The sequence below is a fragment of the Siphateles boraxobius genome, unplaced genomic scaffold, assembly GCF_051911475.1.
Source record: "Siphateles boraxobius isolate OS27281-9 unplaced genomic scaffold, OSU_SipBor_1 66, whole genome shotgun sequence".
Classification (NCBI taxonomy): domain Eukaryota; kingdom Metazoa; phylum Chordata; class Actinopteri; order Cypriniformes; family Leuciscidae; genus Siphateles; species Siphateles boraxobius.
The window spans coordinates 19,065,328-19,319,487 of NW_027509193.1; the positions used below are offsets into that span (position 1 = coordinate 19,065,328).

The 254,160-nt window shown below is 38.7% G+C and overlaps 14 protein-coding genes, 1 long non-coding RNA gene and 2 pseudogenes across 31 annotated transcripts; 11 read left to right on the forward strand and 6 right to left on the reverse strand.

Annotated features, from left to right (window-relative positions):
- Positions 1–6,104: 6,104 nt before the first annotated feature.
- Positions 6,105–12,681, reverse strand: zp3e (zona pellucida glycoprotein 3e). The gene is given in 11 exon segments (XM_077212756.1): positions 6,105–6,246; positions 6,316–6,401; positions 6,469–6,554; positions 6,618–6,735; positions 6,799–6,976; positions 7,041–7,144; positions 11,910–12,031; positions 12,103–12,198; positions 12,200–12,315; positions 12,318–12,366; positions 12,368–12,681. Coding segments are annotated over 11 exon segments (1,329 nt in total). The 5' UTR covers positions 12,680–12,681; the 3' UTR covers positions 6,105–6,184.
- On the reverse strand, positions 10,763–11,778 carry LOC143722183 (zona pellucida sperm-binding protein 3-like; annotated as a pseudogene). Its single transcript, XR_013196850.1, has 6 exons — positions 11,721–11,778; positions 11,452–11,628; positions 11,268–11,385; positions 11,116–11,198; positions 10,958–11,044; positions 10,763–10,870 (listed from the first exon to the last, which is right to left on the reverse strand). The product of XR_013196850.1 is annotated as a zona pellucida sperm-binding protein 3-like (transcript).
- A 282-nt stretch (positions 12,682–12,963) lies between the features above and the next one.
- On the reverse strand, positions 12,964–20,656 carry ddx42 (DEAD (Asp-Glu-Ala-Asp) box helicase 42). 2 transcript variants are annotated; one of them, XM_077212754.1, is made up of 18 exons: positions 20,512–20,656; positions 19,908–20,135; positions 19,509–19,671; positions 19,344–19,405; positions 19,129–19,165; positions 18,384–18,536; positions 17,806–17,910; positions 17,602–17,721; positions 17,322–17,498; positions 16,992–17,120; positions 16,649–16,748; positions 15,915–15,962; positions 15,705–15,802; positions 15,345–15,621; positions 14,968–15,194; positions 14,760–14,870; positions 14,455–14,562; positions 12,964–14,348 (listed from the first exon to the last, which is right to left on the reverse strand). In XM_077212754.1, the coding sequence occupies exons 2-18, from the start codon at positions 20,123–20,125 to the stop codon at positions 13,779–13,781; spliced, it is 2,703 nt and encodes a 900-aa protein (XP_077068869.1). In that variant the 5' UTR covers positions 20,126–20,135; positions 20,512–20,656; the 3' UTR covers positions 12,964–13,778. The 2 variants fall into 2 exon arrangements, with proteins under 2 accessions (XP_077068869.1, XP_077068870.1); XM_077212755.1 differs by lacking the exons at positions 19,129–19,165; positions 19,908–20,135; positions 20,512–20,656 and having other exon boundaries at positions 19,509–19,577.
- Positions 20,657–21,338: 682 nt separating this feature from the next.
- strada (STE20 related adaptor alpha) lies at positions 21,339–39,733 on the forward strand. 2 transcript variants are annotated; one of them, XM_077212759.1, is made up of 12 exons: positions 21,339–21,451; positions 21,610–21,657; positions 21,869–21,941; positions 34,949–35,051; positions 35,157–35,278; positions 35,727–35,835; positions 35,918–36,041; positions 36,192–36,363; positions 37,377–37,481; positions 37,580–37,833; positions 38,624–38,666; positions 38,781–39,733. In XM_077212759.1, the coding sequence occupies exons 3-12, from the start codon at positions 21,930–21,932 to the stop codon at positions 38,934–38,936; spliced, it is 1,200 nt and encodes a 399-aa protein (XP_077068874.1). In that variant the 5' UTR covers positions 21,339–21,451; positions 21,610–21,657; positions 21,869–21,929; the 3' UTR covers positions 38,937–39,733. The 2 variants fall into 2 exon arrangements, with proteins under 2 accessions (XP_077068874.1, XP_077068872.1); XM_077212757.1 differs by lacking the exons at positions 21,339–21,451; positions 21,610–21,657; positions 21,869–21,941 and adding an exon at positions 29,108–29,131.
- Positions 39,734–41,423: 1,690 nt separating this feature from the next.
- rnf113a (ring finger protein 113A) lies at positions 41,424–45,007 on the reverse strand. The gene is made up of 10 exons (XM_077212760.1): positions 44,867–45,007; positions 44,624–44,700; positions 44,411–44,509; positions 44,121–44,228; positions 42,627–42,736; positions 42,413–42,519; positions 42,214–42,303; positions 42,040–42,133; positions 41,747–41,853; positions 41,424–41,595 (listed from the first exon to the last, which is right to left on the reverse strand). The coding sequence occupies exons 1-10, from the start codon at positions 44,967–44,969 to the stop codon at positions 41,528–41,530; spliced, it is 963 nt and encodes a 320-aa protein (XP_077068875.1). The 5' UTR covers positions 44,970–45,007; the 3' UTR covers positions 41,424–41,527.
- A 611-nt stretch (positions 45,008–45,618) lies between these two features.
- Positions 45,619–55,149, forward strand: snrnp70 (small nuclear ribonucleoprotein 70 (U1)). The gene is made up of 10 exons (XM_077212734.1): positions 45,619–45,815; positions 46,385–46,538; positions 46,728–46,790; positions 47,129–47,183; positions 47,261–47,325; positions 47,421–47,483; positions 47,573–47,654; positions 52,986–53,087; positions 53,377–53,476; positions 53,554–55,149. The coding sequence occupies exons 2-10, from the start codon at positions 46,392–46,394 to the stop codon at positions 54,386–54,388; spliced, it is 1,512 nt and encodes a 503-aa protein (XP_077068849.1). The 5' UTR covers positions 45,619–45,815; positions 46,385–46,391; the 3' UTR covers positions 54,389–55,149.
- Positions 55,150–55,229: 80 nt separating this feature from the next.
- lin7b (lin-7 homolog B (C. elegans)) lies at positions 55,230–67,051 on the forward strand. Its single transcript, XM_077213852.1, has 6 exons — positions 55,230–55,516; positions 59,834–59,952; positions 63,865–63,936; positions 64,031–64,240; positions 64,397–64,560; positions 65,704–67,051. Exons 1-6 carry the CDS (start codon positions 55,441–55,443, stop codon positions 65,723–65,725), a joined length of 663 nt encoding a protein of 220 aa, XP_077069967.1. The 5' UTR covers positions 55,230–55,440; the 3' UTR covers positions 65,726–67,051.
- Positions 67,052–67,398: 347 nt separating this feature from the next.
- On the forward strand, positions 67,399–71,479 carry saxo3 (stabilizer of axonemal microtubules 3). Of its 2 annotated transcripts, none has more exons than XM_077212744.1 (5): positions 67,399–67,629; positions 68,047–68,226; positions 68,333–68,449; positions 69,533–69,621; positions 71,059–71,479. In XM_077212744.1, the coding sequence occupies exons 1-5, from the start codon at positions 67,540–67,542 to the stop codon at positions 71,411–71,413; spliced, it is 831 nt and encodes a 276-aa protein (XP_077068859.1). In that variant the 5' UTR covers positions 67,399–67,539; the 3' UTR covers positions 71,414–71,479. The 2 variants fall into 2 exon arrangements, with proteins under 2 accessions (XP_077068859.1, XP_077068860.1); XM_077212745.1 differs by having other exon boundaries at positions 67,516–67,629; positions 68,066–68,226.
- A 1,358-nt stretch (positions 71,480–72,837) lies between these two features.
- kcnc3a (potassium voltage-gated channel, Shaw-related subfamily, member 3a) lies at positions 72,838–147,425 on the forward strand. Of its 8 annotated transcripts, XM_077212735.1 has the most exons (7): positions 78,893–79,550; positions 118,963–119,947; positions 124,678–124,884; positions 127,232–127,252; positions 136,840–138,803; positions 140,525–142,065; positions 142,845–147,425. In XM_077212735.1, exons 1-5 carry the CDS (start codon positions 78,927–78,929, stop codon positions 137,001–137,003), a joined length of 2,001 nt encoding a protein of 666 aa, XP_077068850.1. In that variant the 5' UTR covers positions 78,893–78,926; the 3' UTR covers positions 137,004–138,803; positions 140,525–142,065; positions 142,845–147,425. The 8 variants fall into 8 exon arrangements, with proteins under 8 accessions (XP_077068858.1, XP_077068854.1, XP_077068855.1 ...); XM_077212736.1 differs by lacking the exon at positions 127,232–127,252; XM_077212743.1 differs by lacking the exons at positions 127,232–127,252; positions 136,840–138,803; positions 140,525–142,065 and adding an exon at positions 72,838–73,167 and having other exon boundaries at positions 78,866–79,550; positions 118,963–119,857.
- Positions 147,426–147,719: 294 nt separating this feature from the next.
- On the reverse strand, positions 147,720–152,977 carry LOC143721872 (apoptosis regulator BAX). Its single transcript, XM_077212747.1, has 6 exons — positions 152,771–152,977; positions 152,649–152,679; positions 149,161–149,316; positions 148,759–148,891; positions 148,529–148,621; positions 147,720–148,433 (listed from the first exon to the last, which is right to left on the reverse strand). Exons 1-6 carry the CDS (start codon positions 152,778–152,780, stop codon positions 148,284–148,286), a joined length of 573 nt encoding a protein of 190 aa, XP_077068862.1. The 5' UTR covers positions 152,781–152,977; the 3' UTR covers positions 147,720–148,283.
- Positions 151,372–151,940, forward strand: LOC143721873 (uncharacterized). Its single transcript, XR_013196790.1, has 3 exons — positions 151,372–151,466; positions 151,525–151,550; positions 151,823–151,940. It is a non-coding gene; the product is annotated as an uncharacterized LOC143721873 (long non-coding RNA).
- A 9,527-nt stretch (positions 152,978–162,504) lies between the features above and the next one.
- baxb (BCL2 associated X, apoptosis regulator b) lies at positions 162,505–165,717 on the reverse strand. Its single transcript, XM_077212746.1, has 6 exons — positions 165,494–165,717; positions 165,393–165,423; positions 163,864–164,034; positions 163,366–163,501; positions 163,122–163,226; positions 162,505–162,966 (listed from the first exon to the last, which is right to left on the reverse strand). Exons 1-6 carry the CDS (start codon positions 165,513–165,515, stop codon positions 162,814–162,816), a joined length of 618 nt encoding a protein of 205 aa, XP_077068861.1. The 5' UTR covers positions 165,516–165,717; the 3' UTR covers positions 162,505–162,813.
- A 511-nt stretch (positions 165,718–166,228) lies between these two features.
- aldh16a1 (aldehyde dehydrogenase 16 family, member A1) lies at positions 166,229–176,060 on the forward strand. Of its 4 annotated transcripts, none has more exons than XM_077212748.1 (17): positions 166,229–166,315; positions 166,543–166,641; positions 167,468–167,567; positions 167,662–167,788; positions 167,884–168,041; positions 169,190–169,261; positions 169,786–170,132; positions 170,984–171,142; positions 171,262–171,418; positions 171,515–171,590; positions 171,692–171,797; positions 171,969–172,099; positions 173,619–173,786; positions 173,897–174,101; positions 174,189–174,374; positions 175,062–175,187; positions 175,434–176,060. In XM_077212748.1, the coding sequence occupies exons 2-17, from the start codon at positions 166,555–166,557 to the stop codon at positions 175,608–175,610; spliced, it is 2,382 nt and encodes a 793-aa protein (XP_077068863.1). In that variant the 5' UTR covers positions 166,229–166,315; positions 166,543–166,554; the 3' UTR covers positions 175,611–176,060. The 4 variants fall into 4 exon arrangements, with proteins under 4 accessions (XP_077068863.1, XP_077068866.1, XP_077068867.1 ...); XM_077212751.1 differs by having other exon boundaries at positions 167,665–167,788; XM_077212752.1 differs by having other exon boundaries at positions 166,261–166,452; positions 167,665–167,788.
- Positions 176,061–177,143: 1,083 nt separating this feature from the next.
- Positions 177,144–179,125, forward strand: LOC143721875 (ferritin, middle subunit-like). Its single transcript, XM_077212753.1, has 4 exons — positions 177,144–177,465; positions 177,681–177,827; positions 177,971–178,096; positions 178,735–179,125. Exons 1-4 carry the CDS (start codon positions 177,364–177,366, stop codon positions 178,882–178,884), a joined length of 525 nt encoding a protein of 174 aa, XP_077068868.1. The 5' UTR covers positions 177,144–177,363; the 3' UTR covers positions 178,885–179,125.
- A 9,316-nt stretch (positions 179,126–188,441) lies between these two features.
- LOC143721880 (ferritin, middle subunit-like) lies at positions 188,442–206,136 on the forward strand. The gene is made up of 5 exons (XM_077212761.1): positions 188,442–188,549; positions 188,895–189,041; positions 189,556–189,681; positions 189,785–189,958; positions 206,098–206,136. The coding sequence occupies exons 1-4, from the start codon at positions 188,445–188,447 to the stop codon at positions 189,932–189,934; spliced, it is 528 nt and encodes a 175-aa protein (XP_077068876.1). The 5' UTR covers positions 188,442–188,444; the 3' UTR covers positions 189,935–189,958; positions 206,098–206,136.
- A 35,238-nt stretch (positions 206,137–241,374) lies between these two features.
- Positions 241,375–244,572, forward strand: LOC143721882 (ferritin, middle subunit-like; annotated as a pseudogene). Its single transcript, XR_013196791.1, has 4 exons — positions 241,375–241,635; positions 242,105–242,251; positions 242,373–242,498; positions 244,386–244,572. The product of XR_013196791.1 is annotated as a ferritin, middle subunit-like (transcript).
- A 1,153-nt stretch (positions 244,573–245,725) lies between these two features.
- syt5a (synaptotagmin Va) lies at positions 245,726–251,956 on the forward strand. 2 transcript variants are annotated; one of them, XM_077212763.1, is made up of 10 exons: positions 245,726–245,836; positions 247,723–247,889; positions 249,019–249,033; positions 249,204–249,376; positions 249,546–249,635; positions 249,793–249,960; positions 250,157–250,324; positions 250,407–250,524; positions 250,743–250,876; positions 251,398–251,956. In XM_077212763.1, exons 2-10 carry the CDS (start codon positions 247,733–247,735, stop codon positions 251,605–251,607), a joined length of 1,233 nt encoding a protein of 410 aa, XP_077068878.1. In that variant the 5' UTR covers positions 245,726–245,836; positions 247,723–247,732; the 3' UTR covers positions 251,608–251,956. The 2 variants fall into 2 exon arrangements, with proteins under 2 accessions (XP_077068878.1, XP_077068879.1); XM_077212764.1 differs by lacking the exon at positions 249,019–249,033.
- The last annotated feature ends 2,204 nt before the right edge of the window (positions 251,957–254,160 follow it).

Here is a 254,160-nt window from a genome sequence, read left to right on the forward strand (position 1 = left end):
TCGAATCTGCCAGGAAGAGGACGTGTGTGTCTGCCTTAATGCACGGTAAGGAGGAAAGTTTGAGTGGCCAAAGACTCCAATGATCACAGATGGAGAATTGCAGAGATTACTTGAGTCTTGGGGGTCAGAAACCGTAAAAATATATATATCAAACAACCCCTACATCACCACATGTTGTTTGGGAGGGTTTCAAGAAAAATGCTCCTCACTCCTCCAAAAACAAACTCCAACTTCAAACTCTGGAACTTCAAAAGGGACTGGATTCTATGGTCAGATGAAACAAAAAAAAACTAAAAATGGCTGCTTTTTGGCAGCAAAACCACCAGATGTGTTTGGTGCAAACAGGGATAAAAAGTACCCCATGCCTACGGTTAAATATACTGCTGGATCTTATATGTTGTGGGCCTATTTTTTGCTGGAGGTCCTGGACATCTTGTTCAGATACATGGTATTATGGATTCTAGCAAATACCAACAGAAAAATCAAAACTTGACTGCCTCTGCTAGAAATCTTATAATGGGATGTGGTTGGATCTTCCATCAGGACAACGGTCCAAAACAAAAATCAAAATCAATACAAAAATGGGTTACTGAGCACAAAATGAAGCTTCTGCCATGACCGTCCCAGTCCCCTTAACTGAACCCTAGCCTATAGAAAATGAGTGGGCTGTACTGAAGAGAAGCGGCACCAACATGAACTTGTGAATCTAGAGGATCTGGAGAGATTCTATTTGGAGGAACGGTCTCTGATCTCTTGTCAGTTGTTCTCCAAACTCATCAGGCATTATAGAAGAAAACTCAGAGCTGTTATCTTGGCAAAAGAAGGTTGCAAAAAGTATTTAATAACCGGGAGTATTTAATATATCTATCTATAAATTACAGGAACGTCTGTCTGTCTGTGTTTGTTAATCGCATATCTCTTGAACCGTTAGTCGATGGATTTCAAACTTGACAGGTGTCTTGCTACAGGCCCGAGTGGAGTAAGTGCAGTGCCGAGTTTGAGGTCGTTTGGTTTAGAAATGCAAAAGATATCGGTAAATATATCGGTAGAAGAAGCACACATTGAAGTTGTGGTTTAAAAATAAACATTCTGACATTAGAGAGGGTTGTGGTTTAAAAATTATGTTTTAAAAAAAATAAACATTCTGACATTTGAGGGTTGTGGTTTAAAAATAAACATTCTGACACAAACACTGTCAGCTAAACATTAAGTCAGCTACACTTTTACTTCTGAATATTGTAGTTATTCAGAAGTAGTTAGCTATCAGTAGTTAGTTATATATGTAGTTCAGTTTTCCATATTTATTGTATGTCATTATGTCAGTATCAGTATTTGCTTTCAACCATGCAAGAATAAAAATGTCACTGAACTTTTGCTGTTGAATTGTAACAACTAGTGCAATGCCCGTGCAAAATGACCATGTTTTTGTGTGTTTTTAGTAATTGTTGGTTTGGTATGTTTGAGTTGCTGGCCTAAACTCTGAGAAAACGATAACGTTAAGCGCACCAGAATAAAATATAATATTCAGAATTAAACAGTGTAGCTGACTTAAAGATTTAGTTAACATCCACAAATGAATAAACGCGACGATTCAGGGGAGGTTCAGACCTTGGCTGGAGCTACACAGTGAACTCAGAGAAAACGCTACGCTTGAGCAAGCAGTTTGTGAATAGGCTACTACAAATGATGGCTGTGAATAAAATATAATATTCAGATATTTTCAATCCACAACCCTCTAATGTCAGAATGTTTATTTTGGGGACTGGCCACTCAGTGTGCAGTGTGAGCCATGCCTCAAAAGCCAATGTGTGCTTTTACCGATATATTTAACGATATCTTTTTCATTTCTAATCCAAACAACGTCAAACTCGGCACTGCACTTACATGTTCCCGTCGCAAGACACCTGTAAAGTTTGAAATCCATCGGACTAACGGTTCGAGAGATATGTGAATAATAGATATGCCCTTGCAAAATCTGTTTTTGTGTGTTTTTAGTAATTGTTGGTTTGGTATGTTTGAGTTGCTGAATAGGCCAGAGGTGGACAGTAACAAAGTACATTTACTTGAGTACTGTTAAGCACTGTTGAGTATCTGTACTTTACTTTTACTTGGGTATTGTTTTTTTCTGGAAACATTTTACTTTAACTTCACTACATTTGAAAGACAAATATCGTACTTTTTACTCCACTACATTTCTGTCAACGTCCTTGAGTAGAAAGTAGTTATGTTTGTCATGATTTTTTCCGTTTCTAAAACGTGATTGGTTTTTCTTTCGGCTGACAGACAAGCCTATCGGTAATCACTCCTGTAGGGTCATGTGTCGTGAAGTTTGACGATTAGTACGATTTCTCTTTACTAGTGATCTGTGAGAGACATCGTTGTCACAAGTAAAGGTTTGAAAGTTTCGTTTTCATGGCAAATAAATATTTATGTTGTGCTGTTTGTTAAAGCAGTATTGCTGTTGAGCAGTTATACAGTTATGGTTGTAGCTAGTTTTTTTTTAGAATTATTTACAGACCACTTGATTCATATGTGCATGAATGGATACACATACTGTAGATGTGTACTTCTTTTGTTGGGGTGGTAGGAGTTTTAAATAAAAAAAATGAAGATGATTATGGCTGTCTTTTTTATAAATTCAGTTGTTTAATTTCTATAGGTTTTGTGACATTCTAAAAGCTCCACACTACAAAACTACAAACTGGTCAGTGTATTTGCTTCAGAGGCATAAGGTCCTGTAATAATGCAACAATAATGTAACAATGCATTGACATTTACTTTGTACTTTTGATACTGAAGTACTTTTAAAAACAAGTACTTCTGTACTTTTACTTAAATAAAAATCGGTCTTTACAACTTTTACTTCTAACGGAGTAATATTCGACCAGTAGCTATCTGTACTTTCTCTCAAGTAAGGAAGTTGTGTACTTTGTCCACCTCTGGCCTAGGCTACTATTACACAGGAGCCTAAATTCTGAGAAAACGATAACGTTAAGCGCACCAGAATAAAATATAATATTCAGAAGTAAACAGTGTAGCTGACTTACAGATTCAGTTAACATCCACAAATGAATAAGCGCGACGATACAGGGAGTACCAAACCAACAATTACTAAAAACACACAAAAACAGATTTTGCACGGGCATTGCGCTAGTACAGCCTACTTAATTAAAGGAAAAACTAACACGTCTTAAGACAAAGGAGAACAAGCAGAATTAGAGTAACATTAGATGAATATGAAGAATATATCACCATATGCTGGTAATGAGTGGTGATTGTCTCATTGATACTTAACAGTTTTTAGTGTTACATGCAGGGAAGTCATGTAATAGGGTGAATAAGCTTCTGCCACCTTGTGGGAATATACCAGCATTTCAGTTGGGATGTAAGAAACACTATTTGCATTTTCTGAAGGAAATACAGTAGCAATTAAAGTTTAGGAAATTTTAGGTTGCCTCAAAGCCACATTTGTTTGCCATTATTGTTGGGTATAGAATCCACACTTAAAATAGCATATTTTGTACAGTGTAAAACTGTAGCTTGATAAACATAAGTATGGCCAGTTCAGTATGCAAATAAGAAATGTAGACAAACTGCAGGTGCAATTTGATTGTTCAAAATTTTGGAAAAACAAGTGCCAACAAGCTTAACCTTCAGTTGTTCAGATATTTCTGGGCAGGAAAGTTAGAGACTGGATTTCAATGATGCATCGTTTAAATGCCACCATATAGCCAGGTTAAACTGTGAATAGAAGTTTAACCCTTGTGTCAATTTAAAAAAAAGTTAAACATAGGTCCATAAATGTTTGTGTCCCAAAAAAATCATAAAGATTTATTTTAAAAAAAAATTTAAAGAAGTGAAACAAAAAAAAATATAGAGGTTTTAAGTTTATAACATTGAACATATGAACATTATTTTATATAAAATATATACTTTTTGAAACAACTCTAAAACTGCTAGAAAATCAAAGTTATACATCAAAATAAGTTGTGTTCTAAATTTGAGGTTGATATCTAAAAAAAAATTAGCTTTCAGTAAGATTTTGTTTGGGCACAGAACCAGATTTTCCCCATTAAATTTGCATTAAATGCCAGCAAAGCTCCACTGGATTTGTGATTTGCAGTAGAGTTTTTCTCTCTCAAATATAACAAGAAACACACACATTTATATACAAACCACACTCTGACATACCAACACACCCACACAATTTTAGCTGCATAATTTATCAAATTGGCTCTACAGAAGCAGAAAACCAAAATAAAGAGAGTATTTGCTTTATAGGCCAAACCTGAGAAAATGGCACCATCTGGTAAAAAAAATATATAATAATTTGTACAAACGTTAATTTTAAAGCCTTGCTTCCTAGTTAAATGGACCTTGGATTAAAAATTGCAGTTTTAATGGGGACATTTTTGTCCTTAACTTAGCCGTCAAACGCTGAGTCCTCTCCCTCACGAAAAGCAGCGCCTCTAAAGTTACTTCAGTCATTACAAGTCACTGCACAATGCAGCCACACTTTCTCGTTCAAGCTCTTGTAATATCGCTTCAATGTAAAATAACACATTTTTTGCTGCTTTTCCCTATTCAGATGCCATTTTTAAATCTAAATCGCTCACAAAATACAAATATACCATAGACAGTAAAATAAATATACCGACAAATCTTCCCTCACTCGTCTCTGTCTCTGCCAATCAATTGTCACTGAACATGACGCGCCTCTCACCAGCAACGTCTTGAACCTGCTCCACTGATTCGTCGGCTGTTTCAGCTTCTGACTTGCTTCTGACTGGACTAGATGGATGATTGACATGTGATTGGAAAGCTGACATCCTCAGCTTTGAACACGTGCCTGATATGTATATCATCGTCAATGACTAGGGGACGCTTGCACGTTTTGATGTTGATGTGTAGATCGCGTGTTTCTCCCGTCGAGCGCGTTTTGTGTTCTGGACATCCGCGACATAACAGTGGATTATTTACCAAGAGGAGCTCATAGAAAAGTACAAATGGGCTCATTTGAAAGAAAACATCCTAAGGTAAAAGATGATATAGAGTTTGTGGCTGATTTTAGCTTAGAGCACCTGTAATCGAAGTAGAAATGAGACGTTTGTCTTCGTTTTTTCCCAGAAATCATATTTCACTGCGCGATTATTTTGAAGATAATTTGAACTATGATGTTAAAACAATAAAACAAACTACACAGTCACATTTCTGAGAATGAGAGCTTTCTTTTGATATATGATTTTTCTGTTTTGTGAGATACGTAAAAAATACATATTTATGGAAGTAAAATAATGGGAAATGTTTTTGAAACAAAAAGCCTGTTGAATTGTACTACTTGAAAAAAATATGCATTGCATTAACCCTGCTTGTATTTTTAGGGCTTGCATTTTTATGGGCTGAAATTTAGCATGGTTGAATATTTAAGCTGTGAATATTTCAATTCAAAACATTTCAAACACATTTTCATTGGTCAAATTTCAATAATCCATATTCACCTTTCATCTTTCACTTCCAAAATATTCAAACTAATTAAAAATACAACCTATAATATTCAACGGGCGGTTTTCGGTCCATTTTATTTCGCTTTCAAATTCGCTTCCACAAATTCACTGGTTCAAATTCGACAGTAAATTCAACGTTGACATCCAGGAGCTGCAGGGAAAGCAGTAGATTACCGAGCATAATCTCCATCTGCTGTTGGTCGACCTCACCAGCAGGGGGTGCAAGCGCGTGTTGTTGACGAACACCAGAGCAACAGTTAGAGCAAGCCATTCATAAAAACTCATTTACAACAATTGAGTATGCATTAAGTTTTGTGATGATTATCTGGGTCAGTATATATGCAGAAAAGATGATAAAGGCACAAAAGCTGTTTTATGCTGTTTGATTAGGGTTGGAGCAAACCTGTGCATAGCTATGGCCCTCCAGGAATTGAGTTTGAGACCACTGCTCTTGCGGCAGTCGCTACGGCACCTCTTGAGATCAGGGGAGTGAGGTTTACATGCACAGCTCTTACTGGCCGATGACAGTTACACATGGTGCTTAAGAAAAAACAGAGCTAAGAATCACTACTCAAGCCTAGAGAGTCAAGAGGATGGTTTATTGAAGGGGGGGGGGGGATATAGAAGTCAGATGACAGTTTTAAAAATTTGAGCCCCCACTGGACTACACATCAATTTAATTACATTTGGCCAGATTCTTTAACACTGATGGGTCCAACAGAGGCTCTCTCCCGCCATAGATCTGAAGAACAAACAAATTGTGAGAATGCTTTATACATAATCATTAAAATATTTGGGAGTTATTTCATACCTGGAAGCGGATCGCTTGCACTACTGATGCTACAGGATGTGTCACAGCAACCACACACCTGTTCAGGTTCATCTGCAGACACCCACCTGCCAAACAAATATTAATTCCTTGCACAGCCTAATTTACCCCTTGCATTTTGATTTGTCAACATACCCATCAACAGTGAACGAACAAGCTTTCTCCTCAGGACTTGTTGGAGTGGTTGATGCAGCCACCTTTACAAAACATGTGATGTAGACCTGCAAACAGAATTGTTTGACCATTTTGCCAGCATATCAAAGTGTAGCACAACCATCACATACCAATCCATGGTCTGCTTCCTGGAACCTGAATGCCTCCAGCTGAAATTGCAGCTTATCACCTTGAGTCCGGGGCATAAAGTGAGACCTGGAGCCTGTTATCTTGGCATCAACCAGGCACCTAGGGTAGAATCTAGTAAGACCTCTGCTATATACCCACAAGCACATTACACAAAGGACTTACCCATTGTTCTCAATAAAGGAGTATCTAGGGACAGCACTGACATCAGGAACTGTTGTAGCCACACATCCATCCACAAATAGACGGAGGGGAACATGGTTGTATGACCTCACAGAGGCTTCAAAATTGATGATGTCACCCAAGAAGTACTGATTAGAAGGCCTCTCGAATTTCCAGTCATCTGTTGGGAAATATTGTTTAAGTTCAAACAAAAGGGGCATTAGTGAATGTTGCACTCTACCAACCAGTCATGAGCTTGAGGGAGAAGACTAAGAGTTCCTCTGCAACTTTAGTGGAGGCATAAGGTACCCAGGTAGGCATTAAGGCGTCGCTGTTCACCTCATTTACTCTATAGATGAAAAAGTGTCAGTCAATATCAAATATAAATAACTTTGTGGTAAATTTGATGGCATTAGGACATCCAATAATCCTTAAGTCTTCACCTTGGATAATGACATTCGATTCCAACCACTGCACCACTGCTCCTGACAACAGGAACACCATATGAAACCTCTTCTGGAGTGTAGATGAGGGAGAACATATAGACCAGCTCATTTTCAGTCACCTTAAGGATTGCATTGCAAATGTTATTCACAGAAACTACTACAAAAACATGCAAAAACACTCAACATCACCATTGATATGCTGCTACATCCATGCAGTTCAGACTCAAAGACCAGCACTTGAGCAGAAGAATCCTCTCCAGTTGCAGTACAGCCTCCCAGTGTAAAACCAGAGGACAATAGTGGGTTCCCAGTCCCAAAGAAGTCCTTCATCACTTCCACATATACTGAACTCTCTCCACACTGAGCAGCTACACTTTTGGCAGGGACAGGATAAGGCAACTCAAAAGGAACATCTGGAAGCTGTGGTTCCTCTGGTAGGCTTGGGAAGCTCCACGTCAGTTTCGCCACTGGACCCTGCAACAGCTCTTTTAATTGAACACCCATAAGATCTTGAGAAGATCTTCTAAAGTCAGTCCTGACTGGTGTCTGGACAGGAAACTGAGCGGGAAACCTTTGGGGTGCAAATACAGTGTTACTGGGAACCAAAGACATCCTGGAATCAACCTGTTGATAAGCTTGAGCTAATGTTCTAGGCCTAAACTCGCTTGGACTCCAATTATGTGCTGCTCTTGCTCTCCATCGGGCTTCAGAAAATCCAAGTGCAAGAATAAACACCAATCCAAATCCAACCTGCCAAAACCCCATTTTTGCCAAGCTTCATATCAATGACACATTAGGGTGCTTCCATCCAAATTTATACAGATGTTAATCAGAATGGCTCCACCTCTCTCTTGACAAGCATAATTTTTCTCTACACCTGCCAATTTACTCAATCAATATATAACAGGTGAAAGTCATTGATTCTTTATTACTCAGAATAAAATTAAGTACCAAATAAGGGCATGTTATTAGTAGCTAAACCAAACATTGCTTATTTTAAATATTAAAATGACAAATCAATTCTCTGAAACACAAACAACCCCAAATCTTTTTGTGTCTTCCTTTTTTATTAATTCAGAAACAAGGCCGCATACAGAACTGTACACTAGAGTATTCCATTATAATAAAGTTTAGTATGTTTCAGGTTTAGATTGTAACAAACATTCTTCCCTCACATCAACAGCAATCTTCACAAGGGACTGAAATGGAGAAATATAGTTCAGAAACAAAGGATTGCAGGATCATAAAATTATTTTATTATAGATTCACTGATGTTTTCTCCCCATTACAACTGTTATGTTTAGGACTGCAAAGCTGTCTTTATGAGTCTCTGACCTTTCACCCCCATTTGGTTCTGACCATCCTTCTCTATCCCTATGGCTCCCTTCACCATTTGGGCTATTGCAGTGATGATCTATCATCACTACTTTCCAAAAATGGAGCGCAGTTGGAAGAAAACAAAACTAGACGTTTTTCGTATTTCGTGGAAAGACAGCACTATTGCATTCAGAAAGGCAATTTTTTTTCTCTCTTAGAAGATAACAAATACAACCCTAGGTATTTATTTGATACAGTGGCTAATTCAACGAAAAATAACGCTTCAACCCCAGACGTTTCCAAACAGCACAGCAGTAATGATTTTATGAACTTTACTTGCAAGATTGATAATATTAGAGAGAAAATTATAACCATGTAACTGTGTACTGCAGTATCGCATCAGACTGTACATTGTAGTGTCCTTGAGGAGAACTTCCATTAATTTATTGCCATAGTAGAGGAAAAATTGTCTAAACTCGTTAAATCATCTAAATCAACAACATGTATGTTAGCCCCTATACCTGTAACGATCACCAGTGAGAGTGCCCGGGATAACCATCAGAGGGTACTCCAACCCGGACAATCACCACACATCCACAAGCTACATTTTCCATAATCCTTTGCCCAGACTAATCAGCCATGATCACAGTCACCTGTATGTCATTACCTTGTTTAGCTCACCCCATATAAGCCTGGTTTTCACATTCATTCCCTGTGAAGTCTTGTTTAGTGTCTCTACTGCAATTCTGAGTATTCGCTCTATTCTTGGTTTTTGATCTTTGCCTGTTTCTTGGATTCCCCTTTTTGTGTGTTTGGACTTACTTTGTGTTTATGTCCTCTTGCCTGTTATCTGGGTTATGTCTTTGGATTACCCTTTCAAATAAATACTGCATTTGGATGGTCCAAATGGTCCTAGATCCTCTTCTTAATATCATTAATTTCTCTGTCATCAGGATACGTGCTAAAAACGTTTAAGCAGGCTATTATTAAAAAAACGCAACTTGATCCTACAGAATTAGTCAATTACAGGCCAATCTCGAATCTAACTTTTCTGTCAAAGATACTAGAAATGGCTGTATCCTCACAATGTTCCTATTTAAAAATAAATATTTTGGAATTGTTTTGGAAGTGTTAATCACTGTAACCAATCACAGATATGTTGAGCGCGTGAACACAATGGCCAATCAGAGGTGTTTAAGAAACCGCTCAACAGCGCTCAAAATGCTAGGGGCGAATGCTGATGTCGTCACATTTTTTGTCGGAACCTTTGACAACACTATTCCCAGGTTTATTTTCAGGAAGCTGGTAAACAATATGGCTGCCGTCGCATCATCCAGCTGAATGCTGCACATTGGTGGTGGTTATTCATAAATTAGACAGTAATGCAAAGTTATTAGCGCATGTCATGTGGTTGATGTCCAGTGCTGATAGCTAAGCAGAAATACATAGTCATGTTTCGCTTGGCCCCCTCAGTTGCATTGGATTTTCTCCTCCATGTAAAGGTTAAGAGGTTCCTCTGGTGCAAAAAGCCCCTATAGACCTTATGCACCAGATAAACGAGGGCGCCGCCATCTTTAGAATATTGTCTTTGAACTTCCATTTTTGCGTTCGCTCTGTTTATTTCTAAGGCATCGCTGTCCAGGAGTAATTAGCTGGTGAAGTTGATTTACTTATTGTAGAGTTAACGAAAGTTATCATGAGCATTGTAATGTTTATCATAAGCATTGTAAAGCATATGTCTTAACAAATGGGCCTTGGACATTTTTTAAACGAGCCGTTAATTCATAACTACGCAAGATCGCTGTGAAAATACAGACCGGAAGTCAAAAGACAACGAGCTCAGCGCTGAAAAGGGGCGTGGCTACATAAGGTCTATAGAGAGGGCGGGTATACTAGCATCCCTCAAAATTTCAAGTCCTTACTTGGAAATTCTATCAAGTACAATAGGGTTTCAGCATACACACTTGAACCCCAATTAATTAAATAATCCAGCAAGCACGAGAAAGTATAGGATGCTATTGAAATGCTCTTTTGTCTTGTAATAAGCCAAGCCCCATAAAAGACTTGAGAAAAATGTCCCCCCACATAGACCAGTAGAAATATGCTTTTTGTGGTACATATCTGAACAGAAACCATGTAAATGGGATAAATGTTTAAGTGTAGTATTTGTGAAAGTAAAGACAAAAAAACACCAAATATTTTAACATTTATTTAAAATCACCAGAAGTCACATGACATTTCCAGTCATTTTTGGCCATAGCCAGATTCTTTAACATTGATGGGGCCGACAAATGCCCTTTCCCAGCGTAGATCTGAGGAACAACTGATTAGTGAGAACTAAAGTCATGTATGACAATAAAGTTATGTAAGACAATAAAGTTATCAGAGTTAGTCCAAACCTGTAAGCAGTTGATCACTTCCACTTCTGATGCCACAAGTTGTCACAGCAGCCACACACCTGGTCAGAATTATCTGAAGACACCCACCTGACAAAACAAACCCTCAATTAAGTTAATGCAGTGAATTCACCTGTACACTCATCTAGCAGGCAACATACCCATTAGCAGAGAATGAACAAGCTTTCTGTTCAGAACTTGGAGAGGTTGCTACAGCCACCTTCAAAATGCATGTGAGCTAGACCTGCAGAGACAATTGTTTGTACACCATGGCAGCATTTCATACAAAGAGTTGCACAACTACAAGACATACCAGCCCACTGTCTGCTTGCTGGAACCTGAACGCCTCTAGCTGAAACCCTAGCTTATCACCTTGAGTCTGGGGCATAAAGTGAGACGTGGAGCCTGTGAGCTTGGCATCAACCAGGCACCTGTGAACAGAACCCAGTTAGAAAATCACACAACCCTTCTGGAAGCTGGGATACATGAGGTAGCACCCCTTACTCTCAATAAAAGAGTATCTGGGGACAGAAGCAACATCAGGGACTGCAGTAGCCACGCAGCGGTCCACAAATACACGGATGTGAACATGGCTGTACAAACGCACTGATGCTTCAAGAACTATCATGTCACCCAGGAAGTAATGGTTAGAGGTCTCTCAAATCTCCAGTCATTTGCAATGGGAAAAAAAAAAAAAATATATATATATATATATGTGTGTATGCAATTCACAAGCATACTACAAATCTGTTTGGGCTACACCAACCAGTCATGAGCTTGAGGGAGAAGACAAAGACTTCCTCTGCAACCTTAGTTAAGGGTATATGGGATCCAAGTGTGCATTAAGGCATCGCTGCTCACATTGTGTTCTGTAGTAGTTAAACAAGTTGTCATCTCTTGCCCATAAACTGCAGAATTAGAACATCTGGTGAGCCTGAATTAATTGAATCCTCACCTTGGATAATGACACTTGATACCAACCACCGCACCACTACTCCTGACAATAGGAACACCATATGAAGCCTCTTCTGGGGTGTAGATAATGTTGAACCTATAGACAAGCTCATCCTCAGTCACCTAAACAGAGAGGTTAATAGAAGAGTCACATGGACAGTTCAGAATACCTGATTGTCACAACAGAACCTTACCATTGATCTGCTGTTATATCCATGCAGTTCAGACTCAAAGATCAGCACTTGAGCAGAAGAATCCTCTCCAGTTGCAGTACAGCCTTCCAGTGTAAAAACTAGAGGACAATAGTGGGTTCCCAGTCCCAAAGAAGTCCTTCATCACTTCCACATATACTGAATTCTCTCCACACTGAGCAGCTACACTGTTGGCAGGGACAGGATAAGGCAACTAAAAGGAACATCTGGAAACTGTGGTTCCTCTGGTAGACTTGGAAAGCTCCAGGGTCAGTTTCGCCACTGGACCCTGCAACAGCTCTTTTAATTGAACACCCATAAGATCTTGAGAAGATCTTCTAAAGTCAGTCCTGACTGGTGTCTGGACAGGAAACTGAGCGGGAAACCTTTGGGGTGCAAATACAGTGTTACTGGGAACCAAAGACATCCTGGAATCAACCTGTTGATAAGCTTGAGCTAATGTTCTAGGCCTAAACTCGCTTGGACTCCAATTATGTGCTGCTCTTGCTCTCCATTGGGCTTCAGAAAATCCAAGTGCAAGAATAAATGCCAATCCAAATCCAACCTGCCAAAACCCCATTATTGCCAAGCTTCGTATCAATGACACATTAGGGTGCTTCCATCCAAATTTATACAGATGTTAATCAGAATGGCTCCACCTCTCTCTTGACAAGCATAATTTTTCTCTACACCTGCCAATTTACTCATTCAATATATCACAGGTAAAAGTCATTGATTCTTTTTTTAAGCCGAATAAAATGAATTAACATATAAGGGCATGTTATTAGTAGCTAAACCAAACATTGCTTATTTTAAATATTAAAATGAAAGATCAATTCTCTGAAACACAAACAACCCCAAATCTTTTTGTGTCTTCCTTTTTTTTTATTAATTCAGAAACACGGCCACATACAGAATTGTACACTAGAGTATCCAAAATAATAAAGTTAGCCTAAGTATGTTTCAGGTTTAGATTGTAACTAACGTTCTTCCCTCTAATCAACAGCAATCTTCACAAGGGACTGAAATGGAGACATTTAGTTCAGAACCAAAGGAATGCAGGATCATAACATTATTTTATTATAGATTCACTGATATGTTTTTCCCCCAACTGTTATGTTTAGTTAAATCAGAGTGTTTGTGGATTCATTGTAGACTTCATTCTTTCTTGAACTATACTAGACAATAATCTGAACAGTCTACTGAAATTTTTTAATTTAAAATATTAACAGGTAGTATGAATAAATGACAAGCTCATAATTGACATTAAGAACTTAAAATGTTGTCTGAAACATGACATAGCACACATTAAAACACGCTGCAGAATCTTAAAGAAAATATATAGTTCACAAATAGTTTGTGAAGCAGCACACAGTAATAAAAAAGTACTCAACTATATGAAATCAGATTATATTTCAAGTTACACAGCCAGAATCAAAATTTTCTCATTCTTTTAGTCTCTTCATAAAGAAACAACTTTTGTGCCACTGAACAGGTATCTACTTTAACACAACACGTGGGCTCAAGATGCATTTGGTTACTCATCCTGCCAATTCACAGCTCTAAATGGTTGAAACAGCCTAAAAAAAAAAAACAGACAAATAAAGACACTGCTGGGGAGACTGGGTCAGCTGTGTGTTCGGATCTAAGAACAGTTGACTGCTTCTATCCTATAACCTTTAATTGTCCCATCTGCTTTTCTTGCGTTTGGGGGGATCAGGAACTGCAAAGTTGTCTTTATGAGTCCCTGACCTCTCACCCCCATCTCGTTCTGACCGTCCCTCTCTGTCCCTATGGCTCCCTTCACCGTTTCGGCTATCGCCATGACGATCTCTGTCACTATAGCGGTCCCTTTCCCCATAGCGATCACGGTCTCCCCCACTATGCCTGTCACCATGGCGATAATGACTTTCTCCATGACGACCCCTGTCGTCAGCATTCCTATCACTACGGGACCCTTCTTTTGAAGAAGAGCTAGAGTAAGAGTCTGAAACTGAGCTCAGGGAGCCAGCGCTACTGAAGCCGCTCATTTTGGTGCCTGAGCTGAGGGCAGGGAGCGGCAGCATGGAGGAAAAAGAGGAGGATGACGATGGAGAGTAGGACAGTTGGGGTCTGTCAGGCCCCTCAGGTGCTCCTGAAGGCAAAGAGCTTAGACTTCCTGCACTGGTCCACCCAGAAGAGCTACTAGACTTTGTAGTAAGTTTAGGAGGAACACCAGATGCCGCCACAAAGTGGTTTTTATACTGAGCCTGAGAAAAAACAAGAGCATGTTTAACAAACTGCATAGATTGGTATATTTACACATATGTAAACTATATCTATACTGAAAAACATGAGAGAGGGCTTTTTTTTTACGTGAAATGCTTGCTTCAGGGCAGACATACGGTCTCCCATGGCTCCAGTGGAGGGTTTGTAGGCCTCATAGTTACCAAGAGCAGCACCACCACTACTACTACTGCGCTCCTGATTTAAGAAAATGAAAAACGCATTAGCAATTAATTGGCTCGGTTCCTGTTTGTATGGTAATTGCAAACACAGGAATAACTAGGTATTATGGAAAAAAGTGGAGTAAAACCACAAACAGACATTTACATAATAATATATTAAAAAAAGGAAAATACTAAAATAAAAAAATGAAGCAAAAGTAATATCAAACTAACAGTGGATTCAGATCCAAGGCCAGGTCTCTCTCTGTAACCCAGGCCTCCACCTCCAATATTTAGCTTCTTCCCTTTCCCTCCCTTAAAGCGGGATTTCCGGAACCAGGGGTTCTTAGAAAAGAAAAAAAGAAAATGCAAAGTTGGTGAAAAAAAATCGATAAAACATGCACAATGAAAAATATACATTTTAAACAGGATGTTGTTTTACCTGCATCGCCAGGTCCATCAGCTCCTTTGAAACACTCTGATTGGCTCCCTCTAAATTGCGAACCAGGTCACCAGCAAATGAAGTGTCTTTAGTGGTGAGCAGAGTGTAAGCTACACCTTTCTCTCCTGCACGACCTGTTCTACCAATTCGATGTGTGTGTGTGTCAATGTCTCGTGCTACATCGTAGTTCACAACTGTACGGATAGATGGAATATCCAACCCACGAGCTGAAAAATGCAAGAGAATTTTTATTTGAATGAATACAGAGATATTTATAATAAAAGGAAAAAGTACACAAATGTAAACGGTTCATCTATCTTGAACAGATGCAGATAGATACACAAAATAAGTAATGTAATGCCTCAAGTGACACTAACCAGCAACATCAGTAGCTACCAATATGGGCAGATTCTTCTTCTTAAAGTCAGCAATGACTTTGTTCCTCTCACTCTGATCCATGTCTCCATGGAGCAGCCCCAGGCTATAACCTTCCTGATTCAAATTTGTAGCCAGCTCCTCACAGTTAGCCTTTTTAGTGACAAAGACCAGCACTGAGCCAGCGGAGGTGAACTCCACCAGCCTGCGCGTCAGCCAACCCCACTTCTCCTTCCCACTCTGCAGCACCTCCACTATCTGAGTGACATCTTCATTAGCCTGGGAGGATGAGAAAAGAAGTTCAAATAAACTTATTCAAATACTATGTGTACAAATTATTTTATAAGAAACAAGGGCTGTACCTCTCCGATATCTCCCTGCACAACACGGATGGGGTCGACCAAAATATCTCGTGCCAGCTTTTCGATTTTCTTCCGAAAAGTTGCACTGAATAACAGAGCTGTGAGAGATCAGGTCATGAAGGGCTTATAAGTACAATAAATGGAATCATGCTGGAAACTAGTAGAAATGTTTTCAAGCAGCACAATAATATGAACATGAAAGATACTTACTCTGTCGATCAGGTCTGACATGGCTGGCGATGGATCTCACTTGATATTCTGTATAATGCAGGTTAAATTTAAGACAAGGGCATCACAATTGTACTTTTTTTTCCTTAAAGGAATAGTTCACCCAAAAACACAAAAATTCTACCATAATTTACTCTTCCTCATGTTGGTCTGAACCTATTTAATTAACTTTTATTCACATATAAACACTGATCAATGCACATACATCGACCACATCGAATATGGTAAACGTTTTGTGGAGTGAGAACCAATGAGGTTTTTTCTTGCAAGCGCATTTGAGCTTCCATTTACCATATTCGATGCCCTCTATGTATGTGTGTGGATCAATGTTTATATGTGAATAAAAGCCTAACTTAAATCTGTTCACGTCTCTTCAGAAGACTGAATTAAACAGCCTTTATGGACATTTTGAAGCTCGTTTTGGTGGAATAGACTTAAGTGGGAGGACAGAAATATCTTAGATTTCATTAAAAAGTTGTTCATGTCCGTTTCGAAGATAAACAATAGTCTTATGGGTTTGGAACAACAGGAGGGTAAGTACATGATGAAAGAATGATCAATTTGGGTGAATTATCCCTTTAATTCAATACTTTGGTGACCAAACAGCAATTGTGAAATGCACTGCTGTTTTGACTGAGCTTTTAATAGAAAAAAAACAAACAAACATGGGATACAAATGAATGAGATAATACAAAAAAGTGACATTTCACACATACCAAAGCCCATATCAAACATGCGATCAGCTTCGTCAAATACCAGGTAGGTCACTCGCTGCAGAGATGTAGCTTTCTTCTTCACATGATCGATTAGACGACCCTATGTGAGAAAAGCAAACATATGAATGAAATCTTCATACAATATATTCACTTTCAAAGACAAACCAAGGAAAACCTTTAGTAAATAGAAACAAGTTGAATGAGGCTGTGTATTGAAAGACAAATGCCTGGTTTCACAGACAAGGCTTAAACCTAGTCCCAGACTAAACTGCATGTTTGAGCTGTTTTAACTGAAAGTAACTTGCATCGAACAAATCTTAAAACCAGGCAGAGATGTTCTTACTGGGGTGCAGACAACAATTTCAGCTCCTTCCTGTAGAGCTTTGGCTTGTTCCCACATGCTGCCACCTCCGTACACTGCCACTGAGCGAAGGCCATATACCTTCCCGAATCGCTTGCATTCGGAATGGATCTGAACCACAGAGGTAAGCATTGCAAAGTGATTAAAACCAAAAACACACTATCATGAATCAAAACCTTGAATTATGAACAAGACTGCTTTATAAGAAGAACACATTTCATTATTTGGCTCAGTAGTTATTTTTTCATTTCCTTCCACTCATTCATCCCTTACACCTTCCCCTAACATGAAGGAGCTTTCTTTCTCACTGACCTGTTGACAGAGCTCTCTAGTTGGGCAGACAATCACAGCAATAGGTCCTTCTCCTGGCTCCAGCTCCTTCTGGTCCATGATGTGCACCAGCATTGGCCAAATAAAAGCTGCAGTCTTTCCGCTGCCAGTTTTGGCAATGCCAATCATGTCTCTGCCACTCAAAGATATGGGAACACCCTAGTGAAACAACACACAAATTACTTTAGAAAAATAATCCAACACCTAAAATGACTACAGCATAAATGAACAAAGGGTCCTTTGGATGGGTGTGACAGCTCACCTGGCACTGGATGGGTGTGGGTTGAGTGTACTCGGATTTACGGATCTGGTGCATAAGCTGCTCATCAAATCCAAAGTGGGCAAAACTGGTGGATGGTTTAGGAGGGGCTGCACCTGAAACCTGTTCATTTTGAATATGGTTTAACGTTGGTTGAAAGAAAGAGAATGATCAGTTGTGTATGTACTTGTGTGTGCTGCCATTGACCTTCAGGTTCAGTTTCTGTCTCAATTCCACCACTCCAACCCCAGTAAGGCCGCTGAGTTCCTCATGCTCAATATAAAAGTTCTTCTCAAAGGGAGGATAGTCAATCTACAAACAGAAGAGAGGTAAAAAGTCATTGTTTACATCTCATACTTTTCTTTAAAGTACATACAGGGGCTTTTTGAAATGAGAGATCTAATAAACTACAATGTACTTGCTCATCAATAGAGTTCTGCAGGAATGAATAGGAAAAAAGAAAGTTAGCAATTTTTAACTTCCAGTTCCATCGTTCCAAAGTCAATGGGTTGTGAAATGCCTGAAATAAAATTGTATTCTATGACATATGAATCCGTAATAACACCCTTGTGATTTTATTTTTATTTTTTTATCATAAACGTTTGCTAGTCACAGAGCGTATTTTCTGCTATAATCCAAAAGCCAATGCACAAATTCCTAATGGCTTTTGGTTGAGGGAACGAGGAAGATGCAAACTTCTGGCCTACAAAATTACATCATCCCTACAGCCCTCTATTTAGGGATGTTAAAGCAACAACTACTGAAGGGAGATGCAGTAACAGTACCTCTGAGTGGTCTATGGGGGGCAAGGGCAAGATAATCTTTTTGGTAGTAGGAGCAATGGGATTCCCATCGCTGTCATAGTCCACTTCTTCCTCCTCTTCCTCTAGGGTCAACCCAGCTGTTGGATTCTCCGCCATGTAACGGAAATATGCTTCCTGCAAAGAACACAAAACCATGCTTTAGATCAAGACAAAGAGCAGAAGGCCTTTATATCTGAAAATAAGAAAGTCATTCAAATGGAACTACATCAAATTCAACTTTGAGCTCAAATTCAAGTCCGAGAAAATACGTATTGCCTAGGAAATTGACCCAGAATAACTGATTATATGACATAGCAAGTTCTCAACAAAATTTCAAAACCACATATCTGACAGCACTGATATGGTGTCAATGATATTGTAATTGATCACTGATATTTTAACACACACATTTAACATGGACTCAAATCTCATGATTCAGTAAAAAAAGAATCACTCTACCTGTAAACATTTAAAGAAAATAGATAATGACTGAGACCTTTTGAATCTGTTGAGAAATCAAATCTGATGAGTGCATTTATAGCCTTAAACACAAGCTACTCTATTGCACCAACTCCATTACCAAAAGCACATTTAAATGGCTCAGTCTGTAAACTGATGTATTTATATATATAAGTGTATAAGGAAGAAAGATAAAAAGAGGGGTGGGACACAGCCATTGCTGTGGCAAAGATACGATGGCGGTAGTAACGTCAAGAGGGTCACTCACTTGGTCATCTTCTTCTTCAATGTCATCCCGTATACCCCTGGAAGAAACAAGCGGAGAAAAAAAAAACTTCCCTGCGACTCGCTCAATCACCCATGGAAACCCATATTCTACCCATTAACCCCCATTTTCTATTCCCATCCTCTCTGCTATAAATATTATCTGAATGATTGGTCTTAAAATTATATATTTTTTCTGTGATAATTGCCGAATCTTACTTGGCCAACTTTTTCTCTTTTTCCTTTTCCTCAAGTTTCTTCATGTCCTTTGCTGCTTGGTCCTGAAAGAAGTCAAAATAATTACAAGAGCAAGAATTAAAGCAAAATAGCAGCAATGTTAGCTTCCGGTTCAAATAGAGACCAGTTCAGGATCGCAGCTCTCACCTCCACCTCAGCCATAAAGGCATCAAGGGGGTCATCCTCACTGTCTGAGCCTCCTCCTCCTCCTCCACCTCCAGATTGGAACTGCTTTCTAGTGGGAGAGTTCTCGGCAGGTATATATGGCAGATCTGCACTGCTAGACTCCTCTTCATCATCCTCAAAATAACTAAAAATACATTTCAAGCAATGAAATGAATGAACAAAAGCAATGAAAGTGAATGGTGACTAAAAACTCATCTCCTTTTGTGTTCTACACAAAAAACTAAGACATATGGGTTCTGAACAACATGAAGGTGAGAAAATAATGACAAATGTTCTTTCTTGGTTAAACTGGCGTATTTCAATTTTTATTTAGGGGTGCAATGTCTTCATTTTAAAAACAGACACATTTTAAGTACTTACGCATTCTCCTCGTCGAAATTGGCTCGTTTTGTTCCTATTTTGTAAAAAGACGAAAGCTGCTGATTCTTGCCATATCCACCTGATGGTCCTGTACTTCCAAATGCGGAGTGGGCCTTCTGGGTAACAGGAGGTTCTTCTTTCTTCCCACTCGCAAGAGAGAATCCCCCGAATCCAAAGCCTCGCTTGCCACTCGGGCCTCCCTTATTCCAGTTCATCATTGCTGCTGGGCTGCAAAAAACAGCATCAAATTGGAGGTTTAAACACCTTTATAAAACACACACAGACACACACACACACACACACACACACACACACACACACACACACACACACAGGTTACTGAAACAAACAATTACAGATTCTGCTTGTAAATATCGCTCAGCTTTGCTGTTGTTGCCGTAACTTTCATTTTCAGTGTTCTCTTCTTTAAAATTTCTCTCAATATTTTTGTTGTCAAACAGCAGGAAGGCGACCGTGTTTTGTTATGCTGTGCTAGTGGCCGTGGAGAGGCCTTGAGCGGTGTATAAACGGATCATGTTTCGATTACTTTCACTGAGTGCGTGGAAGATTAATCGATATATTTCTTCGCTTTCTGTTTATTTACCTGTCACTGATACGGTGGGGAAAAAGCGATCTTCTAAAGTGGGTGGACACCTTATTTATCCACAGCGTATTTACCACTTTATGCTATCTTGCACACTTCTTGGAGATTGTGTTTTACGTCATTTACAATGGACTCGTTTTGTGTTGCGTGAAATTTACGCGACGCGTTTGGTGTAAACGTAGAATGCAATGTTGCCAGAGCCCATCTTGTTACTTTGTAGGATGTATAGTAATAATCTTAATAATATTATATATTCATAAAAAATATGTAATATTATATTAATAATATTATTTATTTACGTTTATTTTTGCTTTTATTTATCTTTTTTATTTAATTTAGATCTGTTGAACATTTCATGCTAGTTTATTGTTGATTGACTGTTGTTTATGCCATTCATATGTTGTAAAAATAAATAATTAAATAGATCTTAGTGTATGAATTGAGAACAATTGTATTGCTCTGCACAGAAAACATAGACAACATACAAAAAACTTTGATTAAATGATAATAAATGATTATAATGCATTTTCAAAATAATGCAAAATACGATTTCGAAAGATAATTAAAATAGTTTATATATTTTATGCAGACCTTCTAGATAAATTAATAAATCCTTATGTCGGTGGTGGTGGGATATTTCAGAGTTGCGATAAGTCTTTGGACCCTAAAATTGCAATCTGCAAAAGCTCTTCTTTATACGCGATAATAACAAGATATGGCAACACAAAACGCAGAATATTTAATTTGCTCACGAATTTACACCAATAGGGAGACACGCATCCAACATTTGTCGTCAACGACTCTTGTCCAATCACCTAACGTTTTTTAACACGACCCAGCCCACTGCGAGGAGAAGAAATACGTTACATCCCCTAGTTTTATTGATAACTTAAAATCGGACTATTTGATCAATAAGACGAACGCAAGATTTAAACAGACGGTGAGTTTAACGATTATACTGTATTACTTAAACAAGTAAGTTACATTGGACCTCTGAGCTCTGAGAGATATTCGTGTCGCTGCTTGGCTAGCTGAAAGATTCTGAAACTTGCATGCTACATTGTTTATAAATGATTAACCCTGCTTTTTATCCTATAGCGGGTTTGTGTGAGTGAATACACATCTCTCATGCTGGTCACTAACTGAGTAAGTCATTTTATGTGTAAACACATGCAGTAATCTAACGTTAGTCAATAATTTTTGCTTTCGAGCATTGTTCTTCTCTGTTAACGTAACGTTATTAATGAAAACTCGGTCGTTTAATCATTTCTTTGCATTAACCAGAAAGTAACAGAGCAGGAGAAAATAATCCGTTGTAATTTTATGAATCTCAGCAACTTCTGCTATGTTCTTGCAGATCTTTACTCTTTATGTGTTTGTGAAAGTATTGCTACCTGTCTTCACCATCTCCAGGATCCATGTCTTTTTTGGTGAGTGAGCTTGATTGAGTTAAAAAACTTGGTAGTCAAAGTGACTGATTTTGTTTGCATGTGGGTCAATGACATGACTTGCATATTTTTGTGCCCAAGTGCATTATTTCATGAAATTCATGTCACATATCACTAATCACTTTATTTTATAAAACCTATTTAGGCTAGTTTAAATATTTTTTAGTACATTTAAATAATACATATTACATTTATGTTTTGTTATGTCAAAAAATGTCCAAAATGTCAGGTGGTGCAACTGTCTGGACAAATGAACAGACTAAGATTTTTTTTAAAATGGTGTCTTAATACATTTTTTAAAAACGAAATACCATGGCATCGTTTTAGGTTTCAAACCTTTCATATAAACAAATTTGATAAATATCAGTATTTATAAATCAATTTGTATATTCTTAAAGGGTAACTAAACCCCTGGTCAGAGCCTGACTACACCCACTGGCAATATTTGAAAAATGCTGGAAAAGTGGGCAGAGCCCAGCAGAGGGGGGGCGTGCACCTGAAACGCATCTCTCTGTATGGAACCTGCCTACGTCACCTGCAACCGCTACGTCACGAACCACCGCAAACATCCAATAGGAAAATTCAACTGCAGTAGCCACCGTTCAACCTGAAGAGGGCAGCACTCAGACGTTTTTACACCATATACTGTAGAATTAAAACTCTTTAAACCTAAATGTCAAAAAATGGTACACTTTCCATGTCAGTTGGGACATCTACAGTATATAGAGGGTTTTCACTACACGTCATCAATCCGGAAGTCGGCCATTTTGGAGGTACTGAACGTAAACAATGCCCATAGATATATACACTAGATGTCGCCTTGGCTACGGCAGTTCATTGGAACGAATGCGTCAATAGAGCCGCCATCATGGAGCAGGGGAGCCCCTCCTCTTTAAGCATCAGCGTCAATGTAGGAAAAGGTCTAACGGAAATAAAATCACCATAAATCGTCATGAATGCGATTTTCTAGTTGTTTTGGTTCGTTCCAGCGGTCAGACATATAATTATCAATGAGTCCAGAGACATTTTAAAAAATTTACAAAATTTCACATTCTTGTGAAATGTAATCCCTTGCTGTCTGGTTTTTAGATTTTGTTAGTGTAAACATCGATACGCAGCACATTACTATTACTGCACTTCCTACCTGATGGCTGAGCGACTGCGCAGGCTCAAACTGACCTTGACGACAGTTTGACAGTTGTAAATCTTCTAGTAGCTGTGCCAAAAACAAATCTGAATCACCTAATTCCTCAAAAACGTTGTTGAAATATTTTGTCCCGTTGCTTTTATGCACTCTCTATCTATGGGCTTCTCCCTTGACTTTATTTCTCCATGTCCCCCCGATTGCCGCATAGACAGTAAAAGATTGCCTGCGAGCTAGAGATGCGCGGATGGGCTATTATTTCATCCGCAACCGCATCACAAAACTCATCATCCGTCCGCCATCCATTCGCACCAACGTTTTTGACCAATTTTCCCGCCCGTCATCCGCTTATACAAGGCGCTGCTGATGACAGCCGCGAGACTAGAAACCGCCCGCTACCCGCCCGATTTTAATTAAAATATTTTTTTTCGTCACGTCATCCGCCCGATCCGCGGAGTCCGTGACTATAACCGCCAACCGCGCATCTCTACTGCGAGCTTCTACAAAGTAATGGAGCCTTTTATACATTGTCGTGTTTCATTAGAAATAAATAATGGACAAATTAAGTCTTTGGACGCCTCAGATGTAAAGTTATTCGCTGTCAAAGTGACGCCAAAATGAATGGGAGTCAATGGAATCCTAACAGCAGGTGAAGTTCTACTACAATGGCGGCTCCCGCGAGGCTTCAGTTTCTGGCTGATGGATTACCCCCTTGGCTACTTCCTATGACAAGACCCCTGTTCCAAGATGGCGGCGGTTTTGACGCATGCTTAGAACCCCAAGGTGACATCTACTGTATATATCTATGAACAATGCCACTGAACTGAACGGACTTGCATATTTGGCTGATTATTGCCGCTGAAAAAGGGTCGTGTTTTGGTCTGTACTAATCGGTCGTACCAGGAAAAAAACATTTTGGAGTTCTATAGACTGCCAAAAGTTAAAAACAGTGTAAAAAATGGATGAAAGAAGGCATTTGTGGTTGAGAGAGGCACAGCATTAGCCACATATGTAAATGAAGCGTTGGCTATGGCTAAAATGTTGACGTAAAGTAGTTAACTATGGCTACATTCACACTGTCAGTCCAAATCCGATTATCTTTGTATCCGATTGGATTCTGATCTAAAATGATGTCCACACTGTGAATCGCAACTGTTCAGATCCGATTTGTGTGTTCATGCAGCTCTTTTGCAATATTGCAGTGACGTTGCGTTGATGGAGGGGTTTGCATTTGCAATAGAGATGTTGTCTTATTTAAATGTTACAACATGGAAATGTGTAGCCACCACGCTGGACTAACTTACTGCGTCTTGAGCTGCAGAACTGTAGGAGACTGGTATGCACGGCTTTTTTTCCGTGCTCTTATTTGCGCCGGTTTCAAAAATAATTATTTTCTGCTTGTCCGGCACTTTGCAACAACACAACCTTGTTTCGGCAGCGACTTTCAGCATGTTCCCTATAACAACGTCTGACGTTTACATTTTACGTGGCGTGAGAAAGTCACATACCACGCGAAATCCGATCAGAGCGTTCAGACTGAAGCGGATTTCCTGATGGTTGGTTCACTATGATTTCACTTTTCTAAGTAAATGTGTAATGTTTTAGTTAATGTGTAATGTTGCTGTTTGAGCATAAACAGCATCTGCAAAGTTATGAAGCTCAAAGTTCAAAGCAAAAGGAGATATTTTCTTTCAAAGAAATTGCTTTTTAAAGGTGCATTGTGTAATATTTAGGAGGATCTGTTGACAGAAATGCAATATCATATACATAACTATGTTTTCAGTGGTGTATAAAGACCTTACTTAATGAACCGTTATGTTTTATTACCTTAAAATGAGCCATTTCTATCTACATACAGGGCTCCAGACTAACTTTTCCACTGGTTGCACTGGTGCTACCAACTTTCTCAGTTGGTCGCACCAGCATATGATTTGGCCGCACCTTTTTTTTTTTTTTTTTGCTACATGCCATGGGATTAATCAATGCATGCTGATGAATAGTGGTTTTAATGGACCAAGGCTAGCAAAGGCTTTCTGGGTTGCAGCAGAAATACCTATAATATATTAATTATCATTGCCAAATTTCAGGATTTTCATGGATTTTGGACAGTAATTTTAATCTGTAATTTTAAGCATTTTACATTTTAATTATATACAATCTATCTATTTACTTTTGAATCATATTCTATCTATCTAGCTATCTATCTATCTGTCTATTATCATCTTTCTATCTTTTAAAAATCATTAAACATTCAAATGTATGCATTACATTTTAAAAGATTAGAGTATTATAATAAACTGATAAAGTTTTTTTGTTATCAAAGTTTATAGTTGTAACAAAAAGCAGAAATCTCACTCTCCTTACCTTCTGCATTTCATAATAAGTTCCTTTTCCTCTGTCGAGCGATCATGAGAGTAATCGCTCGACAGAGGAAAATTTAACCGCTGAAAAGACGTAGGAGGAAGGGGCTCTGTGTTTCGTGAGACCATTTTTATCATTTTTATATGCCTTAATTCGTGAATTCGTAATTTGCGCGTTTCACCATCAGTGTGCAATGCGCATGGCCTCTGCGTTCGTCAATAAATAAACTGCACGTGTCTTGCGGAAGAACATTGTAGACGGATCTTCTCTCCGTTAATGTCTATGGCGAGTCACGCAGGCACTGGGCTACTCCGCAGCCGAGACGACCCCGAGATAAAATAGTCAGAATATAAACACTTATTATAGGCGTACCGTAGTGATTCAGAATAAGTCAAAAACACGGTTTGGAAAATGGATTCATGATGTAGCCTACTCGTTCATTTTGAACTTAAGTTACGGACTGCAGCAGCTGATACAACGGCGTTCTGTTGCTCAAGCGTCCACTCGCACAAATGCGACCACATAACATTTTAACTCGCACATTCTCAAAAAATGGTCGCATATGCCACCAATTTGGTCGCAGTCTGGAACCCTGACATACACCGCGGGTCCCCTTACATTGAAATCACCGACATGTTTGTACAGTAGCCCTTAATGGACAAACCGTCACTATGTTAGTAAAATATGTTAGTAAATGTTTCGTCACCATGTTGTTCTTCGTACAAAGAAGCTAGCTAAAGTCAGCGAATAAAACACTTGCACAATGATGAACAAATATTTGCAATAACATATCGTTTTACTGAATAATTAAGTAAACCTAATTTCTTAATTTATCTTTGTAAAGAAACCTCATTGCTTAACTGGCTACTCTCTGACATCTTTTGCTGTCGGCCACCGTAACTTCTTTTGGTTGCAATTGGCAACCTCACCACTAGATGCTGCTAAAAATTACACAGTGCACCTTTAAGGACTACAATAAACGACTGGTAGGGACTACACGAGCTTCCTCCCGGTTTAGTGACATCACTAACCCTTAAACACTAACAACAGCCGCAGCTCATTTGCATTTAAAGGGACAGACACAAAAACGGTGCATTTTTACTCACCCTCAATTGTTACAATTTTAACATGCTATATAAAAATATCTGTGGGGTATTTTGAGCTAAAACTTCACATACACACTCTGGGGACATCAAATACTTATTGTACATCTTGTGAAAAGGGCATTATACCACCCCTTTAATTGTCAATGACCCATGTACATCCATCTCTCACTTTCTCTCAGCGCTGGGTGTCAGAGAAACTTAGTGTGGAAAGCCTGAGGGACCTGGAGTTATTTGGAGGTGAGTTCAATAGTCCACTCCAGCATCTGATGTCGCTGTGCTTCTCGTACCTCTTTCAGCAAACCCCACCCGCCTGAGCTTATTCCACTGTAGCCAGGGTGAGTGTGAAGGGGAGCTCTAGAAACTCAAACTTAAAAATTAGTTCCTATAATACATACATTTTTCAAGATACTTCTGCAATATTCAAATGGTCAATTGGCCCCTCTTGAACTTGTCAAGAAGATGCACATTTTTGGACACAAATCCCCCTCATAGTCAGCTATGCAGGCAGATAGCAAAAGAGAAGCTCTGCATATGCAGATTACCCATGATCGCAACCAACCAGTACCTTTGAAAAGCAACAATACGGCTTTTGGCTCGCTGTTTGTTTTGCGTGCGCTTCATTAAAGGTTTTGTGAATTTAATATTGTCAGTCGTTGTGGGTTTTTGTTGTAAATGTGTTATACGGTGTGGTGTGATACTGCTCTGTAATGAAACAGATGCGTTTCATGTGTTTGTGTCATGGTGACTGACGATGGTGGTAACCGCAGATTCTGTTTGTCCTTGTGCCTGTGAGGCTTTTTAATCTCCTTTCTGCGGTGATGTATCTGTATGTATGTAGGATGACTCTGATGTGGTGTAATTGCTAGCTGTTGACGGATTGCTTATGTGGTGTAACTGACAGCTGAGTCACTGCAACTGATCGGCAGGGGAGGTCTAAGGTGAAGCCATATGAAATCTGTTACAGGAATGATTGTGGGCTTTATTTATAGACTAGTTTACAGAGAAATCCAGATAATAAAAAGGCTTCATATCTTTTTACATTTTGATGCGATTGCCTTTTGACAGCATTGTTCTTATATTAGTATAAATGTTCATATTTTCTCCCATTTAGTTGCAATACATACAATTATAATATACACAACCGTTCAAAAGCGTGGGGTCAGTAAAATATGTTTATTTTAAAGAAATTATTACTGTTTTTCAGCTAGGATGCATTAAACTGCTAAAAAGTGAGTCTATTCATCAAAGAATGCTGAAAAAAACTAAACTATCACAATTTGCAAAATAATATTAAGCAGCACAACTGTTTTCAACATTGCTAATTATGAGAAATATTTCTTAAGCAGAAAATCAGCATAATTTAATGATTCTGAAGGCCCATGTGACACTGAAGACTGGAGTAATGATGCTGAAAATTCAGCAGCTTTGACATTACATCAATTACAGTTTAAAATCTATTTACAGGAAAACAGCTATTTTAAATTGTAATAATATTTCACAAAATTATTTTTATCAAATAAACACAGCCTTGGTGAGTGTAGGAGAATAGTCTTTCAAGAACATTAGAAAATTGTACCGACTCCAAACTTTTGAATGGTAGTCTGTATTAGACTATTGAAAATAATCTGATTCTAAACAAATATGTTAGTGGTACAAACAATAACTGTCATTTAAAAATGAAAAGCATTATTTCAGACTTGTCTGGTGGTGTATGGTTCTCTAGTTCACACATGTTTTTGCTGACATCGGTCTTGTACAAGAGATTTATTTTAATGGAAAGTTGCTTTGATATATCTATATATATACCTAATATCTATTAGTTTTCAAAGCTCTAAAATGGTGTAATCCATGGAAAATGAAGGAATTTTTTTTAGTTGCTTTTTCTGTCTGCTTCCATTCCTTTTGTTGCAGTCCATAATTGCTGCTTCATGTCTGCTTTAAAGACGCTAAGTTCTGTTTGCTTTTGGCTGTTACATGTTCCATGGCAATGCGTAAATAAAAAGGGTTGATCACCAATATTGTTCAATTTAAAAAAAAAGATGTTAATATAGAAAGAAAGAAGATATTAAAGAGTGCTTTTCTGATGGTTTATCCTTTTTTGTTGAATTGAGTGTTCAAGTATAAAAATAATTTCTGCTTTCTTAAATGATTTTGATCATTTAGTAGGCCTATATGCAATTTGCTGCCATATAGATCATATGTGGTGTCAATTTTGACTAGACAAGTAAAATAAATGGACAGATACTGTGTTTCTTATATTTATTTATGTTAGAATCTTTCTTATGTTTTGTTTGTTTGTTAGGAGAAAGGGTGGAAAACTATTTAATAAATAGGTGTATATTTTTATTTTTATTTTATACCAAGGATGTAGAGCGTTTTGATTGGCAGGATGTTGATAATAAGTTAAGAAGAGAGGCTCTCAAAAAACTAAAGATGTTCTTGATGTTTCTTAAATTTGTGAGAACCACTTTGAAGGCAGATTGTTTGTTTGTATGTGTCTTTTGCGTCATTTACATGGTTTCTCTACGCCAGAGCAAACTCAGGCAAGCCCACTAAGGAAAGTAAGTGTGGAATATCTTCCATCTTTTCCATCCGCCTGTTGGTGTGGATGAGCATGTGAGCTGGTGTGCGCTTGTGTTAATGTGCAAATGTAAGATTAATGGTGTGTGTGTGTGTGTGTGTGTGTGTGTGTGTATTAGGGCTGGGTGATATGGCCAAACAATCACATCTCTGTTTTTTTTTTTTTTGGTTAAATGGCGATATACTATATATATATATATATATATATATATATATATATATATATATATATATATATATATATATATATATATATATATATATATATATATATCTGTACTTTCTATTTTTTTTCTATTTGGATAAAGAAAACTGTATTTATTTAAAAAAATATATATTTCATATCCAGCCCAATGATATCATACAAACAATGTTGATATTGAAGGATATGGAAACAAATATAGGCTAGTGAATGTAATGTAGGCTATGCAATACATTATGTGGAAAATGGTGGTTAAAATCACATTACATTCTAACATTGTAACATTACAATCTAAAATCTAAAATAATGCTTTTGTTTTTAACTAAAGTTTTTGACTAAAGGCTAAAATAAAAATGAAATAAAAACTAAAGCACAAACTAAATATATTAGCCTGCATTTGATTACCCCATTATAATGGTCACTTTCAAAAAAAATATATACTTATAGGTTTCAAATTCCACATATGGCACATTTGTTGTTGGAGACAATAAATATTTTAGCAATATGTATATATTATTGAGAATGATTCCGCTATTGTTCTATTCTGCTGTTTGGCGCGCATGCTCACGGCGGCGCTCATTCACGGAAGCTTGCATTTTAGCGGAGATTCACTTGTGCAATGGACATATTTGTTTGACTTTCTGGAGTGAAAAAAAGATGGAGAATATACCTGTGAAATGTAAGTTAAGCACTGAGGAAAGGACCACATCTCAAACGCATTAAAGGATCACGCCGACTTTTTGGGACTTTAGCTTATTCACCATATCCCCCAAAGTTAGATAAGTCCATACATACCCTTTTCATCTCCGTGCTCTGTCTGACGCACCCACCGCTAGCCTAGCTTAGCACAAAGACTGGAAGTATGATGGCGAAGCACTGCTCCTTGGGCGGAGTGATTAGCGCAACACTCTGAGCGAACTCTCTGCTCCTCACCACGGGGCATAGATATAAACACTAGATGTCGCATTGGCAGTTCATTGGAACGAATGCGTCAATAGAGCCGCCATCTTGAAACAGGGGAGCCCCTCAACAGCGTCAATGTAGGAAAACGTCTAACGTAAATAAAATCACCATAAATCGTCATGAATGCGATTTTCTAGTTGTTTTGGTTCGTTCCAACGGTCAGATATGTATTTATTACAGAGTCCAGAGAAATTTAAAAAAATTTACAAAATTTCACAATCTTGTGAAATGTAATCCCTTGCTGTCTGGTTTTTAGATTTCGTTCGTGTGAACATCCATACGCAGCACAAAAGTCCGGCATCATTCATGAATTCAGCGTTACCTAGCTACTTCCAATGACAAGACCCCTGTTCCAAGATGGCAGCGGTTTTGATGCATGCATAAAACCCCAAGGCGACATCTAGTGTTTATATCTATGACCACAGGGCTTCTCAGGTGCTGCAAACAAATCACTCCACCCAAGTAGCAGTGCTTCACCTTCTGAGAATATAGTTCTCAGTATGTATACGCTCAGAAGATGCCTGTGTCTCATATGACCCTGTTATTTGTACACACTGTGACTATACAAATCACAACATATAAATAGGAAAATGTTGGCGTTATTTTGTCACTTATTGGGAGCAGTATGCTAGCTGGAGCCATTTACTTCCAGTCTTTGCGCTAAGCTAGGCTAGCGCCGGGTGCGTCAGACAGAGTTACAGCACGCACGGAGATGAAAAGGGTATGTATGGACTTAACTAACTCTGGGGGATACGGTGTATAAGCTAAAGTCCCAAAAAGTCCAGTAGCACCTCAATGCAGTACATGAGATCCACGGGGAGGAGTCGGATCAAGATCCAAGGGGTGGAGATGGGTAGGATTAGGGTTGGATTTAGGGATTAGGGGTGTGTTTAGGGATCAGGGGGCAGAGTTGGCTAGGTTTAGGTGTATGTAAGGTGGGAGGAGTTGGATCTGGATCCGACTCCTCCCCGTGGATTTCATGTTCCGCAGTGAGAACCATCTCAAAAAGTCGGCATGTTCCTTTAAACAGCACAAGTAGGCTATTTATCTGTCAGTCAGCAACAGTATCTGACAGGGCAAGCTGCTTTAAACTTGTTAACTATATCTTACCAGTTATTTCGAAGCCCTTAATATAAGCTTGTGTCATGTTTAGGACAAATTGTACTTTCACTACAGCAGCTCACTCTGCGTCCTCCGCTATTTTTCAGATGTGCTCGTATCAAACTACTGTATCGATATAAAAAAAAAGTATATCGTACAAACTCGATATACCGCCCAGCCCTAGTGTGTATGCTCAGATGAATACATACCCCGGTGCACCTGTGTTTGCTTGCATGCACTCATCGTGCTGCTGTGACACTCATACCTCCACACTTGCTCAGACTGAGGGTCCGGAAAAGGAAACTGCTCATATTTTAATGAGGAAAAGAAAAATGACGGCCCAAGAAACTCACTGGGTAGGGGTTTATTATTGTGAGTGCTTGATAAACCAAAGGGAAGCAAATACTTGGGATTCAGTTACCAAGTAATGTAATTCTTAAAATCATAAATAAGACCCTGAATTAAAGAGCAAACAGATTAAAAGAGCAATGGAAAGCATTTATGCTAAAGAACAGATACAATAGATATGAAGGATAGTTCACCCAAAAATTCATTAGAAGATTTGGCCATTATGTCTCCAAGGGGGTGTGTTGTTTTTGTAATTTTTTCTTTGTCTTGTAATTTGCAAGCTTAATTGTGTTAAGACACTATTAATAGTCTAAATAACTTATTTAATAGTCTGAATAACTACAATGGCAAAAATTTACCTTTAAAATAATTTTAGAGCAAATATATAAATATTGAGAGATTCAATACTGTTTAAAATTTTGGAGCTGGTAAGATTTTCAAAAATGTTTTTACTTTTAAAAGAAGAGTACTATGCTCACCAAGGCTGCCTTTATTTGATCTGAAACGCAGTAAAACAGTAGTATTGAGAAATTGTATTACAATTTAAAATAACATTTTCTCTATTGTTATACATTTTAAAAATGTTATTGTATTGAGTTGATGGCAGTTTTCAGCATCGTTACTGCAGTGTCACATGATCCTTTGAGAAATCATGATGATTTGCAGCTCAAGAAATAGTTCATATTATTATCAATGTTGAAAAACATGATTTTCATGCTTTGAAGAATACAAAGAATTACATTTATTTGAACCATTATAAACATATTTACTGTAGCTTTTGACCAATTTATTGTACCCTTGCTGAATAACAGTATTAATTACTTTTTTAAAAATACTTAACATTTAAAGTTGATATAGGCATGTGGGATCCTAAGGGATGAGTACATACTATTTGCACTTATGGGTGAGCTGTCCCTTTAATGAAGGAGGACATAGACTTTGAGTGAATTCATTGAATTGCTTCTAATAATAATAATAATAATATTTATTAATTTATTAAATATTTATTATTTGTCAATAATAATTAGCAGTCTAATTCAACAGACTAATTCTGCATTACCCGTTGCAATTTAAGGCATCTCTTATGAAATTGACTCATAAGAGATGTCACAAAGAACGAACCAACACCAGGAATAATAATAATGTTGTCATTGGTCACCTAAGCATGTGAAGTGGGATGATGCTCATTGTGTTAATGCAATACATGGAGTCATCCTGTCAAAGCCTGGGCTTGCTGCACTGTGCTTTGAAATAGTCCTGCAAACACATCACAGGGCATAACATTTTTTTTTTTTTCATGAATTGCCATAGACCTGCATGTTCTCCACTAACAAATACTCTCTTCATATTTGAGAGGATGTTATTGTTAATATTATCTGTGACTTCCACGGCAGCGCTAATGGAAACTAATGTAAGTTAACAAACAAAAAAAAGTACTTGATCTTAATGGGATCATGTATATTTATGACCAAATGCAACACAGTGTATTGTAAAGTTTGATGCTTATAACGTTTCTCAGTACTTGATCTGTATGATTCTCTGAAGAGCTTTGCAATGGCTGGGATTTATCAGTGTATGTGCAATAAAAACCCTTCCCCTCTTTAAAACCAGGTTGGTTTGTGCCGTTTTCTGTGATTGTATACTTGGAATGTTTCCTAATTCACTGAAACTGACATAGTTTCATGTCATAGTATATTTGGTTGACATCACAAAATAATTTGATGCTTTTGAAGTAAAGCTAACAGTTACTTCAAATGTTTGCTACCCAAACACTGCTTGCAAAGTGAGTGACACAAATCCTGTCAGAAACACTAAAGGTTGATGCTGGGTCACATTCAAAAGACTTTTATGTTTCATATTATTATTTTCGAAACTCCCTATAATACTTTAAAAAAAATGTCTTTGCATTAGCAACAAAATATCAAACTAAGTGGCATCTGCAAACAAATAATGCTAGACCTTTATCTTTAACTTTTTGCTGTGACTTTCAACTAACTGGTCCTAAGGTCATTGTAGTAGATTTAAGTAGATTTTAAGGTGCACCAGCAGAGTAAGCACATATGTGCACTAAAGTTTGGAGTTTGTTTCTCTTTATTTTTTTGAAAGAGGTCTCTGATGTTCACCAAAGACGTATTTATTGGATCAAAAATACAGTTAAAACCTTAATATAGTGAAATTCTGTTACAATTTGAAATAACTGTTTTCTATTTGAATATATTTTAAAATTGTAATTTATTCCTGTGATGGTAAAGCTGAATTGTCAGGATCATTACTACAGTCTTCAATGTCACATGATCCTTCAGAAATTATTCTTATATGATGATTTACTGCTCAAGAAAATTTTTTTTTTCAAAATTATTATTATATTTTTCAAGTATAGCATTTATTTATTTCTTTCTTCTTCTTTACTGTCACTTCAATTTAATGCAGCCTTGCTGAATGAAAGTATACATTTCTTTAAAAAAAAAAATATATATATATATATATATATATATATATATATATATATATATATTTAGTACCGAGCCCAAACTTTTGAACGGTAGTGTAGTTCATCCACTATTGATCAGATTTCACTATTATTTACCACCAGAAAGTGTCATACTCCAAGAATGGGTTTTCTTAATTTTGTACAGTAGTTCTATTGTTTTATTTTTTAAAACTTAACACGCTTTTTTGTGTGAAATGTCTTGCTTGGAAAAGAGAACAAGAACATTTTTCAAATTGATGCCATTTGATTTGATATTTGATCACCTAATATAATGACATTCATATGTTTTTAAGTGTGAATTAAATGTTGAAATACTGACTGCGTACCCACAAACCACTTTCGCAAATACACCTCCTGTAAAATCACAGGGTTCACAATCTAATAATTCAAGTATGTTAAAAGGATTTGATTGTGTTGAATAGGCTATGCTAGAATGCTGAACTGGGATCTGACGTGTGTCTCAATCCGCTCCCTAGTTTCTCAATATTTAGTGGATCAAGGCCCATTCTAATACCTGATTTTATGTTCAAAATAAACTGTCTGACATCAGGAAGGTGATTGAGACACAACCATATTCAGTTTGCACTTTGTTTATTTGGCCCCGCCCCCAGTGGCATAACTGTAGAGGTTGTAAATACTTTTGTGGGCCACACTGTTGCCTCATTTAACTAATCACTCTTTTCATTGACTCAGGCCCATGAAGACAGTCGAGAGTCTCTGAGGCCCCTCGCACGAAGGGACACCATGGGAAGCTTTCTTCCAGATAACAACGCCTATGAGCTGCGCACTGTCATAGGTGAGGCCAAGACTGCACAGCACTAGTACAGACATCTCTGTGAGGTTCTCTGCGATCGTCTGTGATTCCTACAGCTGATGTGTGTGTTTGTCTGTGCTTGTGTAGGTCGTGGTTTGGAGGACTTGATGACAGTGAATCTGGCCAGGTACAAACCTACAGGGGAACTCGTGGCCATTCGGCGTATTGACCTGGATTCCTGCACTAATGACATGGTCAATTACTTACAGGTCAGTAGAAAGTGACAGCAGGGATTCTCTCAGAATATACTAGAGATGGACAATTCGAGTCATTTTATATATTTATATTTAATGAATGTAGCAAAATAATGAATGTTTTGTTGTATTCACAAACCTCACATCACTGATAACGGTTTCAAAATAAGCTATTGGAAAAAATGGGCAATATACATTAATAATGACATTTAGATTTTTCAGTTTCGATACAGATTTAGTTTTTCTTATTTTATTTAATAGTTTTAGTTAACAACACTGACTCAGTAAGAAAGTTTATTTCAATTTGTATTTCAAAAATCATTTTTGCAATGTTTGAGTTGTGTTTTTATTAGGCGACTACTTGGTGCGGAACAAATACTTAACTAGTCAATTTGTCATGCACATCGCTAGTATATACAGTAAACGTAAGCATTGCAACCACTTTCTTTTTGTTTTTCCAAAGGGAGAACTCCATGTCTCTAAGCTGTTCCACCACCCCTGTATTCTCCCATACAAAAGTGTCTTCATTGCTGAGAATGAACTGTGGGTGATCACACCCTTCATGGCCTACGGTTAGCTGAGACATTCTGCATCAACTTATCAAGTCTGAGCTGCTCATAGTACCAGTTGAAAACTGTTTCTCTTTTCTATCAGGATCAGCACGAGACTTGATCAGTACACATTTTGCTGATGGTTTGAGTGAGCAGACAATTGCCTACATCCTGCTGGGTGTGCTGAGAGCGCTGGAGTACATACACCAGATGGGCTACGTTCACCGGTGAGGAACGCATGTACACTCATGATTATTTATTGTTGTTATTAGTCAAACCGGTTAATATATCAACCAACCACTCCAGACTGTTGGTCTCGTGTTTTTAATGAAGGTGCTACAAGAATACTTTTCAGTTATCTTAATCTATGTCTGTAGGAGTGTGAAGGCAAGCCATGTTCTGATTGCAGCAGATGGGCAGGTGTATCTTTCCGGTCTTCGGAGTATCTTCAGCTTGATCCGTCACGGTCAGAGAGCACGTGTTGTGCACGATTTTCCCCAGTACAGTATTAAAGTACTACCTTGGCTCAGTCCAGAGGTTCTGCAGCAGGTACGTTTCATATACTGTACCAATCTAAATTAGGGGTGTAACAATATCTCGTGTCACAATATATCGCAATACAAAAATCCAACAATATGTATCGTGGATGGTGACAATCTGTATTGTGCATATTTCACCCAAAATGAAAATGACTGAGGGGAAAAAAATTAAGGTTTATAGAGTTTTAGTGTCAGTACTACATTAAACTATATATAATGTTGAATATAATGTATAATAATGCAATGGGGGAATATTTGTGGGTCCTGATAATGCCAAATGTCTTCTGTTAGTAAAAAGTGGCCTACATTATTTTAAATATATGTAGTCAGTGACAGAGTGGAAGCATATTCGTCTAAAATAATTCTGTATTTTCAGCTTCAGAATCATGAATATTTTATTCTGGTGTCATCATTGTCCTGTGCATTTGGTTTCCAGCACCAAGTCCAAGCCTATTCATTTACACCCACAATGTAATATCAAATTTTCCATTTCAATCAACAATAAATTTGTCTATCACAATAATATCGTATTGTGAGTTCAGTATCGTGATATGTATTGAATCTTGAAATGAGGTTATATCGTTACACCCCTAGTAATATATGTATATCATTTTTATGTTTTTTTAAAGAAATTAATAGTTTTGTTCAGCAAGCATACATTAAATTGATTAAAAGGGACCGTAAAGACATTTACATTGTTAGAAAAGATTTCTATTTTTTAATATATGCTGTCTTTTGAACTGTCAACTTATACAAAGAATATTAAGCAGCTCAACTGTTTTAAACACCGATAGATGTTTCTTGTGCACCAATTCAACACATTAGAATGCACTAAAACACACAATTACTTTACTGTATTATTGATCAAATAAATGCAGGTAAGCATAAGAGACTTCTTTCAAAACATTAAAAAACTCTTACTGGCCCCATACTATTGATCAGCATGAACGCTGTACTTATAATGCATCAGAAATGAGCAAATTAATTTTTTATTAAATCTGTTTTAATCTGTGCATATGACAGAATCTTCAGGGATATGACTTCCGCTCAGACATTTACAGTTTGGGCATCACTGCATGTGAGCTAGCTAATGGTCACGTGCCTTTTAAAGACATGCCTGCTACGCAGGTAAGGCAAACACTTGCTTTTTATCGATTCATTTTTTGCTTTCCCTCCTTTTTTAATTTGCATATAGCTTCATAAACGGTCTCTTTGCCTGTTGTCAGATGTTGTTAGAGAAGTTGAATGGTACAGTCCCATGCCTGCTGGACACCACCACCATCCCCCCCGAAGAACTGAGCATGAAACCTTCTCGCTCAGGGGCCGACTCTGGGATCTGCGAGGGCCCCAGTGCCGGTGGTGCTCGCCACACAAACGGAGAGCCCTCATCCTCCTCCGCGGGAAACCCATACAGCCGGACCTTCAGTCCTCACTTTCATGCCTTTGTGGAACTTTGTCTGCAGAGAGATCCTGAGAAAAGGTCAATATAACACTCTAGTGCTTCATTTATGTTTAAAGGACTAATTCAAAACATTTTCATGATTTACTCACCATCATATCATTCCAAACATTTTACCGTGGAACACAAAAAAAGAGAAAATTTCAGGAATGGACTTTACACTCTTTTCCTTATAATGAAAGTGAAAGGGGATCCAGGATGTTTAGCTCCAAATTGATAAACTGTAAAAACTTTGTCCTTACTTTACAAAAGGTCCCATTTCTTAGCAACTATGAGCAATATATATTTTTTATAGCATTAATCTTTAATGTTAGTCAATAAATATACATTTGTTCATTGTTTAGCTGTGTAACGGAGGGCAGCTAGTAGTCGCTGTGCGAGTAAAACCTCACTTCCCTGATCTCAAGAGACCCGGGTTGGTTGTCTGCACAGAGCGGGGCGAGTAGGACCTGGGTGAGGGGTAACAGTTGCGTTAACTAATGTTAAAGAACATCTCTGCGGAGACTAATGTTCAAAAATTTAAATTCTGTCATCATTTACTCGCCATCATGGCGTTCCAAATATGTATGAATTTCTTTCTACTGCTAAGCACAAAAGAAGATATTTTGAAGAATATGGGTAACCAAACATTTGATTTTGAAAATTTATTAGTAAATGAAAAAAATTACTTTAATCATGATTAATAAATTTTGTATTGTTCATTGTTTATTTAACTTATGTTAACAAATCAAACCTTTTTATTGTTTTATCAAGTAGGCTATACTTTTGTGGTGCTATGAATAGATTGAAATTGATGTTATGTCTTCAACAGACCTTCTGCCAACTCTCTGATAGGCCATTCCTTCTTCAAACAAGTAAGTTTTACACTCTTCTGAGCAAAAACCTGACATATTTGTACAAATTTAAACAGAAAGTGGTTGCACACTTACTCTCCTCAATGTTCCATTGTGGTCATTGTAACGTTTCAGATAAAGCGCAGACCATCCGAGGCCCTTCCTGAGCTCCTGCGTCCAGTTTCTCCAATCAGCAGCCTAGACTGCATGCAGCCTCAGGATTTGCCCACTGGACTAGCCAATCTGGAGTCTGATCTCAGCAAGTTGGATGTGGATGACTGGGAATTTTGACATTAAAAACGGATGAGAGATGGAGGGACGATGAATTGGATGGAAAGGGGTGATACCGTAGGACTCTTAATGAGAAATGTGGATTTTGTTTGCTGTCTATTTTTCTTTTTAGTTTTAAGGGAGAAAAAGGAAAGGCCTGTGGTATGCGAGTGTGATAGACATTACAAAAAGCTACAAGAGACTCTGGAATGTTTCTTGCTTGTCTTTGTGATTTGTGTATGTCACTGAAACTAAAATAAGAGACTATAAGAAGAGAAATGAAAAGCCAGCAGCCACTTAGCCTTGCTAATGCATCCAGAAGCATGAACTGAAGCCAGAGGCATGCACTGCGCACCCTCGCCTACATTTTAGTTACTCTTACAGACTGGCCATGTGACAATGGTGATCACTTCAGGCTACTGAAATGTGTTCTATGCGTTTCAACTGAATTAATGACACTCTATGAATGTCTACCAGCTTACAACAACACCAGTTCACAATTGAATTACCATCCTAGCATATTTGTCCAGTGAAGCATAAAGAGCTGTCAGTAAGGTCTAACTCGACTATCCAATTTTTGGATGGATTGTGGGAATGGTGCTCAATAGTGATGCCACAAAAACAATGCTTGATGATTTTTTTTTTTTTGCCTGCTATCTGGTGCAGTTGTTAGTTTAAAAATATTAATTCTGTTGTATTTTTGCTAAGATTAATTTTTGTTCTTGGCATGCGTTACAGAAGGAAGTACTTCAATGGACCGTCTGTGTATTTTCAGCATATTTACATGGTCAAATGGAATAAATGTTGCCATTGATGTTGTTTGCTGTTATATATATATATTTTTTTTTATATTTAGAATGTTGTTCATTACATTACAACTTGTTTTGAAAAACAGCATCTGCAATAGTGATTTCACTACATACTATGCAGTTTATAATAGGGATTGTCCTGGAAATTCTTAATACGAATACAACCTATTAAATCTGACCTCTTCACCACAGACAATTTAAACAACTTCCAGTTGTTAATAATAATAACTACAGTATCTCAAGGTAATTCCCTGAATACTTACAATACAATACAATACAATACTTCCCAGAAGTATGGTGACGGTGTCCCGCCAAGAAGCTACTATCACTACCTCAATCACACATGAGCACACAGGTCTTTAGCATTTATACACTCTCACCATCCTTCTCAGATGTATGCTGGTCTGACACAGGATCATTAATACTAACTGAGAGTATTACAGCCTCACCCCGAGGGCGACTCTATAGTCTCCCAACACAATCACTGTCTCTGCGGTGGTCTTTTGAGAGTAGAATCTTTAATACTTCTATTCCTCAGCTCAATCACACATAGATGTTGTCTTTTGAGCGTATAATCTTTAATACTTCTATTCCTCAGCTCAATCACACATAGATGTTGTCTTTTGAGCGTAGAATCTATTTCTCAGCTGTGCAGGATATACCTGACAAGACTCCCAAGTTGCTCTTTGCAGAAAATAAGTTTTATTCACGGCCCGGGAGAACACTGGCCAGTGAAACAACCAAATGAGTCTCTTGAATAGAATGATACATGTACATTTAAATCATACAGTTGAGTAAAAATCAATGTCACTCTTCAATGTGATTTGTTCTGGTGATTGGTTTGTAATGATCATATGGCTGTAAGTTCTACTGTGTTAAGCAGTTTTTGGATAAGTATATAAGGTCTTTGACCTGAGCATCCTTAGTCTGCACTTCTCTGTACATTTAAAGTTGAAAATACATTATTGTATAAAATATTTCAATTACAAGATGCACTGACATTCAATTTTACAGATAAGCTTATAATTATTTTCATGTTTTGACCAACAATGAATAAATGGCGGATATTAAAATTGTTTACTATTTTGCCAAAATATATAAATCAGTCATTTTAAATGGTAGGAATTTAAGCATTATGCAACATTACATTGTACAGGATGAAAAATGGAAAATCTTTTTGAGAGGAGTTTTTTAGTAGTAAAAATTAACTTTAGCTTTGTCGTTATCGAAGAACACTCACTTAACCCGAATGTAAATATAGGGTAAATGAGCATGAATAATTAAATGTCCAATATCAAATAAAGCTGATTAAAGAAACCTCATTCTAAAGTCCTCTTCACAACAAGAAAGATAGAAAACTATAACGTTTACTATACTAGCATCTACAACGACGATTAATATGTCATCTGCCACCTTGAATGCTCAAGCCCTTTAAAGTAGGGTGGATTCTGATTAGCTTTTGAATGTTTTTATCCATAAGCTGGAAACCGATTGTTTTGAAAGTAATTACAATGATATTGCTCCTCTGCGTCATTACTGTTATAGCTGTGGTGTGGACTTCACTACTCTCATAGAATAAGAACAATTATTAAAACTTGGTGTGAAATATTGGCCAATAATGTTGTGCGTCTCTAGTGAATGACGTACAGATTGTCGAGTTCTACTCCTGGGTGATTTCTGAGAATAATGAAAAAAAGTGTTCTACAAAAGAGTGCATGTTTATTTCAAAGGTTCAGAAAATGTACAACGCAGCTGCAATCTGAATGATTAAAGTAAAAAAACAGAAGGGGAGGCTGTGTGGTGCTATTCATCCTCATCAGAGGGAGGCTGGTCAGCTGCTGCCTGCTGTTTCTGCATCTTAGCCATGAGCTCTGAAGAAAAATACACCAAAAAATGAGTTCCTTATTCTCCATTTCATTTTATATATGACATTAGTGATTGAATTTATCAGGGCTCCAAGAGTTAATGACCAATTGACCAAACCTTGTCTAGTCATTTGTGATTAATGGAAAAGATAAGCACCTTTGGCCGGGTTGAAAACGCCATTGGTCTGCTGATTACAAACATAGCAGCGCTTAGACTTGCGGTAGTGCTGGAGAGCACAGGCCTCGCAGAAGTAGTGCCGGCACCTGGAAAACAAAGAAATTAGGAATACTAGGTCTGCAGTCAAATATGAGGCTACAACATGCAAACACAATGTCGAAAAAAATATATAGATTTGATGTACACCGGCTAAAGCATAATATTGTGGATTTGTGCCGTGGTAAGAACAGCATTTGCAATTCAAACTGGCCATGGCTTGATGTTGCACTTACTTTGTAATAATGGGGTTCTTAAAGGACTCTCTACAAATGAAACACTTGAAAGGAAGATCTTCCTCGTCGCTGCTCACTTCATAGTTCTCATCGTCTGAAAGATAGACAATAAGTCAGAAAGCAGAACAAAAGAAGCTAAATGTTTTCAAAGACCTGTACCTAAAGGTGGCTCACCATTTGCCCCATATCTTCCTTCTTCGAGCTCTCGCTCAATTTGCCAGCCGTGCTTGTAGTCTGAGCGGTCATGCAGAAACTTACAGCTGTCTGAGGATAAAATAAGACATGTTTGTTCCTGCAAAAACATTTGTCATGGGTGTTAACATGAACGTCAAAAGAAAGGCAAAAACAGAGAGGAAACCGGTGGCTTACTAACCTCCAAACCCACAGAAGCCCGTCTCTTTATAGTCTTTACAAATGTCAGGCTGGTAATCCCACCGGACTGTGGCCCTGAGGTGCTCAGGGGCTCTGATTGGCCCTTTCCTATCACATACAAGACATTGTGGATCAGTTAAAAGTTGTGTGTCAGCATATTTAGTCACAGCAAACAGGACCAGCTGCTTGTTTGACCAGCATTTCTACTGACTCACCTGACCATACCAGAGGAGGCGTTGCCCATGGTGGAATCTTTGGGTTTAATGTATTTATGATAGTTGTTGATGCCACGATAAATCTTATCGTCGTCTTTACCAGTCAACTCCTATAAATAAAATACAGACATGCCACTAAATTAGGAGATTGTGCCTATTGAGGCCACTCAAACAATATCAATAATCATGTATCCTTAAAGTCGGTATGAAATGGAAATTCACCGTCTATTTTCTAAAAGCATCTTAATGATCTTACTGTGAATGATTGACCCATGAATGCGTTTAATTTTTTTGGTAACACTTTACAATAAGGTTCGTTTATTAAACATTAGTTACTAACCAACTAACCATGAGCAATACATTTGTTACTGTTTTTGTTCATCTTTGTTAACAATGCAAGTTAATACAAATACAACTGTTCATTGTTTGTTCATGTTAGTTCACAGTGAATTTACTAATGTTAACAAGATTTTAATAAAGTATTAGTAAATGTTGCAATTAACATTAACAAGGACTAACTAATGCTGTATAAGTGCAGTTCACTAATGTAGTTAACTTAGGAACTTTATTGTAAAGTGTTGTAAAAAAAATTACAACGCTATTTTTAATGTTAACATTTTAATTTTAAAATGTCATAACTCATTCTTTCTGTGAAACAACAGACTTCTCTCTAGTGACATGCTGAACTTTTGTGCCACTGTATGCACCAAATTTGAATATCCACATATTTACATCACACAAATGAGATTCGATAGCTGAGGTTGAGAGGAAAAATTTCTGTGCATATTGGCTTTTTGTTCCTCACACAAAGCTACTGTATAATTTTTGAGGACTTAAACATAACACACAAGTTGTGTATATTTATTATATATACTTTTATTGATCACTGTCTTTTTATGTTCATTTCATTTTTAGAGAAACATTAACATCCTACCTTACATCTCCTTTTGTGTTCAATACAAGAACGTTTTAAAACAATATGACGGCGAGTAGATGATGACCTTTTTTTGGGCAAGTATCCCTTTAAAAGCAGTTCATCATAATATCTGTTTATTGACAGATTAGAGATTGTTTCCACCTGTATTTATAGGCCATTGAAGTGTTTTTTCTAATATATTTATTCAATTATATATTTAGACAATTACTGTTCAGTAAAATTTATCAATTCTGCTGTGCTCAAAATTTTTAAATGAGGTCACGAAAAATATGAACTGATTTGATTCTTCTGTAGAGCTAAAATAGGTGTAATAATAATAACTGAAAATAATGAATTCTGATATGACAATTTTGCAATGCAGATGCAGTTTTTCTATTTACTGCTGTAAAGCTGCTTTGAAGAAATATGTAATGTAAAAATAGCTGTACAAATAATCAGTTATTAGACATCAAACCATATCTCTTTGTTTTTTGTATGAATATATATATATATATATATATATATATATATATATATATATATATATATACATATATATATATAAAATCCCTCCGTACCTCTTGAATCTTCTGGCTGCGCTCAAAGATGGCCTGAGCATCTTTGTCCCTCTCTGTGTCCAACTCATAAACAGCAGTGGCCCCCATGTCATCTGGTCCCTCTGGTTTCTGCAACACACACACACACACACACACACACACACACACACACACACACACACACACACACACACACACACTGAATTACAAAAATAAAATGTTTGGAAAGAAATCAAGTGAATAATTTGCATTCTTAAGGGTTTGCAATAAATCATAAGAAAACCCCAGATGGTAACATCTGACAGACTCACCGCTGACCGAGTGGACTTGTACGCGACAGTGACACTCTTATCTTCTTTCTCCTCTTCACTTTCACTTGATGAGACTGCTTCCTTCTCCACTTTCTTTGTCTATACGGTGGGATGTGCAGTATTTAACTAGCGGTTATGGCTTCAGAGTAAACAGCAGCTTCGTAAAAGACTAAAATAATGCAGATTTCATCAAACATTTAAATACCGACATACTTTCTGAATCATTGGGTTAGTAATAGCAGCTTTCTTCTTTCTGACCACAGCACTGCCCTCCTCGCCGCTACTTCTGTCTGATGAACACACAAAAACTGATTTAATACATCAATTACTTGTTTGTAATCAGAATTACGTTGGCCATTCACATTGACTAAACAGACAGTTTACTGTATTGGCTACGGGAAACTGATCAATCAGTTTGCATTACCGAGCACTGAGGGGGAAATCAGCACAAAATACCTTTATCGCTATCACTTGCATTTCTTTTCCGTGCAGAAAATTTCTTGTTTGATTTCTTAAAGAGAAACTTGCAGATTGTTTTAGGCTCTTCTGACTCCGCCATCTTTAACTACATACATAAACCACAGAATAATATGAGGAACTTCATTATAGTGCCTCTTGTGTTTGGGAATGGGATTGTAGCCTATGTCTTACTGCTGCTGTTATTAACATTATTAACATAAATATATTCACATTTTAATTAATAATGTTCATATTTTATTGTTATTAAGTCTATTATTAGACTACCTGTCAGAGATATCTTGAAGCGTATAAAATGTATGGTAATTCGCTTTTCTGTAATTTAATACTGAACTGTACTATTCTTTACACCAGAGGTTTCATACATTCTCAATGCCAACGATCTGTGTAAAATCTAAAAATATCAGATTATTGTGATCATTACATATTGATGTAATATAGGAGTATATTATGCCCTCGTTGCAGACATTAGATTCTTTTTTCTTTTGATTTTCTTTTTTTTTTTTTTGCACAACTTAAGGACTTTTATGCATACATTTTAAGGATTTAAAGAAGATCACAAGACCTTTATTTAAAAGCAAGGCATTGGAATCTATCAAAGACAAGAGTATAGAAGCCAATATAAGTTATTTGAATCTAGTCAGAGCATTTATTTAACAAAACACTTAACCACACCCCTGTCGTAAAATACCATGAGACGGGCAAAGGCGTCGTAAAAATACCACAGTGGTGTACGGCCTCGCGCCATTTTAAGAAAGGAACGACTCGTTCAGCTTGGTGAGAGAACACGTTGGGTATTGTGTGGACCGAAATACAGAAAAATACTAAAGGGATTTAAGAAATTCATGCACGAAGATTCCTCACAGAAACACGCCGAGGTTATTGGGCTAATATCGGAGGTTTCGTCGGAACCGAATGAGAAGTTGAGGTAATTCGCTATTGGAGGCCGCCCGTGGAAATGTTGGCGATCTCTGATCAGTAGCAGCTAGCTGCTAGCTAACGTTAGACTTGAATTAGTAGAGCTGCTGACCCTAACCAGAATTGAGCTTTGCGTTACACGCGTGTAACAGAACGTGCACTACAATTACTTATGTGATTCGTTCCGGTTTGATTATTTGTATATTACATATCTAATTATGAAGAAGCTAATTATTCAAGCATTTATGTAAAGCAAATATAGGGGTGTTGGTTTGCCCGAAGCTAGCTGAGCTAACGTTAGCTGGTACTGCTAACTTTTAGAACCTCGTTTAGGGGGTGTTTCCTTATTGATACAGATACTGAAAGATACTGGGACGCCACATTTTCAGTTAAAGTTTACCAACGTCTTATTTATCCGTGCTGTGTTTTCGACCGACCCTATAGTAGCTGCAATCTCCTCTAACTTCTCAATCACTTAACTTACCCACAGTAACTGCTTATATAAAGTAGGCTATGCAGGGCATCTGCAAATGATTGTTCTGGATTTTAATTGAATCGTTTGTAATTTCTCTTTTCTAGGTAAACAATGACTCAGTTTCTTCCGCCGAACCTGCTGGCATTGTTTGCCCCGCGGGACCCGATACCTTTCCTGACTCAACTCGAGAAACTTCCCCACGAGAAACACCACAACCAGCCCTACTGCGGAATTGCCCCTTTTATCCGGCATTTTGAGGTGCTTTTTGCAATGCTATATTATATAAAAGATTTTTGTTGTTCAATTTTATTTTGGACTGCCAGTAAAGATTACAGATCAAGTGTTCTAATCAGGCGATTGTTGTATGCATGATGCAAATTACTTAAGATCTTTTTTTCAGTATTTTGTGACCATATATAATGTTATTTGTTAACCACTGTTGGTTAGGATCCCAGAGATGCTCCGCCACCAACAAGAGCAGAGACGCGGGATGAGAGGTTGGAGAGGAAGGTGAGAAAGTCCTAACTTTTTAGTTTCTGTGGGAATTTCACTGATTGAAAGGTTTCACTGATTGAGAGGTTGTTTACTCATGCTGAATGGTTTAAAACTCACAGACCTTCACTCAGAAGGGTTTCAATTGGGTTATTATGAGTTGAGAATGGCAAACATTTTATCTTTGAAAAGCTTCAGTGGAAGAGTGACTTTGTCTGTGGGATAATCTTAATTATGAAGAGTTCACGTATTTCTAGAAAATGACAACATGGTATATATATAAAAATGTATGTGTATATATATATCTATATGTTAATGCTTGTATGTAATATGGTGCCTTGTTATTTCAATTCCAGAGAAGAGAGAAGATGGAAAGGAGGCAAGTTGTGGTGGAAACAGAACTGAAGCTATGTAAGTATCTGAACTTAAGTGAAACGCTGAAAAACACTATTATAAAACCTCATTAATTGTTTCTTGTATCTCCACAGGGGACCCACATAATGATACTAATGCTCAAGGAGATGCTTTTAAGACCTTGTTTGTTGCTCGAATTGTGAGTTTTTGTTTTATATGGGCTTGTACACAAGAATAAAAATATTTTGAGATCTTGTCCCGGGAATTTTAATCTTATGTGTTCTATTCATACAGAATTATGACACCACAGAGTCCAAACTACGGCGTGAGTTTGAAGTCTATGGTCCTATCAAACGGGTAAGTTGTTGAATGTACATTTCTCCACTTTACTTTGCTTTTTTTTTTAAATCCCACAGGCTTCCCTTTAATGTTTATGCCTTTATTAGATCTACATTGTGTACAACAAGAAAACTGGAAAACCAAGAGGCTATGCGTTCATTGAATATGAACACGAGAGAGACATGCACTGTGAGTAACCAAGACATCTCGTTCTTCTTTAAACTCCTTAAATGACTTGGAAATACTACACCATCTTTTACAGCAATGTAAAAAGGCATTCATTGTCTTCTCATGAACTATTTTTATTTGAAGCAACAAATGATGTTGGTCATGGTCTATCTATTTAGATTTTTTTCTTTTCTGCCGGCGTCACCACAAATTTAGAATTAGCCTACCAATCAAAAATGTAAAAACATATGAGAATGTGTAACTGTCATGTTATAAAACTCCATTTTGTGTGTGCGTGTGCTTGTATGAAGGCTTGTGTCAACCCTATCATACCTGTGTTCGTAGTATATTCCTGTTTTTTTACCCTGTGTGTGTGTTGCATCTGTGTGAGTGTGACGGTGCAGCACATGTGGGTGAAGAGCGGAGTGTGGCTGTGCTTTAGCCCAACACACATTCTGATGAATGTTGCCACTCTATGGCATCTCTGTAATGTTTAGGCAGTGTGACATAGCAGTGTGTTTCCGGACGGAGCGGTGATGGTAAGCTAAAGGCTAAGGCTGTCTGTAGTGAAAAAGGTGACCCATATACTTACACACCTGTTCATGTCTGGTGCACAAACAGCCGTTATTATCAAGGCTTTTTATACCTCAGTTCACACAGGGGCCTTTATGATTGAAGTGTTGCGGAGCGAGTCAATGCTTTCTATTAATTGTGTGTTGTTCTCATTGCTACTGCAGCCGCCTATCTCTGATGGCTATTGGCCAGAGCTGGCTTGCAGATCATGATGATGGTTTTGATACATCTACACCCTACTACCACAGCTCAGTATATGGTTGGTATGATGGGTTTGTATGATGGGTAAGATTTCTTTACACCCCTCATCTAATTTTAGTTGATAGGTGATAGGTGTACCAAATCACTCCTCATCTGCCCCATTTTAGGGCTAAACTTAGGGCTGCCAGTTGTTATTGACTGTGGCTTGGGCCAGTTGTAGTGAGTGCGAGCCTGTCATTAATCTCTTCTATTAAAGCCATTGTACTACTAATGTGGTTGTACCCTGCAAGATTTAGGCCGTGCAGTATTGGTTACACTTGAAACCGAACTTTGTTGTAAAGAGAGCCCGTTTGTTACATTACAACACACAATTGCTGTGTTAAAGAGGAGGATGATCTCGTTGTTAGATATTAAAAAATAGATGCTTTTTTTGCACACATAGTTAAATGCCTTATCTCGCCACAAGGTTGGGTAATCCCTGCCATAAAAGTTCTGTTACATTTACAGTTTAAGTGAATTTTTGCAGAGGAAATCCAGTCATTTCAATAGTAATCCATGTGATGTAGAATTTTGCAAATCAGTTGGGTAGAAGATTTACCCATGCAGATTTCGCGTAGGGTTCAAGTTGGTCACGTAGATTTGGGATGTTGGAAAAACAGAAAGCTGCTTGGTTTGATAGTGACTTAGCTACACTATTAACAATTTGACAGTGGATATTTTTACCTGCAAAATTTTGTGCTAATGTGATTGCACCTTAACACTGTTGCTATGCAACAAGTAGAAGAAAATGATCTGTGCTTGTGTTGTGCAGTGACAATGTGAATGTGTCTCACATTATTGCTATAACTTGCTATATTGCCAAGCGTTACTATATCAAATAAGCCAGGACCTTGACTGTTTTATAATTTAAATAATGGCACAAAGACTTATTTGGTAATGCATTTTTCTTTTAATAAGAATTCATAGTGTTTGTTGGCACTATATTAGCTGAAATGGTGGTGTTGGCTTTAATAGAATAGGTTAACTAAGGACTTTGGATATTTAAATCACTGCACGGAACATAATTACATTTCAAGATTCTTATCGCCATGGATTCGCCTTGTAGAGCATCAATGGTTAAATTCAGTCCCAGAGTTCCTCTGTGAGACACTTGATCCATAAGCCTCAGAAATGTCTATTTAGGTTAAGTGAGGAGCTACAACCTTTCCTGTGACTTTCCTTGTGTCCAAACTGGCTATTTACCACTATTTACAAAGCTCTTAATGGGCTGAAAAAATTACATGGATACAACCAATAAAATGAAACTTATCTTTACTTTTCTTAACACATGTTAAGGGTTTTTTACAAATTAGTTTCATGATACGCATTTTTCACAATCTGAAGTCTAGGTTTTTTATTATTTTTTATTCTATTTCCTTTAAATTTTGACTTGCAAGGCCCTGTAGAATCGTTAAGAATTTAAACTAAATGGAAAAACTGATCTGAGAGATTTTATGGATCTAAGGGTGGTTGGTAAGCCCCTCTTGTTGATTAGGTAGGTGAGGGTTGTGGTAAGGCCCTCTGTTAACTATTAAATGAGGGTGGCTGGTAAGGCCCTCTTGTTGGGTAGGTGCGCTGAGGGTGTTTGGTAAGCCCCTCTAGTTTGGTATGGTAGTCTGAGGGTTATCGGTAAGGCCCTCTGGATGAGATGTCAGGACAGATGTGTGCGAAATAACTTGAGGGTTTGATGGTAAGGCCCTCATGATGGGTTTCAACTGAACGCCGTCGACAGTGCAGACCAGAATAGCTTCGTGGATTTCATCGTATCCCTTGTTGATGGATTGGATCCCTAATTCCTTGGTTCAAGGTTGTCCAGTTTTGATTTAAATTTTTTTTATCAAATGTACTGAAAGACATTTTGATTCGAGGCTGCTGGAATCGCCAGGCTACATTTCCGTGGGGTGTTCCATCAAGGACTTCATCCTTGGCCAGGTGTTATGGTAAGATAGCATCTCCAGGTAATGTGGTAAGACTGAGATAATGACTAAATACTTAAGGGCTTAGACTTATCTTAGACCAGCAGAAGGAAAAGACCTAAGGGTATTGGCCATATTGAAGTGTGTGGGAATTGTTACTTTCTTAAAAGCTGTACTTCTAGCATACCCATTATTTATAATGTATAGAAGCTAGAAGTAAAGCTCTTCCCTCCCCTTTGGTCTACCGTGATGAGCGTAAATGGTGCTTTAATGCTCAGAAATTCTGTATGAGTGTGAATGAATGTTTGAGAGATTTTGGAGAATGGAAAGAGTGGCTTTTAGTGTAACTATTCACTAAGTGCCTTTTTTTCTTGTGGCTTTCTATCAAGATTAAATGAGATAAAATGGCGTTAATGGGCAGTTTAATGTGGATCAAACTTAATTTGGAGATGACTAGTTGTTCAAGCTGTTGAGTACAATGCTTTTGTTTTTGCGATCCACATTGCACTGTTTTTAATTTTGCCTTAAATTTTGTGTCAGCTTTAAGGTCTAACATAGCACTTAAATGTTCCTTCATATTTCTTTCTGAATACCAGAGAGATGGCATTTTGCCTGAATATTACACGTTACACAGTACATGTTTTAGTGTCTTTAAACTCTAAAGGCAGGCATACACTGCACGAGTTCTGACACTCAGGAGGTCATGCACCATTGATTGACATGATTTTCAGGTCAACTCGTAACATGTGCAAAGTAACTGGTACACTGCACGACTTTACTGCACAGTGATTTTTTTTGTGATTGTTGCAGGCAAAAATCCATGATTATGCGAAATCAAATCCTTGATTTCTTAAATGCGATGGAATATGTGGGATATTTGTGCAATTTTATGCGATGAAATTGCAGGAACTTGAGAGAACTGTGGTTTGATGAAAAAGAGAAAAAAAAAGTGATTTCCCCCAACACCCTGTTCTCACTAGGCTACTATATTAATGTAAAGAGTCATTTCTTATTACTTCCTATGATAAGCAAGCATACTACATCACAGAAAGTGCTGGGAATATTTAAGTTCTCATCTTGTTTTATTGCAGACCTTAATAAACACATGGCGCAAACTTTCAAAACATTGAGTCAAACAAGTTCTGTAGCTTTACAAAAGGAATATGCTACAACTTCTGTAAAAATAAATAAAATATAAAAAATAAAACGTGTGCTTCCTGTTTAACAGCTTTTCGATGTTCACGTCATGTAATTGCGCTACTTCATAATCTTCCCATGGCAACAGGGGAAAATGGCTGCTCTTGTGGAAGTAAACACAACATTTTTCAACTTTCTGCTAAGATGTGTGACTTTTTTGCAACGAAAATGCGGGGGTTATGAAATCATGCAAGCCCCGCTATTTTGCTCGGAAATCGGCAATTTATACGTATTTGAAAAAAAAGCGTCTCCTGCATAAATATGCAGACTAATAGCATTTTTCTGGAGGGACTGCTTAACGCGTAGATTCTGGATTGTGTTGCTGCTCTACCTTTCAAATAGAAAAAAGACCCAAATAAAAGACAAATGTGCAAATGATTTGGTGACAAGCAAAGAACAGCACAGCCATTCCTTTGACAAACACTTAATACATTCTAGTTTATGTTGAGTGCATGCCCTGTAGGGTTGCTTCCACTGGGCTATAATAATATTGATCTAGCCTATGTGATGTGGTTGTGTATTATTTGGCAATAGGGGACAGCATATACATAGCAATTGGGTGAGTCAGCCCAATTTTGCCATAAGTGTTTAAAACAATTATCGGGATGTCTGGAGGTGCTCGTAATTCCTCACACAATGCGAGCCGTGACAATACGAGCATCAGCAATTTCCTAGCGATTTCTCCCGAGAGAAGAAAAATCGCCTGTGAGATCGTACAACATCAAAAATCGTACCGTGTGCGCCCATCTTAAGTGGTATCTGGAGTTTTTATCTTCAGTACTGAGAATTTAGATGCCACTGCAATGTTCTCACATTCCGTGATACATTACACTTAAATTTAAGGTATTTGGGATATTATTCTGCAACCTGCAATATTCAGTTTAGTTTTAACTGCTGAAATTGACATATGGATCATGAATTCATATCATACAGACCATTTCTTATAAAAGCATTATTGTGCTTTGGAATTATTTTAAGGAATGTAATCTGGAAAATCTGTTTACCGGTAAATCTGTAATCCAAAACATGAACCTAAGTAATTACTAAATGCTTTTTTTTTAATACATGCAATGTTTTTGTGATAATTGTTAATGCGTGTCTCAATCCATGCAAGTTCTCATTAACTAAAACTAAGGTAGAAAGTAGCCATTTTATAGCTGCTTTTTTTTTTTTTGAGCTTATAGCAGCATTTTCAAGCAGTCAGTTTATCTCATTCCTGGTGTCTTATCCATTCGGAGGTAAGCGTGTGTCTTCAAATAGCTTAATTTTTTTAATGGAGTTCATCCCAAATTCAAGGTATGTAGTAGGAAATACTGTTGTGTGTATTCTTGTTTTCTCATCGTCCACCTCTTTCTTTCTTTGTACTCCTTATTCTCTTCATTCCTCAATCTCCGCTTTTCTATTGCTCGTCTATCAACTGTACTAGCTGCCTACAAGCATGCGGATGGCAAAAAGATTGATGGACGTAGAGTACTTGTTGATGTTGAAAGAGGACGAACGGTCAAAGGATGGCACCCCCGACGACTTGGTAAGCACTTGTTTCCTAATCAAGTGTTCTTTTCCAGGCCAGGAGTGTCCAATGCTGTTCTGGAGGGCCAATGTCCTGTAGCCTGCCTCCGCATACTTGCCTGAATGTTTTTAGTAATCCAAAATACGTTGATTAGCTTGTTCAGGAGTGTTTGTTTTAGGGTTGATAAAACAACTCTGCATGACAGTCAATCTTGAGGTCCAGAGTTGCCCACCCCTGGTAAAGATGGTATGGTTGGGATAGCAAGTGTTAATACTTCACATAAATATACATGCATTTTATTATTCAGGTGGAGGTCTTGGGGGTACAAGGCGAGGAGGAGCCGATGTCAACATCAAGCACTCTGGCAGAGATGACACCTCCCGTTATGATGACCGACCAATTGGAAGGTAAGTTGCGTAGATTATAATTGTGTTTTTAGATAGGTACATTTCAGTCCTTACCTCTGTTGTCTATTGTCCTGCAGTGACCGTGATCGGGATCGTGGTGAACGCAGGGAACGCAGTCGCGAACGTGACCGAGACAAGGAGCGTGGGGAGCGTGGAGAGCGCCGCCGCTCTCGATCTCGAGAGAGACGCAGACACACCAGATCTCGTGAGCGTGAGAGGGCCCTTGTGGTTCCAGGGGAGGAGACTGGGGGCGGCAGCCGACGTCGAGACAGAGAAAGAGACAGAGGTGCCGCAGGAGACAGCCGAGAGAGGAGTAGAGACCGGGATAGAGAAAGAGACCGCAAGAGGAGAAGCAGGAGCAGGGATAGAAAGAGAGATAGGGAAAGAGGCAAGGGCGCAGAAGGAGGAGAGGAAGGCATGGGCGGGCTAGCTGATGGAATGATTCCAGAAGGAGGAGAAAGGGGTATGGAGGACACCGTGGGTGGTGAACCCGGACGAGGTGAACCAGGACGAGGTGAGGAGGGAGGGCCTGAAGGAGAGGAGAGAGGGAGGGATCGAGACAAAGACAGGGAAAGAGACCGAGATAGGAAGCGCAGCCATAGAGATAAAGATAGAGACAGGGATCGGGAGAGAAGGCGAGATAGGGATAGAGATCGTGAACACAAACGGGACCGGGGTGATCGAGACCGTGGGGACCGGAGGGAAGATAGACATGTATCTTCCTCGGGAGATCAAGAGGGTTTGGGTAACGGAGGTGATGGGGGTGAAGAGCCAGTGCCGCCACAATCAGAAGAAGGTTCACAGGATGGGATGAGGATGATGATGATGGATCAGGATTCCATGCAGTCAGGAGAGGGCTATGCCTCCAATGAGAATGGTTACAGGATGGAGGGCCAAGGTGATGAGTACTGAAAGTGCCACTGTTGTGTGAAATGATCCAAGGTTATCCAATTGTAATGTTGATTTGATTTACAAATATCCTCTGCCGTTATTTAATGCCTACACCCTCTTTTGCTTGCACTATGTCCACAGTGGTGTGAGTATTATACTGTACTACCAACAGCTATCACTGAGAGCTTAATGTCTCCCTGGTAAGAAGTGTACTTTGTTAAATAAAGATTATGTAGTTGAACTGAGTTTTTTTTTTTTTTTATAGCCCGTTTAAATTATATCTGGGTCTTTGTTTGCATAAAACTTCACCTAATAAATAGCCTTATGATGCATTTGAATTCCCTGTTATAACATCAACTAAGTATCAATTGACAGTGGCTGGGGGAGGTCTCTTGACTGAAGTACTGTATCTTTTACGGTTTAGTTTCAGGAAGGGACGGGTAATTGATGGTTTAAAACATTTCTGTACATTGTTCCTTTTACATTAGTCTTCCCCACCCCCCAGTTTCTCCTCAGTGTTTTTCTTTTTTCTTGTACATTTGTTTTATATATTTGGTCAAATATGTGGATCGTTTGCAAATCGTACAGTGGCCCCTCATTTTACAGAAGGAACAAATACAGGAACATTTTTCACAATTGTGTTTTTAAATGGGAATGTTTGCCATGGGTTCACGAAAATTGCTCTTAATTTCTTTTTTTTTTCTTTTCTTTTTTTTTGCTTGTATCTCTGGTCGTATTGGTTCTGCCTTTCATTCTTGAATAAATACTTTTTTATTGACAAATCGAGTTCTTGATTCCTTGTATTACTGTATTGAACTTGCTCCTCTGCCTCTGACGTATAGTATTGCGTCATTCAGTAAGCGGCTGCCAGTGACGAGTCGAGTGCAAAGACTCTTCGCGCATCTCTCCACATAAGCTGAAGCATCTACGCTTTCACTGGAGCTGCAGCACAGATACGATTGATTCTTACAATTGAAAATCCGTTCCATCTGATCCAAAACGTTATATTCTAATTTATAACAATTTTACTTCTGGTGAAACGCTTCAGTCCTCCACTGCAGCAGACTATCTTCATGATGTCATCGTATTATCATACGGGGAAAGATGTGGACATGGCGGCGATGACGGAACCGCTCTGCTTGGAAAGAGGTAGTTTACTTCGTCCTATTTATTATATCCCAACAGACCAGTAGGATTTGGAAAATGCTATGGCAGATAGCTTAGCCAATGAACTGACAGGTTCTTCTGTCTGTTAATCAGGCAGCATTACTAAGCGGGGCATAATGTGAACGAATCTATGTGGTGGTTAGTTTTATGATTGAAATTCATTAAGTAAAACCGATTCATTTACAAGTAAATGTCACATCTGTGCATATGGAAGCATATAGCAGAAAGTAATTTCCCTGATCTAATTGGCATGCGTGTTCATTTTTACTTTGTATACGGGTGTATGTTCTCTTTTCTATCCAACATCTTCCACCGTTGATTCGTGTCTTTTCCCCTCGGTTATCAATAGAATGCAGTAGTAGGCTACGTATATACCGCGGGCGTTTTTAGTCAATTTATTAAAAACTGCCCTTAAGAACCTGCGACCATTGAAATGGACATCACATGGTTTTTGGTTTACCAATAAAATTGTTTTTATAATGAGTACTGCCTGGTCAACCAATCAATGAAAGAATGACCCAAAAGTTAAAGGGTTAGTTCACACACACAAAAAAAGAATCTGTCATATTACTCACCCTCATGTCCTTCCAAATCTTTTTTTACAGCCTGTTCCTCACCCATATGACTTTCATTCTTCGGAACACAAATATTTATATGTGAATAAAAGCCTAAATTCCATCTGTTGTTGCTCATATAAAGTGGTTGAGTCTCTTCAGAAAATTTTGGACCAAACTGCTCGATTCATATGGATTAGTTATACGATCTCTTTAGGAACTTTTTGAAGCGTCAAAGTGCTAGTTGTGTAGCTGTCTATTGAGGGGAAGAATAGAAAGCTCTCACATTTCATCAAAAATATCTTCTTTTGTTTGTGAAGGTGAAATTCTTATGGGTTTGGAACGACATGATGGTGAGTAATTAATGACAGAATTTTCATTTATGGGTGAACTAACCCTTTAATATGATTGAAATTCAGGCATCACACAAGACCTGCGTGGCCGGAGGTGGAGGACCATCTTCAGCTTGCACCTGTTATAATCGTAATAGTATCAAGTGATTATATTCAGTATAAATAATTAATTTGAAGGTCATTCAGCGCTGTAGAACACAGGATTTTTTAATGTCTATCGCAATGGACATTTGGGTTTTAATAAAATGAATTAATTTTATTTATATGAATTTATGACTTCAATGTTGTAACCATAAACTGTCATTCAGTTTTTCATGAGTTTTAGTGAAAAACAGCAAATGTGAAATGAGGGAATGCACAGCAACACACGCACTCAACACACTGATGCCTTGATGCTATATAACACAATCATATGTTTTTTTAAAACATTTCACTCAAAAAATGTATGATATTAGAAGCTCCATTGTTCCCTCTGAACCATGTCATTTACAACTGCCCTGTCCTATGAGTTGCCTGTCAAACTTTAAACCTGTCTCTCCAACTCAGCTAGCTGATATAATCTCTGCCATGAAGTGTTCTGGTTCTAAATTAGATATAATCCCGGCTCGTCTTTTTAAGGATGTTTTTTCTACCATTAGTCATATGGTAACTGCCATCATAAACAGCTCTTTAGCCAACGGTGTCGTTCCAGCTAGTTTTAAACATGCAATTGTGCATCCTATGTTGAAAAAACCTCAACTTGATCCAGAAATGTGCAGTAATTATCGACCAATCTCTAAACTACCTTTTATCTCTAAGCTTTTAGAGAAAGTCGTTTTTTCACAGCTCCAGTTTTATTTGAATTCTTTTAATATTTTGGACATGTTCCAATCTGGCTTTAGGTCATTACATAGTACTGAGTCAGCTTTGTTGAGGGTAACGAATGGTATCTTGCTTGCTTTAGATTCAGGCTCTTGTGTTGTGCTGGTTTTGTTAGACCTGAGCGCTGCATTTGATACCATCGACCACAACATTCTTCTTGAACGGCTAGAATATATGGTGGGTGTCAAGGGCACTGTATTACAATGGTTTGCTTCCTACCTCGAAAAGAGGACTTTTTCTGTAAATTTAGGAAATTGTTCCTCGTCATCTGCGCCTGTTTTATTTGGTGTGCCCCAGGGATCTATTTTGGGACCTTTATTGTTTTCTCTTTATATGCTCCCCTTGGCCCTCATTTTTCAGAAGTATAACATTTCATATCTCTGCTATGCAGATGATTCTCAGCTTTACCTTCCAGTAAGGCTTGACAACACTGCTTCATTTGATGTGTTATTAGAATGTGTAGTTGATATTAATAGGTGGATGACAAATAATTTTCTGCAGTTAAATGAGGATAAAACAGAGGTTTTAATTCTGGGCTGTCCGACAGATTCCATTCTTGCTCTGAAAGCCCAGTTAGGTCCTCTTTCAACAAAAGTATGCAAACAAATCAAAAACCTTGGAGTGATCTTTGACTCTTCACTATTTTTCGACAAACAAATTAGTGCTGTTATTAGAGGAAGCTTTTTCCATTTAAGATCACTTGCAAAATCGAAGAATGTTCTTTCAAGCAAAGATTTGGAAGTTGCAATTCATGCATTTGTAACATCACGATTAGACTATTGCAACTCTCTTTATTGTGGTCTTCCTCAATCTACATTATCGCGATTACAAATTGTTAAAAATGCGGCTGCACGACTTTTGACTGGGTCTAGAAAGAGGGATCATATTTCTCCTGTTTTGGCCTCCCTTCACTGGCTTCCCATTAAGTTTAGAGTTGATTTTAAGATCCTTATGTTTGTATATAAGGCGTTGTCTGGCTGTGCACCACGGTACATTTGTGATCTTATTGTGCCATACTGTCCTGCTAGGGCACTTAGATCTTCAAATCACTTGCTTTTAAATGTGTCATGATGTCGCTACAAATTAAAAGGTGATCGGGCTTTTTCTGTCGCTGGGCCTAAGCTTTGGAATGATCTTCCTTATCATGGGAGGTCTGCTCCTTCATTGGATATTTTTAAATCTACTCTGAAAACACATTTTTATTCTTTAGCTTTTGGAAACTTGTAATTGTTTTTATAGCGTAGTTCTGCTATGCACTATGTACAGCACTTTGGATCAATTTGTATTGTGTTAAATGTGCTTTATAAATAAAGGTTGTTGTTGATATGTTTATCAAAACCAGCAAGTACACACAAATACACCAACAAACGCCCACAGACATGGACACATACTCTAATTAACCCACTACAACAAACAAAAAGAATCAAACAAGTTTTTTGGGACTTCATCGTATCAACTTTTTTTCTGCATTTTTATTGCGTTTATTTCAAATGAGCCCCGCTTCCACTCACTCATAGCAGCTCAGAGATCCACTCAGTCAACTTCACTAAAGTAAACGCTGCACAATGGTATCTCTCTTTACGACATCAGACACCAATTAATATGATGAGCCTTATGCTTGAGTACGTTATCAAACAGTCAATAATGTGTTGCTTATGATACACAAACCATGTTACCGTTCACCATCTCAGACTCAGACAGCTGCCTTCAAAAACCAGCATCCTTATAAACGCTTTGAACAACTCAGAACGTCAGTGTAGAAAGGAATATAGTTCATCATAACATCGTAATATACATCATATACATAATTCACCCACTATATTGCTAAATGTACATGATTTTTCTTATCAATAGAAAAATATACCAGGATAACCTGGCTTCCCTTGAGACTCCACTGCTTCGCAGCACAGTAATGATGATATGCTAAAGCCCTGTCACAAGGTAGTCTGTGATGTCAGAAACACCAGCGATTTCAAACCACGTTTTTGAAACTGTCTTTGGTTCACTGCAGTTTTAAGGAGAAAATACTCCACAATGGTGTTGACATTACTTTGCTCATGTTTTGTCTTAAAGCATATTAAAACACTACATAAACATATAAACAACATTAAAAGCTTGATTTTCACCACAGGTGTCTTTAAATGCTAGTTCACATGCTGTGTTTAAACTCTAGTTTATAAGTACTGTAGGGTTAAAATATATATATATTTTTTGTTGCTTCAGTCCTTGTGTCCATTGTAGAGTACATGAAAAAAATCTAATAAAAAATGAGTTTAAATAAAAAAACTAATTTTTACACTGGAGAAGAGCAAATTTAAAATGGATAAAAAAAATTTGCTCAGTGGAAAAACAATCAGGTCTGAAGGGTTTAAAGCATCATTACTTAAAAATATGGTAGAAAAAAATCAGCAGATTAATAGTTTCATAATAACCAGACCTTTCCATGACTAGTTGGCTTTCAATCCCAGGTTAACTTTGTTAGCAAGTAGGTTTTTTTATGCATATTTCTGTAATGGTTTATTTCTCTCCAGATGTTTGCAGAGTGATAGAACTGTTGGACAGGCTTCAGAGAAGCGGTGAGCTTCCTCCTCCCAAACTTCAGGCTCTACAGAGAGTTCTACAGAGCAAGTTCTGTGCTGCCATCCGAGAGGTAAAGGCTACTTCAGTCCTTCAAACATGAGGACAATTGACTCTGTGAATTTGCTTCTATTCATAACTGTTTCTTGAATTCTCTTGCTTTCTGTTGGAACAAATTACCTTCATTAAAAAACAGTGAGAAATATTTACTAAATTTTTACCTATTGTTTTGTGCTGATTTCACAGAACACTAATGGAACACAAGTAGTTAGGTTAAAATGAAGGTTTGGAATGTTGAAATTGTCACCACATAACACAGGACAACACGGGTCCCTTTCCACCCCCACACATATATGGTCGTTTCTCATAGAAAGTATTGTGCTGCACTGTTCCTCCTCCTGAATGACTCACTTTCCTGTCTTTTTGAGACTGCATCTCACTTCAGCCTCCATGTCTCACTGCTTGACTTGCGGTAATCTGTTCCTATGCCAGGAGCCCATTCTGTTCACAAGGATAAAACAGATATTTACCCTTTTCAGATTTATTCAGTTTTCACATGTCCCTCTGATGTCCTGCTCTTTGCGTAGCTGAGAGAGAAATGTCTTATAGGAAGACAAGGTTTTGATCTGTGTGTCTGCATTGGTTGATTTCTCAACTAAAATTAGCCTTCTACACAAATTTTAAATTGGAATTAACTGATAAAACTTACATGGCTCTTGATTCTGATTGTTCAAAAATGGTATTATGTCAAATATTCTTCTAAGAACACTAAAATGTGTACCAGTATAGACCATTGTTCCAAGAAACTAATATTATACACAAGCTCTTTAAAATAAAGGGGTTCTTTATTGGCATCAATGGTTCTATGAAGGACATTTAAAAGTGCAGTAAGTGATTTCTGAGAAATGCTGTTGAAAGTGGATCGGACCGAGCACCATTACACACTTGTAGCCAATCAGCAGTAATGGGCGTATACACTCATGAGGATGGGTATCGTTAAGGTTTTAACAGTATTACTACTCTTACCTAGCCTGACGTTGTCATACTCAGATTCTAGTCAGAATGTGAGTCTGATACTGCTCCACTGGGCTATGATTATGGGGCGTGTTTCAACCGAACCAGGAAAGAAAATGCCTCTGCACTCAATTGGATAGACAAATGCCTTGATCGCGGTTCTCTGTTCCTCTTTTAACATGAATGCGCTGTCTACATCTTCTATAACAGACGCGATGGCTGAATCTACACATCTAAATTATCCAGCCGCAGCCAATCTTTGTTTTAAACGAATTCAACCCAAGCGCTCGTGACGTGGATAATTACGTTATTGTTGATCATCTGTCCATCATCTTATAAAGCCCGCCCTGACATTTTGATTGGTCCGAACAGCTTTGGTTCGGGCATACTTGCTTCACAACAGATCAAGTCCAGACTGAACTTCCCATCCTCAAATGTTGTGGGCGGGGCTAAGTTCGGCTGGCATCCAGGCAAACTCTTACCGATACTGCTTATCGATCCAGTACTTTAACGGTAAGAATTAAGAATATAATTAACATTGCTTTATATTTTGAAATGTAAAATATCTATAGCAAAAGAAAAAGCTATGCCTTAACAAAACGAATAAAATATATATTTATTATGCAGCAGTGTGCAGGCTTTTATATACATAAGATAGGAGTACAAAAACAAGTACAAACACATGATCAAAAAAAGAATACAATTAAACAAAGATACAAATTATATAAACAGTGCTTTAATTTCAGGAAGGTCTACTAACATTACTTTTCAGGTAAGGGTTTCTGTCTGAAAAGAAATCTAATTTAGTAATCAAATGTAAAATAACACTGTATAGTTTATCATAGATAGATTAATGCTTATTAAAGCTAAAGTTGTGAGCTGTGTGTGATTTTCTCTGCTTTTTTTTTGTTTGATTCGCATTAATGGCTCAATCGTCAGCAGGTTTATTAGACTGCTTCCCCTTTAAGACCGAGTGCAGATCTAATAGGCGACGGATGCACCATACTTTTCTCCCAACTATTTACGTCCATTTAAGACTTAACGTGTGTTTAAGTGAATCTCAGAGCTGGTCATTTTGACATATTTTTTGTGTATATTTGATAGTTTAGATGCGCACACGAAGCCCAAACTTAAAGGGATAGTTCACCTAAAAATGAAAATTCTGTCAGTATTTACTCACCCTCATGTTGTTCCAACCCCGTAAGACCTTCGTTCGTCTTCGGAACAATCTGAGAGCTTGATCACTCCTCCATAGGCTTCTAAGGGATTGAAACTTGCCGGCCGCTAAAAGTTATTAAAGACATTGTTAAAATAGTCCAAGTGACTACAGTGACTCAATCTTAAGTTTATCAACCGACAAAAATACTTTTTGTTCGCAAAAACAAACAAAAATTTTTGGGTGAACTATCCCTTTAAGTATACTTTTCTTGTCTCGTTGCAGTCCGTTTCGGACCGCGCGCCGCCTTAACCGTCTCTTGCGCATATTTTTGTGCTTTTAATAGCTCTTTTTATGATCAAACACGTTTAGCAACAGTAGAGACTACAATTTACAATAATCACCAATCGTGCTGATTCTGATGGTACGTTTGGGTTTTAGGACGAAATGACAGCGCACCGCTGTGAAGGGAAGGAAGTTGCGCTATACAGAATCATTCTAGAATTCTGAGAATGCGTCTAGTTTGTAATGGTTTTATATCAAATTTCTTCTTTTTAAAATCTTTGGAAGACAAAATCTAAAATAAAATAGGATAGTATCCCAGATCTAAAGTGTAACCACGTTTGAATTTATAGTTCTGTCCTCATTGTCACTCATTAAGCAGGATCTGTCGTGTCGTGCGCGCTGTGGCTCCGAGTGAGAGGTCGCTCTCTCTCTCTTCTGGACAGCAAATAGCAAAACTGCATAATAGACAAATGGTTTAATATTATTATATGTAAAAATGGCTGGCGAGATAAACATATTCAAGATAACGTCTTTATAGCAATAATAAATAGTAGCCTACGTATATTTTCTTAATTTCTCCAGTACCGACAGCAGAACCGATAACGTCCGAGGTTATCGATACAGCGGTCTTTCAAAATTCAGCCCCGGGGCCCGTTTAATACCGGGTTTCGGTACCCATCCCTACGAGGGTGGAGTTGCCTGTGCTGCATATTGTGTTGTGAATTCGGGAGCAGAGCTATCAAGATAGGGTGATGGGGTGTGATCATGTTGGGTATGGTTGTGTTTGTTTTGGTGATTTCAAATACCAACAGCGCTTCTCAGAAATCGCTTACTGCACCTTTAACATTCATGGAACCTTTCCATTCCACAAAAGGTTATTTATAGTTTGAAAAAAAAAAGATTCTTCAGATAGTTATAATGTTCTTCAAGCTAAGAAAAAAATGGTTCTTTAAACTGAACCTTTAACTGAAAGGTTCTTTGGGGAGCCAAAAATGGTTTTTCAATGGCATCACAGTGTAGATGTGCTAGATTCATGTCTCTCATATCACCGTGATGTATTTTTTTCTTTTATATAATTAAAGCTAAAATCAATAGTTAATGTCCATTTATTTATTTGGTAATCAACAGCCATGTAATAAGCTAGATAATGAAGAGTCACATGGTCATTGTCACAAAATAAGCCCCCACTGGATGATCAAGATCCTGTTGTGAAGCAGAAAGGTTTGTGGCATAATTTGGGGGTTTATTTTGCAATTGTGACCAACTAATTGTACATGATTACCCCTTATGAAGTCATTAACAATCATTATTAAATGTTTAACACATCAGTAGTCTGTGTACATCCCATAATGTATGCACATGAAAATATCAAAGTTTCAGGAAATGTCTGGTATTTAAATGTTCGTTAAATAATGATCTGCAAAGCAGTTTCTAAAGTATTTTGTTAATATTATTAATTATGAACTTTTACAAACTCACTGTAAACTACAAAATACTTTCTCACGATATAGTTGAAATGCCCTTTTTTAGGTCTACGAGCAGCTTTATGATACCCTGGACATTATAGGTGGGCCCGAGGTCCGAGCACAAGCCACTGCCAAGGTAACTTTTTACCAAAAACTTGCCACCAAGTTAAATCAAGAATGATCATAATACACTGAAGGAAACACTTCTTTTATCATCTTTTTTTTTTCAGGCCACAGTAGCAGCGTTCGCAGCCAGTGAAGGCCATGCACACCCAAGAGTGGTTGAACTCCCTAAAACAGACGAGGGGCTCGGGTTCAACATCATGGGGGGAAAAGAACAAAACTCTCCCATCTACATCTCCAGGGTCATCCCAGGAGGTGTTGCTGACCGACAGGGTGGCCTGAAGAGAGGAGATCAGCTGCTCTCTGTTAATGGAGTGGTATGTTGGGACAGTGTGTTTTGGAGATGTATAATTTAGCAGCTATATTTTTGCATGTGACCATGGCTTTGATTTCAGAAGCTGTGGTTTGCCACAATAACGTTAACATGCTTGCAGACTTGAAAATGTCCTTTATTTCTTTATCGATGTGTGTAGAGTGTGGAGGGAGAACACCATGAGAAAGCTGTGGAGCTGCTAAAGGCAGCTCAGGGTTCAGTGAAGCTGGTGGTGCGTTACACCCCTAAAGTCCTAGAAGAGATGGAAGCCAGGTTTGAGAAGATGAGAAGTGCCAGGAGACGCCAGCAACATACCAGCTACTCGTGAGTGTGACTTTATCACTTTCTTTTCCTTTCCTTTTTTTCCCTGTGGTTCTTTCTTTTTCCTCATTTTCTCCAGCCGATTAGTAATCGGAGGACATTTTTGTTTCTTTAAAAGTAAGCTACTTTACGCTAATGTTCAAAAGTTGTTCAGAAGTCTCTGATGCTCACCAGGGCTGCATTTATTTGATAAATATTACTTTAAAAACAGTAATATTGTGAAATATTATTACAATTTGAAAAAAACTCTTCTAATTTGATATATTTTAAAATTTTATTTATTTATGTGATAGCAAAGTTATTTTATTAATTTATTTTATTAATTTATTTCAGTCTTCAGTGTTAAATGATCCTTTAGAAATCATTCTAATATTTATGCTCAAGTAACATTTCTTATTATTATCAATGCTGAAAAAAGTTGTGCTGCTTAATAGTTTTATGATACATTTTTCTCAGGATTCTTTGATGAATAGCGAGTTCAGAAGAACAGTATTTATTTGATTTATTTATAAAATTAGTTTATAAAATCACATTTATAAAAATTAGTTTGAAGCTGCTTTTTTCAGTGTGCAAACTTTTTTCAATGTTTTGTGGTCCTGCACCAGAGTCCAATCAGGCTGTTTGGGATGTGCAGACCTTCGTATTTTTTATTATTTTTTGAATATAACATCACCATCATATTTCTTTGTATTACAGTAGACTATATGTATACAACAGACTGCTAAAATAATTAAATTAAATAAAAAATGGCATGTCCTCTGGCAATTTAAATGTTTTTAATAAAACACGGGACATGCTATTGAACATCCAAGTAGCCTATGGGCTTGTTCACACAGAACAAAGCAAAAACGCGAGACTCTTGCAGTGGAATGGGGGAAAACCGCAAGGTCCGATGTGTGTCTTTTAAAAGTTGAACTTACTTTAACTTGAGCGCCACATTTTTAGAACGGCGTGTCATACGCAAGAAGCTGCAAAAGACACGAGTGAAACAGTCAAACATGACCGTCAATCGCTTTTACATAGAAAAATAATGGAAAAGTAGCGCCGTGGAATGGAAAAACACGTTCTGTGTGAACTTGTTTTTCTGTATATAGAACTGTCTGTATCTATTTGAACATTTCCCCATCATGGTCTTTTCACCAACAGGTCTTTGGAGTCCAGGGGTTAACCAGTCTTTACTTCTGACTGGCCTGCTGATCCATTCTCCCACCCTTTCTGCTCCTGTAGGATGACAGAAGACCCTGGGGAGATCAGTGTAGACTACCCTTAGATATTTATGTTAGTGAGAACGATCTCAAAACATGTAGACCTAAAATATACTATTTTCCCTGGCCATGCAGAGGGAGAGACTGCATAGTGCATCTGGTCTGTCTTGAATCTGATTTTCTATTGTATTCTTGTGTGGAACCTGCACCTGTTGAACCTGTGTGTGTGTGTGTGTGTGTGTGTGTGTGTGTGTGTGTGTGTGTGTGTGTGTGTGTGTGTGTGTGTGTGTGTGTGTGTGTGTGTGTGTGTGTGTGTGTGTGTGTGTGTGTGTGTGTGTGTGTGTGAACACAGAAGAGAGCTTTAACAATTGCCTAGAGGGTGCAAATAGCACGTAGTATGTGTTGTAGGACAAAATGTGTTTCTTTTGCTGTATTGATGAATTTGCTGTATTTTTGCTGTATTATATTCATTATTGATGAACTGAATGGCCTGATGGTTTCTACTTAGACCATTATTCATTCACTCACTTATCGAGTCAGTGTTTCAGAAAACATGCATTGACAATAGAGTTAAAGCTATGCATCACATTTACAGTATAAGTATTCTAGTCTCATGTGTTCCACTCTGTGAGAACTACATCAGGAGGACAAACACTGTTAGTCCAAAAGACACTTCCTGAATGAACTGATTGCTCTGTTCTAAGCACGCCATACTCAAATAGGGTTGTCATGAAAGTGTGCTGCTATGAGTGGCTTTGTGCTGCCAGTCATAGTGCCTATGTTCAATGCTTGAATTGTTTTTGTTTATTTATATATTAATTCATACATTTTAATCAACAATGTAATTTAATAGTCTGGTGAGTTAATTTATGCCCTATGTCAGTTGTTTATAAATGTTAACTATGGTAATCATAGTTTGGACAAAATACCGTACTTGGTTCAGGATACATTCAGGATTGGAGAGACCAAATTCACCATAAGCTGAAAATATATTGGGTAGAAATGGCTCCTTTGTCAATGGGGTACTCATGAAAATCACCCATGACAAATATTAAAAATAAAATTGCATTGACATTTTTATGAAATTGATTTTGATTTATGAAAATTCCCGCTGTAGTCCCATTGTTTGTATGTATGTGTGTGTGTATGTATGTATGTCTCTCTATTAATACTTAATTTAAATGATATAGCATTTATTTTATATGAGAGTGAGTATTTGTTTTGCATTATGGTTTATGAAAGTTTAACTGTGATTAATTGTCATAAAAAAATCGGAATGGTCACAAAAATTCTTTCTGTTGATTTTGGAGTGAAATTTGACTGGCACAGAACTTGTTTTAATAGATTTTTTAAAATTCACATTTAATGTTATGAACCTCCCGAATGTTAACCTCTGTCATAAAAGAAAGAAAACCCAAATGAAAATATGCATTTTAAAATCTTTTCATCGTAGTATCCTAATAGTGATAGAAATTACTGTCATAATTTTTAGTTTTATTTATTTTTTTGCTTTATTTTATCGTTTCCGCTTTTTCTTCAAAAATGAAGCACGCATATGATCGAGGACTGTTTTACCGTTTATTCTTCGCGCAATATTTTCTCTGACCGCTAAAGGACGCGCGTTCGTTTCCATAGCAGCACATAAACTAAACAGACTCCATTCCGAGTGATGATGGGTTATCTGTGACTAAACACATCAAGGGTCTTTTCAGTAATCTGCCACTTGTCTAATTTTCGACTATTTGATTGTTTATTTTCAGTTTTGTGGATAAATCAAATGGATAACCACAGACGAAAGGTCAAAACTAGCACAAATATTGGACATATGTATTTGCAGCCTTCTCCGTTTTATTTAAAAACATGCAAGGTAAGGGTCACCACCTGTCGGTTTATTAAGATATACAAAATTATGGTAACCATAGTTACAGCAGTTGTTGTTGTGACTGTTAAGCTGGTAGCTTGCTATTTTAGCAACTAACCTAGGCTAACATTACTTTGACCAAAAAGGAAACTGAACCAAATAACAAAGAATTTCGTATTTTTAAACGCCTAAATTAACTACATTTACATTTACAAAACAATAATTGTAGAATAAGAATTACACTTTGTCAGAAACTATTAGTATGGGGGTTGGTGTTGTTGTTAATTAGAGTTTTTATACCATGTGTAACTTTACTGAACATAGACAGTAAATGTACTGAGCATGAAAGACCTGAAGAAACAAGATGTGTTACCAACAAATATAGCAGCTAGATACCTTCAAGCATCTTCTTGTCACTGCCAGAATGCCCCTCTTCCTCCAGTTCTCCAGCGTCAGAACAGAGTGCCGGCCTCTGCTCACTTCTCTCTCACCTCACACACTGAGCATGATCGAAAGCCACTAAATGGACCTCTGTACAATGAAATTCACTCTAAAGCCCCTCCGCACTGGACCACACAATTCCTCGCTGATCTGGCCCAGAGGGTGAGATCTGTGTGTGTGTGTGTGTGTAAAAGATAGTTTTTCTTTGGAGAATATCCTTTTTTTTTACTGTATATACACTTTTGTCATTATGTTTGATCCTCTGCAGCTCAGAGATCATCCAACGGTGCGAGTGGTCTCTAACCCCATAAGTGAAATGCAGGACCAGTACAGAGGTCAATTAGCAGCATGTGCACCTCTTGGTGAACACTATAGAAAGATACAGGTGAGATGAAAAAGCTGATCATTATAAGCCCTGGTGAAGTTTTTACACTTGTCCATCTCTTTCTTTTAAAAAAGCTCAAATCTGGGTCACAGTGAAGCACTTACAATGAAAGTGATTTCTGTCAATACTTAAACATTGAAATACACACTGTTTCAAAAGTATATCATATGCTGTAAACAATATGCATCGTAACATGATGTTAGTGTGAAAACATTAGCAATCACTTAATAACTTTTCTGTGTAAAGTTGTGTCCAATTTTACAACTTCATCAGCATGAACACAAAGGCTAAAATGACTTAGAGCTTTACAGCTTAAATAATGCACAAGATTTAACAGGAAAATTAATTATTTTAGTTCTTTTATAAAATTTAGAAGCATGTCTGTTTTAATTCCTCCAAAAATGGCTCCATTCAATTCCATTGTAAGTGTGCCACTGCAATCTAAAATTTAGCTTTATTTAAAAAAAATATTTATGAACGTTATTAGTACTGATGGTAATCAGTATTAAGCTACAAATGCTGTCAAGTGAGCCTAAAGGGATAGTTTGCCAAAAAAAATGTATCATTCTGGCATAAGTTTCTCTCTCTCATGTTTTTCCAATCCTGGATGACTTACTTTCTTATGTGAAACAAAATAATATATTGAAGAACCTTGGTGTTTTGGTGATCTTTGATTTCCACTGTATGGAGAATTCTGAGACAATTTTCTAAATATCTTCTTTTGTGTCCCATTGAAGAGAGGGAGTCATAAAGGTTTGGAACAACATAAAGTCAATAATGACAAAATTTGGATTCTTGAGTGAACTTTCCCTTTAATTTATATCAGCTCCAGAATATTCCTTTAACTGTGCCCTATAAGTGGGCTTAAGGAGCTTTTTTGGAGAGTGTAGAATCGAAATGTATTTTAAAAATGGTGTGGACGAGAGAATTTCAAACATCAATATTAAGAAATGCTAATTCATGCAAAGTATCTTAATGGATGACTCTCACAGCTATGAGGATTCAGCAGCACTCCGGCTGTTTTATCTCCACCCGAGCTTCTGGGCTGATGGAATGACTCACACTTCTCTTGATTTTACTCAGGCACTGTACCGACAGCTGGAAACAGCCCAGGCGTTCATGCAAGAACCAGCCCGTAGCACAACCAAGGCAGACTTCAAGGACTTTCACAGGTAACTCTCCACCCCTAGAGGGCAGTGTGAATGCACTGTTGGATTAAATGCTAATTCAGAGATCTGAGGTCAGCAGTGGTGGCTTCTCAAAAGTGATGATTGAGATCAAAAGGTTTACCGTTCAGATTCAATTCCAGGATGTAAGTGGAGGATAATGTACTATTTGAGTAATCAGCTTTCTGGATACCATTAGAGCAAAGCATCCATCCCAAGAACATCACTTCAGGAGTGATGTAAATCTGTGATCTGGCCCATAGTGAATTATGCTGTTAAAGCTGCAACTGGTTCTTGACTTTTGAACGTGTACCACTAAGCTGCTATGATTAGTTAGAATTACAGTGCGCATAATACACTTTTAGTTATCTAACTGATCAAATAATGTCTTCAAACATGGTCAGTTTAACAAAGCTTCAGGGTCAGATCTGATCACAACACAGATTTGTAGGTGACTTAATGAAATAGTTCACCTAAAAAGTAGAATTCTGTCTTTATTTACTCACCCCCATTTCAATCCAGTCACTTGTATGACTTTAATTGTTCTGTAGAACACTCACAAAAATAGTAATATTTTTTGGGAAAAGTTGTCTTGGCATTTGTTTTTGTCTGTACAATGTTGTTTTGGACCCCATTTGCCTTCATTGTATGAACGAAGACTGTTGAAACATTCTTCAAAATAGTTCCACAATGTGTGTTCCACAAAGTCGTACAGGTTTGAAACAACATGAGGGTATGTAAATTATGACAGACCTTTCATTTTTGAGGGAATGATCCCATTAATAATCATTAGGCTTAAGGTTAATCCAACATTGAATATGGCACATCAGATGGATGCTTTATTTTTCATGTTGGCTTGCTGCAGGCCGATTGAAATGATTTAGTGAAGCATAGCTCATCTCACCTTCTGGCCTGGCCTCCTGAACCTTGTCAGCTCTTGATTAGTGGGCTACACTCAAGGTCACAAACACACATTGACACCAATTCATACACCTCTTCACAGCAGGTTTATATTTGACAGTGTAACATATGGGGAATGTCTCTTTTTGTGCATTTCTTTTAAACTGGTACATCTGCTTTGCTGACTTCATAACGAAGAACATATTGTTTAAAGAGTGCTTAAAGCTTCATGTGTTTTAGCTTATTTTTTAGTGAGAAAGAAGTGTCTTATATGGCAAATATACTAAGATGTTTCCTATGCTAAGAATGAAGAGCTTTAGTCTCAGAGGACCCACAATCTCCCAAATGTGTTTCTATTGACAAAGTAATATATGGACTAAGTGAATGGTCAGCATAGAAATAAGGCAAGAAGATAATGGACCTCGAAGTACTAGTGCGTGCATGCAATGTATTAATACTCTTCTGGGAGTCCTGTGCCTCCTCTTTACCCACTAAATCATTTTCTCTTTCTTTTTCTTAGTCATTGATAATCATATTTTTCAGGTCAGATTTGTCTCATCGCTCCGTCCTGGATGCAGCTACCTTTAATGGAAAACTTACCAAGAGCGGGGCTCACAGCCGTCTTCCTGCTCACAAAGCTCCAACTACTTTATCATGTCAACCCCGGCTGCCTCGCCCACCTCTGCCTTTGCCCCACAGGGGCAAAAGCAGTCTGTATATGGACAGTTATATGGTACCTGTGCCTCCCTCAACATCACAAGCTGCCGATATCGCACAAAGCGGGGTGAAATGGGAAGAAGATGGTGGTAGAGGCCTGTTACTGGAAATTTTAGGTGTTCCTAAAATGTATAGTACTGAGAATCAGACATATGGAAGAAATATGATGTCAGTGGTATAAGAAAAAAGTTTGATTTTCAGTTTTGCTGTAATTGATCTGAACTTAAACAAAAAATGGTTTCATCAATATTGCTTCATTTCTGTTCTTTTCTTGCGTCACTCAGAGGGTCTGTAATAAATGGAGAACAAAACATGTTAGAAGTGATTGGTGGAAACATTATTGATTTATTGATCTGGAGTGTGTGCCTTTTGTGGCTATGTATTCTTTATCCTTAAAGGGATCGTTCACTCAAAAATGAACATTCAAGATTCAGGAAGTATGCTAAAAAAATCCTAGAGAAAAAAGATGCAAGTAAAGAGGGAAGACCATGGGGAGGCAGAAATTTCACTGAGGAGGCAGCTGGCTGCACATCTAGACAACCCAAGAGATTTGCACAGTAACACTCATAAAGAGAGCCAAAAACATAACAGAGTTTCATAACAGAGAAAAATATAGAGAATTTGGAAGAATATTGCAATTTAGTCCAAGTTTTGTCCGACCCAGTTTCTTTCACATACTTGCACTTGCGACACCTCACTCTCCTCCCCCAGCTCTGCCTCCTGCAATGTGCCAGAGAGAGAGAGAGAGAGAGAGAGAGAGAGAGAGAGAGAGAGAGAGAGAGAGAGAGAGAGAGAGAGAGAGAGAGAGAGAGAGAGAGAGAGAGAGAGAGAGACTGATTTAAGGCCATATATGGAAGCTAGACTATGAAGAAGTGAAGCTAGACGGTGAAGGCAAAGATTACGAAGTGGGGAGGCTAGATTTATCTTTTAGAGAAATATTAAAATCAGATAAATTGGCTAAGAGACAGTTATGGTCATTAATAAAATATCAGAAAGAATACACATTATTGACCATGTCTAGACACATTTGACCTCTTATTGTCACATACTATATTTTAATTAGAATGTTATACAATCTAGCCTACCATTTTTAATGCAATTAAGCTAAATTTCAGAAGTTTCCAAATGTTGGTGTGTCCCTTAAGGATTCTTCCAATATCTACCTCCTTTTGCCCAGCTTGCATTATTTGATTTTCTTGGATGTTGAATCAGTTTAAGTAGAATTCTGAGACGTGACCTGGTGCTTGTCCTAAGTGATGCAGCTTTGTTGTCTCTTTCACACAGAGACACAAACTGTGAGTATGTGTGGAACTCCCATAAGAAGGAGACTCAAATATGTATGGAGTGACTGGAGATCAGGGCTACAGATTTACACTGGTAATTTTACGAGCCCAGGAAAAACCCACTGACCAAGGTAAAAGACGCTCATACAGGCTAACTTCCAACCATCTGGATGTCATTTATACTTTCTTATACTGTATATACTATAATTTTATAGTGGACGAAATGCTGGAGATAGCGACAGGTTTGATTCTTGGCGTGTATATGGTTAAATAGCACAGGGTGGGGTTTGGGGAGGGGGCACCAGCTGCCACCTTTCCCTTTAAAGAGCTGAAGGGAGGGAACAACACAGGGATCCCATGTCACCTTTAGATTAAGGACTAAATTGCATGGAAATACAGATTTACAAAACCAAAAGATCGACAGAGAAAGAAGGGAGGGAAAAAACGGACGGAAGAGATAAAGGGAGACAGCTTCAGGAATAACATTTCTAGTCGTGCCCGGCATGCTGCTTGTTCGCCATACATAAATTCACACAGACCTCTCAGTCTGCAACCTGGTTACGGTCTTTTTTGATCCTGGACAACGGGAGCAGGTGAAGATACGGAAGAAAGGATGCTAAAACTGAGAAGAAAGGGATAGACTGTTAATGGAGTGAGTGAATGAAAATTAAAGAAATAGAGAGAGGTGTTTCCCCGCTGCTCGTTTCGCTTGGTTGGATAGACTGTTTCGTTTAGGGAATAAAAGTAGCCTAACTGGTTAACACGAGCATTGGTAAATCATAGAAATGCTTATTTATCAGGCGAAAATTATATAATAGACCTGTAGCCTAACACTCATGCATAACGGGAGTATTTTTTTAAGGTAGCCTAAGGGTAGCATAGGTCCAACATAGGCGATATATAATACATATATAGATATTAAGAAAGCTATTATTTTATATCACTTAAGGAACTGCGCGACTACGCTGTATAGGACGTTTTGAACGGGCGGTTCTTGTAGCAAGAATATATTACATTATTTATAACTGTAGCCATTTTATAGAAAACAAAATCTTATTTTTAAGTATTTTCTGCACAGTCATTCGGACCCCACGCCAAGAGGATCCCTCCATCCAGTTAGAAAACACTAAATTTCAAGTAGCGTTTTTGTGCAATTTGTGTGTTCATGTGTGTGTGTTCAGTAACACGCACACTGCACGCACGCGAACAGAGCCTGACCCAAAGCGAGTAAGTATGTAATATAGGTGTTTGTGCTGTGTCTGTGTCGTGACTCGTGATCTTGTGTACAAGTGACAAAAGTATTTCTGTCTATATGCCCGGTGTACCCATGCAAAGACCAGGCCTGCCTACCCTCTGCCAGTCAACGGACTCAACAAGTAGTCTATTCAGGTTTACTTTGTTTTTCTCACTTAAACCAGCGTGCATGGAATGATTTGGTTACCGTAAAAGTCACTTCGCGAATAGAATTCCCGTTAGCATGAGTAGCTATCCATGGCGAATCAATCCATGATAGCCAATCTATTAGGCCTACTTGTCACATAATCATATATTTACACACTTACTTATACATATTTCACGAGGACCTTTAGTTATTTTTTTAATGTTTATTTCTTTACAGTTAGCTAAGGTGCTGACAGGAAAAAGTAGGCTCCATGAAAGTCACTCAATGATTCGCACACTGACTTAAACCCCTTCATTTTTTTAAGGTATTTCTGGTATGTTACATTTTGAGTTGTCAGTCCAACAAATATATGGACATTTCATGTCCCACAATGATTGAGTGTCTGATTTTTTCCCCCCACATAGTCGTGTCACCTTGATAGCTGTATTGGCTTGATGAAGGTGTATTTTCACTATGTTAGCATAAATTTCAAATCTTCTTTATACCTGTATACACACTCTTTTCTTATCCTCTGAAGCAGATACCTAATTCTGTTTTATTTTAAAGAGAGTAGTCAAGTATATGCCGAAGTAGAAAACTCAGTGTTCCCATTCCAGCCACTGCATAAGCGGCTTGTGTGTGTGTGTGTGTGTGTGTGTGTGTGTGTGTGTGTGGCATCATGACTCCCTGACCCAATGGCCACTGCAAACAATACTTATTTTTCAAAAATATATTTTGGCTGTGGATGGAACTCTCTTCATCCTCCCATTTCTCCCATATCTTGCTAATACTCTAAAAATGATTCTCAGCTGGAGGGTCCCCAAAAAATGGTTCTGATAAAATTGTACATATAATAATGCTAAATACAGTTAATAATAGCTAAATCAGCTGTTAAAATGGAGGATGAAACATTTCCCCTTGTTTTTTGTTGTTTGAATTTTTGACTGCTTCTAATTCTACTTTTTTTTATGATATTAACATATGTTCATTGTTTGATAACAGAGACATTATCTTGAACCAGTTAAGAACAACCAGGTTAAGCAACACCTTCATTCTTATTTGTTTTCGTCTTCCTCTACACTTTCTCATCGTATCACACACCAGTTAAACTTTTTCTGTTTATTTCTCTCAGTCTCTGGTCCCTCCCCTTCTCCCTCCCTCCTTTAGCCACTCACATCCTATTGGCAGCACCTTATTTCAAATCATTTACTCTTCCTCCTGCTGCCTTTCCATGATTTCGCATCCTCACTAATATTCCCCTTCCTGCCAGTGTGACCCTTACCGATCACCTGAGATGACCTTCTCTGTCCTCCATCTGATTTTCAATTCTTTTTTTTTTTTTGGTCACCCTACTCCATTCTTTTCCACCTCTAAGAATAGTTTCCATCAAGTTCATGTGTGATTTGGCTTAACACAATTATATCCCATCTCTCTCCGGCTTCATTCCCTGAGTACTTAATAGGGGACTATAAAGGGATGGTAATTAACCAGAGAGGGCACTTTTATTAATTAGGTTTTAACGAGAGCTGGGGCTGGGGGGGGGGGAGGGGGTGCGGACTTATAACTATCTTAAGAACACTGTTAGTGTTAGATATGGGAATATAGTCATGTAGCCTACGTCTCAATGCTGTCACTGTAAGATGAGTCTTCTAAGCTCCTTTCTGTATCTCTTTCTCTTGCCTGAAAAAGAGTGGGCCTTTTGAAAAGGGCTTCTGTTCTCAGCAGTCAGAGCGGAGTGATTAGTTTCAAAGCAGAGGTCAAAGTCTGACTGATGACCTTCTGAGGATATATCGTATTATGTGTGCCAATGCTGTGTAGTTTGTCTTTGCACAGCACAAATTCATTTTAAGCTAATTAATTGTGCTGTGACATGACTTTTTTTCCGCGAATGTCACTATGTTTGTGTACGCAAGCGTCCTTGCTTTGTTAATTTATTTTCTTTTAGTGCTATTCCACAGGAGACGTCGATATGAGCAACTCGGCTAAGAGTAGCTTAGTGCACACAAATGAGAGAGAGACAGAGAGAGAGAGAGAGAGAGAGAGAGAGAGAGAGAGAGAGAGAGAGAGAGAGAGAGAGAGAGAGAGAGAGAGAGAGGAAGGGATTGCAAAAAGCCTCAACAATCACTGGGCTCAAGCAGCAGGTTGAGGCTGAGATAATACCTGCTTGGTTTGTGTAAATCAGCAATTATATTACATTTGTTAAGTGATTTCTGTTACTTAAAAGAGTGTATGGGCTAAAAAGGGACACAACCTTGTATGCAATGCATCGACATATGGTTTGCATAAGGCATCCATACCTCAGTCGGGGAGAAAGCTTGAAGAGGAGGGGGTACTGCAGTATTTTGTGCTGTGCAGTTCCCCGATTAAGCCTCTAGGTGGCCTTTGAGCACCGCTGAGCTTCAACTGCAGTGGGATAGCAAGTAGAAATATCCAAAGAACCAACACTGCACCAGACAGAGAGAAAGGGAGTTAGAGTAAGGGTATAATGCAGACGCAGTACAGCATACTGTAAGCTAGAAGAACAGTAGCGTTGATATGGGTCAGATCTACTTCTTTCGCATAATAGTGCATGTATGTATCATTTCTCTTTGACAATTGTTTTTCTAAATTGAATAATTTATGAATGGAGCCTCATTTACCTTTACTGCAGTCATTCCTTCACATTCCCCTCAGTGGCTGTAACCTGTTCTCTCCGTTTTTCCTCTCTCCTCGCGCTCTGTCGATAGAGTGCTGTTGTCTTTTATAGGCGTATCTGTCCTTACATCCAACCCCCATCCCAATGGACATGCACACTTTAATGTACTTCCCCTTAACAATGTTCTCCCTTTCATGGGAGCTTTTTTTTGCTTTGTTAGTGCAACTTTTTCCCCACCTAGTTTCCTGTCAGTTTCAGGGTTTCCTGTGCATCTTCTCTTTTTTTTTTTTACCCATTTGTGTTCCTTATAATTATTTATTTTTACCACCATAAGTGTGTTATTTCTAAACACCTTACAAATACTCCATTGGTTTAGCCAGTGTTGAATTTTGGGCTGCTCAGGCAAACATAGTGTTTTGATAGCGCAGCAGAGCCAAAGTGTTTACACTTTTGAGGATTTAGATATATACAATTAAATACTATACAGTGTAACAGCATGTATAACGCCTGCACAGTTGTGTTGATTTTTTTTCTTTAATTTTTATAATTTTCTTTATTATTACTTTATTTTCATATTCTTTTTTATTATTGGTGAGATTTCTTTTACTATGTTTTTTGTTCAAGACACTTCTTTGGATGTCTGGTATCATTTTTTTAATTGCTCAACTTTTAACTATATGTCCAGTGCTTATACAGTCCTTAGCTTTAAATGATTCATTGAAACCCATACGCTGTCCATGGTGCTGAACGTAGAAACCAACCTAAGTATCTTCATTTAGAAAAGCAGCGAATCAATTTACCTTGTTTCATATGATTCAGCCTCTCTCCTTCCTACGGTTCTCACTCTCCTGTGATCTATGTTGTTTTAACAGTTAATCACAGGGGGACATAAGGGAAAGAGTGAGCTGAGCAGAGTGGATAAGAGTGGATAAGTAATGAGGGAAGACAGTTTGACAGATATGTATGGAGCAGCCATGCAGCACAGCCAAACAAGAGGCACACAGATATAGGAGAGTTATTGTGAAAGCCGGAAAAGACAGCACAGCAAAACATGGGAGGAGGACATTTGTCTGTGAAATCTGACCCTTGTACACTGTTTTGCTAGGCAATCTAAAAAATTGCTTTGTGTAGTAACTTCTAAAGTAACTTGTTTTATTCCATTTAAAAATCTGGTTTAACATGGCTGAATTTGACTACATTGGTTACACTAACAAAAGTCATTTTTAAAGTCTAAATCAGGTACACATTGATCCAATGGCACGTTACCACTTTTCTACAGTTTTTGATAATCCCAAGAGAAAACGATAATAGCTTCTCTGCTCCATATTTCCAAAATGGGACATTTTGATTGGAAAAAGAGCGGCAGTACTCACTATACGTCCAAGAAGTAAAAACATTCAATTTTGTAAGCACCTTCTCAGTGTAATGCAATGAAAATATGAATGCATGTTTGTGCATATGAATCTAACCTTTTTTAATTGAATATTTTAATTTTGAAGATTGCATCCTCAAACAATTATGACTGCAACAAAGGTTAATACTGTACACTGACAGTACTGAACGGTCTGCATAACATTAGTACTGCCCAAAGAGAGAAAGCGAAGGATAGTGTAAGAGTTAATGCTCTGCAGTCTTTTCTCCCTATTTTGTGTAGCTCAGCAAATAATCATTCTGCCTTTAGCTTTTCTCCCTCTTCCTCCCACCCTTCTTCTCGCTCTCATTCTCTTCCTCTCCCTCTTTCTATTGGATACACGGAGAGCATGGTGTGAGGAGGGGGGTGGCTGTGAAACATTCAGTCATTTTCATCTCCCTTCGCTGTAATTGAGCAGAGTGTTTTAGTGAATTGAGGGACATGAGAGCTGAGTGATGGTAAAAGATGACAATTGAGAGATGGGTGGGCATTTCAAAAGAGGAGGGGTCTCGTTCCTGTTTATTATGTGAAACTCACTCCTTCATTAGTTTGCTTATCCCATATAGGCCCTACCTGCATCGACATTAATCTAATTGTGTTTGCCAGGGTCGTCACTAAAATTACCAGTGTTTATGGACGTGTCCTTTCTTTTTCAGGCCTAATGAGTAGACTATACCATAAAAGACCGTAGTGGGCCCCCTCATGATTTTCCCAACAGCCTTAGGCTATATTTGCACTTTCTCCGGAATTTTAATAGGAATTTGACCATTGCAATTGCATTGTACCACCTATACAGAGTCACATTAGCGACTGGTGCAAGAACTAATGTGATGAGTTAAAAGCAGGTTACTTTTACCGACTTGATGATGTATAAAAGTATGAACATCACTAATTTTCTTTTCTCTTCTTCTCTCCCACCGCAGGCTCCTCCTCCCCCCCTCCCCTCTCTGTTCTCTCTCCTCCTCTCCCTCCCCCTGCTCCTCTATGCTCAGTTCGGTGTGTGTCTCCTCTTTCAAAGGGCGCAAGGGTGGGAACAAGTCGTCCAACAAAGCATGTTACAGCGCAGACATGACTTGTCCTTCAGACAGCGAGAAAATAGTGATAAACTGCGGGGGGGTTCGGCACGAGACGTACCGCAGCACACTGAAGACGCTGCCTGGGACCCGCTTGTCTTGGCTCACGGAGCCAGATGCGTTCAGTAACTTTGACTATGACCCCAAATCCGACGAGTTTTTCTTTGACCGTCACCCTGCCACCTTTGCTTTCATCCTCAACTATTACCGCACTGGGAAGTTGCATTGTCCCAACGATGTCTGCGGTCCTCTCTTCGAGGAGGAGCTCGCGTTCTGGGGTATCGATGAGACGGATGTGGAGGCTTGCTGCTGGATGAACTACCGACAGCATCGGGACGCAGAGGAAGCGCTGGACAGCTTCGAGACGCCCGAGCCGGACCTGCCAGAGGACGACCCGGCGCTAACGGGCGGTGCGGACGGGGACTTGAAGAGGTTGTGTCTACAGGAGGATGGTCGCAACACCAGCAGGTGGAGTATCTGGCGACCCCGCATGTGGGCGCTGTTTGAGGACCCCTACTCCTCGAAATACGCCAGGGTGAGTTAGTGCATCGGCATCTTTCGAAATCTACTTTATTATGAAACCTGTCTGTATTTGATTTTGAGCGCGCTTCACGTTAACTTCTTGCAGTATGACCCTGTGTAAGTGTACATGGAATCACAAGCTAGTTGGCAACAATCTGAATAGTCCACTGTCGTAGCCTACTTGGCATGAGCTGATAAGTTGTAAACCTCTGGGAAGTTTGCTAGCTAAGTTTGGACAGAAAACGACTTTGGGTCGTTATGTGAAGTTTTTCTATTTTACTCTCTCTGAAGATGCCGTATTTTGTCTCGCTGTAACGCTCCACACGAATTATTTGGCGGTGAACAACTGAGCTCTCAGCATGCGCAGTGGGCTCCTCGGCACCTTTTTAAAACTTACCTTTTTGGTTCGGCTGTTCGCGTTGAAGAACGTCGTTATTCAGTTTGATTTCATACTCTGCTTTCAATAATACTTTACTTTATTCTGGTTGGTCAGTCGCTGCATTCAGCCGTTAAATATTTCTGCAACTGACTGGTAGGCCTATCTTTCATATGTGGTCGTATTCAGTTCTCTCCGCAGTCGCTACAAGCTAATAAAACGTTTTCCTCCTAAATCAATATTTAATGTCCATTTATTTATAAGTAGTCGTGTAGCAAGCCTAATAATCCACAGCTAGGCTAGGCATTAACGCAAAAACTAACCCCTTAATTAATATACACGCATTCAGATCACAACCTCCATTCATTACGCATGCGCGAAGAGTATGCACATTTCGCTGTTGTCCATACTGCAGAACGGCACCTGGCAGACCCCTACGATATTGAACGCCAGGACATTTGCCCTGAGGTGTACACCATTGAGTTTTGGCTATGAACATTGCATTACCTCGCAGTTCTTGAAAGTTAGAAAACTTTTATATTTCAGCAAAGCAGAACAAGTGAGAAAACAACTGCTATTGCCTGAATGAGTACGTCTAATTCAGCTCCCTTGGTCGTGCATCAGTGTATCATGTGCATGAAATCGGGCACTGGTGAGGACCCTAACTCTCTACACATTGGGACACTGATGGCTCTATTTCATGGCAACAGGGCTGTATCTGGGGGGTATCCATGGCCCTGGTGCAGGTTGTTGCTGTGGGTCCCCCTCGGTTGAAATCACAGGGCCTTCCTAAGGCCGGGGGCCCTGGCAATGTCCTCGTTGTACACCATGCTTACTGGCATTTATGAAAAAACTTCATGGATATTTTTTTTGTTATTTAAAAGTACAGATACATACTTTGATTGCTGCAACATTTCAGCTGTACATTATTTATAAATGTTAGCTAGATTATTTTCATTACCTGTATAGCTTTGTATTTTTATGCTGATACATAATGAAACAGTTGTTTGTTTCTTAAAACATCTTTCACGTGTTGTCATATGCGGTGAGTAGTTGGCTCACAAGATTATGTTTTTTGCTGTAGATCTTTCATTAAGGTGCATTGTGCACAGTCCTTAAAATAACCAACTCCTTGATCAGTGCCCTGATTGAGCTGATTGAAACTATGATAGTGAACATGTTGTCATGCTTGCAAATTATTTAGTAATGTTGTACCCTTTATTAAATTATGTGACCAATTCCAATGGTAAGGTAGCCTATATGTTTAACCATAAGATATTTGATAAAATTCTAGCTTATCAAAGCAAGTTACTGGTATCAGGTTGTGCTTAGGTATGTATCCACATTGGGAGTACAGGATATTCACGGTATCCCAGAAACTAGAGATTCCCGTGGGTCTTGCTTTTAACTGAATCAGTTTCCTGCTTACTCAGCAGAAGCTCCGTATATCACTGCCACCACAATCACCTGATAATCACTACACTTGAAGCTTAAGTTAGATATTTTTTCTGGGTGTCACGCTTGTGATCCCAATTTTGGAATACTGAGCATAAGGTCATATGAATTCATAAACTTTACACAGCCCAATTAGATGCATCAAACTATTTGCTTGCCATTTTAAATGATTAATCATATCATCGTTTTTTTCCTGTCAGACAATAATCTCTGTCATTATATAGAAATCTGTAACGACTTTAGGAAAACAAAGTTACTTACTGACCCTTGTTTGAGAGATGTCTCATCTGGAGCACATGAAAGGTAATTCACCCTTTGGCTCTCAGAACGTCATTCACGAGCTAGTGAACAGAAACCATTTATCTCCTTTATCAATGCAGGCTGGTTATTTAAGATATTTATCTCCCTCGTCACATCTAGGTCAATAGATCATAGTCATGAGCAGTCGATACATACTTGCTTTCTTAAATCCCCTGGGTTCCATTTAACTGTTCAGTTTTACTTTGTATTTTTGGCTGCATTTAATTACAGAATTGCTCCTAATGCGTTTGAAGGGTCTCCGATTGTAAGTTACCCAGCTCTTCTCACTGTTCTCAAGGGGAGGGAGAGATGCCGTCATCGTTTTACTGCGTCGTCATTGAACGGAGGTCTTTTATCAACCGTGACACGCATAGTGTTTTATTAGCGGGCTGCTGTATGGGTGCAGGGCCTCGTGCCGGATTGCTAATCATCACTTACAACCTCCATGTCCCTTTCTCTGGCTGTGCTATAGCGTAACACTGCGGCGTCTCATACTAGCTGACTGCGCTCTGATTTCTGCTGCAAAGCAACAGAGGCAGAGCCTGTGCATTTGTGTATGTGCGTGCAGCGTGCAGGCAATGCTGTTAGTCACTTTTTTCAACCTGAAAATTTGCAAATGCATGCAAGATGTGTATTATCTAGAATTTTGCCTACATTTTTAACTGATTCAGTTTTCATTTTAGGCACTTATGAAGATAGAAGATGTCTTCAAAGTAAATGCTGACTTTTAAAGACTGTAGTGTTGGGCACCATAAAATAAATAGCATGCGTATCTGAGTTGATCTATGGTGTCAAGGCTAGGAGCTGTCTCTCTCTCTCTCTCTCTCTCTCTCTCTCTCTCTCTCTCTCTCTCTCTCTGGTTAAATCCCTGGTTTAAAATCAGATGACCCAGTGAGCCCATACATAAGTAAAGAGTTGCAGTAAACCCTGGCTCCGTATTGGGCAGATTAAAGGTTTCAGATAACAGTTAACTACAGTATAATTTAATTCAGGGGGTTTCAAAATGTTGATGCCATGAACTCCAAATATGATGATCCCCTTGAGACCCCCTTCCTAAACTATGCGATGCAAATGTATTTTCATGTCTAAAGATGCAATTTATATTGTGAAATTTTGTTTTACATTTATTTACTTTCTATTAAGCAGACACTGTATGTTTTTCTACCTACCATTAGAGATTTTATGTTTTATTTTGCAATATATACTGTTAAACGATATACTAAAAATATGTGTAAAATATTATCTGGAAAATATTTAATTTCTAAGTTAACCGTTTTTTTTTTCTACCCATATTAATTGTTTTACTTTATCTTACCATTTATATTATGAAACTAATATGATAAAAATTTGTAAAATATTATCTATAAGAAATGCAGTTTCTATTACGTTGACACTATATATTTTCCTCCCCACCATTAGAGTTATTTTATTTTATACCACGGACTGTTTAAATACTATATTCTGATTGGCTGGAAGGTGTGCAGTAAAACCGTTTAATGCACAGGTAGTTCCAGTCAGTTTGATTACAGTTCGAAATTAATCCGCTACTATAATCATTGGTAACCATAGTAACACAGTTACACTTGCAAACGTTTATTTAGGTAGGGTAAATGGATGATTTTTGCATATCGTTAATCGTTTAATTTGTATGGTGAATATGGCAATTTTGAGAAATGGGCCCAGGCACAAGACGAAATAGAAGACTTGGAGAAGACGATGAATGTCTAAAAGCGGCACAAAGAATTAACACCGACAGAGCTAACGTTAGATAAGATCGAAGACGACAAAGATGAGGTCACTACGAAAAAGACAACTAAATGGGCAGGTAACACTTTCAGTGACTTTTTGCGCCAAAGACAGAAAAATTGTGATTTCGAGACCTACTCTGCTTCTCTTTTAAATGAGATATTGCGGGAGTTTTATGCCTCTGTTCAGTCTAACGATACCGCTGGACGCCAATACAGTGTTGCAAGTTTGATGCGTCTCAGAGCAGGTATAAACCGTCATATTACAAAATACAACATTATAAGTGATAAAGACTTCAAGTCAAGCAATGCCATCTTTAAATCAGTTTTAAAGCTCTACAGGAAAAATGGAAAAGACACCAGCGTTCATCATCCGCGTAGCTAATACTGAGTCTGACTTGGAGAAAATTAGAAATGCACCTGCACTCTCCCCTTTCACACCCACAGGACTTGTAAGAAAAGTTTGGTTTGACATACAGCTGTGTTTTGCACGGAGGGGAAGAGAAGGAAACCGTAGCCTATCAAAAGAGTCTTTCGTTCTCCGGCAAGACGAGAATGGGAAAGAGTAGGCTACCTAACCCTGGCGCATAACCTAGAGACAAAAACCCACAAAGATCCCACCGCATCGGATAGGGAACATTTACGAGGATTTATGTTTGCGAGCCCCGGCGACCCACTTTGTCCCGTGGACAGCTTAAAAAAATATCTGTCAAAGTGTCCAGAAAATGCCGGAGCGTTCTATTTGCATCCGAGACGCATGCCTCTGTGCAAACTCGAGAGCACCGAAATGTGGTTCACCAGGGAGCCGATGGGGCTCAACTACCTTGGCAATTTCAGTTCTTTGTCTCTCTTTTAATAATGAATTTAAATAAATGTGATAATTCATTCAAATAAAATCAATCCAATGGCTCTACTTTATTTAAAGCGGACGGAGTGCTAGAACTAACGAGCAGTAACTTAAGAAAATCATTTTGGGGGCCCAAACTCAAAGAAGACACAAAAGATACTTTACACACTGGAGTTGTAGGGCAGATTAATAAAGGAAGAACACACAGAAAAACGTCCTCAATGACCATTACTTGAGGAGCAAATGGATAGTTTGCAGAATGATCGGAATGACTTTACTGTTGTTCAGCATCTCAAGCTTGTAGGTGAGCACATGTTGTATGGATAACAACCTGCGGGTGCATAGTCATTCACGTGCAAAATCCTATTCGATAAGGATGAACAACTATTAAATGAACTACAGAGCTCTAGCAGCGTTTCTTAGCAACAGCCCGTAGTCAAAATAATCCCGCTTTGCAGTGCTCTGTGTATTTTGTTTCCACGTGTAATATATATATATATATATATATATATATATATATATATATATATATATATATATATATATATATGAAGAAAGCCTTTCATTAACGTCACAATTCACCTTGCTTAAGATAGATGATCCGGTATGTATTTAGAAATGTATGTTTGTTTTTTTGGCTTTGCATTTGTCATGACACTCATTACTAAATAACTGCTTTTACATGCGTTATGTCAGTAGATCATCCCGCGGAGTTTCCCAAACCTTAGTGAGCTCCCTAACTAGACAGCATTTCATATCGGCATGCGCGCCAATGTTTGATTGTACTGCCACCAGGAAAAGTATGACGTCACTTCTGGAGCTGTCCAGTGCTGAAACGCAGAATGATATTCCGGAGATTAACGCTGCTTTAACTAAAAGAAAAAGTGCCAGTTTTACATTGCCAGTACTTTTATTCTAATCTAATTCTATTCTAATCAAAGTAAGTGGCTTAACAAAATATTTAGTTTACCTTACCAACATTTAGTTTCCACAAATAATTTCACATCTTAGATGTAGCATACATGCAAACTTTAATCACCCTTTTAAAAGACAATTAATTTGAATAAATAAAAAAGATTCGCTAAATAAATAAATAAAGCATTGCCTTAATTAGGCATTGCCAATACTTCTATTCTAATCTAATTCTATTCTAATCATAAGTGGCTTACAAAAACTTTTCACCTTACCATTATTTAGTACTATGAATAATATCCAAATTTTCGGTGTTGCATATGGCAAATATTTTACAAACCTTTATCTAAATGACCAATCATTTCTACGAATAAAAAAATAATCACTTTAAAGTCCCCCTGTAGTGAAAATCAAGTGTTTAATGTTGTTTATATGTCTATGTGGTGTTGTTAATATGCTTTAAGATAAACCATGTGCAAATTCATGTCAACACCATTGCTGAGTATTTTCTCCTTAAAACTGCAGTGAAAGAAGGACAGTCTCAAAAACGTGGTTTGAAATCGCTGGTGTTTCTGACGTCAAAAACTACCTTGTAACCAATCAGGTCAACATGTGATCGTCAACGAGTGGATCTTTGAGCTGGTGTGAGTGGGTGGAGGTGGGAATAATTTGCATATTCATAGAACCGCGTATACTAAATGAGGCAAGGGTGTAGTAGAGTTACATTCAAGCTATTTTAAGGCATGAAGACATTTTTTTTCAAGGAAAACATTTTTAAATATTTAATTTTGGTGATCAAAGATGAATTTTAAGGGATACAATTATTGACAAGGGGACTTAAATAAACAATTAAAGAAAATGTATTGGGGGAAGATTATGCGGGAAAACTTTAGAAAAAAAGTCTGCATTCCCAGTTCTTCTATTCTAATTTAAATCTATTCTGATCAAAGTAAGTGACAAAAACGGTTCACTTTTTCAACAATTTAGTTCACAGTACGAATAATTTTTAGATCCAATTTATAGGTGTAGCTTACCGCAAACATTTAATGAACCTTGTCTAAAAGACAAACACAAAGATTTTGTGGGAAAACTAGAAAAGAATTATTGGAATACGTTTTTCTCAGTGTTTAAGTTGGATTTCCCATTAACACAAATGTCCCAAAAGCACCGTATAGTGCTGTCTCCCCACCAGGTGTTTGTAAACAGTTTGCGAACTGAATGTGTCAAAAATAACCTTAAAAGTCAGGACTCCAGGGACCTGAAACTATTTTAAAAGTGTCGCTCCTTGCGTGCGATGGAAAATGAATATTATGTCTTGCTTCTTTTGCAATGATTTATTCATTGCAAACACGTTTGAAGTGCATCCTCAAGAGCCGCATAGACCACGGCAGCCCTTTGTGTACAACACATGGAATATGACTGGATTCCTTTTAATCGCATGCTTTTTCTTTTAAAATGGGCTTGTGTTTATCAGTTCCTTAGAAGTAATTACCTTTGTGTTCCCTGCATGTAATGATCATGCTCATTTGTAACCCGAGTTAGTCTGCCTATAAAATCCTTCTTTTCAGATGAGACCTCTTTTGGCACCCATGCTCACACCTCCAGGCTTCCCCCACTGTTTTTCTTCTTCTACTTTTACTACATCTCTAAAAATAGTAAGAAAATGAGGAAATATGTGGGACAAGATTTCACTCAGTAACAAGCAGGCCTCCACTCTTCCTCCTGTGCTGTTCATTTTCACAATACTGGCACCAAAAGCTCAACCGAGCCACCGAGATAACTTGGTTTTATGCAGTATCTGTACATGTCTTCTAGCCACACATTGCAGCAGCAAAATGCATAATAATAAAGCCTATTGAACCAGTCACGCTGAGACCAATAAATCGGTGAATAAAAGGTAGGGTGCTGAATGCGCAGTGTGCTTTTTTTTCCCTCACTGGTAGCGGTCCAGCTCGCCAGTGAATTATTCTGTTCGAGTTGCAGCGTATTTGCCTTTACAAGGCATCTTTTCTTGTCTCAAGAGATTTTGTTTGCTTTGGTCTTTTCTAACCCCCCCCTCCAACTCGACTACAGTGAGCCGGTCATCCACCCTGAAGTCTAGTCAGCCAGTGAACTTGTATATGCCGGCATACGCTGTGCAGTGCTCCTACTTTTAAATAGGTGTTGAAGACCGGCCAATGCCAGAGCCAACAAGTTATTAGTGTGAAACCACCTACAATAGGAGTTTTTTATTGCAAGACAATTATACTGCCAAAATAATCACAGGATGGCCAGCAATGTCCAGAACCCCTGCTCATTTTAGTTCACCTTTGCACGACTTCAGCATTTTGTTCACAAGGCAAATGGAAAACCCCATTCCCTAGAGCAGTTGTTGGTCACAGGGGAACAGCCGGGTAAAAACAGAAAAGAAAAGCCTTGTATTCCAGCCCTATACACCTCCCAGAAGTTCATGTGGCCTAATGGGACTTTAACTCTTCTGACCCATGAACATAGTTTTAATTTTGTATTTAGCAGGCTGCTGGTTTGCCAGTGAAGTGTGGATTTTTTTCTATTTTTCCATACAGGAGAATCAATCCAACAGTGGAATTTATCATTAGCATGTTAATAGCTAGCATAAAAATACAAAGCATATTATTTTATTGCACATTTTGGTGATTCAGTTATTAAATGTTTATTAATACTTTATTTTTCAATGCGGAAGTAAGCTTTTTTTAATGTGTGATACTTATACGCTATAGGTAAATGACTAAAAGAATAACAAAATGCAGTAAGTGGTAAAACCATTTGTGCTGCAAGCCAGTGTGTTTTTGATTACGATCACGAATTCAAATAATAAGATATCTTAACATATACCAGTTTGTAACATCAGCTGAAATTACTGCAACTGGCTTGTAACAGAAGCCTTGCACATTCAAGTTAAAAATGGCTGCAGCCGCTCTTACTTTAAAAATAAGTCAGATAATCGTTTGTCTCAGATTATTCACAATAATTATTATTTTCTTTTTTTTCTTTCATCTTTCAATTGTTTTTTTGTGTTTAAACAGTAAAAAAAAATTTTTTTTAAATCATGACAAACCAAAATGAATTTCCCATTTAAGTTATTTCTTTAATACTTAAAGGAATAGTTCACCCAAAAATTGTAAATTTCATTTTCAAAATTTCTTCTTCTTTGTTCCACAGAAGAAAGCAAGTCATACAGGTTTGGAACAGCATGAAAGTGAGTAAATGAGTTTCATTGTTAGGTGAAGTATCTTTGTAATGCTGTTAGTGATACTGACAGCAACAAAAACTGACACGCACTACCAAACGGGAGTGAAAACATCTATTTGGATGTCTGTGCTCATGGCACATGAAAATATATTCAAAACAGTCACAAGAGGGACTCTGCGGTCTCTGATGAAAACAGCCTACATGACACACACACTCTTTATCTGTCTCCAACCCCACCCCTCTGTTTCCCACCAAATCCCTTGCGTTTTTTAAGGCACAGTTCCCACAATACTTTATTTTTGCACAGGGCAGAAGAAACTGATCTATGACTGCAAATGAGAAGGAGAGTTAGAAAGGGAATAAGAAAGAGAGGGTTAGACAAAAAAAGAAAGAAAGAAAGAATGGGGGAAGGAAGGGAACAAGCATGGTGCTGTAATGTATCATGGCACTTTTATTTTATATATAGTATATCCTTGTTTTGTCATGCTAATAAGACACTGACATCACACACACACACACACACAAACACACACACACCAGACTATTGCTATGAACCCCCCCCCCCCCCCCCCCCCCCCGCCCCCGCCCTGTAAGTTACAGACAAGGCTTTTCTCCATGGATGTGGCTAGATTGCATGTTGGAGTGTCTGTGTGAGCGCAGTGGAACCGAGGAGAGAAAGAGCAGTGCTCATAAGATGCTGATGGTGGTAATACTGCAGCATGCTGGATGGAGGAGCAAGAAAGGGAGAGGGGAATTGCAAATGAGAAATGAAAGAGTAAGACTGAATGAGAGCAAAGATAAGGGGGTAAATAGAGAGATGATGCTCACGTTGGAGAAATAAACTTTAGGAAAAACAGAAAAATGGTAAAAGGAGCATTGGGCAATGAAAGAGTAAAGATGGCCGACACAATGTTAGCTCAATGGCATCAGATTTGCTCTACAGATCCACACAGCTGTTTTTCTTTTTCTTTTTGTTCATTTTGCGCAGGCTGATGTTTGCCTTTGCAAGTATACTGACTCCTAGTGGTGTGGATGCAGCTTAACACAAAATCAAACGTTGTCAGTTAATAATGTCATTGTAGAAATGCTCCGTTCACAGTAAACCACAATTGGCTCAAATTCCATAATGCTTAATTTCTTTCATTCATTTCTTTTCTTTCATGAGTGCAAGTGTCCATTAACAGGGAGGTTACTAAGACCCTGACTCAAATGGCAAACTTCATTTGCACTTACGGTCTTGTGAACTTACTTACAATGGCAGCCGTGTGCGCGTGATCGTGAAGTCCACGAGACCATAGGGTGTCCCGTTTGTCATTTTAGGTTTCAGAAGGGTGCTCGTGAGCTCGTCCTTTGTGGTCGATATGCGCCCTCGATGCGCAGTTTTGCAGAGCCCGCAGTGAAGCGAGCTCCACAGCAGACTTCTTCCCGAAAGTCAAAGCGGCATTACTGTCGTAAGAGTGTTTAGGGAGTCATTTTGAGACAGGGCCTAAGATAAAGTATGTAGTATTCAGCTGGTCATGTGATCTCAACATGTCAACCCACTTACTGTAAGATAAAACATCTTTATTAGTCGTGTTATGACTACTAATGTGGCCTTACATCATTTTTAAAAAATGTTTTAAACTTTTTTAATAAGGTTCAAATTACCAAGTATGTAATTTAAGACAGCTTGCTAATGCTTACAGAAACCGAGGGAAGATGACCTGAGTATGATTGAAAGATAAAGCGTTATGTGATTACAACAGGCTCATTTTTTTCTGTGAACTTGATGTTTCCTCCTAAAAGTGCATGTGCAAATGTTTTTTTTATTTTTATTTAATTAATCTTGTTTTAGTGACGTTTACATAAGTTTTACTGGAAAACAGGACAAAAATACTGATTATCTGCCTGGGGGAATAAAAAAAAAAAAAAAGTCTACACTGATTTGCAGATCTTAGTTGATTTAAGATCACCTTAGCTGATTTAAGCTCTAAAACCAGTCAACAGAGCTTGGAGAACAGCTAAGACCAGGAAATCAGGTTTGGTGGGTTAAAATAATTGTTTTGCGGTGTTCAATGAAAATGCTGTCTGTAAATCGCTGGTCGGTGTATGTGCTCTTCCACATCTGGGTGTTTTTCTTCTACCATTGTGAATGCGCACATCTCGAGAGGTTTGTGCATCTCTGTGCATTTTGAACTAGCTACTGCATGCTAGCTTTTAGCATTTTCTCAGAGTGGGGCTCTCACTTGGATTAAGGACAAAAGGAAAGGCACTCTATCATTCCAGCTAATGGCATAGAGTACAGAGAGAAGGAGAACACTGCCAAACTGTGGCCCAGACCGGGAGAGACAAGTGACATGCAAGGAGGAGAGGGTGTTAGAGCGATGGGAAGAGACTGGGAAGGAGTGATTGCAAGGAGCGCAATGATGAAGAGAGGAAGGGAGACGGAACATTTGCAAGGACAAATGTGTGTAGTGTGCTGCAGTTATCAGGATCGAATACTAAGCAGAAAAAAATGCTGTGCTACTTATTTCCTCTGTTTCACCTCGATGGAGCGAGTGTGTGTGTGTAAGCGAGTGAAAGAGTGTGTGGTTTTTGTTTATGTCAGGGAGTTAGATGGTTTTTGCATGCGTGTTTGTCAATACTTCAAATGTGTGGTACATGAGCAATTTTGGACAAAGAGTTAGACAATTTGCCGGTTCAATAGTTTATGCTAAACACAAGTTAACAAAGACAATAAAGCAATATAGTAGCTTATATAATAAATGTCTATAGATGTACTATTTAATTTTATAAACAATATAATAATATTAAATATATTTAATTTTATTAGTACTATTATTGTGCAGACATTACACACTTTAAGAAGTGAAATAATCATAATGAATATTAAGACTATAATACAATACATTATTCAAATGATTTATTTCTTATTATTGATTTGCTTTCATTTTTGTGTGCAGAAATTACACAATTTATTTTGAACACACAAACCTATCATGGGATCTTATTTTTATTGAGAATAATCATATAAATATATTTATATATTCATTGAATGAACAGGCTGTAGAAATTCTCTTCTTTACGTCTTTGTTGTAGCCTTATCATTTCCAAAGGGTCCTGGGAAATGTAAATGTGGAAATGAGAAAGAGGACGATACAATCTGGTGGAAGTGTGAGTCACTGTCTTGTCCTCCATTAGGCCGAGACCCTCTGTTTTTATCAATGAGAACCAATGCGTCATTCCCATCCCAACACACACAAACACACACACACACACACACACACACACACACACACACACACACACACACAAAAACTCAATAGTAGATTTTCTCTCTTTCACTCTCTCTATGTCTATATCCCCGAGCTACTTCGATCACATCAACTACTGTTATGCAATATACTCATCTTCAGTCTCAAAGGTTCATCTTTTACTCTCCCTGAGCTGTCAATCACCACACCACAATCCACACTCGCACCACAGACATGAGGATGTTTACTCGCTCATAAGCAGGCTATACTGCACTAGTGCTACTCTTTTGTACAAACGGTTAGATGTTGGAGAAGATGCCCTTTGGAACATCTCAAATCATGCTGGAGAACACGAGAACATCAGGTTTTACTCAAACTTGTGGAGTTCAAGCAGCTCAACTACTGCCATCATTGAAGCAAAAAGGACAGCCTAAACATGTTATTCTGATAATACAATTTGCAAATTTAGTGTTAATGTAAAATGCATTTCCAGTAGTTCTCTCAGACTGTAGGAAAGAAGTAATCAGATGGATTGTTTGAGTATGTCTGTGTTTGTAAGAGCCGCTGTGTCTGCTGCTTTTCTTCTGCTCTGATTTGAGAGGGTTCATTCCGTCCTGTAATTAATCTGTTAAAGTGCTGCTGAGCTGTGTGTGTGTGTGTTTGTGTGTGAGAGAGAGAGAGAGAGAGAGAGAGAGAGAGAGAGAGAGAGAGAGAGAGAGAGAAATCTCTGCTAGAGCGGCACAACTGACCACTGCCTGTGAGTGAGTGTGTATGTGTAAGACATAATAACATCTGGATGTATTGTTGCTCTGCTGAATGAAGCATGTTTGCTATGATACATATTGATTGATGTATCGAGAGTGTTGAATTATAGGGATTGGTGTTGAAATGAATATCAAATTGGTTTTGCACCATAAACACTTTGAAGATCAATTCAGTGTTTGCTTTAAATCATTACAAGAAGAAATCAGCCTGTGAATGTAAAGGTATGTACAACATAAGTATTAGTACTACTATATTAATAAAGTTGCAAAAAACGGCCAAAACATTACCAATGATTGACAATTATTATGTTCACATTTTCTTGTTTTTTTCTTGTTTATCTGCAGCAAGTGTGCACTTTGAGTGAAAGGCTTATGTTCTGGCCATAGTTTGTTTGTTTTTCTCTTCACTTGGACAATGGGCTCCCCTTTATCCTTCATTTATTCCAAATTATATATACTTACTAGGTCACAGTGAGCGGCCATTAACGTTTTGTTAAATTTACTTTAGCCTCTGCCCTCATTATTTGTGTCCATGTGGTGGGTATATCAGGAGGATCCAGAGCACACACGCCGCATGACCATAGGGCTTGAGTCTGCTTTTGTCTGTAACAGGATTCCTGGAGATCTGGACTAGCGCTCAGGCGTCCTACACTAGTAGTTAGGTGCGGTTTATAAGTCTAGGTGTTCAAAAGCACTGTACTCTTCTTGATTCTGTTAACACTTTTTTTATTTTGCCAGAGATAGTAGAGAGCGCAGGAAGTTCTTGTTGAAAAAAAGAGGAATAAAAAAAGAAAATCAGTGTATCTCCTGCAGATATATGACGCTTGATTTAGTTGATTTTTCACAAGCAATCACATTTTGCTTGATGTTTCTGAGTAAAAGTACTATGAACACCTACTGTAACTTGTAGTTTGACTTACAAGTCAGACATAAGATCAGAGTTATTTTTGTATTATTTATATATTATTGTAGTATTTATTCAAATTTTTAGTTTGTTGCTTTTGTCATTTTTATTAGTTATATATATATATATATATATATATATATATATATATATATATATATATATATATATTAGGCATGTGCCGGTATCAAATTTTCATGCTGCGATTAATTGATTGAGCTTTTATCACGGTATACGGTATTATCACGATATTTTAATTGCACAAGAGAAACAGACGGATTGGGGGTATCTAAAAAAAACTTGCATCACAATGTGTAATTGTGATTGTCAAAACATTAATTTTATTTTTTAGTGACAACATGTTATAATGTTTACATGGTACAGTTACTGAGGCTACTGTTTGTATTATTGCTTAACACAATTTTCATGATTTCAATTAAATTCTTGGATTTAATTTCAATCTTGATTCAATATTGACTCATTTGGATAAATATTAGGTAGGCTACAGTAGATAGCCTGCATTTAATTTTTTCTCAAGAAAAAATATATCTCACATAATGCTGTAAACATACAGAGAGAAATTAAATATAATACATACAATATAAATATAATAATAATATAAATATAAAAATGTAATATGCCGTAATTTTCATTATAATAACAATTATATAATGACAAGTAAACATATATTAAAATATGTAATATAGTGCACATATTTAGCAAAATACTCCTCTCTATAGCTATTTTCTTATAGTCAACATTAAATGGCTTTCCTGAGGTAAATATAACGTTCTGTGACATAATTGTTCTCCTGCAGTGTTATTGACCTCTTTCCGTGGTTGAAAAACACTGATTGATCGAAAGTACGTATACCTTTCGGTGGGTTGTACTGTATCTTTAATAAAAAGTAACAGATGATCTGTTTACTACTTGAACTGAGGCGCGCGATCTGTCACGTCATTTACAAGCACCAAAACAGTATTTATTGTCTGAATTTCGTTATAAAACCTGAGAGCTGATATTTTTTTCATATCAAAAGTAACCTGCTCTGTCTAGTCTGTCGGTGTCAGTGTCCTCTTTGCTCCGCGATTTTTCTCTGCGTGAGAAAATGGATGTGTGGCGCGAGACCGTGTAAAAGTGTCAATTGCGTGAGTCTCAAGCTGCTGAATGCGTGAGAGTTGGCAGCCATGCGGGGGATAAATAGTCGGCAGCGTTCCTCCTTCCGCCGTGCTTCTTCTCCATGTGAGGATTGTTTACATTAGACTAGAGTGCACACTGCATTCACACAGTGCTTATACATGTGATGTGGGGATTGTTTACATCAAAGTGCGCACGTGTTTTGCGCAGCATATACGCATTGTTTTTTTAAGCGGTTGATGGAAAATAAGCTGATGCGCGTTCTAAAAATCTAAATTCGGATCTATTATTTTTCGCGGTATTTCGAAGTCCCCGCGATAACAATATCGTGCATATTCATTACCGCGATTTATCGCATTACCGAATACCGGCACATGTCTAATATATATATATATATATATATATATATATATATATATAGTATGTTTTAGTTAACAAAAACAACACTGAATGAGACTTGATTTGAACTTTGATTGGGCGATCAGAAACTAAAACTTTATGCTGTTCCTGGTACATGTATATTCTTCATCTTGATTGGGGGACGGAGGGGGGTGACTCTGGGACGCCAGAGTCACTGTCGAGCCCTCTTGAGGTGTTGTGGGCTAGTCGACGAAACACTGAGAACAGAAGGTGCCCACTTGAAGACCCTAGAGATGTCCCCTACTCAGCTCAATCCAGAGGGTTGTTATGGGGGGACCGCACTGTGGTTGCAGCCGTTGTGTGTGCTGACGCGTGTTAACACTAGACAGGAGGAGATTTACATCACCATATGGAAAGAAGCGTAAATGGATGGAGAAGCATAGGTTACTGTAAAACAATGTCTTAGTTGGTGCTTATCTTGGCAAAAGCCGAGTAAAAATCAGCATGAAGTTTTAACATCTACTCTCGTGTAAAGGAAATCAGAAGAATCACAATGTTAGAAACACATTATGGAAATGTATTTTTAATATGCTAATCAGACAAACCTTGACCGACCCCCCCCCCCCCATTTTACACCATAAAGCCCAAATTCACACTCACGAACAGTCACCAGATTACATTTACAGTACGTCATTTCTCAAACATTTCACGACCGACGAATGCCTTTTGAACATTTTCAATCGGCGAAAACAAGTGCAAACAGACGCTGACAGGGGTAACAAACTGATCCGACAAAACCCGACAAAGTGTCTGTTGCAGTCGGTCAGCATTTGTTGGTGCATTAGCCTTAAGTGGACCTTAGGCGAAAAATAACAAAAGAAATACATTTTTAAGACCCCTCAAAATGTGAAAGGATTGCTGAAAGATAGATGTATTTAGGCAACAACTACTTTTTCCCTCGCTCTCTTTCAAACATATTTCTCTCACTCTTTCTCTTTCTCTGGGTGGTGGAGGTACCAGATGCTGATCCATTGGGGTTCCAGGGCTCTGGCCTTCTCCCCACCCTGGTGTCCTGCCAGATCTCGAGAGAGAGGGACATGGAGATGGGTTGAGGGTGGAGCACAGCTTGTCCTGCTCTCTTCCCAGATGGCTGTTGCGGCAGATCTCCCTCTCTCTCTCTCACCGTCTCACTTATTTTGTTCAATTCATCTACTGTTTTTTTCTCATTCAGTCACATTATGCTTCTAATCAAACACTATCACACATGCATGCACTCCCGCACAGCCTCGTTCATGTAAGCTCAGCAGTTCAGCTGACAGCAGATCAATATGAAAAGTGTTATGAGAATCACATCACACACATACACCTCAGAGCAATAGGTGATCCTGCTTGTTTTATGCAAATAAGAGATGTTTAATAGTCTTTAATTTTACATCTACTTCTGAATTTCAGTCAGATAAAGCTTACTGCACTGTAAAAAGTGAATGTGGGTTAAGATATTTCTCTACCTGGTCTGACTTTTAAAAATTGTTTAAAGATGTAACCTAAGGCAAATAATTTGATTAAGTCTTATTAAATATTGAAATTATTTAGATGTTACCACATGTGTGTGTGTTTTTAAATATAATTTGGCAAAACATTTTAGGTAAATGCACTTTACAATAAGGGTCTATACATTAAAATTATTTAATGCATAGGTCTAACAAACTTACGATGAACGGGGGAAGTGGCATGTTTGGTCCACAACACATTATTAAGTTGTGAAAACATAATATATGTCATATATATATACTGTGCACTGTGCAGCATATTTTTTTTTATAATATATTATATTATATTCATTATATTGAAGCTACACCATATTACTTTTTTAATAAAAAATAATAAAATGTTAATGAGAGAGTGCAAATACAAAATACATCTTCAAAACCATGTTTTTACTTCACCCAAATACGTAATATAATTAATAAATATAATACATTTATATTTTAGAGCTGTTGGGACGAATTTAGCTGAAAACGTATGTCCTTATGTCATTCACAGAGAAAAGTATCTCTAGTAGTGGGAATCACGAAGATGAAAGTGGTTTACAGTTATATCTATCTATTTATCTATCTTTCTGTCTCTCATAAAATGTCACCTTGATGTAGCCATAAGATCTCATGGTTAGGTAAAGCAACATATACAGAATGAATCGACAAGTTACAGTACAGCGCCTGCCAGTGATTTCCCTAAATGCTCTTTCTCATCCCTCCCGTTGTAGCTGTTATATCGTCGTGCCGTGTAGGTGTGTGTGAGACGGTGCTCCCAGCATCCCTGCACCAGAGCCTCTTGCTGACGATATCAGGGGGATCTTAGCTTGGCAGCCTAATGCTATACGGTCTTGGCTCTGTGCTGCAGGAAAGAGGAGAAGGATCTGGCAGGTGTCCGTGTCATTTTTACAAAGCTCCGCACCAGCCACTGCACAGAATCCCCAACCAATCAATGCTCGGCACACAGAGCTGCTCCTTACACAGCAGAACGAGCCGCCACTCGCTTCTCCCCCTCCTCCCGTATCGCCGTTCCCTCCTCTGCGTTTCACATCCCTCCGTCTCCCCCTCTACATTCATTTGATGTCTTTTCATCAGCCGTGTGCTCTTCTGTTGTTTCCCTCATCACACCCGCTTACCCCTTTATGCATCTCCACACACACTCAAAGTGGGTTTGATGCCGGTTATAGGTTGTTTTTGCATTATGGATGGGTTCTCTTTAGAAAAAGACCGTTTCAGCATCCCACTCTCCCATCTCTTTTACTTTCTCCCACCCATTTCTCTTCTCGTGCCCCTCCTCCATCTGTTTTCCACCTTGGGTATCCGTTGGTTCATGTCGTTATGGTGCAGTAAGGCAAAAAACGGAGAGGGCTTTAGGCGATACATTACTGTGACGCTCCAGAACTCTTCCCCCTCCCTCTGTACCTTTCCCTTTCCGTCTCGCTAACATGCTTGCTTAGCAGATTACATTAGTGGCCAAGTATGATATTTTTTCCGGTAAGTCCCTGTGTGTCCTCTGGTATGCGTATAGCAGAAGGCTGCATATTTTTGACATATGAAATGAGATGCTTTTAGTCGATGGATTTATCAATTGATTTATAATGAAATCCTCTCCACCACTCTTTGTTTTTCATTTAAATTATCCTATTGATTTTTTTTTGTGCTGATTCAGTACAGTGATCAGCCGCAAGCACTGAGTGGTACCAATTACACTCCCGAGAGGTGTGTGTGTGTGTGTGTGTGTGTGTGTGTGTGTGTGTGTGTGTGTGTGTGTGTGTGTGTGTGTGTGTGTGTGTGTGTGTGTGTGTGTGTGTGTGTGTGTGTGTGTGTGTGTGTGTGTGTAAGATGTGCATGCGCTTGATCAGATCAGAGATTCTCAACTGGTTTTGCTTAAGGATCCAGATTTTATATTGGATGAGCCAACACAATACCAAAAGTGTTTATTGCACTTCTATTGCGTTTACAACCATGTATCATTTGAGCCATAGCCTTGTGGGCACTGCTCTGACATATAGCGCTTCAGATGACCCGAGTTCGAGTACCGGCTTGATCCGGTGCCCCCCACTTTCACTTCCTGTCTCTCCTTGACTGTCCTGTCCAAAAAAGACAAAAATGCCCGAAATATAACTTATCATGTACCGATAAATAAAACTCATGTACCAAAATGTATTGCTGTATTGCAAAATGTATTGCTGTATTGCATAATATGTATAACAACATGACTTAAAGTTATAGTTTACCCAAAAAGGATATTTCTGTCATTATTTACTCACCCTACAGTTGTTCTAAACCTGCATGACTTTCCTTTTTCTGCTGAACACAAAAAAGATATTTTGAAGAATGTCTGTAACCAAACAGTTGATGGTCCCCATTGACTTCCATAGTATTTTTTCCAACATACTATGGAAGTCAATGTGGTCCATCAACTGTTTGGTTACCCATATTCTTTCAGTGTTCAACAGAAGAAACAAACTCCTAGAGGTTTGGAACAACTTGAGGGTGAGTAAATGATGAAAGAATTTTTGGGTGAACTATCCTTTAAGGTGTGATCATATTAGCAATATTTTGTGGGGAAAAAAAGTCCATTGTCAATAGAATTACGTTTCGCATTTAGCAGGAGCTTTTATCTAAAGCAACTTACAATAGAAGAACAAAAGCAAGTTGTGACAGAGCCAATGATATTCGTAATATACAATGGCAGGTTTATTAGACAAAGCAAGTAATAGTGCAGCGATCACATAGAAGTCACTTTCAAACCAAGCTTTCTGTTGGTCTTTGCAACAAATTTGCATGATTTTTTTTTAACCTGATGCGAAATCTTTCGGCCTCGTGCAAAATTCCAGATTCCTATTAAAATAACTGGATTTCGCATGTAAAATTTCACAGAGCAGTGGTAGATGTGACTGTACCTTTAGGCTAAATAGAAAAATTGAACAAAAGCAGAAGTGTGATTTACCAGCCATGGAATAAATACTAAGATAATCACTGTGTTTGCTTAATGAAGTGACAGATTTTTATTTTTTAATTGGGTTGACATCAACAACAAAAGATATAAATAATTTTCTCCTTTTTTGAAAAGTTTACAAGCCTGTTTTTACTATCCAAACTATGCACAATTACTGTAACGGTGCAGCAAGGAAGAAGCGGAGAGATAATCCAAATGCAAGCACTTTAATAAAATGAACAGGTACTCCAATGGACTCAGGACAGGAACACGGAACAGGAACACAGAACAGCTACCAGCAACATCAAAACAACGACCGACAAACAACATCTCAGGCACAGGGGTTTAAATACACAGGCAAACAAGCTAAACAAGATAACAAGGGGGCGTGGCTAATTAGAAACACCTGGAGAGACTGATAAACAAGAAAAACTACAAAGGACTACAAAACATAGCACAGAACAGGAATAAACAAAAGTCCAACAAGACAAGGAAAACATAAGACAGGAATCGTGACATAGCCCCCCACTTAAGGAGCGGATTCCAGACGCTCCTCATGAACAGTCCATGAGGGAGGTGGAGCAGAGGCGGACCCAGGGGTGGGATGGAGGGCCAGGCCCATGGAGCGGAAGAGGACCTGGAGACTGCGGCAGGACGGAAGGCCAGGATGGAGCAGGATGTGCAGGCGACCAGGGCGGAGCAGGCAGTTCAGGTGGCCAGGGCGAAGCAGACAACCCATCGGGCGGCCAGGGCGAAGCAGACGACCCATCGGGTGGCCAGGGCGAAGCAGACGACCCATCGGGCGGCCAGGGCGAAGCAGACGAACCATCGGGCGGCCAAGGCGAAGCAGACGACCCATCAGGCGGCCAGGGTGGTGAAGACCCCTCGGGCGACCAGGGCGGTGAAGACCCCTCGGGCGGCCAGGGCGGTGAAGACCCTTCGGGTGGCCAGGGCGGTGAAGACCAGGGCGAAGACGACCACTCGGGCGGCCAGGGCGGAGACGACCCCTCGGGCGGCCAGGGCGGTGAAGACCCTTCCGGTGGCCATGGCGGTGAGGATCTTTCCGGTGGCCGTGGGCCCCTAAGTTGCCACGGCGAGGACCTACTGCCCCCCCAAAAAAAATTCTTAAGGGTAGTTACGGGGTCATAGGCAGGAGCAGTCACCGGCTCAGGAACAGACACTGGCTCAGGCTCAGGAACAGACACCAAAACTGTAACAGCCACAAGAACATACACAAACACAGAAACAAACACTGGCTCTGGCGCTGGAACAGGTACTAGCTCTGGAACAGACATTGGCTCCAGCTCTGGAACAGGCACTGGCTCTGCCTCCGGCTCTGGAACAGGCATTGGCTCTGCCTCCGGCTCTGGAACAGGAGACACTGGCTCCGGCTCTGGGACAGGAGACACTGGCTCCGGCTCTGGGACAGGAGACACTGGCTCCGGCTCTGGGACAGGAGACACAGACATGTCCAGGATCCGAACCAGACACTCAAGATTGTCCAGGTCCATGAAGGCAGACGGAACGTGAACAGTCTCTGACTGGGCAGACGGGACGTGAACAGTCTCTCGCTGGGCAGACGTGACATGAACAGTCTCTCGCTGGGCAGACGTGACGTGAACAGTCTCTCGCTGGGCAGACGTGACGTGAACAGTCTCTCGTTGGGCAGACGTGACGTGAACAGTCTCTCGCTGGGCAGACGGGACGTGTACAGTCTCTCGCTGGGCAGACATTATGTGAACACTCTCTCGCTGGGCGACGTGACGTGAACAGTCTCTCGCTGGGCAGACGTGACGTGAACAGTCTCTCGCTGGGCAGACGTGACGTGAACAGTCTCTCGCTGGGCAGACGTGACGTGAACAGTCTCTCGCTGGGCAGACGTGATGTGAACAGTCTCTCGCTGGGCAGACGTGACGTGAACAGTCTCTCGCTGGGCAGACGTGACGTGAACAGTCTCTCGCTGGGTAGACGTGACGTGAACAGTCTCTCGCTGGGCAGACGTGACGTGAACAGTCTCTGGACTGGACGGGACCAGCGGCGAGGGCTCTGGACTGACAGGAAGTACAGGACGGACTTCCAGGCATTGCGGGACGCGGGAAGTCCTCTTCCTCCTCCGTCTCCGAGAGCGAGAGGGCGCTGGGCTGGACGGGACCAGCGGTGAGGGCGCTGGGCTGGACGGGACCAGCGGTGAGGGCGATTGGCTGGACGGGACCAGCGTTGAGGGCGCTGGGCTGGACGGGACCAGCGGTGAAGGCTCTGTGCTGGACGGGACCAGGGGTGAAGGCTCTGGGCTGGACGGGACCAGCGGTGAAGGCTCTGTGCTGTGCCAAATATATGCTGTAATGTTTACTCAGTGAAGGGTATGTTAGAATAAGAATATAAATAGACAAATATATTTTTACAATTTTACAAATGTTGACATGTTTTGATTGCCATACATATTTATTCTAATATAAACAATTTAATGCATTAAATTTCATTTTGAGGTACTGATATAATTTCATATCTGGAAATATATTCACCTTTACCTGTTACCTATTTGAGGTCTAAGTTTTTTCCCACCTTGCTATGGGAATGTGGCACAACCGTTGGCGTTGTTGTATCTGCCAGCGGCACAGTGTTGTGATGTTGGCGGACATGACCCTGCGTGACAGAGGTGACTGTTTGTCTGTGTTCTCTCACTGTGTTCTGTGCTCCGTAATGATTCCTAATATGTCTTCACCTGCGTGTATTCTTTTTTTTTTTTCTTAAGTGATTCACAACATTCTTGTCCGTATGTGCAGTTGCATCAGGCAAATGCTGCAGTGCTCTGGCATATAGCAGATTAGGTTAGCGCAGGATTTCTCTCTTTCTTTCTCTCGCTCTCTCTCTCACACACACACGGCGCTGCTGGATATGAATAGAACAGACCTGGGGTGCAGGGAGCAACACCGGGCAGAAACATGAGTGCTGTATGGGGAGAACAGCAGGGCCTCAGTTTTCGGAGACCTGCATTTCCACTTCTGACATAAAGAGGGCGCTTTTTAAATGAACCTCATAAATACCCTCTGCATCCCCAGTATCTAGTTCCACTCCATCTCTCTCTCTCTCTCTCTCTCTCTCTATATATATATATATATATATATATATATATATATATATATATCTTCCTCTCTATCTCTCTGATACTCTTATATCTCTGCAGTGGATGCAGAATTTGTGGCTTGCAGCAACATGTACACACAGTTCCCAAATGCGGAAACAGACAACTGCTGTGTGACCTGAGGGTTTTCCACACCATTACACACTGCGATTATATTCACACTTACATGCTATTTACTGTATGGTGTGCAGGAAAAAACTGATTAACCCAAAAAGATGTTTGAGATAATAAAAGCAATTTACTGATTGAAAAAACATAAATTAAGCTCTTTAAGAAAATTCAAGTAAAGGATTTCTTTAAATGTAACATATCTGCTTTTGTATACTAATCATTTTGAATGCTACAGTTTAATGAATAAAGCCTATCCTTAGTCTTATATTTCATATCCATACAAGGTGTCGAATTAATTTAAAAATCTATATAGTTGAACGTTTCTTTCAGAGCTTGAATGAGTCGAATGTAATTCAATAAGAGTTAAAGGGTTAGTTCACCCAAAAATGAAAATGATGTCATTAATGACTCACCCTCATGTCGCTTCAAGCCCGTAAGACCTCCGTTCATCTTCAGAATACAGTTTAAGATATTTTAGATTTAGTCCGAGAGCTTTCTGTCCCTCCATTGAAAATGTATGAACGGTATACTGTCCTTGTCCAGAAAGGAAATAAAGACATCATCAAAGTAGTCCATGTGACATCAGTGGGTTAGTTAGAATGTTTTGAAGCATCGGAAATACATTTTGGTCCAAAATAACCAAAACTACGACTTTCTTCAGCATTGTATTGTCTTCCGGTTCTGTTGGGGATCCGCGTTCAAGAGTCCGCAGTGACGCTGATGACGTAAGACGCAGCTGACGTGTATCTGGTGCGTCCGTGTATTCGGGTTCAAATAAATATGGCTGGGCAAAAAAATGCAAGTCTTCCTCTGTGTGGAAATCCTTAGACATGTTTGTGAATTTCTGTGTAAAATAAAACATGTTTCATCAGGCTACTCTCATGACTGGAATACCTAATTTTATAAATTTTTCAAAATCATTCCTTCAAGGTAAAAATTTTTAATAAGTTTTCCTTTAAGCAATCACTGTACAGAATTGCTTATTTCTGAAAAATACACAATTGGACTTGCATCCATGCATTAAACCTAAAATAGCAATAGTGCCTGAAAATGTAACAATGGCATTGTTTTTATGGCTGCTAGAGCATTCCTTTGCATACAGCGTAAAGAAAGAGCAGGTGAGCTGAGCTGACTCATTAGTGGTGTACATTTGAGATCTGAATGCTGGTTTTTATGAAGGCAGGGTTTTTCTGCACATTCTCCTTTCTGAATTAACATTCTTATGATCTGATATATTCCTGATGAATTCTGATCTACTCTCTTCCTGTCCAGCTTTTGCTAGTTTCTTTCCCTCACATTCTTTCTTTTTCTTTTCATGTCTCAGTATCACCATCTCTATAGTTAGGTCAAGTATGCATCACTGGGCTCTGATTAGTATAGACCTGTCTGTAGGGCTTTATACATCTCAGTTAATTGATGCTAATAGTCTGTTGTAATCTTCTGTCGGAAATGCTGTTTCTCCTTCCCTTAATCCTACTGTACTTCTCTCGACTTTTCCATCATGCTTGCACTTTCCTTTTCCAATTTTTGTTAATTCTCTTAAATCTTTCACTGACAAACACACTTTGCACCTTTCTTTGTATTTTTCTCCATTTTGTCTAGAGTCACTTCTTAGACATTACCATCTCAGATTATAGTATTTTTTGTCTTACATATACTGTACCATATTTTGAGGCAAGAGACATGTACCGTAATTTGGTGTTTCTTCAACTATTGGCAGTTTTGGCCTTCTGGACTTGAATATTATTGTTAACTATAACATTTTAATATACATTTTGTGGTGGTGGGAAAGTTTTATTTCATACATAATTTTATACATAAAATTTTATGTATCCATAGACGTAATGAATCACTACTTTCACACGTTTTGCGTAATTTAACACTGACAGTGTGACTAGAAATGATAAATAGATTTTTTATTTTTTATTGTTCTCCAGCCTTAATTTGTCTTTATTTTTGTCATATTTCATCTCAAGCTGTTATTCACTTACATTGTTGTTTTCTGGGTGAGTGAGGATTCTAAACTAACTTCTAAAGAAAACTTTATTGGGTTACAAATTTGTTGGCCATGATACAATTGATGCCAGAACTGAGAAACAGGTTTATTTATTCTACTCTTTGTTGAGCTTTTAATGGTTTTGAAAATGTAACTTATATTTTTTACTCTGCTTTACGGAGCGGGTAAAAAAAAACGATGCAAAAAAACCCATTCAAGTAAAAAATAATGCTTTAGACAACAAAAAGAAAAGAAAACACCATTTGTGAAAATTATGCTGAGTGGTCTTTTGTTTATGAGGTCAAGCTTTTGACTAATGCTAAGTGTGTTTTGTCAGACATGACCTATTTACACTTGTATTCATTATTCATGATGAAAGAAGACAGAAACAGAGGGATGGACAGAGAAGAGAGATAAATAGAACAATGAGAATATGACGGCAAGATTAAGGGAAAGTGGGAGTCCTGCAAACTATGATGTGCGTAAGTGTGGTCTGTAATATTTGTGGTGTACTGCACAGTGCTAATAAAAATTAGGTCGCTTCATGTCAAATGAAAGATGTGGATAGAGGAGAAAACAGAGACACGAAGAAGGAGGGTGAAGAGGATGAGGATACAGAAATGGCTGGAATATAAAGGAGGGATTTTCTCCCGGTAGATTAGAAAATATCAGAACTTTTTGTAGATGTAGTGGAGGGATGTGATAGATGGCAAAGAGTTCTGGTTCTTTAAACTATGACATCTGCCTCCTCTATTGTATCCACTTCCCATCTCCTCTCCAGTCATCTGCTCTTTAAACTTGCGCGCCTGCGGCCAGATTGCTCCTTTTACTAGAGACTCTGCCTTCTGTTTCCAATTCTCCAGACAAATCTAGACTTCTATTTTTAGCCCAGAGCCTATGTATATTCATAAACACCAACTGTAGATGATTTATTAATGATCGAAAAAAATATTCAGCTGTGGTTTTAGCTTTGCATACCATGGACATTTCCTATTCCAATTCCCAGTTACTGGCTAAGACAAGATGGTAAATGCTGTACTGCAGTGTTTGATATACAGTGTTGTCCAAAAGTCTGAAAACACATTAAAAAATATGGGATTTAAAATTTACATTTGTGAAAAAAAAACTGAAAGCTTTGGTATTTAGAAAAGTTTAGAACAAAGAAAAATGATCGTGTTAGTGTAACAGTTGTGATTCTCAAGCTGTCCTAGTTAACAGCTATACATTATTCAACCCATTTGGTATGAAGAGATTAGCAATGTGAGGACACTTTTGTATTCTCGCGGTAGCCGCGAATATCACTGGGAACCACATTAACCATTGTGACTGTGGCTAAAGTAAATAGAAATGATAGTGACGTCCATAGCCAGGGAAGTAGCAGACATTTTAAAAGTGAGGGGGACACAGCTGTCAGTCAGCGTAACCATCAAGCGACCAAATAAACAATACAGTATGTACATTCATAAATCAGGTGAAGAAAACCTCCCCATGGAAAAAGGGCTTAATTTGAAAGTTTTAAGAGAGAAAATGTCAGCTATTTAAGAACTATTAAACATTGAACAATTAATGAAATGTTGTCTAACAGTAGCATTCATGTAAAATACTACAGAAATTGAATAAAGTAATCAAAAGTAAAAATGCATAGTATTCACTGTATGAATGAAATATAGATTGATCCTTTTTAACGCTACAGAAAAAGCCTTTCAGACAGGAACAGTGAGTGATTTTCAGGTATATTAGGTTGTTGTCACTTTAAGGCCTAATGCACTGATCCAATATATTGATGCTCATCAGATTTGTTCCCAGTCCCAACTATTTACATTCACTTAAAGGGTTAGTTCAACCTAAAAAAAAAATGTTTTTAACATTAATAATTCACCCTCATGTCGTTCCAAACCCGTAAGACTTTAGTTCATCTTCGAACGCAAATGATGTCCCTTGATGATGAACATTTCTGTCCCTTTATTGATATGCAACTACCACTTTGACGCTTCAAAAAGTTCATAAAGAGATTGTAAAACTAATCCATATGAATCAAGCGGTTTAGTCCAAATTTTCTGAAGAGACTTGATCACTTTATATGATTAACAGATTCATAGACAAGCACACTCCTCGCTTTATTTAATCAATCATGCATTTATCTTTATCAATCTAACATTTCAATAACTTTAAGCACTACTCTGTTGGAGATAAGAAAGCCTGCCATCTGCATTTTTGTATCCCTGCCCACAGACAATCGGATCGATAGAGGGTTATTAACAAAACAGTTATTGTAAGGGTAGGTTTATCACTAAAAATTGTATCGTACTAAGAGAGGCTGCTCACTGCAGTTAAAGGGATAGTTCACCCAAAAATGAAAATTCTGTCAGTATTTACTCACCCTCATGTTGTTCCAACCCCGTAAGACCTTCGTTCATCTTCGGAACACGAATTAAGATATTTTTGATGAAATCTGAGAGCTGGATCACTCCTCCATACTCCTCCATCGGCTTCTTCAGGGATTGAACTTGCCGGCCCCGAAAAGTTATTAAAGACATCGTTAAAATAGTCCAAGTGACTACAGTGGCTCAATCTTAAGTTTATCAAACGACGAGAATACTTTTTGTGTGCAAAAAAACCTAAAATAACGACTTCTCTGTGGGCCCCTAGTCAGTTCACTAGTTTTACAGCGTAAGCTTCTGTTGTTGTACGTCACACGCATGACACACATGACCAGCGTCGGCCAATAGTGAGCCTACGTGTGACGTAGCTCTACGCCATCACACTACGTTAACTGACTAGAGGCGACTAGAGAGAAGAAAATGAATAGTTGAAATAAAGTCGTTATTTTTGTTTGTTTTTGCGCACAAAAAGTATTCTCGTCACTTGATAAACTTAAGATTGAGCCACTGTAGTCACTTGGACTATTTTAACAATGTCTTTTATAACTTATCGAGGCCGGCAAGTTCAATCCCTGAAGAAGCCTATGGACTAGTATGGAGTGATCCAGCTCTCAGATTTCATCAAAAATATCTTAATTCGTGTTTCGAAGATGAACGAAGGTCTTACGAGGTTGGAACAACATGAGGGTGAGTAAATACTGACAGAATTTTCATTTTTGGGTGAACTATTCCTTTAATGGCTGGAGCTTGACATCTAGCTCCCCCTTGCTGGATGTAATGTGTTGAGCTAGACAGTTCAACCGCACCCTAACCCTATCGGTAAACATAACTCCACCCATTAGGTCCAGAGAGGTGGAGCTGGACTAGGTCAAGATCAAACCATTACATCTAGAGAGGGGGAGCTGGATGTCATTTGGCTCTGCTAGTTTTATCACTAGTCTTTAAACAGCAGACATCCCAACCTGCAAGAAGTCATTTCAGGGAGGTATCTCTTTTTGTTGACAGGGGGTGGGGGGGATGAGTTTTCATAAAGGTTACATGCGCTTCAAGAGGCACACACGCACATTTGCACACACATGAAAGGTCTCTCGCTATCTCCTTCTCTGCCGAGCGCTCGCTACACGGTATGGAGATTGCGAGCTCTATATTCCGGGAGATTTTAACTAATTTGCGGGTATCAGGGAGCCGCTATCAATATGCGTGAGACTCCCGGAACTTCCGGGAGACTTGGGATGTCTGAAACTGCATTATGGTAAAAATGGAACACTGTTGCAACAGCTTTCTTACCTGTATGCGACCAATTTTTGCTTCTGGGGCTTGAGTGGAACTGACAAAACGCCAGTTTCTTTCAGTTTTTTCCTCTCCGTTTAGCCTAAAGCACTGTATTTGTGGCCATCCAGTTTGAAATGTTGACTAATAACACAGAGGTTTTTCTGATTTTTCATTGCAACGTTCTCTCCATATTTACAGTTCTTTGCAGCCCTTAGCCACTGCCTACAACGTGCTGGACCCTTCACTGGAAACTGAAAATATCTCACTCCAGCTAAACGTTTACTCTTGCACCCGGGAACAATACAAGTCAACACCATTATGAATAAAAGTTTACTAAGCAGTATTTCCTACTAAATCCAGGCGGTATGTCTCTGGTAAGTGTATCCAGAGCAGACCGGTGGGAGTGGTCTTGGACGGCAACATGCCCATTGTATTATGGGTATTGAAGTTTGCCTGCCTATTTCGGCAAAAGGGAAGACAACAGCGTTTTCACGTCTTTCTAATCTATAGGCAACAAAGTGCCCATTGAAAGCCATTTTGCCAGCTGTGAAGTACCCCTTTAACATCAAGATCATCCCTCGCTTTATTACAGACGCCTTTGACCGCGCCTCACATATGATCTTTTAATCTCTTACTTTTAAAGGGTAACTAAACCCCTGGTCAGTAGTGATGGCCGGTTCGTGAACGAATCGTTCTTTTGAACCGGTTCTTTTAAGTGAACCGGTCAAACCAGTACACTAAATCGGACTGAATCGTTCGCGCCTTGCGTCAGTGCTGATCCACAAGTTACTAAAGTTACTCACTTTCAGACATGCCTGACAGTCCCTCGGACTCGAAATAAACCTATATCCCGGAGTGTATTTTACTCCAGTAAATCCAACAGTTCACTGAACTGAGACGTGCTGAGGAGAGAAGTGATGAGCACGAGCAGCTGATACTGCACATGCGTGTACTACCGAACCGAACGCACAGGTACAGCGCCTGCAGTACGTTTTTCAAAATCGAATCACCAGCACACTCACTGACTGAACCGAAAACGGTTTCTTTCGGACGGGTCCGACATGCTGAGAACCGATGAGCTGGAGATACTGAGCATGCGTGTAATTATTATCCTCGGACGAAAAACATGCTAGGCTACTTTATTATTTTGTTGCAAACCAAAAAGGGTTACAAAATAAAAAATATTGGAAATGTTTATGACTTAATTATTATATTATCACTGTATGAGTTTTTGATACAACTGGTGGAGCGAAAGTATTAAATTGTTTATTTAAAAAAAAATAGGCTATATATATTGTCTTAAAAGACTGTGCATTGTTTTAGTTGAAGATGCTGTTGAAGGCTAAATGAAGAGTGTTTTATGATCTCAATAAGGGATTTTGGACAAAAAAAACTGCTGTTTTAACAGAAAGATGTATGGCGATTAATGAAATTCCTGTACTGTAATTATAGTTAATGACACATTCACAAATTTAGTTTGTATTAAATAAACTGTTTTAATAAAACTGTCAAAGTGTTTCAAACAATACACCATTAAAGTTTAACAAAGAAGAATTGTTGAAAACTAGTGCACTTGCACTGTATTTAACTCAGGCAATGCCTGTTATTATCTTGCAATATTGAACACAGATTTAATTAGGCTATCTAACGTTCAGAAATATGAATGTTGTTTATAAAGCATTACAGCAAAATAATTAACATGAATGCACAACTCCTACATTTTAAAGGTTTGAAACAATTAATATTTTGTAAAACTGTCAAACTAAACATATAGGTTATTTGTGTTAACATGAATGCATGATATTTTCAGGAACAGCTTATTTCTAAATAAGTTCATTAAAGTACAGCGAGAGCGGTTCAAAAGCATATGGAGCCGCCAGCTCTCTCTCGCACGCGCGCACGGTCAGCGCCGTTTTGCTACAGCGATTCTCAAGAATTGTTGCAGTTTCGAATCACCAGTACACTGATACGAAAACTGTTTCTTTCGGACACGTACGACATCTGAGAGAGAACCGATGATCCTCGCGCGATGAAAGAATTTACGTAATTACTTCACTTTAAATGACGTCATTACGTGATGACGTAAACGAACCGTTGAACGAGTTTTTTGAACCGATTCATTGAAACGAACTGTCCGAAAGAACCGGTTGGCGGATAAGAACCGAACTTCCCATCACTACTGGTCAGAGCCTGACTCCACCCACTGGCAATATTTGAAAAATGCTGGAAAAGCTGGCAGAGCCCAGCGGAGGGGGGCGTGCACCTGAGACGCATCTGTCTGTATGGAACTTGCCTACCTCACCAACAACCCCTTAACCCTTTCACACGTACGATCACACCGGTGTGATCAGTCTTGGCTGGTCCCTGGAGCGTACGATCACACCGGTGTGATTAGAACGGTCAGTGCATCACGTGATCAACTGCTAGATTAAAACTGCTTTCGCACGTTTGCTGGCGCTGAGCCAGAGAAGGACCCACTCAGTGCTGTCATATATCACAACTATTGAGTGTTTTCAACCACATAATGTTTATTTTAGGTTTCAGACATTTAAATACACACAAGTACTAGCAAAACAATGATTTTGAGTTTGTAAAATACACACTGATGTCTATGGAAGCGGCAATAATAATCCTTTACATTATAATAAGACGACACGTTTTATTCATATCAGATACACATTGTGTAAGTAGCTTTACATTTGCCCCTATTCTTCTCCCAGTTCACCGGCCACTTACTTTCATGTATTTCGTGAGAAGTGGAGGAATTGACGTGTAAATCCAACAGATCCGATTCTCTGAACTGTGAAACAAAGTAACATGGCGCCGCCCATCGCGCATACAGCTCAACTAATGCAATCGTTATAAAGGTGTTTAAACATCAAAACACTTCCACTTGCACATATTTGACAATCGGAATATCATTGTTTCATGCTATAGCTAATACATTTGTGAATATTTTTAATAAAAAAGGGAAAATTACATAAAAGTAGATCATCATTCATTCAGCGCTGTGTTGTGGTTGCGCTGTGTCACGTGACAAGCAATGACGCGTCACCACGGAAACATTAAAGTGACAAGTTCTAAATAACGGTCGCCTTGAAAAACTCACGCTGGGGGGTCAGTTATTTTACGTGTGAAAGGGTTTTAAGTCACGAACCACCCCAAACATCCAATAGGAAAATTCAACTTCTGTAGCCACCGTTCAACCTGAAGAGGGCAGCACTCAGACGTTTGTACACCATATATTGTAGAATTAAAACATTTTATACACAAATGTCAAAAAAGTTACTTGAATCAATGAACAGTACTAATAAAGCCCCATTCTTACAGATCATTAACTAAAAAAGTTGGTTTAGGGTTTAGTTACCCTTTAAACGATGCGTCAAGTCAAAAGAAGTTTAACTTATTTCAAGACTGTGCGTTTTTTGCTTCTTTTTTTAAAATATTTTTTTAATTCATGTACCCTCATAATAACTCCTCCCTCTTACTCACATGAAATCACAGCAATAGCAAAACACAATGATCCAATCAATTCCCGATGGAATTCTGTCCTACATTTTCTTGTTCAAGAAGCCATTTACTCAGATAGACATCACAATAGGGAAGAAAAGACTATCGCAACTTTCATGTCATGCCGACTTTAAAAGTTTTTTATACACAAGAACATGTGAATGGCCCATAAAACATGACTGGCAGCTGTAATGTGCTGCTCACTAATCAAATACACAAATTTGTGACATGGCCCATATTCATTTGACTTGTTTCACTCGTGGTATCAGACTTTTGATCTCTACTGTAACAAGATGTGTGTGATGGTACAGCAACGTGTAGATTGTATGCAATAATCTCTTAGCCAAAAGTTTGGCTGACAATGAAAGTGTGGTGTCCTAAGTCAGAATCGACATATATTATTTAACTAGTGTAGGTTTTTAATAAATATATATATTTTTAGATTTGTGAAGGAATTTTATGTGTAAGTGCGAGCTGTCACAAGGACACCTTGTCTACACCGGATGCGAGCTACGCAACTAAAAACGATAAAACTTATTCTAAACAGTGATTCTGTCTACACTGGATGCGGCGCAATGCAAATGACAAATCTATAACAGTAAACTTATGCCTCGTTCATTTTATGACGCACTGACACAGAGGACAAATGCTTTGCACTTTAACGTCCGGTGTAGACACGGTGTAACACAATGCACACACACACACACACACACACACACACACACACACACACACACACACACACACACACACACACACACAGACACACACACACACACACACACACACACACACACACACACACACACACAGACAGACAGACAGACAGACACACACACACACACACACACACACACACAGACACACAGACACACACACGCACGCACGCACACACACACACACTGCTGATCTGAGAACAATGTTCAGAGGGATCTAAGACCAAAGCTTTGACCTTTTGTGCTTCAAGGAATGTGCAGTTCTGTGTTCAATGCAGTGTTCTGCACGATACAACAAAATATTGTTGTTTTGTAAGACATGATGCATTGGTTTTTGATCTCATCAGGCCTTCCGATTTGCTAGAGCATGTTTTTTAGTATTTGCTCTGCAGACAATTCCTGCAGAAATCTAGCAGGCGTGTCCCACAGAGCTGACACAGTGTCTCTGGGAAAAGCAACACTTAAATGCTCCTTTTGGAATAGCTCGCTTTTGTTACTTACTCGACCGTTCTCAAGCCAAGTGATAGTGAAGGTTCTCCTGAGCTTTCTGAAACAGTTTCTGCAATTTTCTGTGGAAAGATGATGATTGTGCTAATCCTAAATTGAGTGTGGACTTTCACTTGGTCTTGTGAATGCACTTCACTGTAAAGAGAAAAGATTTCTCATAAATATGCAATTAGTTCTTGAAATAATTTAGAATCATACACTTGATGATCTTATGCTATGTATTACATATTGCATAAAGTAGTAAAACTGTATTGTGACAATTTTTATAGACATTTGAGCTTATAAGTTTTCTCTTGCAATTTACATTACTCTAATGCAATATACAGAGTCTAATTTTAATGACAGTCGAATGACAAAAGATGAAAATATTCATTTTAAAGTTACTTATACATATGGGGCCCTATCTTGCACCCAGCGCAATTGACTTTGACTTTGTACACCGATGCATGCATCATTCCTATTTTGCACCTGACGCACAGCGAACTTTTCCCTCCACAGACGCACGTCGGTTAATTAGGGAATGAACTTGTGCTCCCGGGGGCGGTTCAGAAAAAAAAAAAAGAGGAGGCATGTTCTGGTGCAAACTTTGAAACAGTTTCAGAAAACAATTCCGCCACAGACCAGGAAAAACCTAGCCTAAAGTCAGCGGCGCGTTATTCAGATGCTATTTTAAGGGCGCATGCTTGGCCATAATGTAGCGTGTTCACAACGCGCATACACTTTGCTTCTCTCATTTACACAGACGCAGCAGTCCCCATTTTTGCAAACCATACATAATTACTAGGAAACATATTACCACACGAGGGAAATCATTGTGGTATCCATGAAGAAGTGAAAAAATAGGCATAAATCCAGCTTACACATTTACCCAAATTATTATCCACCTGTTTAACCAAAGCTAATTTGGGTGGGTTTCTCTCATCCCCATACAGTCACTTCTCTGTATTTTACGGCCCTGGAGAGAACGTCGGTCTCCTCGACTGTGAACCGCTGCTGGTGTGCGCCTGGCAAATCCGCCATTATAATAACAATCTGCCATGGAAAAAATTGCACCAGCTTTTAAAAGGAAGGTGAGATGACGCTCTGATTGGTTTATTTCACGTTACGCCCAAACCACACCTATGAGTAATGTAGCTACTTCATACCAACCCATTTTAGATTTGCGTCGGGCGAGATCCGCCCACAAAGTTACTTGCGTTTTGCGTTTGATACTTGCGTTTCAGATCGTTAAAATAGGGCCCATGGTGTTATTTTTTTGTCTTTAAAGAATAATTAATTTTTAAAAAAAATTATCACTGCAAACATAATTTCAGAGTGCTTATTTGTCCTGAAAATAATGTCACATTGAAAAATAATAATATACAAAAAGCTCCTAGTTTTTGGCCTCATTCTCTCTCTTTTTTCTTGGTGGGTGAGATTTAGATGTAACAATGCATTCAAGTTATAAGTTTAGCTTAGGGTTCATGGTAGCAGCTTCATTCTTATATTCATTGTCTGACTAGTAGGCTAAAGTCTTAGCAGAATTCTAGCCTGAGCCTGTTCCCTTCCCTTCATAAACCTTTATACCCACACTCAAATATAAAGACATAGGGCCCAAAACAGTATGAAATTCTATGTTAAACTTATCTGTTGATCATCTTTATTGGTGCGCTAGGGGATGTTTATACTGTACACTCAATTCCAATGTGGAAAATCCATTCTCATTCTCATACGGTTCAGATATTGGTGTCTTATACACCATTAACTTTTATGGGGTTGGTTTTAGGACCCAACATTCAGATGCATGCACAGACATTCAAGTTTGTGTGCGTCGTTCATCCCATGAACTTTTTGCTTGGGATGTTTCAGCGTGTTTTTAGAAAGTTTGACAGTATCAAGTCAGCAGGCACCATCTCAAGGGGTCATTTCAAGCAACCTTTCTTACAGAAAAAGCTGGTCATGATGGTTACAAACATGTTCATATTGGCGGTGGATCTTGTAATGCAATACAGGAACAAGAGCAGATATGTGGGCAGCAAACAGCCATTAGGAGCGTGTCTACACTCCCAGGAGTGGCATTAAGGCATTATGGTGAAGAGTTACTTCATTCCAGGAGAGTCTCTCCTGCTCGAGTCCTTATTCATCCTCTAAATCTTTAAACAGTGATGCTCTTAGACTTCGTTCCACAACTGTGGAGCCAGACTGCAGTGATACAAGAAATTATTAATTCTGTTCTTGCATAAGCACTGAGGTTTTGTGACCTTCAAGAATCTAGGGGGTGTTCCCTCACTCATACAGTGCTCTGCAGTGTGGAAGCGAACTGAAAGATATTCATTTTCAAAGAGAGTTGTCACATTTCTAGTCACTTGAGCGACATCCGCTTTGGTGATGTGAGTCGAGCGACACGTCGATAAAGTTGAACTTTATGCAAACGAGTGGTGACTTTCAGACACTGTTGTCCGGTGTAGGCAAAACAGAGACGTATATGATACATAATAGGTATATATATATATATATATATATATATATATATATATATATATGTGTGTGTGTGTGTGTGTAAATGCATTTGTGTCAGAAATTGTTGGCATTCAGACGAGTTAGCTTAATTCATTGATGTTCTTGTCCATATATGATGCACTCTGCGCTGGTGCAATTTATTTACAAACACTTTCCTTTCCAGAATATTAAAGAAAACTGATTTGTGATCAGAAGGTTGAGAGATTGGAGCTTGCTTGTATCTGGAGCAGAACGTGTGGAGTGCTGGTGACATTGTGCGTGGTGGTGGAGTGTCTGCTTGACACATAAACGGGTCCCTCATCAGGATTTTGAGGGCACGACAAGATGGGCTCGTTAAATTAGTTCATGCTAATCGGGTTGGGGAATTAGTTAATTCTCACAGGATGCCACAGTCCTTCATTTGACTGCTTCTCGTTCATCATGGGAGGATTGACCTGACTGCAGCTATTTGAGAGATGTCCTTAAAACTGTTTTTTAGGTGTCTTAATTCAAATGGTTAAGTAACTGTGTTTTTGTTTGTATCTGTTTTCTTCATTTGTTATTGTTTTTATGGGTACCGAAAGCAACTGAAAGCGGTGCATATGTGCACCTATACTGCAAAAATCATTCTCATGATCAGTATTTTTGTCTAATTTTCTTGTACAAACATCTTTAAAATAATACATTTACTTAAATAAATGTATTACTTTATTACTTATTAGATTAATTTACGTAAGTCAGCTTGAAATAGAGCTGCACGATTCTGTATAAATTGAGAATCAAGATTTTGTTTTGTTTCAAATAGAGATCACAATTCTCCCACCTTACTTGTTTCATTGTTGTGAAACAAGAATAAGATCTTGTGGTTCTTTGAATCGAGATCACAATCTTTACGCTTAATCATGCAGCTCTAGCATAAGATTCAAATTCACCCTATTGATTTTTTAAATGCATGTTATAGATCTTGTAGCATATATTATCAATGTATATGCTACATTTTTTACTTAGTTGCAATCAAAATTATTCAACCCAATTGACATTTGCTGCTGAGAACCAAATTTTATGAAAACAATTCAACAAAGGGATAAGTAAAATATTATAGGATGTTTATTAATGCACATTTGAGTGATTCTGAGAATGTTAAGATGATGAAAAATGGAAGAAATTAGATTGCAAATGTATACATTTTGTACCTCATAATGATTAATCAAAATGTAATATTTAATTTATTTTTGAGTGCGATGTCCACATCTCAAATTTTTTTTTTTTTTTTTCATAATTCGTTTCACTCAGATGAACGTCACAATACGGAAGAAAAGATCTGTCCATACTTCGGTTTCATTGCAACCCTTAAGAAACAAAATAATAATGATAAAGAAACTTAGTCTTCCTTTCACAGAATAAATATAATATTCATTTTTCTTTCCCCATTGGCAAGTTTTTCTTTTTCTTTTTTTGTTTCATCAAAATTTTGTGATATTCATTCTTAAAAAAAACAATTTGGCAATGTTGTAAGATAAATAAAGTTTATTCACAATATATTCTCTGAAAACATATCTCAGGTAGGCCTATATATATTTAGTTTAGATATTTTTACTGGAAAAAAACAGCTAAAACACATGACTAGTATGAAAATTATTTTTGCACTGTAAATGTCTGCCATGCCATTGTGAAATGTGTGGGACATCTGGCGACTTGCTGGAAAGCCACAGAGACAGAAAAATTGAAAACATGGTAGGAGGACTGTCAGTGCAGAGGAGCCAGAAGACTGGAGGCAGAAAAGGAGGTGGAGAGATATTCCGCTGCAAAATGAATGGTTTACCCTAGTAAAGGGAGGAGGGGCAAGTGTGGACTGACAGAGAGAAGGGGGAGAATGAGGAGAGGGGAGTGGGGAGAATAATGCAAGCACTGCAGAGGGGAAATGGCAGCAGCAGCGTTTCAACACACACACACACACACACACACACACACACACACACACACACACACACACACACACACACACACACACACACACACTTCCCCTTTTCTACCCTTTAAATTTCCTTATGCGCTCAGATTTTTTTAAATTTCTAAATATATATATTTTTCTCTCTCCTCTTCCCCTCCATTACAGTACTTTGTATCCATACCCATCTCTTCTCTCATATACTGCCTCCATCATCTATTCTCCTCATCTTCACACCCATTCCACAAAGTCTGCTTTACCCCCATCTTCCTTCTCTGTGGTGTTTCCTCAGTGCAGCGTGTCAATGAGACTGCTGCATTAACACCAGTCTCACTATTGGCAGAGCACTTTTGCTGTTTTGTTGTAGTATTTGGCGCCCTCTATCTGTGGTACATCTCTATGTGATTGAGAACAACCTCTGCAGTGGTCCAAACTGCATCACAGCAGCCCCTGGATGTTAAAGCGCTTATTCTGTCATGTTTATGCTTGTTTTCAATGTTCTTTTTTCACCTGATACAAAACTGTAACAGCTTACAGTTTTGAGCACAGACAGAGAATCCCAGCATGCTATTTTGATTTATAAAATCTGTCTAGAAAAGGTGTCTTCAACCTTTTTCAGTCCAAGGACACTTTGTTGTATAGAAAGACCAAGCACGGACCCTCTTTTAAATATTGTTTCAATTGAGAGTTGTATTTTAAGCCTGGCCTATGATTTCATATTAATGCATTCTCATACTTTATGATGCTTAAGTTACAAAGCCATTAAAAAAACTATTATTATTACATTTAAATTTTACATGGTATTTTTTTAATCTGTGAGGAACAATGAAACGTCTTAAGTTTAGGTTTAGCTTGGTTCATTTTCTACAAAATTGAAGGTGCGTCCCAATTTGCGTGCTTGTGCCCTATTCTATAGTAGCCATTTTGTAGTATACCGTAAATAGTGTGAATAGGGTGTTCACACTGAAAACACCAACAAAAAACAGTGCACTTAAAATACTGGGATGATGCGCTTTTTAACTGAACAAACAAAATGTGGAATCAACTGTCGCAGATTTCCGTACGTGGCGGCAGGGGAAGGGCTTTCAGACTCTGAAGCTGGACGAGAAAATAATCTTCTAAAATTCATACATTAAGCTGCGACCACATTTACTGTTGTTATGCAGGTGAAATTCAAGTCAATTTAATAGGAATCCTCTCGCGTGAAGGTGAAAGATTTCGCAATGGGTTCAAGTTAGTCATGCAGAGTTTGCAGATTCCCCACATTGACAAACGTGCTTCATTCATCGCTACACTGTTGACTATAGACAATGAGCTAAATGAGTTTTTTTGTCTGCAAAATTTCACTAATGTGAAATTGTAGAGTACATAGTGCATAGTACGTCATTTGGGACAGAACTTAGTGTTTGGTATAAAACAATAATTGGTGGAGCCCCTGTTGAAGACCCCTGATCTAGATCATGTTGATGATCAGACTGTCATTGTTTTTGCAATTTTGCCATAGAAATGACACTGTAACAGCTCATAATTTAAATAGTGATCCAATAGTGATCTCACTGATTTCTCTGTATAATATAATTGTGCTCATCTTCTCATCTCTCTTTGTGTCTTCCTGTCTCTCTCTGTGTCTTCCTCTCTCTGTTTTCAGTATGTGGCGTTCGGCTCGCTCCTGTTCATCCTCATCTCCATCTCAACATTTTGCTTGGAGACACACGAGGCCTTCAACACCATCTACAATAAGACAGAGAACGTGACAGTGGGGAACGTCACGCGGGAGGAGATTGTGTATGAGGTAGTGACTGACAACTGGCTGACCTACGTAGAGGGCGTATGCGTCATCTGGTTCACCATCGAGGTGTTCGCCCGTGTCATCTTCTGCCCGGACAAGGCCGAGTTCTTCAAGAGCTCGCTGAACATCATTGACTTTGTAGCCATCCTGCCCTTTTACCTGGAGGTGGCGCTGAGCGGCCTCTCCTCTAAAGCGGCGAAAGACGTGCTGGGCTTTTTGCGCGTGGTGCGATTCGTCAGAATCCTGCGAATCTTCAAGCTTACTCGCCATTTCGTGGGGCTGAGAGTGCTGGGTCACACGCTCCGCGCCAGCACCAATGAATTCTTGCTCCTTATCATCTTCCTCGCTCTCGGAGTGCTCATCTTCGCCACTATGATCTACTACGCCGAGCGCATCGGCGCTGACCCGGCTGACCCCACGGCAAGCGCCCACACCACCTTCAAAAACATCCCCATTGGCTTCTGGTGGGCCGTGGTCACCATGACAACACTGGGCTATGGTGACATGTATCCAGAAACATGGTCTGGTATGTTAGTGGGTGCCCTGTGCGCCCTGGCAGGCGTGCTGACCATCGCCATGCCTGTGCCCGTCATTGTAAATAACTTCGGCATGTACTACTCTCTGGCCATGGCCAAGCAGAAGCTGCCCAAGAAAAAGAACAAGCACATCCCGCGGGCTCCACAGCCTGGATCGCCCAACTACTGTAAGCCAGATGCCCTGGCAATGGCCACTGCCTCACCGCACAGGATCATGGGTAATGTGCTGGGCGGTATGGTGGGCTCTGGAAGCATGGCAGGAGACTGTCCTCTTGCACAGGAGGAAATCATAGAGATTAACAGAGCAGGTGTGTGTGCGTGTGAGTGTAGCCATGTGTTTACATGTCTGTGTGTGTGAGGTCTCTTTGCACTAATAGCTTACATTTCCACCAATAAGCCAAAAAAGTGCTATATTACCAACAAAAATATGAAATAGTGAGTATATTTTTGTGTGTGTTGTCAGCTAGCCCCATCTCACCCATCATGAAAGTTCTGCCTATGCTCATCACTTATAGATCTTTATAATAAACTGCCCTCGCCTAAACTGGGTTTTTTATATAATCTTGGATAACTGTCTACACACATACACACACAAATATTTGAGAGTAGTAATATGCAAAACTGGGCTGTCACGGACAATTTTGACAGAGGACAGGGATGTTATTATTGAAATTTATTGCAGGATTATGTTTCATGCGTTCCAATCAGTTTCTAAGGCTCCTAGAAAACATCCCAGCCAATCAGAAGGGAAGGGAATATGATCCTGAATCTAGCAAACAGCTTTCGGTAGATGATTGACATGGAGTTTACAGCCCTATTTGTGGGTGCAGTTTATTTGCGACTCACTGCACAAACTCATTTTCCTGATCAATGTATTTATCTTGTTTTCTAGTAAAAATATATATTTTTTAAATCCAAATATATATATACACACAAACTATTGTTAAAAAAACGCTATAGACTTTTATTCAGCATGTATGCATTAAATGTATCAAAAGTCACAGTAAAGACTTGATACAAGAATCCTGGAAAAAATTAAGTCACACAGTTGTTTTCAACATTGATAATAAGAAATGTTTATTCAACAGCAAATCAGCATATTAGAATCGTTTCTGAAGGATCATGTAACACTGAAATTGTTTTTACGATACCAATACACATTGGTTCTCAGAATTTTGACTAAAATTCTGGCAAGGTTCTCTCGAAGTTATGGACAAATGTTCTTCCAGTTACATTAATACAATGTTCGTTCAAATCTAGACCTTAATAATGTTCTTAAAATGTTAGCAAAAACGTCATTTATATATCAATCATGGAACTTTTTTTCTGAAATGTTTTAGCTTGTTTAACGTTTAAAAAAAATGTACTACTTGTTTCAGAATGTTCAGAGAACATTCAAAAGTAATGTTCCGATAATGTTTGCAAAATTATAAAATGGAATTTTCCCTTAACGTCCATATAACCAAGTAATTATAGTTATTATATAATAGTAATTATTATTAACAAGATCAAAATACTGTTTAAGAAAATATTTTTTTCCGCTATACGTGTGTGTGTGTTTGCATGTGAAGGTGTCAGTCAGGCTGAGCCAGTGAGTTCATCCAGTCGAGAGAGCTCCGTCTGTCATTACTGTGCAGAACTCAAATATACATACCCCATGCTAAGATTAACATGAGGCAGATTAGTCATGACCCCTCAGATTAGCATATGCGATATTTGATCTATAATGCAGGCAGAAGGTTTCAAATCAACAGCACTCTGCTTACCTCTGGTGATTTTCAACTGATTTCAAAACCGATTTAGTCAGATGTGTAACAGATTTAACATTGCATCTTTATAAATAGGATAACTTGGACATTTTTCATAAAAAGTTAAATTATTTAAAACAAGCAGCCTCTTAAGTGGATGAGAGCTGTAGTTCTTAGCTCCTCCTCTTTGTTTTGCTCTTTCATGGAGTTCTCACAGCTGGAATTTCCCGAGGAAATAAAAGGGAGCATAATCATCCTGAGACACTTGCTGTGAAGAAAGCTTTAGCACATGTGCCCTCCTGTAGCTTCAAATCACACACTCTCTTGACACCTACTATACTGGTATCATATCCATCATGTGTACTGTTAGTGAAGTTCTATTAAGTAGTGTAAAACTAAAATTCTAAAATGTATAATTCGTTACTTGTTTGTCCCCCGTCCCCATGTGTGAGTGTGTTTATTTTTTTGGGGGATGTGTGAGAGATGCTCTGATTCTTTAGCTTGATTTCTATGCTTGAGATTTTACAAAGGTTCACCCAAAATTAAAACTCATTATTCACTTAAAAGCCTGCCATTTACTTTCTTTGTATGGAAAAGTGCAGCTTGAGCAATGTGCTAGATTTCTCGTTTTGTGCTTCATAGATAAACTAAATTCATGTGGATATTTAACCCTTGTGTTGTGTTGAAACCCCTGTAAAATGCCTAGTGTAAGAAATTTAGCATGATCATCTCACAGCGTGTTTGCTGCTACGACCTACATCTACTGACTTGCCAATAAAAATGCAACATGAAATGGCGTATTGATCAATGCGACATGGCGTTAAAAATTAAAACTACTTGCCTCGACTCCATTTGCAAAATTAGCATGCCAGTTTGGCCTCTTTTCCCTAGCCATGACTGTCCATATTCTCTTCGTTCGCTTCCTCCACCACAATTGCCAAAGTCAGATTCCACTTGCGCATGCTGATGACATTTTATTCTTCTATACTAACTTCGTAGCCTAGCCTACGATTCAATAGGTGTCATCATCATACAGTCTCCATACATGCGTACCCAAGTTTATTAGATCCATGTTGTACAGTATGATTTGGAATGATCTAATAGGATTGCTGAAATCGCAGTCTGTAGCAGGAATAACACCTTTTGTGTTCCTGGTCAAATATGACCGGCCTTTTAAAAATTGCTTGTAAATCGCCTGTTATGCTATAATATCACCAAAATATAGCATTCAAGCTTTTTGTCTACTTTTTTTCTTTTAATTAGGCCAGGTTTTGTATCACTTTTTAACTGGAGGCCTCTTTTATTTGAGCTTTTGCATATACATTTTTGTCCAAAAAAAGAATTATTCATGTGTAATTTTGGCAATATCGAAAAAGTAAATATATTCTGTACAATTTATCACACTAGTGTGCTTTAATGTTTAACTAGCAATTTTGTTTGGAAATTTTTTTATTTTGTACATAATAGAACAAAATCACACTTGTCGTGTTCCTGGTCAAAAATGACCGGCCTTTTAAAAATTGCTTATCTTTTTTAAAAATCACTCGTTGTGCTGTATATTATCACCACATATTGGATTCAATCTTTTTGTCAACTTGTTTTCTTTCAAATAGGACAGGTTTTGTATTTCTTTTTTAAACATATTGATCGTAGGCCTCATTGATGTGAGCCTCATTGATCTGAGGATAAAATTCATCTGTGTGTAAAAGAAAACCTGTCATTCACAAAATAGTTTGTCTGTGCACGGTAACGTGAGTCTGCATGTATCCACGCATGTACGTGTCCGAGGCCTTTATCTTTATTAGCACACGTTTATGAGAAACACGCTCCTGAACACTAAATGTTTCTCTTATTTTTGATCTCCCCAATTTATTTCCAATGGATGGTAATTTTTGATCAATATAAGTTCAAGTTGACAAAAGTATTGAATCCAATATTTGGTGCTGATATGGCATAACGAGCGATTTATAAGCAATTTTTTGTAGGCTGGTCATTTTTGACCTGGAACACCACCAGTATGCCATTTTGTACAAAATAAAAGCATTTCACAACAAACTTACTGGTTAAACATTAAAGCACTCTAGTGTGACAAATTGTACAGAATATTTTACTTTTTATTCAATATTGCCAAAAATACACACAAATGCTTTTTTTGGTCAAAAATGTATATCCAAAAGTTCAGATAAAAAAGGCCTACAATCAATCAGATCCAAAAAGAAATACAAAATCTGGCCTAATTGAAAGAAAACAAGGTGACAAAAAGATTAAATTCAATAATTGAATAATAATGGGGGGAGGGGAGGAAGTAGTTATACACTGGGTGAGTAAAGTCAGTAAGTTTTAGTCCAATGCAATAACATTAACTAGCATTTTTGGGGAAACGAAAATCCTCTCTGGGTCAAAAGGCCCCGAACACAATATGAGGGTTAAACACATTAAGGTGAATAAATGTTTTTTATATACATTTTATTGTATTATAAGTATTTTTATGGTCCTTTTAATGCCTGTAATTAAACTGTTGTCAGGAAAGTGAGTTATATCTGGTTTGGCGAACTTGATGTCATGACCTTTGCTATAGAATTTTGTGACATCCATTCATCACCCTTTTGTCACAACTCCAGTGTGAATGTTCATCTTCCCAGATTTCATGGTCATATGGACTGCTGTCTTCACAGATAGATAAATATTTGTAATTCCTTCCAATGAGGTCAAATTACATAACAGTCTCTATGCCATGTTCTCCCTCGCCTTCCCATTCTCCTTTTTTTTCTATCTCTCTCCATGTCTTTAGCAAGCTTTGCCCCCTGGCTTATTTCTGTAAATTGTTGAGCGGTAACTCACGTCAGATTAGATTTGAGAGCTGTGTCTGAAGCTATAAGAACAAGTGCCCCTGCAGCTTCTTTGTTTGAGTGTGTGCACATCTCAGTCTTTCAGACACACTCATTCATGTTGTGTGTGTGTGTGTGTGTGTGTGTGTGTGTGTGTGTGTGTGTGTGTGTGTGTGTGCGTGCGTGCGTGCGTGCGTGCGTGCGTGCGTGCGTGCGTGCGTGCGTGCGTGCGTGCGTGCGCGTGTGTGTGTGTGTGATGTTCTGAGTACCCCTGCACCATTTTAATCAAGTGATACTGATGCTCTTTTTGTAGCACATATCTATTTTTTGCTTCCTTTTCATCTTCCTTCCTCCCTGTCTTTTCATGTTACTATGACTCTCTAATATCACATGCACACAGTCCCACTAATAGTCTGTTTCTTTCTTTCTTTCTTTCTTTCTTTCTTTCTTTCTTTCTTTCAGACTCAAAGCAGAATGGGGACGCTGCAAACGCAGCTCTGGCCAATGAGGACTGTCCCACTATAGATCAGGTGCTGGGGCCAGATGACAGGAGTCCGGCCACTGGTGGGTTGGGGACAGGCACGGGCCGTGAACGCTACCCCCACGATAGGGCCTGCTTCCTTCTCAGTACCGGAGAGTTCCGCACGACAGACAGCAATGTCAGGAAAGGTATGCGGCACCCACAAACAAACATGCTATTATACTCATATTTTCAGTGTACATTACAAAGAAAGGTAAGTTATATGATCCAATGCTTATTGTTGCGTATTAGGACAAACACACATAAATTGCAACAAACGACTACAGCTAAATATATATATATATATATATATATATATATATATATATATATATATATATATATATATATATATATATATATATATTATACACATCTATACTCAAATATACATTCACTTAGATGCACTTCACAAAGTACATCAGAGGTATACGCATTGAAACATACTCTCCTGCATCCATACTAACAGCATAGCTCCCTCCATCTCTTGCATTTCTCCTCATAATTCACCACATCAATCATTCTGAAGGGCGCTCATCATTAGCAAAGCTGCTACCACACACGCAGTAATAATTCAATTTGTATCTTTGGTAATAGTGTTTAATCTTTGATCAAATCTGAACTTTTCAGTGAACGTAATCCTAAAACAAATGAACAGATTTATCAAACAAATTCACTGCGTATGGTCAACAAGCTCTTCAAATGCTATCTATCTATCTATCTATCTATCTATCTATCTTTCGATCTATCTTTCTTTCTGTCTGTCTGTCAGTCTATCTGTCTATCTCTATCTATCATGCTTGCCTTTGCTCTTTCTTGCTCTCATTCATTGATTTATTACTTCATTCTCTTTCTCTTCCTGGCCTCCCACCCTGGCTGGTCTCTGTCCATGGCTTATTCCCTCCTTCCAACCTTTCATCTTGTCCTCTTTTCTCCCAATCTTCTGCACCTCATGATCTTTGCGACACATCCTCTTATGTCTTTTCATGTCCTATACTTTTTTGCAATGGCATGATTGATATCTACTGCCTTCCCTTCTATACTATACATTCCTACTCCTGCACCTTTCCATTAACATCCACGTATTCTAAATACACCCGTCTACACAACCAAATCCTACAACCCCCCCCCCCCCCCCCCTCCCCCACACACAAAAACACTAGAAGCTGCAGGTGCCAACCCAGGAGAGGAATGGTTCAAGTCGGAAGGGCCACTGCTACAGCAGGATCTCAATGCCAATTCTGCCTCTTCCTGGATCAAACCATAATGAATCAGAGGTAACACTTAAGAAAGCCACCTGTAATGCAGCGTAGAGATTGACAAAAATGGTCAATATTTACTCCATACAGCAGACTGCTCTTTCACAGGGAATTAAGTTTATATTTCAGAAGGACACATTTACTAGTATTTGTACTAAGAATATATTTAGCACATTCATACTTAAGAGCAACTATAGATATGAAAGACAAACATAGTCACACTCAGTACTTAAGTACACAGTACTAAACTGAGCTTAACAGGAACAATATGCATTTGAATCAGGGAGGACAAATAACAGTGTGTTCTGTCTGTGTGTTTGACAATTTTGTACAATATTACACTGATAAATTCTCACATTTTCAGTTTGCCCCTAGAATTAATTAATGAATTATTTTTTTACCCTTCAATGGGGGCATTTTATTTCTAACCCTATAAAAACACAACATCAAGTTCCTTTATATAGTTTATATCAAATATAATTTAAATGAAGAAATGAGTAGTGCATAAGATGTCTTAACCCTATAAATGCCCAATTTTAAATAATTGGGCAATTGGTATTTTTTATATTAATCCCAAGATATACATAGAATTCAATATAATGAATCATATTATATTTCATATATTTTTTTTTTTAAAAAGAAGTTTTTTTTAAATATCAGGGGCATTTCTTTAACTTTCAGTGGAATTTTTGCCCTGAGACTTGGGTAATTTCTGATCTCCTGTGTCTCTGACTCAAAAATGAATGTGTTTGACTAGCTTTGAAACCTTCACTATATACCTACATATATATCTCAAAGGCTAATAAGCGTTACAATATATGAGTGATGTCATTACAGCACTAGCTCCTTCATCTCTCTTTCTCACTCTCATTTTACCCTCAAAACTAAACTTTTGTCATTTTGATTATTTCCTCAATTTTTTTTCTTCCGCCTGTTTGTACATCATTCACACTCTTTTCTCTTGACTGAACTGAGCACCAGACACGAGTTAATGCTGCACTTTTAACCCTCATGCCAGTATAGTTTAAGACACACTCAAGTTCACACACCCACGGATTTGAAGAAATGAAAATGTGTTAAATATGTTATTACAGGTGGTTATATGTGTGATTTCTGCTTAATTTGAGTGTGAAATCTGCTTAATTTGAGTGTGTTTGGGGATGTTGTATTCTCTGATGTGTGTGTTTTTTAGGTGCGCTTGTCTGACTAGCTGTTGTTGTGTTATCTCCTTCCTCAGGTTGTGTCGTGTCATGCGTTTGTATGTCAGCTCTTGTTGCTACACTGTTACACATGTCTTCCCTTGTTCGTGTGTTGTCGTGTGTGTGTGCACTGTAATCCATTCAGTGTTGCTGTGACTTCTTCCTCCTCCTCCTCCTCCCTAGCGGTGACCTTTCACCTTAGTATAGTGCCCCTCAGGTCTTCGTAGAGTTTCAGTGCTCACTATACTGTCATTCAAAGGCAAAACATAGTAACTACACATTGCATTATGTCCAAAATCACATTTCTTAAACTTTGATTTCACCTTTAACAAACAGGTTTGGCTCAATGTTCAGATTCAGAAGAAAATGTGTGTGAGAATGGAAACTCAGTGAAACCATTTCCCCCAGTTCCAGTGTGGGTGTAGTTATTCTGTTTTGCCTTTTTAGGGCTGTATAACTGCCATCCCACATTATATTTACTACTGGAAAGAGGTCCGAAGAGGAATGCCTTTTAATGCCTTAGGGGTTTTGGTGAACGGTCACTGGGAAGGGTTGTGTTTTATTTGCATTTTATTTTTTATTTTTTTGAATAAAGCTGGTTTCTTCTCTCTCCTTGAACTGCCCTCCACTCTGGGGTACACTGACCAGTGTTTCATCACAGCCAGCAGATGAAAAGAAAACCCTTCATTATATGGACCAGAAACACTGAAGTCCAATATTCTAACCATGAATAGTATTTTAAGATTGCAAATGCTGTCTAGGGGCTGTGCTGAAACACTGACGCTGTTAGGATGTGTGCTACAGTCCTGTAGTCTAACTGATCAGGGACACAATTCTGCCACACATATACACAAAACATCAGGTGAGGAGAGACAAACCTGTCTGATAGACTTGAAAGAGATACATTGACATTTAAAGAGGGATTTTTATGACAAGGTAAGATGAAAAAAAAAAACATAACACAGTCACTAAAAGCTCAGCAAACACATATTACTGATGCCCACAGACACAGGTAAGTTCTCGTAGGGCTGTAATGACATACCTGGGCTGTTGCCATTTTAACTGGACACTGTGTTGCAAGTGCTGTGATGCAATTGTTTTACGAATGGAAACTGAAAGGTTTACATATATGTTAAGAGCCTAAATTGGGGGGAAATGGCCACATATAGTGGGCTTTTGTTTTAAATGTGAGACTGTTTCTTGCTTTCTCCTTTCTCTCTTTCCCCTTCTTTTCTCTCTCACTCTTTCTGGCTTGAGTTGTGCCCACATAGTGTGTTTTACTGTGATCACAGTGCCTCTTCAATTATGCTTTCAGTTCTGTTGACGAATTCAGAAGAGCACAGGTCAGGAAAGTCAAAAGTTTCTCTTTGTATGTTTTCTCACTTTTTCTTTATAGATTACATAATATTTACCTGTGTGTGTGTGTGTGTGTGTGTGTGTGTGTGTGTGTGTGTGTGTGTGTGTGTGTGTGTGTGTGTGTGTGTGTGTGTGTGTGTGTGTGTGTGTGTGTGTGTGTGTGTGTGTGTGTGTGTGTGAGTGTGTGTGAGTGTGTGTGTGTGATGGATTGTTTGGACCATTGTTTACACCCATGTTTATATGTTGTATGAAAGTGAGGGTTTCTGAGGCTTTTGTTCTTTTAGTTGCTTTTGTTTTTCAGTGTGTTCTGTTGGTATATATGCTTTAAAATAGTTCACCCCAATATGACAATTAATTTACTCATCGTTATTTCAATCCGTTATTTCAATTTCATCTCCTTTTTTTGTCCCACCGAAGAATATGGGCTGACTTTATTCGGTGAGAAACAAAAGGAGATGTTTATCAGAATGTAATATAAGAATATATGCTGTTGTAATTCATAAAATTGGTGAATGGGCTGTCAAGTAAAAGGACAAAAAGGCAGCATAAAATATCATAAACATAATATGACTACAGGCTGGAATACACTACACGACTTTTAAAATTTGAACATATTTTAAAACACTAGTCATCATTTACTGGATAAAGTAACAGGACATTCTTCTAAATTGAAGTTGTATTGTACAAGGTTTTGTGGGTAGTTTTTTGGACCAATAAGTAATACCTCCGTTTGATCTGAATTTAATAGCAGGAAATCACACGTCATCCAGCATTTTATATCTTTGAGACACTCTGTCAATTTAGATGAGTTAGATGAGTTAGTGTTATTGAGAATAGCAGAGGGCCTAACACCGATCCTTGCGGCACTCCATAGTCTACTGACGTTATCTTCGATTTTTCCCCATTTAAACAGACAAAATGGTAACGGTCTGATAAGTACGATCTAAACCTGCTTAATGCCTGTCCCAGATTTATTTAGACTGCAAATCTGGGCAAAAGTTGTGTAGTGTATTCCAGTCTTAGTGCTCTATTGTCCAAGTTATTAACCAAGTATTCTGAAGTCAGACTGTAGAGTAGAATTATGTCAGGAACAAACTGAAATGTAAGTATTATTTCACTGAAAATCAGCATTGACAGCTGTGGTCTTTCACTTTTATTATACGGAAAATGGTAGTTTCCACAATTTCCACTTTGAGGACAAATAAATACATCTAGGCTATCTAAGCATAGTCCTTAGAAGAAAAAGTCATATGAGGGCGAGTAAATAATGAAAGAACTTTAATTTGTGGGTGAACTATCCCTTTATATTCCACTCCATCGGTCTCCTCCTAAATCACCACATCATGTGTTCTTCTGTCTTCTCCCCACTCAAAACTTCTGCCTCTTTCTTATTCTACCTTCTCCCCTCTCATTCCTTCCTGCCCACTGTTGCCAAGGAAACAGTGGAAGAGAGCATTCTTGGACTAGGCGAAACATGGTGAAATATAAAATGAAGGGGTTAAAGATGGTCCAAGCAAACAAAATGTGGCCTTCTACAACCTGGCAAGTTGGTTAGAACCTTAACTTTCAGACTCCCATTTACTCCCAAGATACACTTGGAGTGTATACTACCCCCTCCAACCCCTTATCAATCATTTATTCAATCTAAAGTGCTCTCTTGATGTGGGATTATATTTGGAGTACACTGAGAGCTTTGAGTCACATACCCTTGGGCCCTGCCATTGACAGACTCTGGTGGTGAGGCTAAATGTGTGAGAGAGAGCTGCAGTCTGGATGCGTGCACACTGACTGAGGGCATTGTGGTCGTCTTCCTCTCTGACCATTGTCTTAAAGCGTAGAAATAGTACTGCACTGCAGGGCTGCAGTAACCCCCCTCTCTCTCTCTCTCTCTCTCTCTCTCTCTCTCTCTCTCTCTCTCTCTCTCTCTCACACACACTCCCTCCCATTCCTCTCCCTCTGCAGACTGATTGATTTTCCCCTGTACTCTCATTTAACCTCTCTTCTGAATCTTTGCTGTAACCGAAGAACCTGAGGGTTCTCTCTAGGGCTCAATATCTTGATGAGATAGTCCAATTCATTATCAATTTCACCATATCATGTATCACTGTGTGTATCAAAAGTGATCCATGTCCTTTCAAATAATTTTAAAGTCGCTGCAAAACCTTAACTGCTTTCTCTCTCTCAGTCTGTCTTTATATAGTATATGCCAGTAATCAGTTTACATTCATTTATTTTCTGCAGTTTATACTGCAGAAATTAATCGCATTATATTATAAATTAGTTAATATATCCACAGAATGGCAGTCCAGAATGATTCCCAACAACGAAATTGGCACAGTTTCTAATTGCAACTGCTTTTTCATGCTAGTTTGTAGTCAATCCGCAGTTCCCACAGGCGTTACAGCCAACTGCCAAAGTTCCAGGTTGCATCGGTGTGAGAATTTGACTGCAGTGCAGTAAAAATTGAGCGACAAAATATGGCAGAGAGGTTGCTGGCCTGGCCGATAATGCTTCCAGAGGGGTCAGTGCTCTCATACTGTTCGGATCACTGCCCCTCGAGGGACTGAGCAAGGGGGAGGGGCCTGTCACAAGAGTTTTTATTACTACACATTCCTCATGAAGACTATTAAAAATTGTTAATATTTCTTTCCATGTTAGGATAAATTAAAACATTTGTCTGCCTGTCGCTTTAAATACTGGAAGAGTTCGTTTTTATAGTGAGCCAGACTGCTGGATTCAACCGTTGTCTCTGCAGCATTTCTTATTAATTGTATTCAAAATAATTAATTATTTGAATCATAACAACTTATTAATCAAGTAATGTATATAAAATGCAGATCCACTGCCTTTTACTTCAGTTTTACTGAAGCCTGAATACAATGGGTTCAAGAAAAGAATAAAAAAAATTTAAAAGCATGCAAAGTAGAGAATAAAAAATGGTTTGTAAGATTTGTGTCAGTTCCGTTTGCATTTTATGGCGAATTGGGACTGGTTTATGTTCGTTAAGATGTTATCCAAGGTTAGGAAATGGATGCAGTAAAAAAAAATGTGTCTTTCAAATCAAACTGTTCAAATAAGATGTGTTGTTTATGGATGTCCGTGACTCTTCCACCATCACTGACAGTGTACTGCATTTATGACACTATCATACTTTATCTGGATGTGCTGTGAATATTATTTCAGCGTTTTTTGTTTCGCAGTGTTCTCTGCTGTCATGTTACTAGCTGCATATGTTTTTAAAAATTGTTTTTATTAAATATTTTATTATTTATATTGATATCATTTCACATACTGTTCTGCAGTCTACAGTGACATGTCAAACACTGTTACTGGGAACTTCTCTATGTGCTCTATGTTAAGTGTTTATTATTGATCGCGTTAAATGTTATAATTTTATAGTTCTGTCCATCCTTGTACTGCATATGCAGTAAATGAATGTAAACTATTCCCACTCTCACTGCAGTCATTACATACATCACATATTCCTTTTTTAAATATTCTTTTGTAATGATCAGTGTTTGTTGTATAATGATTGTGTACTGTCATTTCGTGTTGTGCTGTGTACTGTTGTGTCATATTGAGCTGTGTCTACATGTTATTTGGTGTCTAAAATCATACATGCAGATGCCATGTGACATGTATGTATATGACTATCGGTGTTTGTGTTTAAAGGAAGAACAAAAATATCCACTGGTGGATATTGCAAATATTAACCTGGATAGAATTACACAGATGAAATATAATATACTGTGTATGAACTCAAACACACTGCTGAAGCTTAGCAGCATTATAGACTATAATGGTGGATTCACATCATAACCATAAATATGAATTTCCTACTTGTAAAAAACAATTAGAAAGCTCCAACTTTCCTCACGTGACCATTGGGATGTCATATAGCTAAAAAGATGCACTTGCTTTATTTTGCTCATTACTGCAACAGACCAGACTTTGACCAAAGTGTTCACCACAGTATATTAAACTTTATTTTATTACTGTACAATATCTAAACAATCCTGCGGTTAATATTTGTGCTGCATACTAACACTCACCTTCCATCCCACCCCCAGGCCACTTGTACAGTCCTCGTAGTGTCACTAAAGTTTGACATGAGGTATGTGCACACAACAGAGAGGGACTTTCCTCCATGTCAGATCAAGGGCTTGCCCATACGAATGCTGTAGTATCATGTCTATAGGCTTACTAGCATGATTGTTAGCCACCATAAACTATGCTAAGCTGAGAAGCTATCATTTTAAGACTCTGCGTTTTATGCCTTCTGAGAACTTGATTCTAGCTCTTTGACAATTTTGATGAAGCCTTGCATACTTTCAGTAGTCAAATTGAATTATTAATCCAGATCTCTATCACAAATGCTAAAGAATTGCAGAAGCACAGAGTCTGTCGAGCACAAGTCCACAACATTGTTGTATACATAACCTCTCACCAAAGTGTTGCATGCGTAAGGCTGGTGAGTGTGAGTTGTGTTACTGTGCGTGTGATGGCGATAATGAGATAAATCAACAGGTCAATGATTATGCTGGAATCATTGTACTTTAAGTAAATACAGACACTTAGAAAACATAGGTATTGTTATTAGACTTTTGCACTTCCATGACCATAACAGTTCTATTCATAGATATATCTTAAATATTGTTTTGTTATAATAGTGGTTGATGTAAGTTTTTTTTTCTTCCCCTGCCCTCTTCTTCTTATCTGTTTTTGTTTTGCTTTTTTTTTTTTTGCTATGTATTTGCTTGTTTATTTTAGTTTAGTTTAGTTTTGCTTTGCATTCTGGGTATCTAGATCTGTTGTTCTAGATATCTTTGAACTGGAATCCAAAAGCGCAGTTGTGTCCAAACACAATTATTTTAATGTAGGCATTGTCCTAAAGCATCTATATGTTAAGAATGGACAACTAATATTTTATTAACACTAATATTAATCGTCACATTTACATTGCAGTTGTTCAGAGAAAGAGAGGGAAACATTGAAAAGTGTATATATTACTGTTGGACACGTAATGCCTTACCATAATGATCCTAATCAATCCCATTCAGAGAAAGCAAATGCTAATAGAGAGGTAAAGACAAGTCCAGCAATAGGAATAAAATGTGTGTTCTTAGCTTTACAGTGTTTGCATAACAGATGCAAGTACAGAACATGAAATTCACACACACACACACACACACACACACACACACACACACACACACACACACACACACACACACACACACACACACACACGCACACACACACACACACATTATTTACTTTTCTCTATGTAAATGAATACCTTTGGCTCTGTTGCATAAAATAACCAAATAGTTAAATATGTATAGTCCCTCAAGTCCTCTGTGGCAAACAGTCCCTTACTGGCTTGCACCAGTGGTCTGGTGTGAGGAACATGATGACCCAGATCTGTCTACCATTGCCTTCCTTTGCAGCTCCTATAGGCAATGATTTGGTGTAGATTTTGAATGACAAGTGGCTGTGCAGCACCCAGAGTGTCCCAGCAGCCCTCTGAGTCAGACTCACACACACACACACACACACACACTTCCTAGCAGAACTACATTACACAAGGGACTGGAGATAGGATTGCCGACTATACGACAGTAGGACCTTCTTAACACCCCGTGTTTTTCCTTCCTTGTGAGCTTTTGTCTCTTGTTTTGTTCTGTTAAGACTTCTAACTCACTGTGTTTGTGTACGTGTGGGAAGTTCTCCTGTGTCAGGAGGGGGTTGTCTACTATGTAATGGGCCAGCTCTTCCTTCCATATCAATTTGTGATGGCTTTTGCGAAAAACAGCGATATGTGAGTCCAGATCTCCCCCTTACACAATCAAACAGACAGTTTTGAAAAAAGTTTTTAGTTTGCCCCAAAATGAGAAATTCTGTCATAATTTACTCATCCTCATGCTGTTCCAGACTTCAATAATAATAGTATGTTTTATTTATAATGCACTTTTCTCATACCCAAAGCACTACAAACAATAAAAACAAGTAAAAATACAAAAATTACAATAATAATACAAAGCATAGAAACAAACAACAAATAAGTTAACACTGTATTGAAAAACTAATCAAATTAATTGATTTTCTTTCTTCTGTGGAACGTAAAAGAAGATTTAGATTGTGTTCACACTTTGTTTACATGTTTGGTTAGATTAAAACGTGCGGTTCATTTGAATAAGTGGGAACGCTACCATCTGTACCCTGGTGCGCACCAAACAAGTGGATCGAATAAAATATGAACGCTACACGGACCAAAGACATTATGTCATTATGTCACAAGAGGTGGACAGAATGCTCAAGCATACCATTTTTTTCTCGTCGTAGTCACGATGTTGCCCAACACAGTTCGGTACAGACGAAAATAGCCCCACACTAACACGGAAGCATTATGAGGGTCCCTACCTGCAAACCGAAGCAATTTATACTTAAATAGGCAGGAGCCATCTTTGGAAAACAGTCTCGACCAGTCGAACCACGAACGCCGTGCTACGTGCTGGTCGATAGTCACAGTTCAGCTCACGTAGCACGGCGTTCGTGGTTCGACTGGTCGAGACTGTTTTCCAAAGATGGCTCCTGCCAATATACGCGAAATGTACTGTCTTTATAAAGTATCTCCTTATTAAACTGTCTGTATACTTACAAAGTTCTCAATGCTTCGGTTTGCAGGTAGAGACCTTCATTATGCTTCCGTGTTAGTGTGGGGCTACTTTGAGCCTTGTTAATGGTATTAACTAGCGATTTTTATTTTTACTTATTCTATGCCCTATATACTAGTTTTATAAGCTAATCTGTGGCTAAACTAAAACTAAAGATAAAACTTGGTACATTGGATTATCATGAAAACGCATCCCAGAGAACGGTTGACTCGGTACCCATGTGTTATTTACCCCTAGGTTCATTTTTGGCTGGAATTGTCCTTTAAAATAACCGATTCAGGTGATCCTGATGCATCATCCACTAGCTACTAATCAGTTTTGACCCGCAAGATTGTGTGGTCACAATTTAGATTAGGGTCCAATTTCCTCAATAGCGGCTACGTATAGCGGCCCATTCAAACGGCCGCTAATGAGGCTTCTATGTATTATTTCTATGGTTTCTACAAGTGGAAACCGAGGATAGCGCAGACATTACGTCATTGATAGGCAACAATGACAAGGGACGAGACATTATTTAAAACTGGAATTTCTCTGGATTTAAAAATCCTTGGGAACTTTTGGGATAATGTAAGTACACAACTGCATGAATAATATCACACTGTTCAAGTGGTTTTTGAATATTTTATTACAAAAGTCTTACATATTGTACCTTTAAGAACGAAAACAACGCAGACAACACGCAAATAAACACAAAGCATTTTAGTGAAATCCTGTCAGTTAGCCTACAAAGATCGCTGAGGCCTAAAAAGGGAATATGTAACCAAATTACAACAACACTGGACTTAAGAAAAGAAGGAAATCCAAACCCTAAAATGAAGTTTGGCAAGACTGAAAAAAATGTCCAAAGCCAGAAATGGATGTGGAAGGAAAGCTTTCAGGCACTTTTGGGTCACGTGAAGCTGTTTTAAGTCACTATTAATCTACAGAAATACACTTATGTGTAGAGGGAAGACGAATTTGCTGCTAATAATGGAAAGACATTTAGTCTAAAAAGCACAAGCTTCACCTGGCCCACAGTGCTGAGTGAGGCTGCTTTGACTAGACGGAGCTCCTCTGCTATTCCTCTGTTGGACTCCAGTGCTAGTATCAGAACGCAGAGTGTTCTGTCTGAGACTGGGTCAAACACCTGGATGCTACACTCATTACCTCACTATTGGTCTGAGTCAGCCATCAGGTGCTTCATCCACCTGCTCTTTTACACATCTGCTCTTTTCTCTCCCTGAAAATTGTATGTGGCTGTGACTAAAGGGAGTTTTTTTATTACTGCTGTGCCATAACAACAACAACAAAAAATAATTTGACTTGATGACATTTCATAACTCTCATTTTCCTGTTTTGTCCTTGTCTCTGTCTCTGTCTGTCCCTGTCTGTCTTTCTGTCTGTCTGCTTCTGTCATTTACATTCATCTCATTTTGTCATTCTTTGCCTTCCATTTTTTTTCCTTCTCTTCCTTTCTCCTGATTTCTGAACTTTAAAAAATAAAACTTTTGTCATTCACCATGAATGAATCCAACAATTTTTTGCTTCCATAATAATTCCATTCATTCATCTTTCTCTGATATATGTAATCTATCCATTAACCATTCATCCCCTCTGGATTTTCGCTTTTGTAGCTGCTGGCTACGAGAAGTCCCGCAGCCTGAATAATATTTCGGGGATGACAGGGGCCCCCCTGCGCCTGACCCCCATCACCCCCATCAACAACTCACCCTATGAACCCTACGAGTCCCCTGGCCCTCTGCGGCGCTGCCGATCCCCCATACCCTCCATTCTGTAGCACATCTTAGGGAAAGGCAACGAAATAAACAGAAAAAAGACCCTCGCGCACCGTCATACTGCAACAGTATTAATAATCATAATAACGACGCTAAGTATTCACACCTCCGCTCCTCCATTGACTGGACAGGGTGGGGGTACACACCACTCTTTTTAATATGTCGTGCCTCAAAGGGAATGGGATACATTTATTAAGGGATTTAGAGCTTTAAGTACTAAAACGACTTCATCACATATACTTCAGGCAATATTTCAAACAGGCAACTAAAAACAATTATATGCTGTAACGTTCAGCGGATAATGCCTTATTATTGAAGATAAAAAAAAAGAAGCACTGAATATTATTAGGATAAAACTCCTCACTGGTCCATAGGCAGCGACGAGTACCCTGTAGGAAATCTTTCCCTGTAGTTGAATGAGAGTAGTTGGCTTTCCCACACGTTCCTGCCTGATTGCTGGTTGTATAAAAAAACGAGACTGTGATCCAGCAGGCTTATTCATTGAGTGCTAGTCGCTGAGATCAGCTTTGATACACCATTATAGGCCTTGAAAAATTCACTTCATATCAAAGCTTGGAATGATAAAGGTCATAGGTCACAGACAACATGCAAGTAGTTCAAGTGCATGCAAGAAAAGATGTCCATTAGGCAAGTAGAATATATCTAAACTCCCGATTCCCTTTAACTGCTATGAAGATTTGAAAATGAAGGCGCTGTATGTGCAAGTAAGCCCTGCAGTAGAGAATTAATGGATTGGATCATTTTGGCTGATTTGATTGTGATGAAGGAGTTTTTGGTGATTCAGGCCACGAGTATTATGATTATAACACAAGAACACTTAGGCCTCAATTATTCACATACAGAGTATTTCCTACAGCAACATTTGTTGTCACTCAATATTTGAAAATATAATTCACACCGTTGTTATTATTATTATGCTCTTTATTTAGGACAAAGAAAAATGCTTAAACCATTCTTGTGCAATATCAACTATTATGATGACCTCTGACCCTGAGGAGCTGACGAGGAACCCTTCAAACTTTACTATGTACAACCATTAACTTTAACAGAGAGACCGAGAACTAATCATTACAAAAAAAGAGGCTATTTTTGTACTAAGCATTTGGACATTGCGATTCGGATTGGGGTTTGGAGTTGCGCGGGCGGCTTTGAGTTGACATTTTGGGAGGACAGGATATCGTGCTGTTGCATGGAGATCTACAATTAATGTGTTGGTTTTTGTATTTTGACTCTCTACATATTCAACACCAAGTACCACGAAATGAAAAGAGCAGTGGTCTGGACACATGGCAAAAAAATAAATAAATAAGAAGTAGCCATCCTATTAAGGGCCTGCAACCTTCTGCACTTCTTCAGGACCCTGTCCAATTTGTATACTAGTGCATGAAGGAACTTCTTTTAAAATATATCCTTTCCTATGGTACTTCCTCTTAAATATGAAGACATATCAAGCTGAACTGCACTCCTCACTGCATATTCACAAATCCTGGGGCGGTGGTGAACCTCAAAGTTTCCCTACTAAGGGCAAGAGAATTAGCTAGACCTTTTCATCCTCATCATAACCATCATTAGCATTACCCTCCCTCATTATAAATCATTTTCTGATTACTGTTATTCCTATTATTTGAATGCAGTATTTGAATCAGTTCAGTTTGTTTTCTCTATGGTCCTCTTCTTTTCTTTCTGTTTATATATATTTTTTTGCCTGCTCTGTCTCTTGGATGCTGACCTTCGTTCCAATATAAAGGAGGGAACATTGAATGGATGCTGGATTGACAGCGGTCAGTAAGAGAAGAAAAAGAAATGATGACAAAATGAACTCTGTAATGCAGATATATGAGCCATATGTTTCACTGTGTGGGGGATTTGTTTCAATCTGCTGCATCTTTGAGTGCACAGATGCAAAACACACCTCCGGTGAAGATATCTCTGCAATGGCAGCTCACAAAGCTTCTTCTTGTCTTTCTCTCCATGTGAAACAACAGAAAACCTGGGGTATAAGTGACACATTTTTATCAGAAAGCAAAGTCGCGTTACTTATTTATTTTAGATTATTTTATTGCTTGCAACATATACCCATTTTTAATTTTAATGTTTTTTTTACAGTTCATATGTAATCCTTCTTTTGAATTAATTAATATAGTTTTCTTTGGGGTTTTTTATGTGTTTTTGCTACTGCCACACTACCTGTTACAATCCTCTTTCCCTCCTCTCTTCTTTCTTGGTTAAAAGACGTTCACTGCTATAGTGAAGAAAATCGTGGAGGTTGTTGATTACATGGAGCATCTGCATGGCAGCAGCAAACTAATGTGTGGCTCTGTGCTTGAACGAGTAAAACACCAATCATTAGTCATCTGCATGTGCGATGCCCTGCTTTATGTACATGCTTCAGATACATTGAAGGTCTCAGGACAATGAGCGAGGGCCATCTGCTGGATGGATGTGACACCACATGTGTGCTTGTGTAACTGGAGTGTTCAGTTAGACATTTAAGTGTAGACATTAAGTGTTTTCTTTATTATTGAACCAACAGGTCATCCAGCCGTACAAAGGCCAAATGCAGTAACTACACCACACAATTTTCATAGTGGAGCCAAACACATCCATCACAAGATTATTATCCAAGAGATCTGATTTTGCTTATAAATCAATTTTGAAAATATGCATTAACTGCGTTTTGTCTTTGCACAGCAGGATTGTTTGAGGCAGGTTATCTAACATAGATTTTTTAACTCTTTTAAAAGGTGTCTATTAAAAATGTATGTTACAAGGTGCCTTGTAAAACAAGCAAGTGTGCATTATGTATTACCTTAAATTCAGTCAAATGACCTGGTATGTTTAGGAGAGAAAGAGGGAGACTAAAATCCCTGTATGATTCAGGTCCAGCCAAAACACTGTTTTATTTCTCATCTCTTATGTCTCTTCCATGTCCCTCTCCTCTTCATCTCTCTCTTTTTTTTTTTTTTTTTTTTTTTTTTGGCCTTTGTTTTTTTATGCTCTTTATGAGGTTGTATAGTTCAGGTCTTAATGAAATGTACAGTTTTGAAATTTGACTTTGTAATTTCCAGATGCATGGATTTCTATTGCGAGCAATAAGGAAATTATAAGTCTATATATCTGTTTTGATAAGAAAATGTATTTTAACAACAAAGTTTATGTATGTTTGCGTGTACATATGGATGTGTATATTCATATTCATATGCACATGCATATTAATGATTTGCATGAAACAAATGTACAAACAAATTTTGTTTTTCATTGCTGTTTTGTTTACCAATCTGTCATTTTTTACTTGATTGCTGTGGGTGGGCGGGGGGCGGGGCTTAGTTTTGCATGCCAAGATGCTATTGGGTGGCAGAGACCATTACAACTGTTGTATTGAACATGGGGTTTTGAATGTGCTTTAACTATGTACGTTTGATTTAATTTTATTTTCTCTGTTAGACATCAAAAACATTGCAAATTGTCATTTTATGATTTATTCTTTTTCATCTTTTCACAGAGAACTATTCTGAAAGCCCAGTGCTTATCAGATATATGCAAAAAGAAGCAGTAACTGTGAACTAAGACTAGAACAGAAAATCCACTTCTTCCTTTATAAAAACATTTCCATACGAACACCTGAGCCCCCTGAACCAGTATCAGCTCCTGTGCAACTCCATTTTAGTTTGTATTCTCATCTCATGACATCATCAATCTTGTTTAATCATCTTAGTTTTGCATTATTAATGAGGAAATTGGTTGTTCTGTTTCCCCTTGCTGTTGTGTTAACCTCAGCTCTAGCCCCCTCTGCTGGTTTTTCGAGGGATGAACTGACGTATGTAGCATTCTGTGTTGTAGATCATTAGCACTCTTTGGTCACTTTAGAGGCTAAGAATACTGATTTTTAGCCCTTAATGTTTACCTGTTATATATAAGATTAAAGAAAAGATACATTAGACATTTTTAACAGACTCTGACCTGAAGGATTTTCTGTTCTCTCTCGTTTGTTGACAACTAAAATCACAAGACAATAACACTGATCAGAGCAGAGAAGATGCTAATAAGTCTGCTCACAACAGCAATGCATGTTTCCACATATACAAGATAGCTAGCACTTAGCATTCTAGTGCATTTTGTGGTTTTGCTGTGTGTTGTCTATCTGTAAAGGCATAGTCAGGGTGGACAGAGTGGATGGAACAGCTCCACTTATATCCCTTTATCTCAATCCTGAAGTTATGATGTGGAAGAGACTGGCCTGCCACAAATTAGCGTAGTTAGCAAATACCCTGGTAAGCTGGAGGCTGCATGCAATCGCAGAGGGCAATGTAAATAATTATCTTGTTCAGAGACTGCATGTGGAGTTAACAGCACAGAAACTATTGTTTGATTCAATTGTGGCATTTGAAACGGGGAGAGCAGGTCGAGTTCAAATGATTTAGCGACATTACCCAGTATCCTCTCTGTCTCTGTCAGACGTACGCTCCCCTGTCACTACTCAGGTAAATTTCTTTTTGTTTGTCTATACCAGTGCTTCCAAAATGATGTCATTCAAAACAAAGAGAGAGATGGATAAGTTACGAACACCACGTGTACATATGCATCTGTGTAAATATGAAATCATTTTTGACCCCAACACTCATTGCAAGTCTTCCTTTTCCACAGTGTCCTACTCTTCCTTTATTGTGTCATGTCATCGTTCACTTTCATTTATTCCCAACTACAAACTCTTACTGCTTCCAAATAACAACCAAAAAAGCCACGATGGCATTATGAGAAACTGAGGAAAAATAATCAGTGATTTGTAAAAAAAAAAAAAAAAAAAAGAACTTTTCAAACACGGTCTGCCATAAGTGGATTACAAAAAAAAACTATGTGGAATCAGGACGCAACCAAAATCAGGACATGAAAGGATGAGGGTCAGATGGACAGATTGTGTGTTTGGGGAACAGAGTATTGGGAGGATTGTCAACAAATGAAGAAAGGCATCGTGAAATGGAGGACAGTTTGAGGAAGAAAGAAAAAAGGCAAAGAGAGGAGGAAGGGAGCTGAACGCTTCTCAGTGTAAGAATGTACATATGGTGTTCTGTGTCACACTGTGTTCTCATGTGCCTGACTGTGTGCTTAGTGTTTTGTTTTTATTGTGTGACACTTTGTTTTCCCGCTCTTCTAATGTTTGGCGCTGTTCTCAAATGGTGCACTCGCTCTCTATTCCCTATGCCAGCTTCACTTTTTGGTAATATCAAAATAAAGGGCACTTCATGGGGAATAGGGAGTCGTTTTGGGACGCACCGTTTGTGTGAAGGAGTTCACTGATCTACATTGAGCTTTTGCTTTGTTCTGGTCCATCCTAGAGGGCTGACAAAATCGATGATTATTAATTGATTCTGTTGATTTGATTCACCTAGATTAAAACCACGCTTTTGTGGCCCTCAACGACTGGAATTTTTATTCAGCTTTGTGTGTTTGTTTTTGTGAGTGTGATTCCAAGAGTCTTGCATTTGTGTATTTTGTTTTTGAGCGCATGTTACATGGGCTTTGCTAAGAGTACACTTGGGTTTTTTGTTTGTTTACATTTTTTTAAATTGGTGTTAAGGAGACTTTATGAAAATATGTTCTATGGACATCACTCCAAAACAAAGAAAAAGAAAATTATGTGTTTGGCTTCTTTAGCTTTGGCTCTCACAGTTGCACAGTCTGAAACGACTATCATCTGCGATAGCCTCTAGCGGTGTGTAGCTTTTAGTGCGTTTGTATTGAGCCGATGCAACGTGTGATGTGATACTGATTTTCCTGTCCTCCGTTTTCCTATTTCCCTCTTTTTCTGTCTTTCTTCCCTATAGTGCTGAGCTTCTGAACTGCCCCTTTTCCGAGCTCCCCAACTGCAAAACCTGTCCAGAGGAAACCCCCAGGGTCACTGCAGAAAATAGAGACGGCGAAAGAGAGAAAACGAGAGATGAAAGGAGTGCTGCGCTAATCCCACTTGAAGAAATCATTGTAACGCTCATCTCTGCATTACTAATTTTAACCCACAACGTAGGTGCAATAAACATAAGATATCACATCCTGGGAGGATGTTGAACACATTTTCTTCCTACAAGGATCTCCAGCCTTGGGAAAAGGGTGGGATTCAGCATACAAACTGTAGTATGTCCTGGCTAGACCCTTCCTGGTGGAAATAGATGCAATTTTTAAGTAACGAGAACTATTTTTGTGGGGCGTTCCACCAAGATAAATGCACCTGAAAGTGGACAACAAAACCCTCAATCCAGTCTCAGATACAAATAATGTGTGGAAAAATACCCATCATGCTCTTCAACGCTATGCAATTCAACCACACATTCGCAGGCGAGTTCACCAAGCACTTCGATTGAACAGTTTATCAGCCAAACTTTTTCCACTCCTTTAACTTTTGGAGATCTTGCATGTGCTTTAAATGAAAATAAACAGCGGTGTCATCGGCCTGCCATATTCCTATATCGTACAAACAGTTTCCCCATTCATCTAATTGGAAAATTTTGTTCAGAGTCCTTCTCAGGGCCCACGGAAAGGTGACTTTGTCCACGTTGAAGAAAAGAGTGTTAGCCTCTCTCTTTTCTCTCTCTCTTAGTTCAGCTCTCTGCATCTCAGCATTTTTGTTCCACTGTAGATGAACTGCATGGCATGAATGAGAAAAAACAAAACAAATCTAAAAACAAAACAAAACAAAACAGAGAGAAAGATGGTAGAGATCGTGCTGAGAGGAGCAAGAGGAAACCGAAGACAGGGCCGCTCTGTGTGCACAGTACAATATGGGTGACTCTGGACAAGTGGATGGGGTCACGGATGAAAAATGCAGGCCCTTAACCTTCAAGTGGGGAACACAAAATACAACATAAGTGCATGACACCGGATGAAGGACAGAGGGGGCTTTAAATGGACTGGATGAACTATGACAAAAGCTGAAAAAAAGAGAAAATTAAAAATGCATTTTTCTCACTTTGTTTACCAGCATGACTAAACTGCATGACTTCTGCAAGCCCTGAACCCCAAATTAGAGGGCTTGGAATCACTAAACACCGAAATCAAATGGAAACAATAAAAGTTTATGCTAAATGCTACTAAATTTAGAGGGAAAAAAAGAATATATTTAAAAAAAGAGAGGCTCTATATTTTGTTTTTGAATAAAAAAGAATAATGTAAAAATATATAGGATTGCAAGATTCACACAGTTTTGTTGGATAAAAGAAAAACAAACCCCACTGAGTCTAGCTGAATGATGAGACAAACTCCTTCAACTACTACTGCTCCCTCCATGGCTTCAAGTGACATTTCTTTCCTTCTCTTTCTCCACCTTTTCACCCTTTACTTGAACTCTCCTGGCTCTCTGCTCCACCCTTCACGATCTCCCTCAGTCATGGCAGCCTCCAGCAGTGGCACGAAAGCTCCTCTGGAGACCTCTGACACCTACAGGGCTCTTTTCTTTTGACGGTTATGGGTCTAAAGAGCAAGGTGGAAGGGGATTTTAAGGCTGTGGGTGAAGTTTTCTTTTTATGTTGAGTCCTGATGGAAAGTTTTGAGTTGTTTTGCCATGTTTGTTCATTTTATTTCATCCACATGCTGTGGGTAAAATCAAAGCTTTATCCATCAAAAGTGAGCCTCTTAATATCAATCTAGTGAACATTAGCATTACGTGCTGTGTCTTGAGACCCTGAGTACTTACATCGACAAAGCACTATTGTCCAATCATGAAGCCATAATGTGAGAGTAGCGCCACTGTCTGAGCTCAAAGGTGCTCAGCAGGAGAACATGCTGAACATGGTTTTGTAGTTCTTAAGTTGTCTTGGTTTTGTTTAAGATGTTGACATTAGCATTCATTTAAATCTACAGTTTATTCTCTGAATTATTTTGGGTGGTACAGAGCCTTGCGAGGTTTTGACAATATTTTTTTCACTCATTACTAGATTTTATTATAAAAGTTTCAAAAAATTATTACATATGCTGAGCACCCACTAAAACCAGCCAAAATGGACTTCCTTATTAACTTAGCGGCAGATATCTGATATTACCATTGGTATTAGCATTATCCTGCGTGAGAGGAGGCCATGATTCCACCAATATCTCTTTTACATCATAGATTACACATGTGAGCAACTGTTTGACTGTTCAGACCTTTTCTTGTCTTCTTTGTATCACCAACAAGATCTGAACCACCTTTAAGTGGAAGTTCTTGTTGAAGTCTGGTTAGGTGTTAGAGTATGTTTGCATTGTTTTATATGACTTAAAGCGTCATTTGTTGTCTTAAAACCCCCTGACTGTGTTCTTTCAGCATTCATCATTCAGAATCTGATGTAAGCTTAGTTTAGTAACTACCTATGCAACACCTAAGCAAGACCTTAGCAGCTCACACACACACAAACACACACACATATGCCATGTGCTCAGGCCAGCTGGCTGGTGTCTGTTTACCGGTGCTGTGTGTCCAGGGAGGGAAACGACACAGATGCAGCTCCATCACCACAAGAGCCAGCGTATCTGCTGACCATGTAGTGTTACATCAAACGTTAGCAGCTGGCCCAAGTAGCTTGAAGGTGCGACAGACGTGTACAGCTGTAGTAGCCATGTCACTTTCTTTAGTGGTGCACTGAATTCCCTTTCCTTCTCGGTTAATATGTAAGGCCTGTTTAACGTCTTCTGCAATGTCTCTCCTGCATGCTTCAGGGTACAGGAAGACACTCGTGCACTTTTCGAGTTTGCATATACATTTATATGTGATCATATACTCATCTCAGAGGGTATGTAGGATATATATGTAACCAGAGCTTATTTTATATATGGTACTCAGTTCTAAATTGCATCTCACAAGCATTTGCTGACTGGTTAAGATAATGTGTACCTCTCTGGTCGTTCATAAAGTCAAATTGGATGGTGTTTTGGAGCAATAATGATGGAGGTCCACCTTTTTTCTCATTGTCGTCATTATGAATTGGGGGGACATGTTCATCTCATCCCTAATAGGAAACCCAGTGTGCCTGAAACTGTTCCCTGAATGTGTATGTAAACAGCCACATCAATTGAAGACGCTCTCTCTGCAAAAGCTTCCCATGAGGGTTTGTCTTAGCGTGAATGAGATCACAACCCCTCCAGATGGCTGACAGCTCACATACCTTTACTTGAAACCCAAATACAAAACATATCAGAGAGGAGCAGAACAAAGCCAGAATCAGTCTCCACGCTTTCTCGACTTCCTGTTTGCAACCCCTCCCACTCTCTCATCTGATCCCTCTCCTTCTCAATTTTTGAGGAAGAAGCTTTTTTGCATCCCTTGTTCTTGTGTTTTTCTATCATATTGTTTGAAGTTGAATTATAATGCATGCATGGAATACAATGAGGACATAACTTGTGAATAATTTGTGAATGGCCAGAATGAGGTAACCATCTCTTTCACCTGGGCTCTCTACTCTGCGACTGCTCTCTCAGAGACACTTAAGAGAGGAAGAAAGAACATGTTGTTTCTAGTTTTTCTCACCCTTCCCTTTTTCTTAAAAATGTAGCTGTACCAAATGTAAGTTCTGGCTATATGCTAGCCATTTCGAAAGACTATATTAATATGTTTATATATCGATTTCAAGATGCTATTTGTAAATGCGATGTCTGTGTATCTGTAGTAAATGTTTATCAGAGCTTCCACAGACTCAGATGCAGATGCAGCAGTTGTGAGGGCAGATATCAACAAAACACCCTGCAGGAACTCAGTTTTCACTGCATGTGTCTGTATATTTGTTATAGTTTGGCCCAGTATGCACTACCTGTTTTTGTATTTTGTCATTTTATACTTTAATTACTTTATGTAGCTTGTTTAAAGGGGGGAAATTCATTGCACTATCACAGCTAATGGAGCTGCTGTGTCTACTGCTGAGCGCAACCCTAACCATACCCCCACCCTCAACTCCCCTGGTTAAGAAACAGGGATATAGAGAGAGAGAGAGAGAGAGAGAGAGAGAGAGAGAGAGAGAGAGAGAGAGAGAGTTAGAAAGAGAGGCCAGTGAGAAAGAGAAGGTCCCTAAAAGAAATGGATGAGTTCTATGCTATTAAGATTGATGCTGGATACAATTTTATTGTCATACAAAAAAGGGAAAAAAAATATCAAGAACTGTATAAAATATATTTCAATGGAATGTTTATTATTTACCTTTTATATTTTTGAAATGTATAAAGAAAAAAATTAATAAACTGTAATAATTTAACAGAGTTTGTGAAAACTGAGACTTAAAAATCGTTATATTACTAAAAGTATGAAAGTTTGAACGTGAATGCTAACCTACCTGATCAAATCTTCTCCATTAGATAGGGAAAAAACAATTAGAAAAAAGAAATCCAATTTAAAAAGAAAAAGTTATCAAAAAGTCAATAAAAATGTTAAAAGCTCATGCCAAAATTTTCAACATGTGTCCTGTGTGATTCTTCAAATGTTGTGAATTCTTCATGTTACTCTTGGATCCAAGAACACATTTACAGAATAATTAGTGCGTTTACCTATTTTAATTTCTTTATTTTTTTGTTGATTTTATTTATTTTTAGAATAAATTAATTTCCTTCACATGCTTATAAGCAAATAGATTTTTTAATAATGATTCTCTTACATGTATCATCGTGGCTTTGGGGCAAGGACATTGAGCTTTCTTAATCTACATTATTGAGAAAGTTGAAACAATTAAATTTCAAACATAACAATATCATTTTTGTATACCATATTTATAGTACATAGTTATTTTGTGTAATTACAGAGTAATTAATTCATAAAGCATTGTCTTTACACACTGATCCACAACCAATCCATTTTAATTAGGCCCAGATGAGATCAGAATTTGTTGCTTTATTTAGTTTGTTTCAACAAAAATGCATGGAGTTAAAACGGTGGCACTAGTGAAAATGAGGTAGAGGTTCATAACATCTGCATCAAAATTACAGTGAACAGTTCTCTTGGCACAGCACCTATATTTCAAGTCTTGCTGGTGATTGCTGTTTGTCCCATTTTGGATGTGCTTAAATGTAAGAAAAAGGCCCTCATCCTTCATTTTTCTTTTATCCCTCCTCACGGACTGAGCGATGCACAAAAATATCACTTGCAGTACATCTGTAATTCCTGTCTTTTCATACACTATATTTTATAATATTTAACACACTTTGTGCATTACTATATAAAGCCTTTTCTTCTCTTATATTCAGTCACCAAACCATGTTTGTGTTGTTCAGTTGCATTTGTAAATCCTTCTACTTCATCACTCCTCCACTGACCCTCCTCAGGCACCTCTGTTTAGTCTCCAGACGATGAGGCCACCCAGCAGTGCTCCGCTGATGAAAAAGACTCCAGAGGAGAGGGAGATCAGGCTGGATGAGGAACCGAAATCTCGCTCAAAGGAGTAACGAGCCAATGAAGAGATGCTATTGATCTGAAGGTATTTAAAAGAGTTAATCAATGACTATTACAGATGTGTCTCATCAATGCTGTGTTAATGCAAGTGTTGTCATGTTAATCAAAACGTACCCATCCTCCTCTATTGCAGATCCAGTACAGCAAGTTATCCCTGAAGTAATCCAGTGTCCAAGACACAATTCCTGAGACATAATCAGCAATAATCTATATGCAAAACAAAAAAACAAGCACAAATACATCAAAGTGCAACCATGCATCTGGTCACAAAGCTTTAACACTTTGGGCACTGAAACACACAAATGATGCAGCCTATAGGTAAAGAAAGCACTGCATAGGCCTACCTTGGCAATTGATTTTCCAACAACACAGATCAGAGTAACAATTTTCCCCCAGGTGATGCCATCAGCAAACACTTTGTCTACAAGCCTCTGAAAACTCTGTCTGTCCATCACTCCTGCAAACTCATCAACCATTCTAAAATTAAACAAAGAGGCTATACTTGATAACAATTCATTATTCTTGAAGCCCATATCCCGCTGCCATAATAAGATAGCAACTTTGTGGAACAATTTTTTTCTTTTAATTAGGATTTTCTTTTGTGACTTATATTTATTGCGACTCATTTCTCACAACTTTATTTCTTAAACTATCTCACATTAATTATAATATTGTTTAAACGGACTTCCATAATAGGCTACATACAGTAATACACTCGCATATCAAAAAGACCTTTTGATACTAACTTCTTATATTTTGTCTCCCGGTCGATACAATCGCCGATGGTTATGATGACCTCAGCCATCTGATCCAGGAGCTCCTCCTCTTCATCACTCATTGGCTGTGGTTCAGCAAGAAACGGTGCACATATTCCCTCCCTCTGCACCTGGTCCCTTACTGATCTGAAAACATATTGTGAAAGCATCGTTGTTTTGATATATCCACCTTATATTTCTACGCGGAAGTATGGAAGCTTGTTTCCGCCACTAAATAAATAAATAATAATGATAATAATTGCGACTTTTTATCTCACAATTCTGACTTTGTTTCTCACAATTGCGAGTTTACATCTCGCAATTCTGACTTTATTTCTCAGAATTGCGAGATATAAAGTCAGAATTGCGTGATATAAAGTCACAATTGCGTGTTATAAAGTCAGAATTGTGAGATATAAGGTCACAATTGCGTGTTATAAAGTCAGAATTGCGAGAGAGAAAACTAAGAATTCTGACTTTTTTCTCGCAATTCCGACCCCAGACAGCAACATAATGTGGGCCCAGATCCAGCCCACATCTGGTATGCGTGGAATCCACATGCACCGGATGTGGCCCGGATCTGGGCCGACAATTTTGCTCTATGGGACTTTATATCACGCAATTCTGACTTTATAACACATAATTGCGAGTTTATATCTCGCAATTCTGACATATTTTTTCAGAATTGTAAGATATAAACTCGCAATTGCGAGTTATAAAGTCCAATTCTATGGGGAAAAAAGACTGACTTTTTTCCTCTCAGAATAGTTTAGCCTATATCTCACAATTCTGATTTTATAACACGCAATTGCGACTTTATATGACGCAATTCTGACTTTATAACACCCCATTGCGACTTTATAACTCACAATTCTGACTTTATAACACGAAATTGCGACTTAATATCACGCAATTCTGACTGTATAACACGCAATTCTGACTTTATAACACGCAATTGCGACTTTATTTCACGCAATTCTGACTTTATAACACGCAATTCTGACTTTATAACACGCAATTGCGACTTTATATTACGCATTTCTGACTTTATATCTCACAATTTTGACTTTATAACACGCAATTGCGACTTTATATCCAGCAATTCTGACTTTATATCTCGCAATTCTGAGAAATAAAGTCAGAATTGTGAGATGAAGAGTCGCAATAACCTTTTTTTTTTTTCATTCTGTGGCGGAAACAAGCTTCCAAACGGAAGCTATTTTCTGTGAATGTATTCCGAAAAACGATTTTTTTTGTACAGCTAAAAATAACTGGAAGCGGATGACACGGCAGCTATAGACACATTTCTCCAGTAAGGGCTGGCGCAAAATGCTGCATCGGCATCTCGAAGCGGCACTTCCGCTGGCATCTCCAGCGGCCATCAGTGCAGCGGCATCTCCAGCGGCCATCAGTGCAGCGGCATCTCCAGCGGCCATCAGTGCAGCGGCATCTCCAGCGGCCATCAGTGAGCGGCATCTCCAGCGGCCATCAGTGAGCGGCATCTCCAGCGGCCATCAGTGAGCGGCATCTCCAGTGGCCATCAGTGCAGCGGCCATCAGTGCAGCGGCATCTCCAGTGGCCATCAGTGTAGCGGCATCTCCAGTTGCCATCAGTGCAGCGGCCATCAGTGCAGCGGCATCTCCAGTGGCCATCAAGTGCAGCGGCATCTCCAGTTGCCATCAGTGCTGCGGCCATCAGTGCAGCGGCATCTCCAGTTGCCATCAGTGGAGGGGCCATCAGTGCAGCGGCATCTCCAGTGGCCATCAGTGGAGGGGCCATCAGTGCAGCGGCATCTCCAGTGGCCATCAGTGCAGCGGCATCTCCAGTTGCCATCAGTGGAGGGGCCATCAGTGCAGCGGCATCTCCAGTGGCCATCAGTGAGCGGCATCTCCAGTGGCCATCAGTACAGCGACATCTCCAGCGGCCATCAGTGCAGCGGCATCTCCAGTGGCCATCAGTGCAGTGGCCATCAGTACAGCGGCATCTCCAGCGGCCATCAGTACAGCGGCATCTCCAGCGGCCATCAGTGCAGCGGCATCTCCAGTGGCCATCAGTGCAGTGGCCATCAGTGCAGTGGCATCTCCAGCGGCCATCAGTGAGCGGCATCTCCAGTGGCCATCAGTACAGCGGCATCTCCAGTGGCCATCAGTGCAGCGGCATCTCCAGTGGCCATCAGTGCAGTGGCCATCAGTGCAGTGGCATCTCCAGCGGCCATCAGTGAGCGGCATCTCCAGTGGCCATCAGTACAGCGGCATCTCCAGTGGCCATCAGTGCAGCGGCATCTCCAGCGGCCATCAGTGCAGCGGCATCTCCAGTGGCCATCAGTGCAGTGGCCATCAGTGCAGTGGCCATCAGTACAGCGGCATCTCCAGCGGCCATCAGTACAGCGGCATCTCCAGCGGCCATCAGTGCAGCGGCATCTCCAGTGGCCATCAGTGCAGTGGCCATCAGTGCAGTGGCATCTCCAGCGGCCATCAGTGAGCGGCATCTCCAGTGGCCATCAGTACAGCGGCATCTCCAGTGGCCATCAGTGCAGCGGCATCTCCAGTGGCCATCAGTGCAGTGGCCATCAGTGCAGTGGCATCTCCAGCGGCCATCAGTGAGCGGCATCTCCAGTGGCCATCAGTACAGCGGCATCTCCAGTGGCCATCAGTGCAGCGGCATCTCCAGCGGCCAGGACTTTCCGGTGCAGCGGCATCTCCAGCAATCAATATTTTTTATTTTATTAACTGCATTTTAACTAAATAACATTATTTAGCTACCACAGAGTAGCATATCATGTGTAAGCATATCCCTTGTAAATAAAGTTTTGAGTTTCTGATTCTCCATTACATCAGAGAAAGCTGCAATTGTTCTGAGTAGCCAATTGATACAGGATATGTAACGTTATAGGTTTCCAGCAAGAAGTGTCAATATCACTTTAATGTTTCTGTAAATACTTTTTATTAAATATTAATTTGATCGTAAAAGTTATAGTTGTTTTCAACCAAGACGAATATCGACGATGGCGTCCCCTTAAATAACTACGTAGACGATGGAAGGTGAGAAAGAGGAAAATTATCTGATGAAAATGATCTAGCTGCATCTCACTGATGGCCGCAGGAGATGCCACCGGAAGTGCCGTTTCGAGATGCCAGTGTCGCAATTTGCGCTTGCTCTCTCTCCAGTATTCCACTCTTACGTGAAAAACGTGAAAATTAAGGTGGACAAAGAAACGAAACCAATAGCAACCTAATACTTTATTCATACTTAATTCATACCTAATAATTGAAATGAATGGCAATAGAAATGGCACAAACGATTATATTAAATGATTATGTAAAGGTTGTGAAGTGACATTGATTTTGAAAAAAATTATACTTTTTAGTGGGCTTAAGGCTAAACGTTTTTCAGGTAGGCTATTATTTACAAAGTTATCTGCTTAACATCAGACAAATATTTCGATACAGCCTAAAAACAAATATGTATGTGAAACTTACCGAAGTATAAGATTGTTCGTAAACTGGTCATCTAAGAGATACAAACGTAAATGTCACTTTACTGGATTTCATGATAGCACACAGGAAATAATAGGCCGGTTTAACTTGGCTGAATAGCCTACCTGATGCCATGAGCGTACTTTTTCCTTTCTTCCTCTTTGGTCCTACGGTAGGTTTTGATGGTTATTTCACAAAACAAAATGAAAGTGTAGCCTATATATGTCCGGTCTTTGCTTTTACGTCAATAATTGTACTAAACATGACGCAGACTTCTAATAGGTTTAGTAGCTAGATAGCTTGCTGTCAGGTGCATCTTCACTCACAATAGGCTAAGTGAAAATAAAAGCGAAACAATTAAGTTTTCTGCATTTCCTAACATCTGTCGAACAAATCGAATCCACACTTAGCAGTCATCCTCAAAGTAATTAATTCACAAGACACATAGCTCAGAAGAATTGTGTGTTTGTGCAAATATGACCGGGAATGAAAGTAGGCTAACACTTTTTATTCGAGCATCAGTAACTCAGTGGTTGTTTGTGCCACATTTATCTACTACAAAAACTCACTTGGACGTTTAAATCAAATTTAAAGAGTCCCCATAGCCTATTGAAAGAGTTGTAACACTAGCTGGAAATAGAACAACGAGAGGACATTTGCTGAAATAAGATCAACACTAATATATGCAAGAACGTTATCGAAGAACAAAAACATAATTTTTAATAAAAGTGTTGCGGCAAAAACAATAACTAACAATATAGCATCACAGCATAAGAGACATCAGGATTCCAAATTAGTTTTAAAAGATTTATTCTTGCAAGAAGTTCCCAGTCCATCCATACAGTCCAGCTGTAGGCGGAGTGAGACCTTGAGCAGCGGGCTGCCAGCAGTCTTATACTGTTCTATCTCTTGTCTAAACAAGAGGAACAAAGGAACTTTATGACTACCCCAAAAGCAGAGGGTCTTCTCACCTCTGAAGTCAGAGGTCACTTGCCCAACCACCTGCTGATTGTCTCACACACACCTCCAAGCTGTATAAACATACCAACAGGAAAACAGGGTCCTCTGTTCTCGTACACAGCACAGATAAAGAACTAAAATCAATGAGAATATAAAAATTTCTACAACAGTTTCCCCCTTTTTTTATCATTCTCTTTGATTACTTAATAAACACAACAATTTTAAGTCATTGCATCACACTTCTACAATTCTTCAATTTTACCTTTCATTTTCTGCTTAAACTTGTTGAAATAAGATTAGAAGAAAAAGCTTAGGTTGTTTTTTATTTTATGGGGATAGTATTTAACAAGCAACTTGTTGAGTAAAGAATTTATCTGAAGCCAGGCTAAATGGATAAGCACTGTTATCGCATTCCTAACATTAAATCAGACTCTCAGTCACCTCAGTAAATAGTATAGGTTCTAGTAGGAAAAATATACCTTAACTCAATTAAAGCATTTCGCTGTAACTTCCGCTACTTGTATCGTCTGCATAATTTTGTTCAGCCTTGGGTTAGCCTGTCATTTTCCAATTGAACAGAATCCTATTCACCCATGAATAACAAAATAACACATACAATCCTAATTCCTACTATTAGCCTTTTCCATTAATCACCTTGATTTTCCTAACCATATTTTGTTCACTACTATTTCAATTTAGAAAGCTCTATTTTAATGCCCTTTTTAATAAAATCTTTCCATAAAAGTTTTATCATTTTATCCATTCTTCTAACCAATGTTAGTTATTCAAAATTTGCTTATTTGTTCAAAAAAATATTTTTGCTTGTTACACATCAATTAATAGATTTTCTACTTATCCTGAAAACATTTGAACCAATCAAATTATTAGATCTATATCAATAGTAAGCCCTAGTTTGACCCAATCAAATAAAATCATCAAAATCATCACAAAAAGTTTTGCTAGACTCAAATCATTAGTTGGTGCACATCCTCCTCCAGGTGTGATGATTATCTCGTTCGTCCCGCAGACATTCCTTCTAACCAATGTAGTTTATAGCTTATTACACATTAGTTAATAGATTTTCTACATTTGCACTAAACAAATCAATATCTAGTTTGATTCAATTAAATACAATCGTCAAAATCATCATCAAAAACATATTCTTCTGCTAAACTTGAACCATCAATTGGTCCACATCTTTCTCCAGATGTGTTGATCATCCGTTGCCCCATGCATGGACGTTCCATCTTCACCATTTTGACACTTTGCGCGCCGTTGAAATGGTTTTTCCAGCGTTGGCGGGCGAGGTATGTTTCTAGCACATTCCTTGATCACCCACTTTATTCTTCGTGTTGGCGTGTGGGGTTGCTGATGTTGTTTGCTGTAGTTTAAGCTGAGATGTTTGGACCCAGGTCTAAAACTCTCCAATCATTTTCAAATCCTTACAAGATTTTCCCTTAGATCACGATCGCACCCCCACTGGAATGAGTCATCTGCTGTCGGCTGTCACCTGCGAAATGGAGGCCTTAAGTGATTTTGTTAGTGACCGCTTGTCTTGTCATCCCTTTTGGTGTGACCTGTGTAATTTTCAACCTGAAACATATCATCAGATAATTTCTTGCTCATTGAATAGCACTCATGGTCCTTTTCTCCTGAAAAAAACACTCAACCCATGTTGCTCATGTTAACAAAACAATACAGAATCAGTTCTGTTTGGTTCAATCCTGGCATCCTGCAAAATGAAAATTTTAAGTTAGGCACTGCACAAGGTTAGGCACTGTGTCTTCACTTTTGCTCATGTTAACAAGACAATATGTATACATTTGGAACAGAATCAGTTCTGTTTGATGGAATCCGTTCTGACAACCTAAAAAAAATGAAACTTTTTAAGTTAGCGCAGCGCAAAGTGTGGCACCTTTCTGCCACAATAATAACCCAGGTCAGGATAACTAGTCAAATTCATTCACATTGTTTTCACTGGGCACTGTCTGCTCTGCCCGTTCACTTCTGTATGACAAGATCAGCTGGTTTTAGACAAATGGTCCTTCTAACTCCCTGGAGAGTTGAAAGGCTCTAATCTGACCATTTGTTCATGTGTGTGTGTCTTTGCTCATGTCATGTGCGCAAAAGTCTACATCTTCTGTGAAGAAAAACAAATGTTGAGGTTATTGTCACAAAGTTTTCTTTTGTCTGCTGTGCTGGCCTGGCGTTTCCTGTCGAAGCAATTCTTGTTACTTGCACACTTACAGACAGATTATTATCATCCTCCTCTTGATAAATTAGATCTCATCTTTTTTATCAATTTAACATACTAAGATTCTCTTACATTTATCAGACGACACATTTACATTCTTATCAGTTCTTGCTTTCCCTCGGAAATCAAACCCATGACCTTGTTGTTACAAGTGCCAATACTGTTTGAACAACAGGAAAAACTGCAATATTTGTTAATATTTGTTTGGTAACATTTGTTTGGATAAAGTTTGCTTAACCCAAACATTGTCCTTCAGACAAATTTCCTTTAGACATCTTTCTCTGCCTCTGAAACAAAAATATTACTTTATCTTCTTCTCACAGCGTAATCTGTTTTTCAGGCCTGTTGTTGGTCTCGCAATTCAGTCATCTACAAACATTCTTCAGGTCACCAATTTGTCAGGTCAGGTTTTTTTTTGTGTGCACACTTCGTCAACGTCAGTCGAATAACAATCTCCCCCTTTTTACGATGCCTAACTGTAAAGGGCTCTCTGGATAATCTGATATTTACTACTGTCAAATCTATTACATTTTCTCAACATATGACTGACGGCTATCTACGACTTCACAATTCTAATTTACACATCAATACTTAAACCTGTCCAGAAAGTAATTCAAATCTACTGCACATCATAAATGACCAAAATAATAACTAACAGACAGAGCTCAATGATCAATCAACTTAAAGCTCCTCCTATGTTCTGTGTTGTCTTCTCATCAGATTGACTCAAATTTCTCAGCTTACTTTCGAATTTGTAATTTGCCTTAACCCATCTATAATGCCAAAACACTCTTTCCAGAAGTTAATGACACATTTATACACACTATTCAGACAAAATAGTTGTCCTAAACTAGCACATACTGTACAAAACATGAATTAACATTCACACTCATAGTCCCTGACTATGAACCGCTCATATTTCTATCTTTTCTCTAAAAAGATTTAAATGACATTTTAACCTTACATTTTCCCTGTATCTTCTATCTAATGTTTTATGGCCTCTTAAACCAGTTTCAAAGCATGTCTGTTCATTATTCATTTGATTTTAGAAAAGTCAGCTGGATTGTTTTGGTGCATTATTACTTTTCTTCAGCTTTCTTTGGCTGACTGATAACAGAAAGGCAGAGTACCCATCCCCCTTCCTTCACTCAGACAGTCTCTCTCTCTTTCTCTCTTGAACAAACTAATAATATTTTCAATCAGCCTCCTAAGAATGTATTTTAGACAGAATGTAAATTCCTTACACTAAACTTTGACCATTGTTATTCAGACTTTTCTCAGATCTACAAAGCTGTCTTCATCTTTAGCCACCACCATGTCCAGTGACCTTCAGGAGTTCAAACTATGTCATAGACATATTAGCTCAAAATCAACACTTCTATACATGTTCTTGCCTATAAGGCAACCAATATCACAAAAAGTTTTGCTACTGTCTCCACATCAGATAATTGCACCCACCTGTGGTCTGTATGTTAATGACGTTTAGACACCCCATTGTCTGATAAGGTTCCCTGTGTCTCACACCGGCCCCATTTATACAATTGACTACCATTTGCTCAGGATGTGTAATCCCAATGGTGAAGAAACAAAATAACTTCACTTCTTTTATCTGATAATTAAGCCGTTTTGGAGGATGAGTTCATTCTAAAGTATATTTGGGAGTGGACCTCTCTGATGCTCTTGGCCCAAAGTAGCATCATATCCACTCTCTTCGCACAGAAAACACCTCCACAACCTGGTGGGCAGGTGCCCCAGTGGTGATGAAAGTCCTGGCTTGGGTTGTCCCCCTATGGCCATCGGAAGATCTTACCCGTCTCTGGGCTGACATCCAGCGCACTGGTTACAGCTCCATCCAATTGGGCAGAATTATCAGAGAGGCTCTTCTAAAATTTGACAATAATAAATACAAACTTTTCTTAGGTGTGGGTGAGAAGACATTCAAGAACCCTCACAGCCAGTAGGAGTGTCCTAAAACAATAACAACAGTATTTAATCAAATCAATCTATTAGACATCCTCAACAAAATCACAATGCTTAGATTATACTCAGAGAATTTAGATCACAACTGTACATTCAGTGTACTTCATCTGTAGTCGGAGCCATCGGTGGAGACTAAATGAGACAAAGAAGTTACTGGTTCTAAAATAGGCTAAAAATGTCACCTCTATCGTTTAAGGTCTGTATTATTATTTTAAAGACTTCTTTAAAGTCACTCAGTTTTATTTCTAAAACATTTACAAATTGTCCTCTAAATTTATCAAATCTGAACTACCTGTAGCATGATTTGGTTTAGCTTTTCCATATCTATGATTTTCAACTGAAACATTGTGCTCAGACAGCTTTCTGCTGACATTGAATGAGAGAGAGACTCTTGAGGCATTCAGGACTGGTACATTTGCATTTTCATAAACTTCTAACTTCAGGCTTTATATACCATCTTTTTAACTCTAGCCCAGCTTAAGGCATCTTTTCCATAAATTACATGTATTTTCAATACAAGCATAATTTTTATAGTTTTCTTTTGCCCATACAGGGAATTTAGACATTACAAATTTCCACTCAGATTGAGTATCTGTCATACTGGCAGTTTCAGCCCCAGCACACATCAGATTCAGATTATCAAATTGTTTCAGCCAAATCACAAGCTAAAATCTTCTAAAATCAACACATCAGCTTCTAGTTCTTTCATGGTCAACACTAACAAGCTCTCTGTTCAATCGAATGTCATTTACATTTAGCAACTGTTAATCCCCTAACGCTGCTTTTGCTTAGCCTATTTTATCTTTATAAAAATAATAATCTTTCAAATTTCATCTAAATTTTAGTTGTCAGGTTCTCAATTACCATAATTTAATACCCGACTTCAATGTTTTCTCTAGGAGTTTACCAATCTGCAATTAGGATCAATACTAACCTTTGTTCTCTGCGCTCTCTGCTTGTGATACATTTTTATTATCACTATAAATCATTCATTAGATTTGTCTCCCTATATCATCTAAAACCTTATTAAAGCATTTCATTCAAAACACAATCATCCTTTTATTTACCGGTACCTTTAAAATTCTTTACAACTCATTTAGTCTTATCTGTAATTTTACGTCAACCGGTACTTTTTATAATTCTTTCCTTTCAAAAGGAACTCCTGGCACTTAAATCTTTCAATCTTCTTACAACTTTCAAAAGTTCCATCTATCAACTTTCTTTAGTTCCTTCTCAGAACAAAACTTCAATATTGTCATTTAAATACTGTTGTACTTTCAAAACATTTACAGTCACTGCAAAATGACCCCCGCTGACCGCAATAAAACACTCTCTGTTATCCTGCCTATTGTTTGGTCACGTGAGCTTTCAAAACAGCTCCAGCTTACTTCACACCCCTGAAGCAGTGTGTCCTATTCAGGAAAAGCAAACAGAGCCACTGACAGTTCTCTGAATTTTTCCCCCACTGTCCCAGCTGCAAATACAATTACAATAGCCGAATCATATAGTCTTCATCATATTAACCTTAATCTACTTTCTAACTCATATTAACACAGAATTGTCTTCAAATTTGTATCATTTTTTTGGCACTTTCTTTGTTTTGAGCCAGTCAAGTTATTGTTTATCTTTCCAATCAGAATCAAACTTTTATATAAACATCATATCCGACATTGTTCATTATTGATTTTCCATAATCTTTAGACATAGCTGTCTTTACATCTTACTAATTTTGTATTATCATCAACACTAATTACAGAACAAGTACATATCTAATATCTGGAAGTCGGGCTAAATAAGCAAGCACTGTTGCTGTACTCCCAGTACAGCTGGACCCTCAGTCACTCCTTATTAGATACAGACATCATCTACAAAACAACCAGGATATATGCATTCGTTTTTTATAAAACTATAATTTTCCAATTCCTTTTATAATAAACGAAGGTTGATGGTTAATCCATCTTTTCACTACCCCCTTTTATAGACCCATTAGGTTCAAAAACACAATGGTTATCAAACTAAAACTAAACATCATCTGCAAATCTCTTTAAGGTGAGGGCTTCAGAGCAGAGCTGCTTACAGCATTTGCTCTCTTCTGTCTCACTATTTGTGTCATGACTGTTCAGTTACTATTCATACAGTATAAAGAAATTTAGCATGTCATCAATTTCATCAACACTGGTTTGAAAACTTATTCTTCTATCAAATGGTAAATCTGCAGATTCAACTTAATATTATCATTATTCCTCAGTTCCACCTCTACTGTTTCCCAGAAACCACAAGATTCTATTATTCGTCTCAGTCATTACACAGACAGCTATCATAGCCGTTAGCACCTTCAACTTTTGTTATAAAAATATGGCAATCTATTCTTCAATACCCTTGTTTTCATAACATTAATACAATACAGCACATTCACATCATCATTTCAATCATTATTTTATCATTAAAATATAGATTTTTTTCCCATTCTGCTTAATGAAAACATTCCTTATCTTTATACCAAATTAATCCCTGTTAATATACTCAATGCCTTATTTTATTATGAAACTCACTTTTCATACCATTTAAACAGTTAATTTGACTTCCATAAATTCTGTCTGAAATTTTATTTTCATCACATATAGTTTTCTACTATATTTCTTCTCAATCTTTCCCTACATGCCAGTTCCTTCTGTATCCTCTCCTTACCAATACTTTCTCTAGCCATCTATTATCTCTTTTTCTCCCAACACTAGTAGTGTTCCTGTCTTCTTGCTCCCTACATGCAGATACCATCTTTCGAAATTCAGATTCTTTTCATTCTGATTTCTTTCTACATCCTCAGTTCTTCATACCAAATCTTTCTTCAAATTCAGTCCTACATGCTAATTCTTTCTGCATTTGTTTTCGTTCCCTCCTATCTGCTTCCTCAAGCCAACAATCTGTCTGCTCACATTCTTTAGACTAAAACAAGATGCAACAACTCTGTTGCTTTTCACTGTTTCTTTTTTTTTTTTTTAAACTGTCCTTTTCACAACATTCAATCTTATTTTGCTCAGTGTCCCTTCTTCAGGAAAATCATGATATTTGATCAACTTTTCTGTCATTTTTATACATTTATGTCCATAATTCTTTTTCATTTGACCGAAAACTTTTGTTTAAAAATTAGCTAGCTTACCGTTAACGTTGACTCCATATTGGCTGAATCTTCTCTCTTGGATTTTTCCTTTTGACGCGCGTTTTACTAATCTGTCAAACGTCTTCGACAGATCCGACTTTTTCACCCAAAATCGGCCAGGTTTTAGCAAATTATGCTCTGTAATTATGGTTTACTCAATCTTTCCGCGCACCCAATCAATCAAGCGTGCACAAGAATTAGTTCAAGCGCGTTTCTTCCGTACGCTGTTTTACATAGAATTAACTCAAGCGCTTTTACTGGAATTAATTAAGTTACAATCAAAGATTTTGAATAAACCAGTACTTCAGTTGTGACTCTTCCTGTTCACCTACGAGCAATTATGGTACTTCTGTTCCCACCTACAGGAGCTTAGTTTTTTTGTAGAGACCGGTCTGATTCTGTCAGATCAATCTCTCCCTCAAAACTTACTCTGCTCGTACCAAAGAGACAAACTCAGCCAATATGGTTCATGTTCACTCACAATTATATCAAATTACACTGCACAAAATAAAATAATTTTACTGTCTCTTACCTGAGATGCTTTTACTGCCACCGAGTTCTTTCTGATTCCAGTGGGTTCCTCCTAGCCCTGATAGCAGTTTTGGCTCTTCTCTCTAAATTTTGGCGAGGTAAGATCAAAGCCTGTGCTTTGAGATGATCAATTCGTCAAATCCGCTGTCAGGACCAGAAGAAAACCTCAAGGAATCCCACTTCTGACACCAATCTGTTGCGGCAAAAACAATAACTAACAATATAGCATCACAGCATAAGAGACATCAGGATTCCAAATTAGTTTTAAAAGATTTATTCTTGCAAGAAGTTCCCAGTCCATCCATACAGTCCAGCTGTAGGCGGAGTGAGACCTTGAGCAGCGGGCTGCCAGCAGTCTTATACTGTTCTATCTCTTGTCTAAACAAGAGGAACAAAGGAACTTTATGACTACCCCAAAAGCAGAGGGTCTTCTCACCTCTGAAGTCAGAGGTCACTTGCCCAACCACCTGCTGATTGTCTCACACACACCTCCAAGCTGTATAAACATACCAACAGGAAAACAGGGTCCTCTGTTCTCGTACACAGCACAGATAAAGAACTAAAATCAATGAGAATATAAAAATTTCTACAACAAAAGTTTAGCACAAAAACAGTTTCTGTGTGTGTACTGTATATTGCTGTCAGACAAGGGTTCAGCCATCTATTTTTATCCACCTATTTTTTGGGATATCACATAAAATAGGGAAAAAACACTGGATGGAAATGCAAAGATAGGCATACATTCTATAAAGTGTACAAAAAAACATATGTTCTCAACTGAGGCAGATAATGTTTTTATCCAATAAGAAGAGATGTGCTATGATGGAAACACATTTACAAAAAAAAAAACCTAATATGGGATGTGATTGATAACTGGACTCATTATATATATATATATATATATATATATATATATATATATATATATATATATATATATGTATATTATATATAATGTGTGTGTACATTTAAACACATTTTCAGAAATTGGGAACTTTAGTCACATTCAATGCACAACACTTACATTTTACAAGGGAGTGGACAAAACACATTATAGACAACCACTATTCTATGTCATTTAACAATTATTAATAAAAAGCTTAGCTCAGTTCTTATCGCTGTACAATATGTCCTGATCTTACAAAAAAGTATAAATACATAAAGGCATAATACAATAAAAAGGGGCAAATTACAAAATCATGCTGCAGATCAGTTTGTGATTTCCTCATGGTTTCTCTCAGGTTTACAGACTAAATACTTCCGTTGCTGTATTGCCACTCTCTCTCTTAGCTTTTTTGAAGTCTCGAGAAGATGAAGCCACCTAACAGTAGGCCACAGGTGAAGGAAAACGCAGCTCCAAAATAGGGAAAATATTTTCTCAGTGAAGAACCAGAAAATTGCTCAAAGGAGAAACAGGCCAGTGCAGGGATACTGTACATCTGTATTATGGCATACAAACAAATAAGTTATAGATGTGATATTGTGACCAAAACTGTTCAACACATCTTCGAAAGAAGAAAAATAAAACAAAACAAAAGTAAAATGCTTCTTTTTATTCCAGTATTTTAAACAATAAGGTAAAAATATTTCTTACCCATCCTCCCACTTTGCGAATCCATTCCAAAAGATTCCTCCTAAAGTAATCCAGACTTAAGGTCAAAATACCTGAAACAATTGTGGGTAAGCGTGCGAGGACCATCTATTGAGAGCAAAGAGGAGCTTAGAAGTTACAAATAAACTATACAAATATAAACATAAAGATGCACGTCTGTCTACAAAAACAGATATGTTAACAATTTGAACAGATAACATGCAGCAGGATCTAACTAATCCAATACCTTTGCAGACAGCTTTCCAACTGAATAGAACAGCACTATAATTCTCCCCCAGTTGATCTGGCCATCTCTGAAAACCTTTTCCACAAGATCCCAGAAACTTCTTTTATCAGCTACTTTTACTAAGCCATCAATCATGCTGTGAGTGTAGAAGAACAGAAAGAGAAACCAGGGGTTTTAAAAACATGTGAAGACTTCAGATGCAAAAGCCTCTAAGTTCGTCTAAAGTTTTTGTTTAATATTAACATTTTTATCAGGCTCCTATGTGTAGGTTTCTACCCAAGTACCAGCATTTCTAAATGGGCTGAGGCTGGGATTTACTGAGTTTGAAGTGAAAGTATTAGATGAATGTATACTATGTGCAGGGAGCATTCATTCAATATTATTATCTCATCTTTGACAGTGGTGGCTCATAGAGGCTTTTGCATCGGAGGTCTTCATGTGTAGACAACACCACTGATGTTCAGTAAAGACAGAAAAAGGTTCAAATCTCAGACGGACTCATTAAATCCTTGATCTTGATCGAGTCTATCACCGATCACTTTAATGGTCTCCGCCAACTGTTGAACTAGCTTCTGGTCTTGACTGTTGCTTATTGGTCGAGCTTCGGGGAGGTCTGGTGGGGCTGCATTTCCTTCGGCTGCCACATTCATCACCTCATGTCTTACCACCCTGAAAGACATTTGATACAGTATGTTAACTGAATAGGAGTCAAATGTTTAGAGGTATTATTACAGGGGAAATTATTATAATCACACACAGATAGTTTGTGCATCCTATGTTTCAGTTTGCTTGAAATTGCTTTGAGTCCTACATTTATGGTAGCCGAGAGAGCTACTGAAAAAAAAATGCAACAAAACCCCCCCCAGCAAATTAAGAAAATATCTACATCAGTTTGACAACACATGTGCTACAAATACTCAAAACACGCAATCATATACAGAAACATGCTGCAAATACAATGCACATCAAATCAGAATGTTAAAATAAATTAGGTATTTGGTTGTTTTGTATTGAGTATTTGCAGCACATTTCCTGTCAAACTGATGAAGATGCTTTCTTAATTTACAGCACATTTAGCTCTCTCAGCTAACGTATAAATAACGGTTTTTGCAGAGTCCTTTTAATTTTTTTTAAATGAGTGGGTCTCAGGTTCAAAATAATGAATTCAAAATGTCCTATGTTGCATCTATTTCTAAAATCTAAATACTTTTTTTTTTAACCAAGTAAATATTTAACTTTGTCCACAAGAGTTCTGCAGCTGTTATTAACCGAACAAGCCCCTGAACAACAACAACAGGAAGTTGTTTTCCTTTGTGTTGGACCTTTTTAGCACATTACTGTGAGTTCTCTCATTTTGTTCAATGTTTTATTAACAATTATAACCTGTTGTCAAAGATTAATTGATCATCAACAAGGTAATTACAGTTTGCAATATTTGTTTGATTTCAATTCAAATATATTTCCAGATTTGTCATTTGCCTGATGAAGAAAAAACCACAAGGTTGGCCAGACAAGGTCAGCCATTGAAATTGTCAAAATGGTTAAATTGTAATTTATGTAGATATGTGATGTATACTACATAAGTTTTGTAATTATATAGTTGTCATGACATAACTATGTGACTGTGTCCACTGGTGATAAATTATTTTCCATAGATTGTTTTTTTTAATCATAATTTTCTGTGATTTTTCTGTGACACAGGACACTGTTTGTGTGTGTGCGTGTGTGTGTGTGTGTGTGTGTGTGTGTGTGTGTGTGTGTGTGTGCGTGCGTGTGATAGTTAACGTGTACATCAACTGTTACTTGTGTTTGTATGTTTTTTTAAATTTTACACAATTAAAATGCTGCTTCTATACTTTAAAAGTAGGCTAAGTTATATCTAGAGTTTTGTATAAATTCTCTAAATTCGGTTGATGTAAAACAGGTATTTTTAAAACCTAGGCTACTAAATATAGGAAAGTAATCTGGAAACGTTACAGTTCTAATGCGACAAAAAACAAATCATAAGTTTACGAAGTGAAACATACCCGATTAAGAGTGCTTCTCCAATCTGATCATCTGTAGATCGAAAAGAAACATTAACAAACATCTAACATTGCTTGAAGAGCACAAACACACGGTCACTTACCCTGCGAGACTTCGCAAGCCATATTTGTAAAATATATGTTGTTGTTGTTGTTTAGTTAGCCTACTCAGGTAATGTTTTCGAATGGATGTATAGCTCTGGGGGGATTCCAATCTGTTTCAGGACAGTACTCGCAACTTTTTCACGAGCCTGAATCCAGCTTCTTATTCGCAGCTTCTGACGAACACTAAATACACGCGCCCTCTGGAGGTCGCATTTGTCGGGGACGCAGCTGCAGATGCTTGGTGGCAACTATGGACTCCTTCCATAATTTATTTTATAAACGAGTTAAAAAAAAATTTTCTTTCTATCTTTATTGAGTTTTATATGTTGTCTACAAGCCATGTAGAGTTAGTTTTTTTGTGTGTGCGTGAGTTCCTCTGCTGTTAGTAGTCCTATATGGTTAGGAGGGGTTATTTTGACGTAGACTACAACCAGTGTTGCCATGTCCACCGCAAGTACTATCGCCTCTGCCTGTGATTGTTCGTTCATAAAGTTAGGCCTGCTCATAAATATGCTGTTTGCGTTTTTTTATGTGTTGTATTGTTTTAAAAGTGGCTATTGTGCTATTATTGAACACACAATATTTTACAACAACTTCCAATGTAGTCTTAACTATGAGTTTTATATGTTCTATGTTGTTCCATCTGACATTATCCAAATCGAAAAAACTGGTTTCACCCATTTTCACTTTTTGTGGCGCTTGTTGTTGCAGACCATTTTGCTTGATTTTGTTGTGCGATATCTGGCAACACAATACAACCCAGGAAGAAATAGCAGCGTGGACGTGACGTGAGAAGTCACGTTGAACGTTCTTTTGAAATAGTGAGTCTTCTTTAACATTTACGTGTTTTTTTGCGATTGAGATCTCGTCTATTATTCCATCTTTTTTACAGTCTGGTTCCATCGTGTTGTCATTAGTACAGCTTTGCACATTTTCTACATCTGATTGCGGTTATTAAGTAATATAATCACTGCACACTCCGTATTATTATTTTATTTTGAAGTGGCATATTTTTCATTCGTCCGTAACAATTGTTTTTTTTTTTTAGTTTTAATTTGTTATGGCAGGTATTTCTACAAAGACTGTGGACGAAATCTTTCAGACTATGGATTATGGATCATCCAGCGCGAACACTGCAACAGCACAGGTAAAGCGCGTTCTCCTCGGGGGAAATTATCTTTGTATCTTAAATGTATCTTGGGCAAATTGTATTATTTTAAGGACTACAGCATGCTGCCACTTTATCACCCAATGTGGAAATGATTTACATGTGACAGCACATTTGGATGACCGCTCACGAGAAAAACATGTGACAATGCAGGTTGTCCTCTTGCTGTATAATTGCATTAAAAAAAACAGTACTGTGCGGATTGTACTTCTTGATGCATGTCTCTAGTTCACCTAAAAATGAAAATTCAGTAATTTATTCATCCTCAACATCCAAATTCATATGAATCTTATGTAAAACACAAAGGGGTCTTCAGTCACTATTCACTTGCATTGCATCTCTTTGACATTCAAGGCTGTCAGCAGTGTTTATGTTTTATCTTATCCTTTATAAAAATGCAAATGAAAGTCATACAGGTTTGAACAACATAAGTATACGTGGTAATAAAAAATTGTGGTAAAACTACCCCTTGAGCAAAGTTCAAAACGGTTAACTGTTCATGTATTTTTGTGATAGCCATAGTTCTGTGAATGATCTACTGCAACCTTCGCCCTTTTTTCACAAAGCCAATCTATTGGCTCTCTCAAAGAGCTAGAACACACCAACCTACAGTATGTTTACTTCAATCAAATATGGTAGTATTTTGAAGCATACATTACCAAAGAAATTTGAATTTTCAACATTAGTTGAACCGAATTCTCAAGTATAGTGTCATAATTCTCATCTGTGAGAGATGTGCATTCCACTGAAATGTGCATTCTCTCAGGAAAGTGTCCATTTTCCTGCATATCTTTCTCTCCCTCAGTCCTGGCTGGAGAAGCATTCTCGCACTCTTGGCTTCTTCGTTGATGGGACATTTTCCAGCCCTGCAGACAGGCAGACCCAGGACGTGACTGATTCCAAAGGTGAACAATATTAAATATTTTTCCTGAAGTTCTTATCTGTTATCCAATGTAATCATAAGATAACTTCTCCTGCCCTCCTCCTCTCTCTTTACAGCAGCGGTGGTCTGCAGCACTGTTTGTGCTAAAGATGAGGATGTTGTGTCTGCTGTCTCCTCAGCAGCTCTAGGTTTCAAAACCTGGAGGGAATTGAGCTGTTACCAAAGAGCCAAAGTCTTACTCAAGTACTAGATATTTACTCAAAATAATGTCATAAATAATTAACCTATCACACTAATTGTCAGGTTTACATCGTTATTAATATATGTTTGTTCCCCAGGTTGGCGAGTGTTCTGCAAAGACACAGTCAGTGTGTATCTGAGCTGTGTGAGCTCTCTGAGTCTTCTACCTCTCCTACGGTGCTCATTAGACTGGCCCAATACTACGCCAGCTGGGCTCAATTACGAGACACACTCATGCCTGAGTGGACCCCGCATGGTATGTGCATGTCTATTTGTTAATATGAGTCTGAAAGACAGAACTAAATATAAAATATAAAAAATAAATATAAAAAGGGGAGAAAATGTGGCTAAGTCTACATTTTAATTTCAAAAGGCTCCCTGTCCACACTGGTGTTTTCAAGCGTTTTCCTAAATTTGCTCATCCACATCTGAAAAATGCTTAAATCACCTTACGGCGCATGCGTAAAACATACTAGAAGTTCACAAGATGATACCGAGGGAGCAGATATAATAAAGTTATCACGCTACTCTTCTGGTACGAAAGTTTTATCAACAAAATATCCTACCACTTAGTGTTGCGTCCTGGTTGCACTCAAAATGCGTCTAAAACGCAATTGTCATCATGTTTTGCTGCAGGACATCAATTGTGAGTACATTTTCAGTCATCTTTGCAGGAATGCAATATGAAGACTGCACAAAGGAACTTTTCTCTTTAGCAATACTATGAATATATATACACAACAATGCCGATATAGCCATAGACATCTATCAGTACAACATGTCATCGTTTTCGAAAGCATCAGTTTTCACAGTCCACACTACAACGCGAAAACGTCATTTTCAACAAGCGTTTTCAAAAAGCTCAGTTTTCGTTGGTAAAAATGCCTTCTCACTGTGGACAGAAGGGTGAAATGGAGAGAAAAAGATGTTTTTAAATGAAAATGTATCAGGAGCTGCTTACAAAACACTGTTTTCATGAAAATGCATTTAATGCGTTGTGGCCGTTCATTTACACAACAATGGCGTTTTGGGGGCGTGAAAAAATGCTAACTTTTGAAAACGTGTCTTAAACGAAAACGAGAATTTATGTTGAACGAGAAACAGTGACGTCCTACGCATGTGTATTACATGTTCAGTCTATCGGCGCGTAGTGTTTCTTTACAAAGTGGCGTTGCCAACTACTGGCCTGGCAGCATAATGTGTTTTTAATCGTTTTCACAGATCTGTGTGAATGGGACAACAAATTGTCAAAAACTGCAAAGGGAAAACTTCTCCATTCTTAGAACATCATTACCATATAAACATACCCCGTAGTGTGGACAAGGCCTGTGTAATTGACTTGTGAGAAAATAAGCAGGAATCATGATGGTGAGTCTGATGTCATGTTTTTGCTTACTCCACTAGGTGTCGTGGTAGTTTCAGATGGCTGCTCTGTATATTTTCTTATGCTGAAAGTTTTACCAGCCCTATCTATGGGTGAGTCTTTCTTTAAACAGACACTTTCTTGTCTTGAGGTTTCACTCATGCCAGTTTCACTCTTCCAGAATGAATAAAGGGACATAAAACAGATAGTCCTAAATCTGATTTAATCAACTTGAGGAAATCTCACCATTTGTAGGTTAAATTCTGTGAACAGAGTTAACAGTATTCAAAAATTAGACCTGTTTCTACATGTCATTTTCTGGCTCAGCCAGTTGTAAACTACAATTTGGACTATTCTAATCTTTTTAGGTTGCACTAATAGCAGAAATGACGTGTCTCACATTTAAAGTTAATAATAATTATAAATATAAATGTTTTGAACATTACTGTAAAAAATTTTTTTTTTTAAATGTTCTTAGACCTTTGTTATTGGTTTACCTTTTACTGATTAAATAAAATCATAATTAATTAGGATGAGTTTGTTGCTCCTAAATGTAAGCAGCTAGTTTCCTGTGTAAATGAGAGGTGAGGGTGCAAACCAAACCTTTATTTATTTGCCTTCTATATTTATTTTCTAGGCAATGCTGTTATTGTAGTGCCTGGCAAGACTACCACTCTTCCTGCCCTCCTGTTGGCTCAGCTGTTTATGGAGGCTGGAATCCCTGCTGGAGTGTTAAATGTGGTGACAGGCAGTGAAGCATCACTGGCTGCCAAACTGGCTCAAAATCCACAAGTAAACTACCTGACCTATTGTGGATGCAAACAGACTGGAGAAACTGTGGCTAAAGCAGTGGCTGGCTGGGGAGTCCCCATGTCTTTCTCTCTCTCACAAAGCTCTGTGTGCCCTTTTATCATCTTTGATTCGGCAGACCTCGACAGTGCTGTGGATGGAGTGATAGAGCTGGCCTTTAAGAAGAAGAGAGATGTAAGAAGAAACAAAATACAGTCATTTTAAATTGTAATAATATTGTTTTTATTGTATTTTTGATTAAATAAATCCAGCTGCGGAAAGATAAGAGACTTCTTTCAAAAACATTTAAAAATCGTAACTGTTCCAATATATAAATATATAACCGGTTTCCAAGGAAAATATTATATGGCATTTATATATGTATTTAATATCTAAATATCTAATATTTAATATATACTACTTGTTATTTAATCATATTAGTGGTTATTTAAGGCAACTCTAGCCATTTCTTCGCTGATTTTCATTTTTGTTGTCGCATGTTTTCTCAACGAGCTACCGCTACAGCTGTGGGGCGTATATTTCACAACACTGTCGTAAAAAAACTCACTTGCGGCCCCCTCCTCCCCCTTTCAACCGCTGCTCATGTGCATTTGTTATTATCGGAGCCGATATCATTATCATACACAGTATCATATGGCGTGTGTGTTTATGTCGAACTGCCGTAAAGCAGTTTGTGTTTCTCGCTCGTTCTCGCTTCTCACAAGACTTCCAATTACCAACTTACCGGAACGTTAGTCCCCATGTTGCAAGGTTGGTTTTCCGCCTGGGAACGCTGGGTGGGAGCGGGGAAAGTCACCATTCTCACCAGAACAGGTTATTTAACCATCCAAATGATTTCTAAACGGTTTTATTAAGTTGAAATAGTTGCCAAGTTCCCCTTTAAAAAAAAGAAAACCAATTGACAGTGCTCCAGCCGTACCGCCGTGGTCCACTGGGGGTGCTCACAGATCGAAAACCACTGCAGCAGAGTCATGAAAAGATCTAATATTTGTCTTTTTGCCTGCTTCTCTCTTTCTCTTCTCCAGTTCCAGTGGGTTCTCTGTGTGCAGGAATCAGTGTTGGACAGTGTTGTGGCCAGGCTGAAGTTGAGAATGGCTGGGATGAAATGTGTTTCTCTTGTCACTGAGACTGACAGGAACCTTATAGATGCTGTTGTTCAGGAGGCACAGCAGCAGGGGGCAACAGTGTGTGGATTTTTAATTTAATATGTCACCAATACAAACATTTGAGCAAATATTGTTTCAGCATTTACTGGAAAAATGCTTTTATCTTTTTTCATTTCATATCATTTTACATATTGTAGCTGATCCAGTCATATTCTCCTCCTCCTACTGGAGGTCTCTACCCTCCTACTGTACTATGTGGACTGGCTCCCTCCTGCGAATCTGTGATTTCACCTCCTCCAGGCCCTGTGCTGCCTCTCATATCCTTCAGGAGCTCTGCTGAGGGAGTTACACTTGGTGAGGCTGAAATGAAAAAGAACTGATTTATGTGAAGAATATTGTCTATATATGTAGTGAAAAGTTGTACGTTTTGTCATTTGTCGTTGTGTGTAGGAAATCACAGTCCTCATGGTCAGGCTGCCTCCATCTGGACTGAAGATTTGACTCTGGCTTTGGAGTCTGCAAAAAGGTGCATGCCTGGTTACGTATTTGGGCATCTGTTGTCTTGATCTCATTTTCTCTTCCTTTATCTGTTTCTCTCTCACACCCTCTTTTTTTCTTTGTCCATAGTCTGTGCTTGGGATCGGTGTGGGTGAACTGTCATTCTGTAATGGATCCCGCACTGCCTATGTGCGGACGGAGGGAGAGCGGGAACTGCACCGATGGAGGCAGAGAGGTATAAGAATTGAAAGAAGTGACATTTCATGTGTTAAGAATGTGCTTATGTGGTTTGTAGGCCTTTGTTTCTGTTCTTTTGGTTATTCGTACTATTTTTCTGATTGGTTGTATGGTTTTGTTTGGTGTCTAGTTCAGAATGTCTGACTCTGTGATTTCCGTTCCTCTATAGGGGCTGTATCAGTTCCTTCGGCCATCGCTCTCACCCTCCCTCCCCCGCTCCAGACCCAGCTCTATCAACTATGCTGCATTTGGCTCTGTGGCATCCAAGCTTATGATACCTGAAGGATTTGATCCTTCCAGGTGGGTGTATTGTGGCTCATAGTTTAACAGTGAACTGAGAAATTAATATAGGTTTTGTAGATAATGTCATACATTTTTCAACACAAACCGACCTGTTCCAGCTGGTATAAAGATCCAAATATGATCAGTATTTCACTTTAATTGAGTTTAGATTTTAGCGCTAACACCTCATCTCTCTATAGGGTCATTCCTTGTCAACTCAACAGAAGTCCCCGTCTAAAATATTAGTTCTTTTTTAATGAAGATGAAAAAGTAAGCTAAAATATGAAATGCAATGGATGAATAGTTTCTTTGTGATCCACTATTTTGGGGGGGGCTTTAGATAGATGGCAGCAACATTATTTTTGTACAGAGATTAGCATGTCTGTTAGTAATATCTTTCAGCTTTGGATTTATATGCCAATGGTGACAGTTAAAAAATGGGAAAAGACAATCTTTGTGTCCTCAAGAAGTATTAAAGACATCTCAATATCCTTTTTAATTCTATTACTTAGTTTTTGTTAATTTTTAAGGCTGTACTCTTAACAAAATGAAGGTTCCAAAAGAGGGATTTTGCTGTGAGGTAACAAAATAACAATTTTGGGTTACCTAAGGAACCTTTCAGTGCACCATTTTTTCCTAGTGAAGAAAGTTTTAATCATCTAAAGAACCTTTTGTGTAATAGAAAGACTCCATGGATGTTAAAGATTCTCCATGGAACTATTGATGCCATTATGGTTCAAAATCATCAGAGATATGGGCTTAGTGCGGGTCCATGCTGAGTTCCGTGGACGCTATCCACGTACAGACAGATTTTTGTGCACGAGTGATTTGAGTGCTCAAAAAAGGTCCAGTTGATAGTACACATGTGCCAAAGGTATCCATCTGCACTCACAGTCAATGGAGTATGCTCTGAAAGGCTTGCGTGCTCAACTGTGCAAGAGACAGAGTGGAAAAGGATGTGTATCTAAGCCTTTATCTGGGAAAGTTTCTGAATTTTGGTTCGAACGACCCTGTACCAAAAATCATAATATTTTGCAAGATCCTCTTGTTACTATTACTGACAATACCAGCAGCAAATTGTGCGGGACTTTCCACTCACCCCTCTTTTTGAAAATGATTTGGAACATTGCTAGAACCATTTTCTGATCAGCTTCCTGTACTATAGTTCACTATACTTCCTCACACTTTACTTACTACCTGTCTGCACCATAGAAATATGATAAATGGTCTGCTATTAAAAAAAAACTCTCTTCACCTTCTAGAAGCCAAACATTTTGGCAGAATGAATGATGATAATGGTACAGGTCAAGTAAATCAAATCACAAAATAAAATGCACCGAGCCACTGATTCGACTTTAAAAAATACATTAAAAAAACATACCTAAGGGGAATTGAATGTGCAACCTTTAATTTGATGTGATTATGGGGTGGCATGCTAAATGACCATTAATAATGTCTTCTAAACTCAGACCTATGACCAATTTCTCATTCTCTCTCTCTCTCTCTCTCTCTCTCTCTCTCTCTCTCTCTCTCGCAGTGTTCCTCGATTTTACCCACAGTTAGTGAGTGGTCAGTTGCGTAAAGCTGACTCGGGCTGCAGCAGGTCAGTGTTGGCCCCTGGGGGTGCTGTTCTGGCTCACTGCCCAGATGGAGGCAGGAAGGATGTCCGGAATGCAGTAGAGACCGCCACTAAAGTCCAGCCTGGGTAAAGTTCCTGTTTGTTTGAAAATAGATTATATGGACCAGTTATGGTAGCCAACCTTTTTTGATAGAAAATAGTGACCAAACTACTGTGATGAACTGCTGTCATTGCAGGTGGATGAAGAAGAGCCCTGCTACACGCTCTCAGTCCATTTATTCACTTGCTGACAGTCTGGATAAGAGGAGGCGGGACATGGCTGTATCAATCCAAACTCAAACCGGCATCTCATTTGAAGAGGCAGAGAAAGAGGTGGAGCTTAGCATCTCCAGGCTCTCTGATTGGGCTGCACGCTGTGATAAAGAACAGGGTGGAACTCCAGTAAGAACACATGGTGTTGGAATGATAATTCGATTAACCCCAGATTTAATGTGCCTGCTTTCTAACTACATGTCCATCTTATTAAAGTTCCCGCCCCAGTCAGGCTCTGCCCTCTCAACTCCTGAGGCTTTAGGAGTGCTGGGAGTGATTCTCCCCAGCTCTAAACCTCTGCTCTCTTTGGTGTCTCTGCTGGCGGCAGCTGTTGCCATGGGAAATGCTGTTGTCATGGTGCCGAGTGAAAAATACCCTCTTCCAGCTCTTGAATTTATACAGGTTCGCTACAATTTTTAAAATAAATCAAAAAAACTCAATTAATTTGTTTAGTACTTTTCCCAATGCATATTGTTTCAAAGCAGCTTTACAGAAAATGCTTATTTACATTTTTAAATTTAGGAGGTATTTTGTTATCAGCCAGATAAGTAATGTCCATATGGCCAATATACAGCTATAATTTAGTACATGTTTTGTGGCCCACTTTAAATGTTGACTACTGCATTTGGTGCTGTTTCATCAGATATAATTGTAGGAAATGTTTATGAAAAGCATTATGTAAATGCTCAGCTAAAAAGATGTGTGCTTAATATAGAAGAGACTGAGAAAGCGTCTGAGACCTGAACATTATCAGGAAGGATTTACCGAGTTTAGGAGCCAAATTCAAATAAGCTCCACCTTCTTTAATAGACTTTGATATCCTTGGTACTATAAAAAATCCAGCATTCTGTGACCTTAAAGAGCGTGATGGATTTAGTTTGGAGTTAGACTGTTCAGGGCTTTATAGGTAAAAAATTAGGTAACAGTATTTTATCATTCACATTTTTGTAAATATGTATTTTTAAAGTGGTAGCAGGAGACACTTCACACTCACTGCTGCCTTCATTAACGTTCTGTTTTCAGAATAAATCTCCACATTTCAATTATTTATGTTTGTAAAGTCTTCATCTTCTATTTGTTTGCTCAAAGGTCCTGCAGGCCTCTGATATTCCTGCCGGTCTGGTCAGTATAATAACAGGGGGCAGGGACCAACTAACCCAGTCACTTGCCAACCACAGTGTGATTCAAAGCATTTGGTATTGGGGAAGTAAAGAGGTGAGGGGATTTTTCTTTTCTTTTTTTTCAGTCTTAAAATGGGAGTAGGAGGGATTGAGATATATAGAATGGAAAAACTGTATTTGACATTGGCAAAGACATGATATTGCAAAGATGGTGAACTCCATTATTCCCTTTCTGTTATATAGAACTGTACATGCAATGCATGCTATTTTGACTGCTTTGAACAAGGACAATTTTCTGTCAGCACTGGTTTTATCGGATACATGGAACTTCTCTTTTTAGGGCTGTCAGTTTCTTCAGTACTCCTGTATCAGTCCCCTTAAACGTTTGTGGCTACATTGTGAAGAGGAGGAGGAGGAGGAGGCGGGCCGAAACTGGAGCAGCTCAAATCCCTCTCTTCAAGAAGAGCTTTGGAGGAAGGCTGTGGTCTGGAAGAGTATATGGATCCCTACTGCATAAAAGCACTTATCATTCAGATTTAGGAGGTGAGGGAGCAGTAATAGATTCTGTGAAGTTTTCACACAAGCCATTTAGACAATAAAGAGTGACTGGGGATGTTACAAGAACATTTGTTTCACTTTCACAAAGTCTAGTATAATAAGAGAGAGTATTTTTTTTTAGTATCCTATGATAGACGGTTGTATTCTGACAAATAAATAACTGTTATAACTAGTCTAACTTGTTTATTTCATGACAGTAATCAGGTTTTATTGCAGTGTAAAAAATAATAATAAATTGCCATTATTGTACATAACTAACAATTAATTGTAAAACACATTGTGCTCTTACATATTGCAGTGAATTTCAGTTCCCTGTTGTCATATGAGAGGGGTCTCGATATGGTTGCTACTATATGGATATAGTTGCTTAAATGAAAACTGTAATTAAAAAGATTAAATGATCAGAAAACTGATCTAAAATGTGTATTACTCGCTGCTACTAAACTGAAAAAAATAACAATCCAAGGCTTAACATGTAGCATCGAGTATAGAACTAGCAATTCATTTAGGGCAACTCATTCACGAAATGACATTGACAGACATCTATTCTCGCACTACTCAAAAGCCGTTTATACAAATATAAAAAAAACTGGTATTAAAACACCAATAATTTGTCATTCTATACCGACACTGAAAGCTGTTTACTACAAAGCTGAAATTAAGACTCGGCCACACTCTGCCTAGTTCATTAAAGTTTCGAGCGCAGTCACGTCGTAATGCATAATAGGAATTGAATGGAGAAAAGCTGCTGAGTCACAATGAGAAAGCGGAATGCTACGTCTAGTGAGTGTACATTTTTTATTGCTGACACAAACTACATTGTCCATCTCCAGTTTATGATACAAAATGCTTAGTCACTGTGACCTGATGGACTTTACCTTTGAATCCGAAGGCAGTTACCAAGTGAACAAACGGCTGCATGTGGCTGTTATGAAGACTCCAAGGAAGACTCCCATGACGTTTATCATTCCAATACTTCCGTTCTGGTGTGCCATACGCAGTAACATGACTAGCATTATGCTGATGAAAATGACTTATTTAACTATAATGTCTCACTATGTCCTTTATGTAAAAAAAAAAAAAAAAAAAAGAGTAAGATTCCAACTTAAATGTTTGTTGTGAAAATACAATGTGACAGCTGTCTGCTTGATCAAAAGCGAACAACATGCTGAAGTATACTAAAAATTTCAATTTGTTTCATTCATTTATATCATTGTTCACTTTAAATGCGAATCTTAGAATGAGGTTTACTGTTCAATATTTAATTAATTGCATTTACACCCCTGATATATTGTAAATATGGCAAATCCTTGGTTAATTACAAAATTACATCGAATTTAAAGGTTTGATATTGTCTACGTTTACGTAGAACGAAAAATCCGATAGATTCAGTTTTCCATTAATTGTTAAAAATAGTGGAAAAAACGTTAAATTGTCCTATCTCCAATGACTGCTGACTCTCAGCTGACTGTTTTACCACTTCCTCATTCAGCTCGTTCTTTGATTGGCTGGTTCCAGTGACGCATCATGTTGTGAACGTATATAAGACATGCGAGCGCCGTCATTTCACTCACAGCTTCAGGAAGATAAGAAGAGGTTCTTGCTTCAACAGTGATTGAACGGGACTTCGATCTCGCCTTGAAAAACTCTCTTTTCATATTTATAATTTTTTACCAACATTTTGATTAAAAAAAGACGAAAAATCCGCCGAAATGGATTCCCAGATTCGCCAGAACTACGAGCGCGACTGCGAGGCTTTGATCAACAAGATGATCAATTTGGAGCTTTACGCTTCATACACTTACACTTCAATGGTAAGTTTCAAGTTTTTGTTTTTGTAATTGGAAAAAAACGGAAAATCCATACGCTAAATCACGTTTTTTGTCGTGTTTTCCTCTTGGTTGCGACATGTATGCAAAAAGACTAGCAGCTTGGAATTGTTTACTTTTTGTCATTTAACGTTACGTCACTTTTCACGACGCCACGAATTGGGTAAATAATCTTTACCCATCGATTTTATTTCCAATAGGCTCACTACTTTAAACGGGATGATGTGGCTCTTGCTGGTTTTGCCAAGTTCTTCAAGGAAAACAGCGAGGAGGAGCGCGAGCATGCTGAGAAATTCATGGAGTTCCAGAACAATAGGGGCGGACGCATTGTCCTTCAGGACGTAAAGGTAACATTTAAAATGTGTAATATCGACGTTGAACAATGTGGTAGACAAAATGGTCTTAATGTTTGTGCATATTGTTAAGGGTCTGTGAAATGAGGGGGAAGGGGGCATCACGTGCTCATTGACGTGTTTGTCTTTCTCTCTAGAAACCTGAGCGCGACGAGTGGGACAATGGACTGACCGCTATGCAGTGCGCTCTTCAGCTGGAGAAGAACGTCAATCAGGCTCTGCTGGATCTACATAAGGTTGCTTCTGAGAAGACGGACCCACATGTGAGTCCATGTTGCTCCTTCAATTTAATGCTTTTATTCCATCCTAATTTATTTGATTTGAGGCTATGTTTACACTGAAACGATCTGAAGAGAAAACGCAAAAGTTGCGTTATCACTTTTTATTCTGCGTTTAGACGAGCGTTATGGGGGGAAATCCGCGTGCATATGATGACGCAAAAGTGTGTGAAATTCGTGGTAGTATGCACTCCAGGTGGCAATGTGAAGCACTGCGACACAACACCAATATCTGAGAATATTTTGTACAACTGCTGAAAAGACTCTTGTACGTTTATCAGAGCTGCTATGGCAACTTGAAGGTCCGACGTATGGAAATAATCCGACATATTGGGGTTATTTTCCTGTAATGGCGCATGCCTGTGACGTAAACACGTACGCGACGAGAGCCACAGTGAGCAGATTTGCGTTTTTACTGTTTAGATGGGAACGTGACGGTGGATCGTTTTATAAGATTTCCACTCTGGAGGGTGGTGTCACTTTTTTGCGTTTTTAAGCCTCCAAAACGCCGTCGCAATGAAAGGCACATCCGATAAAATATTTTTACGTTTTCATCCAGAATCGTTCTCGTGTAAACAGGGCCTGAATGTCCTAAAACATTTTCTGATGTGTTGTCCCAACAGCTGTGTGACTTCCTGGAGACTCACTACCTGAATGAGCAGGTGGAGGCCATCAAGAAGATTGGTGACCACATCACCAACCTTTCCAAGATGGATGCTGGCAACAACAGGATGGCGGAGTACCTGTTTGACAAGCACACCCTGAGCAGCTAAATGCAGCTCTCAGATCATCTGCAAAACTTCCAGGAATTCTCGAGGCTTAAATAATCAAGCTAATGTTATGTAGCTCTTAGGCAAATTTTACTTTGAAATTAAACTTTGAAAGATTGACTAACATTTTAGAGGCTACATTTCACTGTATAACATGCATGGCTCGTAAATTAGCCATCAAGCCAATGCTTTTTAAATGTACTCTGGTTTAAGTGAATTTGGTGAATAAACATTTTTGGCAGGATTGACTTGTCTTTTACTTTTTTGGAGTTGTGAAATTCATGTTTTCAACAAACAGAAGGTGCTGACAAAGTTTGCAATAGGAAAATTATAATTTAGAAAGTTAGATAATATGTGGTTGAGTTTGCATAGACCCACACTATTGGTATTGATTAAGTGTTCAGTGACCATTACAAACCCCTTTAAAACTGCTTTGCATCCTGGTAGAAGTTGGTGAACACTCAAGTCACCCTTCACATGTCTGATTTTTAACATACAATGAACATATTTAGCTGTAAACTATATAGGATGTAATCTACTTGGGCTCAGGAATAAATGCATTATGTAAACTTAGGGTGGGGCTCCAGCATGACATTCTGTTAAGTAACATTGCACCTACATGTTTTCTAACCCTCATAGTGTTGGTAGTGTAACAAGTAGTTGCAAAGTTACTTAGTAGAATGTCTGTTGGAGGACCATCATAAAGAGTATTAAAGCTGTGGTTGATTATTTCACTTTTCTACCTTTAGTGTAATGTTGCTGTTTGAGCATAAACCTCTGCAAAGTTCAAAGAAATTGTTTTTAAGGACTACAGGACATTCATTCCTCCTAGGAATTAAAATTATATACAGGTCCTTCTCAAAAAATTAGCATATTGTGATAAAGTTCCTTTTCCATAATGTAATGATAAAAATTAAACTTTCATATATTTTAGATTCATTGCACACCAACTGAAATATTTCAGGTCTTTTATTGTTTTAATACTGATCATTTTGGCATAGAGCTCATGAAAACCCAAAATTCCAATCTCAAAAAATTAGCATATATTAAACTAATCATCTGAATAAACTAATTAACTCTAAACACCTGCAAAAGATTCCTGAGGCTTTTAAAAACTCCCAGCCTGTTTCATTATTCAAAACCGCAATCATGGGTAAGACTGCCGACCTGACTGCTGTCCAGAAGGCCATCATTGACACCCTCAAGCAAGAGGGTAAGACACAGAAAGAAATTTCTGAACAAATAGGTAGTGATGGCAAAATGAGGCTTCCTGAACCACTGAGACTTCGCAGCCCATTGCTTCACCCAAAGGTTCATTACTCGAGGCTTCTTTCAGCATTGCTCACTAGTGACACCTACCTACTGTGCAAAGAAGTAGCAGAAAAATTAATTCATTCTGGACCAATGACCTGAGCAGACCTATGATGTCCATATAAAGCCACTACCCACCCCGTTCTGTTTCATTTATTTTCTTCTCACTGTTAATGTCTGTACCCTTTCATTTGTGATAATAAAAAGACCTGAGCAGACATTTGTCCATTGCCTGGGTATAAAATAAAATATGTATAAAATAAAATATGTAGCCTATCTTTCTCTGTCTGAATTTACTTGTGCAGAGACAACTGTCACACAGACAGTTAATTAATTATTCATAAATTGTTTGGATAGTGAACAACAAAAGTGACACTGTGTTGCGTGCAGTTCTTATGGTGGAGGGAGTGTAATAAAGTAAACTGCAACAGAATAGTCTGGGGTGGGAAAAAGTTAAGAATTGTCTCTGGGGGGTTTTGTGCAGTGAACTGTTACTAGATTTAGTGCAGTGTTATGCTTATGCGACTGGAGATTTAGAGGAGCAAACTGCAACACTGCAGTTTGGGGTGGGTGAAGGAAGGATTACTATAGATTTTTTATTGAGAAACAGAATTTTTTTAAGTGTGTTGGGGTTTAGACGATTCCTCTTCTTGGACAAAACCTCTCCAGCCTTGGAAAATATCCTTTCACAAGGAACAGAGGATGCAGAGGAACATAAAAATGCCAGTGCCAGTTGGTATAAATGAGGATACTGATGCTTCTTTTGAGCCCAGACAGGGGAGGATTTCCTCTTTCTAGCTAGCTCCATTACCAGGAAAAAGGAAGAGTCGCAAAAAGCAAACAAATCCAAAAGGGCGATCCAAAACAAAAAGCAGTCCAGATCCAAAAATCCAAATAATCTTATCTCATTAATATAACAAGACTATAATATAGCTACTATAATTAATAACAATAATATACGTATTCTAACCTGATATAATGTAATAATATACAGCCCTAACACATATATGACTCAATAACGACAACAACAATGAGAGTTCTTTGACTCTCTGACACTACTACAACTGCTTCTACTACTCCTAACAACACCCACAAGGTTGCGCGAGTTTCAAATTCGATTTATCCGTAGCGACACTCAGACCGAACCGATGACGTATCCACACAAACTGAGGCCTCGTTTGTCATTGGTCACGTGATTTTCACGTTAACAACACAAGCCTCGAATCGCGGCTTCATCTGGCACGCCCATTTTTTCTCGACACAAGCTCCGACGCCTCGGTTCAAATGTCACATCACTACAAATAGGCTGTTCCCAGAGTGCTGTATCAAGGCACCTCAGTGGGAAGTCTGTGGGAAGGAAAAAGTGTGGCAAAAAACGCTGCACAACGAGAAGAGGTGACCGGACCCTGAGGAAGATTGTGGAGAAGGACCGATTCCAGACCTTGGGGGACCTGCGGAAGCAGTGGACTGAGTCTGGAGTAGAAACATCCAGAGCCACCGTGCACAGGCGTGTGCAGGAAATGGGCTACAGGTGCCGCATTCCCCAGGTCAAGACACTTTTGAACCAGAAACAGCGGCAGAAGCGCCTGACCTGGGCTACAGAGAAGCAGCACTGGACTGTTGCTCAGTGGTCCAAAGTACTTTTTTCGGGTGAAAGCAAATTTTGCATGTCATTCGGAAATCAAGGTGCCAGAGTCTGGAGGAAGACTTGGGAGAAGGAAATGCCAAAATGCCTGAAGTCCAGTCAGTGCCGATCCTGACCTCCCTGGGGCCCTAAGCAAAATTCTGCTAAGGGGCCCTCTACCTGACCCCGTGGGTGAACGTGATTTCACCAAGTACCACATGTTCCTGGATCAACATCTTTGTTGATCCTGGATCAACTTTCCAATCAACCAATCAGATTTGAGGGACAAGTTTACAGTTTATGTCAAGTTTAGGCTTAGAATCAGGGTGAAGTCCTTAAACATCAGTGTTATTCACTGATCATTACCCTCTGATTTTAGGGAAAAGTTATGGGTAGGGTTAGGTTTAAGGGTAGGGATTGGGTAAGGACTACATTTTGGGACAGGAATGTTGATCCAGGATCAACAAAATATGTTGATCCAGGACCATGTCTTACTTGGCAAAAGCTATGTAAACCGATTGCCATTTACACACAGTCACACCTGACACTTCAGTGCTCCCAATACAATCCTCCCTCCTTTAAACAAAACAGTCAAAGAATAAGTACAAAAATATAGAACAGAATGAGGTTCAAACAAACAATATTTATTGAATAGAATATTTCTATAGAATATTGGCTGATGATCCAGCATCTCCTCTACTGACAAACTTAAGCATAGCACCTGCAAATTATAGATAACTCATTTTATAAGCTGCATCAGACCCATTCAAACTGGCTCCCAATTTCCTTTTATTCATTTTCAAATATAAAATACTATTAATACTATGACTTGGCTCTTGTAATATTTAACTAGTGAACTAGTGATGCAGATATCAATAATCCCTGTGAGTGATGACATCATTGATATAAAAAATTAACTTTTGTACAAGTGAACATGTAATTCCTGATATCAAAAATAGACATTGGTTAATAAAAATGTAACTAAGGGGCCCTATAGTAAAAATAATCAAGAATTCACATTGCAAATAGTAAAAAAAAAATTATTGATATCAAAAAAACATGAACTGTAAATGAATAAAATCTAAAATGGCTTGCCATAGCATGTTAAAGGTTTTTTTATTATGCATGTTGAAGCAATTTTTGATTTATGATTAATATTTACTGAGGGATGTCCATCCATATTGACCAGTATGTCCAGCTAGCTATTCAACATTTAAAATTCAATATAGCCAATAAATCAGTAGTCAAATTGTCAATACATTGCTTTCCATCTTGTATAATTAGTGCAGTTGTTTAGAGTTTTTAACTACACATTGACTGAGACTAGATAATCAGTGTCTTGTTTTAAAAGTATATACTGTATAATGTGTACTTTGATGAGGAGTGCCATCATTCACGCCCATATATTGTACAGTATGTCTGGTCGTGGTCTCCACATATATTTCTGCTTGAAAAATGCGCGTTTCATTTCGTGCTCGCGCATATGAACGCATGATAACACACGCGACGCGGTTATCTTTTCCGAGCTGCAGTAAACAAACACCGTTGCACTTTGTCGTTCATCAAAAACAAACGTAATAAATAATTGTATTTTACTCTCACTTTTGTCAGGCACAAAGTGATGCAAGAGATGCACTGACTGCCTGCCCAGCTAGGTTAGCAAGACCGAAAAAACACAGTAGAAATGCACATAAACTTAACTTTGCTGACATCAAACTTGGAGAGGAGAGAACACAAGTTTACCTGATTGTTTTTCCCGCAATTCACTCTCATGTTTTTCCCCCCTCTTTTCGTGACCAGAAGAATAGTTTCACTTAATTTTGTCATGGATGTTGTAAACATTAATTGACGCGCTATGGCACGAGCGGGAGGCGGGGCCTTGAGTAATTTGCGGGGCCCTACGCAGCTTGCGTAGTGACCGTATAGGGCGGATCGGCGGAGTCCAGTGTCAAGTACCCACAGTCAGTGATGGTCTGGGGTGCCATGTCAGCTGCTGGTGTTGGTCCACTGTGTTTTATCAAGGGCAGGGTCAGTGCAGCTAGCTATCAGGAGATTTTGGAGCACTTCATGCTTCCATCTGCTGAAAAGCTTTATGGAGATGAAGATTTCATTTTTCAGCATGACCTGGCACCTGCTCACAGTGCCAAAACCACTGGTAAATGGTTTACTGACCATGGTATTACTATGCTCAATTGGCCTGCCAACTCTCCTGACCTGAACCCCATAGAGAATCTGTGGGATATTGTGAAAATATATATTAAAACAATAAAAGACCTTAAATATTTCAGTTGGTGTGCACTATTCACTATGGATCAATTGGACAAAATTGTTTCTCATTTTGTATGAAGTGATGCAGTTGTTGCAGTATTATAGGTCACTAGTTGTACACATATCTCAAGTCTTTCTGAGAAAGACCCTGAAGTTTACATGAACCTCTGCTATCATCACAAGGACATTGCCTTTTTACATTAGTGTTATCCCTTTAGTCAAGCACTGACAACAGGATGAGCTCCCCCTGCTGGCCTTACTAACACTTCTTCCAACAGCAACTCCAGTTTCCCTCAAGATTTCTATCATCCAGGTACTGACCAGGCTCAACCCTGCTTACCTTCAGACGGTGTGCAGTTGATAGTTGCAGGTATTACTGAAGCTTTCCTGCTTGAAGTATCCCGTACTCCATGGTACATTGTTACTTTTTAAAGTCTTAAACTTTTATAATAATAATTAAAAATAAAATCAATAAGGATGACATATTCTGGGCACTCAGTGGTGTATCTCCAATTCCCGAATGCACAAAACTTTGGATTGGAATTCTAATTGTCTATGGGAAGTCAAACACATGAAATGTCAAGGTGCTAAAATAAAATAATTTTAAAAAGCCATTTATTCTTTTATTCCATTATTCTAAAAAGCTCCAAGTTCTTAAATATTTCATTACATTGAAAAAAACTTTTCTGCAATTAAAGGTCATACAAAAATACTATAGGAAATAAATAACATTTCACTGATTTCAATATTTACCCTCCTGAACCAGTCCCATACACAAAGCATGTTGGGAATTTGAAATCCACTGTCCAGTTTCAGTTTTCAACTAAAATTAATCATGTAGTCCCAACAGACTTGAGCAAATGTCTATTTTACAAATGTATGTAGATTGCTTCTGCTGGTGTACTCGATTTTTTTATTGGTGGAATGGATTGGTTAGTGTGCTGCTCGTTCCTGTAAATCTGCCCATGCCTATCAGTGGTTTTGTGTTTCTCTTGATGTATAAAGCTTCACTCCCAGTTCTATGACACTCTCTCAGAATGACAATTATGGTTGACGTGGTTCTGCAACATCTGCATTCTTGAAGAATTTGTTCCTTCCGTGTGGGTTTATTATGTGTCATGTTCAGAAGGAGTGGTTTAGTTTGCAATTCACTTCTAAAATTGATCAAGTATATTGCAATATAACAATATATTTTTACATTTCACACTTATTATACAACTCCAACTCAAAGTTCATCCTAAAATAAAACTGATTTACTCTAGTCATACAAACCTGTATGACAAAAAAAATGTTGATGTGTGTGAGTAAATGATGATTTTTCATTTTGAGGGGAAATTTGTGTTCTTTTATCGTAATACTTTTGTAAAGCGTTTCAGTATTTCATTAAGGTGATTCTGTCTCACTGAAATTCTTAATGTGTTTTATTTAAAATAATAGTTACAATCTTGTTTGTTGGTGATCTTTTTTTTAGAATAAAATGTAACGGAAGATATAGTGGATATCCTGTTTAAATGAGAACAATAGAATGGAATTATATGGAATTTTTTGGGAAAATGTAATGGCAGGTGTGAAACTGAAGGTTACACCCCTGGACCCTAGAGACCTGATCAAGTAACAAACATACATTTTCCATGAGTCACAGCTATACAGCCTTGTCATGTATCTTTCTATTTCCATTTGCTGCTGACTGAGAGTTCATACTAGTACAAACATGCTTTGTCATTGTGACTCTTATATGATCAGGTGGAACATGATGAATCTCTTCACCATTGCATGTTATTACAGAACTGTCCCGTGATACAGGCTATTGCTGTATAGTATTCAGGGTCATATTCATCCTTGAAAAAAATGAACACTGGAAAATGTTTTGCTTAATTTTCCTATACAATTTTTGACATTGCAATAAAATTCAAAATGTGTTAAACTGTGCTGAGTTTTTTTTTTTTACAATCATGGGACCAGACCAGGCCCTCTTCGGATCTACCATACCATGAACGCTAAGGCTGCAAAATCTTATTTTGTCACTGCTGACGGCTACATGTTATGTGACAGTCAGGGTTTTATTGATTTGTTTCCACTAAACTGTTTTGTTAGCTAACATCGTAGACATTCTAATGATAGAAGAAACAAACGAGAAACAAATTATTAGCTAGCTAGATTTATGTTTAATGTTTTATTTGCCAATATTTTTTTATTTCTCCATAGATGGATGGAGGGTACGCATATTTTTTGATTACACTCCCATTGATGAAACGATGTAAATGCACATTTGATTAGATAATACATTTCTTAAAAAAAATTATTTCTATACAAATCATGCTTTTTTGCCATTTACCATAGTATTATTTTAAGTGCCCCGGCTGTAATCAAAAACATCCAACAAAATATTAATGATTACATTGCAGTCAATGTATCCTTTTTGTCCTGAGCTTTTTGTTCTTCTATTTTTTGCACAATAAAATAAAACCCATATTTAATTATATGCATCTTTGCCTTTCTTGCCAAATGATTTGGTCATTTTAATACCTTAACCAAGTTGATACTGTATTCTTCTTCCCAATATAACATACTCCTCATATTCTGATTGTTTTATAGAACCTGAAATGTCATTAAATGCAAATAATTATTTGATTAGTTAAATCAAGTATAAATTATAAATTAGTGTCAAGCTTATAAGAGTTAAAGGGTTAGTTCACCCAAAAATGAAACTTCTGTCATTAATTGCTCTCCCTCATGTTGTTCCAAACTCGTAAGACATTCCTTCATCTTCGGAACACAAATTAAGATATTAATGATGAAATCCGAGAGTAATTTTAAAGTAACACTTTATTTTGATGGTCCACATCATACTAACTATAAGTAACTATATGTCAACTAACTAACTGTCATCACAACTAACTTTATTAAAGTATTAGTAGATGGTCTGCTTAATATCTGCTAACATTTTATTTTGATGGTCCCCCAACAGATATGACTACAAGTAACTTTGCAACTACATGTCAACTTATTCTGCTAACCTGAACCCTAACACCTAACTCTTAACACTAACAGTCTTCTACAATCCTCTAATGATAGTTAGTTGACATGCAGTAGAATGTCTAATTGGACCATCGAAACAAACTGTAACCTTTTTATTTATTAGAATTAAAAGCTAATTAAATTTAAATTCTAAATCTAAATAACTTTAAATTTAAGATAAATAAATAATTTAAACAGCCCACCCTGATAGTCCTGTATGAACCAGGCCTAACCTACCGGTGTGAACCACCATGAGACATATGGGTCAATAGCTAAACATTTCACTTTGTTCTTTTGACCCATCAAGCTCATAGAAAGAGTATAAACAACCAAACAGTTGGAATGAACGCAGAGAATAGGCATGTCTGGATACAGATTTGACCTATATTTGTTGTGAAAATACACAGTGGCACAGTTGTGTCATCAGAAGTGAGCAACATAATGCATCACATTTTAAATTATTTTATATTTGAATATTACATATTAGGCTACTCTAAAAAATCTCAATCTATTTGACACGAAGTTTAGAATAATTTTGAATGTTCTGTAGTGAATTTGTCTTTTTTATATAAAACAATAACTGTTTTTCTTTTTCTTGTTTTGTTAACCACAAATACATTAAAAATTATATCATATTTATTTTTTGACACTAACGAAAACAAGGCAGTGTAGGGATATAGAAGTAGCCTACGGTGTGTTCAGTGAATTGTACAATGGTTCAGCTGACAAAACATCTTTACCAAAAACTTTCAGTAAACAAAAACGCAATTAAACAGTCATGAAAGTTGTAAGTTTTGAAAGTTATTTTGATCTATGACCTTACACACTGCATGCCAGTAAGGACTCTAGGTCTTTCCCTCACAGCCTTGTTTTCATCCAAGTAACATTCAATACGTATATCTACCCTGACCAAGTCTATAGCCATTAGCACACCATCTGTCATATAAAAACCACACAGGTTTAAAACCCAACAGGTGCTAGTCAGCCTACTGTTAATTTTGATGATGTGAAATCAACAACAACAACAACAAAAATTGTTAAAACAATCCTAAGATATTTACTATGACATACAGTAGTAGGCTAAATTTGGACTCGGATTCAGCGGAGAGTCTTTCCGCTTCCTCATTCAGATTCAACTGGTGTCATTTCCAGTGACGCATCATGTTGTGATCGTATATAAGACAAATGCTCACCTTCATTTCACTCACAGCTTCAGGAAGGTACGCAGAGGTTCTTGCTTCAACAGCGATTGAACGGAACTTCGAACTAGCCGAAATTTATTTAAATCTATTTAAATTTCTTATTTATATTTGCACCAACGTTGTGATAATAAATCGCAGAAATGGAGACTTCTCAGATTCGCCAGAACTACGACCGCGACTGCGAGGCTTTAATCAACAAGATGATCAATTTGGAGCTTTACGCTTCATACACTTACACTTCAATGGTATGTAGCCCTATCCCTTTTTTGTTATTGTGTTCTCAGAACTTTTGCACGTCGTATCTTTATTTTGTGACAAGTTGTCTCCTCTAATTATTAAATCCTTTTTGACTTCATAATGCATAAAATACACTTTCACAAGTTTGGATGCAGCAGCGATTGTGGCATTCAATCCATCAGTGTTTTTCTTGCACTCTTTAAAAATAACAGAAATAGACATTAACATACACTGAAAAAGAAAAATTGAAGAGTAGGCTAATAATGTGGATGTAGTAATAGGATTAATCATTATTGTGCACCTGTAGAAATTTGACTCTACTTAAATTTGAATCCTTTTTTCGCTCCAATCAGGCTCACTACTTCAAACGGGATGATGTGGCTCTTGCTGGTTTTGCCAAGTTCTTCAAGGAGAACAGCGAGGAGGAGCGCGAGCATGCCGAGAAATTCATGGAGTTCCAGAACAAGAGGGGAGGAAACATTGTCCTTCAGGACATCAAGGTGCTTGATAGTATTCTGAACTAAACAGTGTAACCCTGTTTTATATGGAATGACATTATGCCTATTTGTAAAGGTCTGTTGAATTAAGTAATTGAATAATTCAACATTGTAAAGGTGCAATAAGCTTTTTCTGAGAAATGCTGTTGATATTTGAAATTGACACCCAAACTTTGACCTTTTCCTTTTTGGTAATATATTAGCCTCTCTACATTCTTTTCTACCAATGTCCGCTTGCTCACTCTCTCCTCTCCCATCATGAGCATATACTACTGATGATTGGCTACAAGAGTGTTTTGGTACTCTGAGGATTGGCCCATCTATTTTTTTTCCCTCCTATTTACATAGCCAGGACTATGTACAAACACATAGTGGGGGTTTCAGCACACACAGAACAGATGTTAAGCAAACATTCTCACAATATTTTGGGTGTTGATTTTAATTTTTCACTAGTGTTTCTCAGCATCTCTCAATAACGGGGGACCTTGCTCACTCATGTGTTTGTTTTTCTCCTCAGAAGCCTGATCGGGATATGTGGGGCAATGGACTGACCGCTATGCAGTGCGCTCTTCAGCTGGAGAAGAACGTCAATCAGGCTCTGCTGGATCTACATAAGGTCGCCTCTGAGAAGACAGACCCTCATGTAAGTCCATGAGGGCCAAGCTCCTTCAATTTAATGCTTTTATTCCATCTTAATTTATTGAATTAAATGTCCTAAAATATTTTCTGATGTGTTGTCCCAACAGCTGTGTGACTTCCTGGAGACTCACTACCTGAATGAGCAGGTGGAGGCCATCAAGAAGATTGGTGACCACATCACCAACCTTTCCAAGATGGATGCTGGCAACAACAGGATGGCGGAGTACCTGTTTGACAAGCACACCCTGAGCAGCTAAATGCAGCTCTCAGATCATCGGCATGTAGAAATCAAGATTTTTTTTTTTTTTTTTGCACTTATGCTGATTTTTAAAGTCTGCGATATTCTGTGGTTACATTGCATCTAGTGAATGACATTAAATGAAATGTAGTCTTGCTGTTGAAGCCATCATACCTTTACTTTTGAATGTACACTAATTGGTTTTAACCTGCAATTGATGAATAAACACTTTGGGCTGGATTCATTTGTCTTTTAATTTAAAACTGAGCACCCAGTGGTCACATTCAGGATGTGCAGGTCTGGAATAGGATTAGAATTGATAACTGTTAATTCATTGAAAATTGCTATCTGACCCTCATGTCATCTTAAATTATAATCAAGGTCTTTTTTTTATCTTGTGCATTTAATGCATATTAAATTATCTGAGAGGTGACTGAGGGTCAGGAATGTAGTTCACCCATTTATCCTGGCTCCCAAAGAATTAATATGCTCTTGTAATTGATTGATCATTTCACTAGTTCACCTAACCATTCAGCCTTAAAGGTTAATAATAGTAAACTAACTGCTGTCCTTGGAGGAGGCTTGAGCTCTGAGTTATGGTAATTTCTTTTTCGGCTGACCTTATGTTCCTGACCCATTAACACAAGACGCATAAGAATACAATGTTTGATTTACATAAGTGTCAAAAGAACACAAAAGCTGATATTTAGAGGATATCTATCCCTTTAAAATCTGTTAACAATGAGTGAACTTTATTCAAAAGACTGCAATCAATATGTGACTAACAGTGGCCATCATTTTGTAGATGCTGGCTGTTACTGAAACTCCTAAAGTATCAACTACTTTCCTGGCACATAGTTCTCCAGTCTCAAACCTTAAAAATATAAAAAAAAGTTTTAATATACAATAGGTTCTAACATCCTTTAAATGTTGCCCACCTATGGTGTGCACAAAGGGACATTCTGCATTGGGTTTATCAAACACTCACCAATGTTACATTACAGTTTTTCTGAATTGCAAAGACACATTTCTTGAAACCATCACTCACTTTCTCAAAACCTTAAACACTCTTCTGGTAAAATCAAACAATTGCCTCAAAACCATTTTATGTGCTCAAAATCAACCAATGCTTTCAGATCATAAACACAGCGAGTCAATATTATAAACACTTCAGATCATTCGTAAGACACTACATCAAAAAATGGAGAACAGATTCCAAAGCATGCAGTTACAGAAAAAAAGTATATTGTACCAAAGTAAACAAATTTTGGAATTACGTAAAAAGTATAGTAATGACAACTTACAGTAGTAGGGTGAATAAATTATATACTGTATGCACTGTACATATAGTATTGTTCTGAATATTGTATAGTAGGCCTATTGAATGTCTGTATATTCAGCTCTTGCACACTGTGAAAATACAGTGACCCAACTGCAAAAGCCAAAAAGGTTACAGTAAAAAAGTCTAAATGAATATTATACTTCCAGCAGAGGCCCCATAGAGATCCATTAATTTTTCTGGATGTGACTTACTGCTCTTATAACAGCATTTGTTATGCATTTGTTATTTAAACATTTTAAAATACATTAAATCAGTATTTTGTCAAAGTTTAGAATTATTTTTGTTGTTGTTTGAAGTGTCTTGTTTTTGCAATTATGCTATACAAATTTGCAGTAACCCCAAATAAATTTGCACTAATGCCACATAAGTTGCCAATAAAAGAAAATACTTCTTTGTAATTACATATTATTTCAATAATCGAAATGTATAAAATGATTAACTTAAGAATAAGAAATACATTTTTAAGAAGTAAATAAAAACTAAAAACAAACAGCTAAAGGCGGAGTAACAGGAGTGAAGAGTAAACACACCTGTGAGTCTGAGTGTGTTTGTGTGCAGGAACGTGCATGTGTGTGTGTGTGTGTGTGTGTGTGTGTGTGTGTGTGTGTGTGTGTGTGTGTGTGTAAAATCATGCTCATTCCAAATTGTTTTGTTTTTTTGCTCTAGTACCAGGCCTTCATTTATGTGTGAACATTTTTAGATTCATGCTGGAATTATTGATTTTATTTGTCAATTTCTATAAAAATGCTTTCTATTGGAGTCACACCGTGTGTGTGTGTGTGTGTGTGTGTGTGTGTGTGTGTGTGTGTGTGTGTGTGTGTGTGTGTGTGTGTGTGTGTGTGTGTGTGTGTGTGTGTGTGTGTGTGTGTGTGTGTGTGTGTGTGTGTCTGGGCGTAAGTGATCATGTTTGTTGCACATAGCATTTGTGCTCTAGGACCGGTATGTACATTTTCAGATTTATCCTGGATTTAATGAATTTTTTTTTATACCATTTTTTTTCCGATTTTCCCATTCATTTCAATGTGGGGTCAATATTGACCCCAAATATCATATGTGTTACTTTTTTAGAAAAAGTGACAAACTTTTATGCAACTGAGATAAAGGGAACCAAAGATAAATTATGTTTTTCTATTTGCATGTTTTTTCTTTAGTTGCAGCGCGTTGAGCTCTCTCAGCCACCGTAATACGGTCAGGTTACTAACATACACGCATCATTCATGAGAGAGAAAATGCTGAGTCACAGAGACGCAGCTCCATGTCATCTCTTGGGTGTTTGCACTTGTTGCTGACACAGAATGAGCTTTCATGGACAATTTCTGGTACAAAATTGCTTTGTAATTGTCACCTTTCTTCACTGTACTCTTTTAATCAGTCAGGTGTCAGGTATCTAAAGGCAGTTACCAGGTGAAAAATGGCATTAACTCCCAAGTGGAGTAATAGGCTATTTCAGGATTGTCCCTTGATATTTGCCATATTATACACAGGCTCCTATAATATAGTGTTATCAGGCTTCACACACAGCATAGATATAACCTAGAACTTTGTAATGCTGTTTTCTATTGATGGAAAATTAGAAAAATTACCTCTGGAAAACAAATTGGTCTAGCCTAGTTGTTGTAGAAAAATGGTTTAATGTAACATTTAAACTAAAACAATAATATATTATAATAAAACAATGTTTATCACTAAAATATTGTGATAAAACAAATAGCATGGTGAATGAGAATATTGATCAAAAATCACCACTATGATAGCTTACTAATGCTGTGAATGTTGTGTAGCTACCTCACATTTTCAATTATTTATTTTAGTAGCTAAAGCTAATGACAGGAGAGTGTTATCAATAATGTTATTTTAATTAGCACTATGCTGCATAGACAATCATTATAATAAGTAATAAGTTCATAGTCTATATGGTCCACTCTACAGAATTGGTTCAAAGTCAGAGTTTGAAACTTCTTGAAAAAAATTTCTTTTTCCAAAAAGAATTTATGTATGCAAATTGTATAATATCCAAGGTACACATTTCTGGTAATTGTGCAGTTAATAATTATATTGTATTTTCAGAAAGTTTTAGAATATTTTTCTTCTCCCCAAATTTGTCACTACCGAAACACAATAATAAATAATTTACTAAGAAGGCTTATATTGACCTATTAATATTTTGTTTGCATCTAGTCAGTAGTCAAGCTTTATTGTCATACATGTATACAGCTGAACAAAATTTTGTTTCGTACAGACCGAGGTGCATAACCAATGCAAGAATAAACAACAACAGATCACTACATCCTACAATAGACAGTGCAACACAGCTCCTCAACCATTCACATGATACACAACGGCTAGAGCTATAACAACAATGGCAGGCTACACCCGCAGCTGTTGTTGTAGTGTACCGGGTTGCTCTGCATCAGGACGTAGACAGCCATACCTCAGCTTTCACGCTTTCCTGAAGGACGAAACACTCCGCAAGTCTTGGGTTAGGTTAATTAGGAGGGATAAGGGGCCTTCTTTTAATATTCTCCGGGGCAGCATTTTCGTTTGCAGTTTGCATTTCGAAAAGGAGAGCAACTTGTACCCTTTCCTCAGTTTTGACGTTTCCACTTGAGAGTTTTCATTTACCATCCGAACCACATCGCCATATATGACTTCAGGCAGGTTGCGGAGAGATTTGGTCCAGCGGTATCTATCGGACTCCGCAATTGTAAAAAGCTAACCGGAAGAGCCGTATCCCTACTAAAAGACGAACTTCCGGTCTTCAATTTTTTCGTGACATAGGCCAATACAATACGTAGCAACAGTAATACACAGTAGTACACAAAAAAGTGCAATAGACAGTAAGTAGTGCAATTTGACCTGAGCAGAAGCCAATAAAGTGTTGGTGCACAGTTGTGCATTTTAATGCTCATTGTCCAGTACACAGTCATTTGTGTGTTCTTGAGTCCTTTGTAATTGGGGGGCAAACGAATTATGGGGATGAAATGTTAGGTGGCACCATTGTTTTCACGGCTCTGACAGCTTGGGGGAAAAACCTATTACAGAATCTTGCAGTGTGGGTCCTGATGCTGCATAACCTCCTGCCTGATGGTAGAGGGACAAACACACTGTGTGAGGGGTCCTTTACAATGGCAGAGGCTCTGCACACACAGTGTGTAAGGAAGATGTCTTGGATTGGTGGGAGGGAGACCCCTATGATCTTTTCAGCTGTCCTCACTATGCGCTGCAGGGACTTGCGTTCGAGTACTTTGCAATTCCCAAACCACACAGTGATACAACTGGTCAGGATGCTCTCCATAGTTCTTCTGTAGAAGGTGGTTAGGATGGATAGAGGGAGCCTGGCTCTCTTCAGTCTCTGCAGGAAGTGCAGGCGTTGTTGTGCCTTCTTCATTACAGAGCTGCCTTCTGCTGAAGTCAACAACCATTTTCTTTTGTTTTATCTACATTAAGAGATAAGTTGTTGTTGTGGCACCAGCTTAACAGTTGTTCCACCTCCTCTCTGTATCCTGCTTCATTGTTGCCGCTGATGAGACCCACTACAGTTGTGTAATTGACGAACTTGATGATAAGGTTGGATTCAGACTTGGTAGTGCAGTCGTGGGTGAGCAGCGTCAACAGCAGTGGGCTGAGGCACCTGTGCTCAGCGTGATGGCACCTAAAGTTTTGCTGCCAATGCGCACTGACTGTAGTCTCTCTGTCAGGAAGTCCAGAATCCAATAACAGGTTGGGGTGCTGAGGCCCAGCAGTGAGAGTTTCCTTACTAGCTGCTGGGGGATGATAGTATTGAATGCTGAGCTTAAGTTAATGAACAGCATTCTGACATATGCATCCTTAGTGTCCAGATGTGATAAAGCAGAGAGCAGGGTGTAGGAGATGGCGTCGTCAGAGCGGTTGGGGCGGTATGTAAACTGCAGGGGGTCCAGTAAGGTGGGGAGGGAGGAGTGAATATGTCTCTTGACCAGTCGCTCAAAGCACTTCATCGTAATGGGAGTCAGTGCTACAGGGCAGTAGAGACATGTCACTGCTGACTTCTTCGGCACAGGAATGATGGTGGTCTTTTTGAAGCTCGCAGGGACCACAGCCTGGCTCAGGGAGATGTTATAGATGTCTGTAAGGACACCTGCTAGCTGGTCAGCACAGTCCCTGAGCACTCTCTCTGGTATGTTATCCAGACCTGCAGCTTTGCATGGGTCGACTCTGGATAGTGTACTCCTCACGTCAGCTGGGTCCAGACACAGCGCCTGCTCTTCAGGGGTGGGTGTGGACTTGTTGCCTGCATGTTGTTCAGGGCTTCAAACCATGCGTAGAAGTTATTTAATTTGTCAGGAATGTGGTCAACAATTGTCAGACATTGTTGTTGGCCTGTGTTGAACCTTTACCTCTGTACAGATAAAACGTTGTCAGGATAATTCTGGTTCACGTGGCTACGTGGAAGCGATAAACATTTCTGTATTATACATTTTTCAATGCTTGTACCTTGGAACCTATTTCATGGTTGGCTTTATTGAGCCATCAGGCACTGTTTTGTGCAAATGAGCGGCCGGATCGCATTAAGGGTTTTCTGTATTATCACTGTAAAGCTGCTTTGAAACAATCTATATTGTTAAAAGCGCTATATAAATGAAGGTGACTTGTTGTAACTTTATAGTCTGTTAGGTCCTGGATGCCCCGCCACATGCGTCTGGGGTCCTTGGCGCCAGCCAGAAGTGGTTGTGTATCTTCTGTGCATACATGCGTTTCGCTTTCCTAATGGCCTTTGAAAGCTGAGCCCTTGCTGATTTGAGGTGCCCTCCATCTCCTTACCTGAAGGCAGCATCTCTTGCCCTTAGTAAAGCACGGATCTCAGCTGTCAGCCACTGCTTCTGATTGTTGACTGTGGTTACATTCTTTTCAACAGTGACATCCTCAATGCACTTCTCAATGTATCCAGTCACAGAGTTTGGGTATTCTTCCAAGAATGTTTGCTGGTTGTAGGTGGCTGCTTCCTTAAACACGTACCAGGCTGTGCACTCGAAGCAGGGCTGCAGTGGCTCCTTCAGGCCAGAGTCTGATTATCCTTTGTACTGGCCTGGAGCATTTCTGCAGTGGCCTGTACGCTGGGAAAAGCAGTACATAGAGGGGGTCTGAATAGGTGGGGGTGGGGAGTGGCTTTGTATGAGTTGCGGATGTTGGTGTAGCATAAGTCTAAGGACACAGCAGTTTCTTGTTTCAGACTGGGTTGTCAGTAGAGGTCTGAGATAGTACAGTTTATTGTCCAGAGAGCGTACAATAGCCAGTAGCACTTAATAAGGGAGGGCTGGTCGGCTAGGGTTAGCTTTTAGCCTACAGCGGACACCCGACCGCTTGCCTTGCTTCCGGGTCCTCTTGCACTGCTTCCGATGCCTTACTTCCCGGACCGCTGAGTCAAGTGACGCTGTGGTGGGCCTTTGACTGCGTAGTAGTCCTAGACCATGTAGCTTCTCTATTAGCGGTGTCAGAATTGTTGTTGCGTAGCTGATATTAGAGCCCAAAACCATAAGGGCTTTACAGCTATACTTAGATTGGGATTCCCGGTATCATGTCTTTCGGTCACTGCAACATACATTAACACAAAAATGAACACCCTTTGTCAGAGCCTTAGAGGCCACTGTGTCCGTGTGAGCCGCCATTGGATAGATCTACCTTGTAAATATATTTTTTGCTATTTAAAAAAAAAGTTTTCACAGGTAAATCAATAACAATTACAATTTTAACAATATTTCAAGTGTAATTTATAAGATTTGTAGTATTTTGAACCCAATCTTTCTATGTAGAAGGCATAAAGTTTATCTTACTGATTTCAAAGGATTCATTAGAATCCTTTGAATATACATTGAACCAAACACTACAATAACATATTAGTTGATAATTTAGTATACTTTATTTTAGACCAAACATCTATGTTTCGGTCATGACAGCACATTTTCTGTAGTGACAGTAATGTTTTGCTAGTGACCACATCACATTACAGAATTTTAACTCACCTACTAAAACACTACTAAAACATACTAAGATACTAATGATTTGCATAACTGTACAAAATTTTTATTTATTTCCCCCAAATGTAAATGTAAATGTATTTTTTATTTTTATTTTTGTAAATGTATTTTTTTTTTGTAAATGTATTTTATTTATATAGCACCTTACATCGACCGTTAGGTGAACCAAAGTGCTTCACAACAGATTAAACAACAAATTTAAAACAACAACACACCAATAACAAAGATACAATAATGAATGAGAAAAAAATAAGAAAAAGATAAATAAAAAATAAAATCAATGTAAATGTGCCATCACATTACTAGGTACAAAACGCCACTTTAAAAAGATGCGTTTTAAGTCTTGATTTAAAAAGGCCCAGGTGGGGGCGCATGCGCGCAGTTCATGGAGTAGTCACCTTTTACAGAGCTCTTCCCCGCTGACACTATATTTGGAATGTTTTTGTAAATTAAGTACCATCAATTCACTTTACAGGCGATTATGTTCTTTTGAGAGTTACCAGTCGTCAGTTGTTTTAGGTATCTCGTGAAATTTAAGTGCGGTGAGCGCGATTTTCGTTATTCACTGACTCATTCTATGTCCGCAAAATGGCGTCGAAGAAATCTTCCAAAACCGTTGCAGCTATTAAGGAGGACACCAATCCAAATGATTCTATCGCACAGGGAAATGTGAACGCGATACTTGCTGCAATCGGTGCCCAAGGAGATGATTTAAAAAAACTGATAGAGGACAAGATGACAGCTCTAAGTGTTCGCTTGGATGCGTTGGACGCCACGCTGGTTAACTTGCAGTCAGAACAGGCCGGCGTTAAACAGAAAATGGTAGAGATAGAAGGTGCCCTGAACGATACAGATTTACGCCTCGGTGCGGTCGAAAAGGTGTGTGAAGATTTGCGTGCGGAAAATAAATCTCTCTGGACTAAATTGAATGACTTGGAAGGACGCTCTCGCAGGCTGAACCTCAAATTTGTGGGAATAAGCGAGGGAGAGGAGCGGGGGCGCCCTTCGGTGTTCATTTCGGACTTGATTACTGAGCTCTTCGGCCGAGATAACTTTCATAAGCCTGTGAAAATTGACCGAGCTCATCGAGCCCTGCTACCCAAGCCGTCTGAAAGCCAGAGACCTCGCACCATTATCGCACGGATCCACAATGATCGGGACAAAGATTTAATCCTTCGTCTGAGCCGTGAAAAGTTTCCTCTGGAATATAAAGGAAAGCGGATTCACATCTTCCCTGACTATACTCCGGAGGTGACCGCTCGGCGACGTGCCTTCAGTTCAGTCACGAAAGCTCTACGGGAGGCTGGATTGAAATGGTCCCTGCGTTTTCCAGCGAAACTGACACTGCAGCATAACGGTCGGGAGCGCTCTTTTGAATCTCCGGAGGAGGCTAAGAAGTTTGTGGATAACTTGTCGAAGGACTCGGCGTAACCTCTATGCGTGACTTTACTCATCTTGACCTGTGTATGGTACTCGACTAACAGAAGTGGACTATTTTTTTTGTGAATATTTTGTTATTTTCATCGTGGTACGTAACGTTAATTCAGAGATGAATGGTTGTTTGCGCGGTGGAAAGCAGGGGGGGTTTGTGTGTGTGTTACTCCTTGTGTTTTTTCGTTATTTCTGCTCTTTTTGGGCTAAGGTAAGCTATTTCTGACTTACTTTGCACTCTTGTTGTCTCCGAGAGGATGGGGAATACTTGCTGCTTCGGTTCTTGGAGCAGCTGTGGGGAGTTCGTAAGTTCCTTTTTTTTTTTTTTTTTTTTTTTTGCACCAGACAATGTTCTTGCTACGATTATTACTATTTTTGTGTTTATTTCTTTTAATTATGTTGTATGAGTGGCACTATTACTAATAGCAATAGCGATGCCGAAATGAATATCACATTTGTCAGTTGGAATGTAAGAGGAATGGGACACCCAATTAAAAGGGGAAAGGTGTTTGCACATTTAAAGTCTTTGTCGGCTGATATTATTTTTCTTCAGGAAACCCATATTAGACCCAGCGAACAGATGCGGCTTAGGGCAAGTTGGATCTCACAAGTTTATCAAGCCACTTTTTCCTCTAAAGCCAGAGGGGTGGCTATACTTTTTAGGAAATCTATTCCTTTCCGAATGCACTCTGTGGTGTCTGACCCTGCGGGAAGATATATTATTGTATCCGGATCCATTAATAATTTCCCGATTACATATGTTAATGTTTATGGACCAAATATAGATGACCCTGCTTTTTTCAGGAAATTATTTGGGCTTATTCCAGATACTAACTCGACTAATTTGATAATTGCTGGAGACTTTAACTGTTATTTGGATCCTCATCTTGATCGTCATTCTTCACAAGTTCCTCATCCTATTCAATCTGTTGGTGTTTTAAATAATTTGATAAAATCCATGAATCTTGTGGATATATGGAGATTACTTAACCCGACTGCTCGTGATTATTCTTTTTTTTCATAAATTTTATACACGCATTGATTACTTTATTATTGACTCTAAACTCATTCAGGGGGTGACTCAGTCCAAGTATCATAATATTTTGATTTCTGATCATAGCCCTATTTCTATGGGTCTCAAAATTTCACTACCAAAGGCGCAGTATTGTTGGCGTTTCAATCCTCAATTATTAGTGGATAAAAAGTTTCAGTCTTTCATGTCTGAGTGTTTACACCAATTTTTGGAGACTAACGACAAGGGGGATGTTTCAGACTCTTGTTTGTGGGAAACATGTAAAGTAGTGTTAAGAGGTCATATTATTGCATATGAATCCTCGTTGAGGAAGGAGAAGCGTAAGCGCCTGGCTGAGATAGAATCCACACTTCCATCGTTAGAACAAACATTTCGTTCATCTAAAGCTCAGAGTGACCTTAACGCTATTCTTAAGTTGAAATATGAATATAACTCTATTTTGAGCGATCATGTCTCTAATTTGTTAATTAAACTTAAACAGAAACAGTTTGAATTGGGAGATAAAGCAGATAAGCTTCTTGCCATGCAACTAAGAGGTGTGCAGGCTAGTAGGGCCATTCATCAAATAAAATCGCAGAATGGTACTTTAGTTACACATCCTAAAGAAATTAATAATCGTTTTGTTGAATTTTATAAGCAACTTTACTCTTCCAGCTGTTCTGAGCTGAACACTACAGGGCGCCAATTTCTTGATGCGGTGGACTTTCCAAAACTTAATGAATGTGCCAGAGAGGAATTAGAGGAACCGTTTACTCTTCGGGAAATTTTGGAAGTAATTAATTCTTTTTCCAATGGGAAAGCCGCGGGCCCTGATGGGTTTGGTGTGGAATTCTATAAGGCCAATGCAAATGCAATTGCTCCTTTGTTACTTAGAATGATAAATCATTCGATTGAGAAGGAAATATTTCCCGACTCTTTTTATGAGGCACATATATGCCTTTTGAAGAAAAAAGACAGAGATGTTACGGAGCCTTCTAGTTACAGGCCAATAAGTCTTCTCAATTGCGATCAAAAAATAATTGCTAAGATTCTGGCCACTCGTCTGAATAAGCATGTGGCCTCGTTAATTCACCCAGATCAAACTGGCTTTATCCCAGGAAGATTTTCATTTTTTAATTTGCGTCGCCTGCTAAATATTTTGTACAGTAATCATGGTAAGAGATCTAAGGCAGCTGTTCTTTCTATAGATGCTGAAAAGGCCTTCGATCGAATAGAATGGAGCTATATGTTTTCTGTGCTGGATCGGTTTGGCTTTGGTGAGAATTACAAACGAATCATAAAAATGCTTTATCTTTCCCCTAAATCTGCAATACTTACTAATTCGGATAGGTCTGCTTTTTTTCCTCTTCAACGTGGTACACGTCAGGGCTGTTGTCTAAGCCCATTGTTATTTGATCTAGCTTTAGAACCCCTGGCCATCCATCTTCGTAATCATTCTGAGATCAGGGGTATATCATGTGGTCATTCTGAGGTTAAACTGTCCTTATATGCAGACGACTTGCTTCTATATTTGAGTGATCCCTCTTCTGCTTTGCCATTTTTAATGGAATCACTTGAGGTGTTTGGCTCCTTTTCTGGTTATTCTGTTAATTGGGAGAAGAGTGTATTCATGCCCTTGGGTGAAGGGTTGGATGCTCAGTTTCAGAGGTCATTACCTTTTAGAATAACAGAGGATCATTTCACTTACTTAGGGTTAACTATTCCTAAAAAATGTAAACAAATTTTCACTCTAAATTTTATAGAAGCCATGAATAAGTTAAAAATATATATTGATAAATGGAGGGTGCTCCCGTTATCTTTAATTGGTCGGGTCAATGCTATTAAAATGGTCTCTCTGCCTCGCTTTGTTTATCTTTTTCAGAACCTGCCTATATATTTGCCACATTCTTTTTTTAAACAATTAGATTCTATCATTTTTCCATTTATTTGGGGTTATAAGGCGCATAGAATTTCTAAGGCCCATTTGCAGAAGCCGAAAGAGTTGGGTGGTCTAGCGCTACCAGTTTTCCGTCATTATTATTGGGCTGCTAATGCCAGGGCTATGATGTTCTGGCGGAGTAGTGATCAAGCTGGCGAGAACTTGATGGACACCCAACCCAAGTGGCTGTACATGGAGGCTCGGTCAGTTGCTGGTAGCTCTCTTGCCGCTATTCTTTTTTCGAATCCTATATCTTTAAAGAAGTTACAATGTAAAAATTCTGTTGTGCTCAATTCCATTAGAATTTTAAATCAATTGAAGACTGTTTTGAATATTATACGTCCTTCAGTTCTCCAGTCCATTTGTGATAATCATAATTTTTTGCCTGGCCAGTCAGATAGGGTATTTTCACTGTGGAGAAGCAAAGGACTGACTAGGATTAAGGACTTCTATATAGATGGAAAATTTGCCACTTTCGAGTACTTGTATAAAACATTTGATCTTTCCCAATCACAATTTTTCCGATATCTACAGGTGCGCCATTTCATTAAACATTCTTTTAATGAGTTTCAGGAGTTGCCTCAGGATCATAATATGTATTGTCTTTTGGGTCAACCCTCTAATGCCAAAAAGTTGGTGACACGGTTTGTTTCCTTGTTTGTATCTCATTCTCCAGTCTCTTCAGATCACATCAAAGTAGCATGGGAAAATGACGTGGGAATTAATATCTCAAATGAGATTTGGGAAGAAGGACTGAAGCGAATTCATAGCTGCTCTATTAATGCAAGATTGCAACTTATTCAGTTTAAAGTGTTGCATAGATTACACTATACCAAATCTAAACTTAATCAAATTTACCCTTCAGTTTCCCCATTATGTGACAGATGCCAGAGCTCTGATGGGACACATGCTCATACTTTTTGGTTTTGCCCCGAGATTTCTGAGTTTTGGAATAATATTTTTTTGTGGTACTCAAACGTTTTTGGAGAAGAAATCAGTCCAGATTTTGAGTTGGCTTTGTTTGGGTGTTCTGACCCTATATTAGCATTGACACATTCTCAACAACTGTCTCTTATGTTTGGTATGGTGGTGGCCAAAAGGGTGATCTTGACGGACTGGAAGTCCATTGTACCACCCAGCTTTCATAAATGGCTGGCTGAAATGGTTGCTGCCCTCAAGCTCGAAAGGATTCGGTTTTCTAAAGCTGATGCTTCTAAAAAATTTGATAAAGTCTGGGGCCCCTTCCTTAAGTATCTTTCTAAGAGTTGAAATATGTTTGGGCATATTTGTAATATGGATGACTTATCTCTTTTATTTCTTCACTCCATTGTCAAAGTATTATTATTATTATTATTATTATTTTAAAGTTTGATTAAGTGATTTAAAGTGTAATTTCCTTCTCTCTGTCTGGTGCGTGCGGGGGATGGGGGTGTTTTTTTGTTGTTGTTTTTGTTTTTTATTTTATTTTATGTATAACATTTTTTTTGTAAACATTTTGTGAGACTTGGATATGTTTTGTGTTTGTATAAAAAACTGCTATAAATAAAATGTAAAAAAAAAAAAAAAAAAAAAAAAAAAACAAGAGTATGTCCATCAACAAAAAAAAAAAAAAAAAAAAAAAAAAAAAGGCCCAGGTCAGTAACGATACGCATCTCACTGGGGAGCTTATTCCAGAGCTTAGGTCCAGAAACCGAAAAAGCGCGGTCACCCCAGTGTTTCAGTTTTGACCTGGGCACTTCCAACATAAGTTGATTGGACGACCTCAACGTCCGACCATAATTACGAATGGTCAACATGTCTAAAATGTAAGATGGGGCAAGGCCATTAAGAGCTTTAAAAACAAACAATAAAATTTTATACTGAATTCTAAAATGCACCTGGAGCCAATGGAGAGAATAAAGAATCGGAGTTATGTGGTCTCGTTTTTTAGTGCGCGTTAACAGGCGGGCAGCTGCATTTTGGACAAGTTGGAGACGGTCAACAGAGGATTAACAAATAAATGATTATGTGTTCCCTTTTGTCTCTACCAAAACAATGATGACATGTTTCGGTCACGACTGTTTCGGTAGTGACAATTTAAGATACTTTTGAACCTAGTTCAAAGATGCTAATCAGCACATGGTTAACTAGCACAGTTCTGAGAAGTTGTACACTGTAACGAAACCTGGGTCTGGCTTTGGGGATATGTATTCAAAATGAGTAATTTTTCAATTAGGCCTACAGTAATAATCATTCATACGGGTTTTACCCAGGTAATCATACATGTTAAATCTCCCAAAAAGGGATCATATTTCCCTGCATCTGCATTCATATATGTACTTTATATGCAATTAACACAAAGGATTATAATTAATTGCATATGTAGACTATATTTTACAGACAGGTTACTGTAAAATTAGCTCAATTGTATATCAATACTTTTATATAATATTTATATAATATATATAAGATTTATACTTTTATATAATATTTATATAATATATAAATATTTATATATATATTCTGGGCTGGCTGAGGAGATAACAATCTCTTTGAGGCCTGACCACCTGCTGTGTTTGTGTGTGTGTGTGTGTGTGTGTGTGTGTGTGTGTGTGCGTGTGTGTGTGTGTGTGTTTGTGTGTGTGTGTGTGTCTGTGTTTGTGTGTGTGTATGTTGTACACAAGTTCCTTCTCGTTGGAAAGGGGGAGGCTTGGTTTTAACTCAGTTCGCTATGAAAGTGTCAATGAGTTATGAACCAGAGTCAGAGAGGTTAGAAGCATTCTTACATGTATAAGTGCATGAGTCGTCCTGACATAGTCCAGATACCCTACAACACACACAAAAACTAAATTTTATGGAATAACACCCCAAAAAGTTTGCTTAATTGCAGAAAAAGGTGTTTGGTAGTGACGTCCCTTAAAGTTACACATAGATTTTCAGACTTTTGAACACATTTCCCTCAAAATGATGATACCTATCTTAAATGAAAGAGAGACTAAGAGAGAGAGGGACACAGGAACATTTGTGTCCCGATCCAACCGGATCGGGACACAAAAATGTTCCGATCCAACCCACATGCATGGGATGTGCAATCTGTAGATCATCGGGGATGTGCAATATGTATACGATTGAGACGTGCAATATGTATACCATTAGGATTTGCAATCTGTATACCATTAGGGATGTGCAAGACCATCAGGGATGTGCAATATGTAGACCATTAGGGATGTGCAATCTGTAGACCATCAGGGATGTGCAATTTGTAGACCATCGGGATATGCAATATGTATACCATTAGGGATGTGCAATCTGTACACCATCGGGAATGTGCAATTTGTAGACCATCGGGATATGCAATATGTATACCATTAGGGATGTGCAATCTGTACACCATCGGGAATGTGCAATTTGTAGACCATCGGGGATGTGCAATCTGTAGACCATCGGGGGTGTGCAATATGTATACCATTGAGAAGTGCAATATGTATACCATTTGGGATATACCACCGGGGATGTGCAATATGGGAGCTGTGATCATTAATGGTTTTAAACTTGCCAATGAAAGGTGTTAATGTGCTATATACGTAAATATCTAATGTATATGAGAACATGTTTATGAGAGGATGTGTTGAGAGATGTTTGTTCTTTGTATTTTGTACTTTGTGTTGTCTTTGTAAAAACTGCGGAAGGGACAGAGTCCAAAACAAATTTCCCAAATCAGTCTCAGCCAATGGGCTAAAACACACACTGTTTTGGTAGTGACATGAAAATGCGGGACACATTTTTTTTACATAAAATTTCATGAATTAAAAATAAAATATAAAATAAATGTTTTTTTTTAAACTTTACTTTTTTAAATAAATCAAAAATATATTTTTTTAAAAACACCAATGGAAAAAATATAAAAATCATTTTCACAAGTTGAAATTTAGGGGTTAGGGTTCGGGACAGCCCTAATGGAAAGTACCAAATAAATGATGATTTTAGATATATTAAGCTTACTTATATTTAAAATATTATTGTGGGATTCAAACGATAATAGAAGGATCTTAGCAAACATCTAAAATTTGGATACTTAAATGCTTTTTAAATGTGTTTTTTGTTTGTCGGACAGCAGTTTTTACCAATTCTGTATAATGTCACATATATGCAAAATGCAATAGGCTATGTGACAGCAGAAATGGATGATGAAGGTACAAGTAAAGTAAAAGGTATAAGTAAAAATTGGGGGGGGGGGGGGGGGGCTAAAAGTTGTATTTTAAATTTCTATTTACATTTCAGAATGCAAATCATGCTTGTAAAAAATAACCTGTTGGATTTATATGCTATTAATTATGAAAAAAGAGAGAGCACATCACCAACCTTTCCAAGATGGATGCTGGCAACAACAGGATGGCGGAGTACCAGTTTGACAAGCACACCCTGAGCAGCTAAATGCAGCTCTCAGATCATCTGCATGTTGCAGAACCTCCAGTTATACTCTAGGCTTAAATCATCAACCAATATGTTCTCATCACACAGCCCTCGTTTAAAATGTTAAAGTTTGAAGTTGAAAATGTTAGATTAAGTTTTATAATATCACTGTCAAATTATGCAGTTTTGCTATTTTTTGTCAGTCATTATCTAGTCAAGCCAATGCTTTCCTGTTGAATGTGAATTATCTGGTTTTAACATGGTCAATTTGATGAATAAATTGTTTTTTGGCTGGATTCACTACTCTTTTTTTAAATGGTGGGGTTGCTTAAAAAAAGTGTATTGTAACAAAGTAAACTAATTTTCCAATTACGTAAAAAAGTATAGAAATGACAACGTACAGTAGTACATTTACTTTAAGGAAAGTAAATGATATACTGTGTGCACTGCAAGTGTAGTATTGTAATGGATATTGTAAAGTAGGCCCATCGAATGTCTGTATATTCAGCACTTGCATACTGTGAAAATACCGTGACACAACTGCGAAAGTCAAAAAGGTTACAGTAAAAAACTCTAGTCACTCAGAAGAGTTTTGCAACTGCATAATCAAGGTCAGTGAGAGAGATTTTATTCTGCTTTAGCATCATGTCTTCATGTTGGGTCCGGGCAGAGAACTTTGTCCACATCACAGACAATGTCATCTTTGCGGGCAAAGGGAAAAACCCTAAAGCAGATCCAGTCTTGACAACATTCTCCACACCTGCTCTTCCTCGTCCTCATCCTCTTCGTCCACCACCTCTTATATGTATCCTCCTCTCCCTCTTATATTGTTTCCATCCATTATTGGTATCAACATTCAGTGCAACATTTTAAGTCAATTTTGGGACTCAAATGTGATCTGGTTTGACCACATCATTAGAAATAAGTGAAATTTTTGAGTTGTTATGTGTAAACGATGATAACTGTCATGTAGTGTTTCAAAACGTTAAACACAGGCAGGCAAAAGTTAAACACAACTACAACACAGTTGTCATCGTTAACACATAACAACTCAAAATTGTCTTTAACTTTTGCCTGCCTGTGTTTAACATTTTGAAACATAAGTGCATCACAGTGTGAAATGTGTTTTAATGAGTGAAAATGTGTTAAGAATTCTGAAGAAAGAGTGCATGAGATTTGTAAACAGTGTTTTAACCACCTGAACTTGTTTAATGTTTTACATAAAGAGTGATTTATTCAACAATTTGGTTCAGGCTATTAAGAATTTGGTTCAGAGAATGGGGTTTAGTTTTTTAGCAATTCAGAAAAACTGTAATACTAATACTTACTATTCTATACTATTCTAGTTTCATTGCTTCTATTGCTCTCCTCATTTGTAAGTCGCATCGGATAAAAGCATCTGCTGAAGGATTAAATCTAAATGTAAATGTTATACAACACATCTCAGGACACACTTATTTTCGTAATCATACTTTAGATCTAATATTGTCACATGGAACCGATGTTGATGGTGTTGAAATTCTGCAGCAGAGCGATGACATCTCAGATTATTATATCCACAGTATTCCTGCGCCCCATGGCGCTTTGCGCGAATTATGGGTGTAACTTCCGTTAAGCTGTAAACAATCAGTGAAAGACTAGCTCTGGACGCAATAATATATTTTTAAACCCTGTACGATGACATTACATTATTCTACTTACCCTTCAACCATTGAACATTAAAAGGACATTTAAAAGTGTAAAAGCGTAAACAAGGTACTTTCAACAGACTCTGAATAATCTATGAAAAAGTATCTTTCCACAGCAAAATTGGCGGTAATCTGTATTATGTAACATATGTTGCCTTAATAATAAATTAAATGTTTTACTTCAGCATTGCGTGATACTATTTTAAAGTGATTTCAGTCATTTTGAGAGATAATAAATTGTAAATTTACCTGTGAAACCAAACCTGGAAAGAGACGTGCAGGATTTGGGGAGTATTCCAGTGAATTGGTATAGGCTACATCGTAAATTAAATCGGGGGAGAACAGACCACAAATGTGCAGTACATGTTGACCTTTATCATACTATTACAGCGAAATTCAAAAGTAAAAAAGAAAATAATCATGAGGAAAAGAATGCAGAGCTCTTACTATAGATATTCTTGTTATAACCTGTCACGTTAAAATACTAGGTGTTACGTTATTCTGATGTTATTCTTAGTTAAAACATGAAAGAAAATTGATAGCTCATTAAGTCAAACTGACGTATCAGCTTTATTTGTAGGGCAACCTTATGATTTGAAATGATTCGTTTCAGTCCTTTTGAATGGGAGTTCCCCAAACCGGAAGTGCCACCCATAATTCAAAACGCAGTAAGCTTGTCAGGAATAAGGTGGATAGTTGTCACGGATACACCAGCTTCAGCGCCAGACTTCTACACTCCGCCCACTCGTTCAGCCTCACCCGAATTCTAATCATCCGCACCTGTCATCACCGGTCTGCAATCCGCATTCACTTCACCCACTGCTTAAAAGCCACACCAGTTCACCTTCACAGTTGTCTGGTCTCGTCTATCCATACGACAACCTAACTCTCGATCAAGAAACTCTACCAACCTGCTGTTTACCTACCTGCTGTTATACTTACCCATCTGCTACCACGATCCCGTCTTCCTCTCCAGTCCGGTCCGTCTTAAGCCAATCTTCCATCAGCCTTCCTCCATATCTTCACCACCCTGCATCAGATAAGAGACTCTATCAACCATAACGCTTCCATCCATATAATCATCTGACTTCAAACCTGCTACTCACCTGCCGTATCTGTTCCCGAGTACATATAAATAAACTACTTGTTTACTTTACCTGTTTGTGTCGTTCTGATTTGTGACAGAAGACCAGACCATCATGCAAGAACCGACAGATCACGGAGGAGAGGAAGTTTCACCCCCAGTGACAGTCCCGGATACTTCGCGGGACGTTCATCACAACCCCTTACCATCCGCCATAAGTTCTTCTTCATCTGCCTCTGTATGTCCCATGGCCCGACCAGCGCCCTTCTCAGGCGAGGAGGGGGAGTGCAGCGGATTTCTGTTGCAGTGCGAGCTGTTCATGGAAATGAATCCGTCTCAGTTCCCCACCGAAAGAGCTAAAGTGGTCCGTCTCATTTCCCTCCTCACTGGTCGAGCCCTTCTCTGGGCACATGCTCTGTGGGAAGATCATGGCCCAGTTACGCAATCTTTCTCCACATTCACAGGACACTTCCGGGAAGTGTTTTCCCAAGCCACCAATCTCACCAAGCTCTCCCAGTGCAGGATCAACTGTTCCGGTTAAGACAGGGTAAATCTGTTGTTTCATCATATGCCTTACAGTTTCGCACCCTGGCGGCCTCCAGCGGATGGAATGAGTCGGCGCTTATAACAGCTTACCGCCATGGATTAAACCCGGAGATTCGTTTACAGCTGGTCATTTATGACGATGTCATCGGGCTAGAGAGTCTCATTCAGCGCTCCATTCGCGTGGATCAACGCCGCACTGCCTGCCAGCTCAACAGCCCTGCACTGCCTCCTCCTCGTCCTACATCTTCGCTCAGCCCTTCAGCACCAGAACCCATGGACGTCGGTTCCACCCATCTGTCTGCCGCTGAACGGCAACGTTGCATCACTCGTCATCTGTGTCTGTACTGTGGATCCTCCGGTCATCAACTCATCTCCTGCCCTGTTGGTCCCCCACGACCGGCGGTGAGTACAGTCCGTCTCCATTGTTCCATTTCACCAATGAAATATACTCCAGTTATCCTCACATACTAACTACGATCTTTTCCAGCGTAAGCGCTAATTGATTCTGGTTCCGCGGGCAACTTCATTTGCCTATTGACTCTGCAAAGACTCTGCAGACCTGTATAAAACCCATTCCTCAGACACTACGTGTGCAATCCATCCGGGGAAAACCGCTCGGTCGTGGGCGGATCGGCCATAGCAGTCTCATCGTTTCCATGAAGATCGGCTGTCTACATGAGGGGGATACTCCGTTTCTGGTGCTGGAGGGCTCTACTGCGGAGATCATCCTGGGACACCCTGGCTGGAACTCCACTCTCCCAACATCCACTGGTCCTCAGGTGAGATGTTGCAATGAGGAGATGATTGCTTCAATCGCTGCCTGCACTCCGTCAAGAAGGTTCCTCGTTCATCATCCATTTCGGTTCCTGATATCTCCATTGGCTCCACTTCTGTTGAAAGTCCTCCTACCGACAAACTCCCTGAGGTACCAGTCCCTTACTGGGCGTTCCAGGATGTTTTCGACAAGCAACTGGCTACCAAGCTTCCACCTCTTCGGCCATGGGACTGTGCGATCGACCTGCTGACTGGGGCGGTGCTCCCGCGTGGTAAAATTTACCCACTGTCCATCCCAGAGCAGAATGCCATGGAGGAGTACATCGAGGAGGCACTCCGTCAGGATAACATCCGGCCATCCACGTCCCCTGCCGCTTCCAGCTTCTTCTTCGTTGGCAAAAAGGATGGAGGCTTGCGCCCCTGTATTGACTACCGGACCCTCAACAACTCCACTTTAAAATACCGTTATCCCCTTCCTCTGGTCCCAGCCGCATTGGAACAACTCCGTGGTGCTCGCGTCTTCACGAAACTTGACCTTCGCAGTGCCTACAACTTAATTCGGATCAGAAAAGGTGATGAATGGAAGACGGCGTTCATAATACCAGCAGGCCACTATGAATACAGGGTCATGCCCTTCGGACTGTCCAACGCTCCCGCGGTCTTCCAAGGGTTCATGAACGAGATATATTCAGAGACTTCCTTCATCAATTCGTCATCATCTACATCGATGATATTCTCATATACTCAGCCAACCTATCCGAGCATCACCACCATGTCCAGTCTGTTCTCCAGCGTCTACGAGATCATCAACTCTATCTGAAGTAAGAGAAATGTGAGTTTCATCAGGAAACCATCCACTTCCTTGGCTATGTGATCACACCCCACGGCATCACCATGGACCAGAGGAAGGTGGAAGCTGTCTCCAACTGGCCACAACCCACCAATACCAAAGAGCTACAATGTTTCCTGGGCTTCTGCAAACTTTTATCGCTGTTTCATCAAAGGATTCAGTCAAATCAGTGCACCTATCACTTCACTTCTAAAGAAAGGGGCAAAGTCTCTGTCCTGGAACACCGAAGCCACACACGCCTTTGAGAAGCTCAAAGCCTCCTTCAGTTCCGCTCCTACCCTAATCCATCCCAATTCTGATCTTCCATTTCTCGTTGAGGTGGACGCCTCCACCACCGGGGTAGGAGCGGTTCTCTCGCAGCGGCAGGGGACACCACTCCGGATCCATCCATGTGCCTTCTTCTCCAAAAAGCTGTCCCCGGTGGAGCAGAACTATGACATCGGCAACCGAGAACTGCTGGCAATTAAACTCACCCTGGAGGAGTGGAGACACTGGCTGGAGGGAGCAAAACATCCATTCGACGTCATTCTCATTCTCAATTTCAAGGTTACCTACCGTCCAGGAGACAAGAACATCAAGGCCGACTCCCTTTCCAGTCAATACCAACCTGATACCATCACCTCCAACCCGGAACCCATACTCCCTCCAGCCTTGGTTGTCAGTCCCATACAGTGGAGCCTAGATGATCACATCGCCGATGCCACCCGATCCGAACCTGCTCCGCCGGGAGGTCCTGAGGGACGGACCTACGTTCCCACTCGTTTGCATCTGTCCCTCATGGACTAAGGCCATACATCTCCGGGCTCTGGACACCCAGGCAGCCAACAAACCCTCTCGCTCATCCAACAACGATACTGGTGGCCCGATATGACCCAGGATGTCTCCCGGTACGTGAAGAGCTGCTCAGTCTGTGGCATGGCCAAGGTTCCTCGTTGCCTACCAGAGGGAAAACTAGTACCACTTCCTATGCCCACAAGGCCTTGGTCTCATCTCGGCGTGTACTTCATAACCGACTTACCTTCTTCAGATTCCCATACATGCATCCTGGTTGTAATTGATCGTTTCTCTAAAGCCTGTAAACTCATCCCTCTACCTGGTCTACCTACTGCCTTCGAAACCGCTGAAACACTCTTCAATCAAATATTCCGTCACTTCGGCATACCTGAAGACATTGTGTCTGACCGTGGACCTCAGTTCATATCCCGTGTCTGGAAGGCCTTCTTCAACCTCTTGATGGTTTCAGTCAGTTTAACCTCTGAGCAGAAAATACAGGAGATCGGGAGATACCTGCGGTCATATTGTCACGATCATCAGGACTGCCAGAGCCGTTACTTTCCCTGGGCCGAGTATGCACAAAACTCTCTCCAACAATCCACCACAGGACTCACGCCCTTCCAGTGCATACTCGACTTCCTGCCGCCCCTGTTTCCCTGGTCAGGATAGCCTTCCGACGTTCCAGCAGTCCACCACTGGTTCCAGGTGAGCGAGAGGGTCTGGGACTCATTCGCCTGGATTTAATAAATAAGAAGCAAATATAGCAGACAATAATCGTGACATGGAGGCGCCGGCGAGCCGCGTTCACCATAGCACGTGAACTGGAGCCATCTCATCATAAAATTAAATCAATTCTCGGCACGCTTGTCACCGAATTTAGGAATTCCGATCTTGCTTTTTGCACGCACACATATGTCGAAATAACATTATTAATAATAATGAATCTTTAAGAATATTTGATTGAATGCTGAATGTTGTGCTTGTTCAATTTAATAAAATTAAAACTTTCATTGTGATAATTAAAATAGTTTAATATTAAATATTAAGTGGCAAGATGTCAACGTTTTATTCCAGCTTCATGCATTTTTTTTTTATCAACACTTGAATGTGGTTAAGTTTCATTAAAAAACCAACAAACGCAAAAAGATGAGAAAGTTTACAATAAGGTTTACAGTAACATTTTTGTCAAAGACTACATCTGGTTTGGATTCAGAACGATGATCAAAACGTAGATGGAGATCGAGTCCATCAACACCCCCAAAGCTTGAAGAGTCAAATACCTCACCCTAGGGCGACATTTCATTCGGTAACATTAGGCAGATTTTATTTATATGCTGTTTAGTGTTGATGATCGCATTATTTCACATATGAATCTGCTTACAGATTCTGTACACTTTCATAAGACACCTAATAGTGCCCCCCTCTATATAACAGTGAAAACATGGAAAGCCGGAAAATTCTCTCAATGGTGGGGGAAGCGGTGTCTCATAAATGACTTAAATTTCCGTCAATTACAGAAGGAGTTAATAACAGACCGATCTTGAATCTACCTTTTCTGTCAAAAATACTAGAAAAGGCAGTATCATCACAACTGTGTTCCTTTTTAGAAAGAAATGGTATATGTGAGGATTTCCAGTCAGGATGTAGACCATATAAGTGTACTGAGACTGCTCTCATTAGAATTACAAATTATTTGCTCTTATCCGATTGTGGTTGTATCTCTCTATTAGTATTACTGGATCTAAGTTTTGCTTTTGATACTATCAACCACAACATTCTTTTGAATATGTGAAGTTCACAACGTAATTTCGGGGGAGTGAACCCATCTAATCTTTCAATTAACCGCCAGAGCATATAAGCAGCCGCTCACCTTGCTCTGGCATCAGCTGTTTTGGCATCCCTCCACCTCCCCAACTCCACCAACATAATTTAGGCATCTTGGTACCATACTCATCATCCAAGCATTAGTAGTCCCACTGGGGGGTATATCTTAGCTCGAGTTGAAGCTGCTTCTTCGAGCCCCTCCACTGCGGACAGCAAGCCAAATAAGCTTACATTTTGAAAGTCACGTGTCTAGTATCTGTAAAAGCGCATTTTTCCATCTTATAAATATATCTAAATTACGTCATATGCTCTCATTGACAAATGCGGAACAATTAGTTCATGCGTTCATGACCTCAAGGCTAGATTATTGTAATGCTCTACTGGGTGGTTGCCCTGTACGCTTAATAAACAAACTACAGCTGGTCCAAAACGCAGCCGCTAGAGTTCTTACCAGAACCAGGAAGTATGACCATATTAGCCCGGTTCTGTCAACACTGCATTGGCTCCCTATTAAACATCGTATACATTTTAAAATATTGCTGATTACTTACAAAGCCCTAAATGGTTTAGCTCCGCAGTACTTGAGTGAGCTCTTAACCCATTATAGTCCTTCACGTCTATTGCGATCTCAAAATTCTGGCCAGTTGATAATACCTAGAATATCAAAATCAACTGCTGGCGGTAGATCCTTTTCCTACTTGGCACCAAAACTTTGGAACAATCTTCTGTAGGGTATGGACCAATCAGACACATACTAATTATTAATTATATACAAAGGTTTATGAAACTCCTCACACAGCCCAAATGAACAAACACAAGGGCAGAAACAGTGTCATGTTACAGGGCATGATAAGGAGATTTTACGACCTCCGAGGAATGTGGCCACATACTCAAGAGAGAGACTATGAAACAGAAACCCTCTTTAAAACAGACTTTGCTGCATTAATCATAGACTAACTGATCTATAAATGAACATGCATAAAACTGTGAAAGAAACAGTGTAAATGATTTACTGTCTCGTGTACTATTAGGTATATATTATGGTATGTATCCTGGTATACAACCAACTAACGATCAATGTAACCTCACCTGTATCATGCCTCCTACCTAATTAATCCTCATTTAATGACTCACACTTTGATGTACATCACCTTATTCTAGAATGCAGTGTGGATGTGTTATAGCTATCTGAGAATTAATGAAGGTATAATCATGCTAGGGACAAAGATCCGTAAATCAACTAAGAGCCACTTTCCCTCTCAGACATGTCACCTTTCTGATTGGTCGAGTTCAACCCTTAGGGGAGGATCTTTTCCAGGCCTTATTAGAGACAGTCCACATGTGACCTCCCTCTCTTAGTTCTTTCATCCAGCCGCCACACTGTTCTGGTGATTCTGGGGAACCCCCTCCCCCTCCACGGGGGCCCCAGGGCCCAGCAGGCCCGATCCAACCAGATATGGGCTCAGGCAGGAGAGAGATGACTCTCTCACAAAGAACCAAGGACAATCTCAAGAGTTTTGGAACAAAGACTCCAACCAACAACGACTCCAATCACCCATCCTTCCGACTTCCTCACTTCTCCTGGGTGCTCGGCGTGGCCTCAACAGAGTCCCAGGCCTTGACCAAACCAGGCATGCGTTCCTGGAGAAAGAGAACGCTCAACCAACTTCCACTTGACACTGCCGGAACCATCAACGACTTCAATTTTCAACAACTTCAAGAATTGTTCCCATTACAAATGCAAGTATCAATTCAATGAAATGTGAAAATGAAATTCTGATGGTTCTTCTCATAGACCCTCTTCCGGTTTCCAATTTCATCCTATCACTAACCTATTAATGTATTCATGTGTGTATGTTGTTTAGTTTATTTATATTCATATAAATATCTATATTTAGTTAATAAAACTTGTACATAATATGTATTTGGTTCTGTTTTGTTTGCAATACAAGTCACTTTACGATCACGGTTTTTGCTACTGGCTCAAAGTACTGTACAGGCGAAGAAATAATTATTCTTCGTTGGCCATAGTAGATACCCTTTTCTTAGAATAAATTAATAATCAAAAGAGTTCGTTGGAAGAACTGATTAATTGATTGTAATATTAATTCAGCCACATCAAGTTAATCCAATTAACTGACCCAAATATTTATAATTAATAATAACAAGATATTATTGATTATTAATATTTCCAAAAGCTGAGTTCCTTACACTTCCTAACATTGTCCGGGAAGCAGACACAGTCTGTCAGTTCAAATCTAGACTAAAAACACATCTCTTTGGCTTAGCATACAGATAACACATTATAGATTGCTATAATTCAATGTTAGGTTGCATAGTTTAGATCAGCCGGAACCGGGAACACTTCCCATAAATCCTGATGTACTTTGTACATCATAAGAAGGATGGCGTCTACGCTAATATTAGTCTCTCTGTTTATCCCGAGGTTTACCGCAAACCGCCGGATCCAGGCCATATCTAGATCTGAGGAAGGACCATCACATGGACACGACGACAACGCATCCCTGAAGTGCCAGCCTCACCAACACTGTGAAGGCCTCATGGACACCTCAACAAACTCATCTCCATACCGGCGTGATGACTCCGACCCCTGACCAGATGAACTGGATAAATATTGTGAAAGTTCTGATCCAATCTGACTTCTGACCTATTATGCCGCCTAAATCATAATCATACACTGTTCGTTTGTTGGCCCCCCGACTGAGCCTGGGTTCTCCCAAGGTTTTTTTCTCCATTCTGTCACCTGATGGAGTTTTGGTTCCTTGCCACTGTCGCCCATTTTTTTTCGCCTTCATTCGCCATTGGCTTTTGGCTTGCTTAGTTGGGGACATTTAACATTTAATTTTGAATTTAACAATACTATTACAACTTTACTTTCCTGTTATCTCTGTAAAGCTGCTTTGAAACAATTTGTATTGTAAAAGCGCTATATAAATAAAGGTGACTTGACATGACTTAAATGTATTACCTTAAAGGTTATATGGGCAAAGGAACTCATGAAATTGAGATTAGTGGAATTGCATTGGCATGGTTCAAATCATACTTATCTGACCATTACCAATTTGTACCAGTAAATGAAGAGGTGTCATATCGATCACAAGTTCAGCATGCCGCAAGGCTCAGCTCTAGGAATGTTGCTTTTCATCCTGTACATGGTACTCTTGAGAGATATCATAAGGAAGCATGCAGTTAGTTTTCACTGTTTACGCTGATGATACTCAGCTCTATATCTTCTATATCTATATCTTCACGAAATAGACATATTCAAAAAATTAACAGAATGCATTTGATATAAAAAGAAATTGGATAACTAGTAATTTCCTAATATTCAATTCTGAAAAGATTCTAATTATTGGGCCGAAAACCTCTGCACGTAATAACCTAGTATACTGTCTAACACTTGATGGCTGCTCTGTCAAGTCTTTGTCGACAGTTAGGAAACTGGGTGTAAGATTGGAAAAACTGGAAGGACTTTAAGAGAGGGCCACTATCTGAGAAAACAAAGGAAATTAACATTTGAACTCCCCCTCATTCACTATTGAGACGAAGGTCTCACCTCCCTCATCCTAATCTACATTTCTCTCCCCCATTCTTCATCCTGGCAGAGATCTCCCAAACTCACACAAGAATCGAAATGGTTTAATGTGAATGATTATCATAGAGTTTTATACATGTTTGGTATTATTTGAAATGTCTCGGTGCGACTGGTACAAATGTCTCATTCCCAAAGAAGTAAACCAAAAGGTAATAAAGTTCTTAAGAAGTTTAGAAATATCTTCCACGCTGGAGGGTGTGTCTTTGAGTTAACACCTTCTGACCATTTACTGACTGAATGCTAATTTTCCACTGCTAGCAAATGGTGACTTACAGGTAAATTTCCACTGTGGATGATGTTTAGATTTGAAATGAGGTCTGGGTACATAATGAACCGCAATGAGAGCTTGGGGCCTTTTCTGTATTTGAGATCGGCCCGTGAGGCTGAGAGTTGCGAGACTCTCAGCCTCACGCATTTCTTGTCGGGTAAACTTTTTCCTCTTTGTTCTGGAGCATTTGATGTTTTGCATTTATTATGAAATTATAATGATGATACATTTACCTGACATATTAAATTGTGATATTTCATTATTATAATTGACATTATTTTCATTCAAGAGTTTAAAGAATAGTAAAACATTCGCTCACATTTAATGATGCACAGATATCATTAAAACCTTTTTCATTTATGGAGTCAGATGAAATAACGAGAAAATACATTTGAAAAAATGTATTGCATTTAACCAAAAATACTTTGCCGCGAGAAAAGACGGAACACACATGAGACCTTCACCGCTAATTCGAATACCGCACATTGAATCAAATTAGACAAGCTTACAAAGTGGGTGTGCTAATGCCAATCTTTCATTTGAAAGCCACATTTCTAGCATTTCTAGTAAAACCACAATTTAAATCCATTAATTAGAACCAGGAAGTATGATCATATTAGTTTGGTTCTGTCAGGACTGCATTGGCTCCCTATTAAACATTGTATATATGTTAAAATCTTGCTAATTACTTACAAAGCACTAAATGATTTAGCTCCTCAGTACTTGAGCGAGCTCTTAGCGCATTATAGTCCTTCACGTCTATTGCAATCTCAAAATTCTGCCAGTTCATAATACTTACAATATCAAAATCAACTGCAGGTGGTAGATCCTTTTCCTATTTAGCACCCAAACTCTAGAATAGTCTTCCTAGCCTTAAGTTAACATGTAGTATACAGTAGGTACAGTACAAACGAAAAACATAGTTGTAAACTAGTTGAGTACTCATACTGTTACACTTAAAGTATACTTAGTATACTGTAAGGGGTGTACAGTTAAAGACCCAGAACCAGATATGAAGAATGAAGACCCAGAGTCAGAATTATAAAAAATTAAAGAAAATATTTACTGAAGATAGTTTGCAGTTTCATCAGCAGAAGTCAGCTTCAATACTCGCACAGGAGTTTGTAGGCCGCCCCGCTTACAGTTACAAAGATCACAGCAGTTATACGATTTCCAAGGTCTAAGCTACGTCATTGCTTACAGGATGAATGATTCTCATTGGCTATGAAATAGATAAACACAGTAATTTTCCACACATATACAGATAGACTGAAGCATATCTCCATCGATTATGCAGCTGAAGTTAGGCATGTCATGACCTTCCAGGTCGCAGATTTGGGTTGCTGGGCGCCAGCATGTCCAGAACAACAACTCAGTCAATCTCCAATAATGCCAGTGGTTCCTTAACCTGTAACCAAGAAGACTAACACACACACCGACACACAGCTTTTCCAAGGTTGGATTTGGCCAGGCTCTCACTATAAACAGGAGAGTCCTCTCAAAACATCAAGATAATGCGTTCTTTCTCTCGGGGATAGCTAACTGGAAAGAAAGGCTTTAACAAAGAAATGGCCCCTTAAACTATTGGCTTCAATGACCCCTATATGTTTTACTACATTGAAGACCTTTCTCAAACACAAAACAAGTCCCTATTTCATTTCTGGAAGCTGGGTTAAATAAGCAAGCACTGCATTCAGATATCAAATACAGACATTAAAGAATACATGAAAAGAACATTTCAGTAATCACACTGGTAACTTATATAAATAAAGTAAAATCTCCAGAGAAGTCATTCAACTCATTTGATATTTAGAAGGAAAAATATTGATTAATACCTTAATTATAATCAATCATTACATATACATTGAAGCAGCAGTGGATTCCAATCCACCCCCTTCAGTCCCCGGTTTTAGACCAATGTGGAGTCCTAAACACCACATCAGGTCTATCCATAAAGAGGCTGCTTCAAAATGTTAGGTTTCTGACCCATGCTCCTCTGTCAGGTTAATTTTTATAAAACAAACAATATCTTTTTCCTTCAATGACTTAATATCAACAAAATATCCCACATACTACAATATTAATCTCCAGAACCTTTGGACATAGCTGTCTTTACATGTCTTACACAGCTATTATTCATCTTGGCTAATTTGGTTTCATCATCAAATTAACTGATACAATACAAGTACATATTTATTCTCTGGAAGCCGGGCTAAATAAGCAAGCACTGTTGCTGTATTCCTAGCATGGGCTAGACCCGCAGTCCCTACTCAGATCCCAAATACAGACATTGTCTATAATCATAAATACCAGGATATATGTTTTTATAATTTCCTATTCATTTTATAATAAACTAAGAAGAATAGTTAATCCATTCTTTTCACTACTCCCCTTTATAGACCCAAAAGGTTCAAAACACTGGTTGAAAACACAAAGGTTGTCAAACTGAAAATAAACAACATAAAAAAAAAATAAGACCAATAATAATCCACTTTAAGTCTCTCCATGAATTCATCCTTCAGTTTACAGTCACCATCTTAATTATATAAAATCTTATACTTTTTTTTACTCTTTTCAAAAATAGAAATAAAATAAAACAAATTCAAATCATCATTTCAATCATTATTTTACCCCTAAAATATAGAATTGTTCCCCATTCTGCTAAATAAAACTTTTGTTCATTCCTTATCTTTATATCACGTTAATCCCTGTTAATCATACTCAATGCCTTTATTATTATTTTATTTCATTTTTCATACCATTTCAACTTGATTTGACTTAACAGATGTTAATAAATAGTTCCATAAATTCTATCAGAAATTTTATTTTTATAACATACATTTATCTACTATATTTCTTCTCCTATTTCCATATTTCCCTACATGCCAGTTCCTTCTGCATCACTTTCCTCTTCCATTGAGTCTCTCACCACTGTCAGCCTATAGTGACACTTAAAGTTCCCTCGATAACTACTTCTCACAGTATTGCTCTATCAAATGGTTAGTCTGACGATCCAAAAAAATATAATCAGTATTGTCTCAGTCCCACTCATCTTTACAGTTTTACAGAAACCAAAATATCAAGTTACTCAGATCTCAACCCCTAAGACAGCCATATACTGTAGCTGATTTCACTTTTAACCTTTATTTAACTAAATTGTAGTTTTCTTAGACATCTAATGTCATACATCCATTTAATGGATTGAGAAATAAAACTTTAGAAGTTATATTCACTCCTCCTTTGTTTGCCCACCGGCCTTTCATAAAAATGAGGGAGCTCACTCTGGATAATTTGGATAGTGACTTAGCCAATGTGTCACTTTGTCTCTTTGCCGTCAAATCTATTATTTTTACGTTTACCATTATGATCCCACCTAGTTGTCTATTTAAATTTAGACCCTCAGTTGAATTTAGACAAGAGCTTTTACCCCATAATGGACGGCAATCTTCAACTTCACAATTCCAATTTATATAAAATACTAATCCAGAGAGTAATTCAAATCAACATCATACATGACAAAAGTATTCATAATTACCAGTAGCAGACAGAGCTGGAAAACCAATTCAATTAAAGCTTGTCCCATGTTCTGTATTGTCTTTTCATCTTCTTTAAAGTTTGTCGTTTCACTTAACCCATCTGTAATGATAAAACACTCATTCCAGAGGTTAATGACACTATATCTACAAAATCAGGAAATAATAGTACCCCAAACTAACACATACAAGACATAAAGTGCAGTCACCATCACACGCACTCATAATAGACACACGTAACTGCTCATTATCAATGTTCGTTGTTTTGTTTTTTTACTTTAAAAATATTTAAGTTTTAAATTAGATTTCAAACTTCACATTTTCCTCTAGTTTTTTTTTTACCTACTTTTACATAGTCTTTTAACCATTTCAAAGCATGTATTGTTCATTACTCATTATTTTGTTTAAGCTTGCTTTAGTAGGCAGATAACAGAAAGACAGACACAGTTACCATCCCTTCCTTCACTCAAGCAGTCTCTCTCACTATAAACAAATAATCTTTTCAACAGCCTCCTAAGACTGTAATTTAGACAAAATGTAATATTAAAGTCATTACATTAACCTTTTACCATTCAGCTTTATAATCCAGACTTTTCTCAAATCTACAAAGCTGTCTTCATCTTTAGCCACCACCATGTCCAACGACCTTCACGAGTTAAAACTATGTTATAGACATATTAGCTCAAAATTAACTCTTCTATACATTTTTCTTGCCCATTTGGCAACCAACATCATGTCCCTCATATAATTAAGTTTTGTTACTGTCTCCGCAGCAAATAATGGCAATCACCTCATGGAATCAGCTGGCTCCTGAAAGCCCACTCCCGTTAGCTATTTATCTTTAATTTTCTTCTCTTCAGGGTGTCGTCCCCTGGCATAGTTGCAGACACCTGTCACAATGAAAAACAAGCCATACAATGTATGCGGTTTCTGGTGAGTGGCATAGAGGAACTTACATTTCTGGGTCAGACTGCCGTAACTTCTCACAGCGCATCTCCCCTTCATGGTGTAATGAATCTGCTGGCCTCACAGAATCTGCTCGACTCTCATACCCACCTCACATAAACACCCCCCATCAGGAGATGCCCAGTGTCTGCGGTGAACCCCTGCCTTAGGTTGCCTTCTGTCTGGCCAAAGAAGATCTTACCCGTCATTGAGAAATCACCTTCGTGCACACTGGTAACCGCTCTTCCCATTACCAAATCAGTTTTCTTCAACCATAATCAGTTGTTCTCTGGAGCTTAGGAAAGGCACATTCAAGAGTCACCAGAGCCATTTGGACTGCATAATAGTGTTATCACAGGGAGACAGGTTATTATCAGCAGCATTTCATCACTAAAATACATTTAACATCTTAAAGCAACAACCAAGCACTGCTTAGATTATACTCAGTGAATTTAGTCATCATAACCGTCTATTTGGTGTACATCTACATCTGTAGCTGGAGCCATCGGCCCTGAATGGTGGAGACTAAAATGAGACAAAGAAGTTACTGGTCCTAAAATAAATTAATCAAAAACGTCACTTCTATCGTGTAAGGTCTGCATTATTTTAAAGACTTCTTTAAAGTCATTCAGTTTTACTTTCAACATTTTTAACATTTAAATACAAATTGCCCTCTGAATGGTAATGATTTCTTTTAACATCTCTCTGTCTATGGTTTTCAACTGAAACACTGTGCTTTACTATAAATAGCTTATTATCACTAATGACACAGGCTCAGATAACAGCTTTTAGCTGACATTGAATGAGAGAGACTCTGAGGCATTCAAGACTGGTACACTGCCCTCTCATAAACTTCTAACATCAAACTTTATCTACCATATTTTAACTGTAGCCCAGCGTAAGGCCTCTTTGCCAGAAATTACATACGTTTTCAAATAAACATAATTTTATAGTTGTCTTTTGCCCATACATCAGGGAATTTAGACGTAACAAATTTCCACTCAGATTGAGTCTGTCGCACTGGCACTTTCAGCCACAGCACACACCAGATTCAGATAAGCAAACTGTTTCAGCCAAATCACAAGCATATCTTTTGAAAGTAAAACTTCAGATTCTAGTTCTTTCCTGGTCAACACTTTTCAAGCTGTTTGTTTAATCAAATGCCTTTCTACACATTTTACATTTTAGCAACCGTACTACTGTACTCGATTTTAGTTGTTAATTTCTCAATAACCATAGTTTAATATCTGACTTAAAAAAAAACTGACTTTTTTTTTTTTTAGGAGTTTATCAATCTCCAGTTAGGATTCACACTAACTTTTACGAGGCTATCACGCTCTGCTTATGATACATTTTGATACACATACATCTTTTGCAGTTATCATTTTAAATCATCCTTTTAGTTACTTTTACAATTTGCAACTCATTTTTTTTGTCATTATCTGTAATTTTACATTAACCTGTATTCATCAGTTCACTTATAAAAATTACTATTATAGATCTTTTCTTCAAAAGGATTCACTTTAAGACTTCAATCTTTTGACCTTGTTTTTATCTCTTACTCTTTCTCAGACGAAAACTTTAATATCGTTATATAAACACTGATCTACTTTCAAACCCACATTATTACCAGAAATGTGTCACTATCACATTTTCAAACACCTTCTCAGTGGGCATTTACAGTTACATGTTAGATGGTCCTGGTGACCACAATTAAAACACTCTCTGTCGGCTCCAACTTACTGCAAACTCTGAAGCAGTGTGTCCCAAACAGGAATGCAAACCGAGCTGATAAGCAGTTCTCTGTATTCTTTTACAGTCCACCAGTGGCGGGTTCAATCACAATAGCCGAATCATAATCTTCATCATTATCATTGGCAGCACATTAATTTTGATAAGCTGCACTGAAAATCACTCAACATTCTCTAAGGTTTTTTTTTTCAAAGTTTCTGTTTAACTTTAGTCACACTTGTCCAAGGAAATGATCTTCGACCCATAATTTAATATACTTGCTTTTTGTAATCATCGTAAGCAATACAAGGCTAAACATTTTAATTTTTCAGTTTCTTTGTTTGTTTGTAGCCAGTCAAGTTGTTGTTTAAATTTCCAAACAGAAGCAAAACTTATCAAGACAACCATTTACTTAATAATTTCTGCAAATTTCTCTGAAGTGAGGGCTTCAGAGCACAGCTGCTTACAGCGTTCGCTCTTTTCTGTCTCACTATTAGTTTCAGGACTGTTCAGGTTACTGATCAAGTTACTCAGTTTGTCTGCCATATCTTAATAACAGTTCAAACTCACCTGAAGTCATTGCAGAAATGGAGGCGGCGATCTTTGAACAACACAGCTTGTCTTCTCCGTGATGAAACTGCAGAGTATACTCCAAAATCACAGTTACATATACTGGTCCATGCCAATTTGGGTCACAACTTTTTTTTTTTTTCTCTCGGGATCGTTCCTGATGCATCCCTTGCAAACAACCCTATTTTTGTTAGTATCCCTAACTGCCTGATTCACTAAATTCGGGGATCCCCTATCTGAGATGGAAGAGATTGAGCAGGTTTACGGTGCCACTGGACCTCCCGTCCAGGGACGTACTCTGCTGGGGTGGTGCTACACCATTAATGCCCAGCGGGGCCCCCACAGAGCACGCTTCGCTTGCGCTGTCTGCTGCCGTTACCCTTAACGACGCTCTCAGCGACTTCTTATCCTCTCAGCAGTACAACTTACTCCTTCACTCGCCTCATCGGAGTGAAGGCTCTCCCGCTCTCCTTCAAAATCTCTTCCAGTCAGACAGCCCTAACAATTAATAAAAGCTTACTACCTTGTGTGTTGATTTGCCAGAGATGTCACCACCGAATGATTGCCCGCCACATCCTCCACCAAACTGTAAGGGGTGTACAGTTAAAGACCCAGAACCAGATATAAAGAATGAAGACCCAGAGTCAGAATTATAAAAAATTAAAGAAAATATTTACTGAAGATAGTTTGCAGTTTCATCAGCAGAAGTCAGCTTCAATACTCGCACAGGAGTTCGTAGGCCGCCCCGCTTACAGTTACAAAGATCACAGCAGTTATACGATTTCCAAGGTCTAAGCTATGTCATTGCTTACAGGATGAATGATTCTCATTGGCTATGAAATAGATAAACACAGTAATTTTCCACACATATACAGATAGACTGAAGCATATCTCCATCGATTATGCAGCTGAAGTTAGGCACGTCATGACCTTCCAGGTTGCAGATTTGGGTTGCTGGGCGCCAGCATGTCCAGAACAACAACTCAGTCAATCTCCAATAATGCCAGTGGTTCCTTAACCTGTAACCAAGAAGACTAACACACACACCGACACACAGCTTTTCCAAGGTTGGATTTGGCCAGGCTCTCACTATAAACAGGAGAGTCCTCTCAAAACATCAAGATAATGCGTTCTTTCTCTCAGGGATAGCTAAACTTTAGTCTAACTGGAAAGAAAGACTTTAACAAAGAAATGGCCCCTTAAACTATTGGCTTCAATGACCCCTATATGTTGTAACACATTGAAGACCTTTCTCAAACACAAAACAAGTCCCTATTTCATTTCTGGAAGCTGGGTTAAATAAGCAAGCACTGCATTCAGATATCAAATACAGACATTAAAGAATACATGAAAAGAACATTTCAGTAATCACACTGGTAACTTATATAAATAAAGTAAAATCTCCAGAGAAGTCATTCAACTCATTTGATATTTAGAAGGAAAAATATTGATTAATACCTTAATTATAATCAATCATTACATATACATTGAAGCAGCAGTGGATTCCAATCCACCCCCTTCAATACTTTTATATAAATGTGGGCCAATTTAGTCCAAAGTATTATTGAAATAGTACTCTTACAATTATACTATACTAGTACATTGATATTAGTATAGGCTACTTACTACATAATACTTAAAAACATAGGCTTAATAAGTACTTAATAAAATTAACTTTAAGTGTTACTTATTTTTTAAGGGACTGTTGTATACTTCCTTTCAAAATGATAGAAGAAACAGTAAATTTATTAATAATTATCGAGCTGTGCATTTGTCTGCCCAGAAAATGCATCAAAATGGCCTCAGATGTGTGATGGATTTTTTAATAGATAAAGATTAACTATGATACTAACCACAAAGATATGAATTATACTAACATCTCATGATAAATTCTAACACTTCCTTTGGTCCTATGTCTGAGGATGACTAAAATTTCTGTGATTTAACAGTAAATCTAAAGTGAGCTTACATTCTTTTTCTTCTAGGATGTAGCAGACAAACTCTAACCTCCTAACTTTTGACTTAATATAACTTATAATATAACTTTGGTCAAAGAACTTTGAAATTGGACTAACCGTTATATTGTGAAATGATTGATTGAAATATTAACCCCTCACAATGTTTTTGATGATACAGGATATCTTTGCTTATGTTACTAACAAAGGGTAATGAAAGGGGGGACTTGCTTTGACAATGTAACCAATCATGATGATTAAGAGCGTGACATGCTAGTCATGATGATTCTCGTTTGAGATGTCTGGGTTTGAGAACTCGTGGTGATGTATCATGTTACATTATAAAAACTGTTGTATTAGTGTTCACTGGTGGGATTCTCAATGGGATTTTCGGCCTTGCTTCTTCTAGGGAGATTCTCTGAGAACTGCTCGAGAACTCTACTGGCCGTGATTAAAGCATTTAAAGGACATTTGCTGGAGTCTGTCTGTTATTTTCTGCAGCGCAGCAGGACAGTTTAGGGTAAGTTAGAAAACAAGTAAGAATTAATACAATGTAAACTCGGCTGTAGTTGATTAGTAGACTCACTGGAGTAGGATTAAACTCGGCTGTAGTCAGTAGTAGACTTGCTGGAGTATAGGATTAGAAGGATGCTGTAGTCGATTTGTAGACTCAAGGAAGTGTGAACTCGGCTAATGTCATTGTATAGGCGTGCTGGAGTATAAGTTATGGTAGGGTAGTTATTGTTTAGGGAAAAATCTATAACACATGCAAATAAATTGATGTGAAGAATATTGCACCTGAAAGAACCATCAAGAACAAAAATCATCAAGGACAGACTGAAATTCTGCTGGAAGACTGCAGAACAGGCAGAAGACTGGTGCGAAGTTAATTTCTCTAATGAAGCCCACTTCTGACTGCTTGAGTCATCTGGAAAATCAATTGTCCGGAGAAGAAAAGATTCACTTTCATGAATCCTGTGTCATGTCAACAGTGAAGCATCCCAGAATCTGATATCCAGCATGCCAGATCGAATTGCAGAGGTTATGAAGAAGGGTCAACTGTAAATATTGACTCTTTGAATATATTGAATGTTTTTGCCAAAGTCTTTAAAACTTATAAAATGCTTATTGTTTTCCAGTAGACCATGCATAGAAACAATGAAAATACAAAATACAATTTGCAAAATAAAGTAGAAAACTTTTCAAACACAAAATCTAAGTCACTGAAGAGGTTCTTGCTTCAACAGTGATTGGACAAAACTTTGATCTTGCTGGAATTTATTTTAAATCTAATTGTATAATAATAATAATAATAATAATAATAATAATAATAATAATAATAATAATAATAATAAAAACATACCGAAATAGAGACTTCTCAGATTTGTCAGAACTACGACCACAACTGCAAGGCAGTCTTATTTCTGTCACGGATTGGCCAGGTTCTTCCACCACAATCACCCAACGATCACAGTCACCTGAGTTTTAACAAGAGACACCTGCACCCCATTAGCCACTCTGCTTCATAAGCACACACCACACACCTCTCATTGACCGGGCTCGTTCATTCGAAGCGGACTTATAGTGCTTCTCTCTACGAGTATCACTAACCTATCTACCCTGTGTTTACTTACCAGTTCTCTGTGCCGATCCCAGTCTGTCCAGATCATCTCTGCCGTGGTGTACGAGCCGTAAGCCTTTCAGTCAAGTCAAGGGGTGCGTGAGTGTGTGCCGTCAGCCTGTTAGCCTCTTCTCCACTCAGGATATCTCCATCCGACGTTCCTGCAAAGGAAATATCCATTATCAATCCACGGACTGCACTCAAGTATTATCCATATCTGAACTCTGTTACTCACCCATTTCTGCACGTTGAATTATCCTGAAACTCTGCTGTTTGAATTAAACATTATCATCACTACCTACCTTGTTGTCCGTCTGCTTCCGTAACAGTTAGCCCGGACCTAAAGACAGTAACAGCATGAGTGTTCCAGATCCCTTTCAAGAGCTGGTGGATTTGTTGAAGAGGATTTTAATATCTTCTCCTACCATCGCGCCTCCCGCACCACCGGCACCGCCAGCGCCACCACCACCGAGCACTTCTTCGGCAACCGCAGCTTCCAGTCCCATGGCCCGACCAGCGCCCTACTCTGGCGGGGCGGTGGAGTGCAACGGATTTTTACTTCAATGCTCTCTCATATTTACCATGCAACCCACTTTATATCCTACCGACCAGTCAAAAATAGCATTCATCACATCGTTACTCACCGGTCCAGCTCTCAAATGGGCAGAAACGATCTGGAGGCAAGCTGGTCCAGCCATTAGTTCTATAAAAGCTTTCGTTTCTCACTTCAAGGAGGTGTTCGGCCAACCTGATGGAGAGATATCAGCCGGTGAGCAACTTTATCATTTATCTCAAGGAAAGATGTCGACTCGTGAATATGCCCTTCGCTTCCGCTCTCTTGCTGCAGCCAGTGGATGGAACGAGCGGTCTTTACTGACCACCTACCGGCTTGGTCTCACACCCCAACTCCGTCTACAACTGGCCGCTTTGGATGATCATATGGGGCTCGAAAAGTTCATTCAACAATCCATCAGATGCTCAGACCGTCTACAATCTTATCAGTCCCATTCTAATGTTACTGCACTCTTCAGCCCATCTGAAACCGCCAGCCCTCCAGAACCAGAACCCATGATTATCGACTCTGGTAAACTCACCGCTGCTGAGCGACAGAGGAGACTGAACCGGGGTCTATGCCTGTATTGTGGAGCCAGTGGGCATGTTCGGTTAAACTGTCCAATTCGTCCCATACGAACATCGGTGAGTGTGTTTCATATTGATGAAGAAAAAATGCATCCTCTCACTACTTGTGTCCAGTTAACCACCCAGACATCCTCTGTTTCAGCCCACGCTCTCATCGACTCCGGGTCAGCAGGGAATTTCATCTCGGGAACCCTCTGTCGCCAGCTCCAGCTCCGTACCGAAGCCTCGTCAAATGTTTACCAGATCCAACCCATAACCAAGTTCATCACTGCACGTCCACGTATTCACCAGAAATGGGAACCCGTTATGCTCCAAATCGGAGCACTACACAAAGAGGATATTCAGCTGCTGGTTCTGGAGGGAGCCAATGTGGACATCATCCTTGGGCGTCCGTGGCTGGTGAAACACGATCCCATCATCTCTTGGGGCTCCGGGGAAGTGATAAAGTGGGGCAAAGAGTGCTTACCAAGATGTTTTCCGGTTCTTCCACGTCCGATACCGAATCCTGTTCCAGTCTATGTCACATCAGTTGAAAGTCCTCTCGAGAAACAGTTCACGGAAATTCCTGATATCTACTCTTCTTTTCAAGACATCTTCTGCCCCAAGAGAGCTTCCCAGTTACCACCACATCGGCCATGGGACTGCGCCATTGATCTGATTCCCAATACTCCTTTGCCCAGAGGTAAGATTTACCCGTTGTCACTGCCATAGACCAAGGCCATGGAGGAGTATATACAGGAAGCTCTCAATCAAGGATACATTCGGCATTCCACATCTCCTGCAGCATCCAGCTTCTTTTTTGTTGCCAAAAAGGATGGAGGGCTACGGCCATGCATTGATTATCGGACTCTAAACCAAGGTACAGTCAAATTCAAATATCCCCTTCCTCTCGTCCCTGCGGCCCTCGAACAACTTCGCTCTGCTACCATCTTCACGAAGTTGGACCTCCGCAGCGCTTACAACTTGGTGAGAATACGAGAAGGGGATGAATGGAAGACCGCTTTTGCGACCCCTACTGGTCACTATGAATATCTGGTTATGCCGTATGGTCTGGTCAACGCCCCTTCCGTGTTTCAAAACTTCATACATGAGGTCTTCCGGGAGTTTCTGCATCGCTTCGTGGTCGTCTATATAGATGACATCCTCATCTACTCACGGAGTGAAGTTGAACATCGTCACCACGTTGCGGAGGTCCTCCACACACTCAGAGATCACCACCTCTTCCTGAAGGCAGAAAAGTGTTCTTTCCATCTCCCCACAGTACAGTTCTTAGGATACCTCATTGACCGTCAGGGGGTTCGAATGGATGAGAAGAAGGTCACTGCAGTAACTACCTGGCCAGAACCTACCACGATCAAGGAACTTCAGAGATTTCTTGGATTCTCCAACTTTTACAGACGTTTCATACGAGGTTACAGCCTCATCACCACTCCACTCACCAACTTGCTCAAAGGTAAACCGAAAAGTCTCCTCTGGACTCCTGAAGTGGCCGCAGCCTTCCAATCCCTCAAATCTGCCTTCACACAGGCACCTCTCCTGACGCATCCAGATCCTGAACTTCCTTTCGTCGTGGAGGTAGACGCCTCGACTTCCGGAGTTGGAGCCGTCCTTTCTCAACTTCACGGGACACCTAAATTACTCCATCCATGTGCCTACTTCTCCCGGAAGCTTAACCCGGCAGAAAGAAATTTGGCTGGAAGGTGCCACCCATCCATTTCAAGTTATCACTGACCATAAAAACCTCCAGAACCTCCGGGATGCGAAACGACTTTGTCCCCGTCAAGCCAGATGGTCGTTATTCTTCTCAAGATTCCACTTCTCCATTACTTACCGTCCTGGTCCTAAGAATGTCCGTGCCGATGCTTTGTCTAGATTACATGATTCTACAGAAACTCCCGGGATAACCACCAACATTATACCCAAAGATATCATCATCGGTCCCATCGAATGGTCTACTCCTCCAGCCGTCGCCACTCCTAACCCACGACCTCCGCCGGGCTGTCCACCTAATCGTCAGTTCATCCCTAGGTCACAACGGGTGGATCTCATTCATACCATTCACACCTCTCTGGGCACTGGACATCCAGGGGCCAACAACACTATCTCGCTGCTATCCGAACGCGTCTGGTGGCCAGGTTTGGCAGGGGATGTGAAGAGGTATGTACGAGGAGTGTGCAATGTCCAAAAGTCCCAGACATCTACCTGCAGGAAAGCTCCTACCCTTGCCAATTCCTAACCGTCCCTGGTCACACCTAGGAGTGGACTTCATGACTGACTTGCCTTCATCGGATGGAAACACCTGTATCTTCGTCATAGTAGATCGATTCTCTAAGTTCTGCAGGCTATTGCCCCTAAGAGGTCTTCCCACTGCCCTGGAGACTGCCGAACTTCTCTTCAATCATGTTTTTCGCTATTATGGGATCCCAGAAGACGTTGTGTCGGATAGGGGACCCCAATTCATATCCCGGGTATGGAAGTCGTTTTTCAAACTCCTAGGTGTGACAGTCAGTCTCTCCTCTGGCTACCACCCCCAAACCAACGGCCAGACGGAGAGAAAGATCCAGGAAGTGGGACGGTTCCTCAGGACCTTCTGTAATGGCCACCAGAACTCCTGGAACCAGTTTCTGGGCTGGGCAGAGTATGCCCAAAATTCACTGCGGCAACCCACGACCGGCCTCACACCATTCCAGTGTGTTCTTGGATTCCAACCTCCCCTATTTCCCTGGGATGGTGAACCATCTGAGGTTCCCGCAGTGGATTACTGGTTCCGGGAGAGTGAGAGAGTTTGGGACGAAGCTCACCATCATCTGCAAAGGGCAGTACGCAGATCTAAGACAGTCGCTGACCGGAGGAGGATTTCGGGCCCAGTCTATGTTCCGGGAGATAAGGTCTGGCTCTCCATTCGTGATATGCGTCTGCGTCTGCCCTCCAAAAAACTTAGTCCCAGGTTTGTTGGCCCTTTTACCATCCTGGAACAGGTCAATCCCGTCACCTTCAAACTCCAGCTACCACCGCAATACAGAATTCACCCCACATTTCACATTTCTTTGCTCAAGCCCTTTCACGAACCTCTGATTCCCTCTACAGAACCTGGCCACGAAGAGGAACCTCCTCCCCCCTTGATGCTGGAAGAAGAATCCATCTACTCCGTTCGAGAAATCCTGCAGTCCCGACGTTGTGGTGGTCGATTGGAATATCTCGTCGATTGGGAAGGATACGGACCAGAAGAGAGATCATGGATCCCAAGAGTCGACATTCTAGATCCCACAATCATGGAAGAGTTCCATTCCAGCCATCCTCAATACCCTCGGCCCTCAGGAGCGGGCCCTGGGGAGGGGGGTAATGTCACGGATTGGCCAGGTTCTTCCACCACAATCACCCAACGATCACAGTCACCTGAGTTTTAACAAGAGACACCTGCACCCCATTAGCCACTCTGCTTCATAAGCACACACCACACACCTCTCATTGTCCGGGCTCGTTCATACGAAGCGGACTTATAGTGCTTCTCTCTACGAGTATCACTAACCTATCTACCCTGTGTTTACTTACCAGTTCTCTGTGCCGATCCCAGTCTGTCCAGATCATCTCTGCCGTGGTGTACGAGCCGTAAGCCTTTCAGTCCAGTCAAGGGGTGCGTGAGTGTGTGCCGTCAGCCTGTTAGCCTCTTCTCCACTCAGGATATCTCTATCCAACGTTCCTGCAAAGGAAATATCCATTATCAATCCACGGACTGCACTCAAGTATTATCCATATCTGAACTCTGTTACTCACCCATTTCTGCACGTTGAAGTATCCTGAAACTCTGCTGTCTGAATTAAACATTATCATCACTACCTACCTTGTTGTCCGTCTGCTTCCGTAACAATTTCAACCTAAAGCTATAAATTCATAGACAACTTTTCAAATAACCCTCCTCAAAAAACTTATTTTAGACCAGTTAAAAATAGGCTACTGTTAACCTCATTCATTTAAAGTGGAAATATTTGTGACAATAGACACAAACAGTATATATTAAAATTATATACAGGTCCTTCTCAAAAAATTTGCATATTGTGATAGTTCATTATTTTCCATAATGTAATGATAAAAATTAAACTTTCATATATTTTAGATTCATTGCACACCAACTGAAATATTTCAGGTCTTTTGTTGTTTTAATACTGATGATTTTGGCATACAGCTCATGAAAACCCAAAATTCCTATCTCAAAAAATTAGCATATTTCATCCGACCAATAAAAGAAGTGTTTTTAATACAAAAAAAGTCAACCTTCAAATAATTATGTTCAGTTATGCACTCAATACTTGGTCGGGAATCCTTTTGCAGAAATGACTGCTTCAATGCGGCGATATCGGCCTTTTGAGCACAGTAATACCATGGTCAGTAAACCGTTTACCAGTGGTTTTGGCACTGTGAGCAGGTGACAGGTCATGCTGAAAAATGAAATCTTCATCTCCATAAAGCTTTTCAGCAGATGGAAGCATGAAGTGCTTCAAAATCTCCTGATAGCTAGCTGCATTGACCCTGCCCTTGATAAAACACAGTGGACCAACACCAGCAGCTGACATGGCACCCCAGACCATCACTGACTGTGGGTACTTGACACTGGACTTCAGGCATTTTGGCATTTCCTTCACTCCAGTCTTCCTCCAGACTCTGGCATCTTGATTTCTGAATGACATGCAAAATTTGCTTTCATCTGAAAAAAGTACTTTGGACCACTGAGCAACAGTCCAGTGCTGCTTCTCTGTAGCCCAGGTCAGGCGCTTCTGCCGCTGTTTCTGGTTCAAAAGTGGCTTGACCTGGGGAATGCGGCACCTGTAGCCCATTTCCTGCACACGCCTGTGCACGGTGGCTCTGGATGTTTCTACTCCAGACTCAGTCCACTGCTTCCGCAGGTCCCCCAAGGTCTGGAATCGGTCCTTCTCCACAATCTTCCTCAGGGTCCGGTCACCTCTTCTCGTTATGCAGCGTTTTTTGCCACACTTTTTCCTTCCCACAGACTTCCCACTGAGGTGCCTTGATACAGCACTATGGGAACAGCCTATTTGTTCAGAAATTTCTTTCTGTGTCTTACCCTCTTGCTTGATGGTGTCAATGATGGCCTTCTGGACAGCAGTCAGGTCAGCAGTCTTACCCATGATTGCGGTTTTGAGTAATGAAACAGGCTGGGAGTTTTTAAAAGCCTCAGGAATCTTTTGCAGGTGTTTAGAGTTAATTAGTTGATTCAGATGATTAGGTTAATAGCTCGTTTAGAGACCCTTTTCATGATATGCTAATTTTTTGAGATAGGAATTTTGGGTTTTCATGAGCTGTATGCCAAAATCATCAGTATTTAAAACAATAAAAGACCTGAAATATTTCAGTTGGTGTGCAATGAATCTAAAATATATGAAAGTTTAATTTTTATCATTACATTACGGAAAATAATGAACTTTATCACAATATGCTAATTTTTTGAGACAAAGAATGACAGTATTGATTCTGTCACGCTGTTGGGATCAGACCCTCACTGGAATCAAAATCCAAGTTTTTACATTTACAAACAGAAGACTAGAAAATTGCAGGAGAAATAACACATATCAACAGCTTAAACTAGACCAATACCAGAAACAAAGGGAGAACCAAGACAGTGAGTATAATATGGTGAGCAAACAAGGTTAACTTAACGAGGAGCACCTGAATTGAATGAATGAGACCAGTTCATGATGGAAAGGAAGATGGATAGAACCAATTAACAACAACTAGAAAACTAACCATGAAACTCCGAACACAAAAAAAGATCAAAAACAAATTCAAAATGTGACAGATTCAAGAATAGACTGATTAAAACTGAAGTATAAAAATAATCCACAAAGGAACTTGATGGTTTTACACATGTATCCTCGGGAGTTGGTCAGGTTACAAACATACACGCATCATTCATGAGAGAGAAAATGCTGAGTCACAGAGACGCAGCTCCATGTCATCTCTTGGGTGTTTGCACTTGTTGCTGACACAGAATGAGCTTTCATGGACAATTTCTGGTACAAAATTGCTTCGTAATTGTCACCTGTCTTCATTGTACTCAGGGGCGTGTCTAGGGGGAGGCTGGGGGAGGCAGTGCCTCCCCTAGGATAAGCCCTGCCTCCCCTGAGAAATTATCTGTCCATCTGATGATAAATTAAGATAAAAGTGGATTGTTTTGTGCATATTTTCCCATCGCTAGCGGAAGGGTCTGACCCAACAAAAATCCAGTTAGGCGCTGTTTGACAGTGTGCGCGTGCTTCGGACGTATACGCACTGAGAAAAAGTGCATAATAATGTGAGAACAGAACGCCAATGAAATGTTTACCTGTCAAAGCTTTAAAGCACGAGCATATAATGAACTATTGTGATTGCGAATAAGTGCAGTGTCCTGTGAGTTTAAATCTACCGCTGCATTAACATGTGATGTGAATGTACGTCGAGTATTGGGACTGCAGCTGATAGAATGTGCGCTGTAGCACGATACTATCATATTATACTATATCATATTTTAGTTTCCATGCGCTTAATGTGTTTCCACAACAATGTTAGTGAGTAAATCTACTGAAATGGCCAAATGATGAATGAGAGAAAGCCGTGTGCTATATGTAGAATATATTTAGTTGCTCAAGCAAGTCGTAAAATATTTAACCATGTATTTATATTAAAATCTGATTCGCAAAACATTTCAAATTAAAACTTAAAATTGACAAAAACAGCAGACTCATACCTTTTCTTTTGCATTTAAATTTTAATCAATAAATCCTGCATTTCACAAAGAACTTGTTTTTCCACCTCCACGAATGAGACTAGTATCGTTCATTATGTCGCCTTGTTGAGGTAAATTGTAGTCTTCCTTGCTTTACCCCGGTCTTAAAGTAAAAAGATGACTGTGAAAAATATAAGTATGCAATTAAATACATCTATCTAAGTCTATTTTGACTATAGATCTCAAAACTCCTCCAGTAGCCCCTTAAATAAAAAACGAACAGTCCTAACCAGAACGTTCATTAAATTTTTTTTTAACCTATTGCTTTTCTATTGGCCGTTATTGGGGGTGTGTCAGTCTGCTGCCGGATCACTTTAACAACCAGAGAGCGCAGCAGTCACAGTCACTCTGCACACAGACGATATAGATTTTGAATCTGTTGGCAGCTCGTGTTAAAAGTCTCACTGATCACAACTTTGTTCTTTTCTCATTTAATGCTAGTGTGTACTTATAAGCTTTTCCTGAAATTCTTGTGGTTGAACAGTTAAGTTTTGTGTGCACTTTTTTTTTGTCATTTTAGCAGGCTATTAATTTGTTGGGTAGCTCAGGCTTCTTAGCTAGCTGCTAGTCACTCACTTAAGTTGCTAGTCTCTAGTCACTGAAGTTGGCACTGACTGACTGAAGTCAATGAAGTAGGCTTTCGGATTTAATAATTAGACCAGTTTTTATTAAACATAAAAAATGCATAAGTGGCTCATTAAAAAACAGGCACCTTGTCCTTCGCCCTCCATACAAGCTGTCTCTGTTGAGCTCAGCTCACCTGCTAGCAACAGTGAACATGCTGCCTCTGACAAGCCCAGTACCTCTGCTTCCGACACCGAGCAGAGCCTTGTTGCATCCACAACGGTAAATCCTCCAAACGCATGTCCTCCACAAAATCCACATGCACCATCCTCCAGCTCTGCATCTGTGTCGGAGCCAGCAACATTCTGCCCTCCCCAAAACAGACAATCCTCCTCCAGCTCTAGCGTGTCTGTTCCCCCTGACTTAGATTTGTATAGCCCATCCCAGCCCAAGCTAAGTAGCTATCCTAAGCGCCCATTTGGACAGGCTCTCAGGTGTTTCAATGCGGGCTGGTATCAGTCTCGACCATGGCTCGAATATTCTCTCTTACGTGATGCCAGCTTTTGCTTTCCCTGCTGTAAATTTAGTGTCTCCAATTCAGAAAGAGATGACGCATTCACAAAAGTAGGCTACACCAATTGGAAAAAAGCGCTGATAAAAAACAGTGGTTTTCAGAAACATGCCTCCGGCACTGCGCATGTCAGAGCCATGTCTGCGTGGCAGGAATACCAGTGCCGGTCAGAGACTGATAATACCATTGTTCACCAGCTTGGTCAAACTCACATAGAAAAAAACAGATATTATGTAAAAAGTATTGGGGAAGTTATTCAGTTTCTGGCGGTTAATGAACTTGCTCTACGTGGGCACCATCACGGGGGTGGGGATGAGGAAGGTCTTTTAATTCGGCTATTTGATTACACCCTCCAAAAAGACCCTAAACTCGCAGAGATTGCAAAAAGCATTCCCGAAAACGCGAAATACACGTCCAATTTGATTCAGAACGAGATAATTCAAACTCTTACCAAAATGGTACTAAAAGACATCCATACCAAATATGAGGAGGCCGACTCTCCTGGCCTTTGTATTAAAAGTGATGGTACCAGGGATCGGTGTAACATTGAGAATTTGTCAGTCATCATTAGATTTGTCCGCAACTCAATCCCAGAGGAACACCTAATCGGCCTCATTGAATTGAATCAGCTTGATGCTGAGTATGTGTGTGACCAAATTCTGTCTAATCTGTCTGACCTGGGTTACAATGGTGACAATTTAGTGTCTCAGTGTTATGATGGTGCTTCTGTCATGTCAGGAGTGAGGGGCGGTGTGCAGGCTTTGCTGCAAAACAAAGTGGGTAAAGATATCCCATATGTGCACTGCTACAACCACCAACTCCATTTGGCAGTGGTACATGCAATGCATGCAGAACCTGTGGCAAAGAAGTTCTTTGACTGGTCCAGTTCACTAAACACATTTTGTCACAGACATTATGTTACAAATAGATACAGTACACCCACACTGAAAAGACTATTAGAAATTCGCTGGACCAGTCATTATGATGTAACCAAGTCTATTGTTCACAATGAGGATGTAATCAGGAGGCTTCTGTCTGAGATAGCAGAGGATGACAGTGCTCCATTTGACATTAACACAGAGGCATGTGGTCTTTTGACTGAGGCCCCATCCACACTACTGCGTTTTCGTTTAAAAACGGAGACCTTTTGCTAAGTTTGCACCTCCCGTCCACACTAAAACGGGAAAAACGAAGACCCAAAACGGAGAAGTTTAGAAATGCTGCAGCTCCGTTTTTCGTTTTGAATCTCCGGAGGGCGTTTTAGTGTAGACGGGACAAAACGGAGGAGTTTAGAAACGATGATGTAGAAGGTCACGCTCGGCTCTATGATTGGGTGTCATCACCCATGACGTATCCTTCCCTGATTCGTCAGCCACCCATCACATGTCCCGTCACCGGAAGAAAACAAACAAAAACATCCTGGACTACGTAGCTGATGTTAGTGAGTGCAACATGGATAACGAATTACAAGCGTTACTGACTTTGATGTCTTTGTTAGCAGCTGTTGTGCAAGCAAATTCTGCATTTTACAATGCTATAACTGCCTACATGCGCCGGAGGCAAACTATTATTCGAGCGATCTATGACAATTCCCGTGTGCAGCGGCGGTCCATGAAACGAAATCTCTGGTCTTCGACATTTTCTAATCTTTGCAGAGGTAGCTAACGTTACTTGCTTCCTCATCAAATCTGAGGAATAGTCCATCCGTTTCCTGTTTACACCGGCACGCGCATGCACAGTGTTGGAGAATGGTCACGTGATCCGAGTTTTCAGTCGTTTTAATGTGGACGGAGATCAATTCTAATACGCAGCTAAAACGCTGGTGTGGACGGAGATCGTTTTCGTTTTAATTCTCCGTTTTTAAACGAAAACGCAGTAGTGTGGACGGGGCCTCAGCTTAACAGACAGAACTTCTTTGACACTGGCAAATTTCTTCTGCATGTGCTTGGTGCGCTGAAGCCAGCCAATTCAATTCTGCAGTCCCAAACAGTGGATTTGTGCACTGCAAGGGAAGTGGTGACAGCTTCCCTGGGCACACTGAAGGAGATGCGATGCGACTCATTCTGGGAGGAGCATTTCTCTCAGTGTGGAAGTAGGCCTACCAACCCACCTAAAAGAAGACGGATAGTTAATTCACAACTTGTCAGTAGTGTTATCTTGTCTACAATAGGGCATGGTGGTGACTCTGATGACCAAACTGCTCCTAATCAGACTTTTAAAAGGGCTATGTTCAACATCCTTGATAGGGCTATTGTGGAGATGGAGACGAGATTCTCTCAAAGAAATGTTGATTTAATGAGGGCAACATCATTTCTCCTACCAAAATCAGCGTCTTTCCTTGACCCTTCTCTCCTGAAGCCACTTCAAGTGCTTGCAGGCACAGAGCAAAATAGTATGACCTTGCAAAATGAAATTGCTGTGGCAAAAGCAATGTTGCTCAATAAACTGTCCAAAGTACAAAAGAGGCCTTCCCCATTTTGCATAAGCTGTATGTCACAGCACTCATCATAGGTGTGTCCTCAGCTGCATGTGAAAGTTCTTTTTCTACCTTGAGCCGCATTCTCACCCCTCTCCGAAGATCAATGCTGCATTCAAGGAAGAGAGATTTGGTCATTTTGGCACACGAAAAGAAAATCACAAAAGGTCTGGACATGAAACGATTTGTTTCTGAATTTGCCAAGACTAGCCGCAGACTGGTCCTGTAGATAGGATACACTGGATGTATCAGGGACCTGATTAAATCCCTGAATAAGTACCACTAAAAAAAAAAAAAAAGAAGAAAAAAAAAATATATATATATATATATATATATATATTTACAAAAAAAGTTATGTTCCCTCTGCTAATCATATCATAATTTCAATTCTTATAGTTTCACAAAAAATAGCTTTTATTTCAACTCTCTAGGTCTCCTGACCCCCTGCATGTAGCCTAATATGTTTCCTTTTATCTAGGCCTACATTTTTACATTTATTCATTTAGCAGACATTTTTATCCAAAGGCACCAGAGAATAACATTCAAATACTGTTCTCATACTGTTCAAATGAGCATATCAAAATTGTTTACCTGGGGCCGCATTCACAAAGAATCTTATAAGAGGCTACAAGTAGCTCCTAACTGGCGAAACTTCTAAAAATAATGGGCGTGTGACTCATAACTTTAGACTCCTAATGTGTTTTACTAAGAGTACTTCACGAAACATTTAAGCCCCAAAAGTAGCACCTACGTCTGGGACAGTTTAGAAGAAGAAACAAATTAATTTACCTCTTGTCTACAAACGTGACTTCAGATTCATTTAAAAAACTCTCATCCTTCTCGGTAGCCTACTCGTGTAGCACGTCTTCTCACAAGCAAAAACAGGCAATCACCGTGATCTGATATATATGAATCTGTCAATAATAATAATATCATCATCATATTATTAATGTTGACCTGGTTTGATTAACTTTTATGTGATAGCCCTATAGTCTAATAGGGGCCCTGTACCTATCTCTGGGTTCCTGGCTTAGAAAAAGATATGCACTAAAACAGATTGTGTGTAGTATAGCTTAATTTTGCGCCGATTTTTTCAATTGTTTATGTTGCCCCCCCAAACAAGCCAAATGCCCCCCCAAACATGACATCCTGGTACCCCCTCTGTACTTCTTTTAATCAGTCAGGTGTCAGGTATCTAAAGGCAGTTACCAGGTGAAAAATGGCATTTACTCCCAAGTGTAATAGGCTATTTCAGGATTGTCCCTTGATATTTGCAATATTATACACAGGCTCCTATAATATAGTGTTATCAGGCTTCACACACAGCATAGATATAACTTGGAGCTTTGTAATGCAGTTTTCTATTGATGGAAAAATTAGAAAAATTTACAAATTGGTCTAGTTATTATAGAAAAAGTGATTTAATTTAACATTGAAATAAGCACAATAATATATTATAATAAAAGGGTTATTGCTAAAATATTGCAATAAAACTAGCATGGTGAATGAGAATATATAGTGATCAAAAATCGCCAGCTTACTAAAATGCTGTGAATGTTGTGTTTGCTCACATATTCAACAATTTATTTTAGTAGCTAAAGCTAATGATAGGAGAGTTTTAATCAGTTTAATCAGAACATTACTGCATAAACAATCATTTAATAATAAGAAATAAGAATGCAAGAGCCTGTGACTACAGAAATGGATGATAAAGGTACAAAAGTAAGTGGGAGGCATTTAACATGAAATAAAAAAGTTGGGGAACTAAAAGTTGTATTTTAAATGTATATAAATAATTTATATACGTATAGTTACATTTCAGAATGTAAATCATGCTTGTAATTGTAGCCTAATCTGTTGGATTTCTATGCTATTAAGGAAAAGGGAAAGACTAAAAGAAAGCCTATCCATTCAATTTGATCTTGTCTTTGTTATCTAACCTACAAGACAGCGGATTGTCAAGTCACTAGTTACTGGTTTCATTTCCAGTGACGCATCATGTTGTGATCGTATATAAGACAAATGCTCACCTTCATTTCACTCACAGCTTCAGGAAGGTACGAAGAGGTTCTTGCTTCATCAGTGATTGAACGGAACTTCGATCTCGCCGGAATTTATTTAAATGTCTTATTTATTTTTGGCCAAACGGTGTGATTATAACCCGCAGAAATGGAGACTTCTCAGATTCGCCAGAACTACGACCGCGACTGCGAGGCTTTGATCAACAACAAGATGATCAATTTGGAGATTTACGCTTCCTACACTTAGGCTACACTTCAATGGTAGCCTCTTTATCTCTTATTGGTTTTGTCACTTTACTAAATCGTTATAAGGAACGGTGTCTCTATTTTCCATTTTTGACGTGTCTATCTAACCTTAAAAAAACAGCGTTATAGAAATCTTAAAACTACAAGAAAATTGTTTAAATGTGTATAGACTATGTCTATACACATTAACCGAAAATAGCTCAAATGCCATAAGAAGACATTGGGAATCAGTCTAGGAACATCCACGGCTGTTTTGTTAGGAGTGACTGCTGATCATCATTAGCCTACTCATATGTGATGACCAGTTAGTTTGATTTTGATTGGATGTCGTTCGCTGGAGAGATTTTTATGTTTATGACTAAAATACTTGATGAAAGGCCATTCCTTACGTTGTTCTTTGCTCCCTTGTTCTTTAACATACAGTATTATAGTCTATATAGTAACATTATAGTCTTAACATCTATTCCTATTCGATTTTGTTCAGGCTTTCTACTTCAAACGGGATGATGTGGCTCTTGCTGGTTTTGCCAAGTTCTTCAAGGAGAACAGCGAGGAGGAGCGCAAGCATGCCGAGAAATTCATGGAGTTCCAGAACAAGAGGGGTGGAAAAATTGTCCTTCAGGACGTAAAGGTGCTTTTAATGAAGCATTTTGACTTTAAACATTGTATCAAAGCTGACTTTAGACCTCTTGTTATGGAATGACCTATATCCAATGTAACTTGCTCACTGATCTGTGTATCTACCTTTCCAGAAAACAGAGCGTGATATGTGGGGCAATGGACTGATCGCTATGCAGTGCGCTCTTCAGCTGGAGAAGAACGTCAATCAGGCTCTGCTGGATCTACATAAGGTCGCCTCTGAGAAGACAGACCCTCATGTGAGTGACCCTCATTTGTTGAAGTTTAGCCTTGGGACTCTAAATTTGCCTCCATATCACCCGTGGCAGTGCCCCACCAAAATATTCACCCAAAACATAGACCTCTATATAAAATGAATCAATAATATACTGTAAATTTGTTCAGCATTCTGCGACAAATCTTTTTCAAATTTTCTTGACTACTTGAAGTTGTAAAGTGAGCAGGATATATCAAATTTTAGCACATATGGCTTCGGCAGGCATGTATTGATACTAAGAGGGGCAGCGGGTGCCTGAGCCCTGCCCAGCTCTACAGCGTCCCCCAATTTTCCAATGTAAATATGTGGTAAAAAAAAAAAAAAGAACTACAGCGCATTCTAATTGAGAGCCATTGGGGCAGATTTCACCTCGCTCCAGACCTAGATGATATCAATCCGCTTCAGCTATGTGTATATTAGTTTGTATCCGGTCAGTAACTAGTTGGCATGTCTGTTCTTCATTTGTGAGTAGCTTATCAAATGAATAAAAGTATAAACAGTGTTAGGGGAAGTTACTTTTAAAAGTAATGCATTACAATATTGTATTACTCCCCCAAAAAGTAACTAATTGCACTACTTAGTTACTTTTTATGGAAAGTATGTGTTACATTACCTTTGGGTTACTTTTTCTCAACTGGGCAGGGCTTATTTGTTTGTTTGTTTGTTTGTTTGTTTGTTTGTTTCCTAATAAAAAACAAACAAACAAAAGTTATATTTTTGGCAAATGCAAAGGGCCTTTCACAGTAAAATAATGCCTCAGGCTGAAGGAAATTTAAGTTCACACCTGTACAGTAGAGGGTGCTGCTCAAACAAACCTTCAGCTGTGCTACCATTCTGGATAACATAAAAATCGGATGTGGGAGAAGAAAGTTTAATGCTTATTTTAACAATACAAAAATTAAACACAAATATGATGTTTATCTAAAGTCATTTTTGCTATCTAAAGTAATTTTTGCTTATTGGTAAGGTTGAATTGAATTATTTAAGGTCAGCAATAAAGACATTGGTTAATAAAGTGAGATTAAATACATAAAGTATTTTTGTGTTATTTAACATATTTAATTATTGCAGGTTTGCATAATATTCTGAGTTTGCATTTGATTGTTTTTATTAATTTTGAGGAATACTGAATCTGAATTGATGAGTAAATGCCTGCTCACCTTTATTCTAGAATTACAATAACCATCCTGATTTCTCTCAACATGGGGACAGGACAGGTGTCAGTCAAAAAATGGGAAAACAAAGTAACTTGCGTTACTTATGTGAAAAAGTATCTCAGATATTTTGTTGTAAATTTAAAAGTAATGTGTTACTTAGCTTGTTACTTGAAAAAGTAATCTGATTACGTAATTTGTTACATGTAATGTGTTACCCCAACACTGAGTATAAATCCTTTAGTTTAAACGTGCTCATTTAAATAATTTGTATAATTATATTGTGTTTGTTTTATGTTTGTTCTGAGAGTAGACATGACATTCTTTTCCTCACCAGAATTCCTCTACAACTTGTCATATTCTAAAACAACATTCGGAGGCAATAAAAAATACATTTAGGCAATTCTAAGATGGCATTCTATGAGTTTGTTGTGTGTACTTAAGTCTGTCAATCATCATAGAGCGCAACCCTCAGGGTGAATAACGCAAGGACGTTAGGCCTCTTCCAAAAAAGTGTCTGCATGTGTTCAGTGGTTGGAATATAAAACTTACAAAACGTTTAACACAAAACTAGCGCCAAGACCCAGAATCTGTCCTACCTAAATTTACAGTCAGGACAAGCTACTGCTTCATCTGCATGCCTTTTTACAACAGTTTCACATCTTTTCACTGAAGTTTGCATCTTGAATTTTTTTTTCTGATGTCTTGTCCAACAGATGTGTGACTTCCTGGAGACTCACTACCTGAATGAGCAGGTGGAGGCCATCAAGAAGATTGGTGACCACATCACCAACCTTTCCAAGATGGATGCTGGCAACAACAGGATGGCGGAGTACGTGTTTGACAAGCACACCCTGAGCAGCTAAATGCAGCTCTCAGATCATACATAAATGAATAGAATTACTATTCTCTTAAATATGTTCTTATCAAACAGATATTGTGCAAATTTGTAAAGTGTGAGAGGTTGAAAGGTCAACATCAAGTAAAAGTTCCAGTTGCTATTATAAAATGATGCAGTGTAAAATGATTAAATAGTCATCTTGTGATTGACATAAAGCAAGGCTTATGTTGAATGTGCACTGACTGACGTAGTGAATTTAAATAAACATTTTGAGCTGAATAAGCTTGTCTTTTTTATTTAAAATTGTGGTATATTGGACAGTCTGTGGGCCTATTATTCAGCCTGCAAAAAGAGCTGTAAATGAAGATCTATTAAAAGGGGTGACTATTTGATAGTGTATGATTAATGTACAAAAATTGTTGCAACAGGGACACCAAACCTCACAAAACAGAAGATAAAGTGAAATAAACAGACATCACTAGAGCTTGAGTTTTCATCCTGAAAGGATGATTATGACGCCATTATGACAGAACTGTATTAGTATTTAATCAAATGAAATGTACACTAACATCTAAAATTATAGCCTACACAATATACACAAAATACTAACTTCAACTTGGAACCTTTTCGTGGTCTGCTAAATGAATAAACGTAAATATTCACATGAATTAAATTTCCACCGTAAGATTTGTTGCATTTCATTTTACCACATGAGGGTGGTGTTTCTTCCATGTAGGCTATAACACATTTACAATAAACCCTGAAGGACCGAGGCCCTTGTGGTACGACATATTTTTATTCAATATCTCTCAATAATCATCATCTGTGGGAGATGCCTTGTTCTAATTTCAAAACCAATTCAGTTCACAGCTTCCTATCCCATATAAATCTAGTCTATTAGCAGCGGTGAGCCACCGAGCATAATCCGATTCAGAGGGGTCACTGAACGAAAATTGTTGGAAATTAGAATCGGATAAACAGCATACAGGAGATTATATGGGATAGCCTAGCAAACTTGGTAATGATAAATGGTATACGAGATGGATGAAATAAGATTGTCGCATGAGAAACCCCAGGGCACATAACTGCTAACAGAAGGGAGAGCACGATTAATCCAAGTGAAAGAGGGTTTGGCGTTTCAAATGCGCTTTGAGGAGAGAGAGAGAGAGAGAGAGAGAGAGAGAGAGAGAGAGAGAGAGAGAGAGAGAGAGAGAGAGATGACAGAGTGGATGATAAGTGTAAGTTAGAGCAGTGTGTGAGTGGGCTATTGCGTCTCTCTAACCAACCGCAGGTTCTATTGGCTAGAGTTCAGTAGCAGATCATCAGGTAAGTTTGATTATTATTGATCAACTCTTCACGCGTTTGCTATTCCTGTAAATATATTAGTACATGTCAAGCAGTGTGCTTTAAAATGTTTTTTAAAGTATTTTGTAGCCTAGTTATTTAATGGTTAGGCCTATTATACAGCCTATATAGCCTAGTCTACGCAGTTTTATAACATTAATTAAAATAGTAGGCTACGTAGCTATTTTAAAAAAATGCCACCAGTTGAAATTAACAGCACAAGTGCTGTGGAAATAATTATTGTCACCAGTTAAATTCGTGGAGACTATTATGGGCTGCAACCCAGTCCACACACAGTGACGTTAACAAACAACACGCAATTTGTTTTTCGTTTTGTCTTTTGTCTTCATATTTTGAAGACAAAGGTGGCATATTTGTTCCCTCTAAAATCTGGTGATACGAGTGTCCCAAGATGATTTTGTTTCTCGTCTAATTGAATGCATCTGTGTGCGTAGATTCTTTTCAGTGTTAAACAACTCTGTGTAGCCTACTCCGCATATTGTTTTCCAGCGAAAAAGGGTGTCTGGGTGAGATTTTGGTAATCCAAAAATACAGCAGTTCTGCCCGCTGCTGGACAAAGTACAGATAAAGAAGAAGGGGGGTAAGGCCATATGACGCCGTCTGATGGCCTGTGACGCACAAAGCCACAGGCCTTCTTTAGCCAGATTAGGGCAGTACTACTGTCTGTTAATGACACAAAATATGGTTTATGAACTCTCCGATTAAGCACTTTCAATGCATCTTCTCTCTTCGGAAAAGAGAAGAAGCACTGCGTTGTTTTAACGCTTTATGTTATGTGATAACTATTCAATTAATTGAAAAACAAATGTTGAAAATCTTTTTTTATAAGTTTCTTTAAAAAAAATGCTTTATTGATTTGATTCTTGTAGCGAAAGTGAGTGACTTTTTGTAGATGTCACTACTACTAAATATAATAACAGTGTGACTGCTTTATGAATCAAATAGACTTGTGTCCTAGCTAACATTTCACCAATTTTAATAAAAGTAAAATAAATAAAAATTATGGCTGAGGCACTGATATATATGTGTGTGTGTGTGTGTGTGTGTGTGTGTGTGTGTGTGTATGTATATGTATATATAAATAAATAAATATATATATAAAATGTCATCCTTTTAACTATGACTAAAAAATTCTTTATGTCCATCGTCTTTCATCACTGTGGTCAGTCCATGTGGCTGACTGGTAAACAAGCTACAGGAAGAGAATCATCACAAAGTCCTGCCCTCATTAATCCAACCGTGACCTTAGTGCTCGATACATTCTTATGCAGTCTTTTATATGTCGTTCTTGTGACAAGATGTTGTTGGTTGAATTGGGTTCAAGTGTGAAAGTGAGGAGGCAAGGGGAGGGCCCTGTTCCTAATTTACTTAAACCCAAGGATTTTTGGATTAGCTTTGGCAATTAATCTTGCTATACATCTGCTGAGAGTGACTAGGTCAGATCCGCTGACCAGGGCAGGTGGAGACATATCCATTGTGTGTTATATGTGTGAACAATGTTTTTGAGCACATTAAAGTGTTTGAACACATGGGCATTATGTGTGCATGGTTGTGTTTTGGCATGTCACAGTTCCAGAAGGATTAATAACGGACATGCAGAGCCCTATAGCATTAGATCAAAAGTCACACCAGGACAAAGAGGACAAAGGAGGGAAGGGAAAGAGAGAAAGTGTGGACTTGGCAGAAGGAGGGGTGGTGGATGGGATGGAAAGGAGCACATAATAAAAAAGAGGGACATTAAATGGATACTTTGGAGGACAAGACCAATCTAGGGGATATATGTGATTTGGGGCATTTAGTTCATGTAAGTTATTTCAGGACAGTAACAGTCTGTTTTATGCCTCTAGCTGATCAGCCATGCGATTGGTCAGTATGCAGCATCGTGGGCGGAGGGCAGCAGAATCAGAGGAGGAGCCTAATCCTGTTCCACCCCCTCCGCCCCCTCCCTCGCACCACTCCCACAACTTCATAAATATGAAGAACAAGTTCTTCAATGAGCTTGGCCATCTACCTAGTAAGTAATAATTTTATATCAAGATATATGCCACACTTAATCTTATCTCAGCTGGCCACCAACGTCATAAGACATAGATATTTAGTTGAATATCTACATTGTGTGACCAAAATTCAATGTCAGAACAATGTCTAATGCCAACTTCAATGTGATGTAGAATACTGACCATTGCTGACATTGATATTTTGTTGCTTTTAAGTAGTGGAATCGCCTCATGCCAACATAGGTTTGACGTCAAACACCAACATTTAATCGAGCCGTAACCCAAACCCAACATCTGGTAAACACCAAAATGTTAACTTTAACACAATGTCAAATTATAACATTATTAGATGGTGATATTTCATTGTATTAAAGGGGTCATCAGATGCAAAATTCACTTTTATATGGTGTTTGCATATAAATGTGTCTTTGCAGTGTGTAGACAAAACCACCATACAATGGAAAAAATCCATTCACTCCTTTTTTTTATCCTCAAAAAGTCTAAACACTATCAATAATCAAGCCCTTTGGATTTTCTGAGCAATATGATGTCATATTGCTCATGCTCCTCCCACGACCACTGACGGACTGTCCTGTATTAGCATATTTCCGCTCTTGTCCATTTGTGAACTATCCACCAAGGCAGGTTGCCAAGGCAGCACTTTACATGTCTTGTGTCGACACCCCCCATGGAAGAGAGGGGTGGGGTGAGCTGGTGATCATTATCATTTAAAGAGACATTCACCGAAACAAGTCACTTTATACAGAGCTGTTTTTGAGGAGGTAAAAAGGGTGTTGTTTTACACAACCATTGAGGAATTTTAACCAAAGTATGTTACAAACATTACATGAATACCCTAAAGAATCATACCAACTTGTGGAAAATGGGCATCCGATGACCCCTTTAACTAAGCAAAATATAACATCTGTCCAATGTTGGCTTTTGACATCAACCTGATTATCATATTCAACCAAAATTTAACATCTCTTCAATGTCTTTCTGATGTTAAATTGACGTCCAGTCCGGTTTCATCATATTATCATTACAAACATACATTCCCATTAAACTGTGTGTGATAAATTAATTCCTAAAATTTTTTTTCATTTCCATGTAAATTCAAAATGTTTTCATCTATTCCATAACCAGACCACAAGATCAGAAGTAAGTTCCAATTTTTCAAAGCCTTTTTCTTTCAGCCCTCCATCCATTCATCCATCTATTCATTTTGCAGAAATGTTTTTTTTTTTTTTTTGCATTAAAATAAATTATGATCTTTCCATCATTCTGTTTTTTTTACTTTAACTTTCTCTGTTTATTTCTCTAATGCACAGTGCCCATGTGGGCTATTGGTGCCATAGTTGTGGTCGTGCTAGCCTTGGTTGGCTGCTTTGCTTTCTGTATCTATAAGAAGTGCTTGGGAGGGAAGAAGAAAACAAAGAAAGTCCGAGAGAGGAAGGGAGGACGAAGAAGGGTGAAAAAGGAGGGAGATGAAGAAGCAGGCGAGGTGAGAGAGCTTGGAAGCTCAAAGCATAAAATGGAACTCCGTCAGATCCTGTTTCTGTTAAATTATTAATTTAATTTAATATTAAAAAGAAATGGGTTAATTTTGGCTTAAAGGTTTGCTTAAGTATTTTACATTTATACTACCCATACTTAATACTCAACCCCCTTAGGAACAACTTAAAGAAGGAGAGGGTGATGGAGAGAAAGAAAATTATGGCAAATTGGAATACACTCTGGATTATAGCTTCACTGAAAATCAGGTTGGTTGAGAGTGGATGTTCATAATATGCATGCTAGTTATGAGATGATATGATTTATTATTTATACAAATCAGCAAAAATGTCATTTTAAAGAATGTGTGATTAGCTTCTTGATTTTGAACACCTGACCCACAACCTTTTATTCAACAATCTTCAGCTCATTGTCGGTATCTTGCAAGCACAAGACCTTGCTGCCATGGATCTGGGTGGAACGTCTGACCCCTATGTCAAAGTTTATATGCTACCAGACAAGAAGAAAAAGTTTGAAACAAAGGTCCAGCGCAAGAACCTGTGTCCTGTTTTCAATGAGACATTCATATTTAAGGTATTGCAGTTATGTCCTTACAATCATGCATTTTTGGGGGATTTGCCAAAAGGCAATTTGTCATACACTTTATCTGTTATGCTTGATTTTGTTGAGGAATAAGCAACTGACTTTTTTTTTCTCTAAACAAAGCAAATGCAATTTCTTTTCATAAATGGTACAGTGTTCAAATAGTATGTTTTATTTCTGTTTCCAGATCCCCTTCAATGATCTAGCGGGACAGACTCTGGTCTTGCAGGTGTTTGACTTTGACCGCTTTGGTAAACATGACGTAATTGGAGAGATCAAAATCCCCATGAACAGTATTGACCTGGGCCAGCCCATACACGAATGGAAAGAACTAGTTGGAGGAGAGAAAGAGGAAGTAATGCTTTCCTTCAGACTTTTTACACATAGTCTGTTCTTTGATGATTTTAGCTAAACACACTCCACTTCCTTCTCAACAGCAAGAAAAGCTTGGAGACATCTGTATCTCCCTGCGCTATGTGCCCACCTCCGGTAAACTGACCGTCTGTATCATGGAAGCCAAGAACCTGAAGAAGATGGATGTGGGTGGTTTATCAGGTGACTGTGCTAGCATTATTATGTTAAAATTAGATTACATTCTTTGTTTTACTTGATATTAAAATGAAATTATTCTCTACACATCAAATGTGACTTTATTTTAATATAATTAGATTTTTAAATATTTCTGTGGAATTGTTGTGCTAAGGTGCATTTCTGTCTTTATCCATATATGGCATTATGGCTTTCTCACTTTTTTCTTTCCCTTTCTCTCTAAGACCCTTTTGTGAAAGTGGTTTTGCAACACAACGGAAAGCGCCTCAAGAAGAAGAAGACGACAGTTAAGCAAAACACACTGAACCCTTACTTCAATGAAAGTTTCAGCTTTGAAATCCCCTTCGCTCAGGTTCAGGTAAATATATCTGTTTGAAACACGGCAATACCTGCATCTCTAATTCATTTACAGATTTACAATACAATGCAATCTTTTTACTATGAATACACTACGATTATAGCGCTAATGTTACTAGTAAATTCATCTGTCTACAATATAATGGGTCACACTTTATATTAGGTGTCTTTAACTACAATATACTAACTTAAAAACATAATATTTGTTAGGTACAATGTACTTATTGTGTTCATTTTATATTGTAAAACATTTTTGCTGCTATTGAGGTAGGAAATGGGTAAGGTTAGAGACAGGTTTGGTGGTATGGGTAGATTTAAGGCTGGGTTAACAGTGTAATTATAGATGTCAGAAATTAATGACAGCTGTAATTACATGCATGTCTTTATATTAAAAAATTGTATATAATTATTAATTTAAATGATGGTAAATTTTAAAGACACTTAATATAAAGTGGGACCAAAGAACAAAGTGGATTAAATGCGTATTGACCTTTATTTCTCTGCTTCTCTGTGTCCCTGCAGAAGGTCCAGGTGCTGATCACTGTCTATGACTATGATAAACTGGGAAGCAATGATGCGATTGGGAAGTGCTGGATTGGGTTCGGCGCTAGTGGGGTGGGTCTGCGACACTGGTCAGACATGTTGGCCAATCCCAGACGGCCTGTGGCCCAGTGGCACACCCTTCAGCCTGAAGAAGAAGTGGACGCTGCCCTTAAAGCTCCTATCCGCTAAATATCTCACTTATCCACCCCTCAATTAAAAGTTTTGGCAAAACATTATTTAAATCTCATTCGTCCTGTCACTGAGAAGCTTCTGTCTGTTGCGTTATTATAATGTCATTTTTTCCGGTACCCTTCTTTACTGTGAAACAAAGGAGGATTAACTTTTATAAATGTTATTATGTATTTTCTGTTCATCTGGATTGTTTCTTATGTAAATGTGTGTGTATGTGGATGATAACTGTGTGTTTTGTTTGAAAGTATTGTATGTGTCTATAACTGTATGAGAACACTGTCCTGATTTGCCTCGTCTTTTCTGTGAACCAAGTTGACAATAAAAACAGCAACTGGATATATTATAACAGATTTTAAGATGTGTTTTCATTTTATTTACAAACAGACACAAAAGTTGTAAAATTCTCAGGAGTAAAACCTAGTAATTAATCGATGATCAATATTTCGCCATAATCTACTTTTTTAAAGGCTTTAATAATATAGAAGCCATTATTGTCTGTTAACATGTCTACCAATAGCAATTGTCTGGTTGGGTTCAGCAGTATTTATAGAGTTGTCCGGTTGTAGGTGGAAGCCTGGATTAATCTTGTGCTGTTTTCGACTGTGTTCCAAGTGCAGTACTGGACTAAGCCATACATGTGAGCAGGGAATTAGAGCCAGAGAAGGGCGGGTGAGTGGAGAGGATGAAGGAGACCAGAAAGGACACACAGGCAAAGTCATAGAGATAGAAAGAGAGAGATTGGAGAAGGTTGAACAGATAAAGAGGCTGTATTTTAAACACAAAGTTAGTTAACTGGTTAAATATGAATTGGTAAAAGACTACAAAATAGACAGTTTTTACATGAACACACGAGATGTGCTATAAGGAAAAGGCAGTACATTGCAAACTTAGCCAAAATGATAGCAAGTGGACATGACCGAGAGAGCTTATCCAACCAAATCAGAATATATTCACAAAATAGTCTATATATTTACAATATTGTCATAAGTTTTGGCTTTAGATCAGTAATTTGCGAGATACCTGAAAAATCTCCTAATCAACCGTGCTAATCTACATTAGCATGATAGCTGTGTGAGGAAGTGAATCTGCGATTGTCAAGCTACAACACTGCTGTTTTTAGAATAGCATAGACTGAATGATTTTTAAATCGGCTTCCCAAAGGCTCGTGTGTATACATTATGTTCACACAGCAACAAGGTTTACAGCCATAATGGCCAAAAGTTTTGGCAGCTGTTGTGGTCCCTTAGCAAAAAATAATTATATTTCAAGTTAATTTTATTAAGTAAAGTTCAAGTATATTTTTAAGTATACTTTATGTATTAAGTATAGTAATATCCATGTACTAGAAGTATACTTGTAAGTGTACTGTTTTGATACTACTTGGGACTAAATTGGCCCACTTTTTGTGTTTAAAATATTCTATTAATTACTTTAAATGTAGCAGTATAAACTTTGAGTATGCAACTACAGCTAAGTTTTTCATGTGTACTGCAACTACTACAAGTGAACTTATAGGTATACTGATAGTTTACTAGTCAAATATGTAGCACATTTTTTAGTGTATGAAAGCACACTTTCAGTAACTAGTTAAGTAGTTTTATACTGTAAGTATTCTTGTAAGTTTTCTTTAAGTCAACAACATACTTAAAGTTTACTATTTATATAATATTTTTGCACTTTCGACCAACACAATATTGGCAGTGTGGTGGTAGTGGGGAGTAGGGTGGTGGTGGTAATGACAATGGTAATAGATAATAAATGGTTACTTTGTTTACGCATACATACACATGCACATACCCACACTCACACCCGCTCACATACACACTTAGATCAAACACTTAAAATCACTTTTATGTCACTTCTGGAATTATGGATTTACAAGATTGCTCACTGCTGCACTATGTTGGTTTGTATGTATGTTTGACTGTTAAATAAAAATAAAAAATAAAAATAAAAAATATATATATATATTTTTGCACTTTAAGGATACTACTATTTTCCTATTTAGGTATTGTTTTTTATACTTGAAATATATCTTTAACTGTTTCTTTAAGTTCTTAAATTCTTTTATTAAGAATTTAATGTGTTCAAAAGTTCAAAAGTTTCATTTAAAAAGCTGAGAAAAACGGATGGATGGAATTCACAACGATGATCAAAATATAGATGGTAATTCAGTCAATGGCGGGGAAAGAGTGAAGTAGATTTGAAGTAAATTCCTGTGTATCAGTGGAATATAGCCTACACAAAAATTTAGATATTCAGAATTAGGAACATTTCTGTTTTCTTTAAAAATCTATATTTTCCAAAAATGTACTGTAAGTTTATAAGACTATGTGAAAAATATATTAAATAGGCTACTCAAACGAAAGAGTAAACACAACTACAACCCAAGTATACTTAGAATACTTAATTATACTTTTAAGTATATCTCAATCAAAATATTGAGTAGCCTACAAGTAGGCCAAATAGGCCTTTCTGTCACTGTCAGTATAAGTATGCCTAAGTGCAATATACTTTCTTATTTTTAGTTTAAAAGAAGTATACTAAAAG

Excerpts from the sequence above, each read along its gene's own strand:
- strada (XM_077212759.1), top strand. Across the intron at positions 35,836-35,917 it reads CACACCCTTCATGGCCTACG|GATCAGCACGAGACTTGATC; the intron begins GTTAGCTGAGAC and ends CTTTTCTATCAG. Across the intron at positions 37,482-37,579 it reads AAGACATGCCTGCTACGCAG|ATGTTGTTAGAGAAGTTGAA; the intron begins GTAAGGCAAACA and ends GCCTGTTGTCAG.
- LOC143721872 (XM_077212747.1), bottom strand. Across the intron at positions 149,317-152,648 it reads ACGAACAATCTTATACTTCG|ATCAGTAAGGGACCAGGTGC; the intron begins GTAAGTTTCACA and ends ATATGTTTTCAG. Across the intron at positions 148,622-148,758 it reads TTGGAAAATCAATTGCCAAG|ATTATTGCTGATTATGTCTC; the intron begins GTAGGCCTATGC and ends TTTTGCATATAG.
- syt5a (XM_077212763.1), top strand. The coding sequence starts at position 247,733 with ATGCGATTGGTCAGTATGCAGCATCGTGGGCGGAGGGCAGCAGAATCA. Across the intron at positions 249,961-250,156 it reads ATGAGACATTCATATTTAAG|ATCCCCTTCAATGATCTAGC; the intron begins GTATTGCAGTTA and ends TTCTGTTTCCAG. Across the intron at positions 250,325-250,406 it reads TTGGAGGAGAGAAAGAGGAA|CAAGAAAAGCTTGGAGACAT; the intron begins GTAATGCTTTCC and ends CCTTCTCAACAG.
- LOC143721880 (XM_077212761.1), top strand. The coding sequence starts at position 188,445 with ATGGAGACTTCTCAGATTCGCCAGAACTACGACCGCGACTGCGAGGCT. Across the intron at positions 189,042-189,555 it reads TTGTCCTTCAGGACATCAAG|AAGCCTGATCGGGATATGTG; the intron begins GTGCTTGATAGT and ends TTTTCTCCTCAG. Across the intron at positions 189,682-189,784 it reads CTGAGAAGACAGACCCTCAT|CTGTGTGACTTCCTGGAGAC; the intron begins GTAAGTCCATGA and ends TTGTCCCAACAG.
- aldh16a1 (XM_077212748.1), top strand. The coding sequence starts at position 166,555 with ATGGCAGGTATTTCTACAAAGACTGTGGACGAAATCTTTCAGACTATG. Across the intron at positions 169,262-169,785 it reads TTTACCAGCCCTATCTATGG|GCAATGCTGTTATTGTAGTG; the intron begins GTGAGTCTTTCT and ends TTTATTTTCTAG. Across the intron at positions 172,100-173,618 it reads GAAGGATTTGATCCTTCCAG|TGTTCCTCGATTTTACCCAC; the intron begins GTGGGTGTATTG and ends TCTCTCTCGCAG.
- lin7b (XM_077213852.1), top strand. The coding sequence starts at position 55,441 with ATGATGTCATCGTATTATCATACGGGGAAAGATGTGGACATGGCGGCG. Across the intron at positions 59,953-63,864 it reads TCTGTGCTGCCATCCGAGAG|GTCTACGAGCAGCTTTATGA; the intron begins GTAAAGGCTACT and ends GCCCTTTTTTAG. Across the intron at positions 64,241-64,396 it reads TGCTCTCTGTTAATGGAGTG|AGTGTGGAGGGAGAACACCA; the intron begins GTATGTTGGGAC and ends CGATGTGTGTAG.
- kcnc3a (XM_077212735.1), top strand. The coding sequence starts at position 78,927 with ATGCTCAGTTCGGTGTGTGTCTCCTCTTTCAAAGGGCGCAAGGGTGGG. Across the intron at positions 79,551-118,962 it reads ACTCCTCGAAATACGCCAGG|TATGTGGCGTTCGGCTCGCT; the intron begins GTGAGTTAGTGC and ends CTCTGTTTTCAG. Across the intron at positions 127,253-136,839 it reads TTGTGTCGTGTCATGCGTTT|CTGCTGGCTACGAGAAGTCC; the intron begins GTATGTCAGCTC and ends TCGCTTTTGTAG.
- ddx42 (XM_077212754.1), bottom strand. The coding sequence starts at position 20,125 with ATGATGAACTGGAATAAGGGAGGCCCGAGTGGCAAGCGAGGCTTTGGA. Across the intron at positions 17,499-17,601 it reads CCACACCCATCCAGTGCCAG|GGTGTTCCCATATCTTTGAG; the intron begins GTGAGCTGTCAC and ends TTGTTTCACTAG. Across the intron at positions 14,563-14,759 it reads GCCTTGGATCTGAATCCACT|GAGCGCAGTAGTAGTAGTGG; the intron begins GTTAGTTTGATA and ends TTCTTAAATCAG.
- rnf113a (XM_077212760.1), bottom strand. The coding sequence starts at position 44,969 with ATGGCGGAGTCAGAAGAGCCTAAAACAATCTGCAAGTTTCTCTTTAAG. Across the intron at positions 42,304-42,412 it reads GGGCTTCTGTGGGTTTGGAG|ACAGCTGTAAGTTTCTGCAT; the intron begins GTTAGTAAGCCA and ends TTTTATCCTCAG. Across the intron at positions 41,854-42,039 it reads AAGAACCCCATTATTACAAA|GTGCCGGCACTACTTCTGCG; the intron begins GTAAGTGCAACA and ends TTTGTTTTCCAG.
- saxo3 (XM_077212744.1), top strand. The coding sequence starts at position 67,540 with ATGGATAACCACAGACGAAAGGTCAAAACTAGCACAAATATTGGACAT. Across the intron at positions 68,450-69,532 it reads AACACTATAGAAAGATACAG|GCACTGTACCGACAGCTGGA; the intron begins GTGAGATGAAAA and ends GATTTTACTCAG. Across the intron at positions 69,622-71,058 it reads GACTTCAAGGACTTTCACAG|GTCAGATTTGTCTCATCGCT; the intron begins GTAACTCTCCAC and ends CATATTTTTCAG.
- baxb (XM_077212746.1), bottom strand. The coding sequence starts at position 165,515 with ATGGCTTGCGAAGTCTCGCAGG. Across the intron at positions 164,035-165,392 it reads GGAGAAGCACTCTTAATCGG|GGTGGTAAGACATGAGGTGA; the intron begins GTATGTTTCACT and ends AATGTCTTTCAG. Across the intron at positions 163,502-163,863 it reads CAAGATCAAGGATTTAATGA|CATGATTGATGGCTTAGTAA; the intron begins GTCCGTCTGAGA and ends CTACACTCACAG.
- LOC143721875 (XM_077212753.1), top strand. The coding sequence starts at position 177,364 with ATGGATTCCCAGATTCGCCAGAACTACGAGCGCGACTGCGAGGCTTTG. Across the intron at positions 177,466-177,680 it reads CATACACTTACACTTCAATG|GCTCACTACTTTAAACGGGA; the intron begins GTAAGTTTCAAG and ends TATTTCCAATAG. Across the intron at positions 178,097-178,734 it reads CTGAGAAGACGGACCCACAT|CTGTGTGACTTCCTGGAGAC; the intron begins GTGAGTCCATGT and ends TTGTCCCAACAG.
- snrnp70 (XM_077212734.1), top strand. The coding sequence starts at position 46,392 with ATGACTCAGTTTCTTCCGCCGAACCTGCTGGCATTGTTTGCCCCGCGG. Across the intron at positions 46,791-47,128 it reads ATGAGAGGTTGGAGAGGAAG|AGAAGAGAGAAGATGGAAAG; the intron begins GTGAGAAAGTCC and ends TTTCAATTCCAG. Across the intron at positions 47,484-47,572 it reads TCTATGGTCCTATCAAACGG|ATCTACATTGTGTACAACAA; the intron begins GTAAGTTGTTGA and ends TGCCTTTATTAG.